The 288,358-nt window shown below is 40.8% G+C and overlaps 10 protein-coding genes across 35 annotated transcripts in view; 5 read left to right on the plus strand and 5 right to left on the minus strand.

The window, feature by feature from the left end:
- Positions 1-1,104: 1,104 nt before the first annotated feature.
- ITSN1 (intersectin 1) lies at positions 1,105-88,670 on the minus strand. 6 transcript variants are annotated; one of them, XM_083735078.1, is made up of 40 exons: positions 88,362-88,668; positions 86,998-87,152; positions 69,811-69,870; positions 67,721-67,813; positions 65,303-65,366; positions 61,022-61,182; positions 59,543-59,722; positions 59,143-59,236; positions 58,816-58,916; positions 54,813-54,876; positions 54,410-54,547; positions 53,376-53,491; positions 52,366-52,628; positions 50,026-50,175; positions 49,677-49,817; positions 47,210-47,297; positions 46,930-47,069; positions 43,947-44,068; positions 42,553-42,776; positions 40,938-41,059; positions 39,760-40,007; positions 38,682-38,841; positions 36,938-37,143; positions 35,726-35,805; positions 34,882-35,048; positions 34,113-34,158; positions 33,397-33,518; positions 31,702-31,819; positions 28,408-28,599; positions 16,373-16,494; positions 15,643-15,749; positions 14,372-14,555; positions 12,537-12,635; positions 11,183-11,350; positions 9,799-10,011; positions 7,797-7,918; positions 6,961-7,043; positions 6,791-6,874; positions 4,567-4,740; positions 1,105-3,399 (listed from the first exon to the last, which is right to left on the minus strand). In XM_083735078.1, exons 3-40 carry the CDS (start codon positions 69,836-69,838, stop codon positions 3,251-3,253), a joined length of 5,133 nt encoding a protein of 1,710 aa, XP_083591204.1. In that variant the 5' UTR covers positions 69,839-69,870; positions 86,998-87,152; positions 88,362-88,668; the 3' UTR covers positions 1,105-3,250. The 6 variants fall into 6 exon arrangements, with proteins under 6 accessions (XP_083591204.1, XP_083591206.1, XP_083591203.1 ...); XM_083735080.1 differs by having other exon boundaries at positions 53,376-53,488; positions 88,362-88,649; XM_083735077.1 differs by lacking the exon at positions 86,998-87,152 and having other exon boundaries at positions 88,362-88,670.
- A 41-nt stretch (positions 88,671-88,711) lies between these two features.
- CRYZL1 (crystallin zeta like 1) lies at positions 88,712-117,467 on the plus strand. Of its 9 annotated transcripts, none has more exons than XM_083735104.1 (15): positions 88,736-88,840; positions 90,261-90,358; positions 91,929-92,000; positions 93,556-93,633; positions 95,482-95,554; positions 98,591-98,635; positions 99,649-99,717; positions 105,959-106,092; positions 107,730-107,841; positions 110,440-110,460; positions 111,165-111,263; positions 112,367-112,485; positions 113,347-113,452; positions 114,821-114,866; positions 116,229-117,467. In XM_083735104.1, the coding sequence occupies exons 3-15, from the start codon at positions 91,935-91,937 to the stop codon at positions 116,326-116,328; spliced, it is 1,068 nt and encodes a 355-aa protein (XP_083591230.1). In that variant the 5' UTR covers positions 88,736-88,840; positions 90,261-90,358; positions 91,929-91,934; the 3' UTR covers positions 116,329-117,467. The 9 variants fall into 9 exon arrangements, with proteins under 9 accessions (XP_083591229.1, XP_083591230.1, XP_083591227.1 ...); XM_083735101.1 differs by lacking the exon at positions 88,736-88,840 and adding an exon at positions 88,847-89,339; XM_083735105.1 differs by lacking the exon at positions 88,736-88,840 and adding an exon at positions 88,847-89,339 and having other exon boundaries at positions 90,261-90,352.
- Positions 117,468-119,100: 1,633 nt separating this feature from the next.
- On the plus strand, positions 119,101-129,838 carry DONSON (DNA replication fork stabilization factor DONSON). The gene is made up of 10 exons (XM_083735708.1): positions 119,101-119,562; positions 120,725-120,805; positions 121,465-121,668; positions 123,574-123,752; positions 125,549-125,727; positions 125,822-125,945; positions 126,139-126,243; positions 127,486-127,684; positions 128,719-128,931; positions 129,440-129,838. The coding sequence occupies exons 1-10, from the start codon at positions 119,230-119,232 to the stop codon at positions 129,575-129,577; spliced, it is 1,755 nt and encodes a 584-aa protein (XP_083591834.1). The 5' UTR covers positions 119,101-119,229; the 3' UTR covers positions 129,578-129,838.
- Positions 129,839-129,966: 128 nt separating this feature from the next.
- SON (SON DNA and RNA binding protein) lies at positions 129,967-165,988 on the minus strand. 4 transcript variants are annotated; one of them, XR_014563541.1, is made up of 15 exons: positions 165,764-165,988; positions 163,223-163,389; positions 149,550-157,151; positions 148,392-148,555; positions 146,838-146,981; positions 146,009-146,191; positions 145,204-145,314; positions 144,085-144,201; positions 138,053-138,131; positions 136,211-136,328; positions 135,484-135,566; positions 134,727-134,874; positions 132,579-132,647; positions 131,860-131,975; positions 129,967-130,885 (listed from the first exon to the last, which is right to left on the minus strand). XR_014563541.1 is itself a non-coding variant. In XM_083735707.1 (12 exons), exons 1-12 carry the CDS (start codon positions 165,841-165,843, stop codon positions 130,727-130,729), a joined length of 9,060 nt encoding a protein of 3,019 aa, XP_083591833.1. In that variant the 5' UTR covers positions 165,844-165,988; the 3' UTR covers positions 129,967-130,726. The 4 variants fall into 4 exon arrangements, 1 of the variants encoding a protein (XP_083591833.1); XR_014563540.1 differs by lacking the exon at positions 136,211-136,328; XR_014563542.1 differs by lacking the exons at positions 135,484-135,566; positions 136,211-136,328; positions 138,053-138,131 and adding an exon at positions 144,861-144,931.
- Positions 165,989-167,708: 1,720 nt separating this feature from the next.
- On the plus strand, positions 167,709-197,262 carry GART (phosphoribosylglycinamide formyltransferase, phosphoribosylglycinamide synthetase, phosphoribosylaminoimidazole synthetase). 6 transcript variants are annotated; one of them, XM_083736288.1, is made up of 23 exons: positions 168,228-168,257; positions 168,879-169,039; positions 172,923-173,071; positions 178,146-178,241; positions 179,023-179,197; positions 179,366-179,477; positions 180,205-180,273; positions 181,727-181,852; positions 182,048-182,135; positions 182,454-182,539; positions 182,905-183,073; positions 184,582-184,813; positions 186,711-186,805; positions 187,523-187,632; positions 188,286-188,484; positions 190,025-190,276; positions 191,602-191,754; positions 192,596-192,799; positions 193,378-193,506; positions 194,362-194,492; positions 194,659-194,800; positions 195,277-195,392; positions 196,031-197,262. In XM_083736288.1, exons 3-23 carry the CDS (start codon positions 172,927-172,929, stop codon positions 196,226-196,228), a joined length of 3,027 nt encoding a protein of 1,008 aa, XP_083592414.1. In that variant the 5' UTR covers positions 168,228-168,257; positions 168,879-169,039; positions 172,923-172,926; the 3' UTR covers positions 196,229-197,262. The 6 variants fall into 6 exon arrangements, 5 of the variants coding, with proteins under 5 accessions (XP_083592415.1, XP_083592412.1, XP_083592414.1 ...); XM_083736287.1 differs by lacking the exon at positions 168,228-168,257 and adding an exon at positions 170,883-170,903 and having other exon boundaries at positions 168,724-169,039; XM_083736286.1 differs by lacking the exon at positions 168,879-169,039 and having other exon boundaries at positions 168,165-168,257.
- Positions 196,258-222,002, minus strand: LOC310843248 (trifunctional purine biosynthetic protein adenosine-3-like). Of its 3 annotated transcripts, XM_083736232.1 has the most exons (23): positions 221,890-222,002; positions 219,232-219,376; positions 218,132-218,227; positions 216,960-217,134; positions 216,026-216,137; positions 214,789-214,857; positions 213,098-213,223; positions 212,110-212,197; positions 211,681-211,766; positions 211,028-211,196; positions 210,487-210,718; positions 210,072-210,166; positions 208,482-208,591; positions 207,878-208,076; positions 206,190-206,441; positions 205,591-205,743; positions 203,720-203,923; positions 202,746-202,895; positions 201,367-201,497; positions 200,934-201,075; positions 200,563-200,678; positions 198,792-199,061; positions 197,308-197,373 (listed from the first exon to the last, which is right to left on the minus strand). In XM_083736232.1, exons 1-22 carry the CDS (start codon positions 221,959-221,961, stop codon positions 198,828-198,830), a joined length of 3,156 nt encoding a protein of 1,051 aa, XP_083592358.1. In that variant the 5' UTR covers positions 221,962-222,002; the 3' UTR covers positions 197,308-197,373; positions 198,792-198,827. The 3 variants fall into 3 exon arrangements, with proteins under 3 accessions (XP_083592359.1, XP_083592357.1, XP_083592358.1); XM_083736233.1 differs by having other exon boundaries at positions 196,258-199,061; positions 203,720-203,878; XM_083736231.1 differs by having other exon boundaries at positions 196,258-199,061.
- A 4,187-nt stretch (positions 222,003-226,189) lies between these two features.
- Positions 226,190-229,899, plus strand: DNAJC28 (DnaJ heat shock protein family (Hsp40) member C28). Its single transcript, XM_083737127.1, has 3 exons — positions 226,190-226,257; positions 227,291-227,363; positions 228,546-229,899. The coding sequence occupies exon 3, from the start codon at positions 228,636-228,638 to the stop codon at positions 229,755-229,757; it is 1,122 nt and encodes a 373-aa protein (XP_083593253.1). The 5' UTR covers positions 226,190-226,257; positions 227,291-227,363; positions 228,546-228,635; the 3' UTR covers positions 229,758-229,899.
- TMEM50B (transmembrane protein 50B) lies at positions 226,201-244,226 on the plus strand. Of its 2 annotated transcripts, XM_083737538.1 has the most exons (8): positions 226,201-226,257; positions 227,291-227,363; positions 236,189-236,354; positions 238,033-238,145; positions 238,821-238,888; positions 239,841-239,933; positions 241,928-241,985; positions 242,280-244,226. In XM_083737538.1, the coding sequence occupies exons 3-8, from the start codon at positions 236,256-236,258 to the stop codon at positions 242,323-242,325; spliced, it is 477 nt and encodes a 158-aa protein (XP_083593664.1). In that variant the 5' UTR covers positions 226,201-226,257; positions 227,291-227,363; positions 236,189-236,255; the 3' UTR covers positions 242,326-244,226. The 2 variants fall into 2 exon arrangements, with proteins under 2 accessions (XP_083593664.1, XP_083593663.1); XM_083737537.1 differs by lacking the exons at positions 226,201-226,257; positions 227,291-227,363 and adding an exon at positions 231,968-232,125.
- Positions 244,227-245,076: 850 nt separating this feature from the next.
- LOC310843617 (interferon gamma receptor 2-like) lies at positions 245,077-265,475 on the minus strand. Of its 2 annotated transcripts, XR_014563633.1 has the most exons (8): positions 264,839-265,475; positions 259,986-260,121; positions 257,523-257,695; positions 255,668-255,816; positions 254,461-254,605; positions 251,061-251,215; positions 246,855-247,286; positions 245,077-246,696 (listed from the first exon to the last, which is right to left on the minus strand). XR_014563633.1 is itself a non-coding variant. In XM_083737233.1 (7 exons), exons 1-7 carry the CDS (start codon positions 264,906-264,908, stop codon positions 247,128-247,130), a joined length of 987 nt encoding a protein of 328 aa, XP_083593359.1. In that variant the 5' UTR covers positions 264,909-265,475; the 3' UTR covers positions 245,077-247,127. The 2 variants fall into 2 exon arrangements, 1 of the variants encoding a protein (XP_083593359.1); XM_083737233.1 differs by having other exon boundaries at positions 245,077-247,286.
- A 3,121-nt stretch (positions 265,476-268,596) lies between these two features.
- IFNAR1 (interferon alpha and beta receptor subunit 1) overlaps positions 268,597-288,358 on the minus strand; it is a 20,720-nt gene continuing 958 nt past the window's right edge. Inside the window, exons 2-11 of the mRNA XM_083736835.1 lie at positions 283,757-283,880; positions 282,857-283,050; positions 281,343-281,497; positions 279,636-279,774; positions 279,133-279,250; positions 278,034-278,233; positions 277,319-277,479; positions 276,600-276,744; positions 275,307-275,458; positions 268,597-272,777 (exon numbers count right to left, since the gene is read on the minus strand). Of these exons, the coding sequence (XP_083592961.1) occupies positions 272,547-272,777; positions 275,307-275,458; positions 276,600-276,744; positions 277,319-277,479; positions 278,034-278,233; positions 279,133-279,250; positions 279,636-279,774; positions 281,343-281,497; positions 282,857-283,050; positions 283,757-283,880 (1,619 nt within the window). The 3' untranslated portion in view covers positions 268,597-272,546. The remainder of the gene's footprint in view (positions 272,778-275,306; positions 275,459-276,599; positions 276,745-277,318; positions 277,480-278,033; positions 278,234-279,132; positions 279,251-279,635; positions 279,775-281,342; positions 281,498-282,856; positions 283,051-283,756; positions 283,881-288,358) is intronic.

Raw genomic sequence — 288,358 nt, forward strand, 5'->3', positions numbered from 1 at the left:
GTGTTTACCTGAAGATGGTGAACTTTTTGTTGGGACAACAGTCTGGCTTCACCAAGTACCCATGTTTTCTGTGCATTTGGGATAGTAGGGACCATGCTCAGCATTACACGAAGAAGGACTGGCCTGTGCGGGAGGAATTGATGCCTTGCAAAGAAAGCAACGTCATCAACGACCCTCTGGTGGACAGAGACAGAATACTCTTCCCACCGCTGCACATCAAGCTCGGCCTAATCAAGCAGTTCACCAAAACTCTGGACAAGGATGGTGACTGCTTTACTTACTTGTGCCAGGCTTTTCCAGGATTGACCATGGAGAAGTTGAAAGCTGGCATCTTTGACGGTCCTCGGATCCGTCAGCTCATCAGAGATCCAGAGCTCGGAAAGTCAATGAACGAAGTGGAACTGGAAGCGTGGAAGGCATTTGTTCTGGTAGTGAAGAACTTTCTTGGCAACAATAAGGCCAGAAACTACGCAGAACTTGTCAACAACATGCTGACTGCTTTCAGAAACCTGGGCTGCAACATGAGCGTCAAGATGCACTACCTATTTTCACATATGGACCGGTTTCCTGAGAACCTAGGTTCAATGGGTGATGAGCAGGTGGAGAGATTCCATCAGGACATGAAAGAGATGGAGACCAGGTATCAGGGTCGCTGGGACGCAGTCATGATGGCTGACTACTGTTGGACTCTGAAGAGAGACCTCCCTGCCGCTGAGCATTCCAGGAGTTCCAAGAAACAGAAGTTCAAGCCCTGAAGTTTGAAAAATGGTGACGCAACATGCAATTGATGTGTACTTATCTTTATCAATGCCCACCATTCAGTTTACAGTAAACCTGACCTGATGGAGAGAAGCGGATGCCATTTCCTGATTCAGCAGTGCAAAAATACCCTAAATCAGTTGTAGAAATCTAGACAACATTCAAAAAGTAAAAAAATTGTTGCCCAGTGTAATTCATGTTCACCTCAGGGAGTATTGTCCCACATTTTTTCACAGTCTTAATGATAGGATTCTTCCCACATTATGATTATTTTTGTATCTATAAAAATACAGTAACACTCATCTTTATTACAACTCTGAGTAAAATTAGCCCAGCCAAAGAAGGTTAGAACGATGACATTTAATATTTTTCTGCCACTAAAGGATTTGTACCTTTTTTCCTCTACCACAACAATGTGTTATTTTCATATACATTATATTTCATAAAATGTTTTGATATGGAAAAAGGAAATCATGGGTTTAGTTCTATTTACATACTTTTAATTTAAACATTTTTGTACCAACATTGAAAAATAGAAACTTAAAAGTTTTTTTTTAAATTGTGTTTTCAACCAGTCAGTGGTAAACAATTGCATGCCTGTTAAGTTAAACTTCCTCTAAAACTTGGTCATTTGAAAGTTTCTAACTAAAGTGTGTTTCTCTGTTCCAAAAAATACATAAGTATGTCATTTCTGATACAAAATTCTACACTATCTTCAATAAATAAATAATAAAGCGATTCTTAAAAGTATGAAATGTAAACTTTTTCGTCCCTCCAACATACAGGATTTTTTTTAAAATAATTGCTGAAAATAATACAGTGGTCTCCTTGGAAATAATAGTACACAGACACTTTCAAGCACAGTTTACACTTATCACCAGACCTTAGCTACCTATCAAGTATAAAGCTATCCTAATTTCCTAATGGAAATCATAAAATTTTGCTGTGCTAGAGAACACCATCTCCACAGGAAACATGGAAACTGATACCAAAAACAACATGCAAAGAACAGTAAAGCCAACACGTTTCACAAGAACATTGACATGCTAACAGAACAGTCAACACCTCCCATTCTTAAAGTCCTTACAAAAATACCCATTTTTGCATGATCCTTGGGTAACAAACTGAAGAACTGGAAACACAAAGAATGAATGTGCCTGGTGCTGAAATGAACTCACTCGCAAAATTCCACCACTAACATTGTCCCTAGTTCAACAAAGTTCTCAAGAACATCCTTCTCTTGTTCGAATGACTTCGAAGTGCTTTGCTGAATCAAGGTTGTCCTATGTGGGTCACTGTGAGAGTGAATCCTTACATCTGCAACATAGCAATAAATTCCTTTGCAAAAACTTGTGACACCCAATGTTGAAACTGAAATTTTTTTTAGTGAACCACTTTTGCAGTTAACACTTTGTTGAGCTACAGTATGCTACCACCCTGATTTCAAAACCATGGTGTCAAATTTATTTAGGCACAGTACTATTTTCAATAAATTAAGTCCCTTCTGACTGCTGCTAGCCTCAGCTTTCCTGAGCTAGAGCAGCTGTTTTCTTGTCACTGCCTTTGCGCAATTGAGCAGCAGTTTAATCATGTTTAAATGGTACAGTAGAACACACAGAACGACTCCGCCAAACCTTGGTCTACAATTATTTACAACCCCATTGAAATGTAACCACAAAAAGCATTGATGTGTGGATACACAGTACTCCATTTGGGTGCAAGACACCCCAATGGGAAGCAGCAGGGATCAGGTCCCATTTATATTCTTTCTAAACAGGGGATACGCTTTGAATTCCTGGTCCCTAGACCGGGAATCCACCTAATGTTTGCTGCTTCCTAATAAATACTTGGAAAAACCAACCATCTACTCATTGAGAGCCTTCCAGATTATGGGCAACTGCCATTTAAATTTCAACTTGGAATAGTCTTTTCTTCTTCTCCCCCACCCCCACCCCTTTTATTTTTCAAAAACTGATTCAAAGATCACCATAAATTTCTTAAAAGAAACCCAAATATCTTACATGGCAAGAATTCATTCATGTCATAGGTATTTTCTATATAAATATATTCACATTATGTTTATACACCACTCTGTGGGGCAATAGGCACAACATTTCTAGGGGTAATTTACAGAAGTCTGCAAAGACATGTCAGTGCCACCCTCTCTTCTTGGCACCACATGCTGCAGTACCCAGAAAAATGTGCAGTGTTTTAGCACGGGCTACAGCTCTGTTTTTCTAGAAATCCTGAAAGCTACAGCAGAGGTTCCACAGAAAATAAAACAAACAAAAAACAAATCAACCCCCCCTCCAAAAAAGTTACATTTTCCTCACAAACTTGGAATTCAATTTTCTGCAAGGATTATCCAGCTACAAAGAGTTGTGTGGCATTGATAAGTATTTTGTTTCATATAAAAGGTCTGAGGATTCCTAGACAGATTTTATAGGCGCCTATTGCAGTGTTTTCAGGTTAGAAGAAACGTCTTCCTTTTTTAAGGTTCATCGAACAGCTGCAGATCCAGTCGGACAACTATCTCTCCTGTTGGAACTTCATGCAAGAGAAGACACTTTGTCACTGGACCCTTTGAGCCCTGGTCCTTCTTAATGTCTGCTACTCGGATTTCTGTTCGGCCTAAAAAGTCTGAAACAGAAAACATACATAATGGTTAGAAATTACATATTCCCTGCTCCCATGAAGAACCACCTCTGGCAAGATGTTAATTCAGAAACAGCATGAGCAAACCAAAAACAGAAGCAGAAAATCTTGCTACGCATGCAGCAGTTTTATAATCTGTCAATGGAGATTTTCAGTTTCATTTCACTGGTGTTCTAGTGCTAGAGAAGAAGGGGCAGGGACATAAACCTGCAGCAAAACCTTCAAATTAAACAATGGAAGCAGTCAGGATAGAGGTAATAGGAACAGGAAAATGAATATTGACAGAAAAAGGGATGGAAACAGGAGATGGGGAGTTCCTCTGCTACGTGCAGGCCAGAGCAAAAAATTGAGCAGGAAACAATCATGTACAGTGGTACCCCGGGGTACATACACTTCAGGTTACATACGCCTCAGGTTACAGGCTCCGCTAACCCAGAAATAGTGCTTCAGGTTAAGAACTTTGCTTCAGGATAAGAACAGAAATCATGCTCTGGCGGCACAGCAGCAGCAGGAGGCCCCATTAGCTAAAGTGGTGCTTCAGGTTAAGAACCGTTTCAGGTTAAGAACGGACCTCCGGAACGAATTAAGTACTTAACCCAAGGTACCACTGTACTGTAAAAAGGTAAACGGACCCCCTGACCATTAGGTCCAGTCATGACCAACTCTGGGGTTGCGGCACTCATCTTGCTTTATTGGCCGAGGGAGCCGGCGCACAGCTTCCGGGTCAAGTGGCCAGCATGACCAAGCCGCTTCTGGCGATCCAGAGCAGTGCATGGAAACGCCGTTTACCTTCCCGCCGGAGTGGTACCTATTTATCCACTTGCACTTTGACATGCTTTTGAACTGCTAGGTTGGCAGGAGCAGGGATCGAGCAACAGGAGCTCACCCCGTCGTGGGGATTCGAACCGCCGACCTTCTGATTGGTAAGTCCTAGGCTCTGTGGTTTAACCCACAGTGCCACCCGCGTCCCCAATCATGTACTGTCTCTAGGAGTTTTTTTCACTCCTGCCTAGAGACCAAGGTGGAGCCTGAGCCCACACACACGGACCTCAGCAGAGGGACAGCAAAAATGAGCTACCCTAAGTTGTCGTACACTCACATAGACGTGTACATAACCAAAAGACCAAGCTCAGAAGCAAGAGTGTCACTTACCATCTGGTGAGAACTGATCCCTCTCAAACACTGTTATGCAAAGCACATCCTGTTCCAAATCTTTGATAAAGAACTGGCAGTTAGAATTCCACTTGGGGTTCAGTGTGTCCTGTATAGTCTTGGTAATATGACACTGAGAGCCCATCGTCACTTCACAATACGGGTTACTCTTTCCTGAAAGCAGAAGGCAAGTAGATGCACAGCCGTGATCAAACATTTGCACACACAAATTTGGTAACTTGCTTCTGTGGTTTTGACACGAGAGAATCGGAAAAGGCTTTTTGTACCTCCACCATTTGATTTAGCGAAGAAAACAATCGAATGCATCGGGCAGCCTGTGCTACCTGTGGGTGAGTGCGCCAAAACTGAATCTGGCATCAGGTATACAAGACTGCTTTCTACATCAAATCTGACCCAGCCAGGGCTGGCCCAAGACATTTTGGCACCAGAAGGGAACCACAAAATGGCACCCCACCAGCTCGCCAAGGAAGAAGGGGTGACAGAGGACCTACACCAGCAACAAGGGGGGAGTGAAGTTCTATACTGGAAACAAGGAGGGAGAACAGCAACAGCAAATGATGCATTCATTGGGTGCCAGATCTGCCCCTGTGGATCCTGCCACCTGAGGAGGTCAGCTCACCTTGCCTCATGGTGTTGGCCAATAAATAGGGCCATGAATACCATGGGTGGCAAATTTGGGTGGACATTTCTCCGGAGGGGTGTGTAGTGGTCGGTAATCCTTATGTTTGACTGTGTGCCTGAGAATGCACAGTTAATAATTGTCAATAATTTGCTGAGTTAATAATTGGAACTGGAATATAAGAAAGGGAGGTATGAGGTCTGGAAAACAAGTTAAAAGAAAATAAGTAAATGGAAATTTTATGTGTCTTTATTTTTTCTGTTTTTGTATTTTTTGCGTATTTTGTATTTTTGTTGTTTTTCTTTTTGTTTTTAAAGTATTTCTTTTGAAAAAGTTTAATACAGTGGTGCCCCGCAAGACGAATGCCTCGCTAAACGAAAAACCCGCAAGACGAAAGGGTTTTCCGATTTTTTAGCGGCTTCGCAAGACGAATTTCCCTATGGGCTTGCTTCGCAAGACGAAAGCCCATAGGGAAATCTCCGGGGACAGCGGGGAAGCGCAGCGCGCCTTCTCCTCTGTTCCTGGACCTGTCCTAAGGCTTGCGGTGGGAGGTCCGGGAACAGAGGACAAGGCGCGAAGGGCTTCTCCTCTGTTCCCGGGGCTTGCGGTGGGAGGAGGGTTTTTCCTCCCCACCGCCAACATTCAGAACAGCATTCTGAATGTTGGCGGTGGGGAGGAAAGCCCTCCTCCCACCGCAAGCCTTCAGGACAGGTCCGGGAACAGAGGGGAAGGTGCGCAGGCTGTTCTGAAGGCTGGCGGTGGGAAGAAAAGCCCTTCTCCCCCCAGCCTTCAGAAGAGTTCCCGCCTAGGCTGCGGGGGAGCCCTGCAGGGGAAGTCTTGCAGGGCTCCCCCAAGCTGCGAATGTCTGCCCCTCGCGCGGGGCAGCAGGCTGCTATCCGCAGCTTGGAGAGCCCTCTGGACCTCTTCTGAAGGCGGGGGGGGGGGCAAAAGTCTTTGTCCCCCCTGCCTGCCTTCCCGGGGGATTTTAAAATGCTGGTGGGCGGCAGCACTGCCGCCCGCCAGCATTTTAAAATCGCCCCAGGACAGCGGAGAAGGGGGGGGGAGCAAAGACTTTCGCCCCCCGTCGGCCTTCAGAAGAGGTCGGGGGACAGACTGTCCCCAAACCTGGTCTGAAGGCGGTTTCCATAGGAACGCATTGATTGATTTTCAATGCATTCCTATGGGAAACCGTGCTTCGCAAGACGAAAAACTCGCAAGACGAAAAGACTTGCGGAACGAATTAATTTCGTCTTGCGAGGCACCCCTGTAAATATTTATTAAAAAAAGAGAATGGAAAAAGAGCTGGGACTGGCAAGCTACAAAACATGGCTAAAGGGGGAATCTAATGCAGATGGGAGGCTTTTACCATGTGAAAATCACTAACACTATTTTAAAATTTGCTGGCTATATCAGTCTATATAGAGTGCAACAAAACACCATTTTACAGAACTTAACATTTCCCCCTGACAACCTGTTTTACATTAAATGATCAAAGCACCCAAGAAGTTTCCCTTCTTTTTGTCACATTTTACACACAACACACATTCTTATATACACAGACACAGAGAGAAATGAAGTTCTTACCGTGGGATCTGCAGGGCTTCAGTTCAATACCTTCAACAATGTTCACCATTAACCTTCCAATACCGGTTGCCCTTTGGGATCGGACTGTGGCAAGAACAGGCAAGAGTCATTAAAATACTCTCTTGAAATTTTGGGGAAAACGTCTAAATACTGTACCCCCATTGCGGTACCTAAATAGGCCTTTTCCCTCTTCTTCTTCTCTGTTTCTATGTAAAGTTCAGAAGCAGCTTTGATTTTCTGAACCCAGGCCGTCCTTGAGAGGGAGAAAGAGAAGGTGAAAAGGAAATTACGTATCATTATGAAGTACATGCAAGTGAGCAAAGCTGACTGCATGCAGGTAGGAAGAAGATCTAGATAAAGGCATTAACGTCTTTGCATTATAGTCATACCTTGGAAGTCAAACAGAATCCGTTCCGGAAGTCCGTTCAACTTCCAAAACATTTGGAAACCAAAGCGCAGCTTCTGATTGGCTGCAGGAAGCTCCTGCAGCCAATCAGAAGTTGAGGAACCCACGTTGGACTATTCCAAAAATAGTTCACAAACCAGAACAGTCACTTCCGGGTTTGCGGTGTTCAGGAACCAAAACATTTGAGAACTAAGCTGTTTGAAAACCAAGGTACGACTGCATGTTTAGTTCTCAGGAGAAATATGGATGTGATGTGAGAGATCTGGGAATAGGACCTTCATTGCCATTGTTGAATGTTTTCAAGTTAATATTCAGTTTGGGATAGTAGTGCTGGTACAGAGGAGGTTTAACCTTTTTCCCTGCACTGTTTTCCCAGTTAAAATTTCTCTAAGACTCAAAGCAGGCAGCCCATAGTTGCTACGGGAGGATAAACAAATCAAGGAAAGTGCAAGTAAAAAAGATGGCAACATCAGAAACGGGAGAAATCTCATTATGAAACTGTGTGTGTGTGTGTGTGTGTGTGTGTGTGTGTGTGTGTGTGTAAAAGAGCTTTTACATATTCCCATTATGTTCAGTGCCAATACAGAGATTTTTTTTTACCTTTCATTTATGCTTTCTGCACGGAGTGTGTAGACCCGATCAATGTGAGAGATATGAAAGATGGGCTCGTCGCCAGAAGGATCCGTGGGCAGTTTAACCAAGACCTCGTTTAGAAATATGGGCTGCAAGAAAAAAAATAGTTAAGTGTTAAGCTAGGTCAAGTCAGAATGAATGCTCTATAACAGGAGTCAAGTTCAACAAAAAAAATGACTAGCATGCTGTGCTTGGGACAGCTGGGCAGACATACCCTTAAGAACTAGGAGTGTCTCCGAGCACATGCTCAGCCCAGGAATTTGTGATCAGTACCAGAAGAAAGATCACACATCCTTTCACACAAAAATTCATTTCTGGTCTCCATCCCATCCAGGACCATTTTTCAGAAACCAATTTTTAAGGGAGAGTACGAAGCTTTTTAGCTGTTGCGATTGTTAAGATACTTTAAAAAAAATCTTCTTATTGAAAACACATAGTGCAATAATATACTGAAATAAATATATATATAGAGAAAACAAAACAATTACAAAAACTCTACAGTGCAACATTTTGTTGCAGATCCCACTGTTGTCTACTAGCATGGTTCAATTTCTACGTGATTTTTAGCATTCACAGACTTTACCATAAAGAAAGAGGGTAAACATATTACCAGACTGCACCAGGGAAATGGTAATCCCAAAAGCAAATCCAAAACTCAACAAAAGTAAACAAGAAAGAATGTTTTTCAACCATCTATGGCTAGTTAGCAGAAACCTGGACCCTTAACACACTATAGCTTTTCTTCTGGATTAAGATACATATACTCATTGAAGTTATCTGCCTGAATCTTAGTTACAAATGAAAATATTTGAGAGTTTCTAGCTTGGGCTTCAGTCCAGATAAAGCTTTGGCCTGGGCCAATATCCACACAACACTTTAGCGTAATGATGATAGAGTAGGGTGGGGACTCTACAGCTAGAAATGTTGTGACGTTTTTCCTTGAAGGAATGTGTCAATAATGCATTAAATGTTAGCTTTACTCCCACTCATAGCAAGTAGCAACCTATGCTTTTCTTTATTCACTTGCATGGTCAAAACAGCGGGCTAGCTCACATATTACACATGGTAACTAAACCAGGGTTATTACGCACAGCCAATTACATGGTGGGCATGTCTTCTGAAACCGATTTGTTGCATTCTCACTTCACATCTTTACACCATCATTGTGTACTTATGTGTGCACCTAAAAAAAAGGGCTATATTTGAGGTGCATCAAAACTAGTTGAGTGGAGTGCTCCTGTACAATGTTGCAGTCAGCTAGGAAGCTATTATTCCATTCTCCCTTCCTGGCCAAAGGTTCCCTGCACCTGGTAAATATGCCTGGAAAGATCTCACCTCATATTGCAAAACACATTTGTGGTGTCCATGTGGTTTTCCTATACAGAAAATATATCCAATTAAGAAATTTCCTTGCCAACAAATGTCCGTATAATTAAAGCTATGGTTTTCCCAGTAGTGATGTATGGAAGTGAGAGCTGGACCATAAAGAAGGCTGATTGCCGAAGAATTGATGCTTTTGAATTATGGTGCTGGAGGAGACTCTTGAGAGTCCCATGGACTGCAAGAAGATCAAACCTCTCCATTCTGAAGGAAATCAGCCCTGAGTGCTCACTGGAAGGACAGATCCTGAAGCTGAGGCTCCAATACTTTGGCCACCTCATGAGAAGAGAAGACTCCCTGGAAAAGACCCTGATGTTGGGAAAGATTGAGGGCACAAGGAGAAGGGGACGACAGAAGATGAGATGGTTGGACAGTGTTCTCGAAGCCACAAACATGAGCCTGACCAAACTGCGGGAGGCAGTGGAAAACAGGAGTGCCTGGCGTGCTCTGGTCCATGGGATCACGAAGAGTCGGACACAACTAAACAACAACAAATAAATTTCTTGTGTTGCCTAAGCACCTTTTTCACGTGAAAAAGTAATTGGATGTTATCAATATTTCTGAATTTCCATTTAAAACAAATTCTTACCGTTTTGTACATTTTATACTGCAGGTTAGACTTGGGGCTGAAGACCTTATCTGTGCCAGACGAGCCGAGAGGTTTTATTATCTGTGTCAGCAGGAGGAAGTCGTTGAACAGAAAGCCATACAGCTCCTTGTTGCTCTTGGCCTTGTAGAGTTTCCCACTGTGTAGAAATTTGCGTGGCCCCAAGCAGTTTGTAACAGAGTTAAAAACAAGTTGCTGATGGGAACAGAAAGGGAGGGTGGGGAGGGGGGGAAACCACAACAAGTGAGATGAATAAAAATATACTTGTTCTGATAACGTTGGATACAGCTGCAGAAATCTGACAACAGCTTCAGCTCGTTTGCAGGCATAATGATGGCTTAGTGCTTGACTCTCAGCAGTGAAGAGCCAGCACTTGGTGGAATGGCAGGGATACTTCCGTTAGTCCTAGAATTATCCCTTTGCCCTTGTACCCTTCAATAAGGGTGGGTTTACTTACAATAAGAGGCGAAGGATTCTGACTGATGCCTGATTTTCTTCACTGGTGCTACACATTCGTATAGGAAGTAGGAGGAATGTGTAGACCTAATTAATGGCTGCATTAGCAGCTCAAACTAAGCCATAGTTTAGTGTGATGTCCACAAGTAGGAATGAGAGGCCGTGATCACTGGGCTCATGTTTTCCCCATCTCCATTCCACACACATGTGCAGTGAAAAAGGGGGAACATGAGATGGCAGTAGCTCGTTCCGGCTTGTGCACTGTACCTTAACCTGATGTGCAAACATGGTAGGTGAGTTATTACAGATTGGTGTCAAAGATTTAAAATGAATTCACCTAGTTTAGCTGACCATTTCCCTCCACTGTGCTGAATTGTAATCTGTACACTCTTTGGGGGCAGGGAGTTGTCTTGCTTTTATACCACAAAATGCTAAAACCACAAGGCCTTAGTAAGTAAGTAAAAAACAAATGCACAACAATTTCAAGTGGTTATTTGTCTGGAATGCCTACTTTATACATTCCAGAAATTTCTCAATTGCCCTAGAGTGATATAGCTAACAATTCCACTTTGCATCCTTCATAAACAGAACTTGCTGAACTTTTCTGAATCAAAGCTAGATTTTGCAACATACTTTATTGGGGGGAGGAGAGGGAAATTATGAACTGAATAAAACCTGTGGTCCTCATTTCATTGCAGAAACGTTAAGTGACAGATGGCTGATGTAACGGGTTCAAGAGATAAGTGGAAAGAGAAAATTGGCAGGAAAAAATGCCAAATGAAGAGCAGGATGAATTTGTGAAGACTTACCAGCATCTTTTTAGCTAGAGAAGTTTATCAGCATTGTTTCCTAAGCCATCTTTTCTGGAAGATTAGTAACTACAGTCTGATTCTACGTATTTCAGCTTTACCTCTGATAGTCCTTCACACTGAACGTGAGCCTGGATCCATTCAAGCCTGTCTGAGTTCTCCTTCTCACGCACCCCTTCGTTAACCTGTGAACAAAGTTCTTCCGCTTTCTCCAAAGCCTGTTTCAAGTGGCTGTGATCAGGGTGATTTTCAGGAGTATTTTCTAATATCTGCAGGCAAATAAACTGGATCAGGTTCTTATAAAACTGCATATCTATTCCTTCTTAAGCACCTGAAAAATTAAATATATCTTTAGAGATATAAAGAACATTAAGCACCCAAAGTAAATGTTATTAAATAAATCCTGCCCTAAATCAATGGAAAGAAAAACATCACTGCCTCTTGATTGCCAAAATGCTATAAAGATTACTTCTCTTCAAATCAATCCCTTTTTTATCTTCCCTGTGTTAATCTAATAAAAATGGAACATTTCATTCTCTTACACAATCACTTATTTAAAGAAAAATGGGCCTGATCAGTCCCCACTGGACTTTTTGCCCTGTAGGTCAGGGTCTATCCTTCTGATTAAACTGCATGCTGGAAGTGAAGAAAGATGAGGAAGAGAACAGTCCTCTTACCCCAGGCTGTAAACAATTCACATAACTAAAGAAAGCAACTTGCACTAAGAAGGGGGAGGATTTCTCTTTTGCACCAAGTGGTGCAAAACGTTGCAGCTAGACTGTTGATGGGAAAAGACTATTGCCAGCAAATAACTCCCATGCTCAAAAGCTTGCACCAGCTGCCTAGACATTACAGGGCCAGGTTCAAGGTACCTGTATTAATTTATAAGGCCTTTAACAACTTGGATTCAAGATACCCCAAGGGCCACCTAATTGGTTATATCCCTGTTGAATCACTGAGGTCTTCAGGGGAGTCATTCTTAATCTACTGACTCACAGTCAGTAGGCCCAGCAAACAGTTGGCCTGCTGGGCCATTCTGGGCAGACCACACCATGTCTTGAGCCCAATTTCATGTATGGAAAAGTTCAAGCCATGACAGAAGAAGAAGAAGAAGAAGAAGAAGAAGAAGAAGAAGAAGAAGAAGAAGAAGAAGAAGAAGAAGAATCTGGATCTTCCTTTGCATCAAAAATTCAGCATTTTGCTCTCTTTTTCTGTTGTCCTATAGAAGACACCAGAAGTAGTGCAGGGCACCCAGTTGAAAGAATACTAACTTTTAATGTGCTCCCTATTGTTCCTTTGCATCTTTGGTTTGAATTCAGACATACTACACATCCTCATGACTTAATAGACTATAGAAATACGGATCCCATGCAAGAAAAACTTAAACTCTGACTCTAGCTTCTTAACTATAGCAGTTTTGGCAACATATTTCCACACGTTCGCAAAAGGACTTACATTTTTAATTATCAGAGGATATCGCGTTACTCGTTGCATAGGCTTTAGCAGAAAACTTGACAACGGCATTCCTTTACAGCGAGGCTCCATAGCTAACCTCTGAAATATTGAGAGCAAGAAATGTTGGCAGCTAGATTATGAAGGTCAGACACAAGTATTTTTAAAAATGCCCAAAGCACACTGTGGTCTCCGTTTATTCTCTACAAATGTGGCTTCCTAGGAGTGGTGAGGACATGCCAGGAAGCAATTTCAGTGGTTCCTCACCAGTGTGAAGGGTTCTTCCTTCAAAACGTTGACAAAGGCTAGGTCTGTTCTCGAGGCCATAAATGGTCTTTTGTGGTTGGAAATAAGCAGGCGGTTCTTTTATTGGCACATTTAAGTCAACATTTTAAATCCAAGTAGACTTTTTATTATGTGATCTCAAACATTGTTTCCCTTAGGTGGCAGAGACAGAATAGTTTAAAAATGAGGCCTGGATCACAATTACTAGTTGTTTGTTGTATTCTAAGATTCTGTAAAACAGTTAAGCGTATGCCTCAAAGAAACAACTGTTCAAGTGTTTTGAGGCCTGTGTTGATATACCACATGTTATTCCATTTATGTTATGTGTTGTATTGGGAGGAATCACACTGTATATACTGTGTAGAGCAGTGAAAATTCAGCATTTAACAACTTCCTGTATCTGTCAACACACATGCTTCAGCAAGGCCAAAAGAGAAGGAGGGGAGGGGGAAAGCCACCTAGGTTTTAAAAACAGAACTCTCAAAATAACGCCATCATTCCACAAGTACAATGGGCAAGGGAAGACCCCCCTCCCACCCCATGCTCCTGTCCCAGAATGGAAAGAAGGGGATACAAAGCCAAAGAGCATTTATAACCAATTAACATAAGCAAGGGTAAAAAAGACAGAATTTCCATTTCCAATTCTTGTGTACAATCCTTTCCTGAATGGGCACAATACCCACAAGAAGAAGGGTTCTCTATACTACCCTGGTGCATGTGTATAGGCACACTACAACTATCGCATCAGGCCATTAGGGGGAACAGAGAGCTAATATCCTGTGACCACGAGGAGGGAAGTGCTAGGCAGAATATGAGAGACTCATACAGTTCTGTCATTACTTCTGAAAGTCTAAGATCCACACTGGGGTGGGGGAAGAACCAAGGCTCTGTTATGTCCTTCAGCGCATAGGCACTGTGCCCTGGGGGAGCATATATTATTATATAATAGATATATTTTCTTCGCTTGCTTGCCATGAACCTCTATTGTCTATTCATAGCAAGAGTACAGAATTTTTCCACAACGTGGCAATACAAACAGCTTTTTATTGGATTTGGTTGACCACTTTTGGAAACATGATTTTGGGAACAGATGGGTCCCGAGCAAGCAGAACTCTTCATGCCTCTTTCGTGCACTCAAGGAGGATATATATATATATATATGCAGTCTGCCATGCTGAATCACAAACTGTTTTTGAAACCCTGCTGATTTTCGAAAGCAACCTGCCACACTGTACAGAGGACTTCAGTTTGAAAAGATGTCAAAAGGCTTGTTGACAGATCTCTAAACCATGACCCAGTTATAGAGGAACATGACGGAATCAGGATCCTGGTTGGCAACCCTAGGTGGCAGTGTAGTGACTATCTCCACTGCCACTTTCATCTAATCTCCAGTCAATTGGTCACTAGTATAGGACAAATGCAGAGAAATCAGTTAAAATGTGTGAAGCTGCTTTTGGTTACATTTCCTATATGGCTCTTTTTAAATAAATTAAACCCAGAAAGTAGATGCACGAGTTTCTTTGAATAAATTACCAATGTGGATATTTTCTTACTTTAACGAAGTCCTTGAACTCGGGGACTTCGTCTGTCTTCTGCTGGATGAGGGCTGCTCCGTTCAGCTGGCAGCTACAGAATCGAATGTAAGGCTGCATGTGTGGAAGCTGTGCTGTCAGGATATCACCAATCATTTTGACAGGCATCCTCTCTCCTGACATTTTCTTACGAACACGCAGTGCCCTGAACACAAAACAGAAAACGGGGAGAGATGTTGAAACGCGTTCAGTTTAATATAGATGTACTATGTCTCCTGCCAACCTAGCAGTTCAAAAGCATGTCAAAGTGCAAGTAGATAAATAGGTACCGCTCCAGCGGGAAGGTAAACGGCGTTTCCGTGGGCTGCTCTGGTTCGCCAGAAGTGGCTTAGTCATGCTGGCCACATGACCTGGAAGCTGTACGCCGGCTCCCTTGGCCAATAAAGCAAGATGAGCGCCGCAACCCCAGGGTCATTCATGACTGGACCTAATGGTCAGGGGTCCCTTTACCTTTACTATGTTTCCATATAAAAGCAGCAGAGACCTATTATGGTAATGAAACAATGCTGTCTTATTGTAAATTGCTTTGAGGTTTTTTGCTTTGAGTGATATTGAAGTCAGATCAATCAAACCATAACAGGTTAGCCATAATTTATGCATTAATATAGAGCAGGGGTAGGAAACTCTGGCAGGTGGGTGCAACAGCACACTTGTCAAGCTTCTGACACCAGATGACTGACATGTGGCTTTTCCCACCTACCTGTCCCTTGCGTAGTGTGTTTCCTAAGCACTTAAAAGCCAGCCGGTTATAGAGGATTACGTGAGTAGTGATCTCCCATTGCTTGTTTGGAAATGGCCTGTTAAAAATTCCCACCACTTACAAACCCAAGATCTGTACAAAAGGAAGAGACTGCTTAAAAAAGGAGAAAATAAATTGCACAGTAGGATTCATAAGTCGCTGGAGTGTAATGTGTCTCACTAGAAACATGCCCATTAAAAACTTGACTTTGACTTCAAAATTATATCTGGTGGGAAATTTCGTAAATGCACATTGCTTCTTTACTGCACCATCATATTTTGCAACTACGTTCCACCTATGTAAAGATTTATATACACCCCCTTTTGCACAAACCATATTCAGCCATCATCATGAAAGAAAAAAAAGACTTAATGCATTATTTCAATCCCTACAATATTTTTTTCTTTCCATGTGCTGCTGAAAAATGAGAACAATGAAGGAGAAAGCATCCAAATATGTAGCTGGCAATAAAACATTTTCAAAAGCAACTTACTTCAGTAGTTTGATATTGCACATAATCAGCTCTTTCCAATTTACAAAAATCATAGCAACCTCTTTTTCTGTCAACAGCTCGGAGTCCATCAGTGGCTTCTGGAAGATCTGGAGATTCAAAGGAACAATTTAGAACACACAATAAGCCTATTCACTGTGATTCATCTGCAGCCACTGCTTTGAATTAAAGCTCTGCAGATCTCACTTCCTGCCTCATTCTGATCATTTGATGGAGTGAAATGCAGTCAAAGATAAGCACTTTTAATTCCTTTGGTTTCAGCGGAAGATACTTAACTCTCCCATTCAAAACAATCAGAGCTCAATAGCCTTAACTGCAGCAGGATCATATCCACACCTATTAGAATAGTTGATGGTGGGCGACTACATGCTGGCTTCTCCTACAGGAAACTGCAATAAACTGTTAGATTTTAGACTGTATTTTTTTAGCCCCTTCCAAAAACACTGCCTTCAGAAAAACAGTGAACAAAAAATGCCTTTTATTTTCCTATTCGTTTGCAGTCTCCTTCAGCGAAGCTATTGATCATGGGATAACTGGGACACACAGTTTTGATTTCCAAAGTTCTCAAGTTGCACAATTCCCATTCAATCCTGCAAAGGTCTCCGGAGCTCCGGGTTTCAAAAATTTCATGTTTGACCCTTTTTACGATGAGGCTAGGGTGAGAAAACACACCAGGAGAAGTTGTTGTTCAAATGTGTACAGTCAGCCTCACCTCTGTTACCAGCTGCAAGTCATTCACATAGTTCTCTTCTGTTACTATGAGTTCATGGATGTAGCCCTGCCGTTTCCTTTCAGTGGGTGTCAACATGTCTAGGAGGTGCAGATCAGCACACCCTGGAAAACACAAGGAAAGGAACAGCATTCACTCTTTGGAACACTAACCCAGTTCCTCATAAAAGGCAAGTTACAGTGCTGAGTTAACAATCCTTGTTATCTGTGCTACAATTAGCACAGAATGGAATGTGTGGGATGTCTGGCTTGTTTGAAAAGAGTATTAAAACTGTGCCCAAGGCATAATTCTCTTGGAGATGGTAAACCTGTGTTTGAATTCAACCACTTCAGAGTGCAGGCCGAGGCTTAACATGTGTCTGAAGTGACCACGACTTGCAATGTCAGCCAGAACTAGGTCTATTGTGCTAACCTATTTAAAGCTGACACACTAAGCTTTCAGACACAGCAAAAGGTAAATTATAAGGCATTAGTTGGAACCACCTCCCTTGCATTGTGTTACTGAGACAGAACACTCTATGTTTCTACACCTAGGAAAGAATATTCTCTCAAGCAATTGTACACTGGATTCAGTTTTCAGTTGATAGCACTTTGGAAAGCATATTTGAACTGACGATATTGATTGTATAATACTTTCACTAAATTTCGGACTGAATTTTTACACAGCTGCCCCGTTTTGCTTATCTAAATTGAGTTTTATAATTTACACTGAGATTTTATCATTCTTTATCTTACGCTACCTAGAATGCTTAACTGAAGCCCAATCTAGAAAACTGCTAAACTAAAAAAAAAAAAAAGCTTACATTAAGACTTCAGGGTGATCTCTTCTTTCTGATGTAACAAGCAACTCATTTCCACCAGGATCTGAGTGTCATGCTTTTAGATGCCAAAGTTGAGAGCCTACTCTGGTATACAGACTTTAACAACTAGACAAATGGCCAACAGCATTTGGGGAGAGGCAGTAACTCAGTGGTAGAGCACACTTTTTACATGCTGAAGCCCCCAAGCTGAATCCCTGGCATCCCTAGCTAATTCTGGGAAAGGGCCTGTTTGACACCCTGGAGAGTCACTGTAGATAAAAATGAGCTAGAAGATCCAGTGATCAGACTCAATAGAAGGCAGCTTCGTATGTTCCCAAGATCCAAATCTGAAGCTTGACAAACCCACAAATGCAGATCTTTCTGGAGAGGTGCCCTATAGCTAGGGAAAAATTATACTGAGCAATTGTTCACCTTGAAGCCCCATGTGCAAGATGAAGAGAGGCATAATATATTATTAAAATCTGTACTCATAGCAATAAGAGGCAAGTCTCAAGCTTATGCTGATTGCTGAATAAGGAGGTTTGTTCTTGTACCATAAAAATCATGATAAAACATATTTTGATTCAAAATATTCCTCAGAGGCATTCCAATTCAATGCTCTTCTTTTTTAAATTAAGATTTCTTTAGGTAGCCTTTCTTTGATAGCCAGCTCTAACAATATGCGGGTAGCTGACTTTAGCCAAAAATATTTTTTTAGAAATAGCTCATCCAAGTTGTTTCTTTCACAGAACAGAAGTCACAATCTCACGTCAGTTTGCAGCCCCAATAACACAGTTAATTTTAGGCAGTTTAAGTGGGGTATTTTTTGCTCAAGTTGGTTGCCAGGGTATCAGTGAAATTAGCTCTACAAAGTCAGGGTAGGAAACCTGTGGTCCTCCAGACACTGAACTACATCTCTCATCATCACCATCCCTGGCTGTTGGCCATGCCAGCTTGGGCTGATTGCAGATGGAGCCAAATAACAAATATGGGGGCGCTATTCTCTCTGAAGAAACACAGTATCAGATTCATCCTGGAGGAAGACTTTAGCTGAAATGTATCGTATTATTACTATTTCAGTTCTTCATCAATAAACCCATTCTGTTCAGTAGGATTTGGTTTGCATCTTTTCACATGCTGTCCCCTTTCTGATGCTGCCTCCTGCCTTTTGATCTGTCAGTAAGGAAGAAACGGCAGCCCAATGACTGAAGAGTACTGCCATTAAGTAACTAAAAGTACTTATATCAGGTAATACACCAGTATGTCTCTTCTATAGTATTGACCTAATCATATACTATACTAATTATTAATATCACTTTTCAGAAGTTTTCATCATTTTCTAAAGCAGCGTTTTCTTTCAAAAATAATAATGACAACCTATGGTATTATTTCAGCATAATGAGCGACAAGTTGGCAGTAGGGGGCTTTTCAAGACAGTTGAGAGATACTTAACTCATACTTAATAATCATGGCAATCATGTGGACAGGAGCAGATTTTAGTAATACAGTCGTAACTTGGATCCCGAACACCTTGTGAGTTAAACGTTTTGGCTCCTGAACGCTGCAAACCTGGAAGTGAATGTTCCGGTTTGTGAATGTTCTTTGGAACCCGAACATCCGACGCAACTTCCGCGGCTTCCGACTGGCTGCAGGAGCCTGGTTTCCGAGCATTTTGGAAATTGAACAGACTTCTGGAATGGATTCTGTTCGAGTTCCAAGGTACCATTGTATGGACCCAATTTGGTGCCCTAAATACATAATAATTGTGGCCACTCTATCACACGTCTGATCATGACCTAACTTTGAGTGGGTCCCTGTATAAAAATATTATTTTGTGCCCCCTCACTCAGCATACTGTGCTGATGTGGAGGGCAAACTGCAGCAGATGTATTTCTGTCTCAAGCTGACATGCTATCCCACCAGCCTGCACCACTGCTGGAAGTTGGTGAGAACTGCTAGGCTGCCATTTTTAGGGGCAAAGACAGATCTGGTTCTCACACAGCAGGAACTAGGCTCACTGATGTCCCACAGAAGCAGTTGCTGCTCTACCGTGAATGCCTGGGTTGGGCTTTGATTTTAAGCATTCCCAGCCTTTGCAACAGCAGGTACCATATTTTTTGCTCCATAAGACACACCTAGTTTTTAGAGGAGGAAAGGGGGAAAGCCCCGGTTTTTTTGGAATCAGCTCACAGTTGGGCAGCTTCTTTTGCAAAGAGGAAAAGCCCCATTTTTTTTTGAGGATCAGTTCAAAGTTGTGCAGCTTCATTTGCAAAGGGGAAAATCCCCTTTTTTGAGGATCAGCTCAAAGTTGTTGAGCTTACTTTGCAAAGGGAAAAAATACTGTTTTTATGGGGTTCAATTCACAGTTCTGCAGCTTCTTTAGGAAAGGGAGCCATTTCTAAAGTTTCCAGACAGATAATCTAATCAGCCAGTCACATGTCGCTGGGGAAACAAACAGCCTCCGTCTGCAGAACATTCAACAATGGAGGCCTGGGCAAGGGGGCCAACAATCGACCACACATTTGCTCCATAAGATGCACAGACATTTCCCCTTACTTTTTAGGAGGAAAAAAGTGCATCTTATGGAGCAAAAAATACGGCAATAGGAAATTATTATTATGTATTCTGTGCCATCAGTGGCCATGACTCCTTAATGGGTTTCGTAGGTAAGATAGCTATATTCTTGTTCCCAAGGAGTCTACAGTTTAACATAGGAAAGAACGGAACAACGTGGGCAGAAACTATCACATTTACTTGAAGGTCGGTTGCAATTCAGAATAAGCACGAACGCAATTGGCAGCACAGGGACGCACAGTGCTGTGCTATACTAATTGACTCCCTGCTACGATGAAGAATCCATGTCACGTGTCACAGGATTGTAGGGTCAAGGGTCATCTACTCCAACCCCTTGCAATGCAGGAGTCTTTTGCCCAATGTGGGGCTCAAACTCATGACCCTGATATTAAGAGTCTCATGTTCGACTGACAGCTGTTCCAGTGTCAGCTTGCATCTCACTAGAAGACCAATATGAACATGAGACAGGCAAGTAGATAGATGGATATTTCCTTGTTTTGCTTTCAGTTGCCAGTCAACAACACGGAACTATCAAATACAGTTAAGATATTTTATCAAATAAAATGTTAGTGGAATGCTTGTCTTAGGGGAAGTGTCATCTTAAGTTATAGCCACTTCTTAATCAAATTGAAGATGAAGTTCAATTTCTTGTTAAGCTACTTGCTAGCCATTTCACACCCTAACATTTAAAACGACTAATTTCCCTCCATAATATTGCTGGGACAGAAGAACACAACAGCTCTTACATTAAGAATCTTGGGGATGTGAGGAAAATAATTTAAGAAGCAAAACTCAGTTCCAACAGCAGCAGGTTTCTCTACTTTATTGTAAAAATAAGTAACACATTTCAAAAATGAAACACTGTGTCATTTGCAAATGAAAAATCACAAATCACCCGGCCACCTCCTTTTTCTCTATTTAGGAATGTATCTCTTTCCAGAACAATAACTATCTCCAAGGGAGGTTAATGATATATATCAGGGGTGATTAATGTTCTTTGGGCCAAGGGCTGCATTGATCCATGACCAATCCTCCAAGAACTGCATAATAATATTATTATAATGATAATGATAATGATAATGATAATGATAATGATAATAATAATGATAATAATAATAATTTTTAATACCCTGCCCATCTGGCTGGGTTTCCCCAGCCACTTTGGGTGGCTTCCAACAAAGGATTAAAAATACATTAAAACATCAGTCATTAAAAACTTCCCTAAACAGGGCTGCATGGTAAGATGGGTGTGGCGGAGGCGGAAAAGAGAACCTGTCCAAAGTGGAAAGTTCATATATTTCATTTTCTTTCTATGCAAAGTCAGTCTAATCCTTTCCCAAACACATTCCATTTGTATTTTCTTTTAGATTTTAGATTCAATTACAGTATATTTTTCTGAATAAAATAAAGGTTAATAAGATAACGTATTGTGTCTTCCATCCAAAGTCAGTCTGTTCTGTTCTATCAGTATTTCCTTTTCTTTTTTTAAGTGAACAGTCTGCTAATAAGTAGCACTATTAATAACAGAAGCAGCAACAGGAAATAATCAATTAGTTTAGAAGCCCCAGCTGACTTAAAAGTGGAGAAAATAACCCAAGGACAATCAAGGGAAGCCCAATGAAAGTAATTAACCACAGAAAAAGTGTATATAGGAGCAGGGGAAAGAGAAAATCACCAACAAATAAATAAAAATTAAGACACATAATTGTTGGAGATCCCTGTGGATCATCCAAAACCTCTTGACTGTATACAGCCCACAGGTCATTGGTTAGCTACCCTTGATATATATGATTATGTCAGAATTTTAATACGGCAATTTGTAATGAAAGACAAGTTCTGTATGAAGATCGTTTTAATAGTATTTCAAATATGCAAAATACCTTACAATCTTTGTGGCACCTTAGAGCTCAATACACTTGACCAGCATAATTAGGGTACCATTTCAATGGAAGGCCATATTCTTAGAATGCTGCTGGATGCTACAATATTCTCTTTTTCTGGCTGTCTTGCACTAATTTATCCAATTAATTTAGTAAACTTGGTGATTTGCTAGAGAAGAGACTCTAGAAATGGGAGAGACTCAACTTATGAAATTTCAAAGACCTGGAGTGGTTTCTTATGGCCATCAGAGCGAAGCTAGAATTTGAGGGAGCCAGCTCTACCTGCCTTTGGTTTTAATGGAGTTATTACCCAATGACAGTGGTGGGATGAGACCAATAAATCCATTGGTGTCAGCTCACAGATGTAAAGTATGCAAGTTACTATAATTCAGGACCTTGTAAATGGACTGCTCTGCCATTCTGGTCAACATGATAGAATAGTTAAGCAACAAATTACTGCACATAAATTCAGATTCTTCTTAAAAATGTCATAGAACCACTGTCAGCCCTTTTATTTTGTGGCCTCAATTGTTCACAGAAACATTCTCTCTCGCCATCAGGGTGTGTGTGCAGTGGCAGCACACATCTGATACTCAAAAGCACATTACCTCTGAACAGATTGGGTTCCAAAGAACTAGCCTTACAAATAGCTTTTGATCATTTGCCCTGCATTTACTTTCTTTCTTGCTCCTGTTGACGCAGAAAGCTGGAATTCCCTAATCTTGGCCCAGAAAACCAGTTCTCGTTTTTATTTTCACTGCTCTGGAGATGCAGCCAAGTGATTAAAACAAACCCAGGTCCAAAGCAATAGGTCTTCTGCAATACAAATCAAGCATCTCTTGCTTCTTTGAATTCACACACTCTCTGAAGAGGAGTTCAAAGTCATGATCTGAAGTAATTGGTTAGTTTTTTACATTCAAAGTAAGGAATGCATGGGCCATTCATATTCAGGTTAAATGAGCAGCGAAGAGATTTATGTATAGGAGAGGGGAGACGAATGTTCAGTGTTCATAATACTCTAGAGTAGAGCCACTGAAATCACACTATGTTCCTATCCCGAGGCTCACTTTCCGACTTCTGTTCTCTACTCAACACATGCAGCTCATGGGTAACTAGTTTATCCATTCAATTTAGTTTGTTTTGATCACTGGCTTTAACAAAACATGCAACAGAACAAAAACAATAAAACAAACCAATAATCGGGCAGTAAAGAAAGGAGCAGATACAAAAGGGCCCCATTGGTGTTAAAACTGCCCAATGTCAAGTGACACACAGTAGCAAACATGCTACTTTTTTTACTCTTACTTTTTTGTATTAGTGAATAATTAATTTCTGGTGGTTGGACCAAAGTTTATGAACTTACAGGAGCAAATGTAGAAGTCTTCCATTGAAATAATTCCTGAAAAGGCCATATCATTGGATGAAACTTTGGTTTTGTAGAGCCAGGTCCTTTAACAAGTCCATATAAATTGATGAGACATTGCCTCTATTTTCAACATAACAGAAGACGCTTCTAGAAAATAACATTCCAGTTCTATGGCTGTCAATATATCATATGCACTTTGGTGACTTATGGCCAAACATGATCATTTTAGCCTTATAATAATTTGTGGCCTGAAGACTTCTGGCTTAGGGCAGTGGGCAAGTGGTGTTAAGCCTATGTGAGGGTGGGAGAGAAGCACTAAATACTCATAATAAAACCGAAAACGTTGCTTTGTTTACGTATTTTAAAAATACGTTAAAAAAAATAAATTGGGGCAAGGATACAATCTTGTTTCACTACCTAGGTAGTTGGACCACTTTTTAATCAGCAAGCCTATGGAAGATAGCACTTATTCTCCATACTGTATCTTAATTGCTGTCAATAATCTGCACTCAACATTGCTTTCAGGAAGTTTTTATTTTGATTTCTCAATCACCTTTATCAAAGGCTGCCTTGAAGTCCACGAAGGGAGCATGCCCCGACTGACATCTGCATTAATGTATACATGAAATACAAATCCTAGCACAAGAGGTGTAGAAATACCCAGCTCTAAAGCCTGCATTTCCATCTGGAAAAAACCCTCCCTCAGATTCAGCCCACATCTGAAATTTTAACAGCAAAATGTTGGGATGATGCTTTGCCAGAATTTTGAGATGAACAGGCCTATAGTTTCAAGCTATATTTGTTCCTCTGTTTTATTTATTTATTAAAAGTATATACTGCCCTTCATCAAAGGATCACAGGACAGCTTACAGTATAAAAACATCAAAATATGTAACATTATAATGAATAAAGCGATAACCACCACCCTGCAGAGCTTAAAAGGCTAAATGCTTACTTAGTCAAAGGCCTGAGAGAGGAGGAATGTTTTTGCCTGGCACCTAAAGATATGAACGAAGGTGCCAGCAAGCTTCCCTTGGGAGAGCATTCCGCAAACAGGGGGCCACCACAGAGAAGGCCCATTCTCATGTTGCCACCCTCTCTTGTGTTTGTATCGGAACAATATAAATTATAGACTGGAGGCACAAGTCCAACAGAACAATTTCCCTTGGATGAATTCTTGCTGATCCATACTGAATTTAAATATTTCACTGGATTTACCAACTTCGACAAAATATTTGTGTACTTGCTCCTGTACTTCAACTGCCTGGCTGTCTTGTAAGGCTCCCAGTAAACAGATTACAGGTTAGACCAATTTATTTAGCACCATAGCTTGATGACATCTTATTAAACACAGAATAAAAATGACGCTCCCATGCCAAGTTTGAGAGGTTGGAAGTAATGGAGCGGCAGTAGCTGCAGCACCTCTCACCCACCATTCCAAGAAGTATGAGAGCAAAATCCAAACAGAGATAGTTCACAGTGTCTCTTCAAGTCCAGAAGCTCTTTTAGCTGTCACACTTGTTTTTCTTTCTTTATTAAGAGTTCCATGCCACCCTTCACTAAAATAGCCACAGGACAGTTTACAAAAAATAAATGAATTACATAATAAGCAAAAACATTAAGAATCTCTCTCATCAATTACCTAAATAACATTGTTAGCTGCATTAAAAGCCTCTAAAACCCTGACAAATAGGGTTAGTTTTTACCAGGCATCTAAAATACATAAGGTTGGAGGCAGCAGTTCTTCAGGGAAGAGGTCATTCCACACACACTAAGCTACCACTGAGAGGACTATTTTTTAAAATAAGTAAATAAAATAAGCTGGATTTTCAATTTTATCCACTTTAAACTTTCAATTTTATGCAGCTCTCAAACCTTATATTCAGTGTACTTAAAACTGAATCAGGTGGATCAATCCTAGAAAAAGAATTAGGGCATTTGAGTTGAAGCTACCGAAAGTGTCTTTGAAATACCCTATTATCACTCTGTGCACAACTAAACGCTGGCAGAGAAATTCTCAAGGTTCACGAGTTCTGTAAATACATATGAAAACCTGTTGAATTTATCCTTAATACTCTCATCAAAGTCTTGTTCCATTTAAGGTGCTCTGTGCCTCCAAGTTCTAGATTATTACTATCTGGAGAGTGCTATTAAAGCTTACTTTTGTCTGCTGAAACTTTAAAGATCACCAGCCAATCATCACAGCTACATGGTAGCAGCTCAGTGTTAAGATAATGCTTCCATTGTAGAGATGTAGAGACAGTCCACAATGCTGGATCCCAAGGCAAAAATAAAATGTAGTATCTCCATTTTGATCCTCAGATACCTTATCATTCAATAATCCGGTTTAATTTATAAAAGGGTCTTCACAAAGTGCATGCCTTCAGAGTTTAACATCCCTCAGGGGCCAGAAGAAATATTCCATCTAGTTTGTTATTAGCATTTGCATTTCTACAGGATGAGTTGTGCAAAGGCTTTAAAGTAAACATTTCACCAACAATAAGACAAGGTAATTTTCTTGTCTAGTGAAGTACTTCTGCATGAGTGCATAAAACTATAGAAGATAAGGTTAAAGCTTCCTTCAAGGATTAGATTTCTCTTGCCCTAGACGGCCACAAGGCACTTTGAAGAAGGCCTACTCTGCACTGAGATTCTGCAGTCCAGAACATTAAATTCACTGACCACTTTGAGAAACCTCAGTGTATTAATTTTCTGCAGTGAATGGAATGGATGGCAATTTAATCAAAATCAAGGGAACTTGATACCACAAAATACACTGGGGATTAGGGTGTTAATTCCATTTCAGTCTTTTGGCAGCCCTAGTTATGGTGGTAAGGTAAGTTAATTTAAAGTTGTTGCAGCTAACCCTTCACTGCCTTCCCATTGCCAATTTTCATGTTGTTGCTTATGCTGGACAAGATTACATCACAGTGCTAGCTGGGCTCCACTGTCTTCAAATGGTTGACTCTACTATGGTCTCACAAAACACATTTTAATTATCAATATATTTATTTTTTAAAAACACTGCCAGGTTCAATTGCCTTTTTGCATCTTTTTATCATCCTATATAGCCCAGAACTGTTGTTTATAATTAGACTATTATGATTATTTTAAATTGTTAATTCACTGCAACGCACATGAAATTGGCTAAATGATTGTTAGGAAGTTAAGTGGCAGGCACTCTAGATATAAAAGGTATAGAATGGTATTTTAAACATCATGCTAGATAAAATAATGTGGCCCTATTGAAGTGTACAGCAGAATCGGATCATAAGGGAATGTTCTTTTATGTAATCAAAAATATATTGACAGAGAAAGAGACCACAATCGAGAAGGAGCAAAGAAAACAAATAAGTGACCTCATATATAATGGATAAAAAGCAGCACCTTTATAGTAACAAGATGAAAACCCCACAGCAACCATTTAAAAATGGCATTACTGAAACACTGGCATTAGGGATGCATGTTGAAAAACAACCAGCTGTCCTTGGGTATTTAAAAAGTAGCCACTGCTGATCATGGTCAGCAATGAAAAACCTGAAGTTTGGACTATTCTCTCGCAGTTAGTGTCACTTGCTAAATATACACAGTAACAATAAAACAGAGACATTTAGTCTAGCTTTTATATGAAGAATTTAATTATCTATACATGTAGCTAATTGTAAAGGCTGTATTACAGTTGTTAAAGCTGCAGGTTTCATATATTTATATATTTTACATTCATATCAATTAAAATACTGAAGTGCAATTGAATAAGGAACTTCACTTGTTCTTTGCACCACATGAATGAAGATAAAAGGAATTCTACATCGCCAGCATGAAATTTAGAAATAGAAGAAATACATAAACAAAAAGAAAAATGTTAAAGTTATTAGTAGAGTTGCTATATTGTGCTTGAGGCATAGGGCTTTTCTTCCTATGTGCTGGCCGCACCAGGCAATAAAGAGCTTATAACTAATATTTAAAAGACAAACATAGCTTAGAGTACAGCACAGCTACATAAAATTTGACTATAAGCTCCATTTAATGTTACTTGTATAAATTCCACAGTCTAGTTTAAAAAATGTAAACATTGGAAATTAATTGCAGGAAGGTATTTCTATACATTCTTTTTGTCAAGATAAGATAATTACTTCCTCAAGGGATGCTGTTCCATAGTTATTAACGTAACAGTGATGATAAAACGTAACTTGAAAAAAGTCATGTTAATTCTGAAGAAACAGATAAATGTACTCTTTTGATTTTATACCAAAATGCCAAAAAAATAAAAAATAAAATCTGAGACACAGAACAGAAAGGTGCTTACTATATGTAGTTACAAATAAGAGTGCAAAATATAACATAATGGGAATAACTGCATTATACATGTATATTCTTTCTTGCACATGGAAGGAAATTAATTTCTTATCCATGATGAATTACACGCACAAACATTCACTACAAGAACATGTAACAGTACAAGAAACAAAATACCTTAGTTGAACTTGTAATTGAGCACATTTTAATTTCCGTTAAACCAAACCAGACTAAATCCTGTTTTAGTAGTACACAAAAAGAAAAAAAAAAGACAGACACCAACAACATTGGGACAAGTGAAAAAGCAAAAATACAAGTCTCAGATTTATGGACATTTGGAACAATTTTAATAGCACATGCAGCATTCCTTGATAGTGGGTCTTTTTGCAATAACAAAATTGCAATGACAAAATGCTTGTTTTTCTTTAAAAGGCTAAAATAGGCATTTAAAAATATTTCTACTACTGAAAGCACCTGTGCCAAGGTGGAGAAATAGGTGGGTAACTATGAAAGCCACAAAAGGACCCACTATCCTGTGTTGTTGTTTTTTTGTCTTTTTGTAATTTTGCATCTATATCTGTAGATATTAAATAAAAACATTGCGATTACATGCAACTAATGTAAAATGAGGTAAACTGCTCTGCAGTGTGTTCTTCTACTCAGAAGGCAGTAGATGATCATGCTGGAAGTCACATGATCAAGGCTGCATCTCCCATCATCCCTCTGGACAGTGATATGGGATAGTGGGTCTCTTTGAGGACTTTCAAGCCTGAGTGGGGGATGGACAACATATGATTCCTAGAAAAAGGAGGAAAACAACACATAAGCAAAACAAAACAATGAGCAAAATTCAAGCTAGGAAAATGAGCCAGGCATGTAAACAGCATGGTGCAAAAATGATAAAGGTAACATGCTACAAGGGGGATGGAACTAAAAACCAACACAAGTTTAGGCTTGCAATATAGAAGGTCTTCAAAGAGAGTTAGGCAAATATATAGCAGTGGCCAAGCTTCTGCAAAATACAGCAGAATCACAGCAATGCTGCATGTTTCTTTAAAAAAAATACTATGTAAGCAACTACTGAGATAAAATAGTCACTTACATTGCTGGCTTGGGTCCATATCTGTTGTCAGTTTCACATAGTTGGATGGGAAGAGACCCACTTGCCCATTCACTTCTCCTTTCCACCAGTCTGGGTCTTCCTTATTAAGGACGTTAATGATCTGGCCTTTGCTGAATGCTAATTCATCATCATTCTGTGCAATGTAGTCATACATACCAATTACTTGGCACACTGTTAAGACAACAAACAACATTTGAAACTGATAATATCCATGTCTACATATTTTTGAAACAATATGCTAGTGCTCCTAAAACACCTCCCCACTTAACTCACTATATTGTTACTACATAGAAGAAGAAGAAGAAGAGTTTGGATTTGATATTCCACTTTAGCACTTCCCTAAGGAGTCTCAAAGCGGCTAACAATCTCCTTTTCCTTTCCTTTCACACAAGAAACACTCTGTGAGGTGAGTGAGGCTGAGAGACTTCAGAGAAGTGTGACTAGCCCAAGGTGACCCAGCAGCTGCATGTGGAGGAGTAGGGAATCAAACCCAGTTCACCAGATTACGAGTCCACCACTCTTTAACCACTACACCACACTGGCTCTGTGCTTTAAAAGAAGAAGCTAAGCTATCAGGTCACCAATTAAAAAGTTAATTCCACCTCTCAGCTCACGAAAGGGGGTATAAGTGCACCCACTGACCTCACTCTAGCACATCTCAGTTCTAAACTATGACAATCTCACCTAATTGCTATTTTACTAGGGACCAAAAATAGGGATATTGTTAACTCAAGTTTTTTTGAAATGCTTAGCAAAATTGGGGAAATGTGGTGATGAATACACTAGCCAGAAGATCACCAGATCTTCTGAAGATCAGAGAAATGATGTATTTCAATGTGACCAACACAGCAACTTTAAATGACCATAATGAGCAGGCTGACTTCACCAGTCAAAGAATACAACAGAGTGTGGGAATATTTCAACATGTAGAAATTCCAGAGGAAATAATCATCAAACTGGATCAATACATTAAGATACTATTAGGGGTAAACATTCAAATTGATGGTTTCCATAGAGTGCTATGATCAAGGGGCTTGTATTCCATGAAGAATTAAGTAAGCATCCCACTAGCACAATGATTTCTACTTGCACAATAGGACTCCCCCCACTCCACCCTTAAACCTCTCCTTTCTCCAACCCTCTGAAGCAGATTTGGGGAGAGAGTGCTGTGCACACAGTGGAGGACAGGGTGGGATGTCCTGTTGCATAAGAATAAATCCTTTCACTGATAGGACAAAGGAGCTGGATACCACCCATAGTCTACAGCAGGGGTTGTCAACCTGGTTCCTACCACCCACTAGTGGGTGCTTCAGGATTCTAGGTGGGCGGTAGGGGGTTCTACGTAACAAGCTGAATCCTCCTTCCATTGAGCACTGGTGGGCAGTAAGGAAATTCTACCATCAAGAAAGATGCATTAGTGGGCGGTAAGTATAAAAGGTTTGACTACCACGGTCTACAGAATCCTATCAAACAAAGTCTATATATATCTATGTACTTTTAAAATCACTCTGCTTTGTTTATATGTTCTCTTGACTTAAAGAAGATTCTGACCTATACTGTTTTAGATGTGAGTTGTGATAATGAATCTAACAATTCTTCAAGAGCATGCAAATGATGGTGTTAGATCGGTGGATAAGATACATTCTACATCTGCACCAAAATTACCATCATATGTACATTGATTTTTAATCACTAATTATTATACTGAAGAACCATCTTACTCCCACTGTTGCACCTATCATTCTTTATGAAGAATTACAACTGGATATACAGCCCAAAATTATTACAGAAACTATTTCCATTTGGATGGATATTTCTCATCTTTCAACTAGCTTGGCTGAAAACAACACACAATAGTAGATTGTAAGCCATATGAACTTCTGCCCCCTGCAATGAATAGTATATTTATTTAGTGTATTTATGTATCACCCATCACAATACTTTTACAGGGCAGTTTCCAACATGACTTAAACAAAATAATTATAAAATATACAATAAATCCATTAAAATTAATAGATATTAGATAATGCACAAATTAAAATAGCGATTAAAACAGTGAGGTAACTCCCAGTGTAGTAAAATAAAATACAGCACCATTTTAAAAGTACAAACTTTTATAAAGCTAGCACCAGGCAAGTAGGTGTTAGGAAGGAGATGCAGGACATTATTTCATCACCATCATCAATTTAAGTGGTTTTCAATCTATGTTTGATGGACTGATGAAATAGTTTAGAAGCTTATAAAGGGCTCCTTAATGAGAAAAGTCAAGCATGGTGGACAAGCTTAACTGAAAGACAGCTTGGTTACAACTACCTATTTCAATCTGCAATGTAAGGCTGCAGGGGAGCATTAGGTATATTCTAGGGTACACTCTCCAGTCACACAGGGAGATAGATGTCAGTATATGAGAACAACGCAGCTGCAGACAGCCAGCTTGTTCACATCACATGATGCGGCTAGCTGTGGGAAAGAATTTCCCGCGGAAGTTCACAGGCTTCTCAGAGCTCTGTGAAGAATGTAATTTGAAACCTTCCATTTGCGTATGTACAGGAAGTTTGTCAGACTTGCTAGAAGAACTGAATTGATCGGACATGTTTTTCTGTAGTGCTGTAAAGGTCAGAAATAAAAGAATGTAAATAGACGTTTCTGACTGTCTCCTTTTCCCTGCTAGGGAAGCAGGAGGAGGGGGTGTGCATTTACCCACACTGGGAAAATGTCGCCTATCAAAATCTCCCTGGTCTGTCTGGTATGTCAGCCAGAGGAGGTTACCGGTAAACAAGCTCCGAGAACAGTGTGAGGGGCCAGCCTCTCTGGAGGGGGCTTGTAAACCAACAAGTGGTAGCAGAGCTCGATGGTTGCTACAACAAGTGGTAGCACGGTGGATGGCTGAGACTGTGCAGCACTGCTAAAGACGGCTGTAGAACCAGGTGGGAGACTTTTTTTGCTGATAAGCAACGATCCACGGACCTCTGCGATTGCTGATTTATAGCTGGATGGTGAGCGCGAATTGTCAACCAGAGGAGGTTACCGGTAAACAAGCTCCGAGGACAGTGTGAGGGGCCAGCCTCCCTGGGGGGGGGCTTGTAAACCAGCAATAATGAGTCCCCAAAGCCTGTCCAGCACTCTTCTGCATTACCCTGGGGGTTTCACAGCTGAGATTCATGCAACCGTTAAATTTATATGAAAAAGGTCCTCTGAACATAGAAAGTTTGGAAACCTCCTGATCTAAAGCATAGGCAATAACATGTAATCAAATGCTACAGTATTACTTACCTGAAGGTAACACTACTGATTTAGATGGCTCGGTTGGTGTAGTTTTACTAGTACCAGGACTTAAGAGTTTCACATAGTTAGCAGGAAACCATCCTATCTGTCGTTTTTTCCCACGAGCCTAGTAAGAAAACAATAGCTTAGAATTTTGACTATCAAAATTATCTTGGCAGGAGCAGCTCTGTCTGAATTCTGTATTTGAAATACAAAAAAAAACCAGTCACTCAACAGTGCAGTGCTCTGAACTTGTTCAAAGTTTAGAGTTTGGATAAGGATGAACAGAAGCAATATGCAGTGTTCAATGCCTCCCTGAAGCCCTCAATATATCACATAAGAACAGCCTCATGGATCAGGTGAATGGCTCCTCTAGTCCAGCATCCTGTTCTCACAGTGGCCAGGTAAATGCCTATGGGAAAGTTGTAAGAAGCAGAAGAGCACTCTCCCATCTTGCAATTTCCAGCAACTGGTATTCAGAAGCATACAGCCTCCAACTGTGGAGATGGAGCATGCTGTTCTGGACCCACAGAAAAAGCTTATTGGATGTGCAAGACGCAAACTAGAAAGGGTGAGTCAGGAAAATCCCATTGCACAAATGGAACTCCACCCAGAGTTGTTTGGATCTAAGTTTATGGATGGAATTCAACTTTGGAATTCATTTCAGGCAAGCAGAAATGAACTGACAGAACCATCTTCCCACAGAGCCAATTGCCGGGGGGACAAAGGGGGGAAACCATGTTGCACTAGCAGGATCCCATTAGCGTGACTGTTTAGCTGACTTTGGCCTTAGGCCTTTGAAAATAGTATATCAGATTGTCAATACTGTACCCTAAAGTATGGCCCTCCTAATAAAGTTGACCTGATTTTCCATTAGCTATGGCTGTAAATGTAATGACATCTGTTGCTGTGTGGTAAGTGGTTAAGTAGATATCGCTGCCTCATCAATACACTTCCTTTACTGCATTGCAAAAAGTGAATTACAGATCTGATAGTTTTGACATTATCAAGAAAAAAATTGCCAAGGACCTCTAGCCCCTAGTATGGACCACAGATTTCAAAAGCAACTCTTAATAGTTGAGGTAACAACTATTCATTTTGTCCTGTTTTGACATTCATTATCATCCAGGGAGAAATAATTCTTAAATCATCACTCTCTTTACTGGTATAGCTCCTTTTAAACAGGAGGTTTTTATATGCTGTTTTTATATATTTCCATTCTTTCTAAGTTTTAATGCCATTAACTGTGTATGTGCAAAGCCTAATTAAGCAAAGGTATAAATACACAGCAACAGGCAAGCATGATTGCCATGGCCACAGCACCATAATCTCTTCAGTTTAAAGAGCGCTACTATCATTGCCTTCAAGGGTTTAATTCATATAGAGGGAACTGCTGTGCTGCCCTATTTAATAGTCTAAATGGGGCAGCATAGCAGTTCACTCCACACCAAATTAAAAACTACATGCCATTTTTCTCATGAGTGATGGAATTGTTACTCCAAACCTAAAAAGGAAAAGAAGTGCCAGGAAGCTGTTGATGAAAAAAATGATTGGTTTGAAAAGATATCACTTTCATTTCAGACTAGGTTTAAAAATAAATAAATAACAGCACCAGATAAATATTTCCTTTTATGTCTACAGTTTTTGTAGCTTTCATTCTCTTTATACATAAGTAAAAGCTAAGAGCCAAAAATAGTCACTAACTTGAAGCTCTCCTTCCCACCATCCACCAGGATTCTTCTTCCTGATAAGTATTAGCTGACCAGGAGCAAGCGTAAGCTGTTCAGGACCTGTTGCTATGTACGAAGCAATAACTTGAGCAATTTCTGTTAATTCAAAAAGAAATTATTTTCATTAATCTGAAAATCACTTCCATTGTATTGTGTCTCCAATTGTTATAGTGTGGTTCTTGCCATTTCATCTACGGATTGCAAATAGAACAGTTTTCAATATAGCTATCAGGGAGTTTCTGTTTTTTAAACAGCAAAATTAGACCACACCAGAAACAATTGAATGATATGATGCAATGTAATCAGAACATTTTACTACACTACTTCAATTTATGCTTCCTCTTAAGCTAATCACTTGAAGGTCAGTTGTAATAGGAGCTCCAACAACGCAGTGCTGAGCTAAATGTAATGCCAGTCCTCAACACTGTGTTCTAAAAAGAAAGTCATGTGTCTCAAAGCTCATTATCAATTAGAGGATAAAGAGTCAGGCACCCCATCTTACAAAATCTTCACATTTATATTTCATGCAGAAGTGCCTGTAAGTCATGCCACTGGTATGATATTAAAAAGCTGTAGGGCAAATGCACTTATTCTTTAAAATCCTTTGTATAGTTATATCTGTACAATGATACAAGAGCGGGAAAAGAATTATTTTGAAAAAGTTATTTTGTTTCTCAGAGTACAGCTTACCAGGTTTCTTGCCTAAGCTTCCTGTTTTTCCAGCTGTTCCAGGCACCTTTAAATAATAGAACAAACATAACTCACACTTCCATAGAGAACATGGCAAGCTGCTTTGGAAATAGAGAAATTTTCAAAACTGTAATATTGTAACGTAAGATATTCTGCTGCTGAAAGTAAGTGGCAAAAGTCTCACAGGGTTCATGTAAGCCCTTGGGCAAAGTACAAGTCCTCATTCCTGGACTAGGTATAGAGCAAGGAAAATTGATAGTTCTCATATATGGGAGCCCTTTTCTATTATTCCTATCTTAAATGACAACATTAGAGTTAGAGCTATGTATACTCTGATGAAGGAAAACAGAACCTGCGTTCTGGCAATCCGAACTGGGCACCAAGAAAGTTTGCAGACATGAGGGCAAATCTGCTTAATTTAATTTGCATAATGTCATCTGGGTTCTTTTCACTTTGACTTCCAACAACAGCAATTGCACACACACATGACACAGCTACTGTATTACATGCAGATATAACATGTAAAAACACAAGCAATTTTACAGGATTGTCACACATTACAGTCTACATGAATGTTTAACGTAGGCAATTTGTAAATGTGTCAAGTCATATTCAGTAATTCTGAAAGTCAAACATAATACCACCTTGTGGTATACTGAAATCTAAATCCATTCTACTTTCAACTCTGCTTTATAAAATTAGCCCTCCACATGTGACCCACTAATTATTAGTTTTTTTAATAAAATGCATGCATATGTGTGCATTTTACCTCAGAGTCTTTGAGTCTAACATAGTTAGATGGAAATACTCCTGATTTATCGCCCAACGTTCCTGTCCACCAGTCTCCATCCTTCTTGGTCACAAGAATTAAATCCCCTTGCTGAAATGTTAAATCTCCTTGTTCAGAACTTTCGTAAGTGTACATGGCAACATATTCTGGAGGGAGGAAATTTTTAGAAATGAGAAGGTGCTTGTCAATCATATTGTCCTAATGCCCAACAGAAAAAGGGTAATGTAATACAGGATACATTCTGCTCTCAAGTGCAGTGGTACCTCGGGTTAAGAACTTAATTCATTCTGGAGGTCTGTTCTTAACCTGAAACTGTTCTTAACCTGAAGCACCACTTTAGCTAATGGGGCCTTCTGCTGCCGCCGCACCACTGGAGCACAATTTCTGTTCTCATCCTGAAGCAAAGTTCTTAACCCGAGGTACTATTTCTGGGTTAGCAGAGTCTGTAACCTGAAGCATCTGTAACCCAAGGTACCACTGTACTGAAATCCACCAGCTATTTCTGTTCTCACAAAATGACTTCAAGCCAGTGCAAGATGAAAACAAGGCCTGAGGCTCATAACAATCAATAATAGTTTGTCATAATGTGCAAACTGTGCAACTTAGTTATCAAAACAATTGCTTTGCAGAAAATGTAACACAGGAAAGTTTGACGATACTGTTTATTTCACATAGTTTTGCTCTCAAACACCCAGTATTTAGGCAACAGTATCAACTACAACAACTTTATTATTTACATGCCACCCATCAGACTGAGTTCCCCTGGCCACTCTGGGCAACAAATCATGGTATCTTCAGGACTCTCCAGTTAAAACATTCTTACCTTCCCCTGAAACTGAAGATTTTGTAACTGGTGATGTTCTCTTCAGGTTAGCAGGACTCTCTGAAGACCCAGAATCCATGCTTAAAGAAACAAGTGTAAACATTTTATTGTCTAAATTAATATGGTTACAGAATATGAAAAGAGTGCAGAGCACAATGATAAAAGTAGAAGTATTTCTTTTATAAACATTGTTCTAATTTTTATTTGCAATCTTAATAGTACTTCCACATCGTACAAAAGTAGTTAAGTCTTCATCAGTCCCCTCTAGGGATGGATAGTTTGAGGGTGTGAGACGCTGCCTTGTCTGAGCATTTAACCCATCAAAGGAAGGTTCTAAGATGGGTCTCCGTTTATATGCTTTATAAATAAAAATAGTGAACTGCATGGGCCTCCAACAACACAAAGCTCTGTGTGGTGAGGCTATTTTATTGATATGTTCCAAAATGTCCCTTTGTGGAATCTACTTTATTAAGATTTCTGGAAAAACATACTGAACTTTGTTTGTTTATTTTTTCTAAATGCAATAATGTGCTCCACACAATTCTTGTTCTTTGTTTTATTTGTGTTGTGCTTATTAAGTTTCCAAAAACAACAGTTTTTTTGAAGGTACTTAATACTTCCTCTGCCTCTCTTTTGTTAAAGGCACTCGGACTACCGTCCTATACATGCACATTAAAGAGAAACATGGCAAGGGCCTAAATAAAATTTTAGTGGGATTCTTTTCAAATGTTATTACACACCAGGGCTTCTGTCCCTGCTTGCTGCGCTCACCAGCTCTGCCTACTCCTGTGCCAATCGCACTTTCCCCACACCTGACCCCTCCCTTTACACCTCACCCACCCCTCTCGTCTCCCCCCCCCCCACAGCTTGCCCCCCTCTCTCCTTTCACAGCCCAGCTCAACCTCCACCCACTTTTAAAAGAGGGGAGTGCTTTACATAGCGCCTTGCTAAACACTCTGTGAAGCGACTCTGCCCCCCTCCTCTCTGCAGCTTCACAGCACAGCTTACTATACTGCTTTGTGAAGCATCTCTTCTTCCCACAGTAAACGCCTGCCACTAGTGCTGCTTCCTGACTCTCCTGCCTGCCAATTGTCACTCTGGAGTTGGTGTAGCTGCCAATGAACTGCACATGAACTGCAGAACATGATGGCAGCTTTAAACTTTTATGTATAGAAACAGAAAGGTCCTATAACGTCTGACAAAATCAAATACCTTGTTGATTTCCTTATAGGACCTGAAATAAGCTTCACATAGGATTTAGGAAACCAGCCTTTTTGCCCTTGAACTTCTCCAAACCACCACATATCTTGCTGTTCTAACACCGTGATAATATCATTCTTGTTAAAATTAAGATGGTTGTCCTTTTTGGCTCTCCAAGGATACAGGGCCTGTGCTTGAAGTCCCTCCACTTTTTCACCCTGGTTAGATATAGGAAGAGAACAGTAATTTAAGCAGTGTATTTCAGGAAACAAGGGTGGTTTATCATGATTTCTAAGCTCTTCCCATCTACTCCCTAAGAGTAAATGGTTTCTTGCATTTGCATGATTTGTACACCGCAATTCATTCTATCTGCATGAATAGATAGAATTCATGGGCCAGTCGTGACCGACTCTAGGGTTGCGCGCTCATCTCGCTCAAGAGGCCGGGAGCCGGCGCTGTCCGAAGACACTTCAGGGTCACGTGGCCAGCATGACTAAGCTGCATCTGGCGAGCCAGCACCAGCGCCGCACACGGAAACGCCGTTTACCTTCCCGCTAGAAAGCGGTCCCTATTTATCTACTTGCACTTAGGGGTGCTTTTGAACTGCTAGGTAGGCAGGAGCTGGGACCGAACGACGGGAGTTCACCTCGCCATGGGGATTCGAACCGCCGACCTTTCGATCAGCAGGTCCTAGGCTCTGTGGTTTAACCCACAGCGCCACCCGCGTCCCTTTTTTATTTGCAAGTACTTAACATGAAAAGCTGTATTGTTTGTCATCAAGTTTGCTTGTATCAAGTTTGTATCTACACTGTCTGGAAGTGGCTTTCCAGGATTTCAGGCAGCAGTTATTTCTACCCACAGCAGAGACGTCAACTGCTAGGCATGTGCTCTCCCACTGAACTACTCCTGGAAAGGACTGCTTTACTGAGAAGCTTATTTATATTTAACACACATGAAAACTATTTCATAATTTTAAAGGCTGACTTTAATGCATATAGCAAATGTACAAAATTATTTTGAGTTTGTCATTGTGCCACTATGTTTACATGGTATCAGGGTAGCACTACTGTGCACACCAGAGCTTTCCAAACTTTTCATGCTGGTGACACACTTTTTAGACATGCATCATTTCGCAACACAGTAACTCAGTTTAACTAGCAAACCAAAGTCCCATGGAGAGTGTTCGCACAACACACCTACACACTTCAGCCAAAACACTAATGTCTTGCGACACACGCTTTGGAAAGCTCTGGGGTACACTAATGACTGGAGAATCAGGAATACAGTCATACCTCTGGTTGCTAATGTGATCTGTGTGGGAAGCACGTTTGCAACCCACAGTGTTTGCAGCCTGAAGTGCAGGGTCTGTGCACGTGTGTGACGCGATTTGGCGTTTCTGCACATGCACGTGATGACATTTTGCGCTTCTGTGCCGAAACACGGAAGTAATCCGTTCTGGTACTTCTGGGTTCGGCACAGTCCACAACCCGAAAATGTGCAAGCCGCAGCGTTCATAACCCAAGGTATGACTGTACCTGAAATGTTAATCACACTTATCATTCCAACTCTACAATTATATGATTCTATGTCTATATATGGAAACTTGTGCTATTTTAGCCCCCTCCCCATTTATTTGTGTGATAATTATTTGTGTGATAATCTTAGAACTAACTAATGCAGTACACAACATTAAACATAACTTTAGGCTTACAACCACATAGTACTACTCCACTCCTGTTGTGAAATGACAACTCACCTGACCCAAGACAGGAGAAGGAGATGATCCAGTAACAGTGGCTGGGGTGAAGGCAGATCTTTGCCTCAACTGCCCTGTGCTTGGAACAGTAAGGGAAGGTTGTGCTGCCCAAGCATCCCAGTTATCAGTCTCTTGTTTATCACTAGTACTTGCTGGCCATCTGAAAAAGAAAGGTATGACAGGTCTGAACTGAAAAAACACACAATTCTGTTCCTCTTATTTCTTGACTATTGCATGCTCTTCAAATTAATGCTTATTCCTGCCCAGACCGTATTATCCTAAATCTCCCTCATCTACAAAATATTCACTACTGCTGTGGCAATCTTTACCCAAACCTGAGAACTCAGAAAGAGATACTGATATTCACCAGCACATTTTTGCGGCAATGGTATTAGCTGGGCGCTGGTGCTTCTTCTTCAGACACTTAGGATCAGCTAAGAGGAACCAGCAATGAAAGGCTCCCAGACAACTATGATCATATTTTGTCTTACTGCCTTTGAAGTTACATGAACGGTGTTTTTTAAAAAAACCATTTTATTTCTTTGGGTTTTTTTAAGTTTGTAATATGAGAAAAGCAATGTTTTTCCTGACAAACAAGCTTGTTTGATGTATAGGTCATGGCTACAAAGTGTAATAATATAATGTTACTAAAATTACATATACATAAAAATTGCTACCACAGAAATGAAGCAGAATCTTAAACTGGTTCTGTGAGATGACTGGTGCTCCAGAACATTGGAATTTTAAGAGAGAGAATTATTCCTGCCACCAATAGGTGGATCTGAATTCCATCCTGATGTACTCTTACATGCACAGGAGAAAATATTTTCAATAAAGCAATTCATTACCTGTGGCAGGCTAGTAGTAATTTTGTTAGTATGAACTTTTGTAAGTGTATTTGCTATGATGCTGAATTAACTTCATAATGCCACTAATATGCCATAAACAACTAAGATATTATAGGTGGCTCAACTGTTTTGCAGACTTAACTGCAAGACTACTTTAAACCATGGGGATTATTCACCTTTACAGTTATAAAGAAGAAAGAAAGGAAAATTGAACCCCAATGAAACCGTACGTTGAACTGAAGTCTGCCCAGTTGTTGGCAGTTGTACTTGAATCTGTAGGAACAGGCGGTGCCAGTGGTGTTGTGGGGGTTTCACGCAATGAAACTTTAGGTGCAGCTCCAGCATCAGTTACCGGCTTTACAGAATTTGTAATTTCATTTTCAGAAATTCTCTCTGCATAGTTTGCAGGAAACCATCCTGTTTTCCCTTTCAGTTCACCTCCAAGCCACCCAGGCTCTCCAGTTTGGCTTTCATCCACCTGTACAAATAAACCATGTATTATATAAGATACAATACACAATTAATAAATTTTCTCCAAAAAGCATGGCATCTGAAAGTTAAGGAACAGTGTTATTGCTGCATGTACTAACTATTCCATGACGTTACAACTACTTAAAAACAACAACCCAAAAGTAGTGATTATGGCTTTAATAAAATCCAAATGTGAAATAAAAGCAGATATTTTGCAGAAACTGCTGTTGTCTCAAAATAACCAGTTGCAATAAATCGATTACAGACTGCAATTTTTTTGCAGCAATGTAATCTAAATCTTTCTAGATTTTCCAAAGGGTAGGAGACACAATGAGTTGGAACAACTGTAATTGTACTGATATCTATAGATTGGTTTTTTAATGTTTTATGTTGTAAGCCGACTTCATATATTTTATTAAACTGCAGATAATAAGTACTGAAAAATGCTTCAATGAAGGTAGGAAAACACAAACAAGTGCATTCTGGGACAGCCACATCCCTCCCTCAGTTTGATTTCCTGCCTTTGACATCAAGGTGGAGCAATAGCTCATGCTGAAGACCTTTATGATCATTGGGGAAGCCTGCATTATGGGCTGCACTACTAAGACTGTGGGCAGGAAGGAACCTGATCTGGAATAAATCTCTCCCCAGTTTGGGGACAAATGATCCTTCAGATCCAAGTCTTTTTTCCTCCCCAACACACTCCCTTTTTGGCCCTACTAATGGAGCATCAACTTCATTCAGGCTAGGGCGGTGACAGTGTTCCATTTCCATTGTCAGTTCTATTTCCTCTAGGCTAAGGACACTACTTTAAGACACCACTCCATCTTAATTTGACCTTTCAGCCGCTAGGACGTTACAGTTTCACAACATGTTATCTATCATTATGATAGATACAACATTTGTGTTTTTGTGTAACACTGTATTCTTCTCTTACCATGATTATGTCTCCTGGCTGGATAGTGATTTCATCATGACTTCGGGATTCAAATGGATAAAGTGCTCGATAATAGACTATTTTTACATCTTCCGGAGCAGAAATTGTTAATGGAGCCTTTTCTATATGCACAAAAGCAAAAGCATAACAAGGTTTATTATATCTTTGAAAAAAAGGGCATTTTTGCTTGCCCAAATGTTACACTATTTTTCATTATACTTCTGCTGAACAGAATAAATGTTGTCTTCATTTTACCAAAGGAGAAACAAAGGAAAGTCAATCGCATTTGCATGTAAAACTTTTGAAACTAAGTCAGAATCTAATCTGTATGTGATTTTGTTTTTACTGTGTTGTATCTAAATACTTGAGGATGCATTGCAACAAACTCATAATTGAAATGTAATAGCCCTTATGGCCTATATACTAAAGGCCTTTGTAAATTGCACACCCATGCATACAATAAAAAGTATATTCATAGGATACATAAAATCTATGAAAAATATAATGCCTGTTTTGAGAAAACATGTTCAAAGCATTATGAAAGATAAAGTTAACTAAGCATATAGGGAAAGCTAACCTCTGGAACACCAAGCACTCCCACTCTTTACTTACATTAGGAGGGAGGGAGAGTGTGGCTGCCATCATTGATGCTGAGGGGAGCACTATAAAAGGGGTATAAATTTCTCATGCGTGTGGAGAAAGTCATGAGACAAGTCTCTCTTTTTCATAATGCTATAACCATGGCTATTCAACAACCCCAAGGTGTGGGCAATTCAGGACGGACAAAAGGAAGTACTTCTACACAGAACACTGCTGAACAATGGATTTTGCTCCAACAAGATGGAGTAATTGCCACCAACCTGGATGGCTTTAAAAGAGGGTCAAGGATGGAGGATAAGATTATCAATGGATACTAGCCATGATGGCTATTATTACTTTGGTATCATAAGCCCTATGCCTCTGAACACCAGTTGCTGGGAAAGAGGGGAGCCAATTTGGGCCCCAGGTTATGCCCAGTGTGTGCGACATCATAACATCATGCCCCCCGCCTGCCCGGCCTTGGAACCTGACTTCTGGTGCCACCGGAAGTCGGGTCCCAAGGTCTCGCAAGCCCTTTGACAGCATCTCTGAGGTCTCACGAGGCCTCCAACGTGACTTCCAGTGCTTTGCCGCGTTCACAAGCCGAAAAGACGCAACATGAACCAAACACAACACAAGGTATGACTGTACATTTTTCTCGGAGGTCCAAGACTGGAAACAATGTGTCCTGGTATCATCTAACATTGACTTCTCCCAGTGATGGAGAATCTTTATGGAACTTACATTCCAAGTAATGCCATTTACCTATCCTGCAGGTCTATATAAGTTTGGGGTGGGATGAATGAATAGATTTTCACCACAAGAGGCAAACTCTGAACCCAGTAACTAGAATGTATTTTCAATTCTGTTCTAGTTTGGGTTTAGAGACTTTCAAGAAATGGTGCAGATTCATTTGGAACTGGGTTAAATAAAATACAGATTCAGACTTGCTTCTGTTTTATTTTAAAAAGATACACATCTGTACATAATAATATGATGGGAATAACACTTCTCATGTACATAATAGGATTTGTACCTGCAGTTGACCAGGGAGCTTGGAGAGCTGGTTTTGTTGCATCTTTAAATGGATGAAAAAGTTTATCTAATTTTTCTTGCACTTCTTGTTTGCTCTTCTCATCATTCTCCTTCTTTTTGCTTAATTCCTCCCATTTTTGCTTTTCTTCTTCTTGAATTTTTCTTGGCCGTGGGAGTTCTTCCTCCTGTTGTATTCTGTCTAGCCACTGTCTCTCTCGGGTTCTTCTAATTGGTGCAGAAGAATAAAACAGGCATGATATAGGCACGTTGCCTGAATAGATCAGTGAGAGAGATCCAATGTAGTGTGAGTGGGTGTTTCTTCATGTAATGGTCCTTCTTTTCCCTGCCCCCCTCTGAAGCCCCCTGCACACCCAAAATCTGCTCTTCAGGATGTTGGATGTGCATGGAGGGCGGGAGGGAGAAGAAGAGAAACGTGAATTCCTGTAGTTTATGTGGACGTCTGTTGATTTAAAGGTGTATTATATTATATTGTTAAAATTGCTATAACCTTCCCTGGAACCTTATGGTAAATGGTGGATAATAAAATTATTTTTATTTATTTCATAAAATATATACACCACTTGACTGAGACGAAAAACACATCAAAGTGGTTTACAAAAAGATAATAAAATAAAGAAAAATTTACACCCCTACTTTAAAACATAAAAAACTTAAAATACTAAGAGATTAAAATTACTTCAAATTTCTAAGCATCAGGGTGGGCTTGTCTAAACAAGAATAGAGTGAAACTGCCTGCTTGATCTCAATAGGCAGGAAGTTCCAAAATGTAGGCGATGCCACACTAAACCATCAAGTTATTACAAAAGCAGAACAGGCACCTCTAGTATTAATCATAACAACAATTCTGTTTTCTGTAGGGCTGAGGTCTCTGCGTTCCTTGCATGAAATTCCCTTGCTCACCCAAATCAAGCAGCACTGAGCAGCCTGCACACAGTTTAGTTCTGTTTTGGGCAGGGATTAGTTGCACATGCTAGTTCTTCATGGGCAGAACTGAACTGTGTAGCCATACCAAGGACTGAATCCTCCACCCATCAACTGATAGGTGGAAGATTCACACCTGCTTTCTACAGGGATCAACTGTGTGTGCCAGGGAACTAGCATATGTGGTCAAGCTAAACAGGACTGGATCCCAACCAATCAGGTGACATCACCTGACAGGTTGGTGTGATTCACAGAAAATGGCCTTGTGTGTCAAATCAGAAACCCTGCCAGGCCAAGGCTGGACCAGAGGTTCTCTACACCCTACTCAGCCTTTCCTATATTTGTAGGCAATGTGTTCTTCTCTAGAATGCCAAATATCTTGATGCACAAAGTTCTGATTGTATCCTTTTCATAGAAAATGTGAAAAGTACGTTTTTAATAAATTTTACTTACCTCTGACTATCTTTTTGATTTTCCAGTTCTGATTTCCTCTCTTGCTCCTTCTGCTTTAGCCTGTCAGCTTCAATGTTCTTTTGCTTCTGCAGCTGCTGCTTGTTATGTATCTCCCTCAGCTCCTGCAAAAGGGGGTGGCATGTTTTTCAGCATAAAGAACAAACGTTCATGTTTCCAACAGCCAAATGAACTAGTATTAGGAATAGTTAAACGTTACTTTGGTACCCAGGACTGGTTACAACATGGGTTGCTAGTTAAAGTTTGCTGTTCTTATTGATTTTAATTTTAAAATTTCTACCCTATTTCTCCGAAGAGACTCAAGATGGCTAGTGAACAGTAACAGAAACCTCATAAACCTCAGAAATCCCTTAAAAAACCCACTATACCTTGATTTAAAAAAAATATCCAGTCCATTTAACAAACACACATCTGATCTGGTCTGCATAACAGACACCTGGGTGGATGAGCCATGTCTGCCTGGGTACTTGGTACACCACCAGTCTAAGCTGTGTGTGTGTGTGTGTGTGTGTGTGTGTGTGTGTGTGTGTGAGACACTCATGGAGAATTATGAAATGGTTCCTGAATACTCTGGGGGATTTTCTGGCCGATATGGCTGGTACTTCTACTGAGGGTATTGCTATGGAATTGAGACATGTATATGGTGATTGACATTATTGTTCCTGAGTGCCCTTGCCACTGTGGAACAATACCACAAGTCATCTGGTACTGTAGTGACCTGCATGTAATGAAGCAGGACAGTCAAAGGCTAGAGTGGTGTACATCCCAATCTGTACATCCCATGGGGTGGTAGGCATGATAAAGGGCTTTCTTTGTTGCAGCCTCAAAAATGTGGAACTCCTGTTTTATTAAGGTGCATCTTGCATCATCGTTCTTGAGTTTTCATTGTCAGCTGAAGACACAGCTATAAAAGTATTTTTTGTGATCTACGTAAAAACTGTTATATGTGAATATTGTTGCATTTGTGTTTAATTTAAAATTGTATTACTTCACTTATGCTCTTGTAACCAACCCTGTTGTGGAATACTGATCCAAATTTACATCCCTTTAATAATTTCCTGAGTCGGCTGTCCCAAGCCAAGTTTTTAATTAGCATGTTAGAAAGGCTTGCAAGGAGCAAGAGTTCGCAAGAGTACACAAGCTCCACTACAATCAGTACACAAGGTTTGTAATCAAATTTTGCTGCTAAAAGGGATATCCTGTGGCCTCCAGAAACACTATTGCCCCAGCTATGAGGAAGGAAGTTATCTGATGAGAAACCGGGACATTCTTGGAAGACTACTGAACCTGGAAGCTGTCACTGAAAGGAAAGATACCTCTCAAACTTTGGATTCTGAATGCAAAGTTCAATTGGTCAACACCCAATGTGTACATTGCTTACTCAAGAGAGTGCTAACAGTAAAGCAGAGTATTTACTAATCACTTGGCTCAAATGTGGTGCTTATGGAAGCTCATATATGTAATTTTAATATATAGCCTGAAAGCTAATTTGTGTACTATAGACAGGGATATAAGTTGGTGACAGTAATATGGGCCACGTTTCATGCTCAAAGTCAAATTAGGGGATACCTTCAAAGAATAAGTGGCTTAGATTCAAGGCTCTCAGTGCCTTGAAACTTCCATTGACTTTTTTATTGGGCTGGCCGAGACAGTGTCTGGGGTACAGTAGTGCTGGGTGACTTCAATTCATACAGAGGCTGCTGCTGGGCAGGCTTAAGTCTTCATGGCCTCCATAACCATTTGAATCTTAATGTCTGCTTGTGATGACCGTTTGAATCTCAATGAACATTTGAATCTTATTTCTGGTTATGATGGCCACAACAGCAAGCCATATGTAATGCTGGAATCACTGTAACCTCAAGAGTAACAGGTTACGTTCTTAAATAGCAAGGGAGAAGGCCACCACCTTTGCTAATTATTCAACTAATCTATTGTGTCTTAACTGAATGTCTTGTTAATAGCGAGCACTTAAGGTGAGCTCTAATATTTCTGGATGTTATTTAAGAACTAACTAGATTACTAGTGAGCGATTTATGTTGAAAACTTAAGTAATCTCTAAAAATCATTAATTAGATGAGTTGTTTGGTGGGTTATGAAATCTCACATCAAAAGTAAAGTCCTAATCTTGTCTGCAATGCTGAAGTGAAAAAGGCAGCTTTGGCCAGAAAGCAGCTTACAATAATGAAAGGAAAGGGTTCAATTAGCTTTAAGAGAAATCACAGAATTCATAGGATGAGAGGAAAAAAGCTTTCACTAATGCCTAAGGATATCAGTTTACTGTATGGCTACGATTATGCTACAAGTAATGGATTTGTGCTTTTAGCATCACATTCAGCGTATCTCTTTTATTCAGAGCAATTTTCATTTTAGAAAGGGTGAAATGAAGGGCAAGGATAAAGAGGAACTTGATCTTTTTTCAATGCTCTCTATCTGCACAATCAACTCATCCTTTCTTTTGCCTTACAATTATTTCATACAAAAGAGCATCTAACCTACTAAGAAGGTAAGTGCTATGTGTCTGTTGATATAAAAATGGATTTACAAGCTTAAATCAAATATTACCACAATTTATTCTGTGTACGATGAACTTACATAGTAAAGCAAGTAAAATTCTGTAATTTAGACGTCTGACTTTCATGGTAATTTTATTTACCGGTAATGTTTTGCCTGCCTTTTAGGCAAAGCGCTCACAATGTTTTTTGAATGGTCAAGGATACACTTCTGCTACCTTGTAGCCATAGCACTGGTAAGGCATGGCTGTCGCTCAGTAGGAGTGCATCTGCTTTGCATACAGAAGATCTTGGGTTCAATCCCTAACCTCTCTAGGTAGGGCTGTCAGTCAGTGAAGACAGCACTAAGCTAGATGGGCCAATGGTCTGGCTCAGTATGAGGCGGCTTCCTAAAGTCCTAAATTCTTGGGCTTTCTGGATTTACTCAGAAAATGTCACAACTTAAACATGATTACCTTTAGCTGATTATTGAAAATATCTATCTCTTGAAGTTTTGATCTTGTTTCTTTTTCTACTTCATCCAGCTGATCACGAAGCTGCTGGTGTGCTAACTCCTTTGCTTCTAAGGCTCTTTTGACAGTGAGAAGTGAGTCTCCTGTTTTTAAAAATGTTGACAAATAAAGATACTTTCTTGCAAATATGCAGATCACACAGTTTGGCAATTTTCAAGGCAAAAAAAAAGGTTAGTAATAAATGTATCTTTCAAACATAGAACTGTGTTTTAATTATACTTACTGTGCAAACTGTTTTGTTGAACCTGCTTCAGCTGATCATTGAGTAATTGCTTTTCTGGAATCAACCTTCCAAGCATCTGTTGAGACTCCTACAAAAATAAAAAACAGCAAAAAATAATCAATTTCAGCTTCAACTAAAATACCATGTTGTTAATTGCTCGGCTGTACTATGGCAAAACTCAGACACCTACTACTGTCAATAAACCAGATCTGGGCGAGTTATATGTTAATATCCAAAGCAATGTCCTCACATGTCACAACCTCATCTCCAGAGAGGTTCTGTCACTCTTTTTAAATGGATTTTCTTTTTAATATTTTAGAAAATGCTACAAACGAATAGTTAAAAAAACCCCATTCATATCATGCTTTTTGAATGGGAAAAAGTAGACAACCACTTGAAAATTGATTGTAGGGAGGGGAGAAAGACAGATGAATATGATCAACTCCAAAGCACTAATATCAAGATGTTGCGAAGGTGAGGAAAAGGTGAGGTTATGGAATCTATATAAAACTACACAAGCACCATTTATTGCTGAAATGTACAGTGGCTTTCGACAATGGTTTCATTCAGATGTAATAATAAAATGATGGTTTCTTGTTGCATGAATGAGTCTTGGACACATCAGCTCCCCTCTCTTCCTCCAGCACTGCTGCAAGGAAGAAATTAGACGCTTTTAATTTCATTTTTAATGAACCACAGGTGAGCAATGACATGTGGTCATGTGATATGTGGTTAGCCTTAACTATGGTTACTGAAACAAGGTCACTTGATCAGGAAGCTGCCTTATTTAAGTAAACCTCAGATAGGATTAACCACAGTTTAGGGTTTAGATGGAACACTGAACTTTGGTTACTTGAAAACAGAAGTGAAAGCTTCTGATCTCTGCCCTGCAGCCAGGAGTGTTTGAACTGAAGACCTGCTCATGTAACCACCACTTGATTCCTACCTATCATACTAATCAACATTAAAAACTGGTGTTCAAGGCGTACTATTTATCTTTAGCTAGACTGGGGGCGGGCGGGGAGAGAGAGAAGAGAGCCAGTGTTCAAAAATAAGCAATTTCCCATAGGTCTAGAAGGATAAGCTGAGCAACTGGTCGGAGTATTGTACTCTATGGGGGCTTACTTTGTTCCTGGTCCAGTTAGTACAGAATGCTGCAGCACAACTGACAAGAGCCGTTTGCAAATCAAGCTTTGAAGCACCTCCCTCTCTGTTAAGCATCAATGCAGTATTGCTTAAAGGAGGGTAGGAGGCACTTCAGAGATCGGCAAACTACTCTCTGAAATGCCTCACACCCTCCTTTAAAAGGCATTGGGGGGAGCTGTGAGGGGAGGGGTTTGGGCCAAGCTATGAGGGGGAGTGAAGGTTCAGAGACATGTGAGGGTACAGAGGAGGACATGGGTGAGGTGTAAAGAGAGGGGGGGGGTCTGCTTGGGCGTAAAGGGAGGAGAGGTTGGCCAGGTGTGTGAGGAAAGGCATTGGCAAAGGGGTTGCCTGCTAGGCTGAGTTGCTAAGCAGAATGAGCAGGGATGGCAGCCCCTTATTACTTATATTTTGATAATTTTTTTAGGTTAACTTGCTTCCTATGATCCAGCTTCTGAATTCTTTTAAATGCTCATTTTATATTCTATGTAACTACTTAGAGGCTATAGATGATAAAGCAGTATTAATCCTCTTGTGTAAATTAATAAAATAAAAATCAAAGTTTAGTGTAATGTGCACAAGCAGAAATGAGATGTGTGCTGCCTACTTTTCCTTCTCCTGCACAGCCAATGAGTAGCTCAAAAGATATCACTTCCACATTTAGTAAAGCACAGCTTTACCTAGAACAGTGGTTAAGATTATCTGTGGTTAGTTTAAAACAAGCTAACTTCAGAAAACATAGTTTTAATTTTGTTGTTTAAAACTAAGTATTAAAACAGTGGTATCTCCGGTTGCAGACAGTATCCATTCCGGAGCTCCAGTCGGATCCAGAGGTTTATGCAACCGGAAGGACCGCTTCTGCGCATGCGGCGAAACCCAAAAAAAATACTTCTGGGTTTGCCACTTTTGCATCCTGAAGGATACGCAACCGGAGGTGTGCGTATCCAGAGGTACCACTGTAATGTTAACCACAATGTGTTGCTCCAAATAGCACAATAAAACACAGTTAACCAAAAAGCAGAAGCAGAAGCTTGCAAACGTCTCCTCTTGGCTGTATGGTGGTAGGGAATCCAAAGCTCATGGTGCTTGCTTATGTATGATGCAATAAACTAAGGTTTAGCGGTGCACCAATATGATAAAAGGGGGACTTCATGGCACAAGAAGTATGTAACAAAAATTAAACATGTTATTTTCTGTTATAATAAAATTTGACAACTACTAGTTTCGACCTTCATGCATTATTGCATTATGCTCTATTTTGTTTCATCAACAGCAGAACAGACAGCGTTTAGTAACTAAATATTTTCCGTAACTGCATACTCACTTGTAACTGCTGCTGCAAATGTGTTATTTCTGCAATTCTTAGCTCTCTAGATTTGTTTGTGCTCTCAATTTCTTGTCTTTGAGTAGACAATCTGCATCGGATATCCTGAAGTTTGCCCTCCAGTTGATGTTTTTTATCATTCTTCAACAAGAAAATAAAGAATTGGTTTAATCAAAATTTAAATTAGAATGCAATATTTGCTGCAAATACTTCTAGGCTGGTCTGTAAGTCGAAGAAGAAAAACAATCATTATGGAAGTGATGTATTTGTATGATTGTTTCAAATCGTTAGTTATATCCAAGGTGAAATACATTACTTTGAAAGATTCTGGCCAGTATTTCTCACTTACTAGAGCTTCTAATTCAAACTCCAATGTTTTTTTCTTAGCTTTCAGAACAACTATATCCTCTTGCTCTTTGTTCCTTTGATTCAGGAGCTCTTGCCGCCGATTGCGTTCCCACTCAAGTTGCCTTTGTCTTTCAAGTTCCCTTTTTGCAGCCTATAGAAGATTAAAATTATGTACACATAATTTGTAGACTTTTGTAATCTGTGCCGCATTACAAGCCATTCAAATGCAAACTTTGCAATTTGGCAGATGTCATCCCTTTATGTGTAACAAGACTGAATGGATTCTGGACTTCTATACATTCTCTAAGTTCTCCCTTTCCCACAATGTACAAAGTATCATCTAAACCAGGAGATTCTGTGAGTACATAAACAAACACATTGCTATTCTGGAAATTGCATCAATAGAATGTCTGTGGAACGGACAGGTAAGAGAATTCCTGCATTCAAAGGATAATATCCTGGTTCCAATGTTACTACTACCCTGGAGTAAAAGATTTACGTGGGCGGGGGAAGGGAGTTATAAAGCACTGGGGGGGGGGGTTAAGAGGCTATTGAAACATTATTCCACTTCCAAGCAGTTTCATGTTATAGAGCAGGGGTTGTCAACCTGGTCCCTACCACCCACTAGTGGGCGTTTCAGGATTCTAGGTGGGCGGTAGGGGGTTCTACAGCACAAGCTGAATCCTCCTTCCATTGAGCACTGGTGGGCGGTAAGGAAATTTTACCATCAAGAAAATTGCATTAGTGGGTGGTAGATATAAAAAGGTTGACTACCCCTGTTATAGAGGGTTGTTGTATGTTACTAAGAATATTTCTCATATTAATTTCCATAACTGAAAGAAAAGGGAACTTGGGTCAAATAAAACACTAGTCAACTAGTTATGCTGACTGCTCTTTATTCTATTTAAATCAATACATTTAGTCCAAACAGTCTTTCAAAGCAGCTTACAAGCTAAACCACCACAATAAATATCACAAGATGACCTTCACAGATTGGAGAACTGGGCCCAAAACTAACAAAATTAATTTGAATAGGGACAAATTTAAGATTCTACACTTAGGCAGGAAGAAGCAGCTGCACAGATATAAGGCGGGGGACACCTAGCTTGCCAATTGTACATGTGAAAAGGATCTAGGGGACTTAGTAGATCACAAGCTTAGCATGAGTCAACAGTGTGATGCAACAGCAAAAAAGGTAATGCTATTCTAGGCTGCATCAACAGAAGTCTGGTGTCCCAATCAAGGAAAGCAATAGCCTGCTCTATTTTGCCTTGGTCAGACCACACCTGGAGCACTGTGTCCAGTTTTGGACGCCACAATTTAAGGAGGATATTGACAAGCTGGAATGTGTGCAGAGGGCAGCAACCAAGATGATGAAGCGTCTGGAAATCAAGCCTTATGAGAAACGGTTAAAGGAGTTGGGTATGTTTAGCCTAGAGAAAAGGAGACTGAGAGGACACATGAGAGCCATCTTTAAATATCTAAATGGCTGTGACATGGAAGATGGAGCAAGCTTGTTTTCTCCTGCTCTGGAGGGCAGGACCCAAACCAATGGATTCAACTTACAAAGAATGAGATTCTGATTAAACATTAGGAAGAGCTTTCTGATGGTAGGAGCTATTTCAGTGTACCAGACTCCCCTTGGAAAGTGGTGGAAGCTTTTAAGCAGAGGCTGGATGACCGTCTGCCATGCATGCTTTAGTTGAGATTCCTGCAATACAGGGGCTGGACTAGATGAGATTTGAGGTCCCTCCAAACACTATACTGTAGTTCTATGTTCCTAAACATGCCAGACACTACCAGAAGCCCAATAAACAAGTCTGGCAGGTCACTCATGGAAGCAAGCTCTACAGTAGAGAGAAAAATCACCTGTTTTAACTCTGAAGGAAGTGGTGGCAGGGAACTCAAAGCAGGGCCTCCTTGGATACTCATAAAATATGCAGGAGTATATACAGGAGAAGGCAGTCCTTAACGTAACATGGAACCAAGCTGTGCAGGGCTTTAAAAAGGTCAAAATCTGGAGTTTCAGTTTTGTTCCAAAGCTAAGGAATAGCCAGTATTGTACAGTGTAGCTATCAAGGGAGCATACATGAATCTATGTAGATTTAATTCAACATAGTCTCAAAACTCACATGATCATTTATCAGATCCAAGTGAAGAAATGGGTAATTACCTACGCCCTTCCTGAGAAAATGTTGAACTGACATTAGATCATTTCTAATTTTATTTTAAAAATGTTTTCACTTTGTACACATTTTGAAGAAAGCATAATATTCCGCAATATACCTTTTAAAATTTATTTTTAGACAAGTAGGTATTTCTTCTGAAATTGTCCATTTACCTCACGCCTTTCTATTTCTTTCCTCCTTTCCTCTTCTCTCTGGCGTTCCAACTCTCTCTGTTTTTCTAACTGTTTTTCTAATTCCAGTTGCCTTTTCCGTTCCTGCTCCTGCCGTTCACGCTCTTTCCTCTCCTGCTCTGCCCTTTCTAACTGGGCAAGGCGCTCTTGCTCTTTTCTTTGCTGCTCCAAAAGGGCTTGTCTCCGCTTTTCAAGCTCTAGATTGCCACGTTCAAAGTTCTCACGTTTCTTATCTTCAAACGTTACTTTAAGAAAAAGAATTACAGTAAGAAATCAGTTTTGGGGGGTGTAAGATACATACATACATATATATATATATATATGTGTGTGTGTGTGTGTGTGTGTGTGTGTATGTGTGTGTGTGTGTGTGTGTATACACACACACACACACACATACATATATATATATATATATATGTATGTATATATGTATACACACACACATACATATACATATACACACACCATATACACACACACAAAAAATACTACAATACAAAACAATACAATACAATAATACTATAATATCCAACTAGAATTGACTTTAAAATATTAACAATTTGAGCAAACATCCTATTTTCATTCATTTCAGTATTCCTACAGATGGTTACACAAGAGAAAAATATTATAAAATGTTTTGAAGTTAAATGGACTTGGAGTGTGATAGGAAAACTTCTCATTTGCTAAAAATTCACTTCCATGTTGATTACAATAATTTGTGGAAGATAACGGGTTTTGCTAGTCACAACTCTTAGGCACAGACATGCAGTTCCTCTCTGTATATTATACTGGTCATTGTAAAGGTGTAAAGCAGTTAAATAGGAACTAATTCCTATGAAACATATGAGGCTATCTTTAATTAAGACCTTCCAGGAATGACAGCACTTCACCTGTTGACTCCAGGTGGCATTCCCCACCCCACCCCGATTCCTAAATGTTTTAGTGTCTCCCCAAAAGATGGTCAAAGTGTGCTTATTTACAACAACACTCACCTGGCAATTTCTTTTCTAATTGCTGCTGTTCTTCTTCTAACACTGGTTCTTCTGGTAACCTTTGGTCTGTGGACACCGAGCTTGCAACAGATACACCACTGCCAGAGCGAACTCTTCTGTCAGGAAGAGATAGTAGGTTAAAATGTGTATATGAATAATGCTTCTGTTATTAATTCCATTACAATTTAGTTACCGGGTCAGAGTGCTGTGCAGGCTACTAACTTACTCATATAAAATTAAAATTCAGTACATTTTGGCATAAGTAAAGCCTCAACAAGGCCTGCCTTGAAAGCCACCAACAGGCCAGTTTACATATACATTTGTTGATTCCTCACCATTTAATTCATATATAAACCAATTCCGCTTACATTGTGGTGGGTTTGAGAGATAGTATTCTGTTTGTGATGGTGCATTTAATTTGCAAGCTACCACTGGGCAAGTGAATGTGCATGTGTGAATCAATCATATGACCAATCACAGTCAATGTAAATACTACACTATAGGAGGCAATTTCTACTGTGGCCCTAAACACACAACTACTGCACGCATCTTGTTTTTTAGTTTCTTTGCCTTTGATGCAAACAGGTCATCCAGTGTATTCATTATGAGATTGCATGTCAGTGTTTCATACTGCCACAACTGTAAAAGGATTTGTGATGCCATGACACACTACAATTTGCATTCATGATTAATGATTGGGACAATGCCATGAATATTTCAATCCAGGCTAAAGAAAAGCAGTCTTCAATACACACAGTCAATGTGTGCTGGCCTAATGAAATATTTAATTTAGCTAACTTAAAATGATACATTCACTCAAAAATAACAACTACTACCATTCTTCAGTACAATTTTGACAAAGAGAACAACCAACTTCAACATAAAGGAATATGGCTCATTTTTTTGCATAATGCACACAGGGGATTATAACATTAACCTTTTCTTAATGCATTTTTCAGAAATCAAGCAAAAACATAAATAATCTTCTAATTAATCACGGTTCAGGATCAAAATCAAAGCTATAATAATTTTACCTAAATGAAGGAGGAATATATTCCGGAGACAAGACAGGTGGCAATGGCTGTCCTGACATAGCCATATCAATTAAGTGCATAGCCAAAATAAACTCTTCTGCTGTAAGTTTTCCATCCTGGTCAATATCTGAAAGATTCCTATTGAAAAAAGATCCAATTACATGTTTGGAATTTTTGCCCACTATCAAAACCAGGAAAAAACACAATCTACAACACCTGTTCCTAGAAAAATACAGTATATTGAAAACTTGCTTAGGGTGGGATAAGCTCTGTTTCTGGAAAGCCCTGCCAAGTACAAACTGTCATATTAATAACAACAAGGAAGACGGCTGAAAAAGTTTAAGGATATGGACAATAAAAGTAGCTCTGATGCTTAAAGCACAATTTTATGAAAAATATTTACCATATTGTAGCCAATTGAGCTTGTGGTAAGCTTGATTGCATAAGGATAGTTCTTGCTTGTGGACCTAAAGCATTGGAAACATAAGACCATGAAACTGAAAAAATGTTCAAATTTTAGTATTTGATTTTCAAAACAGTCACTTATGTGATAAACTTTTAAGATCTTACAGTATCTATTTTCAACATAAACAGTAACACTGGGTCAATCTTTTAAATTGCAACAGAAATAAAGCCTTCCAATATCTACCTTTCTGAAAACTATCAATCTAATTTTATGGGAAAGGAAGATGCACCTAATTAATTAATGAGTGAAGCTGTATATAGCATTTTACACTTTGAGTTGCCACAGAGTTTACTGTGGGGAAGCTGCACATTTGGTGGTCCTCATGAAGCAGCCCTAAGTCATAGCCAGTTACCACACACCAACCCAACAATGTCCTCAGATTTATTTACATAGTTATATACTCTGTTTCTTATTAATTTCAAATACTGTCCACAAACTACAAACATAAACACCCATAATACAATCTAAATAAACCAATACAGTGGTACCTCAAAAGTTGAACAGATTCCATTATGGAAGTCCGTTCCATTGCCAAAACGTTTGGAAACCAAGGCGGAGCTTCCAATTGGATGCAGGAAGCTTCTGCAGCCAATCGGAAGCTGCGTCGGACATTCGGGTTCCAAAGAACGTTTGCAAACCGCAACAATCACTTCCAGGTTTGCAGCGTTCGGGGCCCAAAACATTCGACTCGCAAGGAATTTGGGATCCAAGGTACAACTGTACAACATTAAAATACAGTACCACAATAACAATACAAAGGCTAGAGAAGAAAGCAGTTATTTTCAAACTAACTAACTAAAAAGTAAAACACTGCAGAAGAGGCAGTGGAGGCAAACTTGGCCTCTTCGTAGGAATTCAGAGCAGGGCCTGAATCAAAATGCTGCCAAGAGTGAAGATATGATGTTCTCTAGATAATCAGGACCCAAACTGCGTAGGGATTTGTGACAGAAGAGTGAATGTTTGCCAGCAGGGCAGTCGGACAGAATGCTGGGTGGAGTTCAAGTGAGTAACAAGGAGAATAACAGTCAAAAAAGGACAGTTGAAAAGAATAGTGGCTGAAGATACAAAAAGAAAGAGGGAATGAGGTGAGAGAGATAATGAAAGCACCATCAGTAAAGAGATTTATGTTAGAACAGCATAACAGAACTCCGAGTATCCTGTAAAAATGATTACTTTTTCTGGATGTTATCTTCCTTAAATATTTGTTTTTGTTTTAATTATCTGTGCTCTGGCTTGGGTGGATTCTAGGGGAAGTCTGCCTCCACCCATATATGTAGTATCAACAGGTATGTCAAAGGAAGTCTGAACTCAGCAAACTCAGGTGAATGACCAACCTAGTGACTTCCTGGGGACAGGTCCACAGGGGTCGACAACCTAAGGCCCACGGAGGTCATTTTACCAGCCCATGAGCTGCCCCTGAACTGAGCTGCCCGCTCAGTGAGTCCCCGCGCGCTGTGCTAAACCAGCACAACGCAGCGTGGGGACTCACTTTCGCAGCGCCGGAAATCACGTCTGCGCAGACGCAGATGCTGGTAATTGCGCGGGCGCCCGCTCATGGGAGAGAAGCTGCACAAATACCAGCTTGCCTAAATCAACCTAGATAGCTAAGAGTAGGATTTATACGTGGAATTTGGCAGCTCCGACCCTACTGAGCTTGATACGTCTTGTATCAAGCGTCTGCTTATGTCTGAGCTGCTCATATATTGTCTGCTGTGTTTTTTAAAAGCCTGACTCATTGTATGCTAAAAAAAATTACATATATTACACACATAAATAGTATAAATGAGTCAAGCTCCATGATGTACTATTTCTGCACTTTTTTTAAAAAAAATATTTTTATTAAGGATTTTCTTGTTTTACAGAAGTGTAGTGCCTCGTATTTTTATTTTTTTTCTTCTTCTTCCATGTAACGTTTTTACAATTCCGTTTCATTTGTTGAGGCATTAGGGGGAGAAGAAAACAGAAAGAAAAAAGAAAGGGGGGTGGGGAGAGGGAGGATGGATGGGGTGGGGTCGGGTGGCGGTGTTTCTATTATGTTTAATGTATGTAGAGTTTGGTGTCAGCGTTGCTTGTGTTGTTCACTTGTGTTCCTTTGGTGGTGAGAGAGGTTGGGGTTGGCTTAGGGTGTGATTGTTTGCTTGTGATTGGCTGTTGTGATCTTTGTTTTCATGTGTGAGTGAGGTGGGTGGGTGTTTTGGATCAGGTTAGCCATATTGATTTGTATGCTGTTGGTGGATTATTGTCATTGTCCTGTTGGGCTGTGTATGTGATAAAGGGGAGCCATACCGGGGTGAAGGCGTCTTCTTCTGTTTGTCCCCGTGTCAGTTTCAGTTTATTAGTTAATTTTTCTAGTAGGGCTGTTTCCCATACTATTTGGTACCATTGGTCCATGCTTACTCCTGACAGGTCTCTCCAGTGTCTGGTTATGATGTTTCTGGTTGCTGAGAGCAGGTGGGTTATAAGTTCTTTGTGGTGTAAATGGGCATTGTTGTCTTGGAAGATGTTTAGTAGGGCCAATTCTGGGGTGATGTCTATTATTTGCTTAGTTATTTTACATATTTCTTGTATGGCTGTTGTCCAGAATAGTTGAATTTTGGGACACTCCCACCACATGTGGAGGTATGTGCCTGAGGAGGTGCACCCTCTCCAGCATTTTGGTGAGGTTCCTGGGTGTATTAGCGCTAGTTTCCTTGGTGTTAGGTACCACCTGTAGGTGAGTTTCAGTGTGAGTTCTTTTCTTTTTGTTGATATGGATTTAAAGGGGGGTTTAGACCACATTCTGGTCCATTGAGTGGAGTTACTCTCATGGCCTATGTCATTCTCCCATTGTTTTTTGATTGTGTCTAGGGGATTTGCGGGATTTTGGAGTAGTATTTTGTATATTGCGGATACCGTCCCTTTACCGTTTCCCTTTGTTGTTAGGAGGAGGTTTTCGAAGGTTGTCAGGGGCCTAGTTGCTGCTGATTTTACTGTTGGGTTGTTTAAGAAGGCATGTAGTTGGTGTTGTGTTAACCAGGTCATTTGGGTGTCTTCTAGTTTGTCTTGTATTTCTTGTGTTGACAAGGGTTTTTATAAAAGTCTATTAGGTGATATAAGCCTTTGGTTCGCCAGGTTTTTGTCTGGAGGTTTTGTGCTGCATGGTAGAATAATGGGTGGTACGCCAGGGCTATTTCTGCACTTTGAAGAAGCACAAACTCAGGACAAAAGGGAGGAATGAGCTAATCCTCACTGTGATCAACTCCCACCCGGAAACCTATGTCCCCACTGTGAAAGGTCATGTGAATCCAGAATTGGCCTCCACAGTCACTTATGGACACATCGTTAAGACCATGTTCACAGAAGACAACCTTACTCAGCCACAAGTGATCTCCAAAGAAAGAAACTATAGCTGTAGCATAATTTTTAAAGTATATTAATACATGGACATTTTTATACAGTTATATGCACAGGTGTATGTATATTTTTATGTGCTGGTTACTTTAGAAAACTTAGTGTATATGTATATAATATTATACTTATAATAACTCATATAAGGTAAAAATTGTTCATATACTGAATGTAAGAGGAAGTTAGAAAGCTTGCTTCTAATTGAGATTAAGAAACAAAACAAAATTTAGAAAAAAATAATCTATGCAGATAAGCTCCACATCAAGATTTTCATAAAATGGAAGATTGGGGACTCTGAATCAGATCAAGGGCCCATCTGGTACAGTACCCTACATCCAGCAGTGGCCAACTAGATGTTGACTCACAGCAGAGCATAAAAGCCTTCCACTGCTGTTTGTTCGTCCAGCAACTGGTTGCCTCTGAATCTGGAAATTTCATCTCAGTATCATGGCAAAGAGACATTGACGGACCTGCCTCTTAACCCCTGCGCTACACGATCTCTAACACATTTAGCAGAGTCCACAAATCTTTAAAATTAAAAACGAAAGAATACCTGTTAAGTGTCCACTCATTGTTTTATCATGGCTATTGAAAAGCTGCCTATATTTCAGTCTTGATGATTGAGGAACAGCCCATTCTGCTGCTGGAGATGCACTGGAGTTATAAAACAGAGACAGTTATCCCATTATCATTCCATCACAATCAAACATGACAGAGCATCTGCTTAATTTTAAACTATGAATACATCTCTGAAACCACTTATTTACAACCAATCCCCTTAAACTGAATAGGAACATTGTGTCTGAGTAGCTGCAGGACTGTCACCTGTAACAATGCTGCAAAAGTGCATTAAAAAGAAAAAGAAAACAGTCATACTTACCCAGGTACATCAAATGATTGTGCCTTTTGCAGTTTTGCATTTAACTGAGACCCTGCACCAGATCTACTGAAGGAAGAACTCTTTGGCAATGTGGCTGAAATAGAACAATTATGTTTTCAGGTCAGGGCAATTAAATATAAAGTACAGTCAACCAGTTAATGATACATAATATATTTTGATAAGTAAAGGACAAGCTGTCAACTTCAGGAATTGATTTTTAGGTTAGCATGCTGCCTTTTGTTTTAAAATGGGCACTAAGACAGCTTACAACAAAAGCACTTTTTAAAAACAATAAAAATTATACGCAATAAAAGGCAAAAATAAAAAGAGTCAAAAGATAAAATAATACTAAAAGAGAGAAAAATAACATTAGAATGATACTGCAAGTAACACAGCTTACCAGGATGACCAAAAGCAGGTAGAGGTTGTATAACAGCTGGTGCTCCATTAGCAAGGGGGGGCACAGCTGCTGTAGGAACAGAAGATACTAAAGGTGGAGACATTCCCACTACTGGAATAGACGCCATTGGCACTGGAGCAACAGCCGTAAGAGGAGGCATACTGGGTAGGCCCCCAATACCTAGAAGAGAGAGATTTTCATAGTTACCATCATTTACAAGTTGAATGGCCTTGGGCCTGCCAAATACCTCTTTTGTGTCTTCTACCAACATGGCTACTAGGAAGAGGTTGGAAACTTTCACTTCCATTTTCAACTACCGTAGCTTCTGCTTATTATTATGTTTGACAAGACCAATAACTTAACTTGGAGATATTGAAACAAGACAACTTCCTAATCATTCAAAGTTAGGTCTTAACTATGCTTATTGAAACCATTGTTTGGGTTTGTATGCGACAATGAAACTGCTTTTCATTGAAAACCAAGCAAGGTCTGCCAGTCTCTTTCTTACTGTTGCACTAGGGGAGCAGAGTGGAGTGCAGGACTCAAGGTTCAGGCATGCAATACCCAGCTTATTTCCTTGTCCTAAGCCCTGGAGTACACCAGGGCGCTAAGCGGACTCCATGAGGGCACTCAGTTCCATCAAATCAAATGCAATGCTATCAAAACCACCTCAGAATCTCCTATAGAAATTGGGTTTACTCTGTATTAGACTGAAAATAAATACTCTTAAAAGATTAAAATGTGAAGATCTTAACAGTGAGAATAAACTAATATGCTGGAAGAACTGCTTGCAGAGTGGTGGTTAAGTATGAAGTAAACTGAATTAGGCCAAAAAACTAGTTTATTGGTGTAAATATTGTACACTATAAGGAAAAAAGGCAGGAAACTAAAAAACAAAACAAAACCCAATTCCTTGGACTGCTGAATGCAATCCAAAAGCAAAATTAGTAGTGTTTCCTCTTCTAGTAAAGGTAAAAGGTAAAGGGATCCCTGACCATTAGGTCCAGTCGCGGCCGACTCTGGGGTTGCGGCGCTCATCTCACTTTATTGGCCAAGGGAGCCAGCGTACAGCTTCCGGGTCATGTGGCCAGCTTGACTAAGTCGCTTCTGGTGAACCAGAGCAGCGCACGGAAACGCTGTTTACCTCCCTGCCGGAGTGGTACCTATTTATCTATTTGCACTTTTATGCTCTTTCAAACTGCTAGGTTGGCAGGAGCAGGGACCGAGCAACGGGAGCTCACCCCGTGGTGGGGATTTGAACCGCCGACCTCCTGATCAGCAAGTCCTAGGCTCTGTGGTTTAACCCACAGCACCACCCATGTCCCTTCCTCTTCTAGTATCTCTGATCAATGTTGCACTTGATATTACTATGACTTTTGCAATAACTTTTGAGAGTTGACTAGAGCATCAAGAAATGGGGGAGGGAGGGGAGAAAGGCAAGTAAGATACCACATAAACATAAATGAAGTCTGCCCTTACCAAATCCTGGTGCAGTAGAAATGGCAATGGGAGGCTGTATCATAATAGGAGGCAATGCAGAAGGAAGCTGATAACCTTGAAGTTTTAGTTTGATAAGTTTCATAGCGATAGAAAACTCCAGCTGGTCCATTCTCCCATCATTGTTCATATCTGCCAGAGCCCTACATACAAATAAAGGTAATTCATGACTTGCACACCTTTCCAAAAGATGTAAAATAAATAAATAAATTTGAATCTACACTACATTTATGTTATAAAAAAACAATTTTGCAAATCAATACATTAAATAATAATATTGTTATATGCTACCTGTACAAAATGATGCAATTCTGCTATATTGTACAGATCATATTACTACAAAGATAAAGTGCTGCACTGCAGCTCAGGATGAAACACACATGTTCTGTGACCTGGCACTAACATCAAAGGCAGCATCCATATGTAGATTTCTCTCCTGTACATTTACCCTTATGATGACATAATTGCCTTTTTATATGTTTCCTTATGTCGACCATCAGCAGTCAGTAACACTGAGCAGTGGTGGACAAAAACATTATGTTGTGACGCAGGTATACATGCCCAAACATCAAAGAGGAAGGATGGAGGGAAAATTCAGTATCAGATTATTTTCTTTTGATGTTAGTCTCAAGTTGTCCATAAAGTTATTATTCCTCATATTATTTAGGTGCAATGTTTTTACTTCATCTGTATTTCCTACCAATTCCATAAATTAATGCCCCGCAGAGAAAACAACAATTTAAGACTATGCAAACAGTACTATTGCCTAACAGAAAACACAAGTATAAAATAGTCAGCCCAACTAATCAAATCCAGCTTGAATGTTTAACATAGTAAACAACCTCAAGGAAGCCTGTTTTATCACCTTCTAGACTGAGAACTTCCTCAGTCAAAGGTGAACTAGATGTCAGTGTCTCTAGAGTATTGTGGCTGCAAAAGGAGAGATGGAAATACAAAGTCCAGGAAATGATCTGATGTTAAAAATATTTAGTTTTTCCACAAATGAAGGTGGTATTAGATTTCACAATAATTGTAAGATCATGGTTACAACAGGAATAGTGTAATACTGCCATTTAGTGATTTGTTTGTCTTCCCTCCCTCCAGTTTTCGTATGTTTCAAGATGAAAGACTGACATCATTTTGACTTGAGTATAAGGACACTTCAAAGTCTGACCCTAAACCAGGCTTCCTCAACCTCTGCCCTCCAGATGTTTTGAGACTACAATTCCCATCATCCCTGACCACTGGTCCTGCTAGCTAGGGATCATGGGGGTTGTAGGCCAAAAAACATATGGAGGGCCGAAGTTGAGGAAGCCTGCCCTAAACCTAGAGTGCTATTAAGATACACATCATGTTTGTATTTAATATAACGCTACTCAACCTTTTTCCTTTTCAAAAACAACATGCTTACTCTAGGGGAGGAGCCAAAGCATAATGCTTTGAATGCAAAAGTTCCCAGGTTCAAAAGCCCTGCCCTCCTCAGCTAAAAACAGTGCAATAAAGTGTCAAAAGCAACTGTATAATCAGCAAGGAAACAAATCAGTTACATAGTTGTAGGTGAATCTCACACAGACACCACAAAATGCAGCAAAATACAGACTTTCAGAGAAAATACCTTAGGCAGAAAAACAGAACCTTGAAGAAAGAAAGAACCTTGAAGGCGGGGACACTGAGAGGAAAATATAACCAAAATCCTCAACACAGAATCACTTGTACACCCAGTGACAAAGCTCACAACTCTGAACCAAAACAAAGATTGCACACTGAACCAGAACAAAAGACCAGAAGAGCATCAGCGAAAACAGGTCTGCTTCAAGTGAGGCAGGAAAAACGAACTGTCACGCCAAGGAAGGGGATGACTCAGAGATTCCCTTGAAGTGATGACATTTCCCGCTTAAGTGACTGAAGGATTACAAACCACTTTGTGGTGTCCTAGTGTCCACTCAAGAATAATACTGAACAAAATGGACCAATGCTTTGATCAGCTTCATCTGCAGATTTACTTAGCAGTAAGTTCCGCTGACTATAATGAGCTTTTCTGGAGTGTTGTATTTTCCATTGTTGTGTCTCAAAACACTTTCCTTTCATTGGTTTCATTATCTACCCCAGAGCCTAATTTTCTAGTTCTCTACTTAATATTTAAGATCAATCTATCACCATTTTACAACAACACACAGGTCCTGCTATCAGAGCACTTGTTATCCAAAATGCCCACTTCCTTACTTCTTTCTGTTTGCAGGTTGGCGGCAGCCATTTTGGGCAGAAAGCATGGAGAAAGGGAAGAGAGAGATCTGACAAATCAGAGCAGGAAAGATTGGACTGGGAACTGCTTTTCCTTTGTATTCTGCTAGTTGGCTGCAGCAGTTTGGGGTGGAAACCAGGGAGGGAGGGAGATTGGACAAATCATAGGTAAGAAATATTTCCATAGGATAATTGGAATGTATTTGGAATTTATTTGTATTTGTATAAATTGTACAACTGGGGTAATATTGGGGTAATATTAGAAAACTAATAAAAATTTGGAAAAAAGGGAAAAAAAGAAATGTTTCCATAGGAAATAATTGAAATCATCCGCTCATTATGTGAACACTCATCTAACAATCAATTTCCTGGGGACTTGTTATGTTTGGATAGTAAGACCTGTGTGTAATTGAGTTATACTGTAAATGGTCTTCCATCAATGCAAAGAGTGCTCAGAAAACTACTTGGAAACCCCTAATTGAGGTCCCCCTTGTCTCCAAGGACAGACAGAGATGTCAAAGAGATGACAAGTTAAAACAAGACACAGTACAGACCAAGTGATACCCACTATTTTCCTGATGGTGAAGAGGTTGAGTGTAGAAAAGGCCAATACACGTATTGGGTTGAGCTGTGTCTCTGGAATGTAATGAGTGAATGGGCTCAGAGCAAATGGTCTAATTTCTGGCTATGCTTCTTCATGCTACTCTATCAGCCTTTTTTGCTCCTTCCCAGGTAACATTTTCACAATTATAGATCATAGCCACAGCCTAGAGAAATGGTCATGGAAACCCTCAGCAATCTATGGCAATAAATCCAGTAACATATTTATTACTTTATGAACTCTGCTCTGGTGGAGTCTTGTATCTACCATTTTCACTGTTTGAAATGTAGCACATTAAGGAATGTGTCTCATTTCAAACTGCAAGTGCCATAAATTACCACTTTGTTTACTATGATTAAATAAAACCTTTGCTTTCATTTGAAGTTTATGTTATGAATTCATTAGCTACTCAGGAAAATATAACCTGCTTGGTCTCAAACAGCACTACTGAAAGTACGTGGAACTTTTGTTAATTATGAACGCTCACCAGAGGGAAGGATACACCCAACAAGTGGTTTTCAAGGAGTACAATTATCCTAGTAAGGCAAAAATCCAGTAATCCAGATTATACCTACTTAAATGCAGTTACTGTCTTCAGAACCATTACAGTTTGATTTGAAAGCCTACATAAGACACTTCTTAATGGATTATTGGCTTGCCAACTACAAATACTGTAAGAGGCCAGTAAAAGAAGGATTCAAGTAATAGATGCTATGCTGTTTGTTAGTTCTACACATTTTACAAGAATTTAAGAATGTCAACATACATTCTACAAGTCTGTACAAATGTAAAAAAAAATAATTATTTCATCTTAAAGCACAACCACCTTTCACATCACCATGGCTGTCAAATTTGTTTGCAGTATCTTTGATTTAAAACAAAGAGACTTTTGTGACATAGCAGTCCTTAGCAAATAAGTTATGTGCCAAGACAGAACTTTATTAAGGCTTCAACAGATATGCATATTTAAAAGGCAATTACACAGAAATCCTAAAATTCAGTAAATAAAGGCAGTTTGCAGGTCAGAGCTTATGCTTTAGGTGACTTGTTGCTCTTCCCTAGACAATAAAAAAACTTGCATGTATAGAATTTCTTTCGGCTTCTAATTTTAGAATCATGCTTCTACTTATTCAGCAAGTATTTCAGGTGGTTAATTTAAGGCTGCCTACACAAAGATATCAGAATGCAGTTTCTCAACTGCTGTATTCATGTTTACCACTTATTTCATTTCTTCATTTCTATTAGTTATTTGGACTGTTAAAAAAAATGGTTTCACAAAGGCCTCAATGAGAGCCATTTTGACAAAAGTCCTTGTCTTGAAAAGTGCACTTTGAATAAAATAGATGAAATGTAACTGTAGAAAGTTAATATATTGCTTGTGCAATTTTTGTCTGAAATGAACTCCTGAAATTTACACTTACCATATCTGTGCTAAAACTGGTTGAGGTAACCCAGACTGGAAAAAAAAGTTTCTGGCTTGATCACCTGTCAGAAAGGAGGAAGTATTTCAAATTGAATGTCTTAAGAATGATAAGAGAACCAATGTACAATAAATAAAATTTCTAGGTTGCGCTTTTAGGGTGTTCAGTATATTGCCAGTTATCCTTACACCAGGGATGGGGAACTTGTAGCCCTCTGTTTGTCGCTTGATTAACTCCAATCATCCTTGACCCAGGGTTATCCTGGCTGGGGCTAATAGAAGCCCCTGCTTTTTACCAAGCATGTATGGTAGATCAGTATTATATAAACTAGAGACAGGGGAGATTACACCATTGAGCAATCTGCTCCCTTTTGCCTTGAAGGAGCCTCTACCTTCAGAAAGAACCCTATGTCAAGTTCAGTCTGGCAGCACCCATCAGTCAGAGAAAGAGCAGCTGTATGGTGCCTGCTTACCTCCTCCGTGCCAGAAAGAAAACTTGGTTCCAACTACCAATTGCCCTGGGATTGCAGGACTGAAGGGAAGAACTCTCTGCCTCAGCCTTAACAAGAGGAACAATGGCTGGATTATCAGCAGCACCTCTGTAGTCCAAGCAAAACCAACAGCAAGGGAAGAACACTGTGTCTCAACTGGATGTAGCTGTCTGATTATAGCTCTTTATTCCTTGCAATGTCAAACCAATATTCTTTTACCTCTACTTCCCTACCCTTGCATGCTTTGTGTTTTTAGTATGTAAGGTTGAGGGACAGGCCTACATCTCATCTTTATTTATGTGAACTCCTCTGGGATACAAAAATTATAAACAAATAAAGAGAGTGTGATTTGAACTGGGCACTTCCAAGTCCGCAGGTAAGCCCCTTAGCTACAATGCCACACTAGTTTTAAAAAAATTCACATTACAGCCACCAAAGACTATGTTTTATTAGATGAATACTGTATTGAAATGTGTTAAAGGGGACATGAACAAATTCTGAACTGCACATTACTACAAACTGAAACATCCTCACTTTAGTTACCAGGAAATTCACATTGCATTAACATCAACTTAGATAAAAGGGAAACATATGGTTCCTGCTGTCTCTCCATTGCAGCAACTCTTCCTTTATTAGAATTATGTGCCTTGTGAAAGTGAGAAAGCAAACACTTTCTCCACAGAAACCGTTCTTAAAACATATGAATGACGATTTCTCATAAAACTTGGATATGCATTAATGTTCTTTTCTTTCAAAAATGTGTGGCTAGAAGACACAGCAACACAGAAATGAGGCAAAACTGCCAACTTGTTACATTTTGGGGAATAAGATTTAACCAGCTATGGTCACTCTGTAAGTCTGATCAAAACCTCCATTCCTTCTAGTAAAAGGCAATCAAAATGATCAAAGGGGCTTGAGCAACTTCCCTATAAGGAAAGATTAAAACACTTGGGGTTATTTAGCTTAGTGGGGAAAATGTGAGTAAAGAGGAAATATAGTAAAGGTGTATAAAATTATGAATGCATACAAGAAAGGAGATTCAGACTAAACATAAAGAAAAACTCCCTGATGGTTAAGAACTGTTCAACAACGACACAGACTTCCTCGGATAGTGGTAGACTCTTTCACTAGGAGTTTTTAGGCAGAGATTGGATGGCCATTTGTCATGGATGCTTTAACTGAGATTCCTGAATTGCAGAGGGTTGGACTAGTTGACCCTCAAGCACAACATGAAGACAACATTATTCCTCTTTGGTTTATCCCTGTATATAGAATTAAGAGGTATACTAGCTCTGAACATTTTACTACTTTGACTAGTAAGCGGCACTTGTATTGAAGAAGCTGGGGTGCAGCAAATAGAAGAAACATTGGCTGATAGGGCCAAGGGAAGTTGTAGTGGATCTTGCAGAACCAAATGTTTGGAGGCACCAACCATCATTTTTATATTAGCAAACTGCCTCACTTTCATACTACATCTGCTCCTCCTTTCTGCCGCTTATGGAGAACCATGCAAGAGGCAAATCTGACAGACAAGAATCAAACACATTTCCCCCCATGCACAAGAGAGTCTGCTTCTCTTTTATTTAGTAATATTATAATTATTCTAGAACTTAAGATTCCAGTATGAAAAATAGGAGACAATCTATGAGCTAACTATACATATGATCAGAATCACAGAAATCACACAGCAATGAGTTTTGTATTTTTCCTAACTTCATTTTGGCAATGCATTTACAAACATTTCACTTCAACCATATATTTTTTAAGGACTGTTACTTCCTTTGCTTCTTATTGCAGTCTTAGAAAACAAGTAGCATTGCTAAGTTGCCTCTTGGATGCTTGATCTGGGGCAGCCCAAGGAAAACCTTAAATTGCATGATGGTGGGTATTTTCGCAATGGAAGTTACACATGACAGCTATGGCATTACCAGTGATAAATCCAGATATTGGTTTCAAACTGTGGAACTGTTGATCATGTTTAGCTCTCTCTTCCACAGTTACAGCCCAGATGTCCAGGTTGCCTAATTCACAAGCAAGAGATTGAGATATTGTCAGGAAAAATAGGCTTTACAAATAATGACAGCATCAGCTATTTTCTCAATGTGCTATGAAGAATCTAAACACTGCTAGACTTGCAAAAAAAAGCTCTCTACCACTGTGGCTGAAACAGCTCCCATTGCCTCATGGGGTGCTGAAGGAAGGAAAGCTCAGCAACTGTTATAGAGGAGACCAATAAGCATACAGTGGTGTCTCGCAAGACGAAATTAATTCGTTCCGCAAGTTTTTTCTTCTTGTGAGTTTTTCGTCTTGCGAAGCACGGTTTCCCATAGAAATGCATTGAAAATCAATCAATGCGTTCCTATGGAAACCACCTTCAGACTAGGTCCGGGGACAGTCTGTCCCCCGACCTCTTCTGAAGGCTTGGGGGGGGACAAGGGCTTTTCTTCCCACCCCCAGCATTTTAAAAAACCCCGGGACAGCAGAGGACTTCTCCGCTGTCCGGGACGATCTTAAAATGCTGGCGGGCAGCAGCGAAGCCTTCACTGCCGCCCGCCAGCATTTTAAAAAACCCTGGGACAGCGGAGGACTTCTCCGCTGTCCAGGGCGATTTTAAAATGCTGGTGGGCGGCAGTGAAGCCTTCGCTGCCGCCCGCCAGCATTTTAAAAAACCCCGGGACAGCAGAGGACTTCTCCACTGTCCGGGGCGATCTTAAAATGCTGGCGGGCGGCAGGGCTGCCGCCCACCAGCATTTTAAAATCGCCCCGGGACAGCGGAGGACTTCTCCGCTGTCCCGGGGCGATTTAAAAGCCCCCGGGAAGGCAGGCAGGGGGGACAAAGACTTTTGCCCCCCACCAGCGTTCAGAAGAGGTCCTGGACCTCTTCTGAAGGCGGGCGGGGGGGCAAAAGTCTTTGCTCCCCCCTGCCTGCCTTCAAAAGCCGTCCGGGACAGCGGGAAGCACTTCCCTGCTATCCCGGACTACTTTTAAAATGCTGGCGGTGGGGAGCAAAGCCTTTCGGCCCCCGCCGGCCTTCCTGGACCTCTTCTGAAGGCCGGAGGGGGGGGGAAGGCTTTGCTCCCCACCGCCAGCATTTAAAAGAGGTCCCCGGAGATTTCCCTATGGGCTTTCTTCTTGCGAAGCAAGCCCATACGGAAATTCGTCTAGCGAAGCAACTCGCAAACGGAAAACCCTTTCGTCTTGCGGGTTTTCCATCTTGCGAGGCATTCGTCTTGCGGGGCACCACTGTATATCCTTGCTGTGCATACAGCAAGCTGGTAACACAGGCTGCTAGCAACACAGCTACAGCTTGCTGCTGAAGATCTAGAATTTATGAATACAGTTGCCAGAACCCATTGGCAACCATAAATATTCTGGTGATCAAAACAGTAAAAAGATTCTTGTATTACAAGAAGATAGTGGTTTAGTCTTTTAAAATGGCATCAGGATGTATCTTATGCTAAGATGCAGCATCACTGAATGGGTTGGTGGGAAGAAGTTGTTACAATGCACACATCTTCTACCCTGTAACATTCCTCTAGTCAGCAGCAGGTACAAAACAAATAGACATTTACTGTAGCCTCGGTTGAACAAGAAGCAAAAAGCCTGATCTCCATCTAACTATTGGAGAAAGTAACTGGCTACCAAGGCCAGTCAAAATGTGTGAATCTGCAGCAAAGGTGGAAGAGTTGGATCACCAGGTGAGCCCCCAACTAATTTTAGGCATAAATCCCCACCTAAATTGTATGACACAATCTTATCAGACCCCTGGGCACAGGCTATATTTGAGCAACAACCTCTTGCTGCCTTTACCTTCAGCCATCCCCTGCATCAGCCTCCCCCACATTCAACAACCACCCAAGAACACTCAACACATATAAGAAGTAGGGTGCTTTTTTCAACAACTGCAACTACACACTAGTTTATTAGTGTGTTCAAGACCAACTATATTTTCCTCATGAAGCTGGAAAGCAAGCATGAACAAGAAGCATGGGGGGCGGGGAGAAATCCTAATACTTACCAGCAAAAGGTGTTGGAAACTGAGCCATGGTTCAATCACCTTTAACTTGCTAACAGATGCCTGGGGAGTAAAGAGTGGCACATTAAGACAAGCAGGTATACAAAAACAACTCCTTACTTCAGAGGTATTTGCTTACTATCATATAATTTACTGATATACAGAAAACTTCTTTATAAATGCAGTAGTCATGTAAATATAATCAAGACAAAAACGGTTTCCAAATGCTATGAAATATGCCCAGGGCAACAAGAATAAAATGTTAAAGAAATACAATATTCGTCTTTCTTCCTGCTCCCAGTTACAACATTGCTCCTTATTTCAGAACCTAGTTGTTCCTGGCCATCAAATACCCAGCCATCTGCACTTAGCTGCATCCTTATAATGGCCCTTTATTTTTACCCTATTGTTACCCTGCCTCTATCCTCCACTGGCCCCTCTGCCAGTTACCAGTTCAGAAATCTCACTCATTACCTCTGCCTACAGCTCTAGAGAATTTCCCTTTCTGTATGTATTAATCAGTATAGACCCCTGTCCGTATACTGAAGATTGAATTTGGATAACCAAGTTCTAGAGTATCACATTATTAAGACAGAGAAACAGCAAATATAGTGAAAGCAGTGCTTTCAAATATTTTATCCATAGCCTGGAAAAAAATGAGATACAAGTTTTTCTTACTATGATAATCAGCAATTATGCTCTACAATATGTGCATGCCTGCTATGACTACAATAATTTTGCAGTCACTTTCTAAATTACTAAATAGCTTTTAGCCATATTTCACTGTTTCCCAGAAAACTCCATTGGAATTATATGTGATGTTTAGCAATTACAACATGAAGAATGCTAATAGCTCTTTGTTTTCCCTAAAATCTGATATCCACCCAAATAACACTAAGAATATGTACATCCCATATCTATCCAGAGGCAACCCATTTGAGAAAGACATCACCCTTGAGTAAAGTAAAGTATGTGGGTTGTATTCAATGTTAGTCCTACTGGGAACAGGCTCGTTGAAAATAATGGACATGACTAAGTAAGGTCCATTAATTTTAATGCAGCTACTCTGAGAATAACTTTAATGAAATACATAGGGTTCTATTCAACCAAGTCTCAAGTGGTTTGAGGGAACTGGTGAATCACTTAGAACAAAAGGCTAGGTAACCTCCTAACACACACAATAGCAAGCTCTGGAAAACACATAACTCAAAAATGTAGACCTAATAGCAATTTATTATGTTAACACTCAAGATTCACTGTTCTACAGCAACCAAAATCTGTTGTAAAACAAGGATAGGGAACCCACTGCCCTCCTAATATTGTCAGACTTCAACTACTATAAGTTAAGTAAGCATAACTAATGGGCGCGGATGATGGGTACAATAGCCCAACATCATCTGGAGGACCACAGATTCCATAGCCCTGCTCATAAAAGTTGTCACCTATGGTTTGAAAGCATAAAACCTTTCTTAAACTTTCAGACTGGACGGAATATGAAGAGAAGTACTACTACTACTACTACTACTACTAATTTATTTCTTGTACTCCACCCATTTGATTCCTTGTCCCAGCCACTCTGGGCAGTTTCCAGTCCTGCCTCTGCTTCATACCTTGCACAACAGCAGAACATGGGAAAGGATCTGCCCAGGTTTCATTGTCAGCAGAGTCTGTTGACTTCAAACTCTCACCAACATAAAATGCTTAAGTACCATACTCCAAGAAATGAATGGCACTCACTCTCTCTCCCAAATGCTCCTTGAAGTAAAGCAAAATCTTCCCCTAATCTTTTATAGACTCTGCATAGCTCAATATGTTAAAATATGCTAGCCACATTAGATGCCCCTATGATTGTTGATCATTGTACCCCTAAGGAAAAAGATTGAACAAGATAGACCCCATTCCAACAATAAATTAGAATGCATAATAAATTACACAGAGGTTACCAAATTACTACCATAGATGTACATACAACAGAAACTTAGAACCACACCCATTTGCTTAAAAGAAAAGTATGTTTTTCTTTCACTTTAAGTAGTTAAAGTGAAAAGATTAAAGATTTGAAGAAATTACAGTCTGAGTGTAATTTCCAGTCTTACATCCGTATAAATCATTTTGATTCAGTTGATTAAGGAAGTTTCATGCAATATACCGGTAATTGAGAAATAAAAGCCACACACCATGGAGTTCTCATAAGGTCTGGCAAAGGGACAGATTTTTTTCAATTAGGGTTGTTACTAACATTGTCACAGTGCTAACTTTGCTTTGTAGCTTAGAAGAATCTCAAGCAAAAATGAGGGTGTTAGAAATACATCAAAGAGGAAAAAAACCAAGCATCATCCTATGAGGGGCTACTTATTTGGAATGCTAATATTCTTATTTTATACAGCATCAGTGTGCATGGTGCTTTAGTGTCATCATGAGTTCTGGCCAGCAGTCCACCTGGGTGAGATCCCAAGGCTGGTAGCTGGGTCAGTGAGTTTTATCTGGGAGTCTGCATGAAGTTTACTCAAATGAGCAAACAAGACAGAGCTCAACAGCAAGAATAAATCAGCCTAGCAGGAGCGAGCAAGAAAGTACATAATGACAACCAGTACTTGGCAAGATGTCCAGGCCTGGACTGACCTACAGCGGGACCTTTCTATGGGGCTTTCATCCAACTGCAAGACTGAATGTTAATTGTATGGACAATGTTGTGACAATTGTAATGAGACCTCTGGGTACAGGGTGGTATATAAACCATTCATGAACTTCTGGGTGCAGAAAACTAGTATGCTCATCAAGAGGGCAATGAAACACAGAGATAACAGCATGATAAACCTTAATCTTGCCTTCAGATGTAGATTTGACTGGTATAAACTCTCTTGGATCCTTCAATGATGACCATATTGGTCCAAGTGCTGAAAATGGAATAGGTTTATTGGTGCGGGGAGATTATAGGCAAGATGGTCTGCGTAGGGATTTGTTTTCACTTCTAGAATTGGGGTGTTCTTGTCTATCCCCCTCCCTTTCTAAGGTTTAAAAAAGGTAAACAACTCAAGGGTGATCTTGCCCCCAAATGTCAACAACTTTGGCTAACTTCCCTCTTTGGGTGACCTCCACAAAAAAATTTTGATTTCTTAATTTTGGGTTCAAAAAATTAGGGGTCATCTTATACATGTCTTATACACAGAAAAATACGGTAATAACAACCATCTGTTCCTTAGCAAGTCTTTAACTTAGGTAAATACAACCTCAGATGAACAGCAACATATGACTTGTTACACTGTGTCATGATTTATTTAACAAAAACAAAGCCAAAATGAAGAAGCCATGTGTGAAAAACTAAGTATACCCTTACTGCTTGCACAGAAATTAAGAGGATAAGTAGCAGACTGGTGCTGATAATCAAATGCCCTTGCTTAATTGATCATCAGCAAGTGTGCCCACCTCTGTAAAATCCAAAGTTTTAGCAGTTTGCTGGTCGGGAGCATTCAGGTGTGTTTTAACACAACACTAAGGACGAAAGACATCAGCAATGCTCTTGGAGAAGCAACTGTTGCTGCCGTTGCTGCCCATACATCTGGGAAGGTTTATAAGGCCATCACCACCAATTTTAAGTCAAACATTTTAGAGTGAGAAAGATTATTCAAAAGTGAAAAGGATTGAGGACAGCTGTCAATCTTCCCAGGAGTGGACGTTCCAGCAAATTCACCCCAAGGTCAAGCTCTGCAATGGTCAAAGAGATTGCAAAAAGCCCAAGAGTTACATCTCAGGCTGTACAGGACTCAGTTGGCATGTTAAATGTTAAAGTTCATGACAGTAAAATTAGAAAAAGACAGAACAAGTATGGTTGTTTGAAAGAGTTGCCAAACCTTCTTCTCTCTAAAAAGAATATGGCAGCATGGTTTAGGTTTGCAAAATTGCATCTTAACAACCATAAGAATTCTGGAACAATGTCCTTTGGACAGACAAGACCAAAGTGGAGATGTTTGGACATAATGCATAGCACCACATTTGGAGAAAACCAAACAGTATATCAGCACAAACACCTCATACCAAATACCAAGCATTGTGGTGGAGGGGTGATAATTTGGCCTTGTTTTACAGCCACAGGACCTGGGAACCTTGCAGTCATTGAGTTGACCATGAATCTTGTGTATATCAAAGTATACTACGGTCAAATGTGAGGCCATCTGCCTGACAGCTGAAGCTTGGTTGAAATTCGGTTGTGCAACAGGACAACAATCCCAAGTACACCAACAAATCTACAACAGAATGGCTGGGGGTGGGGGGAGAATCAAGGCATTGCAATGGCCCAGTCAAAGTCCAGACATCAACCTAATCAAAATGCTGTGACAGGACCTTCAGAGAGCTGTGCATAAATACCACACCCAAGGAATACAGAGACATAAATCACAAACTAGACAACTCTGTATGTAGTTCACAAAAACAGTTAACAATAATGTAGAGCATTTCCATACTGTCTATTACATGAAATCTTAAATAATACATACAGTGCCAAGATAACAACATGCGCAACTCAGTATCTCAAAGCCAAACAGTCCAAACAGTTCTGAAGTAAGTCCATGAGAGCAACACTCTTTGTGTATACTTGTGCTGGTGTGATCCCAACTGAACTCTGAGACACCTGGATTTCAATCCGTTTCGTGAATCTTCTTCTAGTCAGTCCAAAAAGGAACAATACAATGGCAATTCAATGCTCCACCAAATAGATCAGCTCCCAACTTAGAATGGCACTCATATACAAGATGGCTACATCAGACTCACTCTACTAGGCACCACACAAAGTGTTGGCAGTGAGTGAACTTGGGGCTTCTCCTTGCAGCTACAATAAAATGAAGGATCAGATGCAGCCTGGGCAAGTCAGAGGCTTCCACGCTGCCGCCCCCCCAGAGAAAAGCACAGGAAGGACTCAGGAAAGTGTCCTCCTCCCCCCACAGCCTGGAGGCAATGCACACACACACACACACCACACATTGACAAAGCTGGTCATCCCGCGCCCGCCCTCTTTTTCCTTGCATGGCAGCTTGGGGACAGATGCAGGAAAGAGAGAGAGAAAGAGAGAGCGCAGAACAGGGGAGGAGTTGGCCTGAGGAGCCCCACTGGCAGGAAAGATGCTTCCCTCGCCAAAGCAGCTGCCAGAAGGTAAGCAATGGTGGTGATGGTGCTCCCTGCGGGGGAGACCTCTTCACCTGGGTGACAGGCACCCTGGTAGGTGGGTGGGCAAGGAAGCATCAAGCAGGTAACTTGCCTCCACCGCCCAAACTTTGAATCAGGCTATGTCCCTCCCTCATACACTGCCCCCTCCCCTTGCCTGTGCCCCCGCTTCCCTCTTTTAATGTGAGTACCAGCACTTTTTCCCCCTAGAAAAGAAGCACTAGGAAATTCATACTGACATTCCAAGCTGTGTAAAAATCAGTGATACTTTTTTTTGCAACTCTGAAACCTAACTCTGGCACCATATTGAGTAACGACAGCAGATAAAAGAGGAATTCTCAATTGCTACACTATATTAAGAAAATTTGGCAGTTTTACCACAGTCAAAACTGAGATTTTAAAAAAGCAATGCACTTTTAAATAGTGAACACACTTGTGGGACCAAAAAGATTATCTCACTTCTGCAGATGATTCAAGGTTGAGGCATAAGTAAATATTAGCAGAAGGGTGAGTAATAAGTTATGAAAGATTGTATACCATGTTCACTGCACAACTAGCTGTAATCCAGACTTCCTGGATTAGACACAGTACAAGAATCAAGGCGTAAATAGAAATTAAATTTGTTGACAAGTAACACTAGCAGCCTCAGTGTTTAAGAGTGCATTTTAGCAGGTATGGCTGCTGCTCCAACCATTTTTGGCCAAAGCAATTCTTACATTGGTAACCTCAAGGCTTGATTACTGCAATGCACTTTATGTGGGACTACCAGCACGCCTGATCTGGAAGTTCCAGCTAGTGCAGAATATTGTGGCTAAACTGCTGATCATAGAATCATAAAATTGTGGAGTTGGAAGGGACCCTGTGGATCATGGGAACAGGCTACTGACAGCATGTAACACTGGTGCTTAAAAGCTTGAACTGGCTACCTAAAGTTACCAGCCCAAGTTCATGATTCTTGGGGGAGTCTTTGTTGGTGGTCCTCCATGGCTCAAATGCACAGCTTGTAACTACTAGAATCTATGCATTCAGTTAAAAAAAAAAAAAACATTCATTATTGTGGAACTCTAACCAGACTGAGATTAGCCAGACATCCTCTTTGCTGAACTGCTGGCACATGCAAAGACTTTGTTATTTCACTAGATGTTTAAAGGAAGTGCTCAGGACTGAGATGAATTTTCCCTGTTCTTATTCTTTGTAAGGAATTGGGATATAATTTTATGTACATTGCTTAGAAATGTTAATGATTAAGTGATATATAAGCACCTTAAATATATAAAATGTTAAATAAATACTTTTATCCACATAAGATACTATCTTGGTGCTGAAGATGAACTTTCTGCATTTTATTAGGAATATTAGAAGTAAATTCACTTGATAATGGGACACAGGTGGCATTGTGGTCTAAACCACAGAGCCTAGGGCTTACCGATCAGAAGATTGGCGGTTCGAATCCCCGCAATGGGGTGAGCTCCCGTTGCTCAGTCTCTGCTCCTGCCAACCTAACAGTTTGAAAGCACACCAAAGTGCAAGTAGATAAATAGGTTCCACTGTGGCGGGAAGGTAAACGGCATTTCTGTGCACTGCTCTAGTTCGCCAGAAGTGGCTTGGTCATGCTGGCCACATGACCTGGAAGCTGTCTGCGGACAAACGCCAGCTCCCTTCGCCAGTGAAGCAAGGTGAGCGCCGCAACCCCCGACTGGACTTAACGGTCAGGGGTCCCTTTACCTTTACAGTACAACTGCACAGGTCTCATATGGACGGCAAGACTCTAATTCAAGAAGCCAAAATGTTTACTTTTCAGAAAGTTGTGTGTGAATGCAACTGTGCACTTCTTGCATTTAACTTGAGAATAAAACATTTAGCAACGTTTAATTTTAGAACAATAATTTGTTTTTAGATTCTATAGCAATTTTTCAAGCAAAGCCTGGATTTGCAAATTAACAGCATAATCAAGTAGTTCATTAGTTTAATTACCCTTGCATAAATCCAAAGGGAAGTCTGCTTAATGAAACACAATTCTTCAGCAAACCAATAGCTTCTAAGCTGTTTCAGGCACAGAGCCATCACATGTGCTTCTAACAACTAAGCATGAGTCTTCAGCAGCTTAAAACGATGGGTCAGCTGAACTGTGGATCAATTATAAACTGACACACAAGATCCAGATGGCAGAACAGAGCAGGGAAAGCACTAGCTCTGCCATTCCTACAGTAAGCAAAGACTCTCCTCCCTGAAAGAGAGGGGAGTGGTTGTGGGCGGGAGCCCGAGCACCGCCCAGCAGGGGGGGCATTTGCCCCCTGCCTCCAGCTCACCTGGCTGGTGCTCACGCCCCCTCCTGTGGCCATCCAACCAGGTGCCACAGAGGGGGCGTGTTCAGCAGCCTTTTGCTGCAGCACTAGCCTCTCCCTGGCCTCATTCCTCATCGTCGTCCCGTGGCGAGCCAATACCTTTTCATTGCTGTAATCAATAAAGTTGTGGCCTTTTCTAGCCCATTAACCTTATATCACGTGTCCTTGTGTCTTCATTTCACTTCGCAGGGTCGGGTCCTCGAACCACAATACAAAGTATTGCTGTGCCCCTATTTGGAAGACAGGGACAGCCTAACTCCTGTTGTATATGCTCTGGTAATCTCTAGGTCAGATTACTGCAGCCCTGTGGGGCTGCCTCTGAAGACGGTTCAGAAACTCCAATACAATGAAACATGCAAATGAGCCCTTATTTATACCTCAAACCAAACACACCTCAAAAGTAATACACCCTTTCTCTCCTGGCCATGCCAGAAGAGAGGTGTACAGTGGTACCAACTTCCAGATATGGTACTTCAAAAATGGTGTGATTAAAATACTGGAAGAAACATTACCTCGGGTTAAGTACTTAATTCGTTCTGGAGGTCCGTACTTAACCTGAAAACTGTTCTTAACCTGAAGACCACTTTAGCTAATAGGACCTCCTGTTGTTGCTGCTGCGCCGCCGGCACACAATTTCTGTTCTCATCCTGAAGCAAAGTTCTTAACCTGAGGTAATATTTCTGGGTTAGTGGAGTCTGTAACCTGAAGCGTATGTAACCCGAGGTATCACTGTACAAGCCTTCCAGCAAAAGTAGCTCCTGCCCAGATGTGAAACACTACATGTGCATGCAAAGCAAAGCTCATCAAATCTAAACGTTCAGAATATGGGGAACAGAACCAAGAGTTAAGGAGCCATTAGCTACATATTGTGGTTAAGGCAAAATATAAGAACAGCCTACTGGATCAGGTCAAAGGCCTACCTAGTCCACCATCCTGTTCTCTTAGTAGCCAACTACTAAGCAGGATTCGAGCACAAGAGCACCCTGCCCTCCTGTGGTTTCTGGTAACTGATACACAGAAGCATTATAGACTCCAACTGTGGAGGCAGAGAATAGCCATCATGGCTAGTATCCAGCAACAGCCCTCTCCTCCATGAATTTGTCTTAACTTTTAAAGCCATCTAGGTTGGTGGCCTCACATGGGAGCAAGTTCCAAAGTTAAGTGTATGCTGAATGAAGAAGTATTTTCTTTTATCTATGTTGAATTTTTTAACATTCCCCATCCTTCCAATCAATAAAACAGAGCAGGGAAACCACACACATTATCACTCTTTACAGCTAGACACTATAGGAGCAAATGTAGAACAAGGCTAAAGTTTTTGCATCATTCATAAGGTCTAATTCTACCTTGAGAAGCCTTAATATAAATGAAGCTTTAATTCAATTACTGAAAACCATTATCTAGAGATATACTTCATCTGGTCCAAATGGGTTTCCAGCACAACTTTATTTCAAATATTATTAACCCAAATTCTATGTTTTACATGTGAAATAAATTCAGACACCAAAAAGATTAAAGCAGCCAGAACATAGTTCTTTTATAACCAGTTTATAATCAAATTCTGTGGTGATCTTTAGTAATTTGTGAAATATCATTCAAACGTAATTAATATTACCAGCTTTCTTCATAATATATATTCTATATAGACTATGTATTTTATGTCCTATGTATAGAGACACTGCATTTTTAAAATATAAATGTGAAAAAATGCATTAGCTATCTACATAGGGTATTAATTACATGGTCTATATGGGGTATTTACTACCAAGAAAGCCCATGTCTGCTGAAATAAAGGGAGCTCAACACTACAATTAAACTGTAGTTCATTCCGAGCAAGTGTCTTGCTAATTCTTCCATACTGTACACTTAGGAGTATCTATCTTAAGGCAATTATTTGTGCTATTTTCAACAATATGGACTTGGCTGAGCTATTATGCTTGCCTTCTTAAACTGATTTATCTTGTAAATGAGACATAAGCTGTTTGCCTCCTCTTTGTGGATATTTTAATTAGAGATATCAGATGTTATAGATGTATAGGAATGGTCACCTGATCTCCTTTAAACTTCAGACAACCCAACTATGATTACATGCATTTGCAGGGTTGGGAAGTGCTTTTATTTAACTACAGCAAAATACAGAACATTTACCATCAAGAATTCATTTCTTTAGTTTGCCCATATAAATTATATTTCAGGGAACATGAAACTGAATACAATTAAAAGAAGCTTTACATTTTAAAGATTGTTGACATGCTAGGCTGAAAGTCAGATTACACAGCATCTATTCAGCCTTACGAATATGAAAAGCATTTAGAAAGCAGACAGCTGAATTCTTCCTCCTTTATGACCTTCAGCTCTTGAACCATACACTCAGAAAATATGTTGATGCCTGCAGTTTTTAATCCTTGTTAGTCTTAATGCTGTTTTTTATTATTTGCATTGTTTTCTATTCTATTTTTCTGCTGATATATTGGTTAATTGTACTGAATTTTGAATGTTTTATTGTCAGAATAAGTAGAATTATATATATGAGATCATAACTGCTCTGTGGAGGAAGTTCCTTAAAAAGCAGGGTACAATTTTAAATAAAACAAATCTAAACGCAAGGTTGCTAACACAAACTAGCCAGTATAACAATGTATAGTTTAAATATTCAGCACTATCACTACATTGGTTTGATTTATTATACAGCTACTGATCTGATTACACAGCTACAGATTTTCAAACAAGAGTATCACAGTAGTTTAAATATTCATTATGATTACCAGTTCTCCTTTACATAAGTAACAAAATATTTTTTAAAAAACAACAGCAATTCAGCCTCAAATAAGATGCAATACTCCTTGCAATCTCTTCAAATTTAATGTTTATAATTTATATTCTGCTCTTAAAAAGGTAAAGGTACCCCTGCCCATACGGGCCAGTCGTGTCCGACTCTAGGGTTGTGCGCCCATCTCACCTAAGAGGCTGGGGGCCAGCGCTGTCCGGAGACACTTCCGGGTCATGTTGCCAGTGTGACGAAGCTGCACAGGTGCGCCAGCACCCGTGCCGCACACGGAAACGCCGTTTACCTTCCCGCTAGAAAGCGGTACCTATTTATCTACTTGCACTTAGGGGTGCTTTCGAACTGCTAGGTGGGCAGGAGCTGGGACCGAAAAACGGGAGCTCACCCCGCCGCAGGGATCTGAACCGCCGACCATGCGATCAGCAAGCCCTAGGCACTGAGGTTTTACCCACAGCGCCACCCGCGTCCCTAAAAATTCTGCTCTTATAACCCATTGAAACCATATAGTCACTATATTCTGTGGACCAAGTATTTATCCATCAGGAGCCTAACCCAAAAAACCCCCACAAAAACACATTTTCAATTAGTACCTAAAACCACGTGAAGTTAGCGCCAGCCAAATTTCTGAGGGGAATGCTACAGATGAGGTGGCTTGCTTCCTTAAGAGCCCTTGCTGATGGCACTACTGACAAAGCTGAAAGAGCAGATCTCAAGTCCTGGGTCAGTTAATATTGGGTGACAGTCACTCAGATAAAGCCATATAGGGTTCTATATGTCAAAACTAAAACCTTGAATTGGACTTGACAGCTAATTGGCAGCCACTGCAAATGCTTCTAGGCTGATGCAATATGGTCTCTAGGTAAGAGACCCAATAAGATCCCCACAGCTGCATATTGTACTAGCTGCAGCTTCTGAACAATCTTCAAGGGCAGCCTCATGTAGAATGAACTGCAGTAGTCCATATAGAAAATTACTATAGCATGAAGCAAAGTGGCCAAGCTACCCCCTTCTAGGAAGAGCCTTAGTTGGAGAACCAGCTGAATTTGGAAACTTGTGCTTCCAGCAATAGGTGGAATCCAAGAGTACTCCCCTCAAACTAAATACCTGATCTTTCAGAGGGAGCATAATCCTGCCTAGAACAACTCTCATACCCAATTCCTAGTCATGGAAGCCACTAATCCACAGTGCAGAACTTATCCTCAGATATAGGATGAATGGTAAGTGGAATTTTCTTGAGAATTTTCTTTTTATTTATGTCTGCCCAATGCAAGGCTTTTCCTTCTGCCAACATATGCCATATAGTCAACAACTGATTAATGTGTGTCTGAATGACTCACAGTCAAACCTGGAAGTAACCCAAAAATGTCACTAAATGGGTGGAATGGGGGCAGAACAGGGCACGCTTATATGCACTCCGCTGATGGACGTAGTGGCCGGGAATGGAACCCCTGTGTGTAATGGTCATTCAATGTATTTTCCAGATCAAATACAATATTCACATAACACTTGCATCTGCTCAAAATGGATGCCTTTATAGGGCACTATGAATTTTTTATGTTGAAACATTTTACATGTGCTCTTCGTATTTTTTACATTAATGAAACATTCAAAAAGGTGTGCAAGGATGCTGGCTTTTATGTCAAGAGAAGCATTTAGTGGAGAAGGATAAGTAAAGGTTGCTTACGGACTGCAGAGCTGAAAGCCAGTATACTCTGGCCACCCACACGATGTGTGTGGAAGGGGGTCTGTGTAGGGGAAACAGGGATTAACAAAAATAGTCTCCACTTCCATCAGCAGGATCCCTCCACTGGATTCAAAAGCCATACATAGACAAAGGAATCTTTTCATTCATGGAAAATGAAATTAGAATTCAACCCAAGTCTAAAAGAAATCTGAAATTAAAAAATGTTATGCTATGCTCAGGGATGCTCTCACTCACAGGAGCGAATCAACAGCATAATAGCAATTATGATAGTCTAATATAATAGCTGTCATTCCCATTTTGAAGCTAGAATCTTCATTTATTTTCACTTTACCAAAATCAAAGTCAAAGAAAGAACAAGGATCAGAAGCTACATACCAAGGTACTTTACTATTCAAGCAGTAGTCACTACTACTTCTAATTGAGCATGAAGGCTTTAAGTTATTTTAAGCTTTTCATAATTAGCCTTTGCCATTCAGTTGCATTGCAAAAGGTTAACATTCTTAACCAGAAGCTGCTGCAGACATAAAATTTGTATATGAGAATGGTCAGTTACAAGTCTAATGACGTCTTAGGAACCTTGCCAGATTCATCTCAGACTCACAATTCACCTTTAGAAAGCTGTCTTAAGAACAAGGTCTTAAGAACTTATCCTCAGATAAAGGTCAGACAGATATTTGTACTATAATATAGAAGTGGAAGCCATATACATCTAATAAATATTTCATAATTAGCCTCATATATACGCAGACAATCAAGGTATGCTTAGAGAATTTTACTGGAAAAACAGAAATGTGTAGCTAAATGCTAACAAGCAAAGTTAGAAATGTTTGGTATGTTGCACGTCTACCAATATTGAGTTTAGGACATCATATAAGCACTATTTGGTTTAAAGTACCATCATATTGTGAATTTTGTGCACTATACCAATAAAATTATGTTACAGATTATGATGTTATGTTATGGATCATGTTGTTATAGAGAGTATTGAAATATAACACTTAAAACACAATGTCAAAGTTTATACATTATGCTAAACCATAGTTAATGGCCCACCACAAATGCAGAGATTGTGCCCACTCCCTTCTAGCTAAGCAATATATATCTGGCTTAGCAATATATCAAAACCAGAGATCAGAGTATATTCTGTTCAAACAAGCTATGATTGGAAAACCAAGAACAAACCTTGGCTTAACAACAAACCTTGTGGCTCACTCAATGTAGCTTGTTTTATCACATCTGGCCTGGACCACAGTCTCAATTATTAGCTGTTTTCTAGATCTATTTACTGGCATCCCAACCCTGAGCTTTATCTATTTACTTACAGGTATCCCCTATTGATTCCTATGAAACATAGCTCTGAGTAAATTATTACTTCTTAAAAAGCTTGCAAAAAACAGACATTTGAAGATTTATCAAGCAAACCTGGAAAAAGCTAATGTCCAACTAGAGTACAACTAAAGAGAGACTCTAAAACAATCAATTCCTTTTACTGCAGTTTTAAGCAACACTTTGTCTGTTAACTCTGAAGCAAAGATTCTGGGCTTAATACACTGGTGAAATTGTTCTCAAACAGCTCATCTGTGTGAAAACATGACTGCTGTAAAACTGCCAAAGTGAGAGCATACAAGTACTAATCATACAAGCTCGAACGGTCTGTGAGCTGTTTGAGCCTAAATGCCAATGGTTCTATGGTTTGAATTAAAGAGGCCTTTAAGTTAGACCATTTCCATCTTTTTGCCTGCCTTGCTAGAAATAAGCATTTCCTCCACATGCCACTGGCAGCTTTCCCTTATATCTAGACGAAACTACAGGCCCACTTTTAGTTACACGGAAGTGTTGACATACAGTGGTACCTCTGGATGCAAACAGGATCCATTCTGGAGCCCAGTTCACATCCTGAAGCAAACGCAACCCGCGTCTGCGCGGGTCGCAATTCGCTGCTTCCGCACATGTGCATAAGGTCGTTTTGAGCGTCTGCGCATGCAGTGAAACCCAGAAGTAATGCGTTCCGTTACTTCCGGGTCGCCGCGGAGCGCAACCCGAAAATGCTCAACTCGAAACTACTTCAACCCGAAGTATGACTGTACTGTAATGTTTCTTCCAGTATTTTAATCACACCATCTTTGTAGTACCAGATCTGGAAGTTGGGATTTATTTAAAAAGTAATACTTAGCTATAAACCACAGAAACAACAAGCATGCATTCTCATTTATTATTCCTTAAGTTTCAGGAACTGAGGAGAAACAGGCTTTCAGTAACGTATATGTCAGTGTATGCTACTATGCACATACATTATACATGCAAACTCACAAGATTTAGACACCTCCAGCAGTAATTCAGTCAATAAATCTAAACATTACTGAATACTTAGTTTCAAATAAACATGCATAGAAATGTAAGTAAGTTAAAATAAGTTCTATCCCATTTTCCCAAAAGTTCAAACCAAATAAAAAACAGTAAAAAGATATAAGCAGTCAAAAACAAGTCAAAGAAGTTGCACACAAACACACATCTCAATTAAAAGCACAGTTGAATCCAGACTGTCATTTAATTCATGCCCACGACTAACTTTTCTCACCATTTCAGTGAGCTCTAATGGCAACTGACCTCATCTAGATCTAAACTAGCAGCTACAAACATATTTTTTGAATGTAATTCAATTTCCTCATTTGATACATTTTTAATAAAAACTCTCAGACTAAATACACTCCGAAGAGTCAAATAGGAAAAACCAGAGTTCATCAAAGCTGCTAGAGTTCAAATAACTTCCTAAGAAGTTAAGTATTCACATAATGTAAGAGGAGGCCATCAAAGAAGGGGCAAGGTAGCCACAGAAAAGGCTGTGTGGAATGTGTTGCAAGTTCCAATACATTACTTTAGAGTAATCATGTATGAATCTCAGTTATAGTGATACCTCGGGTTAAGAACTTAATTCGTTCTGGAGGTCCATTCTTAACCTGAAACTGTTCTTAACCTGAGGTACCACTTTAGCTAATGGGGCCTCCTGCTGCCGCCGCGCCGTCATCAGCAAAGTTCTTAACCCGAGGTACTTTTTCTGGGTTAGCGGAATCTGTAACCTGAAGCATCTGTAACCCGAGGTACCACTGTATTCCTTTCTATACCAATACTGTATATTACCGTATTTTTCGCCCTATAGGACGCACTTTTTCCCCTCCAAAAATGACAGGGAAATGTGTGTGCGTCCTATGGGGCAAATGCAGGCTTTCGCTGAAGCCTGGAGAGCGAAAGGGGTTGGTGCGCACCGACCCCTCTCGCTCTACAGGCTTCAGGAAGCTCTCCGCAAGCCTTGGGAGCTCCACAGGAGTTCCCATCGGGCTCCCAAGGCTTGCGGATAGCAGCCTGCATCCCGAAGCCTGGGGCATGCTGCACAGTGCACCCCGGGCTTTGTGCAGATATTGGGCAGCCCCACAAGCTCGGGGGACAGCGGGGAGGCGAAGCACCGCCATCACGTTGTTCCCCGACCTGGTTTGGATTCCCCGACCTGGTTTGGGGGGGGAATAAAGGGGGGGAAATTCCTTTATTCCCCCTCCCCCCAAAAAACTAGGTGCGTCCTATGGGACGGTGCACCCTATGGGACGAAAAATACAGTAACCTGTTTTATGAAAAATATTCAATGAAAAAATGCTGCTATCCATGCTGTTGACAGCTTATTTAAAGTACTTCAATGTATTGTTCAAGGAGCTGCTTTTGAGAACCACTTGGGAACTATAATTTATGCAAAATACAGGAACAGGTTTCCTAACTGAATTAGGTGCATGGAACTTCCAATTCTCAGACAGCCAGACACCAGCTCTCAGTCTTTTCATGGGACAATGTCAAGTGTTGGTTTTAACCTTTGAAGTACTAAACAACTTGGGAACAGAGAATCTAAAGAATCTCCTCCTACACTTGATCTGGCTTGGCATTAGGTTACTGGTCCTAGTCATTAGAAGGTAGATGGTGACCAAATTTAGTGTCCCCTCAATCAAGGCACTCTGCCTCTTAATTCCCGCTCTGGAGAACTTGACCAGTAGCTATTCCTGCATTCTTTTTGATGCTATATAATCTGTTTGGGCCTTTTAGATCTTTTAAATATATTTTATGGTATGAATGAATCTTACTCTACTGTATGTTACAGCTATTTTAATATAATTTTATATTTGCTTTAACTTCCTGTAAGCCACCCAAGCTTCAGCAGTAGAGCAGCTAAATAAATTCTGAAATCTTGCCAAGTATCCTGTACCATTCTTGCAAATAAGCTTTCCTAATGCTTGGTCTATGTTTTACTATTTCCACATATTTAGTTCAAAAATATTTTTCATGCCATCAGTATCAAAGATAGAAAATGGAGAATTTAATTTTTCTGCCATTTTCTCTCCTTTTCCCCTATCACTAAGCTAACACAGTCATTTCTTAACCAACGAACATGCCTTCTTGTTTGCCTTGTTTTTTCAGAATCCATTGCTATTATATTTAACTTTCCAATACTTATTTTCCCCTCAATATTTTCTACAAAGTATATACTAAGAATATAAGGGTCAAACCAACTAATAAGAGCCCTTATTAAAAATAGTTTTCCTGGAGAGCTACTTTGAGATGTGTGGGAGGGATGTTAATTTGCTATCACATTAAGCAAACTCCCAGCAAGTTCTGTACATATTTCTCTTTTATCATTGCTGGGATGTGTCAATTGGGAAGCTAGGTAGTACCTCTCAACAGCCAGCCTCTAGACTAGAGCATACTGTGATTCTGCTATTCACTCTGATATAGCTTTTAACATTTTGCAACACACTATTGTTTATAAGTACAGTGGTACCTCAAGTTACAAACACCTCAGGTTACAAACTCCGCTAACCTGGAAGAGTTACCTCGAGTTGAGAACTTTGCCCCAGGATGAGAACGGAAATTGTGTGCTGGCGGCGCAACAGCAACAAAAGGCCCCCATTAGCGAAAGCACACCTCTAGTTAAGAACAGTTTCAGGTTAAGAACGGACCTCCGGAACGAATAAAGTTTGTAATTAGAGGTACCACTGTATTTAATTTGGGATGCTCTATAAATCCCAGATCTTTGATTAGAGTATTAATATCTAACTAATTATCTCTTTGGACTTCAGCATCATACTGACATCTTAAATCCTGTCAAAGGAGCTCACAGTTTCATAAGAGATCTAATAATTTAACTATTTCCTTAGTCTTACCCTCAAGCATAATAAACTCAACTGGATATATGTTTGTCTTTAACAAGCAGCCAAAAAACATTTACTGTTTGTGAAGGATGGCTATGAGCAAGAAGTCACTATGTCACATTTTCATGGCTGTTTCATTACTGAACACTTACTCCAGCTGGGAATGCCTACAAGAAGAAATTATTTAATATAGTATTATTGGTAAGCAGTTTGTTCTCAGTAGTCAATTTCCTATGAGGAAAACACATCCAAGATGAAGACTATCTATAGGTACAAATGTAATCAAATAAATGTTGCTGTTCAACTCAGAGCAAATAGAAGTGACGTGATAAAGACCTTGCTTCTTCCAAGGCTAAATGCCAATCTTTGAAGTGGAGGACATGTTTCCTTCATTACAGGGCTGTGAAGGCCAAAAAAAAAAGGTGCATGGGCTAGAAAGTGCAAGGCCAAACCTCATGCAAAAATCCAGACACTTTTTTTAGTCGGAGAATGTCACTGACGGAGATTCCTCTTTGGAAACCATGGCTGCCCGCGCGCAGCAATCTCAGCCAGGGACACTACTGTATAAGTTACTTCTGCATGCTCCACCTCGGATTCTCGTTGCATCTCTTCGCACCGACAGTCTACCGGCGAGTTTGTTAAAACAGACACGAGCGAGAGCGTGTTTGTTAAAACAGGCACGACAAAGACGTCGGCTGCTTTTGCAGGAAAGGCAATCTCGTTTGCCCGAGCCGGGCATAAATAAGCTCTCTCTTCCCCACCCCCTACAAGTAGGGCCCGCTCATCACCCCGCACACTATTCCCTTCTGCTTGCTATATATATATATATTCCCCACCTCTAAGAAATAAGAGTCAAAAAGATCGGGAGCAGGAGACGAAATCAAAGGCGCCGCTATCGGCGCCAGAAGACCAGCATTAGGAGATTTTTTTTAAAGGAATCACGGCCGCCGGCGAAGAGCTCCCGGCACACACTCCGGGTCAATGGCCACGGATCGTCCTCCTCTCGCGCGGGAGGCGAATGGAAGGAGAGAGGGGCGCCGGGCAATGGAGGGGGTGGGTGGGCCGGGCAATGGGGCGGACTGAGGGAGAGAAGAACGCGGACAAAAATCATACCGGGGAGGGAGGGAAAACGGGCCGCCAACCAGGAATAACATTGGGAATAACAGCAGGGCAGGCGGCGGGGGCGAATGCGGGGCCCCCGAAGAAGGGCGAGAGGGCCGCGCGCGTGCGCTGGGGCTGGTGGAGGGGTCCCTCCCCGCCTCGCTCTCCCCAGCGCGCCTGCGCTCCCCTCACCAGGGTGACCCCCCGGGCTCGCCCTGCCCGTTGCCGAGCCCCTTGGCCCGCGGGTCCCCTCCGCCGCCGCCTCACGCCGCTACCTCATCTCTGTCGGGTCTCGGGTGTCCTCTTCACCCCCACAGCAAGGACGGAGGGGCGGCAGGAGGAGCAGCAGCAGCAGCCGGCGCGGCAGCGGTGGCAGCGGCAAAGGCCACCGCCTCCCCGAGACGCACCATCCCCGCCCGCGTCTGCTCTTGCTCTAACCGCCGCCGCCGCCTCAGAGTCACCGCCGCTGTCTCGGGCGGAGTGGGGTGGGGGAGGCGCGTGTGGGCGGAGAGAGGGAAAGAGAGAGGAGCGACCTGCCCGGCTCTCCCTCTCTCGCACCCCCGCCGCCTGACTGCGCAACCCGAAGAGAGGCGCAAATCCCGAGGCAGCCAACCAAGCCCTCGCTCAGCCCGCAGATCCCACCCCTCTCCCGATGACGGACGCGCACAGCCACCATTAGGAAAAGGGAACATTCCGCCGAGTTGGTCGCCGAAAACGCGCTCTGGGAAAGAGGAGATAAGCCCAAGGGCGCGAGGTGAGGGGAGAGCCGAGGAGGGCACGCAAGTTTCGCACGGGCCGGTAGCAATTGTGTGAACGAAGGGGAACCGAGCGAGGCTGGGTGTGACGAGAAAGAAGCACGCCTGGTGTTCCGAAAGTCATGCTTATTGAAAGGAGACCGCGGCGAAGCTGACTTGCCTCCCATCCTTATTCTGCCTCTCACACGCCTAGTACGGCTTTTTATTGCCCACTCAGTAATTGGAGAGGCGCTGCATGCTGGGACCAATGAGGCAACCCGTGCTGCAAGGTTTGCTGGGAATTGTAGTTTTAACAGGCCAGGAACTCCGTCGATAAGCTATTAGAGCGCGCCGCTCCGGAGGGCTCCTCTCGTTTTTCCCTCGGCCCCCCGTCCCCCGTATAGAGTGACAGGTGGTTTTGGCCAATTGGGATCTGCGTTTCTGCGCTGCTCCGTTCTAAGGGATTCCAAGCTAGGATTCACGCTCCCGCGAGAATCAGAGAGAGGGGCCTAAGAAGAGGTAATGGGTTTGTCATGACAACCACCCGGGTCTCTTCTGCGGGGCTAGGGGCTGGGCGCGCGAGGCAGAGGGAGCGAGCAGAGCAGCGCTGATCTTTGTGGCGCCTTCAGCCCTCGGGACCTGCGGCCGCCCTTCTTTGACCTCCCGTAGCTGTTCAGCATCCGCACTTATTTCCAGTCTTGCTAAAGAAGGGCGAGGTTCCTGAGCTCGGGAGGTTCCCCGCAGCTATTGCTCATCTCATATCCTTCCCTTTGGCTGGTGGTGGGAAATCAAGATATTGCAGTTTTGCATTTAAGAGACCCAGTAAAGTACTGGCACTATGGTAGGGGCATTTGCTTATTTTCTTTAAGCACCGGTTTATTTCGAGAACGTTATACCCTTCTCTTCAGAATAGAGCTGAAGCATAGACTAAAATGCAGTAATAGGATAAAATAATTTAAAAAGTGGAGTTTCCAAAACATGCCAGCGATTGCTAAAGCAAAACACAATGCACCAGTAACTCTTTCACTTAGAGAGGCACACTTAATTGGAAAGTGAGTCCCATTGAATGGAACTCAGCTGAACCTTTGAATAAATGTGCTTTGAGTAGTGTTGTGTAAAATGTCTAAAAGGCTGGCACAAATTGAAAAGACTTCACCTGGTGCTGAAAAGGCATTAAGCCCAGTGTCTGGCAAATATGCAAAAAAACAAGGCCCTACAAGTGAAAAGCCTTGTTTGGCTCACAGCCCACTTCCCATCTGAGGTTAGGGGAATCCAGAGGAGTGGCTCCACAGGTAGATCTTATTGGCCAATAAAATCCAGATGGGCCTGCTTAGAATAAAATAAGATATCTGCAGAAATTTCCAACCGAGACCTAGAAATATCCTTTCATGCACAACAAATTTGTCATTTCACTTATTTAGAATTCTTGTGCTTTTATAGGGTACATTGGATAAGTAACCGAGAAGTGCTTAAGAGTGAGAGGGAAGATGAGGAGTTACAGAATTGAGGATGAATGAAATGCACAAGAAACAGTAAAGGTTTCAGACAAATAATCCTTACTAAGTGGGCCATCTTAACCGTTAGAACTAAAAACTAATAGCTCAGATTTACAAATTATAATAGGTGCTTTGTGTGACAGTGCATACATCACCTTCCATTTCCTTGTGTATATATGCATATTTTAGATAATTAGTAGTCCCATCACAAGCTGCTCCTATCTGTAGTCTTCAAGTACCATACCATACTATCACTTCATTTTTTTCTGCATCCGTTTGTCTGCAGAGAGTTGTGGTTTTGCTTTGGACGAACTATGCTTATACAGATGGTTGGCTAGACTTGGGCATTGAATCGTACAAACTGAGCACACCTTAAAATATACTCAATGCTCTTCAGGATTTGTGCTTTTAAGAAAAAATATCAGTTATGGTAGGTACTAGCCAAGCTGAGAATACTTCTGGGTAAAAGTTATTCATTCCATTGGAATAAATGGTGATCGTAAAAATAAAAAGGTTTGAGTTTGTGGTAAAATTATACATAAATGTTTTACAATTTTCAATTTCTTGTAGTGCAGTCCTATATATTTTTTCTAAGAGGTAAGTCCCATTGAGTACAATGAGACTTTCCCCTTGGTAAGTAAGTATAATAATGCAACCTGAAGCAACTTAGTGTTGTTCCCATTTTTCAGATGAGTGAAATGAAACAGATGGTGATTTATCCCTAAAGCTAGTAACTGAGTTTCTTTCTTAGATTTCCCAGAACTAAGCCCAGCATGTGTAATGTAATAAACTACTCCATGGTTAAGAAGTCAATGTATATTCATGAAGTATCTCTGAATTAGGGAAGGAAATAAAAAGAAACATAAATGTTTTTCAAACTGTGATCGGAAGTACCTTTGAGTGACTTAGAAGTTTATCAGGGTTCGTAATTGCTGATCAAGACTTACATTACTAAAGCAGGCTTTTCCAATAAGAAAAATGTTGCTTGTATTGCTCAATCATAGAATCATTGTAGGGTTGGAAGGGACAACATGGGTCATCTAGTCCAACCCCCTGCAATGCAGGAAAGTTTTGCCCAACATGGGGCTTGAACCCACAACTCTGAGATTAGGAGTCTCATGCTCTACCCCCTGAGCTATCGGGGCATAATCAGAAGCATAATTTTTCTGTGGAGCTGAAGTTATGAGGTGACGTATCTTTCTAATGGATAATAGTACAATATTATAACAGGAAGTTTTAAAAATTCACCTCTTTTGATTTGCTCTTTCAGTTATCAGAAACAGTGGTAATAACACAGATTTTATCTGTGGTCTCTAAATTTATACAAAACATATAAAGTCTTTTATTTGAAATCTATTTAGAAACACTTGGAAGTATCTAATGAAACAGTTCCTAGTGCAAGCACTTTTGGCAGAGCAACCAAACTTTCTCACCTAATTTGTTCTGGGTTTTCCCGCAACGCTCAAGAGCAGATTTGTGGGACAGGGGCACAAGGAGAGGGAGAGGAAGTTTAATTGCTAAGTTCAAAGTGCTTGTGCTAGCAAAACTGATTAGATACATATTGGCCTAAATTCGTATTTAGGTATTTCATTTCCCGCTCTATATTTTAAAGGTCAGAATGAAAGGCTTATATTGGCAGCAGAATTCATCTGGAGAAGAGGCCACTTTTGTTTTCCTGGAAAAGGTAAGTTATTTGCTTAAAGAAATATAAGACTGCATACACATCTAAAATATGTGATGCCATAATTTGTTTTAGAATAATGACAGCTTGTGATCTTGTACAAACTGTGGCTAGTTGAAAGAAGCCAGCTTCAAACTATAGTTTAAAATGTCTTGATACAGCTAAGTGTTAAGACGAACCACAGTTTTCTGTTTAAATGGCATGCTAAGCTAAAGTTAACCTAAAACAACAGCAGAAACTTCCACTCTCCTTGCACTAGCTCCAGAAGAGGAGGGAGACTTCTAGACTTATTATTGTAATTCTAAATGCCATCCCATCTCAGTTGACTTATAATGGCAAACCCATGGTTTGGCCTTTGGGGTGTGCTTTGGACTTGCATGCTCCACTTTCTGTCTCAAGCTTAGATTCCCTTCCTTCCTGGTAAGCATAAAACTGTATTTAGGCAGAATTAGAAGTCATACTTTGAAGTGGGTTTCCAAGTGCTGCATGCAGGTAAACTATGGTTTGAACACACTATAATTTGTCTGGTTCAGATCTAATTATAAACTATGGTCTGCCTAAATCATGACATGAGAAAGTGGACTGTATGTGAGGACTCAGAGTGTGAGCCTGAACAACAGCCCTGGTTGTCAAACTATGGGTTGGCCGTGAGTTATGAAGAAAGACTTAGATTTGACTTAAAGCTTTTCAAACTGGAAAAATTATACAACAAAACAAATTACCTTTTTTAACTTTGAAACATCTGAGTGCAGTAACTGGGGTTTTTTAATTTGTTTCTCAATCCAGTTAACAAAATACATGAGAAAATAGTTTCAGAACCAGAATTATTAAAACATGCGTTCCACTTTTGACTGACAGAACAACCCCTATATATGTATGTGTTCATGACTGGAACCTAAGATGGAGAAAAGAATATCAGACGTACAATCAGAATTGTAAAAGGGTTTTTTACTTATTTATAATTTACAACCCACTGTAATAATTGCATAGAGTACAGCATCCCTTTTCTGGATATAAGGTCACTTTTTCATTTCCTTCTCAAAGAGGAAAGTGACTTGGAAACTTTGAGTTAACTGCCTGAATCAGAAGAATTCAGCGTAAGATTTCCATAGAATTTAGTTCATTTGTGTGTGTGTGTGTGTGTGTTGCATTCTATGTATTGTTACTAAAGTCATTCCCTAGACGTAACTCGTACATAATCTTCTAAGTAGCTTTAAAACTTTGCAGGGTAGGATTGCAACACAGTTCATAGGAACAGGGGAAGCTGCTTTGATGAGTCATATCATTGGCCTCACTAGCTAAGTAGTGTCTACACTGATGGGCAACAGCTTTCCAGGATTTCACATGGGGGTTCAGGCCTAGCCCAACATGAAAATGCAGGGGGCTGAATCTGGGACTTCCTGTATACAAAGCTGATGCTCTACCACTAAGCTACCTTTCTCACTGTAATCTAGGGGAAGGGAAGAACTCTATCCGCAAAATCAGTTAAGCTGAAATACCTAGTTGTGACATACTTACTTGTCCTTTTAGTGGGTGAATCATGTCAATTCAATCTTAGGATAACCTTCCTGTCACAAGAGACAACTATGTGAAAGTGCAAGTGAAAGCCTGTGCTCTAAGTCGGATCGATGATAAGGTACTTGTATTATTTTACTTCATGGAAAGTTGAACTTATGAACCTGCTCTTTGTTTCAAATACATCAAAATGCTGTTAACCCATTCTGGTGGCAGTTTTGTTTGCATAAGGCAGGGATGGTGAACCTGTGACCCGCCAACTGTTGTTGGGCTCCGACTCCCATGAGCTCCAGCCAGCATGGGATGGGGGGAGTTGAGGTCCAACAACATTTGGAGGGCCACAGGTTCCCATCCCTGGCATAAGGTAACAGAGGCACCCTTTTAATTAACAGCATAACTCTCTATACATTTATTCACAAGGAAGTCAACAGTGCTCAGTGAAGGTTACTTACAAGTTGTATGTTGGTCCAAATCAAAGTAACTGCTATTTACATAAGGTCCCCTTTTTCAACTAAAGGATACCTTTTACTGAAATCTACCTTATTCAACTATGTAAAACAGTAGTATAAATGAAGGGGGGGGATTCTAAGACCCAAATGGCTGGCTTCCTTACCACTAAAGCATGGGTAGGCAAACTAAGGCCTGGGGGCCGGATCAGGCCCAATTGCCTTCTAAATCCAGCCCGTGGACGGTCCGGGAATCAGCGTGTTTTTACATGAGTAGAATGTGTGCTTTTATTTCAAATGCATCTCTGGGTTATTTGTGGGGCATAGGAATTCATTTTTTTTCCAAAATATAGTCTGGCCCCCCACAAGGTCTGAGGGACAGTGGACCAGCCCCCTGCTGAAAAAGTTTGCTGACCCCTGCACTACAGCCATTACTAGCTGCGGGGGGAGTCCCTGTTAGAGTAGGTCCACACGATAGGCATAGTTGACAGTGAATTGTCCTTGTTTTCTGCAAAGTTTGTGTCCCGCTGCTACAAATGTTTGCCGTTGGTGTGGAGATTCTCCACATTATGAATGATAATTGCAAGGATGATCCTTGCTCTACGTGTTATGCCTCCTTCAGCTACCATGTAGAGGCTGGATCAAGCGCCATTCCCAGGACTGCATATAAATTGGCTCTAATAGAGGCTTAAGTGAATGCTATCTGCCCACACTTAAAGCTAAGCACCCCCTCGGGTACACTGGTTAGTTCTATGGTCCCATAGTTGTAGAAATCAGTTGGACAACATGTACCCCATCGCTTCTGGGATTAGAGCTAGTGTGCTGTGCTAAGTATACAAATGCGTGCAGCATAAAGACCTGTCTTATTACATTTACCTACCTCTTAGAACTTCTCTAGCTTACTATGTTTTTTTAAAAAAATACATAATTTAAAAATTAAAAATGGATTTATGTTTGATTTTTCTTTTATTTATTAGTGCAGGTTTTTTTGCTTTAGATGGATATCTGTCCTGCCCATAACATGAACCGTTTTATCTTGTATTGAAGAAGAAATAAAATAGAGAGGGGGACAAAGCAATGAAAATTAAGGCCTTTGCCAGGTGTTACTGCCATTATGATGTGATTTATTAAAATTATTAAAAGCAAAGGATGTTGTGTGTGACATTTTCATAGCATTTCAATAATTAGATAAATAGCTAAACTACTAAATCATTTTTTAATCATTTTTGTACATAGAGAAGACAGAAGATGGTAACTGTAAAGACCTGGGGTTCCATAGCACAGTCAAGTTAGTATTTTTCAAATGTGTAAGATTTATACTGCAATCCTAATCATGTTACTCTAAGTTCGTGTGGAACTTACTTCAAGAAAAATGTGTGTATGATTTCAGCCTTACTGGACTATACTGTATTAATCTGCCATTAAATGTTTGGTGAGAGGCCGTAATAGCATTTTACTGTACTAATATGTACTCAACATTTATTATTCTTTACAGTAGGCATTCTAACCATTATTTGACTTAGCTTTTGTCAGAAATCAAGATCAAGAAGGAGTTTCTACCTGTTGGGAGGGAAATTGCTGGTGTTGTGTTGGAGAGTGAGTATACTAATTAGTATAATGTTGCTTTTTTCTTTGGCAATGAAAAATGCCTTGTAAACATTATTTGTACTATACAACATTGAACCCCATTAATCTTCTTAACATGAAACCCAGTTCCTAACATTCTGTTACCTTCTCCTGACATTCGGTCACATTACAGTGTGGCAAAGAAACAAGCCACAGTGGGACTATGCTGATTGTTAATGGCTGGGTTTATTAGGGCCACTTGAATTCCTGAGTGCTTCTGTTTACTTTCTTCTATATAAATATTTTGTTTGTGAATTCCTGGAAAGTATTAACACGTCTTATGGGTTCTATAACTGAGAGTATGAAAATCTCACCTTATCGTTGAGGTCAAGGACTTTTATCTATGGCTTTCTGTTACATCTGAAGAGAGGCAAAGAAGTGACATGGCACATGGCTGAGCAAAATACTTGAGTAGGCACCTACAGGCTTTGGGAGAAAGGGGACAGTGTGTTTCTGTAACTTCTCCCCATTAAAAGAACCCCAAGGCTAGAAGAATAAAACATGCAGAATATGCAAGAGCTCTATGTTGGCTACTCTTTCTTGGTCATATGACAGAATGGGGGGGGGTCACAGAAATCCACACCCTACTAATTCATCTCACAAGCAGAGAAGCTGACCTGACTTTGCTCTGCCCTCTGCAAACACGGCAAGCTCAGGGATGAATTGGGTGGCAAGGAGGGGCATTAGAGTTCCTTTTCCTTTCATCCCCTGCCATCTTGTCCATTATTAAAGACTTTTACCAAAGGACACGACAGGACTTCTTTTCCAAATGTGGTTCAAGCCCTTTTTTCTGTGAAGTGACAATGGCCTCCAGGGTCTGAACTCTGAACATCTGGATAACCCCGGAGTCTGTTCTATGGTCTGATGCCGTTCTGCTTTATTATGGCTCAGACAGAGGTGAGAAACCATCCCTGCCAGGTGGTCTCCTAAACTGGACCCTCCTGTCAACTAAGTTTGCATTGGTTGAGGCTGGTAGAAGTTAGGAAGGAGTTGCTTTTGCATTTGGCTGTTTCTTTTCGCCCCACTCTCCTCAGACAGACCTGCCCAACCTGTGATCTACCAAGTCAAACAGAGACCACCAACCATGCCCTGATGCTTTCACAGTCCTAGATAGACAGAATATACAGGAGCTTTATCAAACTCTTGGTTCTTGTATCACATGTTGTGTAGCCCTGCTCTAAGAAATTAGGAACTAGGGACAGGATCCTGAGTGGAATGCAAATACACCCAGTTACGCTTCCCTTTGGCTGATTAACATCCAATGAATGCCCTTTTAAAATGTGTTGGGGAGGGGGAAGATTATTGAGTTTTTCTTGTTTTTTATTATGTATCTTGTGTTTCTGTGTTATGATCTTGTCGTGAACTGCCCTGAGATCTGCAGGTATAGGGCTGTATACAAATTTAATAATAAAATAATAATTGTATGGGAGTGTTGATTTGCCTGTGCTTTAGGGTCAGAGGAGCTTTTTCCCAGGTCCTGCTGGTAATGACTTCAGGTATTTTGCATTTCTCTGTGCCTTGTGATTTAGCTCATTTGAAAGAGTCACTTGGGTTTTTTCCCTTGTAAGTACCTTTCTGCCAGGGCAGCTGGTTTCTGTTTGTTGAGGAAGTTGAAAGGGAAAGCAAAGAGGGTCAGTTAACTCCAGAATGCATGGAAGTTATTCAAAACCACATTAAAGAAGCTCAGCTAGAATATATACCACAGATCAGGAAAGGTACCACTCAGGCCGGGTGGCTAACAGTGTTTTTAAGAGTTGAGGAAGCTATTGGAGGCAAGAAAACATAAGAAAATATGAGGAGAAATAAAAGGAGCACAAACTTCCTCAAAATAAATGCAAGCAGACATTAAAAACAATTAATTAAGGAGTACGTTGCTAAGAACACTAATGGAAAGAACAAAAAAATGTAATTAAATACATTATTAGCAGGAAACCAGCTAGGGAAGTAGTTGAATGACAAGGGAGTCAGAGGTGTGCTAAAGGAAAACAAGCAGACTATAGAGAAACTGAATGGTTTCCATCTAAGCGTGAGCTGGAGTTACGGTAAACGGTGAGATGGCCAAGCTTGCTGATTGCATCAAGAGGTTAAGAGCAAACTACGTAAATGGGCATTAAAATGGCAAATGTGATTCACTGTAAGCAAGTGCAAAAAAGACCACCAAATAAAACAAAACTGCCAACATAATAATGCCACTGTGCAAATCTGTTGTGCGATCGCATTTGGAATACTGTCCTGCTCTGGTTGCTGTGCTTCAAAAAGGGATACATAAGGTTCAGAAAACACCAACCAAAATGATTATGGGGCTGAAACAACTGTCCTGCATTTGGGGCTTTTTAGTTTATTAAAAAAGGTTTGTAAGGGGATCTTGACAGGTACACAAAATTATGCATGTTGCAGAGAAAGTAGAAAGAAGCTTTTGTCAGTACTAGAACCTCAGGTAGTTCAGTAGAGTGGAACAATGAGAAGCTTGGGGCAAACCAAAGAAAGTCCTTTTTTTTTCTTCCTCCTTCATGGACATAGCAGCAGATGGTGTGGGATAGAGCTTATCTGATCAGCTGGCAGCAGAGTTGCTGCTTAGCTGATAGTGGGAGGGGCAAAGCAGCAGGGAGGTTAGTGCTGTTTAAACACACCTACAGGCAGGGGCAGAATTTACACACACACCGGTGTTTTTATTTGTATTTTATGCACCCTCGGCTCAGCACCTCCAGAGCCAACAGAAGTACCTCATTGGCTCTGGAGGTGTGTTTTCACAGCACCAGCCTCTGTGAAGCCTTGACACCCTCACCCTATCCTGATAAGCAGCTGCAACTCTGGCGCCACCACACCCTTCCTTCTGCTACTGCTTAACATGGACTTTCACTACCTCTTCACTGACATCGGCTTGGGGATCAAGAATGGCAGGAAGTTTGCCTTGTAAATTATTGTTTTGGAAATACAGTTTTCAAAGTATAGTAATTTCTCTTGGTTTTTATTTTATTTAAATCCCTTTATTTTCTTTTGTTCAAGCTGGAAATAAAGTGACCTTCTTTCAACCAAATGATGAGGTAGTTGGTAAGTTGCAGTTTTTTAATCTAAGCAGTGAATACTTTTAAAGTGAAAGAGCTGCATTGGGTTAGAATAGCCTTCCTTAGCCTGGCATTCTCCAGATGTTTTAGGCATCAGCCCCAGACAGCACAACCATATTTTTAGCTTCCCAGTAACACTGTGACACGGGTGAGGGGCTAGGCCAAGGGATGGTGACATGTCTGAGGCTAACGAGCCTTATGTCTGCATCCAGAGTATATATGTTGACATGGGGCTACATGCCAACAAATAGCAAATTAAAATAATCAGAAATTTTAGATTTCTTTTACTTCTTAAATCTTAAGTCTTAATTTGCCTTTTTATGAGAATCCCCATGATGCATTGATGCGATAAATTTTGTATTAAAGAATACATAGGAATTGTTAGCAGTAAAGTCAAAACTTAGCTATATTAAGGTGATCCTTTACCTATGTGAAAATGATCCACCAATGCAATTTGGACTTCTTTCCACCTGTATCATCTCTTTACTTCAATATTGTGAGCAGATAGTGTAACAAACTGCTAGTCTGAACATGCCCTAAGGCAGGCTTTGCTATGTACACATGAGTAAGCTTCCTGGAACTGCACATAATACATGTTCATTTCATTAATACTGAGTTCCATAACTATCACTCATTGGTACCACACTGCACTGTCAAGTTCTTTCATAAAAGGGTCAAAGAAGAGGTGTTTGAGTCTGAGCCAATCTTTTATCACAGCAGCAGCGACACTTAGGGTAGAGCTTGCAAATTTTACAGCTTCATCCCTTCCAGCTGCATTATATAGAGGTGACAGAAGCTAAAGGTGATGTGCAGACTAATGATGAACAGCTCAATCCTACATGTATCTAGTGAGAGGCAAGGCCTGTTGAATTCAGTGGGTCTTACTCCCAGGTCAGTGAGGTTAGAACAATAGCCTTCCCTTAGAAATGCAATTCTTATTTGACATGTGATACAGTATATATGTGGTTCGAGCTGAAGGGTTTTGTTTTGATTTCATAGGAATTTTACCGCTGGATTCAGAAGAGTCTGGTTTGTGTGAAGTTGTTCTAGTTCATGAACATTATTTAGGTATGTATCTTGTGTTAAGCACCACATGGAACCCAATTAGCACAAAAAAAACTATTTATAAAAGTCAAATTTGTTTTATTTGTATGTATTTCAGTTTATTTGCATATAATGCTCAAGTGTCCTCAGAACTGACGCCTTAAATGCTGCACAATTTATCTCTTCTAAAGAAATTGCAGCAATACATACTTTTCAGTGAGTTAATGTTCAAATAGAAACCACAAGAGCTGACTCACCCCTTTCATTTCTCCTAGGCTATTGCTCTTGTTGCTTCACTCAACTATTTTTGCTGATTTACTCTTAAATTCTAAAAGCAAGCATTTCTGAAAGCAGTGTCCAGCCCTGCTTTGAGCTTTGCATTCTTCTCAAACTTCTTCGATTATTCTAGGCCAGACATCCTGGTTTTCCTCTGGTGCAATAGTTAGAACGTGCCTTTGCAAACTAAACTAAACTAAACTAAATAAATAAAAGTAGCAGGCAAATCCAAAAGGTCAAGAGCACTGGGTCGGATCCAAAGTTATCACCGTTCTGTAAAAGGTTGCATGAGCACTAGGGGAAGGGTCTACTCAACCAAGGATTTGGAGCAGCCTTGCCCAGCCTCGTGCCCCCTAGTGCCCCCATCAGCCACAGCCAGCTTGATTAATAGTCAAAGATGATGGAAGCTGTAATCCAAAATTTCGGGAGAGCACCAAATTGGAGAAAGCTAATCTAGAACGGTGTCACAGAATTTTTTAAAAAATCTTATGATCCAAACTGTAATGTATCGTCATAATTTATCTACAAATCTAACCTCTTTTGAGGGCCTGAATAGGGGGCATGCTGTTTCAGAAACATTCCCTTTAGGAAAGATGCTATTTCAGGGGTGGGCAACCTCCAGCCCTCAAGACCATTTCCCCCACTGGTAATATTAGCTGATGGGAGGGCAGGGATTAACCCTGTGTTTGCTGCAGGGCCCTGTTCCCTGGCCTGTGGTGTCATGGAAGAATTGCAGACAATTACGAATCCTGTGGAGTTTTCCACACCCCCAGCTTTGAACTTTAATTGCTATCTGGCATCAGACAAAATCATAAGTCTGTTGTTTCTATGATACTCAACATGACAATGATGTCATAAGCCCCAACACGCCTATAGTCTTGTAAACTTAAGTCACTCAACTAGGGGTCCAGGTGCAGATGTGCTTTGCCATGTACATTAAACGGTTGCAGGTGCCAGATCATTGGGTCCTGGGTGGCCTTTGTGATGCAAGTTAGTTATGCATCCAGTTGTACATTTTGCAATGACTGCAGGCATCTGAGGCTGCTTCTGCAGCCTCCTCTCCTTTGCTGGATTGCGACTGTGGCCTTTGCAGGAATCTTTATATTTTTGTGTAACACAAACCTTTCTGAATATTTTGTATGACTAAAGTTCAATAGCAGAACGGCATCCTTTGAAACTATAGCTATGTTCTGTAGTACTCAATACATGGTAAAAGACAACAGAAAAAGAAACATTAAAAAAATCAACTCTATGTACTTTGGCTACAACCCAGAAATTTTAACTATCATTGCTGTAAACCCAGCAGGGTTCGTATTTTTCCAACAGCAGATCCCACGAAATGCATCACGAGTAGGTTTTTTTTTTCAAAGTTAGGGGAATTTCAATGTTAGCATGCAGTACATTGAGGAGGGGGCTACAGTAAGGAAAACAACACTGAAATGTTTGAGTCCTGCAAGTCCTGCTGGATAACAAAGAATCTCACTATTTTGTGGCATTCTAGCCTTACTAATACAGTCATACCTTGGAAGCCAAACAGAATCCATTCCGGAAGTCCTTTAGACTTTCAAAGCGTTCGGAAACCAAGGCGCGGCTTCCGCTTGGCTGCAGGAAGTTCCTGCAGCCAATTGGAAGCCGCAGAAGCCACGCCAGACATTTGGGTTCCAAAGAAAGTTCTCAAGCCGGAACACTCACTCCCAGGCTTGCAGGAGCCAAAATGTTTGACTCACAAGACGTTCGTCAACCAAGGTACGACTGTATAAAGGACTGCTAGCAGCTGCCCAAAAATATGTGGATTGCAAGCACTCGTGCCTTCATAGGGCTGTTCACACAGTTAAAGAAATCTTAGTTGGTTAATGAATCTTAGTCAATTGTTCAATTATATATGGATAGAAATAAATGTTGTTCAGGACATGGACCTGACCGGTGGTGGTATATTCACTATAGCTAATGGAGCATTGCCCCACCAACCTCATCCTGTCCTCAGCCAAGCCCCACCTGCCTGCCTTCTTTCTGACAACCAGCCCAGAGGTTAGCTCTGCCTGGCAGCTTCCTTCTTCATCTCAGCAGGGAGGAGGATGGAAACAAAACGGGAATTACAGGCTCTAGCTGTCACTGGCTCTGACTTCACCTCCTGCTGATCTTGCTGCCTTCTAACCTACCAGTCCCAATGGACAGCAGCCACTCCTGGAACTGACCCAGAGAAGTGGGTGGCAACATCTGCATACACATAATAATGAAAGAGGCTTTGTCCTCTCTGTTACGGAAGAGACTCAAAGAATAAAACTAAACAAAACCCAAGCTTCCACTGATGAAACATAAGGAGGCTGATCAGATTAAGTCTCTCTACACCTGGCGTGTCCAAAGTCAACAACTTTGGGGTAAAAGCATAATAAAAGCTTAACAACTTCAATCCTAAAAAAAGGTTAACAACTGTGGTCGGCCCTTTGGTCAGCCCTCACGGCCCTTCACTTCATCAAATCTAGCCCTCTTTGAAAACGTTTGGACACCATTGTCTACACCCTTCGAAAAGGTTCAGAAATGAATTCTGCCCCAAACTAAGAAGTTTAAACCACCGTTAGCAAATCCCTTCTAAATTTTGGTCTGTTGTATGGCATAAAAGTTTCAAAGCTGTCTGGCGTGGTGTTTACATAGACAGCTAGAATAATATCTGGATAAATTATATTATATTCAGGTTTTTGTGTGTTCTGTGGCCTTCCAGAAATGCAGGTTCTGTTCTTAATAGATGTTATGGTAAATAATTTTCCTCAACTTACTTATGTCATGTAATTGTGCTATCAAGATTCAGGTTTTCAAGTAATTTGGATTTGTATTGATTTTTTAAGCTTACTTTGAAAACATTGAAGTGGCAGAGAGAAGGGAATATTGGAAAAAGAAAGCAGTATTTACTTAGAGTATTCCAGAAAAGGCAGGCCTGTGTAACAGTATAAATTGCCAGTATAAATTTGACTCTGACCCAACACACACAAAGTCAGGTGTGGAGTTAAGAGCTCCCAAATTACTTAACCATCTAACTCAGTGGCGGCCAAACTTGGCCCTTCAGTTGCTGTTGGACTACAACTCCCATCATCCCTAGCTAACAGGACCAGTGGTCAGGGATGATGGGAGTTGTAATCCCAAAACATCTGGAGGGCTGAGTTTGTCTATACCTGTCACAAGATGTGCAAGTGTTCATTGTAGTTTTAAGAATCTCCTTGCGCGTTTCACATTGATTTTGAATATCCCAAGACTCTGGGCAGAATTTAGTGTTATGCTTTTCTATGTAAGTCAGATAAAATGATTCCCTTCTCTTCCTGCTGTTCTGAGAGGTTCTCCCAACCTAGAGCCAATTTATTTGGGGGCACAGCGTGGGGGAAGCCCCATTGTGTGAGCAGAAGTCCTTGTTCTTCCATTGAATGAATGAATTTATTATTTCGGTCACAGACCAGTTCCAGCCCACATACAATATCAAGGAAGTCATAAAACACGATAGGGATACATTTGAATTTGCAATTAAGTATTACAGGGACAATACAGATATAGCAACAGTTAAATATATATATAAATTAAAACTAGTCACTAAAATATAACCTAAAATTATCTTTTAAGGCCTTAATCATTATGATAGCACAGCTTGTTCCCTAAGTTTTATGGCAATCACACAGAATTTAGCTACCCTTAACGTGATCTCAGGATCCTTGTCCTCTACCAGGGGTTTTAGACATCAAAGTTTGGATTCATTTGGAGATTTTTGCATAGCAGGGGTAATAAATACCGAGCGTATATCCCCGTAGAAACAGCAGTGTAACAAGGCATGAGAGACAGCTTCAACCTCCATCAAGCCGCAGGGGCAGACTCGTTCTGTGTATGGTTTACCTTTGAATCTGCCCTGCAGTAAGACAGATGGCAGCCTTGTGCTTCCATTGATGAGGCTCTTTAGGTGAATCCTGCCCTGTGTTCCCCACTTAATACCTTGCCCTATGTTTTTTTTAAGTAACCAAGCAGGCTAATAAATAGCCTATCATTCCAGACCTCACCTTAACGAAATAAAGTTCTGGTTTTTCCCTTTCCCTGTTTTTATTGTTTTATACAGTACTTTCCACTGGTTTGGAAAGCTTTAGAACCCTGAAGCTGGTCTTAGGAGCCTCATTTTTCAAAGTGATATTATTCCCAAGCATAATCCGTCATAGCACTTAAAAATATGTACCGTAAATTTCGCTCTATAACACGCAGATTTTTTCTCCTAAAAAGGAAGGGGAAATGTCTGTGCGTGTTATAGAGCGAATGTGTGGTCCCTGGAGCCGAAAAATCAAGCAAAAATCAAATCGCGGGGCTGCACGCTGCACAGAGAAGCGAAACTTGAAAAGAGGAAGCGGCTGCTTTCCTGCATTCTGCCTCAGGGTCTTACTGCCCACCCTTCTCTGTTTCCTTGCTGTGTTTGCTGAAATGGAACAAAGAGCAGGGAAAGCCCCTCCCCTCCAGGCAAGCTCCGGTGCTGCTGGGGGAGAGGGAGAGAGAGGGGGGAAGGGAGAGAGAGAGGGGGGGAGGGAGGGAGGGAGGGAGGGAGGGAGAGAGAGAGAGAGAGAGAGAGAGAGAGAGAGAGAGATGGCTGGCTGGCTGGCTGGCTTGGGTGGGGGAAAAGTTTTGCCTTCCTTTCCTCCCTACCCCTCTCCTGCATTCTTAGCCAGCTGCTTCTCTGCACACCCCTCTCCTGCTCCTTGTCCCTTCTGTGTTTTTCCTTCCCTCCCCACTTAAAATGTGGTTACAAAGCATAGATCCTCAGGATCTTTGCATTGGGTCACCCCAAATTCACCATCAGATCACATAGCATGTCCATGGCTACAGCCTGCCCCCCCAAAATCACGCACCCACTGTTGCCTGGGGCTGCAATGGTGCAAAAATGTGGTTAAAAAGCATGGATCCACAGGGATTCTCAGGATCCTTGCATTGGGTCACCCCAAATTCACCATCAGATCACATAGCATGTCCATGGCTACAGCCTGCCCCCCCAAAATCATGCACCCACTGTTGCATGGGGCTGCAATGGTGCAAAAACGTGGTTAAAAAGCATAGATCCACAGGGATTCTCAGGATCTTTGCACTGGGTCACCCCAAATTCACCATCAGATCACATAGCATGTCCATGGCTACAGCCTGCACCAAAAAATCACGCACCCACTGTTGCCTGGGGCTGCAATGGTGCAAAAACGTGGTTAAAAAGCATAGATCCACAGGGATTCTCAGGATCTTTGCATTGGGTCACCCCAAATTCAACATCAGATCACATAGCATGTCCATGGCTACAGCCTGCACCAAAAAAATCACGCACCCACTGTTGCCTGGGGCTGCAATGGTGCAAAAACGTGGTTACAGAGCATGGATCCACAGGGATTCTCAGGATCTTTGCATTGGGTCATCCCAAATTCACCATCAGATCACATGTCTGTGGCCACAGCATGAAGCCCAAAAATGATACATCCACTGTTTCATTCAGAATGTTTTTTCCCTTGTTTTCCTCCTCTAAAAACAATGTGCGTGTTATGGTCAGGTGCGTGTTATAGAGCGAAAAATACGGTATATATCAAAAAAAGTATTTTTTTAAATGTACAGTAATTACTTGAATCAACCCAATGTTTATATTCTGACTTTTATTTCTTTCACTGAGAAACAAGACATAATGCTATAAAAATACGGTGACACTTTAAAACATAAAGCTAATAGATTTGTTAAAAATGTTGCAAGCTTATATGACAGGGTTGAGGAAACCCATGCTGTCTTTTCTATCTCTGCATTATGTTTCTTTTAATTTTGATCTTTGGGGAGGAAGGAGAATACTGACCACCATTTTTTGTAATAGTCTGTTAGGTTAAACAACAAATTTAAGGTTTTGTTTCAAAAGTAGGCAATCGCCAGCCCTGCTTTTTAAACTCTCTTGTCTGCTTCTCTCTCCCTTCCTCCTCCCTTTCGCCCCTCCCCCCGCATTATGAAACAGCTCATAAGCCAGAAAAGGTCTCCTGGCTTGAAGCAGCAGGTACCATTCGTGATGGTCTTCGTGCATATACAGCTCTACATTACCTCTCTTACGCCACTCCAGGAAAAACTGTTCTGGTGATGGATGGAGCAAGTGTAGGTACAAGAAACTACTTCAGAAACAATTATATCTTTTCTTAAACTCCTATTCAGTATATACTTGTCTTGTTGGAATGGACTTGAAAAGTCTTATAGCCTGTGCTCTTTCTGATAAATCAGGAACCCATGGTCTCATCGTTCCCCACAAGGCCATTTCCCCCCAAACCACCCACACCTGTCATTCAGCTCATGTCACCAAATCAGCTGATGGGTACCAGGGAGGGGCTCAGTTATACTTTGGCTGAACTCACCTGTTCCTTACTGGGCTCAAAGCCAAAGTAGATAGATGATGCTGCCTTGGGAGGGTTTAAAATCCTGCTGAATTTGGCTGTACAAGCCTGTCCGCTGTTGGGAACTGCACCAGCAGACCCCCCCCCTTTTTTTTGCAGGCGTCGTCAGCAAAAGAGACTCTTCTGCTTGCAACCAAAAGGCAAGCTTCTTTCTCCCCTCCCTAACACCTGATGGGAAGGGAAGAAAGAAGGCTTTACCAGCCCTATGCTTGGCACTTTGGGGATCCCACTATGAGGAAAGACTGGAGGAACTAGAGAAGAGAATAGCAACATATGCCTGGAGAACTATTGTATACTAAAAGGAAAGACTTGCCCTACGCTGCTCCAGAGGGCGGAACTAGATTTATTGGCTTTAAGTTATGGGAAGGTAGATTTCAGCTGAACGTCAGAAGAATCTTTTGACTGTAAGAGCAGTTTGACAATGGAACCAGTTCTCTAAAGGGGTAGTAGGCTCTCCCTCCCTGGAAGTCTTCAAGCAGAGGCTAAAGAGTTGGAGATGCTGCAACTCTGGATTTTCTGCACTGAGTAAGGGTTGGAGCAGATCCTATCCAGCTCTGTGATTCTTCTTGCTAGCTGCTATTGCTGAGGTCATCAGTGGTGGAAGGAGAGGCGGCAGCAGCCATGCATCCACCTGTAGCACCTGCATCCAGGTCTAGCTGAGAAACCCCCTTCCCCAGAAGCTATTTGCAGTATATTTTATGAAAGGCTGATTAAAAAATGTGATGTGTGCTTCCGTTTGCACTGGAAGCCCTCAAGGCAAAGCTATGTAAAGTGTTCAAAAAAGAAACTCACGCATCTATCTGCATGCAACATGGCCTATCCTGCTCTCTGCTGGAGCACTGGCTGCCATAGTAACAGATTTCCGGACCTGAAGTTTGGTCAATGAACGACAACATTTAAAATGTCCATACTTTCCAAGTTATCCCTGTATCTTGGACTACATGTACAGCATACCAGACTTATTGCTGATATGGTGTTTTTTTCCAAGCATTCTAAAGTATTTCCCCATTGAATGAAATGTGTTCGAAACAACATTTTCAGGCTTTCCAAATATTTGGCGATGAGGTGTGTGAACCTAAAGATATGCTTCCAATCTCACCAGGAGCAATAGAGCTATTGGGGCAGGGACTTCATCTGATTGCAGCTCATAGTTAAGGTCCTAAGGGGTGGGTGGGTGTATATAAGTTCACCAATACACAAACAATTTTTAAACATATGTACTTGTTCCTTCTATTTGGTGTTAAAAGTTGTAGGCGGGTGTAATATTTCTGTATTTTAGTTCACCGGTACCAAGGCAATATATTTAAACATATGCACATGCTCCATCTATTTCTCCTCCTGCAGCCATTTGGTACAATCGCTATTCAGCTAGCACAACACAGAGGAGCCAAAGTCATTTCTACTATATATAGTCTTGAAGACAAGCAGTATCTTGAGAGGCTTACGCCATCTGTGGGTGAGTTACATTGTTTGGTTCTAGCTGCGTGAGAGAGCTAATTCAGAACACATGTTTTAATTTTGAAATGTTCGTCTGCATTTCACGAGTGCTAACTGGCTTGGGACCCAGGTACGTGAAGGAGTGCACATATACATTCTTATCAGCCTACCCAAACTTTAAAGTGATCTGTGAGTGCTCTTCTCTAAATGCCTCCTGCATCAGAGACGAGACTGATGGCAATAAGGGAAAGAGTTTTCTTGGCCTTTGTGCCCTGGTTACAGAATTTCCTCCCCAATGTTGGCAACATTATCATGTAGATACCAGGCAGAAACATTTTTTCCCCAGCCAGGTATTTTAAGTACTGTACTTGAGCTTTATCTGCAGTTTTTATTTGTTGTCTGTTTTAGTGTGCTGCTGTTTTGAATGTTGTTTGGTTCTGTACCTGTAACTGCAAAAATATTGGGTGGAGAGATGTCAAAATATATCAGGCCATAGTACATGGCTGATGAGTTACTTTCAGTTTAGTGGGTCACAAGTCAAGCAGACCTGGACTTATAAGTTCCTGCAAACTCCTGTTATATATAGATGGATACCAACCATTCAGCTTTGTAAAATTTATAAGCCTCTTATTAAACGCTGAAATGTCTATTTCAATACCTGAGCCCAAAATTGTTCACATCCCTCAAAGTATTACAATAATCAAACCTACAAATTATTGAGGATTATTTTAAAATTCAGGCGACTTTCTTTTTTCCACAGCCTTTGATTTATTTTTAATCTTATTTACTTTCCCTCTTGGCCATCCAAAAATAAGTAGGGCAGCAGCTGTTAGGCTGAATAGAACACTAACTACAGCCACCGCTGACTTGTGAGCACATGTCAACATTTTCCTTATTATCCCGGCTTGTTTACATATTGTGAGCTCAGGGAATGACATGAAAAGATAGATGGGCTCTGCATGCCTTGCTTCTGTGGGAGAAACAGTTTTCTGAAGTATCTGGCAAGCATATCGGCTCTCCTCAGGGGTGCAAGGATAAATTCATGGACAGGACCACACAGTTATCTCTCATGTAAGCGCCATGTTGGAATGGCATGCATGGTGGGTGAAGCTTGGTCCTGGACTTCAGAGTGGAGGGCTTTAGCAGCCTGCAGTATCCTCCCACAGATGAGCTGCAAAGAGAGGGGAGGCAAGCAGAATTTGGACAGAACAATGTCTTGCACAGATGGATCATGGCATAATTAAGAAATCTCTTTTAATGGTAAGCAGCTGCAAAGTGTTCTCCGTTAGTACCTCCCTGTGCTAATGTCAACTTTGCTATTATAGGCTGCCAGGTGTCCTTTTTAAAACACATACCGCTTCCATTAAAAACTTACATTTCATTGTAAAATATCGCAGCCCCATATAAGTAATGAATAAGTGTTTTCTACCTTCAATTCTTGCTTTGAAAAACCAGTCTCTAGAACTCCACAGTTTCTCCTTTTCCCTTCTAATTTTGAAATGTTATTCCACAGTTGGTTTGATATCTGATATTAAGTCTATTGCAGAAAAGTAAATGGCAGATACCTGCTTGAGCAGCTTCTAGATACTGCTATATAATGTGTGGAATCTAGTTTGAGGGTAGCTCTTCTTGCTGCTTAAAATTCCCTGGAAGTGTGACAAAACAGTCTACATTATGCAGCATCAGTATAATAAAACAGAAGTGCTAATTGCTAGTTAATATGACTCCCAAAGCCAAGCAGCCTACACTTCTGAACCATGTTAAAAATGGTCTATACATGAAATTAACCATGAAGGATTGGACTTGAAATTAGAACAGGATATTGTAAACTATTTACTACACAGGCCTTGTATATTGAAGCAGAGCATATCAGCTAGTGCTTTGTAAGCACAAGGAGGTTTAAACATGGAACACATTGACCCAAATAACAGCTTTCCAACATTTTGCTGAATGCAGCTTGAAATGTTTTCTATCAAGTCTTTAAGCGATCCCTGATAGTTTGAGAATAAGCTCTTATTTTGGCACAGTCAAATCAGTGTATTATATATAGTTTCTTTTCTAATGTATTTGTATAATTTTTGCAGTCCAGAATATTTTAACAGAAGTGCTTCAAACTCAAAACAAGCAAAGGGCCTTAACTTCACACAGAGAACTTGCTTAGAGGCTTGAACATTTCTACTTAAAACTTGCTACCAGTTTGGAATATGGGAGCAGTGAATCGCTTTTAGAAAATACCCCAGTGCATTCCACTGAGCAAAATGTAAGACTGGAATCATAATTAATTTAAAATAAAGTAATTGTTTTTATTATACTGTGCTGTTAAAATTGTAATAATATGTAGCCGGCCTAGTAGCAGATCACCCCTTCTTTGAACAGGAGTGGCAGAAGGCATCCACTGGCTTTCTGGTGAATAAAGACCAGAATGCTGTGGTATCCATGCACTGAAAGACTGTTAGGAGCTGAGGAAGAAGACGATTCCATTCAGCCCATGTCATCCCTTTCCTGTAGGCCAGCAGGAGCCCCACAGTGTTTAAGAAAATGCATTGTATTTAAATATTTGGAGTATTTCTTACTGTTTCATATGTTCCAGTTCTCATTTTGGTATTTTGCTTTACAGGTGTCAAGCAACCATTAGTAGGTGAGTATAAGAAAGAACCTTGCCATTTTTAATCACGATCTTCATTATATTCAAGTATTTCTTACGCTGCATGAAAGAAAATCCAGATTGTTTGTTTCACCACATGGGGAGGGGAAGCTGCCTGCCTTGTCCTCAGCAAGCCTTGTTGATTGGGGCCCTGATTCTGCCTCGAAGCAGGTGGGAAACACAGGGTGTGGTGGGTGGTCCCTAGCAGTCCTTCATGGTGGCTCATGAACAAGCAACCATTTAGTTTCCTGGGCTGGGTTCACATGTTCAAGCAAACCATATTTAGGCTAATCAAATCATAATTTAGGATTATGTCTGAACAAAGCCTGAATGTTGATGATAGAAATGTACGTGTTCTGCAGAGTTTAAATATTTCCTTTGCTTTTGCTTCTTACCAATGAGTCCCTGGTCTTAAATCCCAGTTCTGTGCAAGTTCATTGAGCTGTCTGTAAAACCCACTGTGGTTATTAGAATTACTTTTGCAGCTAGGACTAGGATTGCAACCTAAGTCTTTGACAAGTGTTTTCTTTTGAATTATGCACACTTCTACATTCTCTGTAAATATTGTTGAGGAAAAATAACTTTTGTTCTCGTGTTATTCTACATAATGGTTTCTGTATAAGTCTGAAGAATACTATTATATGCTGGTCTCTCCCCCGCCCCTAAAATATTGTAATTTACCTTGCCATCCCATCTAGCTCGTATTATAGATGAAACCAGTGGAACATGTGACCTGACAGAAAGCTGTTTGGAGGAGACAGGCGGATTGGGAGTGGATATCATCCTTGATGCAGGAGGTCTGTAACTGCTACAAAACTCTTTACTGATGCAGTAAAATATTTACCAACAGTTCCATAGTATTTTATTAATTTTAAAACTTTGTATCATCAAAAACATAGCCAGTTTTATACAGTGCTGTTGTATACTATAGTGTCAGTGGCTCTATAGTTAGTATGTGAGGCACTGTCTGTTAAAATCATGAAAAAGAATTCAGTATGGAATTTGGTACAGAAGACCTATTGATGCTGGTGAAGCAGTTAATTGCAAATGAGAAATTTCTGCAGTACTAAAATCCATATATTGTTTATGACTACAGAAAACCTATCCTAATAATCAAAATATTTACATATTTTCTGTTTTTCTACCTTTTTCTTTAATGTTTATGTTATATATATTGTGTTGGTGTGTAATAACACACATAACTTAATTCTTAACAAAAATGCGGTACAATCCACTCGGAGTACACCTTTCCTTGCAGAATTTACACAGCAGCAGATCGACAGCATAGTCCTATGACAGTGTCACCTACGTGATAGTTAAAAATGTACCCAAGATTCAGGCACTTACAGGCTGTAGTTTTCTGTACACTTTCCTTTCAAAGAGTATTTTGGATGAATGAATACCCCCAAAATTCCAACAATCTTTTATTTGAGGTTTGGTTTTTTTAACCTTAGTCAATGTAGTATGTTGGGATGAAAATAATTCCAGGGAAACTGATCGGTTTTTTAAAAAAATGGTCCAAGGAAGGAGACTTAAAGCTGTATGTGTAGGTTGACCATGCAACCACTCACCTGTCTTCTGCACTGATTTATGCACTTGACCCTGCCATCAAACATTCACAGGAGACATAGTGAAACTAATTAATGGAACCTTTTCCTCAGTGTATGCTGTGCCCAGAATTCTGAGTAAAGAAGGTCATTTTAAAATAGACCAGAAAAGGGGGGATGTATATTGATAGATTATAAACATGAAACATTTTTATTGAAGCTTTTCTTGGGTTATAAAAGTACAGACATCGTCTCTACTGTATTTTCAGATCATAAAGTCTTTTTTACAGTTCAACACAGTTAAATGTGACTCTTAATTACTTAGCTTCTTTGCTTCCTTTGCTTCTTTTTAGTGAGATTATACAGTAAAGAAAATGAAGTAACTTTACAACAATTGCTGCCGCACAAACATGACATTATTTCATTACTCAGTATTGGAGGCCATTGGGTTACCATGGAAGAAAATCTCCAGGTGAGAAGAAAATCTGAAATTACCATGTATAAAAATATGCTGCCATTGATGACTGATAATCATAAGCCTGTAAAAACTAAGTTACTATTAAGGCAGCAGTCCTATGTACCTGGGAGTAAGTCTGGTTGAACACAAAGTGACCTATTTCCAGGTAAACTTGCATAGAACTGTGGTGCAACACTGTTTAATATCTATAGGGGGGTAAAGAGGACCCCTGACCATTAGGTCCAGTAGTGGCCGACTCTGGGGTTGTGGCCCTCATCTTGCTTTATTGGCCGAGGGAGCCAGCATACAGCTTCCGGGTCATGTGGCCAGCATGACTAAGCCGCTTCTGGCAAACCAGAGCAGCGCACGGAAACGCCCTTTACCTTCCCGCCGGAGCGGTACCTATTTATCTATTTGCACTTTGACATGCTTTCGAACTGCTAGGTTGGCAGGAGCAGGGACCAAGCAACGGGAGCTCATCCCATCGCGGGGATTCGAACTGCCAACCTTCTGATCAGCAAGTCCTAGGCTCTGTGGTGTAACCCACAGCACCACCCGCGTCCTCCAAGTGCCGCATTACTTGACAGTAATAATCTAGCACACTTCATAATTAAAATAAAATGAAATTGCTACTATAGTGTGAATCAAACACTGGAGCACTAAAAGGTAAACTGCCTTTGTCTCAGAATGACTACTTGTTCTGTGCCTTCCAGGTCATTAATGTTTGTAAAACAAGAAGCCAATTTCATATATGTTGAAAATCACTTGCACTGCCTGTTACCAGGAAAATTATGTCAACCAATAATTAATGTGCTTTGGTTGTGCCATTTTTGTTTTGGCAAATGTAGCTTAACTGTTTTTCATATTTTAAAAAAGTTGGATCCTCCAGATAGTCGTTGCCTTTTCCTCAAAGGTGCTACAGTCTCTTTCCTGAATGATGAGGTGTGGAATTTGTCAAATATGCAACAAGGGAAATACTTATATATCCTTTTTATGCTTATATTTTAAATCGACAAGTAACTGGTTTGTTTTAAAGAGAGTGGGGGAAAATGCAACATATATTGCATATATTGGAACTCAGTACAGCTAAGGGATCTTTACTGCTGACTGTCATAGTACTGGAAATATCATGATATGGGGAATTTAATTGCCATTTAGAGTGTGATACATATGGGTTTCTTTTCTGCAATTTTAGAATAAACATATACCCGTATTTTTCGCTCTATAACACGCACCTGACCATAACACGCACATCATTTTTAGAGGAGGAAAACAAGGGAAAAAACATTCTGAATGAAACAGTGGATGTATCATTTTTGGGCTTCATGCTGTGGCCACAGACATGTGATCTGATGGTGAATTTGGGGTGACCCAATGCAAAAATCCTGAGAATTCCTGTGGATCCATGCTTTGTAACCACGTTTTTGCACCATTGCAGCCCCAGGCAACAGTGGGTGCGTGATTTTGGGGGGGCATGCTGTAGCCATGGACATGCCATGTGATCTGATGGTGAATTTGGGGTGACCCAATGCAAAGATCCTGAGGATCCATGTGGATCTATGCTTTGTAACCACATTTTAAGTAGGGAGCGAAGGAAAAACAAAGAAGGGACATGAGAGGGGTGTGCAGAGAAGCAGCTGGCTAAGAATGCAGGAGAGGGATTTAACGGGAGGGAGGAAATAAAGGCAAAAGTTTCCCCCCACCCAAGCCAGCCATATCTATCTCTCTCCCTCCCTCCCCCCTCTCTCTCTCCCTCCCCCCCCCTCTCCCTCTCCTCCAGCAGCACCGGAGCACAGAGAGGAATTAGAAGGAACGACACTCTGCTTTCCCCTCTGCTTGCCTGGAGGGGAGGGGCTTTCCCTGCTCTTGGTTCCGTTTCAGCAAACACAGCAACGAAACAGAGGAGGGTGGGCAGTAAGACCCTGAGGCAGAATGCAGGAAAGCAGCCGCTTCCTCTTTTCAGATTTCCCTTCTCCGTGAAGCGCGATTTTATTTTTGCCTGATTTTTCGGCTCCAGGGACCACACATTCGCTCTATAACACGCACAGACATTTCCCCTTCCTTTTTAGGAGAAAAAATCTGTGTGTTATAGAGGGAAAAATACGGTAATTTTAGATTGTAAACCTGGGGATATGGACTGTTGTCTTTAAGCTGTGCAGAGTGTTTAGTAAACCTGGGTAGATTATAAATCACATCAATGCTTTAAAACACTACCAGGCATTTCTACCCAGATATGCAGGGTCTATATGGTGAAGCCAATCTCACAAATTAAAGATCTAGTGCTAGTGTGTTTAGTAATCCACTCCAGTCACACGTGTACACACAGTTTTTCTTAACAATTCTCTTATACGCATTCTAGAAGATGTAATGGAGAAGCTATCCAGTGGTGTTTTCAGGTAAGTCGGGTGTGCTACGGTGAAATGGAAGCTTAAAAACTAATCTAAGTATTATAAGTTATGAAGCTCCACATACAGTGGTACCTCGCAAGACAAATGCCTCGTAAGACGAAAAACTCGCAAGACGAAAGGGTTTTTCGTTTTTTGAGTTGCTTCGCAAGACGAATTTCCCTATGGGCTTGCTTCGCAAGACGAAAAGGTCTTGCAAGTTTGTTTCCTTTTTTGAGCCTTTTTTGAGGTTTTTGAAGACTTTGGTGATTTTTGAAGCCTTTCCAAAACTTCTTTTGCAGCCACTTGGTAAGTTAAACTTTTAAAACTTTTTTTTTGGGGGGGGGGGTTGGATTTTGGGTTGGAATCCGTGCTTCGCAAGACGAAAAATTCGCAAGACAAAAAAACTCACAGAACGAATTAATTTCGTCTTGCAAGGTACCACTGTAATTAAAATGCTGCTGGAGACCTACTTTGTGGCTGTAGTTATTGATCCAGAACTCCCAAGAGTCTTGAAGCCAGTTCCATGAGCCCAATAGGTTTCAGACTTTCTTTTCTCAAAAAGCGAGCCCTGGATTCTGCATGAGAATCTGTTTTTCTAATGGAAGGCAGCTTCAGAAGCTATGCGTATGTAACATAGGGATTAGCTGATGATTAAAAATAAATAAATACCAGAGCCACTAAGTCACTGCAAGCTCCTTTAATGACTCTAAACAGCCCTTGGTATGCCACCCATTAATATCAAATACTTGGGCAAAATTCTTATTTTTATTTTCAATTAGCCATCTTAGGAAATGACTTGGAGAAAGCCCTCTTCTCTGCAATCCTAATTGCTCTAATACAATCTGCCCATTAGCCTGTACATTAAATAAATCCAGTTTGGACCAGACTTACTCTGCAGGTGTGTAATACTTGTCTACAATCCAAGTGCATATTCATAATAACCACTGTGAACTGCAGCTAAATAAAAGTCTTTGTTCTTGTATGAATTCCTTCCAATAGTTAATATTCTACTAATGGTTACTACAAAGCTTATTTTTCCTTTGTCTGCTATGATTGCAGTCCAGGTTTTTGGATGCAGAAGGGCAGGAGCTGGAAGACTTGTTCTCAAAAGCAATATAAAATGGCACATCTTTTAAACTGCTAGTAAAAGCTATTTTGAAATGCATGCAGCACATTAAACATCTGCTTCCTATTTGCTGTTTTCTCTGCCCTTTGTTCCAGGAATCCTAGCCAACCTATAACACTTGCAGTGTGTTTGAGCTGTAAAGTTTGCATTACTAAAAAGTAAAGTCTATGGCAATTGTCCTGAATTGTGTACTTTTTTCTTTTGAGCATACATTAAGACACTTCTGAGATATTATTGTCTTTTAGGCCTCATTTGGATGATCCAATCCCATTATATGAAGCCAAAGTTTCTATGGAAATGGTTCAGAAGAACGAAGCAAGAAAAAGACAAGTTATCCAGCTCTGAAGCACAGATTCTTAGCTTTTAAGTGAAGTGTAAATTTGTGAACTTTGTCTCAATTGCCTACTTATAAAGGATTGGTCAATGCGTTTCAACTAATGTTTTAATTACTGTTTGAATATTCTTTACAAGTTCTGGGGAGAAATTAGAGCTTTGATTTTCCCCTCATTACCATGTCTAAAAGAGTATTTCTGTTAGCAATTGAAAGTTTACTCATATTTGTGGTCCTCCAACACGCCGTCCATCCGTTCCGCCCCCCCCCCCCCCCAGTCACTCCTGTGCTTAGCAGACAACACTTTCCTTTTGTCTGCTCAGTTTTATGCATTTTGCTGTGCTTTGTTTTACTTGGACCATCTATACACTATGGGGGTGGAAAGGTGTCCCTGGAACACACTTGTAACATTGGCAAGATTCTGAATGTGCTTTCTCAATCTGACCTTATTTTTATGGTGACTTTGCTATGTTTTTTATTTAGCCTTTCCATCTAGAAAACACAGGATCTATCAGCACTTATAGATGACATGCATTGCCAAGGGTCTTTTTATACAAGCAGCGTTTGTGGAATTTGTTGGGCATTTGTTTTGCACAATCCACATTTCTGTCTTTAAGACAGCACTACGGTGGGTAGGATACCTAAGTGCAATATGTGCACTTGGAGAAAATGCAGTATAGGCTTTCATACAGCACATACTATGTTATTGCAATTCCTTGATGAAGTGTTGTTTTTGTGACTGTCACAAGTACTTACTGGGTATATTCTGTGTTGTAATTTGTAATCTATACTCATGTAAATTTATGATTTACCATTGTTAAATGTTCAAATTGTATATGGCAGAATAGACCTTAGTCACAGTCATTAATTTCAGTGGGTCTACTCTGAGTAAAAGCCAGCTATTCTGCTTTTTTTCCTTTTATAAATTTAGCCTTGTGTTATATATAGTTCATGCATATAGCCCAGTCTACAAAAGAGGGATGGAAAGGCAAACAGGGCTATTCCCATCACCTGCCACACCATAGTGGGATATGCCCTGCTGCTGTGGGATAGTGGTCACACTTGGCTCCTCATCTAAGACTGTCCTCTGTTCTTCTCCTCAATATTGTTTAATTTGTCCCTTCACTGCTAATAAAAGATGGTTGCATTCTCAGATATGCCGCAATTGCAAGAAGATTTATGGAAGCAAGTCCTATTAAAATCAATGAATTCAGCCCCTGCATAAACAGTAGGACTGTGTGAAACTTTGTACCACACAAACCCTATGGAAAGCTGATATTGTAGTAGATATGTGTGGTAAAAATTTTCCCAGCATCAAGTGGTTGCTGTTAATTGCTAGAGAGAAGTGTGTATTTCTACAACTAATATGGAAAAGCTTCATATTATGCTCCTCAACACTTTCAGTGTGTGGAAATATTAAGTTAACTAGAACCCAGAAACACAGTTTGAGAATTCAATATAATGTTCAGCTAGCTTCTTGCTTTTCATAGTTCTTTTCTAACTTTGAAGATATATTTTAAAGAAGCCAACTAGATAAGATATATGTTACATTGGCATGCTTGGCCCAAGGGTTAACAGCTTTTATTTTGAAAATTTCCAAGGTCACTTCATAGCAAACTTTTTAAGTGGACTGGAATTTTTCTTTAGACTTGAAGAAGGTGGGGCTGAGAAAACAGCTCCCTTAATATTGAAGCCATATTGTCAGCATTGGTCAAGTCATATAGCCCTAGAAGGGATAAGGGCATGTTTATGGGGATGTATCAGCTGAGAACACTCTGCCTCTAATTTCAAGGAAATCTGATGTAAAGCTTTAAGTATTATATGCATGAAACGTCAATCACCAAGAAGAACAAAGCAGGAAGTATCATTTAGAAGGCATCTGAAGGCAGCCCTGTCTAGGGAAGTTTTTAATGTTTATGTTTTTGTTTATGCTGGAAGCTGCCCAGAGTGGCTGGGGCCACCTAGTCAGATGGATGGGGTGCAAATAATAAAATAATGATGACGATTCAATCATGGGCGTAGCCTGGATTTTTATGGGTGGGACAGAACCAAGCTATCTGTGATGCGACTGGTCAGTGAAGTATATTTATTTACTTGATTTGGGGAGTGGGCCTTGGCTATGCCCATGGATTCTACCTATACCCAGCCTTGCTCCCTGGGACTGGGATTCAAGGCGGCTGACACGAATCAAGACAGAGAAAATACAAAAAGCCAAAGGAACACAAGTGAACAGCAGAGAACCTGCACAAACGCTGACACAAAACCCCACATATATTAAGTAAAATAGAAACATCACCACCGACCCCACCCCCTCATCTTTCCCTCCCTCCACCTCTTTCCCCCTATTCTTCCTAATGTCTCAACAAATTAAACCGATTCGTTTTTTTTTTGTTTTTTTTAAGTGTTACGTGTAAAAAAATACGAGAGAGACATTGCACATACCTTTGTAAATCAAGAAAATCTTTAATAAGAATACATTAAAAACAAAATACAAAAAGCTAAAAACATGACATGTAATGATTAAAAACTAAACAGAATCAAAACAAATTACTGTATTAAAATACTGCTACTAAAAACACAGCACAGCCCTTTCCTTAAGGGGGAAAAAACAGTAAAGGGACAGGAATCCGGAGAGGAAACGCGTAGGATTTCGCTTGGGGCGTGATGGAAGCTGCGCCCACGGACCAAATGGTGGATCTCTCGGCTCGCGCGCGTGTGCGTGCAGCGCAGCAGCGCAGCTTACGGCGCCCTCGCCAGGGCAGGAAAGGCGGCCGCGGCGGGGCCGACAGGTTTCCCGATTGGCCGGTCTCCGCGCGGCAACCAGGAGGCGCTTCTTCCCGCCCTCAAGGCGGAGCCTCCTGCTGCCGCGCGCCAAGTTCGTATCTTGCAGCCGGACGCCGACCCCGCTCCGCTTCATGTTCTCGGCCTCCGCCGCCGCCATGTGCTCCGTGGTCCCCGGCTACTCCCCCGGCTTCAAGAAGCCTCCCGAGCTGCTGCGCCTGAAGAGGAAAAGGGCGCGGAGAAGCGACGCGGAGCCCGGCCACTCTCCCAGCGCGCCCGCCGCCGCCGCCGCCCCTTGCGCGCTGGGCGGCTCGGCTCTGTCCCCTCGGCCTTACCCGGGGAGCCGCAGGCGCAACCCCTTCTCGAGCCTGGAGAACAGCCCGCGCCCTCCGCCGGGGACAGGCCAGTCCCTCTCTCCGGCCCGGAAACCAAGGGCGGGCGGCGGCCCCAGCTGCTCCAGCGCGCAGGTAAGGCGTCGCGACGAACGGAATTCGGAGCCTTCGGGGCGGGAAAGCGCTGCGTTGCAGATCGCCGTTTCCCTCTTTCCTCCTTTTTTGCGTTTGCTAATGTGCACGCCCCGCCTCCGAATTTAAACTCTTCGATTATTATAGGGCAGCCAAAGCGCATTATTTATTTGGATCGTTTCGAAACGGATTAGTATTAAGACCGCTTATCGAAATGTTATATTGACACGATATGATTATTGCTTTATTTTTGCATTGCGGTTTCTGTGAATCGCTTTGGGCAGTTCTGGTAATTTTGGGGGGAAATATTCGAAAACTTGGTAAAAGCGCCTTGGTGATACTTCTTGAAAGAAAAGGTGGCGCATACTTTATTCTAATAATATTTATGCGGGAAAGCACATGGGAGGAGACGCAACGTCGGGATCAACAGTAATCAAGCAGGACCCTAGGTTGTGAGAGGTTAAATGGTGGAGTCTTTAGCTTTCATCCAAGAAACTTACCATGCACACATTCCATTGTGCACTTTACACGCAAGTAGACCAGTGGGCCCCCCCCCTCTTCCCATAAATGTCACCTATACAGTGTCCCCAAACTTCAGTTACTGGTTACTGTTTTCCTTCTGGAAACAAAACAAAAAAATCACCTGTGGCATATAATGTCCTAGGAATGCATTGAGTTGGGGTGCGTTTACTACACCAGCCAATGTTAGTAGATTGGGATAATAACAACACCCCACGCATATAGGAAAATGGTGAAGCAATGGTTAAGAAAGTGTGAAGTGTCTGTTGACACAAACCATGTAATGTTGTTTAGGGACATTTTACTAACCTAGGACAGGTTTCTTAATTGGGTTAGAAAAACAGTCCACAATTGTTACTCATTTTTGTTACTATGTTACATATTTTGTGTTTTTATATAGTAAACCACTCTGTAATCTTTCGATGAAGGGCAGTATAAAAATTAATAAGTAAATACAGATTAATAAAGTATGCCCATTGATACTTAAGGGATTACATAAGAATATCTAGGCTTGAACTTTGCAGAGTGAAAGAATTGTAACCATTTTTTTAAAAAAAAAAAATCTTATGCTAAACACTGCAGTGGATTATTTTATTCACTGTTCATTGAATCATTGGTGTTCTCTTAACTTTGAAACATTTTCCAGTTTTTAAATGGTCTGCAAGACGACGAGTCTATCTGGAAAGAAGAGTTTTCTGAAGCAGCATCTGTTGACTCATTGATCAATGTAAGAATCATTGTAACTGTTAAATGTATCTATATATGAGAATATTGGATTTATTTTATCACACAGGGCTCAAGCCCGTTGTCTTTTGAATGCACCCCCACTAATCATACTCCCATGGGGATGACTTCATGGCAGAAAGCTACACTCGTAGAACAGCTTATTTATTCCTAGTGATGTGAATAAGGATGCAGCTGAAATTGGGCCCCTTGTGATATTCACAGCAAGGCAAACATAAAAAATGCAACTGTGTATGTGGAAAGGAAAGGCTGCAGTTTTTGCTGGATGACTTGAGTCATTCATGCTGCTTGGGGCATGGTCAGAGAAACTGACGGGAGTCTGATAGTGTGTGCTCTTTTCTACAGCTCTAATAATAATAATAATAATAATTTATTATTTGTACCCCGCCCATCTGGCTGGGTTTCCCCAGCCACTCTGGGCGGCTTCCAACAGAGATGAAAAATACACTAGAGTACTCCTATTACGCTTTTTAAAAAGCAACAGTCTTTTCTACTCTTCACTAATATTGGTGTATATGTAAAAAGACGCTGTCCTTAAATGCTAGCAAAGGAAGGGCATGCTTCTTCTAAACATTTAAGTGATGGCATTTTAATGAAGGAGCTGCTTCCTTGTAATTTTTTTCAATGTTTATATTTTTCAAGGACCCATATCTGGCCATTTCCAATAGTGATGTTTCTTCCTCATCAAGCTATGAATTTCCTGCGGACTGGAGTATTAAAACTCGCCTTCTGTTCACATCTTCCCAGTCATTTGCATGGGCAGATCACTTAAAAGCACAAGAAGAATCCCTAGGATACGTCCAGCATTGTAGAGGAGCATTAATAAACTTGCCTCAAAGTATTCAGGTAATTCGTTCTGTTGAACCGTTGATCAGGAGAATAGACTTGAGACATTGAGGTAGAAAGGTGCCAATTCACACCTGCAGTGAGATGTTCAGCATAGTATATATTTTTAAAACTTGCATGGCCAATCATGTCTTCCTACCATATTCAAACTGCCTTCTTCTCAATGTTTTATGGTGTATATTGAGCAGGACAATATTGATGAAAAGATCTTGGCTCTATGATGGATTTCTGCCATATATAGATCCTTTTTCTCAGTAGCACTGTGAAGCTGAGACAAATGATATAAGACTCCCTAGTCCTCCAGTGTTACCCGTGACATTGGTAACTTGCCATGCTAATGTTATTCAGAAAGGAATAATCTGCCTGCAAAGAACATTCTGAATCACCTGACGTTTTGTGTGTCATAAAGATAAAACTTAGGATAATAGGTTATGGTTATAAAAATGGTGGTATTTTTTCACGTAGAGAAATTATAACAGGATTGTGCCTACCCCAAAACATATAAATAGGCTTCTTATTCAGCTTATTAACCCTTAGAATCTCTTTGAACTTTTGAGACCCTGTGCATAAGCTGCAAAGGGACCTACCACTGTACTCATTGGCACCAATACATGGTACTGTCCTTGAAGAGTACTGTAGCAAAAGCGTGATGCTCTGGTCTAAACCACTGAGCTTCTTGGGCTTGACAGAGTGAGCTCCTGTTGCTCTGTCCCAGCTTCTGAAAACCTAGCAATTTGAAAGCATACCAGTGCAAGCAGATAAATCTGGCACTCGTCACGGTCCTCCATGCACCAGTAGTGGTTTAGTCATGCTGGCCACATGACCCGGAAAGCTGTCTGTGGACAAACGTTGGCTCCCTCGACCTGTAAAGCAAGATGAGCACCACACCCCATAGTCGCCTTTGTCTGGACTTAACCATCCAGGAGTCCTTTACCTTCTACCTACTATAAAGGTAAAGGTACCCCTGAACGTTAGGTCCAGTCGCAGATGACTCTGGGGTTGCGCGCTCATCTCGCTCTATAGGCCGAGGGAGCCGGCGTTTGCCCGCAGACAGCTTCCGGGTCATGTGGCTAGCATGAATAAGCTGCTTCTGGCGAACCAGAGCAGCACGCGGAAACGCCGTTTACCTTCCCGCCAGAGCAGTGCCTATTTATCTACTTGCACTTTGATGTGCTTTTGAACTGCTAGGTGGGCAGGAGCAGGGACCAAACAATGGGAGCTCACCCTGTTGCGGGGATTTGATCCGCCGACCTTTTGATCGGCAAGCCCTAGGCTCTGTGGTTTAGACCACAGTGCCACTATAGCTCCCTTTAAATGTATGCAAAATATATCACTCAGACTGGAGTTGTTATAGAGATTATGGGATGTGGCAGAAATGGCCTGGTCAAACTTAATGAAGATTAGGAATGATTGCAGTATAACATACAAGAAGTTTGTAACACAGTGAGTATCTTATATACTGCAATGAATTTATTGATCTGAAGTAGAGCTCTCACAGTCGCTTTGCTATTCCCTAAAAAAGTCATACTATTTCTTCCTGGCCTCCTACTGATTGCCATGTAAAAAAATTAGGGTTTTTAAAAATGCACTTCTTTCCCGCTCCTTTCCTAAACATAGACAGAGGTGCACTCAGCAACAAGTCCACTTTCTATGTAAAGTGTGAATCAGCTTTTAGTAATGTTTCTCCCTCATGGCAATTGGGCTGGTAACTCATTTGCGGTTTGATTGCAGTTGCTGCATAAATTTGTGTTGAATCAGGGTAGATAGATGGTGCCTTACAATTCCACATAATAAATTTAATACTTCTCATACTCCTTTCAGCCTACAGAGTAAATATGAATGAAGGTTTTTCAGGCATCTTATGAATAGCTTTAAAAATGTAATTTCAACACTTTGCTATCTTAGGAACCGAAGCTCTCCACAGAACTCCGATGTGCTTTCCAGCAAAGCCTTGTATACTGGCTTCATCCTTTCCTGCCGTGGCTAAAGCTGTTCCCTCGTATTGGAGCGGATAGAAAAATGACTGGGAAAAATAATCCTTGGTCATATGATGAAGGGCTCCAACAAGTTCTCATGAGTGAATGGTGAGTTGAAGTGAATGGATATACATCACCAAGCAGCTAAGAGTCAAATCGTACTGATACTCACAGGATATTCTCATAACTACCACCACATTGCAAAATTTGAGTTGAGTCATAATGCAAAATCAAGGAATTCATTCTCAATAATCAGTATAGCAGCTTTGGTTCTGGGGCCAACTGCAATTTGCATGCAAATGCTTACAAAAATCTGGACACTTCTATTTCAGATAAGAAGCTGTATTTGGAGAGGGGAAATTTATAGAAGGGAGGATGTATTTGTTTTCCTCTCCACCCTTTCTCTGCTCCCAAGCAGCTTTCCCCTCTATAATGTTCAGAACATTGGTTTGGCTGATGCGTAAATTTGAAGGAGAGAAAGGGTTAAGCATCCCATTATTTTCGCACCTCCAGTCCTACTCTAAAATTTCTCTCCTTTGTAAAGCAACTTTTCACTTTAAAAAGCGGTGTTATGTAAGGCGCTATTTTGCAACTTCAAGTTGTGAAAGGAAGAAACATTACAAGCCGTGTTCTGTGGAATAAATATGTATTAATCCACAATGTCAGTCTTCAAGATAGCACTACTGTGGATAAGGATATCCTGATTTCCCACTGTCAGAAACTTGTGGCCTCCAAGCGATTGTTTGACTTCAACTCCCATCTTCCTTGCATGGGAGTTGGGAGTCTAACAAGTTCTGGAGGACCAAAGGTTCTTTGTCCATTGCTTGCTGCCATTCACTTGGCCAGTAGTTCCTTTTTGGACCTGGAGAAGGTGTTTGCGTGTGTACGTGTGTACACACTCGGGTTATCTGCTCAGGTTGGTGATTTTTGTTTTAAAGGCATTTTGTCCATTTGTGTGAATGCGTGTGTGTACATCTCAGGCTTCCCTTAATCAGCATTCTGCCATTTCATCATTATTATTGCTTTTCTCAGCCTGTTTAGATTTTCAGTTAAAATGTCAGTAGCTTGATTTTGCTACTAACAACTTCCCCTCAACTCTATGTGTGCTGGTTTGCTGTTTCTTTATGCTTGAAGGTGTCAGTTTGCATTTCTTGGTACAGAAAGTATTGATCTGATGTGTCGAGATCTTTCCTGTTCTACTTAATTCAGGAGGGTTCTGGAAGCTTCTCTGTGTGAAAGAAGGAGCTGAGTACAGCTGCTTTAAACTGGTTCTGTTATCTCTTTCTGTCAAGATCATGCTAACAATAATAGTGAGGCCAGAAGCAGCCTGTTTCACTCTCTCCTTCTGTCTCTCTTTCTGGTGTGGTGTTCTGTATGCTTAGTGTTAAGATTTAGACTTACTATAAGTTACTGTAAGTTTACCTTAAGTCTGCTGCAGCTAAGTTTTTTATGAACAGTGCCAAACCTGAATGTATTGGATTTGTGACCATTATGTTCATTTGCCTTCAGTAGCGATAAAGTTCTGCTTAATGAAATGCCTCAGGTCTATTTTTGGGGAATACTGCAACGTGTTTAAGTTTTTACTCTGCTAACAATACATTGGAATCTACTGTGGATCAATATTGAGTAGAATTTCAATGACAGAAGGTGGGGTGGGAATCCAGTCACCCATCCTGTCCTTGGTCTGTGGCTAGTGGAACAGACAGGAGCTAGATTGGTCTGTCCTTCAACTGTCTTCCACTCCCCACACACCAGAAGCACATTTCAGGTTACGTACCGACTTCCTGTTGTAAACTACTCTCTGTGTGCGAGTAGTTTTGTTGTCTCTGTGTTTTGTTTCCCTCAGTTTTGCCTTTTCCAAATTGCAGGCTGATCATTCTGCACCTTGATTCTTTACCTTGCAGGTGTCTCAGTTTTACCTCCCTTTATAATCTGCTGAGAGCCAAGCTTTGCCCCTATTTCTACGTTTGCACTTACCAGTTCACGGTGTTGTTCCGTGCAGCAGGGCTTGCTGGAAGTGATGTGATCACTGCGCTAATTTCACCCACAACTAGAGGCTTAAGGGAAGCCATGCGAAATGAAGGTGAGAACAGTGTGTTATTAAGCCAAATGACTTACAAAAGCCCTCTTGTATATTGTCTCTACACTATTAATTTGCTTTTTCCACCCCTTCTCAGGTATTGAATTTTTGTTACCTTTTCAAGAAGTTAGAAAAAGGAAATCGAATATGTTGGCATCCCACTTAGAAACAGGACTTGCTAGTGACTCTGAAACAACAGGCAAGGATGCTGAGAATGAAGAGTATGTAGTTCTTGTTATGGGGACTTTCTCGTTGGAAAAGCTGGCTCTGTCTTGTTGCATTTTTCTAGCACAAAAACTACCTTTCTGGTGCAAGATAAATCGTGTATATATATATTTTACTCCCAAACTGATTATCTGTATTGATAGATGGCTCACATGTTGCGACCTACTAAAGTGGTGTCTCTTTGCTTAGGGGACGAGGAATGAGTGATGTTGATGACGATGAAGGATTTTCATGGTTGGAGGAGATGGGAGTACAAGACAAGATTAAAAAGCCAGATACAATTTCTATCAAACTGTATCCTTTCAAAAGTGAAACACTTCCTTAAGCTGTGATTTTAAAGCTGAGCACAAGACTTGTCTAATATACAGCTGAGAAAGCAACACAACTACTGAGAGTCAGGAACATTTGGTTCTTGTTCCTGATATTTGGAATCAACACGGTACATTGACCGCAAAAAGCTTTCAACATGTACGATGTTCAGTTAAACTCATTTTGATACGGATTATAATCAGTGCAAGTGGGATGATTGCCAAGGATGGTTAGGAAAGGGCCTTCCTTTCTACTGCTCCTTATCAGACACATAACATGCCAGTGCTGAGGGATTTGCAGCAGCTGTGTATTAGCCACTGAGACAGTTTTGCATGCAAAGCCCTAAAAAATCTCGGGTTCGGGTTACCTGAAAATCCATCTTTTTCTTCACTGCCCAGTAAGGGTGCTATGACCAGTAATTGGAACTCACAATAGTTTTGCCATGTCCTGGTGTCGTATCAGCTTGTGTGAACCAGGAGGTGTTGTTGAATTGCCTTCCCTGCAGCTCTTGAAGACACACCAGTTTAGGCAGACATTCCCCTGCACCGAGCTTGTGTTTTTATGTTAACTGTTAACTATGCTTCTTAATATTGTATGTTTTAATTAAGAATGTCCATATGTTGCTGCACATTTTAATTATGGGTTTGTTTCATACCTGTAAACTGCTTAGAAGCCATTTTGGTACATAAGCAGCATGTGGATGAATTAATAATACTGAAGTAGGCAAGAGTCATATTGGCTAGCAGTTTCAGATACCCTTGATGTGGTATGACTAGCACATCAAGGTGAGTATGAGGAAATCACAATTTTTTCCACAGCAGGGAGGCGGGGATTGTTTCTTTGCAAGTATGACAAGATCAAACCTTTTTCATAGCTAGGCGAATTATTAGCTAAAATTTAAATAGTAACAGCACAGTATTTTTGTGTGAATGCGTGTGTGTACATCTCAGGCTTCCCTTAATCCCTTAATTATTATTGCTTGTAAGCCGCTCTGAGCCCGGCCTTGGCTGGAGAGGGCGGGGTATAAATAAAAATATTATTATTATTATTAATGTGTACTTAAAGCACATTCCTTGCCTCTGAGACAAGGGTGAAATGTGTCTTTACCTTGTAAATCGCATGCAAAAATTAAATAAGGTTATGACTTTCAACTTGTATTGACTTTGTATTCATCTTCTGCTGGTGTGTCTGTGTGTGTATACCTTTCCCTTGACATTTGGTCTGTAGCTGTAAGGAGAGAAATGAGGTACAAATGGATCACAAGCCAGAATCTGTTGTGCTGGTGAAAGGAACAAACACATTCACTTTGCTAAACTTCTTGATAAATTGCAAGAGCTTAGTGGCTGCTGCAGGCCCTCAGGCTGGCATCCCTCCAACACTGCTGTCACCAGTTGCCTTTAGAGGGGCAACAATGCAAACGCTCAAGGTAAAAATTACTGCAACATGATTTCACATATTGTTGGCTTTATGGCGGGGGGGGGGGGATGGCTTGTATGAACACTGGTGGCAGGATGGGGAAGCTCATTTTTTGGATTTGCCCTCCCCTTGCAGCTTCTTGTGCCCTTTGAAAAATCTCTTTGGGGGGTGGAATGCAAGGATAATTGGAGAAAATTGGCTTCACCCAGTCCTCTTAGTGAGGTCCTCCACTGGATAAAAAGCCTTCTATGAAAGAAAGGAGACCTCTTTGTGGAAGACTGTTAAGATCCAACTTGCCAAATTTAATTCCTGGAATCTGTTACTAATCATTATCACTTAGCATGACCATTGTTGGTCTGATAATTTACCATGTGTTTCAAAATGCCTGCCTCTATGATTCCGTGCTCCCTTCCCGTGTATTGGTATAACATGAAATGATTGCAGACATTTGCCTTAGTATTGTATCATACGGTGCAGCTTTTTAAGAATTTCTCTTAGAATCTAGAGATAGAAACTTGTGTTGCTGCAGACTTTGCTCTTAGCAACCATTTGCTTTGTCTCCATTAGCCTAAATCAGCTGTACTAGCCACTCCCTATAGTAAATCACACATTCAGGCACTCAAATTATGTAATGTTTTAAGTTCTTAATACTGGAGGTGGTAGCTGGGCTTTTTTGCGTGCGGGCAGAGGGCAGTATCTAGGTGGATATTTGTGTTTTGCTAGAATTTTTAATAGGCACGGCTTGGAGTTGTAAATTCTCCCTTTTCCATAATGAATCCGCATGATGACACCATGCTTACACCCAACTTCTTGAGCATCTTCTGGTTTGTAGATTGCAACCATTTAAATGCTTAGTCTCTCATTTATGACCACATACTTTCAGTTTCTTGACTTTCCTCCAGTACCATCCCCCTGTAATTGCTGCCTTGTGTTTTTCCTATATGTAGAATTGATCCACTGTTAAACTTTGGGTGCATAAAAAGGTCAGGTTTAATTTCAATGTTTTTGAACCTTCGTGTCATATTGCTTAATATTTTTCCACAGGCTCGAAGCATAAATGTGCGGACACAGGTCCAATCACATTACAAAGATTTATTTAGTCTGGAGATTGTTGGTCCTGTCATGCCTCACTCTATGCATTCCTTGTCCATGCTGCTCAAATCTGCTCAGAATGGATCTTACTCTGCTGTGTGTTATACACATGACCCAACAGCAGTGTTCAACACAAGCATCAGTAATGAACAGAGCATAAAAGAGGTAAGGAGATTTTACTCAACATTCATCTGAATTGGGAAGAATCTGATTAATGGAAAAGAGAATGCATGCCAGCCCTGTTATAGGTGTCACATAATACCCATTCCGCATTTGTAAGAAATTGATCTTTTAGTGTGGTGCCACCTACATTCTGGAACCCCCTGCCTATTGACACTATGCAGATGCCTTCGCTGTATCCTGACACTGCTGTAAACATTTTTGTTTAGACAAGCCCACTCCATACATGTAAAATGATGATGTATTTTTAATATGTTTTTAGTTCATTGCTGATTTTATCGTTTGATTGTTTTAAAAAGTTGGTTTTTACTATATTGAATTATTTTCTTTGTAAACCACTTTGTTTTTTAACAAAGCGGTGTGTGAACTTTTTAAAATAAATGGTTCCATGGGTGCTCAAAGGATAGGGTGTTTGGTAGACTTGGTTCCCTTGTGAAATGGCATGTTATCCAATAAGAAATTGTACTAGTAATACTTTTCTTAATTTTTACAGGAACCCCATAGCGAGGACCTTAAGAAGTGTGGATTGCATCCTAACACTTTGGAACAGCTTACTCTTTGCCCAACATTAGGAAAGTCATCCATAAGGCTCCTAGAAATGAACAATTATGCCTACACATGGAAAGCCTAAACAAGCAATATCGGTCAATGAAGAATTGCCATTGGTGTTCCTGAGATGTTTAAGCCATGCTGGGTGGGTACAATAGCATTCTGCCAATAACAAATTGTACATGTTAATGTGCAAAACCTACTGGCTAGATTAGCCTTCCTAAGCAGAGTTGATGGAAAACTGCCTATTCTGTGTTGTATAGTTAACTCAACCTTTTCCGTTTCCCCCCCACGATTGAAACCTTGATATTTATAGATTTTTAATTAAACTTTAACCCTAGAATCTTGTGTGTTTTCTTTGAAGCTAAAAGGTGGAAGTCTGAGATTATACAGGACTATTCTGAAAGGTAAAACAAATTAAGTAAACCATTTGGTTCACTATAAACAGGACAAATTGCACTAGACAGTAAATAAGGAACTTGTGCTGCTTTATTGACCAAGCCGAGTACAACAACATCATTCTACATCCCCATCCAGTTATAGCTGAAATTCAGTTACCACAAATGTATACAATCAACATCAGGCATTGTGTTTGACTCAAATTACAGTTTCATGTTTCTTCTACCAAACATGCAGGCAGATAAATTTATATTGCAGTTCTTATTTCTGTTGCTGGATGTGCTTCATTCTCACAAGTGTAATTTTTTTTTCTGAGCTAGACAATTTTGCTAGACTCAATGGCATGTGGATAGGGGGAATAGCAGTAGTTAGCATCATCCAGCAACCGTATCCATTTTCTCTTTGCAGATAAAATAGGAGGGCCTGGCACTTGTCTAGCATGAGCTACCAGTCATTGTCATTGTAAACTTAAGACTACACAGCTTTAACAGAAAGTTTACCAAAAAACTATGGGAACTGCATCATGGTACAAAACAGTAAAACTTTAAATTTTATATTGAAGGTAAAGATCGGTTGAGCTTTAAAACAAATTACAGATAACTCCATAGTCATGTGTTTGGATTTTTAGTAATTTAAGAAATGATGGCATCACTAACATCAATATACATACCAAAACCATGTGATTTAAATACTTTCCATGTACAAAAAGAAAAGCCTGAAGGTGTCTGTACAGTTTTTACAATGAGCTGCTAATGTATTTACAAAACCACAAAAGAGAAATATCCTTTGTGTAGAATAAAAATATCTAGGATGTCAATATAAAAACAGTTGTTTAGTTGTGTGAGGCACTCCTGAAGCTGGTGGCATTAGCCAAGAGCTCCTTTGGTACGAGTCCCAATGCCTGCAGAGCCACAGTTGCGGCCATGGCTTTAGCATGCTTCTTATTAGGACTGACACTGTTAGGCTTGTATTCAATTCCATTGACCAATACCTGTAAGACAAATAAAAACAGGACGCATGTAAGACTTAAGTTTCACATTTCTCCTTTCTAATGAAGACTAAAATTTTAAGGACACACACCTCTCTTAGTTTCTTGCATACCTCCAAACTCAGGTGCTCTCAAGGAGTTAACCCTTACATCTGAGCCCAAGCCTAAGGCTTGTCCACAAAGTTAAACAATAGGACTCCAATTGTTCATGTGACTTGCAATGTATAATCTCTTGATAAAAACCTTGGTTTGGGTAAAAATAATCCTTCTGATGTGATCAGCGCAATTTCTTTGGATTGGAAACAAAGATTCCCTTCATCTAATGGAAGGTCTCCTTCGATCAGCAGAAGGGAACCTCCAGGTCCAACCATTTGTTTTCATGTGATGTGAGGCATCATCTTAGGCCTTCGCTACATGAAAAAGAGGGAATTCCTCTTCCAGTCTGCATTTTTTTGTAAGTGATTGTACTGAATTATATTTTTATATCTTCCGTCACTTTGGGTGCACTTTTTGTAGATAAGTTTTTAAAATGAATTATCTAAATCAAGCAAGCATTGCAGCCCTACAAAATGAGTACATTTTCCGTCATCTTTCAAAATAGTCCATAACTTCTCCTCTGTCCAGACAACTTCACGTAATCACAGCCTGAATTAAAAACTGCAAACGGGGAAACAAAGCGAAATGCACTTTCTAAAAAGACAAGCATTTGCTTTGTGGGCTCAAAATGCAAGTTTTGAAATTATTATTTATTAAGGACCTTCCACATATGTCCTAAGCAATGTACAATATATAATAAAAAGTTACAAAATAGTATACAAATAATAGATGAGGTTAAAAAGAAAACAAGATGGACACTTTGTTGCTGTGGCGGTTTGGAGCCATGGGAAGAGTAGAATAGATCAACATTCCTTTCGTGCTATTGTAAGCATCCACTTTTAAGTGCTAAAATTAATTTCTAAAAGAACATTCTAGCTTACCTTAAAGAGAAAATGCTTATTGTGTTCAGGTCGATTATCATTCACCAATGCAAATATGGGAGGCAGCCATCTTCGTTTGTTACAGACTTCCAGCAATGCAGAAACGGGATGTTTGCCTTAATAACAACAGGTTTTGTTTTAGAAATGTAGAAATACCACAATTAACAGAATTACTAAATCTGCCTCATTCATACCAGGTCAAATGCTTTGTCCATCTGGCCATATTCTCTGCTAAGGGATGGGTGGGAAATTCTTTTTGGCTCGAAGGTCACACATTCCTTCATAGATAACCTTCCAGCAACCACATGCCAGTGGTGGACTTGGCCAGACACTGGAAGTGGCTCTGACCTTTGCACAGGAGGCCACAGGCCAGTCATGCAAACATCACAGGTTCCTACACCCACACACGAACCTCTCCAACCTCAATTCAGGTAAGCCAGAGGCATCATCACAGTCAAGCAAAGCACTTGAGAGGTGTGGCCTGCAGAGCAGACCTGGGCTGGGAGAGTCCCGATAACTGGATAGAGACACCTGGTGGGCCATCTTTGGTCCCTGGGCCTAAGGTTCCCCACCCCTGGTGTCCTGACAGCAGCTCTCCCGGGTCTCTGGACCCTGCTACCTGATCTTTTTAACAGGAAATGCAAAGGATTGAACCCAAGACTTTCAATATTGCTGTACCCATGAGATATGGTTGCTCTCCTTGAATTTTTAAGTCTCACCTGAAAGATCTTTCACTGCGCTGAAAGGTCCATGTCTCTTCTGTGTCTTTTCTCCCACCGCAACCAAGCCTGAAGAAAGCACATTAAAAGGTGTGTTTTCATAAGCTACTGAAACCTGGTCTTTTAAGCCAGCACTGTGGGACTCTCCAAAGCAGGAATCAACCGGTATAGCTGGCAACCACACCATACATACTCAGAAGCCTCTTGGGCAGACCAAATGCACTCTTTAAATCTTAGCTAGGGTTTCTTTAGTATCAAAATACCTAGTAAATGCTCATACTATGAGATGTGGTGGCAATGTAGTTAACTGGCCCTTGGCTGGTTCTGAAACCTGTAAGCTCAAGTGATCATACATCAGATGTTCTCTCTAGTACATCCAAATATAAATGCAAGTCCTGACCCCATTTGGCTCAAGTCAGTGGAACAGTGTACCACAGAAACTGGTATTCTTGAATTCACATACCAACGGGAGCAAACTTTGGCTTTTATTTGAATGAAAGCCAAATATTTAACAAAACCATAGCAGATGACATAAATTTCCAGTAAACACAGGAATGCAGACAACAAAGTCCACAGCAGTTTTTTGGGTTGTTGGTTTTTTGTTTTGTTTTTTTGCAGAGTTGAACAACCTACCCACCATACAATTACCACCCAAAGACCCATCTAGTCTACTGTTCTGTTCTCCCAGTGGCCAACCAGATACCTATGGGAAGCCCGCAAACACAATTATTCCTCGTCTCACTGGTGACCCAACACCTGGTATTCAGAGGCATGCTGCTGCTAATAGAGGCAGTACAAGATCATCATGCCTAGAGGCAATTGATAAGACATCCTCCTTGAAAGTATAAGCTCCTTTTAAAGCCCTCCAAGTTGGGGACATTACTATCTCCTCTGGCAGTGAATTTCATATTTTAACAGGCAAGCTAGTTGGGCCACACAACGTTGAGCTATAGAAAACCATGAACATTTTCAAGCAGTAATTTTCCATTACTCATCGAATGACTTGGATCATAACTTTCCTTCAATAAACAGAACTCGAGGCTTTCCCACCTCTCCTCTGCATTCCCCCATGGCTTGGAAAAGAAACCTGTGAGGGTATGAGAAATCTTCCAAGATAGGCTGGCATGCCGCACAAAAGACTGTAGAGGGAAGAGCTTTTGCTGAAAAACGTCGCCTTGTATAAGCAGAAATGCCTTCCGCTTGCACAAGAGCACACAGATCAAAACCAATGTTTTTATTAAAATATCCTTTCAAGTACCAAGCATTCACTATATTAAGTACAGTCTTCTCAGGGGTGCCATCTTCAATTCTTTTAAGTTTTAACTGAAGCTGTAATATTTATATTGAACCAAGCGTAACTAATATATATAACATCTGTTGAAAGGTATACAACTATTGGAAACCAGCAAATAAATGTATTTTTATATGTTAGCCGGGAGCTGGTTGAAGTAAGAATAAAAATTAGAATAAAACAAAATTCATGTTTTAGAATACTGCCCTGGCCCAGACCTTTGTCAGGCTTTACATTCCATATTTGGCCTCAGAAGGGGTAGTGAAGCTAACATACAATGTAATGTAATGTATAAAGCATTCAAAATGTGCCCTTGCCTGTCTTTTAAGTCAAACTAGAAATTAGTACAGAGAAAATGTTCTAGGAAAATAGACAGTACATAACATTTTTACATAAAAATGGAACTACTAAAGAAAAATTAGACTTGATTTCTGGGTCAGCCACTCAAGAAAGAACTGTTTAAGAAATGGGAGTTAGATCATTTTGGTATCTTATAAAAAAAAAGTAATTACAGAGACTACTGATCTTCTGCATCACTTTAAGAGGGCTCTTTCTGTACCAGAGAAGCAATGACCCAGATACAGAAATTCTTTCATAAGGAAGACATTATTGCTGCACACATCTGATTCACTCAACCACTACAACAGGCAATAGGCACTGGCACAGTATCGTTTTGTGTGGTATGTATTGTACATCAGAAGTGTTGGGATGAAAGTGCTGAATGTAGGGTACCAAAGCCTTCCTGGCTTACACAGGATTTCTATTCAGAACAAGAATCCTCACAAAGGCACCTGTTTCCCCACAATGGACTGGGACAAATAGGTATGAAGTTGTTAACATCAGAGAAAACAACTCACCTTTCCGATCAGTCTTAAAATCCACTAGAATTGGTTCCTTGTTTCCTTCTTTATTTTTACCCAAGCCTTCTCCTTCTCTCCATCCCATTTTCCTCATGAGTTGGGCTCCCATTCCTCCAGTTACAGGGGCAGCTCTCAGAAACTGATCCTACCCAAAGAAAGAAAGTAAAAAGGAACCCTTCATTTAGCACTCTGGAGGAAAACTACAGAACTTTCTAAAGCTTCTAACTATTAACTATCAAAGAAATAGGCATGTACTTACATTACATACATTGAAGAAATCTACCTAGACATATTCTTAAAGTAAAAGTTTCAATCAGTAAGTGGAAATATAAATATCCACTGCTTATATATACACATAATATATTTTACAAGCATTTTAAATAATAGCACTTTGGTTCCAATGCATCTCTTCTCATCTTGTGGAAACATTTAACTGGCAAACTGGGTGCCATGTATACCTAGTTACTGAATAGAAAAAGCAAACATTTACACATATTTTAAATATTAAAAAAAAATTCTCTCACTTTATTACACAACTGTATGATCATTTTCCACCTGAAAATCCCTGTGCATGATACAAGCAATTCTTTAAAAAAGAACTTAGCCACACAACTCAACAGTAGCTTGTGACAACTGCTCCAAATAACCACAAGAGTCATATTATTATTATTATTAAATGCTGTAAGATCAAACATAGGTTTTAAAACATATCAGCTTTAAAGTACTTTTTAAAACTCCTTAAATTTTTACGTACCTAGGCCTCGATGGCCGCAGTGTTGTGAATAGTAGGGCTGGCATTGACCGTGGCAAGAAGGCAGCTACAAGGCAGATTTGGCCCTGAAACAAGTTTCCATATAGAGGGGTGAAAGTTCACAGGCTATTCTGTGAACTATCATCTCTCTTTTCTGCCCCACCCAATGACCCGACGCAACGAACGGCTTGTGTTAATAATATACATTGGTAGCATCAACACAATATATTATTCTCACGTTCTCTTTTACAAAGGCACAAAGCTTAGTATTTGGGTATCAACCTACACATCAAGTATTTCTTTGCTTTCATTCTACATTCCATTCATTTTCATTTACTGAAAATAGATTGCAAAAGCAAATGAAGAGTACAATCTTCCTTATGATTTCCTCTTCATGGCAGACAATTATGGCACACACCCAGTTCAATATGAATCCCCATATGGTGATGTTAAGAAACCAAAGAGCAACATTTCCAGAACATGTGTGACTTCAGTTCCATAGGTATCCTATACCCATAATATAATTAAAACTGCTGCCTGCAATCATGCAATAATTGGATATTACTCTGGGGGGAAATGCTCTGGTATAAGGAAAGGCAAAACTGAAACAGATATTACCTCTCATGGAAACGTTTTGACTGGTGCAAGCCATGCAGTTTGTGTACACATGTTAGCTGTTGCCAGTTACCAACTGCTTTGAGTTGAGGCACCTAGAAGGGCATTTACTTACTTCCATTTTCATCCTCCCCTCTCCTTTCCAGGAACCTCTCATTAGAAAAGGGCAACCATGCAGAGGATACAAACCCCAGTCAATGTCACCCAGGGCTCCGACTCCTCTTTTGCACCTGCTTTGTAATGATAGAATGTTCATCAACAAGGTCTGGTTCATCACCAATGTGTATCCAGTTCACAAAGACGACAGAGAGCAACTTTCTGACCAAGGTCTTTTGAAGGTTGCAGGAACTTCTCATATACTTTCCAAAATCATTGGGTGTGCATGTTTGTGCGTTACAAAAATAGCCCTTTCAGGTGTAAAAGCAAAAGAATACAATCTTTAATGGATATTTTGCCTAAAAAGGTGGGATATGAATTTTAATAGAATTAAGGGTTTTAGTCAATTGTCTCCCGCTGCTCATAGAATGCTCTTTGCTTTGGTAGATGCTTCCATTAACAGAAGAGGGAAGGAAGTGGTTTTTTTAAAAAAAATCTTTTTCCTGAAGCTGCTCATGCCATGTCCCATGGCTGTTCAAAAAAGTCTCCCAACCCACTAAAGTAGACTGGGAGGGGGAGTGTTGTGGAAACCCCCACCCCCCACCTCCGTTCATAGAAACCTGTGCCAGTCAAAGGGATACAGCTGGCGAAAGTTTTAAATGCAGCTCTGAAAAAATGGCATCCCCTTTCCTAATTGGCTTGACGGGATAGTCATAACAGATACATCCAGATACATTTTATGATGAAATCCAAATGCAAACAGTAGTGCTTAGGCTACATCTGTACCCACTTATTGTAAGCCCCACTGAACTCAATGGGACTTATTTTTAAGCAGGTGTGTAGGCCTGCACTGCTAAGTACTTAATAGTGCATTGAGGTGGTATTTATTTCAATGGGACTTCAGCATACCTTGCTCTCTGGATAGTACCTCACAACTCCTTATCAAATGCAGCAGAGTCAAGGAAGCTCATTCTGTTAACTAGATATTTACCACCCAAGCAAGCCTCTAAAGTCCCACAAATTATTTCAGAAACTTTTCTAATGGAAGTGATACGTAGGTTTCACTATCTAGATGGGAAAAATAATGTTTATTATATACGGCAACTGCTAACATAGTAAAGCAGGATGTCAGGTTTATACGCCACCATAATGTTTACAGACTTTTTATAAGCACAGAAAACATTATGTGGAAACTGAACCACTGCTCGAAGTGACACAATTCCATTTTGACATAATTCACAATGTCACTAACCCTTCTGTTTCAATCTGTTCTAAAAAATCACACAAAAGTACTAACTGGTATAGTAAAGAGTGTGTAGCATAGTCAAAGTAGGATTAATTTCCACTTAAGTAAGCTACCGTTAGCAAGGCCAACAATTTGAATCATGTGGGGAATGTCTAAAATATTCTAAAAGTTAGATATAATTAACAGCTAGATTAATTTAAAAGCAAATGCTTAATAGAAGCAGCAAGAAAGAGCAATGGGGAAACTGGTACTTTATTTTGTTAGCTACCCAAAGGCATTTTTGTTTTCATTTGAATATTGTCACTTCTATGGCAATTTACCATGTGTGAATCTTCAAATTTTCCTACGCCACGCAAAACTAGTTGAACTTTAGGTCTTTTACCACTAGATGGTGCTAAGCTATTTCCTCTTCATGAGGTGGGAAAGGGCTGATAAGATTCATCTTCAATTTACAGGACAAGGAATTGAAACCTAATATGCAGGACCTAGTGATAAGAACTGTGTGTACAAGGAGAGGAGGGAATTGACACTAGCACAAAAAAAGAAAGGTCCAATGCAATACTAGACTGGCACAAGCAGAGTTAGAAACCAAAGAGGTAAGAAATTACAATTTACCAGATTCATTCAATGCCAAGAGAAGCCCACACAAATGGGAACTCCAGGAATACCCAATCCTGGGTGCAAGGGTGAATACCTATAAGAAAAACACAGAACGGACTACAGTGAGCAGACCAAGTCTGCCACTGATAGTATTTGCAATATTTATAAAGAAGTTAAACTTAAATACCAGTGCTTTACAGAGAACCTCTTCTGATCCAAATAAATATTTCTCACAGACACCAGGACTCCCCCATCTACAAACATAGTGGTTATTATAGTTTTCTGTACATGGATAAAGGCATGGTAATATGGTACGTGAGTTACAATGGACGGCGGCAGTGAAGTTGCCAGGAGTGGAGAAACCTTTTAGCCCACAGGCCTGATGGGTCAACTGTGGCAAGTGGGTGGGACCTACTCAGTTTTCAATCATCTGACATAACATCAGACGGATAGATGGGCAGTCCCACCCATCTGTCAAGAGTTGACCTGCAGAGTAGATGAAGGAATCAACTGCTCTGCCCACTAGCTGATGGGAGGAACATTCAATCCTGCTCTCTGTAGGGTCTGCTTCGCCCTAGACCCTAAACGATGGGCAAGGGTGTAATTTGGGGAAAATGGCCTTGGAAGGCAAAACTGGACTCCCTGGCAGCTGAAAGTTGGCCTACAGGCCAGAGGTTCCCCATCCTTGCTCTATGTCTGTACTTGTACCTATGGGTAACAAGCCCAGAAGGTCAAGCATGCTGCTGAATAAGCAAAGACGGAGAAAGAAAACAGCAAGAAAGGTTGCCAGTGCAGTCAAATCTAATAACACACAATCCAATATTTTGCACTTAGAATAGGTTTTGCATGTTTACTTTCCATAATACACTTCTTCCTAAATTCAGGATGCTGAGATTGGTGTAACATGGCCGCTAATGTGAAAATAAAGAATACAATCTTGCTGAACGGATTGGGAGCTGCACAGGGTAGTGAAATTCTAGAACGGTATCCAATAAAGTCATATCCTAAGCAGACCCCCTGAAATCAATGGACTTGTGCATGATTTACTTCAATTAGCTCCTGCTTCCTGATCACTAGAAATCACAACCTAGATCCATTCTGCTTTCTGAGTCTTCAGGAAAGGCACAATGTATTTTTTCCAAGCTGTTTTCTGCAACCACAATGGCAGAAACACACCTGAAATTTCCAGGATGCTAATTGCCATATTCTGCATTTCTAAAGTGGGTGGGTGTGCATGTGCACACACATTTGTATGTGTGCAGACTTGCAGCTGAAACTATTTGCCCTAAAAACATATTACCCATAGAAAGCCAACGATTACTTTTGTGACTTCATGAGAAATAGATATTTAACATATCATCATGTTTAACTTGCATGTAGAGTAAAAATATAATGAGGGGTGAGGTACCTGTGGTCCTCCAGCATGGCCAGGTCAGGGATGATGGGAGTTGTTGTCCAGCAACACAACTCATGTTTCTCATGCCTGATGTACATGAGGGTTTTTTGTGTGTTTTTTTTACGGTTAGATACATGGGCTACTGCTTAAGCCTCCGGAAATAATCCTGAATTAGTGAAACAATTTCCCCACTTTTTAGAAACTTATACACCAATCCAGCTCCTTAAGAGAAATTAAAACGTCTGTCCTTGCTCACAATTTCCTTGTTTGTTGTTATCACAAAATGCTTACTTTGTTGGAGATCTTGCAATTGCTCTCAGGAAACATTAATATTGGCAGCCACTGATTTCTGAAGTAAGGGAAGATCATCATTACAGTCCAACACCAATGAAGCACTACCCCTCTCTCCTATAATTGTTTCACCTGGGCACTCTCAGCAGCACGAATCCTGTTCATTGCAGCAATCACAAAGGTCAGCGAAGTCAGGGCCCTCCAGATCCTGAAGTGGGACACAGTACTGGGACAGGGGAAGCTTCAGAACAGCACAGCATCCAGAACAGCCACAGCATGCAGGCAAACATTCTCACCTCTTCGCCCTCCACTCATTCACAACATTCTGCATCATGCTAGAGCTCTGGAAGGGCTGTCCCCTTCCTTCCAGCAATACCATACAGTGCCAGTTCTCGTTTCACAGAACCTTTTCACTCTCTCGTTTAGCAAACAGGATGTAGAAGAATATTATAAACTTTCTATCGCTTGGGGTGCCCAAAGTTCTTTTTGTGTACATGGTGACACACTACAGTAGCTTTTCTACAACTATGTCATTGTACACCTTGGGAGTCAAATGTTTCGGCTCCCGAATGATCGAAAACTGGAAGTGAGTGTTCTGGTTTTTGAAGGTTCTTTCGGAAGCCGAACATCCAATGGGGCTTCCACAGCTTCCGACTGACTTCAGGAAGTCAAACGTTTCAGAAGTCGGACGGACTTCCGGAACAGATTCTGTTCGACTTCCGAGGTACGACTGTAATCAATCCAATTGTGCACACAAGTCCAAATACAATATAGGTTGAACAAAAAAATAGGACCGTAGTTCCAAGCACTTACAAGATGTAAGCCTCAGTGGATACTATGAAACTTATTTTTGAGTAAACGTGTGCAGAATTGGACTGTGGCTAGACTCCAAAGAGATACTTTAGGCATTCCCAGTGAAACTTTCACTCCAGCCCATATCACAAATAGCTTCCCTTCAGTTTCAAAAGAGGCTTTCTATGTGGCATGGAGGACCGTTTTTCCAAAAACAGACTTCCCACAGGCACATGGAATTAGTTATGCAGTTCTTTGAAACTAGGCACAAGTATTTTAAAAGCATTCCCTCCAAAAAGCCTAGTAAGTAAATAAAATAATCCTAAAGGAAGAATGAATGTCTTGCACGTGTGCTCTGAAGAGTTTAATATATTTGCATTTGTGAACTGATTACATCATTGATGATAATGCAAAACAGAAATAACTTCTGCCTGAAAGTGTTCTTTTCAGAATACTGTTCAACAACCTAATGCCCAAACATTTGATATCACACTACTAAAAGTCAAACAAATTTAAATAAAACCAAACAACGAATTGCTACTGGGTTTTTTTTAATGTGGCCTTATTTCTATCCCATGAAGCATATTAACAAGAATATCTCAAGTTAACTCTATAGTGACTGAATTTTGTTATGCCAAAACTAATTAAAAAAAATTAAAAATGCAACACTGATGTAATATTTCATTTCTCAAACAAATCACCAATTCTACTTTAGGTTCCTTAATTAATTCACCACAGAATCAAAGTAGTACAATATCTAGAAGACTCCAAAGCACCCCGATTTCTGCATTCATAGAAAGTAAAGTGAGATATTATTAATCTGGGTAATGATGAATGAATTTGATTTTCTTATGGTTTCGTTTCCCACCTCCACCCCCAAAGAAAATCCCCATCATATTCATGTTGACTTGGACACAAGTCCTACTGACTTCACCATGAGATTTACTTCCAAGGAAAAGCACCTAGTACCCACAGGATAAATGAAAAAAGTCCAAATACATTGTAGAAAAGTATTTTCAACCTCAGGAATTCTACACTGTGGGCAGCAGAGAGATCTTGTTTCCTTTGCATCTCACAGCCTGACTTCCATCACTCAGCTAGAAAGTTTTGAATAGGAAAGGAGCATCCATCTCCTCATAATACCATTTTAATTTTTCAAATGAAGTGACTTTTTGAATAACAAATTCTAGAAAACCTACGAGGAACTGCTTTTCATATACATCTGATTTGCCTGTAACTGGAAAGACTTAAACTTTACAAGGAGAGGGCCCACTGACGGACTTTCCATTAACCCTATGTGAAAACAATTCAGGAACACTCCGAACTTGAAGAAGCATGTGAAGATAGGGCCAACTATTACCAGAGAGCATGGCAATTCGATCTCACAGACTTCAGGAGAAATGTTCTACTCAACATTTCTTTGGTATCTAAGGTGATAGAGGACTCAGGATACAAAGGGGGGGGGGATGGGACACAAGATGCAAACGCCAGTGCTTTGCCATCCCCACCTATGCTTACAATTCAGCAAACTGAAAAGTTCCCCAGCAGGATTCTTCCTCCTCCTGACAGAGCCATGCTCCTAGGCCCTCAGTGCTCCTTGCATCACGAGTACCAATGACTTGGATTAGGCATAACTAAGCAGATTTCAAAAAGGGCAGAAAGCAATTGTGCCTACAGCCCACATGATAAGCTTATATTATCAAGTAGATGGCATCATCAACAACACCTTGCTCTTGAGCATTTTAAGATGGTCAATCCAAGGTCAATCTCTAGCAGCTGAATAGGGCCAAATATGGGACCATTACTGCTTGAAGATGGACATACCCCCAGACACTTCTTGCTATAAAGGGCAAAAAACCATTATTTGGAACTCTTCAGTTTAAGGATGTCATGATTCAAGAATCATTTGTTCAATCTTCTAGATTTTATTAAAAATAATTGGTGTATGCCTAATTGATACACTACCAATTAAATTATAGCAAGTATGACTTTTTTGTGAACTGTACATGGGTGATGAAAGACAAACACACAATGGAAGCTTCAGCAAAACCTTTGCTAAAATGGCGGCCGCCATTCCATAATTACCCTTGGCTCCCCACTTTTATTTCCACAAAGAAAACTTTTTCAGCAGGTAATATTTACAGATAATAATATATTTACAGTATTTCCCATATAGTTTAATTACAAAAGTGTAAAAGAGTATAGTACATTTTATCAACAGAATACAGTTAAAAAACTCTCTGGTTACTGTATCTAAGCGCTTATATTGACTCAACTACAGCCCATTTTTCAAACCATCGGCTCCAAGAAATAGTGCTACATAAAAACCAATCAGAGCTAGAAGGTAAAATTATTTCTGTTGGAGGAGTGTACGTGGAGAATGAATTTTCACTGAGACTGTAAAAATATACTTGCCAAGCAAACAAGCTAACTCCACCCCAGTCTTTTGAACTCTCCAGTACTGCGTAGTCAATTCTGAAACCTAGCTGCACAAATTCTGACTCATACGTTCAAGGCACCTTTGATGTTTCTCCCTTTAAAGTCATCAAATACATCATTAAGTTCTACAAGCGGGTCAGGGCTTGAGTTATAAAAATCAACTGTGAGCGAAGTATCCAAGCATCCTATTTTGTTGCCTTTATTGCCTTCTTAATCACTAATCAACTTAAAGGCAAATAAATATGTTCAGCTTTTCCACTGCCCCCACCCTACCAACACATACACTCTGCTAATCCCTTGCTCAGCAGACTGCAATTCCCTCCTCCATCTAATATTTGTGTAAGATGCTCAGATCAACTTGTCTATCCCTCACCAATACTAACTTCATCAAGCCAGCCAATAATTCTCCCTTAGGAACAAAAAACAAGCCTTTTCCCTATTCGACCCCCACAATTCGGGAAAACCTAGGGCAAAGCCTCCTCTATTCATACCTGACCAGGCAAGTCCAGATGGTGCTGCAAGATCAGGCAGGGATTAGGAGCCTGTCTCTCTCTAAATGAGAGAAAAAGTTAAGTCCCCTGCCTCTTAATACGTGGTAAGGACATTAAACTATGGAGAAAAAGCTCTCCTGCCATTTTCAGATTCTCATCTCTCCGCCAACAGAAGCAAGCAAGTGCATTTTTACAGCCCTCTGGCAATCATTTATTGAATTCACTGTCAAAATTTTACTGAAATCGCAACCAGATTGATCTCTTGGCTAGGTAAGTAATGGAACGGCATCATTTAATTGTACCCTGCATTTCAGGACAATTTCAGCACAAGATAACAGTAACCGTGGGAGTAATTAAAACAACTCTTTTCAAACGTGAGCATAAATCATTCTCCCAGTTTCTACAGTTAACCTACGAAACCAGTATTAACACAGAGCTAGTTCGGCATAGTAGATACAGATTCCAAAACAAGAGTGCAACACATCTTGACAGAACACAGAAGTAAATTAACTCATTTATTTTCTGCACCTATTTTAGGAAGCTATTAGTGTCCTAAGTGGGTCACTGTCACTTCTTCCAGTGATTTCAAAGGAATTTATCATGTGACATTTGGACTCATCTGTCTGAATATCATCTACCTTTTTAATCCAAGCCTGGGGACCGCTGTTGGATAACTGTTCTGATGACAAGACCTGTGCTCCAGTGCTTCCTGTAAAATGGCCTGGGATGGAATTCAGCTGAGCCCAGGCATCAATCTGCAACCATAAACGAACATAACAATATAATTAATTACTAAGTTCTCAAATGCAGACACGCACTGTGGTAGCAACAGCCACTATATACTTTTACATGGTACACAGTAGAATCATAATCCATTTCAAAATAACTTAAAATTGGATGTTCTGAGAAAATTTCCCACTGGCTAATGCTGCTTCACCTACTGCTATGTTTCTTTTGTGATGCTGTTCTTTAACTGAGAAGAAAAACCATATTTTGCTCAGAATCATAGAATTGCAGAAATATGCAGCTATCCCATATGGGGATTGAACCTGCAAGCTTGGGTCTTAGCAGCACCACGCTCTAACCAACTGAGCTATCCAGGTACTTCCTTAAAGTAAAGAAAAAAATCACCTCAGAAGCATTTTTCTTTGTAAACCACTTCATTTCAAAGCATGGTACTGTACTGGGAATCTAACTTGCAAAAATAAAAGGAATTATAGCATCCTTTCAATGTTTGGAAGTCTAAGTTTAGAACATACGAAAGCTAACTTGGTTGTTTCTAGTCCACAATCTACCCAGAATTATGGTGAGTTCAGACTAAACTTCAAAGTATAAGGAATTTGAAAATTAATATCGCCACTAGTATATGAAACAGTAAAACAATTTCAGAAAACACAGCAGGTTGGATCCAGACCTGTCCTTCTATGTTTTGGAAGGCGCCTTCTGTTCACGGAAGGGACTGAGATCCATCAAAGGCTCCTCCACCTGTGTATGAGCAGGGAGAGGCGATTTTTGCCAATTTCCCCACTGCAGCCCCCAGGGCCACCTCCCACCCTGTTCTAGAGAGTCCCACAACCCATCAGAGTCACTTTTGAGGGGGCGCAGAGGGTTGCAGGGGGAATGGGTAAAAACGGCCCCCTTCCTCCAGCACAGCATCTCATGGGTTGCGTTCTGCCCACAGGTAGTCTGGCTCCAACCCAACATGTCTTCAACTTTCCCTTTCCGGGGAGATCAACAAGAAAGAAACTGCAACCTACCCGTTCCTGTGCACGATTTAACAAACACATTGCCTCCATGTCAAATGTATTTTCTGTAAGCCTCTTTTGGGCTATGGTCCGCTCAGTCAGTGCCGATGAGATGTCCACAGGCTAAAAAGTAATAAAGATATCATCTGTTTTGAATATCTCCAGAGCTAAGGCAATGCATCCTTCATAGAGGGTGTTAAAAATTATGTAGAAGGCATTTCCCAAAATTTGAACACTTTTGCATGATCAAGAAACAGAAACTAGGAGTGAATATACATAAGAAAAGGCAGTGGGCTTTATCCTTTTTGAATTACTGAAAATAGGACTATAATTCAGATGGACATACAAATGACTTTTGCGCATATAGAGGGTCTTCCTCCCCGCACCCCACTCCCCTGACAGCTAAAGGCATGGTTTGGCAAGCCAATTTTGAACACAGGGAGCCTCAAAAACAGTTTGAAACACAGCACAAGGAACAGTGCTGATGCTAAATCAGAATCTCCTCTGATGGCACACCAATCCTTTAAATATGCCTCTGCATGTTCTCTGGAGTGCTGTCTAAATTCTACAGATTGCTTTTCAAAGACTGCCAGTAGCTCTTATTTCTTTCAGGGGAACATATTTGTATCTGTTTCATCAAGCATTTTTAGAGAATCTGATTCTGTGTTTGTCATCTGTTCTGTTTATGATTTCATAACTTTATGATGTTTTTATTAAACACGACCATGATTTTTAAGTGAGCTGTAGATTCTAAATACTCATGTATTTATAAGGTAATGAATAGGTATCCATGTATTAAGATCTTTCTGCTTTTTACCTCCAGATTGGCTGGGTTGGGGAACACATCGTCCTTGTTCTCATCCTTGTTCTTTTCAACTGGAACCCACTCTCCATACGCACTATCTGATTCTTTTTTCCGGTGTTGAGATCCAGAAGAGACAGGAAACTCCTTCGTCAAAGTAACCTGATTTTTCGGAGCTGCCGGTTTTATAGTAGGAGTCTTAAAGGGGTGGGGGGAGAGAGTATTATAATCATAAGCATTTATTTCTAAGATTTCTTATAAGATTTAATCATCGTAAGGTCCCAGGTAGGTTACAACAATAGAATGTTGTTGCTGGCATCCATCTGTCTCAAGAACATACAATTAAAAAACAGCTAAAACTCTTGCAATTATAAAACAAGTAAAGCTGCTCCAAATGGAGGCCTCTACACTTAACAAACTAATGTAGGATGGTGTGGAAACAGGGATGCAACATCATGGATGGGGCTTGAAGCACCAACCCATGTCTGTTGTCACAGAACTGCCCTCCACATCAGTAAACATATGAATAGCACTAATGTAAAATGCTTGTGCATTCAATACTAATTAGATAGATGTTTGAACATCTGCAATTCAGCTCCAAAAGCCATTTCCTAAGCAATTTAGAGTGTGTCTAAACAGGATGAACTACTGCAGTCAAACATTTTTCAAAAGTTGTTGAACATGGTTTTTAATGTTATACATTATAGCACGATTGGTTGCTCTTACATTAATTGCGAGCAATAATTTTATAATAAACCATTATTACTGAGTCTCATTTGTCACAATTGTTTTCTATAAAATTATCAAATAAAGACTTTTCATGCTGCAATTCTGCAGTACTCACAGTTAAGTTGAAGAAAATAGGTTTGGGCTCATTGAGTTTAAAGGGATGGTTGATAAAAGGATGCTCTTCCTCCTCTTCGTCAGACACATGAGGCTTGTTCACAATAATATCATCTTCCTGGCTTTGTGCAATCTTCTTGCATTTCTTTAAAAAAAAAAATCACCACAGTAATAGGAATGAGGCAACGGTTGAGCAACTAAATCTATATAACGTCAGTTACCAAATACTGAAAATTATGGGAATCAAAGACTTTGACTGCTTGGCAATAGCACCGTATTCAAGACCAGGCCTGGAAATGATATACATTATACTGTACCTGCAATACCATAGTCCTAATACAACAGATACTACTGAGATTGCTGTGAAATCATCACGTGCAGAAGATCTAAGCCATCTGGCTGGCTTCCAATATAAATGGATTTATCTTATAGCACATAAAGCCTAATTCAGTTTTACTATGCCCATCACTAAACTGAAATAGTGTCATATGCCAAAGGCAAAGCAACAAAGCCCCTACCAAGTGGTCCACCTCTCACCTGAAATGCCTGTGACACAGACACCCTGCTCAGAGTGAGAAGCAAGCAGTTTATCACCCTTGCTTCCTGGAGGATAAAAAGATCAGTACAAGATTGGGCAGAAAGCAGAAGAGAGCTATTATGGGTGTGAAGCCTGAAATCTGAAAACCTGGGCGGAAAATAAGCTGCAACTAAGATCCACCAAAAGGAAGTACAGTCGTACCTCGGAAGCTGAACAGAATCCGTTCTGGAAGTCCGTTCGCCCTCCAAAACGTTCAACTTCCAAAGTGCAGCTTCCTGCAGAAAGCTGCAGAAGCCCCCTCGGACATTCGGCTTCCGAAAGAATGTTCAAAAACCGGAACAATCACTTCCGGTTTTCGATTGTTCGGGAGCCGAAACTTTTGACTCCCAAGGCATTCAGGAGCCGAGGTACAACAGTATATGACATTTGGGTATATCTGCAGTTTCTGTTTCTATAAAACAAAGGCATTTATAGTTTTAAATTTCCTAAATATGCAAGATGCTATGGTTTTATATTCTAAGTTATAAGTGATACATTTGTGTGGTAAATAATGAGCAGTTGTTTATTATTATTATTATTAATCATTTACCACCTAAAGAATCTCCAAGCAACCACACATTTTTAAGAGCATAAAAAAACAACATAAAATCAGGAAAAAAGAATACATTGTAATAAAAACCATACAACATATAAAACCAACCCAATAAAGCAGCAGCAAAAGCATGCCATCAGTAGACAGCAAAATCAACATACTCTATCAAATTCCTTGAAGAAGCTTACATTGATAAGGAAATAAGGATTTGACATATGTCATTGTCCCCCAAAAAACATACAGAAAAGATGTGGTTTTCCCCCACAGCTTTAAAATTTCCAGAAATGTTTTATCTCTACCCCACATCCCTCATTAAGTTATCTAGAAATCCTGCAATTTTAAAACAGATTTTAGTATCTTACTGGATAAATGCTGCATTTTGTATTGAAATAGTAATAGTTGCAAGTTTCAGTTGATTCTCCTACCTCAGTGAGTTCCAATATTGTCTCTTTTGCAGACTTTTGTGCAACCTTTTCTTCCTTCTTTTCTGGAGTAACAACAGGCATCAGGCTTGGCGGTAAAGGAACACCAGCCTTCGCACACATGGCAGCTGCATTTGCTTTAGCTATTTCAAGTAGCTGTGCCTTGTCTACAAAAATAAGAATTTATTCATTACTTCGTATCATGTCCATTCTCAGGATGAATTCCTAGACCGCACTTAGAATTCCAGAACTGCACTTAGAACTTGGAAATATGCCTGGCTCCTATTCTAGAGAACACTAAAGTAATGGAAGATTCAGTTCTAAAAGCATTTCCTCTCCTGTCTCTGAAACCAATTCAGACAAACTCACAGATCACTTTGCACAATCAGCTATCTTAAAATAGGAATGGAGAACCTATGGTTTTCCACATGTTGTTGGACCACGACTTTCATCATCCCTGAGTCATGGCTGATGGGAGCTGAGGATTCACACAGTCACTGTGTGTGAAGTGAGGCACTGCCACTAAGCAGTCCCCTGTACGACCTGACAGGATGTGAGTGGTAAGGTGACAGAGAGAGCCCTGGACTGGCAGCAGGTGCCAAGTATGTGTGCATTGGAACATGCTGCCACCACCAACCCAGTGTTTTCCCTGCCCCCTTCCAGTACTAGTGAGCAAGCAAGCAGGGCGATAGTAAAGAATCAGCTGTAAATTTGTCCAACAGCATTTGGAGGGCCACATGTTCCCCATCCATATTTTAAATTATTTCTCATTTCTTCAGCATGGGCATTGAAATTATCTACAATAACACGTATGTAAGTTTTGGTTTGTGAAATATACCAACACTGGGAAATATCCAACATCGTACCAGCAGATGAAACAGGACTTCCCGTTCCTCTACTGCAAAGGGTCCCCCAAGCTTCCAGAGCAGATTTTGAAGCTGTGCAGGGAGATGCAAGGAGAGAGCAGGAAAGAGAAGCCTAATACGTGTGAGCAGAATTCTGTTGCACAAGCAGGCTGCCACTTTTGGAATGTCCCTCTTTAACAACACTTAGAAGAAATTATTTTAAAATAAAGGAATCTTAGAAAAACCCGAGAAATTAAGAGGTACCAATTTATGTTCATAACATTATCTATGTAACAAATTGCTAAATATTAATTACCCAAGTCAGTCAGACGCTTAGGTGACCTGCTTGAAGTTCTGGATCTTCGATGATCAGGTGATATACTGGTGCTCCGTCTTCTCCCTGTGGATCTAGAGCATCTTGGACGAACAGGTGTTCGACTTCGAGATCGTAATCTGAGGGGTATTCTGTAGCTGTCTCTTGAATCAGACCTCCTCCTCCTCCTGTCAATAGACCTTGACCGGTTTCGCCGAGATCTCCTACGCCTTTCCCTGGATAAAGACCTTTGTCTTGACACAGATCTTGATCTAGTCCTCCTCCATCGTCTTGAACATGATCGGGAGCGAGATCGGGAACGTGTTTGAGAGCGATGATCAGATTTTGATCTTGAGGACCTCTTCCGTGTTGCTGATCGAGAACGGTTTTTTCTAGATCGTGATGCTGTTCTATGCCTGCGGGATGGTTCAGAGGACTTGGAGCCTTTACTCCTTGATCTTCGCAAAGGGTCTCTCTCTCCCGTTTTTTCCAAAGATTTAGACCTAGATTTAGATTTATGATATTCAGGAGACTTGGTATGATTAGGTGCTTCCACAGATTCAGTTCCCTCTGTTTTTTCAAGTGATTTGGACTTCGATCTAGATTTGGAGCGTTTTCTTCCTGAAACATCTGAAGAGTCTTTATCTTTTCTTCTTTCAGGTGATTTTGATCTGGACTTTGATTTAGACTTAGATTTTCTGTGTCTGGATTTTTGGGAGGGATCCTCTTTTTCAGCAGATTTTGTTCTACATTTATTATCAGCCGACTTGGATCGTCTCCTTTTTGATCTTGATGAAGTTTCTAAGTTTTCAGCTGATTTGGATCTAGATTTGCGATTATCAGAAGACCTGGACCGTCTCCTTTTTGCCCTGATGGAAGTATCTCTTTTATCAACAGATCTGGATCTAGATTTGCGATTATCAGAAGACCTGGACCGTCTCCTTTTCCCCCTGAATGAAGTCTCTCTTTTATCAACAGATTTAGATCTAGATTTGCGATCAGAAGACACAGACTTTCTTCGCCTTGTCCTCAATGAACTCTCCCTTTTGTCAACAGATTTAGATCTAGATTTGCGATCAGAGGATCTGGACCGCCTTCGCCTTACTCTCAATGAAGTGTCCCTTTTGTCAACTGATCTGGATCTACTTTTGCGATTATCAGAGGATCGGGACCGCCTTCGCCTTACCCTCACAGAACTCTCCCTTCTTTCATTTGATCTGGATCTAGATTTACGATCAGAGGACCGAGACCGCCTTCGCCTTGTCCTCACTGAAATTTCCCTTCTGTCAACTGATCTTGATCTAGATTTGCGAACATCAGGGGACCTGGACCGTCTCCGCCTTGACCTCACTGAAGTTTTTCTTTTGTCATCAGCTGATCTGGATCTAGACTTGTGGCGATCAGAGGATATGGACTTTCTTCTCCTTGTTCTTACTGAAGACTCTCTTCTGTCAACAGATTTGGATCTGGATTTGCCACGTTCTGAGGACCGAGACCGCCTCCGCCTTGTCCTCACTGAGGTATCTCTTTTGTCAGTTGATCGTGATCTGGATTTGCGACGATCAGAAGATCTAGACTGCCTCCGCCTTGATCTTATCAAAGAATCTCTTTTGTCAACTGATCTGGATCTAGACTTGTGATTATCAGATGATCGTGACAATCTTCGCCTTCTTCTGACCGATTCTCTTCTGTCAACTGATCTGGATCTAGACTTGTGATGATCAGAAGATCTGGACCGTCTTCGCCTTGACCTTACAGAAGTTTCTCTCTTGTCAACAGACTTTGATCGAGATTTAAGCCGATCAGAAGTCCGCGAACGTCTCCGTCTAGACCTTACTGAAGATTCTTTGCTCTCTTTTTTGTCAGAGGATTTTGATCTAGATTTATGACGTGAGGTAGAGTCCTTTTTTCTTGAACGAGAATCATTCTTACTTCTTGAACGCGCTCTTCTTGATGCTACCTGTCTAGAGGTGGAACGTGATCTAGATTTTTTTTTACGTTTTTTAGACTTAGAAGGAGATTTTGATCGACTCCTTTTTGCTTTTTTCCCACTCTTACTTTTATCTTTACTTTTGCTGCTTACTTTTTCACTTTTCTTGTCTTTTAAAATATTTTCTTCCTTTTCCTTCATTATATCAGAAGACTTTGGAGCGGTGTCTGAATCCTGATCCTTCAAAGAATCCTGTAGAGTTATTTCCAATTCCTTCTCCTTGGCCATTTGCAAAGGTTCAAGAGATGCTTCTGAATCTTTCAACAATTGTTGGTTTGATTTCAGGTTTTCTGCTGCTGCACTTACAGATTTTATAGCTGCCTTTAAACCTTGTTCCTCCAAAGAAACTGGTTTCATTCCATCTAAGTCTTTTTCCTTTGGCTTGTGCAAAGGCTCTGAAGTTGCTTCTGAAGTTTTTACCTCCACAGTGAATTGTGGAATCATTTCTGAATTCTTAGCTTGTTGTTCTGTAGTTGACTCCAGATCTATCACCTCTGCCATGCACCTCTCTTTGGAATTTTGTTCTGTAATGTCTATGTTCTCCGCAGTCATAGGAGCTGGTACCGAATCTTTTGTACTAAGAGCATGGGCAGATTCTAAAGACGCTTCAGGGATCTTTTTTTCTGACAACAAAATAGGAGTTGAATTTCTTTCCAAATCCTGAGTCCCCAAAGCTAACGCAGATTTTGAAATTCCTTCAAAATGCATTTGCTTCTCTTTTCCCATTGCTGTTTGGGCAACTTGCAGATCTTTTACTTTCCCTATAGAATCGCATTTAGCGGTTGCTTCAAAATCTTCTGGTTCTTTTGAGTGTACTGATTCTGGAGCAATCTTAGATTTTAATAAGGATTCAGTGTCCTTCAACTCTACTATATTCATAAGCCCTGCATTTGCCTCAGAACTCTTGCCATCCACAATAGATGCTATTTCTACAATAGGTTTAGAGTCGTTTTCTATACGTTCTAAAGCTGTTCTTGAACATGTTTCATCAAAACGCATTTGTAATTCTAGTTGTTTTTCTGAATCATTTGCTGTTTCTGTAGCCAGAGATGATATTGTGGCTCCTGAACTTTTTTCTTCCACAATACTTGAAAATTGGGGGGTAGTTTTTGAAACATGCAGCACTTCTTCACATGTGCCACTTCCTTCCAAATCACTTGCCTTCATAGTGCAGAGGGATTGTGAAGGAGTTTCTAAGTAGGTTTTTTCTGGAGGAAGTTTAGATTTTGCAATAGTTTCTAAATCTTCCTTATTGACCAAACCTACAACTGCTGAAGTTCTTTCTGAAAGTTTCTCTTCCATCACACTTTCAGATTCTGGAGATGCTTTGTACTGATGTGTCTCAAGGGCATATTCTGTTTCTGAAGCCGATTCTAAGTATTTTATTTCCAAAGTATTTTCTGCTTTGCTATGTTTCTGAGAGTCTATTATTTCCACTACTTCTGTCCCTTTAATTGTACCAAAAGAATCTGAATTTGTTGTACCCAGATTTCTTGGAGTAATTTCCAGTTCTCGGGTTCCTGTAGAGTCAACTAGTTTTAATACAGAGACTGATTCTGAAGACTTCAATTCTGGTGTATTTAGCTGTGCTGCAGTAGCTACTGAATTTTTTATTTCCAATACTGTTTCATAATTTAGAGCTTTTCCTAAATCTTTGGTTTCTGCTTCAGGTATGGATATAGATTCTACAACACCATCTGAATCCCTCACCTGTGGCACAGAGAGTTTAGAAGTTGTTTCAAACTGCATAGCTGCTTCTGAATTTTTCAACCCTCTTGTATCTAAAGTACTGGAGCTTGCTCCCAAATCTATGACATCCAACATTAACTCAGACTGAATTTTGTCACTATCCTTTCTTTCTGAAACAGTTGCAGATTTAGAAATTGATTCAGAATATTTTACTGCCAATTTTGTGTCTGGTTTTAGAACTCCAAAATCCTTCTGTTCTGCTTTATCTGCAGTTGTCAACGTGCCTTCTGAAATATGTGCACCCAAAACTGGTTTACGTCTTTCAAAGGTTTCTGAACCAGTCACATCAGCTTTGGGAGTAGATGTGAGCACATTATTCATCTCGTTTTTGTCCAAAAATGCTAGATTTGTTTGCACCTTCTGACTGGTTTCTAAATCTTTCACACCTGTTATGCGAATGGGTTCAAATGTATCTTTCAATACATGCACAGATTCAGAGGATGCCTTCAATTTTTCTATATCCACCACCATTTCAATTGTTTTAGCCGCTTTTAATCCTTTATCGTCAGTTCCATGGAGAAAGCTGGGAGTTGCTTTTATATCTAACGCATCTGGGGCAAACAAAGTTGATAGAGCCATTTCTGGTTTTTTTACTTCAAATTCTTCAGTATCAATCATACATATAGTTTCTGAATCTGCTTCCAAATCTGTACCTACCAGTGCTTCACCTCTGGGTTCTGCATCTGACACTTGCAATACTGGTGTGCACTGTGACATTTCAATATGGTGGGGAGTTTCTGAAGCAATTTCCAAAATTTCTGATCCTACCAACAATTCACGTTTTGGAGGATCATTTGCAATTTCTACACCTGCTTGAACAGTAGATTCTAAATCAGCTTCTAGGTCTATGATTGTAGATTCTGACGCTATTTTTGAATCTTTTGCTTGAATCAAATAGAAAGGTGTTAGGGTGGTCTTTGAAAATGTTTCTGTCACATTCATAGATTCTGAACTGTGTTCCAAATCTATTACTTTGTTAATCTCGTCAGATTCTAGAACTATAATCTTCTTTTTCTCTGATACACAGAGAGATTCTGGATCTGTAAATCCTCTTGATTCTGTCCTTTCTTCCAATTTCTGCTTCTCTTCCTGACTAGTTAATTCATCTGAAAACAGAAACTCTGGACTTGTTCCTGCATATTTAACTTCCAAAGAATACAGAGAATCCAAACCAACTCCCCTGATTTTTGTCTTCACATACTGGAGTTGTTCTAGATTTTGTTCTGCATGAGAATCAGGAATTGATGGCAAATTCTTCAATGCTAAGGGTTCCTTAGGACTGCTCACATCCACCACAGTTGTTTCTTTTAATTCTTGCATCACTGCTACATCCTCCAGTTCTGGAATTCCTTCTGAACTTACTATATCCATTTCTTGCAGAGATTTTGAAATGGGTAATGAGCCTTCACTCTCAGCATGCAGCTTATTGTCAGATATTCCTACAGCTACTTCTTTAGTTACTTTCTGATATCTTGGTAAAGTTTTCAAATCAGCTGCCTCAGCACCATTCTGATTTTTCTCCACGTGCGCTATAGCATCAGAAGGCTTCTCCTGTATTCGGGGCACAGGATGAGATTCAGTTTCAGTGCTTTTGCTTTTGGCCACAGTTTCAGATGCTACAGGAATTTCAGAATACTTTCCAGGTGGCACTGAAGTTACTTCCATATTTTTCACCTCTCTGTCCAGTAGTTTTAATTTTTTACGTAAATCATTCAACTCAACTATTGTTTCAGGATCTACAGTTTTAATGCCTTGGATTTCCCCAGTTTGTAGTGCTTCTAATTTGTTTCCATCCACCATGTGCAGTGACTCAACATTTTCTGAACTCTTCAACTTCATCATAATTTCAGATTCTGTATCAAGTTCTAGGCTCTGTTCTGAATAATTTGTAAATATCATATGCAGTGAATCTGAAGTAGCATCCATCTCTCTCCCTTCTTGCTCTTCTTCTGTCTCTAGACTAGTTTCTAAATCTTTTCTCTGAGTTACTGCATCAAGTTGCAAAAGGTCTTTTGCACTTTTCATTTCTTTTGTGTATTGAGATTCTGAAATGCTGTCCAAATTTTTCACAGTCATTAATGATTCTGGAACTTTTCCAAAATCCTTTACATTCCCCACAGTATTACCTTCTCTTACATCCACACATTTTGAAGCTTCCAGATATTGTGTTTTTACTATCCCTGGAGCCATTTCTAAATTATTAATACTTAGAACAGTTTTAGATTGTGATATGCTTTCAGGAACTTGTACATCAATCACTGCCTCAGAATCTTCAGTAATTCCTGACTCTCCTCTCTTCCCTACCACCGCTTCTAGGCGAGTTCCCAAATAATTCACTTGCCTATCTCCCTCAAATTCTGGAGAACTATCTAGATTCTTCACACCCTTCATTCTAAGAGGTTCTGGCACAGCAATCCACTTTTCCATTTCCGTTATATGTTTAGATTTTGCTTTTAAGCATGTCATGTCCATCTCCCCAACTTCCATAGTCCTCACTTTTAAAGTTGAATCTGTGCTTTTCATGTCCTCTAATTCTGGTGCATCTTTTGCATCTGATACAGTTTGCAAAAGTATTTGACGTTTTTCTGCATCATTCAATGTTGTCTTGACTGGCGAAGCTTGAGCTGCTCCTAATTCTTTCACCCCTGCCCTTGTCTCAACATCAGGGGTTGCTGCTGTGCATTTCTGGGCATCTAACTCGGTAATTATTTTTAATTCTTCTCGATGATGCTTCAGTTTAGTTACTAGAGCTGGTTCAAAATATTTTTCAGAGATCGTATGCAGAGATTCTGAAGCTGCTTCCGAGTCTTTCAATCCTGCTGTTGACTCACTCAGTTGCAGATCTTTCACTGTGACGATGCTCTCAGAGTCATGTAGTAAATCCTCTTTCATATCCATAAAGGTAGCCTGATCGGGGCTTATTTCAGAAGCTTTCACTTTTGCTGTATTCAAAAATTCTGAAGTGGCTTCAAAATCTTTTCCTACCACCATAGCCAAAAATCCCAGAGTTGTCACTGAATCTTTGGCTTCTGCTGCTGCCTCTGAGGGAAGGTTGGTGAAATTACAGCTAGCAGTTTCAAATGAAGTTGCTACTGCTTGTTTCAAGATTTCAGGATTGAAAGATTCTGAGACAGAGTCCAAATCTTTTACCTCCATTGTGTCAGATGCTGAACTTCTTTCCAAATATTCCAGTTGTACTGCTACAGACTTTGGACTGCTTTCAGGAGCACTTGTTTCTTCCATAGCCTCCAAGGTCAAACTAGCTTCAGGCTGTTCATATTCTTTTATGTTAGCCACTCTACCTTCAACATCAGCAATATTTAAAGATTCATTCCCTATGCACAAATTCAAAGCTACGTTGGTAGGTTGGTAGGTGTTATTTTCCAATTCTCTCTCATTTGTAAGTTTGATTTCACTGAGTTCTTGAATATTGGCTAAAGTAGAATCTCTAGTTGTATCCAGTTTGCTGTTAACTGAATTACTTGCATTATGTGAATTTGACGTGGCTAAATTAAGGTTTTCAAATACAGTTTTTTCCAGAAGCCACCCAGAAGTCTGTTTCGAAGAAGATACAGGCTGTAGATCTACATCTTCTGCACTTGGTATGGAGCTTGAGCTTTCTGATTTTGAATGAGAAATGGACTGCGTATCTCCACATTCTTTATGCTGCTCATTTAGTTTTGATTCCTTGGGTTGCTTTTTATACTTTTTCTCCCTTTTCTCCTTCTTCCTTTTCTTCTTCTTTTTCTTATCTTTGTGTTTCTTATCCTTCTTAGACTTTTTCCTCGGAATTTCATCTTCTACTTCTTCGGATAAGCCTCTTTTAGTAGAGTGAGATTTATTTCTCACTGTATCCTCGCCACCATCTAATAAAAGAAAAAAAATTGTGTTAAAATTAAAAACCAGAAGCCAGATTTCAGAAGACTGATAAAGAAACTCCCGACATTTTTGCTGTAGGTATAATGTGAAAAATTATGTTGCATGTACAAACTAGATCCTTTTTGATCAAATGGAGAAAATACTTACTACAAAATTTTAGCTTTAAATCAAGGTGCTCAAGCAAGATTACCTTTCTCCATGCCCGCTGATTCCTCCATTTCAAGTATAGCTAACACAGGGGAGAATCCAGATAAATAAAAATGCATATTCAGCTACATTTAGAACAGGTGACTGGCGTAGTCAAAGTTGGCAGCATCAATCACCTCAATTGTACTCGACACACAGTATGAATAGAATAGTGATGTAAAGGCCTGAAAAGATGCCCAAACAAATGAGGAACCATTTCTTCCCCCAATTTTTCCAGGTCTTCACATCTCCAGTGACGTATCATACGCTGGCTTTGGGAAACAGTCCAGCACTAGAATCTATATATAATTTATAATTAAGCACAGAATCAACATGCACATTGTCCTTGCTTAACTGGAATGCTCTTTTTTATATATAAACAGCGGGAGGTATCCAGCAAAGTAGTTCCATCAGCACAAGGACATCGAGCTCTGCAACAGAACATCCCCTCCTTCTCCTCTCCCTTAAATCTGTCCTGGGGGTTTCGCCTAACTCTACAGGACAGCTTTTTGAAGGGTAAAGGAGAAGAAAAAATCAGTTAAAATTCCCTTATCCCTTCCTCTGGGAATAGGGTCTCATTAGAAGAATTCCATTCATGAGATTCTGGATCTAATCCTTTATTACTATTTATTCTTAATTACACAGCACCATTAGGATGCATGGCGGTTTATAGAGTATAAGAGAATAGGTTGGTGTACAAAGGTACATCTATGTCAAACTAAGGATGGATGCCACAAGCAAAAGCCTGCAAAAGCTAATACTCTTCTTCACTCTTCACCTACTTAATGCATAACTGCGGTGCTTCTCAAGCCCATGTGATAACAAGTGTAACATCTCTTGGATTACAAATTTCACTACATTAAAAAAACTTCAGGTTTCCAAAAATTAGATGTAACTATGAAATAAGGAACCTCGTTGACCCAGGTACAAATTGAAAATATTTTCAAATTTGCCCTCTTGAACTGTCAGGGCACTGAATTTGTATGGGATACTGCAGAGTCTTATTCAAGAGGTTATTATTAATAAATGAGCTTATAAGAAATGGAAAAATAAAACAAATACCAGAATTGACCTTTAAAGAAGAGAATATGAAAGCACAACATAACACAACTCTTGGTAAACAAAATATATTATAACTTAAGATAACCAATAATGTACTGGGCTGGATGCAGAGATCTGCTCACAGAAAGGGGTGGATGCAAAGTGAATCCCTGTCCCATCTTTTCCCAGGCGTGCCCCAGGCCCTCAAAAAGTCTCACCTGAGGCTAAGAGGACCCTGTTGAATGAGATAGGCTATGGCATAAAGGGCTGATGAGGAAGAGGGAGATAGCAGAAAATTGGGCCAAGGAACCTTCTGTGATGGTGCTTCTATCAACTTTTTGTGAGGATCAATTTTCCCTAAAACACCATAAATCACCCCCGGATTCGAAAGAAGGGGGTGAGGGTACTAGGCACACAGCCCTCGTGGGAGATGGCTGTCTCTGATCGCGCGGCCTGGTTGCAGGAGCTCAAAATAAACAATTAGACAGAAGCAAATGCACATATTTCGAGTGAAGAATGGGAGTTAAGACTGCTAATTGAAGTGACCTCTGTGAAGTGGAGCAATCGGTTGGATTGAACAGGAAAACATAACAAGAAGAAGATACATCAAAGGGTCGGTATGTCGGAATGGGACAAAATGGGGGGGGGACTTTTCTTTTCTTTTATCTTATGTGATTACACAACAACCCTCCCCCCAAGAAGAATCGTTGCAATTACTGATTATAAGCGGGATGATTAAGAACTGTGTGGAAATGAATTACTAATCAAAGACATGGTTTGTGAAACATCGGGGAAGGAACGAAGAGCCTTTGGAATGACGCAGTCATAAAAAGAGATTTGTTTAATAAGCAGGCTTGGCTACTGGATTTATGATCGAGGGGGAGGAGACCATGGTAATTGGAATGTGAGTTCGACCTGACAGAAGCCCCTAAGAGTGAGGAGAGACTGTCAGACCTGCGAGGATTTAATGGGCAGACTTTAAGAATGTTTCGTTCGGAAGTGTGGAAGTGGCGTCTGTCTATGTGAAATATGGCTCCTGGAGGAACGGAAAATCCACACAAGATAAACAACGTCTGTTTTCAACCCGCTTGTGGAGACTATCAGAGGTCACAAAGAAAGGAATATATGACAACAACAAGAAAATGAGGAAAATAATAAAGAGAAGATTGGATAGAATTGTGAATACTATTTGGACAGAACTGTAACATCAAAGCAGCAGCAAGAGAGATGTTTGGATCCCTTTCTGAGCTCGAAGCATGGGTACCCCCAACAAAAATTTAAAAATCTGGCTTTGTAATTTGGAACTAATGTGATTTGATTGGTTTGTTAATAAAAATTATACTAAAACAGAGCTTTCGTAACTGTGTGTTGCGACACATTAGTGTGTCAGCTGCAGTGTGTAAGTGTGTCGCGGTCCTCCTGGAGCTGGAAAGGGTTACCGTATTTTTCCATGTATAAGATGAGGGTTTTTGCTTTAAAAAATTAGTAAAAAATTGGGGGTCATCTTGTACACAGAACATGGGCATCTGGGGGGATTTATTAAATATTTAAGCATATGTCCAGGATTTTGGCTTGGGTCCTTCCCGCTGCCGTCCCCCCTTTCTCCTCCCCCTCCGGGCTGCATGCTGGTGAATGGCTCGCCTCCTGAAGCCCCCACTGGCTCGACCACCAGAGCAAGAGCAGTTGCCACCACCGCTGCTGAGAGCTGCCTCAGCTACCTCTCCTTGCCCTTCTTTCCTTTTTTCTTCTTCTTCCCCTCTCAAACTCCCACCCGGCCCCCAACCCACTCACCACCTTCCTCAGCTCAGTTTGCTCAACAGAATGGCCCAGCACAGAGTGGCCACTGCCTTGCCCCGGCTCTTCCTCAGTATCCTGCTTGGGAGCCTCCTTCTCCTCGCTTCCCCGCAACAGCAGCAGCAGCCACCAAAGGAAAGCATGTGGTGCCCCAGCTGCTGCCTTTGCTTCTGCATCATGGTGCACTGCATGCACGTCATGCTGAAAACTTTGAAGGCAATTGCCAAAAACAACATAAACTTGCCACCGCAGATCATCCAGATTTTCACTTCTATTTTAGAGTTTTGTTTTCTTAATTTTGGGTTAAAAAAATAAAAATAAGGGTAGTCTTATACATGGGGGCATCTTACACATGGAAAAATACGATAGTTTAACCTCCAGTTTGCTAGTAAAACTGAATTACTGTGTCACGAAATGTGGCATGTCCAAAAAATGTGCCACTAGCTTAAAAAGTTTGGAAAGCTCTGCTATAAGAGCACATTTTTACAGAATCTAAATATGTCAGACAACTATTCAGTGTATTTAGTGTTGTTGTTGTTTTTTAAAAAAAACAACCTAGGATATCAAGCCATGTTTCATTTAACTAATCACAATCAGAATAAACAAGTTCTCCAAGTTCTAATGCAACAAATAAAAAGGTTAAGTCCAGTCGTGAACAACTCTGGAGTTGCGGTGCTCATCTCACTTTACTGGCCGATGTTTGTCCGCAGACAATTTCCCCAGGTTATGTGGCCAGCAAGACTAAGCCGCTTCTAGCGAAACCAGAGCAGCGCATGGAAATGCCATTTACCTTCCCGCCGGAGCAGTACCTATTTATCTACTTGCACTTTGACATGCTTTCGAACTGCTAGGTTGGCAGGAGCTGGGAAAGAGCAGCAGGAGCTCACCCCATTGCGGGGATTCGAACCGCCGACCTTCCAATCAGCAAGCCCTGTGGTTTAGACCATGTCCCTAATGTAACAAGTAACTGTGGCTCATTCAAAAGGCAAAACAAAGTTGTTCCTCAGATCCTCTTATATACAAAGGAGCAGGGAGCTAGACTTAATCAATATTGCAAATTTTAATTTCACTAGTCAATCTCACACTAATTTTAAAAAATACATCAGTATGAAAAGAAGAGAGGTGATTTAAGTTGAGCAGCAGAAGTTTATACGTAAGACCTGCAGCAAAACTTTGTGGTGTATCCTCAACTAACAGGATTGCTCCTGTTTGGGGTTCTAGCCAAGAAGCCAGCCATGCCCAGCTTCAGGATACTACATTCCATTCCCACCCCATTCACCAGTTTACTTTCCTCACTGACAATTCACTTCCATGATTACTTGGCATAGTCAGACCACACTGCACTGTTGAGTGGGGGGCAGACTGTTGCCCCCTTAGGTGTCACTGGTTTTTAAAAATATTTTTGTACTTCTGCAAGCCTTGGGGATTTCCTGAGCATGCCGATATATCCCTCTTGTTTATCAGTGGTTCTGTTTTGATGTCAACACTCATACCTGTTTGCTATTAGGAGTGAGATATCAGGGTTATATAAGATTAATTTAGTCTGCCCATAATATTTTATGGTACAATTTACCATAACTGCATTAAAACTTCTGGAACTTGGGTTCTGACACCATATCTGAGGTCTCACTATTCAGGCGTTATGTTAATTTTCTACAAAAGATAAATGAACGATAATAGTTTTTAAATAATTAAACGCAACTCAAATGATTCACATTAGACCAGAGTAAATTGTGCACTATCTTTTAAAGAAATTGCAGTCATACCTCGGGTTACGAACACTGCGGTTTGCACGTTTTCAGGTTGCGGACCGTGCCAAACCAGGAAGTACCGGAATGGGTACAAAAATGACATCAGGCGCATGCGCAGAAGCACCAAATTGCGTCATGCACATGCGCAGACGCGGTGCTTCAGGCTGCAAACGCTGTGGGTTGCAAACGTGCCTCCCGCACGGATCACATTCACAACCCAAGGTATGACTGTATTCAGCAGTTGAGGTGACAAAAAACAAAACAGTGACCTGAGAAATCAGCTATTGTCCAATATATTGGTTTTGTGCATATAACTTTAAAAACACATGTGTTTTAATACCATAGGTATATGGCAATGACTTCACACACATGAAATGTGTGAAAGCTTAACCACCAGCTTTATCAACAATAAGCACATTCACATTGGGCTGTATTCAATGAAGTCAGACTCAAACATACATTTAACTAACTTACTTAGCTGCGTATAACCCATTGAATCCCATTCAAATAATCAGAAAAAAGAACACCGTATTTTACTATTAGTAAATGAATTTGGCAATTACAACTCAATCCTAAATCTGTTTGCTTACAAATAAATCCCAGTAATTTCAATATGCTTTACTCCCTAGTGTGCATAGAGAGCTGCAGCCATAATTTAACATTTACATGAAAATACTTTATATATACTTGTTCTAACTAGTTTTACACATTACATCAATACACTGTTAGTTTTCCCAAATGTAAAAGATCAATAACTTAACTCATTTTTGGAAAGCAGAATACTTTGAAAGACATAACTGTGAAACTGCCAAAACCACCAAAACAGGCTTCCTCAAACTCAGACCTCCAGATGTTTTTTTTTTGCCTACAACTCCCATGATCCCTAGCTAGCAGGACCAGTAGTCAGGAATGATGGGAATTGTAGTCTCAAAACATCTGGAGGGCCGAGTCTGAGGAAGCCTGAACAAAAAGCATAGATGGCACAAATGACATATTGAAGAGCTTTCTGTTAAAATAAAAATAAAATTGAGGACAAAATAGTACAGACTTCCCCTCTTCCTCTGCTCCCGCTGATATTCCCCGTTCCCGCCCCCCCCAGAGGATCCCACAATCCTCTAGAGCAGATGCAGACACATGAGGGACTGCTGGAGGGACAGAATTTGAAGGGGAAGTCCCATAGTGGTGACAGAATTCATTCCACTGAAAAATGTAGAGCATTAGATTTCAACCTGAAGGTGCACATTGAAAGAAAATTATATACAAGGGTTAAAATATATTTTATGTACCTGGTTTGTACTGTGACTCTGCACTCAACACTTCTGATAATACTTGTTCTATCTTCTGCACTAGTGGATCATTCTGAAGATTCCCAATAGACGTAATTGTATCATCTGAAGAGTTCACTTGCTCAGATGAGTTTATTTCACCATTGTGCTGGCTTCCTAACTTTGCACTAATAAAGAAAAATATGCAGAATCTCAATATTAGGTATACATTAAAAACAAATGGCAATAATATAACACAATAACATTCAATTAACATATAGCATTGGATGCAGACTTGCTCATTCATGAACAGAAAGGAATTTCAGCGTACTGTACAAACACAACTAGGAAGAGGAAGCTGGATGTGCCTCACATGTGGCGTATTGCTATACACCATCATTCAAGGACAAAAAGTATATTGCTGTACAGTAGGTGGCATGGGCATAGATGTGTTTGGATATTGATACAATATTACTCCCTATAGAAGCCTTGTTGATACATACCCTTTCAACTAACTTAGGTTAGATGTGGTGATTTAAGACAGGAAGGAAAACAGTTAACAATTAAGGATTAACATAGGTAAAGGTGAAGGGACCCCTGACCATTAGGTCCAGTCATGGCCGACTCTGGGGTTGCTGCGCTCATCTCACTTTATTGGCCGAGGGAGACAGCGTACCGCTTCCAGGTCATGTGGCCAGCATGACTAAGCCACTTCTGGTGAACCAGAGCAGCACACAGAAACACCGTTTAACTTCTCGCCAGAGTGGTATCTATTTATCTACTTGCACTTTGATGTGCTTTCAAACTGCTAGGTTGGAAGGAGCAGCAACCAAGCAACAGGAGCTCACCCCGTAGCGGGGATTCAAACCACCGACCTTCTGATCGGCAAGTCCTAGGCTCTGTGGTTTAACCCACAGCACCACCCATGTCCTTAAGGATTAACATACTGCTTCATTAAAGTATCTTCTGTTTACTGTACTGATTTTTGGGTGCTAGTGTATAAGGCTAGTGACAGGCATCCTATTGGACATTTGGAATGGTTTTGAAAATTTTCAGGGCCTTGCACTGAGACACTTAACTGTGTATTAGTGGAGAATTTCAGATCTTCCTAACTGAAAGTGAAAGAGTACAGTACGAAATGTGGTTGTTTACAAGTTTAGCTTGCTTCTGTCTATTACAGCACTGATCTCAGACTGCAGACTGCATGTATCATTATATCCTATTTTTCTATTTAAAAAACCACTTTTGTACTAAAAAAAATTCCTGACATAACAGAAGTATATGATTTAACTCATTTTGGTATTTCATTTACTGTTTCTACAGTACTTAGCAATGGGATTTGACACTATGTGATGAACTGAATCTTTGAGAACTCTATTTTTGTCTTTTGTGGACTGTATACTTCATGTGTCACTTTGGTTACTTTCTCTATTTAACAGAATTTGTATACTGCTTATCCAAGTGGTTTGCATAAAATGCTAGGCATTTGAATAAATGAAATTTCTCGTCCATTCCAGTCAAGGAGTTTGCACAGTGAATGAAACTTCCACCACGGACTACATGACTAAATGACGACTGTTTTACAGTCAAGTTGTGTTATTTTTCTTTGCACAGTGCTTAACAAAGAAACCCCACAAAAGAGCAATATTATTAAGGAGTCAGTACTAATGTTTACACTTTAAGCATCAACAACAAATAACCCTGCAATACATGCTCCAAAACGTCTACAGTACAAAGGAGAACAAACCACTATGAAAAAAACCACTAGGAACCTCTACCAACCTTCACAACTAAGTTAACATTCCCAACATTTCTGAAAATACTTAATTCTCATAAAAAGCAATTACATATTGATTAAGAGAGAATCAACTCTTGATGTTTACGGTAAAATCCTATGCATATTTAGAACTGGCTCTTTAGCCTCACAAAATGTTGCCTCCATGAACACCATCCTTTCACTGGATTCTTCTTTTCTTTAATACTTTGTTTACCGGCCAGAACCACTGCAGGAACAGCTAACTTCCTCGAGAGCAGTTCTTCGAAACACTGGCTTCCTTAGAGCAGGAGTGGAGAACCTTTGACCCTCCCAAGATGCTGCTCCCATCCGCACCAACAAGCACAGCGAATAGCCAGGGGTAATGGGAGTTGTAGTTCAGCAACTTTTGGAGAGGCCTAAGGTTCCCAAGGCCCGCTTCAGCGGCTTCGCAGCTCGGGGTCCGTTTGTAAACCCTTATTCCTCTGGGTGCCCCCAAACCCCTCCACGAAACTTGCTCTTAACGCCTCACGCCGGTCCGAAGTCGGCTTGAGCGCCAATCCTCACAGACGCCGTCCTTCTGCTCCGCCGTCTCCCTCAGCAGCTGCCCTTCATTGTCTCTCCCTGGCGCCGAGGCCCCCCCGGCGCCCCCCCCCGCCGCTGCCATGAGCTCCTCGCCCACAGGGCCCCCCCACATCCCCCTCCCTCGACATCCCTTCCGGTCCCTTCGCTCTGCCCCTCCCCCACTCCGCCCGTTACTCCGCGTAATGCCGCCGCCAAAAGAAAACCCGGTCCCTCTGACCAATTACCTGCCGAACTGCTGCTCCTGGATCTCCCGGAACTTGCTAACGACAAAAGACCGAAAAATCTGCTCGATGCTAGTCGCCATGACAGCCTCGCGCAGCACAGGCCCCCCCACTTCCCCTTATCCCCCCCCCCTTCACTCGCTCTCCGAGACGCAGATCCGCCTGCGCTCTACAATGCAACACCGGAAGAAGACGCGGCCGGGCTCTTCTTCCCCTCCCCCCTCCTCCTCGTCCCGCCCTCCACTTCCGGATTGCCCTCTCGTTCTCCTGATTGCTCGTTCCGACAAGGGGCGGAGCCTGAGCCGGCTTGGGGGTGGGCGCTCTGTAGTCGAAGTGAACCATAGAGCGCCTACTCGGATGCCTTGGAGGTGCGAGGCGGACGTGACTCCGGGCTCCCCCCCCCCCCCGCCTTGCGTAACTGTATATGGCCGCCTTCTGGCTTCTCGTCAGCTCAGGCGACGTCCGGAGTTGGGAACACAATGACAATGGCAGCGGTTGATTCCGGGGCTGGAAAAAAATCTAAAGGGCCGCACTTTGTCCTTCTGTTCGCCGAGGGAGACGCTTCGGTCCTCTCTGTGTCCGTCCGCCCCCCCGCCCCCCATTTCAGACGTGGTTGTGCACAAGGTCAATGAAACTGAGTGCAAAAAAAACCAAGCCAAGGCGCCGCACGCTTCTGGCGGCTCTCGGCGGAGAGGCCCAGTCCTTCGGAGTTGAACGTTGCACTGCCCTCCCTCCGACCGGGAACAGCGGCCATGTTGTTGATGCCGCAGTTGGAGGCGAGGTGCTGAAGAACGACATACATTGTCTGAAATACATATATATGCACAAACACACCACTTTCTCTCACACACCCGACACCAAAAGCTTTCAGAGTTTTCGTGCTGGGCGGGCTGAGAACCCGATTCCGTGCATGTTTAGTCGCAAGTAATTCAGCATAAGATCGCAGCATTTATTTCCCAATTCAGTGCTTTGAATTCCGTAACATGTTAACGCGCACACCACTAGCCCAGAACTGCTAAAAATAAATGCACCACAGCCCCCGATACGGGCCTTGAAAGGCATCAGTCGTGTTATTATTCGCGGCTGAAAGACTAAATAAATGCGTTTCTAAATAAGAAAAATGAATATGTTAGGCTAAGGCACACCTGACGCATGTTCACACGTTTATAACACGGTTGAGGGAAGGACCGCAGCTCAGTGAACGGAGCACATTTTGCATGCAGAAGGTCTGGATTTATTAATCTTTGAAAGTAGGCAGAACCTGAAATCCATATAAAACTAGTCCATGTCTTGGGCTGACAACAGCTGGAGGATCACAAGACTCCACATCCCTGTATTAGTGGAAATATTTTCCATGTCACAGGGTTTTAAAACGAGAGTTTTAAGTGGAAAGTACATTTGGTTTCATCTGGATTGTTAATATAGTGTTATAAGAAAAATATAATTCTCATAACAATAGTCTGTTTTATGGTACACATCATTATGATCTTTGCCTTATGTAATCCACTTAGAAGCATTTATTAAGCAGGCCATAAATCTTGTCAAAATAAATGTGGTGACATAACCTTTAGATACTGTATTTTTAATATTAGAATATTCCTCAAAATTGTCTAACTTTCATTAGTTATCTCTGGAGGTAGTGTTTGCTTCTATATTCAGTATAACTGCCCATCAGTAAACATTCCCTGGGAGGCTTACAAATAGAACAAATTTTAAAATACAATACAAAATAATTATAGTAAACCATAAAACACAGCAAAATAAACTGAAGCAGCATAACCCAATTTACAACCCGGATTTAACGTTGTCAATTAAATACTATTCTATGGACTTTTTACTTGGAAATCATTATGAATTCAGCTGGACTTACTCAAGGCTTATTTGTGCCAAGATTCAGCAACTTAACGCCATAATTTGTTTTCAGTGTCACGAGCTCAACCCTAGAATTTATGGAGTTCCTTTGCAAATTGCAAGATTACAACAAAGGATAGGAAAGAAAGTTTCCAATGCAGAGTGAGTGTTTCTAAGACAGTAGAGGTCTAAGTTGCACGTAAATTGCAGAACTAAAGTCTGTAGTAGGCTTTGGGCTGGAGTTTTATAACTGCGAGATAAATTGGTGTGCATTTGTCTCTTAACTGTGCTATGCAACCCATTATCCTGTCCTAAAGCCATGGAATTCGATCTCTGGCTCACAGCTCCCCTGTAGTTTATTAGTAACGATAGAGGTTTGCTACAATACAAGGATCCGGCCCAGCATCTGCTTGTTTTATTTTCAAAGTGCTCTGACACAGATCTGGTTAGCTTCTTACATACGTAGCTGTTACTTTTCAGCTCTAGAGTATTTGTTAGACGAAATCCCTTCCGTTTATTAGTAAATCCGTTCCTTTTCTTCTTCTCCGCAGAGGGTTAAAGATTGCTACATTTGAAGCATTCTGGGAAATGTAGTTTTTGCCGTATGGTCTGGGAAACTGCCCATTTTTTAAAAGCTGCCTGAAAAGTAAGTTTTTGCTTTCGCTTGTGCGGTGGGGGGCGGGGGACATCGATTAAAAAAAATACATGGCTGTGTTATGTGCTTCTTTACAGTGCGTAACAGAACTGTTGCCCTTACTTTGCAGTGAGAGAAGTTTCTTTTTCAGATTTTCGTGACCACGTGTTTTGATTTGCTTTGCTTCTGAGGTTTTACATGGCTTCCTTACACTTCTTACAAAACCCGCGTTTGGAATGCCAAATATCTTTTGCGTTTCTCACGGGTTGCTTCCATTTCAGTTTGATACAGGCATTTTTAAAGTAAGCAAGATGCCAGCGGTAGTGGCATCCCTCCAAAATGTTATAATTTGTATGAATATAGTTTCGCATACTTTTAAAATGAATGTTGTTGATTTAAGATCAGTGGGTGCTACAACTTTACGGTGCAACTTTCTTTTAAAGTTTCATAGGTGTTTGTTGGAATGCATGAATTGTCTGTTCTCTAAAGACAACTGATCCCATTCGTTTTCCACAAGAATGGAAAAACATTTGCATTAGGGATGAGCTTCCCATCTTTCCTTTCACATTAAAGCGGTATTGCTTAATCATAAGCAATGTGACCAGCATAAATAAAGTTTAACTTAATTCCTAGGTACCATGTTATGGGTGTTCAATGCCTTGCAAGTTTGTTTTTTATATGGGGTGGAGCTGAGTGCTTGAGATCACCTAAAAGGAAAGCGGTGCCGAACTTGGTGTTGACAAAATAAATGATGCAAGGAGAGAGAGTTGCAGCCCAAGACAGAAAAAGAGCTAGTAAGAGAACACCTAGCTACTTTAAATGAATTCAGATATCCAGGGCCTGATTTCTACCCAAGAGTAGTAATGGGGCTTGGTGATACAATCTCAGAGCCTCTGACTATAATCTTTGTGAATTATTGGAGAATTGGTGAGGTCCCTATGAACTGGAGGTGGGCAAAAGTTGCCCCTATCTTCAAAAGTGGTGGGAGACCCAGGCTACTACCAACTGGTCACCTTGTCATCATACCAGGAAAGGTCCTAGAACAGATAATTAAACAGTCAGTTTGCAGAGAAGCTGATAAAATGTGAACTGGACCACCTAACTGTTAGGTGGATTTGTAGCCTGGTTGACAAAGAGTTGCTCACTAACTGTTCCTTGTCATCCTGGAAAAAAGTGAAAAGGAGGGTGCCGCAGGGTTCTGTTCTTCTGTTGTTGTTTAACATCTTTATAAACATCCCTTTTTCTGTTTAGTGTGTCCTTCTCAGCATAGGGTAATTATTCTGTTCGCCTAGTAGTGGCCTACTAGACCCTCCTATATGGCTGCCATGTCAAAATGAATTGTTACCTAGAGGGTTGCAAAGACTTTTGACTTCAACCTTAAATTGATGTAGATTATATTTCCCCCTTCCATTCCCTCCCACAAACAGCACATAACACCATGTCACTTTCTGGTGCAGTTTCAGAGCTCTGAACTGTAACATATTTAAATGATTTTTTAGATTTTTTTTAAAAAGGCATCTGAGCTTCCATATCTTTCTGTTTTTCTCCTTAAGATACAAAAGTAGCTTGTGTTAGGAATGCTTCCTGTACCAAAAGTATACTGGGTTATTGTTTCATTTGCAACAGTGGTACCTCGGGTTACAAACACCTCAGGTTACAACAGTGGCGTAGCGTGGGGGGTGCAGGGGGGGCCGGCCGCACCGGGCGCAACATCTGGGGGTTAGGGAAATCCACGGGTTAGGGGGCGCAAATCCATGGGTTAGGGGGCGCAAATCCATGGGTTAGGGGGCGCAAATTACTTGCCTTGTCCCGGGTGCTGATAACCCACGCTACGCCACTGGGTTACAAACGCTTCGGGTTACAAACTCCACCAAGCCAGAAGTAGTACCTCGGGTTACAAACTTTGCCCCAGGATGAGAACGGAAATTGTGCGGCAGCAGGAGGCCCCATTAGCGAAAGAGCGCCTCAGGTTAAGAACGGTTTTGGGTTAAGAAGAGACCTCCGGAACAAATTAAGTTCGTAACCAAGTTAGACTTCAGAAAGTGTTCTGTGCACAGAGATCCAAGCATGGTTATAACCCATTTTGAATAGATCTTTCTATATCATCACCCCAGCTGTACCGTGTTACATAGGAGACTAGTTTCATTGAGGATAGGATGGAGGTTTGGAGTAATATTGTGCATATTAATTTCCAATAGAGATAGCTCATAAAATATGGCCAAGATCCAAAGAGTTGCTTTCAGTGTGCCCAAATTTGGGATTGTTTATTTGAGAATTTTGAGGGGGTCTATTGTTACTTTTGAACATTTTAAAAATGGACTGGCAAGTGGCTTGTGGGGCACTGTTATTTGAGAAGCACAAGTCAAATGCCCCTTGGGAATTTTGGACCTAGATGCATGGCTCTTTGATCCCAGTCTTTGTGAAATTGTGAGGCGATGCAGTTTTAAAATTTAGATTTCTTTTAAAAAGAGCAAGATCTTATCTACCCTGGAAAATGTTGTAACCACCCTCTTTACGCTAAGCTGATGTCTCCTCTTCATTGGTCACTCATTAGTGGGGTTTTGATAGGCATATAGCCAGAGGCGGCTGCTTCTTTCTTTCTTTATTGCATGGCTATTGGAAACCCACTCTTTCCAGATTGCTGCTGTCAAGATCACAGTAAGTACATTGTGTATCATAGTGTAAGCCTCCAGTTCTAGCGAGAATGACTTATGTAAAACCAGTCCATCTCTATTATATTAGTCCTGAATGCACTTACTTGAAAGTAAATCCCATTGATTTACTGCAGTGCTAAGCATGAATACCAGGAGGTGTTTTCATCAGAAGTCTCTTGGATTTGCTACCAAATGCAAATGTTTGGGCTTGAGGATTTAGGGCATATTATTGTGTGTTGATTTTTCTTAACTTGCATTTCAGGCATGATAAATCAGTCATCAACTGAATTATTTATCATACGAAAGTATATATTTTTCACTACATATTAAATGTTTTAGTTACTAAAACATTTACTAGTAACATTTAGTTACTAAAACATTTAAAGGACAATTTAGTTATTTGACAAGTACTGGAGCACTGTAAGGGAGATGAGCAAAATTGAGTTGTATATTGCATTTATTGCTAAAATGCCAATGATTGCTAAATAAAGCATTGCTTCGTTGTATTTTACTAGTTTACTTAACCATAATTACCATTTTTATGCTCAAAGCAACCTCTGCAAAGATCTGTAACAACCTGTTCTGTGTCTGCTTCCTGAGAACAAAGTATGCACATCTACACATGAGTCTTGATAGGTGTATTAAATCCTGAAAGAACCTCAATACACCATATTCTACTCTTGCAGATTTGTGATTGAATTACTGTGGAGGCAGCTGATGACTTTCTGTATGCATAGTTATTTTTAAATTGATAATTTTATTATTTAATTTTTTGTAAGCTACTCTGAGGTGTTTGTACAATGAAGAAGTATATAATTTTTATGAAATGAATGAATAAATAGGGCACGTTTTATCTTATTATGATGGTATTCAGCTAAATTTTACTCAGATTGCCCCCACTGAAATTAATGAGCATCACTAAGTTAGGTCCACTCATTTCAGTAGATCTGCTCTGAGTTGAATACCACTCATTTATTTTTCTATTATAGTCATTATTCTAAAATCGTTATACAAATTTAATATACAAATAGATTAGCACCTGCTACTATTATGCAAATCTGTAGCCTCTTTCATCCTATTTTCTGGCCAACTGTAGTTGTGACAAGTTGGGAAGTCATTGACTTGGAAGTGGGATATATGCATACATAGTGCTACTATGCAAAGTGGATTGAGTTTAGAAAGGAGCATAACAGATCTTATTTTCCCCCTTCTCCAAATGGATTACGTCTCTGCATACCCAGAAAGAAGTGTTTGGCAGGGTTTGCTTTTTATCTGTGCCTGACGTTGGGAGGAACTGTACACATTGACTAGAGTGGGGTTAATGACCAGCCGCTCTTGACGATTATACTGGAGGGGGGTAGGGAAGGGTAAATGCCATGTTTGCAAAAATTGCAACAGGGGGACACCTTGTTTAATTGAAATTCTTAACTAGTTTGGAACCTATTCCCTCGGGAGCTATACAAAGGTTTTCATAGGAAAGGCAGCCAATTAACTGCATTTAAAAATGTATAATCTATATTGCACATTTCAGCAGCAAACATAATCTCAGTCAACCAACCGTTTGTTATTTTTTGCATTTTCAAATATTTTTAAAGTTAGTGTGGTATGTACAGTATCAAGAAAATCCTCTGTTATGGTTCAGTTGAAAATAGATCGTTGCACTATACAGTGGTACCTTGGGTTAGCTTCAGGTTACATACACTTCAGGTTGCATACGCTTCAGGTTACGGACTCTGCTGACCCAGAAATAGTGCTTCAGGTTAAGAACTTTGCTTCAGGATGAGAACAGAAATCGTGCTCCAGCGGCAGCAGGAGCCCCATTAGCTAAAGTGGTGCTTCAGGTTAAGAACAGTTACAAGAATGGACCTCCATAACGAATTAAGTACTTAACCCAAGGTACCACTGTATACTTTATGTTGCAAACACCAGTGTGATATGGAAAGCAAAATGGCACATTATGCTACTACAGCTGTTGCTCAGTACAGCACTCAATATTTTGCATGTCTTGTTTCTTTCTGCACAGACTGATGGCTGAGCACGTCCTTGTGATTGGCAGCGGAGGTAGAGAACATGCTCTGGCTTGGAAACTGGCACAGTCTCCACATGTGAAACAGGTACTGGTCGCACCTGGAAATGCTGGTACAGCTAAGGATGGAAAAATCTCTAACGCAGGTAATTAAAGAAAATGTAGAGTGAGTTAAAATGCTTCGCTCCACGACATTAATCTTTCAGTAGCTCCCACTGATAAATTGTGGCCGTTTTCATCTTTCAGACACTTTACTTTGTGAGTTTATTAGAAGAAGCAAAAATTAAAATGGCTGGCATCAATTACTGTGTTCTGTGCCATAAACTCTGAGTCTCTAGGAAATAAAGACCCTCCAAACACAGGTTGCAATTATAATAAATAAGGAGGTTGAGTGGAATATTAAATGGTTAAGACAAAAAAACCTTGAATTCGCCAATAAGTCAGGTAAATGGCTTGCGTGGCAAGTCAAAAAGAGGAAGGAGCAAAATACAATCAACAAAATAGTAATAAACGGAGAAGAAACAACTGACCCGAAAGAAATTAGAAAAGGGTTCTTGGATTTTTATGAGCATCTCTACAGAAATAAAGAAAGGAATAACAAGAAAAAGATAGAAAGATATTTAAAAGAAAAGATGGTGAAGAAGATGTCATCAGAGGAAAAAGATCAGCTAAATGCCCCAATCTGCAGAACAGAGATAGAACAGGTGATAAAAGAACTGAAAAGAGGAAAGGCACCGGGTCCAGACGGGTTCACACCGAGTTACTATAAGGAAATGAAAGATACATTGATAACACCACTAATGGAAGTAATGAACAACATTTTAAAAGAAAGAGACATGCCCGGTTCGTGGAAAGAGGCCTTTATAACAATTATCCCCAAACAAGACTCGGATCTAACTCAAGTTAGGAACTACAGACCCATCTCCTTATTAAACACGGACTACAAGATCTTTGCCGGTATTCTAGCCAAAAGACTAAAAAAGATATTAACAAGGATGATACATGAAGATCAGACGGGCTTTCTCCCGGGTAGGTTAATAAGAAACAATACAAGATTCATAATTAACCTTATCGAATACCTATCAGATAGTCGCGATAAACCAGCTAGCCTAATCTTCATAGACGCGGAGAAAGCCTTCGATAATATAATTTGGGACTTTATGTTTAAAAATTTGGAGGTAATGGAAGTGGGACAGGAGTTCTTAAATGGTATAGGGGCAATTTACACTGAGCAGAAGGCGAGACTCATAGTCAATGGAGTTATTACTGAGGAAATAAAAATTTCTAAGGGAACGAGGCAGGGCTGCCCGCTCTCACCGTTGCTCTTTATAGTAGTCCTAGAAGTGCTGCTGAATGCATTAAGACAAAACAAGCAAATTAAAGGGATAACATTAGGTTCAAATGAGTACAAAGTTAAAGCTTATGCAGACGATGTGGTTTTAACGGTGGAAGAACCTATAGAAAGTATAAGGGTGATTCTGGACGAGATGGAGGAATTTGGGAAACTTGCAGGATTCAAATTGAATAAGAGTAAGACAAAAATGATCGTTAAAAACTTGGATCAGGATAAGGCTGCAATAGTACAACAACAAACTGGAATTGAGGTTGTTAAAAAGATAAAATATTTAGGAATCTGGATTACCGACAAAAATATTGACCTATATCAAAACAATTACATTCCGGTCTGGAATAAAATTAAAAAAAAATTAGAGGTTTGGGCCAGAATGAAACTATCATTCTGGGGAAGAATATCTATGGTGAAAATGATGTTGTTACCCAAGCTGTTATTTCTGTTCCAAACATTACCCATACTAAAAGGAACAAAAAATTTTAAAGAATGGCAAAAAGCCATCTCTAGATATGTTTGGGAAGGGAAGAAACCCAGAATTAAATTTAAGTTGTTGACGGATGCTACAGAAAGAGGGGGCTTCGCCCTACCAGACATGAGACTTTATTACGAAGCGACATGTTTGTGTTGGATGAAAGAATGGGTTAAGCTGGAAAACAGAGAGTTATTAGACCTTGAAGGGTACAACAACAAATTTGGGTGGCACGCATATCTATGGAAGGATAAAAAAAGGGCGCACAAGGGGTTCACCAGTCACATCTTTAAGGGCCCACTAATAGAGGTCTGGGATAGATATAAGAACATATTAGAGCCGAGAACACCACACTGGCTTTCTCCCCAGGATTTAACTAGCGTTAAGAAAGTTAATATGGAAGAAAAGAGGGGGATGTATGGAGAAATGGTCATAAATGAAGGAGGGAAGTGGAAAGTTAAACCATACGACCAGGTTAAAACGCTTACACAGGGGTGGCTCCATTACTTCCAGATAAATGAGATGTTTAAAGCAGAGGTGAAGGAAAGGGGCTATGAGGAAAAAGAATCAATATTTCCAAAAGAGATAATAAACAGTGAACATAAAAACCTCTCTAAAATGTATAAAATACTTTTGGAGTGGCACACGAAGGAGGAGGAGGTGAAGTCAGTGATGGTACAGTGGGTGAGGGATTTCGGGTATAATATTCTAATGGAAGACTGGGAAAAGCTTTGGAGAGTGAATATAAAATTTACGGCCTGTATGTTACTCAGGGAAAATGTGATGAAAATGCAATACAGGTGGTATATGACACCCGTGAAATTGGCCAAGATGTACAAGGTAGACAACAAATGTTGGAAATGCAAACAAAAGGAAGGGACATTTTACCATCTATGGTGGGAATGCAAGAAAGTTAAAAGCTTCTGGGAGGAAGTATACAATGAACTGAAAAAGATGTTAGGCTATACTTTTGTCAAAAAACCAGAAGCTTTCTTACTTTGCATTATGGGAAAGGATATTAGGAGAAAGGATTACAAACTCTTCCAGTACGCGGTCACGGCAGCCAGAATTGTGTTAGCTCAGAGATGGAAGCAGGAAGAAATCCCAATGGTGGCAGAGTGGAGAGCAAAATTAACAGAATACGCCGAGCTGGACAAACTGACAGGGAAAATAAGATACTTAAAAGATCAAAACTTTATTGAAGACTGGGGGAAATTCGTGGGTTATCTGGAGAACAAATGTTTTGTAAATACAACGTTAGTGGCATTTAAAGAGGCTTTGTAAAGAGCTAACAAGTATTGTTTAATTGAAACAATGTAAAAAAGGAGGTACGAATGGCAATATGAAAGGAGGGGATGTGATTCTAAGACTCAAACACGAATGAATGTCAACATCGCTGAAGGAAGCCCAAAACGATAAGAAATGTCGAAATTCGAATATAATGTATATAATGTATATTTAATCGAACTCAATAAAATTTTAAAATGCAAAAAAAAACAACAAAAAAACTCTGAGTCTCTGAGATGCCATTTCCCCCTTCGTTGAAAAGAAGGGTTGCTGCATCATATAAAGACCAATATGCTCTATTTAGCTATCCTTTTCATGAAGACTGAAAGAGATGCCTTGGGCATTCACGTGGCACTCATGTGGTCTGTTCAGATGTAGAGCATGAAACAAAAATCTTTGTCTCTGTGCTCATTGAATTAATGTTGATTTCCTCTCCAAAAACCTTGTCTTTCACAGGACAGTACCAATGTTATGGTCAAGTTTACTGTATTTTCATTTATATGTTATGTTTTTCCTGTTGTTTTTCCCAATGAAAATAGAAGATGCAGAAATGTAATCTGTATGTCTGTGTTTGTCTGTCATTGTGTCTGTCTGCCTCTATATATTAGAAAAACAGCTTCTTAAAATAATTTTTAAAAAAGAAAACTTGTCTCCAGATGATGTAATGCTTAAAAGCATGCAATCTGTTTGCATGACAACCTGATCTGTCTTTTAAGGTACACATTTTTGCTATGATCTGCCTTTTAAATCTGAAGCAGAAGAGATAGCAGATTAGTTGTGGGAAAAGGAAGTGGAAATGTTTGGTCCCTGGAGGCATTTCTGTACATTCAAATTTCCATAAAGCCCAGACCTCCTTTGACCACAAACTATATTCTACATTTCACCTTTTTGGAATAATTAAATCCTAGAAGACAAAAAAGCATTCTTAATCTGTTGGTATGATTCTTTTAGAAATGGGGGAAGTCACTCAAGGCAGTTTTTTCCAAATGTTCATTCAGCATTAACTAAAGAGAAAATTTTTTCTATACCCAACCTTCATCCGAAGATCACAGGACAGTTTTGTGAGAACACAAAATACATAATAAAACAATAACGAATAGATCAGTAATCTACCACCAACACATTTAAAAGGGCTTAGAATGTTTAATCCACCAAAGACCTGGTTATAGAGAAACATTTTCACCCGGCACCTAGGCGAGCCTCCCTGGGGAGAACGTTCCACAAAATGGGGAGCCACTGCAGAGAAGGCCTCTTATCAAGCTATCGTAAAATGCTACACAGCACCTTTATCAGCGCCCACCCCCTCTGCTATTTAAGAGTTGTCAAATCCATATCAGGAATCACATCACAGAAGGAAAGAAGGCTATAGGTTAAATACGCTTGGCCAGTTAAAATATATTGCTTCATGTTTGTCAAGGGATGAGCAGTTTCTGCCTCTGTAACACCCCTTGAAACTGCCCAATGCTTGTCATGTGGAACGAGGGGGTAGGAATTCTCCTGGCCAATTGGTTCACATGACCCAGTTCACTTCAGACTTTGGATTTATTTATTCTTGATAAAAGTCAGAGAGTAACATTTTCTTTACTGTGTGTGTGTGGGGGGGGGTGCTACCTGGTTTTCTTTCCCTTGCTGGCACATATTGGTGTTTGTGTGTGCCTGTCTGGTGCTGCTTATTAAAATTAAAATTACTCTCAAAAATCTCCTTACAAAAAGTAGGGCAAGTTTGCCATCTTTACTCACAGAAAAGTCTCCCCAAGTATTGTCCCGGAATTAATGTAACACCAGGACTTAATATTAACTGCAGTCAGTGACCTAGAACTCATAATTCCCAGTTTAGACATGTGGCTTTCTGTGTACAATGCGACTTGAACCATTAATATTTGCAAATGGAAGATTGCATAATGGAGCTCTTAGGTTTGAACCCCTGCTCAGCTCTGAAGCTCACTGTCTGACCTTGAACCATATCACTGTCTCTCAGCCTAACGCACCTCAGTGGGATGCTTTGAAGGTTAAGTGCCTCTCTGAGCCATGCGGAAGGCCAAGAAACAAATGTAAGCAGTAAATAAAAAACACAGCTAATTGCAACCGATCTATTTTTTTTGTCCGTTGATAGTTATCTCAATCAGTGATCACGCTGCTCTTGCCAAATACTGTAAAGACCAGAAGATTGGACTTGTGGTGGTTGGTCCAGAAGTCCCTCTTGCTGCCGGTATGTCTAAAAGAAATTATTCTGCAAATTCCTGCCTCCTGTTTAATCTACTAATTTATGACTTCTATTTGCCGATCTGAGTGTATAAAAACACACAAGTATGCTAACATACATGCAGTATAGGGCATCTCTTCTACCAGGACATGGTAATGAAGGGAGCAGACATTAAAGTGGAAAAGTACTTTTTGGCCTTTGTGGTTGGCTAACAGTTCAGAGATCTGGAGTGTCTCAGTTTTGGTCACAGTGTTTGCCTCAAACAGTTCTTTGCTCGTTGTTTGTCTGCTTCAGCTTTTGAAATAGCTACTCTAGATGATAGCCAAGGAATGGATTTGGTTACTATGGCCTCAAAGTTCTCTAGCTGCTACTTCTGCCAACATTTATAGCTGGACACCATTTTTGTAATCTCATCCCAGTTGTTTTAAATTAGGGCTTACAAGTAAAACATGAACAGAATGTTGCCGTGTGAAGTGTTTTTGCATCTTCCATGACAATCCATTCTATTTTATTCCCTCTTATGCAAAAGGCAGCTAATATTCCACAGCCACTGTGCCTGCTCAGAGTTTGTTGCTTCTGAGCAGAGGATGGTGACTGCCTCCTTAGGGCTTTTTCTATAAAGGGGGGCGGTATTTGGTACCTCTGCTACCTTTGAGGTTTCCCCAAGGCTGTGAAGACCTTCCTCTGTGTGGATGGTGTACTCAGAGTACAGTGTTAGATCCATGATTGTGTTTCAATTAACTCTTTTCATAAAACCCATAACACTCTGGATTATTTCTGCTGCTAGGAATTGTTGATGACTTGACAGCTGCTGGCGTTAGATGTTTTGGTCCTACTGCAAAGGCAGCTCAACTAGAGTCCAGCAAGAGCTTTTCCAAAGCCTTTTTGGATCGTCATGACATTCCAACTGCAAGATGGAAAGCTTTCACTAATGCAAAAGAAGCGTGTGCCTTTATTACCAGGTACAGCTTCTTTCAGCACGTGGATAATTCTTTGTCTATTTTTGTTGCATCTTCCTTGCTTTTGAGAATATGTATAGAGCTTGAAATCTGAATGAAATTCCACTTACTTACTTACTTACTTACTTACTTACTTGCTTGCTTTCCTCTCCCCCCCCTCCCCCGGTTAAGTGCGGCTTTCCCTGCCCTAGTTGTAAAGGCAAGTGGGCTGGCGGCCGGAAAAGGTGTGATTGTGGCCTCTAATAAAGAAGATGCATGCAAAGCTGTCCATGAAATAATGCAAGTAAGTTGGGAATGTATTAATAAAAACAATTTAATCATTAAGATTACACCTAAAATTGTTTCCTGGGAGCCTAGTATTGGGCCAAACCAGGACTGAATCTGCACTCCTCAAAGCACTTGGTGGAGAGTAAATTTCACTGAATGCACTGGACTTGCTTCTGAGACATGTTTAGAATTGCAGTGCCACTTAGACTGCAACCTATGTATGCTTACCTATGAGTAAGCCCCAACAAATGCAGAGAGACTTACTATTGAGTAAGCATGAACTGTGCTATTAAGGATGTGTAGAACTATCATTTAAGGCAAGGGTAAGGAGCCTGTGAGCTCCAGTTGTTGCTGGATTACAACTCCCATCATCCCTGACCATTGGCCATGATTACAGAGGCTGATGGGAGTTGGAGTCCAACAGCATGTGTAGGGCCACAAGTTCTCTATCCATGGTTTAAGGGGGTGGCTATTCTTTTGCTTTCATCTGAGCGAGTTCTTCCATGGAACTTGAAATGTGTGATATCTTAAAATAAAAACAGTTTGAGAAGGAAAGAAGACAGTCTCTGCTATATTTCTGGGTTTCTGAAGAAGAAGATTGAGAACACGTTTCAAAGCATTTGTTCTTTCTTCTCTGCTGGATCAGGCAGATTCTATTTGTTAGAATACTATTACAAAGGAAAGCCTGTGTTCAGATATGTATGTATACTTTTCATAGATATGTATGTATACCTTTCATGCAGGATAAAACCTTTGGAACAGCGGGAGAAACGGTTGTTGTTGAGGAGCTTCTTGATGGAGAAGAGGTCTCTGTAAGTATATCCTATAATGTCTGGCAGCCTTTCTGACACAACTTTTCTTCCATTCACTGAAATTCCTTCCCATTCATGGAGCAACTCTGTTGGATCCCACCTGATGTCCATCATGCAACGCATAAAGCAAGTCCAGTTGGTTAATCACGTTTATCACTTACTGTTTTCAGCAAATGTTCTTAACTTTGGCCAGGTAATGCCCATTCTGTATATTAAGTACAAGTCCTTACTACTTAAGGACGTAAAAGCTACTTACTGAGATAGACTATGGTGGTACTGTTTTGAGCTCTACCTATGTGAGTTGCCAAAACAAAAAATATTCTATTTATGTAATCAAAATATTGCATTGCTGAGTGGAACTTGACCTTGCAATGTTATAGTTGTTCCATCAGTGCAAGCATTTCTGCTTTCCACACAGAACAATCTCCCCTCTCCTCCCAACATGTACTGTACTGACTCCTCAGAGTTGATTTGGGAGGGCATGTGGGGAGAAGAAGAGGTCAGAACGACCCAGTTACACTAGCGGGACTCAACATATTAGCATCTACTAGTGATACTGTTCAGTTGAATCTGTCTCCATGCTTTCAAATTGGCTTCCTTTTGAGTGATCCTAAATATTGATCCCTGGCTCTCGCCAGATATTATTGATCAGTCATAAGAGTAAGAACTCCATTGCAAATCAAATATGGAATTTTCGGGGGGGGGGAGCCCTGTGCCAAAACAAAAACCCAGCAGCAGCATATTAATAGTACAAAACTCCCACTCCTGAGGCCACCCATAAAGCATGGAATTTATGTTTAATTGTTAGAAAGGAATTTAATACTTCTGTTTTCCAGAAATGGTGGGTGGCATCCTGCTAGATCAGATTAGAGCAAATTATTTCAGTTCACTGATTTCAAGGGGTCTGCTCCAAGTATGACAATTGTTGGATTTCACCAAGCATCTTCAGTAAAATACTGTGAATTATATTAACATTTACATAATTTGCCTGGCTCCTAATTTGTATAAGAGATCTCCATTTTCAAATATTGCTTTTCTTTAAACGAATGCAAATGAACTTAAAGTATTGTACCATTGTATATTGTTTAGAGAAATGCCAACTGAGTAAAAGTAAAATACCTTGGACTAAATTAAAAAAAATTGTCCAGTAGCACCTTAGAGACCAACTAAGTTTGTTCTGGGTATAAGCTTTCATGTGGATGCACACTTCTTCAGATACCTGCACACAAAAGCTTATACCCAGAACAAACTTGGTTTTTCAATTTATTTCGACTGCAACAGACCAACACGGCTGCCTATCTATACCTTGGACTGTCTCCCATCATTAGGAGGGCACTACTTGTAATTAGCAACTTATTAATTATCATCTTTGTAAAGCTGGACACTGAGTTATTTTCTATTATTACCTGGCATAGTTATAAATCATCCATGGTTTACCTTGTTTTTCTTGCAGTGTTTATGCTTTACGGATGGTGTCACTGTTGCCCCGATGCCACCTGCCCAGGATCACAAACGCTTAATGGATGGAGATCAGGGGCCAAACACAGGCGGCATGGGTGCATATTCCCCAGCACCTCAGGTAAAATGCATGTTTACAGTCCTTCTTTGTCAGAGCTTATTACTAAAGTGCACCTGTCACCAGAGCTGAGTAATAGGAAAAACAGATTATTGACACCAGGAGTAAAAAAAAAAAATGACACAATAGATTCTTGTTGCTAGAATTGGTTAAATTCTCTACATTCTTAAAAGCTTTACTTTTGTCACATTTTATTAGCTGTCCAAGGAACTTCTTCTGAAAATCAGAAATTCTGTTCTCCAGAAAACAGTTGATGGTATGAGAAAAGAGGGCATTCCTTACATTGGTAAGTGGGAGTATCATTATACGAGTGATATCCATCATTAGCCATATGCAAAGTAAACCCATTGAAGTCAATTCATTTCAGTAGTTCTACTTTGAGCATCTGCTACATGAGTTAAAGCAGTGTTTTGTTTTTTAAATGACAGCAGTCCAAAAATGCAACCAATTGTGGACAACTGCGGTGAATGCAAACAATTGCTGACAAAGCTCCACATACTTCTCTAGATGGTGGAAATAATAGTCATAACTTTAAACAATGCAACATTCTTTTAAAATTTACCGGTTGTGTTTGTCCTCAATATCTTGTGCCTTTTTCCTTTAGGTGTCCTGTATGCTGGATTGATGCTAACCAAAGATGGACCTAAAGTCTTAGAGTTCAACTGTAGATTTGGTGACCCGGAATGTCAGGTGAGTGACACTGTATATCTTGAGCTGCAGTACATCCAGTTGCCGTGGAGAAAGCCCCATTCAACTCAATGGGATTTAATTTTCAACAGATATGTGTTCAAGCTTTAACCTTTTTTCTTTCCCAAACCCCTCTATAGATTGGATCATGCTGGACTAATTCAGTTATCCCTCAGAATGCATTACTCCTGCAAAGTAATGTTACTATGCACCTGTCATACATAATATACCGTAATATACATTGAAATGCTTCTTTAACTTTTTTGTCATTTCCTTGGTATTTCATAGGGAGTTAATTCTCTAGTTTTCTTATTTTTTTTAAAGTAACACCAGAAAGATGTGCCTAACTCTGGTCTATATTTGTGTAGGTAATTCTCCCGCTACTTAAGAGTGACCTTTATGAGGTTATACAAGCAACGATGGATCAAAAATTATCTTTCCACGTGCCTGTATGGTTAGAAGACTGGGCAGCTGTGACTGTAGTCATGGCTAGTGAAGGCTATCCAGGAAGTTATCCTAAGGGTTTGGAAATAACAGGTAGGAAACTGACACCCAGGTTCTAAACATGTAGAGCATTATATCCTTCCACTTTCATGTGATAGACAAGAGACTATGTGAGTCTCTTGCAGGCTGGCTATCTCAAATAACGAACGCTTTGGTTTTAACCAGTTGTGTGTCTGCTTTTGATTCCTAAAGCGATAGTTTCCACTTTGTCTCATAATACAAAGAGCAACTTTAATTTCTGCAAGAAAAGACTGGTTACAGTATAGCCAGACACTGGTTGTATATTTAGGTAATAGATAACTCCTTTTACTTAAGTAAGTAGTGAATCCCTTTGATTTCATTGGGGTTTATTCCCTAGTCAAAGTGTTTGGGAATGCAGCATTACAGAGCAATCCCATACATATCTACTCTGAAGTAAGCCCCACTGAGGTCAAAGAGGTTTACCCCAGGGTGTTGGGCTGCAGCCTTTGAGACCTTGCACTCCCACTTTCAATCATCTATAGGCTGCCAAAAGAAGAGAAGCTTCTCACTAACTCGGCCCCCTCAGAGCAGTTGCTTTAGGGCCCTTTCTGCTTGGTATCCCTTTGCAAAACATGTGGCAATCTTGGTAACTTACATGGATGTCTTGGTGGCCATAGACACCTTAGGGAATGACACCTTATCAGAAGGCGAGAAGGAACAGCAACAGCTGTAAAATACAGGCAGTCTGGCCACCTGGAGATATGCTTTTGCCCAGCCCTGCAGTAAACCATATGTCTCAAAGAAAGAAGATAAGGTGGAAGGGAATGAGGAGGTCTTTGGGTGGGTGGGTGCTTTTGTCTCTGTCCTGTGTGTGTGTGTGTGTGTGTGTGTGTGTGTGTGTGAATGCCAGCAAGTAAACTGAAGCCTTTGTTCACCCTACAATATCGAGAAAGCCATGCGTTTTACATGTTTTTATTTTACCATAAATGTTTTCAATGGCTTTTTATTTTATTTTTAATTGTTTTAGCACTGATTTATTTCCTGGCACTCAAGTCACAGTACGGTGTCAAATGTTGGGATGTAATTTCATAGAACAGGGGTATCTAACTTACGATTCTCTAGATGTCATTGGACTCCAGCCAACATGGCTAATAGTACCATCATCATCATCTCAAAAGATATTCTGCCCCTCCTCCTGAAGGAGCCCAGGGATATCAGCAATGAAAAAGACATATTTTAAAGTATTCTAAAAACAGTTTCAAAACATTCTCTCAGCCAGTGATTTCAGGGTTGTTGGGAACAGTATCTTTCAGCCATATTTTAAAATTCTTCCTGAAGGTCTCTAATGAGACCTTCCACATATAAGCGACAACCACATATAAGCCACTCCTGCCGTAGAGGTTTCTGACAGATCAGTTATGGCCCACATGTGTCCTTTTTCATCAACTTTTTATTTATTAATGGGTTGAGTTCACTGCCATTTTTATTTGGTTAGGTGTATTTATAATTGCTTGTGCACTCAATAGATATATGGCAAAAGTTTTGAGGAAACTTACAAAAAATAAATTCTCACCTTATAGGATTTCCTCGGGCGAAAGAGCTGGGTTTGCAGGTGTTCCACGCAGGCACAGCCATGAAAGATGGCAAAGTGGTGACCAATGGCGGCAGAGTCCTCACTGTGACAGCTATCAAGAAGGACCTTGTCACCGCACTGGAAGAAGCCAACAAAGGAGTAGGAGTCATCCAGTTCAAAGGGGCCATTTATAGAAAGGATATTGGTTATCGGGCTATAGCTTTCCTTAAAGAATCCAGGTACCTATCTGAGGCCAAATCAGAAGGCGATAGTAAGAATATGTCTTAAACATAATCCATAATCCATGCAAATCACTACATAATCATTCCATGTTTCAGTAAAATTTTGTATCAATATATTATACAATATCCTCATATAACTATTCTTAATGGATATCCTTGTGTATTATCACAAAAACAACTAATGGGTAATGAAAAAGTATTTCTTTTACTGAAGACTTAAAACACTGTTGAGCAAAACCTAAGATAGCTTACACTTACTTTTTTCACGGCTACTAATGCAACATTCATGACACAATATTAAACCAGTTTATCTGTCCTGTTTGTGAGAAGATTAGGGCTCTCACAGAGAGACCTTTTATTATTTCCTCTTGGAACTATGTTGCCCAGAATTCTTTGTAAGGTTGTGTAGATTTGTTGTTAACAAGTGAAAAACTAGTGGGTGAGAAGAATGAAATAGCAACGTGCACCTACATGAAGTTGGTACTCCCAAAATGCTTAAGAGTGACTACACTGGCGTCTCTTCATATTACTACGAATTAATCCATTTTTGAGGGAAATAAAAGTTGAGGATGCAAGAGGCTGGTACCCTTAGGCTTTAGAGCAAGGTTGGTAATCTGAGCACCACCACTACCCCAATACTATTGGACTACAACTCCCATCACCCCCAGCCCTGTCCTAGCGTGTGAAAATCTTCTGACACAGCCACTTGGAGGCTATTCTTGTAAAGATCAAGCAAATACATTTTTACCAGTATAACTGCATCAATTGTCATCTTGCACTAATGCAGCTTCACTGGTAGAATTAATCTAACCTTTAACCTAAAAGTTTTTGTCAGTGCAACAAAATATAAACTATTGAAGAAGTACTACCTTTTAATAAAATAGCCTTCTACTATGAATGAAATACACTGTTAGTATAAAGCTGAAAGCATATGGCATCAGGTGTTAGTATACTGTAATACTAAGTCTTTTTGTGTATGCAATAAAGTTTCTAAGAATGGTGCAGTATCTAGCTTTATTTTTATGGAATGTGTAGTATTTGATTAGAAGTGGTAAATGATATGAATCTGTGTAGTGTGCTCTATCCATTGAGTTGAATCCCCCCCCCCCCAAAGCAGACAAAGCAATATTTGGCCAGATGTAAGAGGACTCATTCATGCACATTCTAAGCCTAAACAGCAATAGTGAATTTGAGTTGATAGCTAGCACATCTGAGTTTATGCCTGGAGAGTAAATGGTGTGCTCAAAATACATTTGGGCTTAGCTGATGAAGATGATGTGTAGCTTTAAAAATATTACAAGTTATATGCAATATATATTTTCCAGGGCATGTTCCCTTTTTACTGCTGCTAAGCCTGGAAACCCCTGAAACATATATTGTTGTTTGCAAAAGTCAGCATGATCCATTTAACAGATACTGGACTTGGCCCTGGGAGTCTTGGGCTCACATGTCAACCAAGACTGCAGTCCTAACTCCCACTTACCTGGCAGTAATTCAGTAGGGCTTACTTCAGAGTAGACCTATTCCTTCAATAGCATGCAGTTGCTGTGATACAAATCTGGAAATGAGAAAAGTATGGAGCAGGGATGGGCAGGGAACTAATCCCAGCTGAGGGACCACTCATTCCAAGAGCACAAGGATTGTAAGGACTGCCACAGAGCTACTGACCTTTGAAATCAGGCCTTTTGGAGCAAACACTCTCACTCATACTTCTTAAAGTCACAGGAAAAGTTCCCAGCGAATTCTTACACCTTACACTGGAAAATACTGCTATAGATGGATTGTATGTATGAATCAATTGACTATTGGCTATTCTGCCCTTTTAGGGGCCTGACTTACAAAGAGAGTGGTGTATGTATGAATCAATTGACTATTGGCTATTCTGCCCTTTTAGGGGCCTGACTTACAAAGAGAGTGGTGTAGATATTGCCGCTGGTAATACGTTGGTTCAGAACATTAAACCTTTAGCAGCGGCCACATCTAGGCCAGGTAAGATAAAATCTGTATATTCTAATTAAAACATTTGTTGAATAAGTTCATGAAAAATTGAGTTCTTTATACCCATACCCATTACTATTTTGTAAAAATGTATATGCAACTCTTGTATTTTACATTTTTCATTAAGAATTCCTGATGAGGCATGCAGTTTAGCCATCGTGCAGAGATTTCAGAATATAGGAATTGTGCTGTAGTTAGGACTTGCAGAATATATTTAAGGAAAATCATTCTATTTAACATATCTGTACCATATTGGATAGAGACCCTTTATCTGACTGCAGCCTCAGGATCCCACCCACCCCTCACCTATTTTTTTTTGTAAAGCAAAGATTAACAGAGCAAGGTGAATTTTTCTCCCAGTTGAATACAGTGGGACTTGATTCTGAGTAAAAATGCACTGGATTACATTGTAGAGCAAGTTAAATGTAGGAGAAAGAAGAGCAGGAGGGAGGGGCTCATCCCTCACCTTTGCTATTAATTCCAATTGATTGGCTGCAGAATAATTTAGGCACCAGGGAGATTCATGGTGAGAAGATATTTTGTCCCCTTTCCCTGCCCAGTTCGCTCTGCGGTGCTGCTTCCAGATCTGAAGAAGGGCAAAACCAATCAGGGATGTGGTTTGACAAATAATTCTATAGCCGCCTCTAAATCACCTCCACCATGTGAACAAGACCTTGGTGAATGAGTCCTTTTCTTCCTGCTTGGTAGGCTGCAATGCTGACCTAGGAGGGTTTGCTGGCCTCTTTGACTTGAAAGCAGCTGGATACAAAGATCCAATTTTGGTATCTGGAACTGATGGTGTCGGAACAAAGCTCAAGGTAAGGCAAGGTTGTGTGGGCTGGGCAGGTTTAATGGATTTTTGAAGGTTTTAGGCCGACAACAGGATTTTTACTTAGTAACTGAGTGTTTACTATGCAAAGGGATCATCGTTTGGCAGCAGAGCATGCAAAAGGTCCCTGATTCAGTCCTTGGCATCTACAATACCCTCTTTCCTTCCGCCCCCCCCCCCATTGAATAACTTTATTTGCATCACATTGAGATATGTGTCTGAAATGGATGTCAGTCCTTCACAGGAGAGCAAATGGAAGGGCATAGTTTCTGAGGCCAGGCAACCAACAAATTTTCTAGTATACTTTTGAAAAAATGTCCAAGAGCACAATATAGCGTCAATGTCCCTTTCCCAAGCCTGGCTGATATAAATAGGAGTTGCATAAAAGTATCATGGGGTCTCCTCTGATTATAGTCACCTATGTACCTTCCATGGCAGTTAAAAATGAAATCTCAGTTATGTTCAATACCAGTGGCTGGAACTCAGAAGAGGTGAAAATGCTATTGCATATTAGCATCTGGTTGGTCAGCACGAGAACAAGGAGGCTGGACTAGATGGGCCTGTGGCCTGATCCAGGAGGGCTGTTCTGATGTTCCCAAGTCTTGCCAAGCTCGGGTGTGATTTGTCTAATTCTCATTACAGATTGCCCAGCTATGCAATAAGCATGACACCATTGGTCAAGACTTGGTTGCCATGTGTGTCAATGATATCCTAGCTCAGGGAGCTGAGCCCCTCTTTTTCCTGGACTATTTTGCCTGTGGGAAACTTGATGTCGGGACGGCTCAGGCAGTCATCGCTGGAATAGCTGAAGCTTGTAAACTGGCAGGATGTGCACTCCTCGGTAGGAATGATCAATCATTCCTTGTATGTGATTAGAAAATTCTCGGGTTCCTGCATCTAGTTAAAAGCAAACCTTAATGTTGCAGAAGGTTGATTCATATACTGTGTCCGGCTGCTATGGATCCAAGAATCAGTTTACACATTCAGTTTGCAGTTTGCAGGGTCAGCACAGTGTGCCCTGTTTTATGAGTGGGGGGAGTTTAAAAGGGGACTCTTCTGAAGAGGTGAAGTGTAGAAGGCAGAGGCAGGCCTTGGAATATGGCGCTTTGTGCCAGGCCAAAATTCATGCTCCCCCCCCCCCGGCCCTTGCGCTGCCTTCCCAAAGCCAGCTAAGCAAGGGGCCTTGCTTTGGGAAGGAGGTGCAAGACTCTCTGAGGGTTGTAGAGCCCTCCTGTGTCCTTCACAAAGCTGGGCAAGTGCTAGCTAGGCTTTGGGAAGGAGGTAGGGAAACCAGCCACACTGCCCTAAATCTGCCTCTAAAGAAGGCTGGATTCAGTCCCAGTCTTTTCCCTCTAACATGCTAGTTTTCTGTGTGCAGGAAGCGTTTATATAATGGGTGAGGTTTCAAACACATGATCTGTCCCCCACACCACCAGCCCCAATCAGCAGTCTGAAGTGGCACAACAGCAAGAACTGTCTTGTGTGATTCTCCTGGTTGTGTAACTTGGTACAGACATTTTGGCACCTGAGTCAAATGACAAAATGGCAACCCCAGTCCCCACCAGGGAAGAAGGGGTGGGTGAAGATCTACATCAGGAACAACAGGGAAAATAAAGATCTCTCTCTGCTACCCCTGTGAATCCTGCTGCCTGAGACAGTCACCTCTCCTTGCGTCATGAGTGGGCTCACCGTGACTTTGTACTTAGGCAAACTCTCATAACGACCTTTTCCTAGATTATTTACTTATCAGAACTGCTGTTTTGCTTGTTCTGGCTGTTCCATTTTGAAATCCTTTGTTCTTTGCTTAATCGTGTAACACACACATACCTCACACATGCTGTTGACTGATTTCTCCGTTTTAAAATGGGCAGAATTTGAGAAACCGAGTCATTTTTCATGGCATGATCCACAACATGTGAAGGGAACATGCTCAGTGGCAGAATATCGGCCTTGCACACAGAAGGTCCCAAATTTAGTCCAATGGCATCTCCAGATGGGGCTGGGAAGGACTCCTGTTGAGAACCTTGCAGTGTTGCTCGCAGTCAGTGTGGGCGGTATCGAGCAGGATAGATCTGTGGTAGGATTCTGTTTAAGGCAGTTTCCTGTTTTTCAGTGTGCTATTCCTTAAGAGTGCCAAAAGCACCTATGATTTTGTTCTTGTTTTTCATTTCTTCCTTTGGATGTACAACTTCCAAATTTTATTGAAAATTCAATAAAATGTAATCAACAAGCAAAAAAACACAAAACCCCATCTAAGACAGGCTGTGCTTGCTGTACTTCAGTGTATGTAAGAATCTGGGAAGTAGAGTTCCTATAATGGTCACCAGTGGTTTTGCTTTAACACTCACAGTCCCTTTCTCTGTCTTCTATTGCCACCTCAGGAGGAGAAACGGCTGAAATGCCTGGCATGTATCCACCGGGAGAGTATGACCTGGGGGGCTTTGCCGTTGGAGCTGTGGAACGAAACCAGATGCTTCCCAAGCTAGACAGAATTGTTGAGGGAGATGTGATTATTGGAATAGCTTCCTCTGGTGTTCACAGTAACGGGTTTAGCCTTGTGAGAAAGATTGTCGAAAAGTCCTCTTTAGATTTTTCCTCTCCTCCAGTGGGCCGCTCTGGTAACCAGACCTTAGGTAAGATCAGTAACTGCAGCATTTTCCTCTTCTGTCTACGTCACGGGGAGCAACCGTTGGTCAATTTTCAGTTATTAGGACATTTTGGGTCTTTTTATCAAAGGGTGGGGGACTCAGATCCCGGGGCCAAATGTGGTTTTCCAGACTACTCTTCTCTTTTTGGCCCCTGGAACTCTCTCCAGGCCACCCCCTCACAGACCTAGCCCCTCCCTGAGTGTTTTTATTTCTTTATTTTATTTCCTATGCTTTTGGAATGTGCCCTCAAGCTGTGATAGTGACTCCAACTTGCTTGGATGTGGGGAGGTGCATTGAAGCCTCTCAATTTCACATGGCTTGGATGTAACTTAAGACAAAAGAGTCACACTTGAAGCTCCATCTGCTTCTTTGCCTCTGTCCACATTGGCCACTGGAATATATGGCCCCCAGATCACTGTCCATGAGGGAATGTGGCCCTCACATTGGAAAAGGCTCCTGACCCTGGTTTCTATCAAAGGGCAACCAGTGAGGAAAAATGAGTACGTGCAACGGTTGGAATACTTTTACCTCTTTCCATTTTTGTGCATACAATGGTACCTCAGGTTACATACGCTTCAGGTTACATACGCTTCAGGTTACAGACTCTGCTAACCTAGAAATAGTGCTTCAGGTTAAGAACTTTGCTTCAGGATGAGAACAGAAATGGTGCTCCGGTGGCGCGGCAGCAGTGGGAGGCCCCATTAGCTAAAGTGGTACTTCAGGTTAAGAACAGTTTCAGGTTAAGTACGGACCTCAGGAACGAATTAAGTACTTAACCTGAGGTACCACTTTACTTGTGTGACATTTGCACTTCGTTAGCTGCCTTCCGATGTTAATCTTATGTTTCCCCCCCAGTCCTGCCTCCAACATCCATGGATTAGGCATAGACATCTGCAGATGGAATGCCTGTGTGCATAGGTATCCTATGTAAAACCGGTTTGGGCTTGCTTACAATCAAGCAGTGTGTGCATTTTATGAAATAAATAGAAATAATAAAATGTAAGCTAGAGTGCCAGTCATGCAGAGTTCCAGCTCCTGTGGAAGTCTATGCATGTAGAGGTCTATGCGTGTAGGCTTTCTCCCCTCCCTCCAGCCCTTATAGACACCCCCACGTTGAACGTGGATCCCAGGTGCAGGACTGCGGAAGCCATGCAATGCAATTAATATGGAGCCCCTTTCATGCAGTAAACACATAAGGAAGGGCCACAGCAATATCTTCATAAGGCCTCCTTGATGCATTTCATCCTGCGTGTGCTTTTGGGCTTTATCATGCTTTTGCATAATGACCTGTTAATGACTTATGTTCGCAGGAGAACAACTGCTTACACCCACTAAAATCTATAGCAAGATTCTCCTGCCGGTTCTTCGTTCAGGCTACGTGAAGGCCTATGCCCACATCACTGGAGGAGGGCTGCTGGAGAACATTCCACGTGTACTCCCAGAATCCTTTGGGGTAGTTCTAGGTAAGAATGTCTTGGTCATGGTGAACACCTACGCAAAACTTGCAAGCTTGATATATTTCTTAATTTTTATCGATGCCATTTTCCTTTCTTTAACTCGGTTTCTCCCTTCTCCTCCTGCCCCCATTTATTGAAATCCACATTTTATCTCAAAATTGACTGATTGAAGATATTTTTAAGGATGGATTGTCACATTCACTAATAAAGAATAGAATGAAATTTAGACATTCCCTTTCATCCCAGTTTTATATGGCTTTCTGTGGGCACTCAGCCTAAGTTTACACGATACATTTAAACCACTATGTTGCCACTTCAAACAAGTCATGGCTTCCCCCAAATAATTTTGGAAACTGTAGTTTGTTAAGGGTGTGGGAGTTGTTAGGAAGTACCTATTCCCCTCACAGCACTACGATTCCCAGAGTTCCCTGTGAAAAACAATTGATTGTTAAACTACTATGGGAACTGTAGCTCTGTGAGGGGAATAGGTGTCTCCTAACTCTCAGCACTCTTAACAAACTACAGCTCCCAGAATTCTTTGTGGGAGGCCAGGCCTGTTTAAAGTGGGATTATTATGCCTTAAATGTATGGTGTGAAGGTGGCCTTAGTTGATTTGAAAAGATTTTGGATCAATTGAAAAAGATAATAATTTTTAAAATAGGTGTTTAGATTGGTTAAATACATTTCCTTCAATTGCCAGTGATAACCATTGGATCTTTTGCTATTACTGGGCTTATCACTATTATGTTTATTAAGTTCAATCAGAATTGTCAGCTTAATTTCTCCATAATGCTTGCTGACTGGTTTTTTAAAAAGTGTGTTACAATACAACTCTGGTTATTTTCAGATGCCGTAAGCTGGAAGATACCCGACATCTTTTCTTGGCTTCAGAAAGAGGGAAATCTGTCGGAGGAAGAAATGGCTCGAACATTTAATTGTGGGATTGGTTCTGTCCTGGTTGTGCAGAAGGAGCTGGCTGGGCAGGTCCTGAAGGACATCCAGAGGCATGAAGAGGCCTGGCTGATTGGAAAAGTTGTACGCCGTCAAGCAGGTCACTATGCAGAGCCTCATCTATGTGGGGATGACTTGTGAGGGTATTTATTTTTAATGGGGTGATGGTGCTGCAGCAGTCCTGAATTAGGACTGCATCTGTTTTGCATGCAGAAGGTACCAGCTTCATTCCCTGCCATCTCCAGGGGAATGTCCCCAGTCTGAAACCCTGGAGAGCAGCTGCCAGTCAGTGTAGACCAGGAGTTGGCAAGGTTTACCTTGCCTGAGCTGGTTCACTCCAGCAAAGATCCCTCTGTGGACCGGATCGCGCGCGTGTGTGCGCCCGCCCACCCGTGATTTTCGGCAGACGCAATTTCTAGCACTGCAAAAGCGAGTCGCCGCGCCATGCTGGTTTAGAGCAGCACACGGGGGCTCACCAAGTGGGTGGCTCGGTTTGAGGGCGGCTCAACGACCCCCATGGGCCGCTTGTGGCCCATGGGCCCTAGGTTGCCGACGCCTGGTGTAGACAGTACTGAGCTATGTGGACCAAATGGTCTGACCCAGTAGAAGGCAGCTCCCTTTGTTTCTAATTTTTTAGTTCTATTTATTTACAGCTAATGTTTCTTTTTTAAATTGAAGGGTCTGCCCACGTTGAAGTCAATAACTTACTTCAAGCCTTACAGGCAAATAGGATAGAGTCCTTCCACAGCCAACGAAGCAAAACCCAACCAAGCAAAACAAGGGTCGGCGTCCTCATCTCTGGAACAGGTGAGACTCCTGCATTCTCCATTGTGAGAAATGAATGCCATCTTTGAGGCCATAGGTTGGGGTATTCTGGAAGACTGATTTGAAGTAGTTTAGTCAGACCATACTATAAACAACTTCGGCCTTGCACACCTGAAGGAGCGTCTTCACCCCATCATTCAGCCTGGACACTGAGATCCAGCTCTGAGGGCCTTCTGGCAGTGTGTGAGGCTACAGGAAACCAGGCAGAGGGCCTTCTCAGTAGTGGCACCCGCCCTGTAGAATGCCCTCCCATCAGATGTAAAAGAGATAAACAACAATATGACTTTTAGAAGACATCTGAAGGAAGCCCTGTATAGGGAAGTTTGTAATATATGATGCCTTCCTGTGTTTTAATTTGTTGGAAGCTGCCCAGAATGGCTGGGTTAAATCGGGTCAGGGTTTTATGGGGTAGATGTTGCTTTCAAAAACTCTTCTAATTTGAAAGAAACCTAGCCGAATACTGGAGGTTTAAATGGCAGGATTTCTGCAGCTTTTTTCTTTTTTAAAAATATGCACCATGGAACAGAAATGAAAAGAACCATGAGAGAAAAGGCACTTGTTCAGAGTTTGAGTGGCATACAGTTGGAATAGGAAGAACCCCTTCAAATTACACAGGTTTCTTTGGATGTACTTATAATGAAAAACTCGTGCCTCAAGAAAAAAATATTTAACATTTAAATGTGTGAAATGTGCTGCAAAAGTGTATTTTGCCATCCAACCTGGCGATGGTTCTATACTTACTGAATCAAGTTGCTATTTTGCTGCTTTTAAAAATGTTTTCATAATATCTGAGTCCCTCTTAAATATATTTTCACTTGATTGTCTTGGATCCTTCAGGTACAAATCTGGAAGCTTTAATAACCAGTACAAAGAAGCCAACTAGCTATGCACAAATAGTCCTTGTCATTTCTAACAAAGCTGGTGTAGAAGGGCTAAGAAAAGCTGAAAGAGCTGGCATTCCTACAAAAGTAAGTAAATGTTCAACAGTTTGGCATGTGTAATTTAGCGGTTAGGTGTCTGTGTCTGGCTGTTCAAAATGTTCCGCATTTCTGAAATATTCTGAAATATTCAGCATTAATGATTGAGGGTAAATAAATGTATCCCATAATCTCACAATGCTTTACCCTTTCTTAGGTAATTGACCACAAGCTGTACAGCAGTCGCACAGAGTTTGACAGCGCAGTTGATAAAGTCCTTGAAGAGTTCTCAGTTGAGCTGGTCTGCCTTGCAGGATTTATGCGGATCTTATCTGGTCCTTTTGTCAGAAAGTGGAATGGTAAATGCATCTGGATATACTGCACTTGGAACTAGAAATGCCCTTGCCGTTAGACAACAGTTTTGTTTTCAATTAATAGATTTTGCTAATTTCCTAGTTTAAAAACAGCACAGTGTTTCCCACAGATTGAGAGGGAGTTCTCTACATTTTTAAAATAATCTTTATTGATGTGGAAAAGGGACATTGATATTCTCTATGTTATTAGTGAACCAGCTGTATCATAGCTGTCCCATTATTTCTGATTCCAAAATGCAGCTGGTTTCAGATTCTCAGTTGATGGCTGATAATGTTGATTCAGACATTATAGTTTCTAGTCTATATCTAATTGTTACCAGTTCATTCAAGAAGATGGAAGTTGCAGAAAAAACCTGCTTCGTTTTACATATTTTGTTTCAATTAGTACGTCAATAATTTCTTGTTTAAGCATTGTAATGCTAGGAGAACTAAAAAAAATTAATTTTGTTTTTTACTTCTAGGAAAAATATTGAATATTCACCCATCTTTGCTGCCTTCATTTAAAGGAGCAAATGCCCATAGACTGGTACTGGAGGCTGGAGTCAGAGTCACTGGTTGTACTGTGCACTTTGTTGCCGTATGTTCTCCTTTTTTTGCTACTCTGTTAATAATAATCTTAGTTTGAATTGATTGTCAGATTGCTTCTCAGCCAACAATGAATGCAGAGGGATTAATTTACACAGACTGTGAAAGGGTTGGCCAGTGATCTGAGCACAAAATGTACTAATTAGACAGTTGCTGCACCTCCTATGCCCACTTCAGCATAGTCTGAAGTCTACTACAACTCAGTAATTGGGGAATCTTTTTGAACCCAGCCTAGCCTGACTGCTGCCAGCTGCAGACCAGGTCAAGGTTAAGTTAAGGAATCTATGCAGCTGTTGAGCACAGTCATTGGACTGCTTCATTTACTTCACAATTTAGAAATAATTTATTATTGTGAACTGTAATAATATTTTACCTGGTTTTCCTAGTGGTGTGGGTTTTACAGTTTTCTCTTGAATTCTCTTCTACAGCTAACTAAACCAGACTGGAGTCAGACTAAATATTTGTGGTACAGAATTAGCCAATTTCAAGATAGCTTGTAGTGTTGAAGATAATTTCTTAAAGGGGAAAGAGTCCCATGAGAGGTCATGAAAGCAAACCAAGGCCATGTTCTAGAGCTCATAATTTCCTCTATCTCTCCATCTTGTCAACGTTTCTGACCTTCCTTTCTAGGAAGAAGTTGATGCTGGAGCAATCATTTTTCAAGAGCCAGTCCCCGTGAAGATTGGCGACACAGAGGAGACTTTATGCGAAAGGGTGAAGGAGGCAGAGCACAGAGCCTTCCCTGCTGCTATGCAGTTAGTGGCAAGTGGAGAAGTACAGCTAGGAGGAGATGGGAAGTTACGCTGGAATTCGGGAAAGCACAACTGAAATGCAGAGGACAAGAAAACAGCAACAACCACGTTGCATAATTTTTGCTTTAATTCTGTAGCATAGGGCAGCAAGATGAGAAAGCCAAACAGAGCTAAACTGGGAAGGGGATGAATTTGCCATCTCAAATATTCAAATACTTTTGCCATAATACAGGTTCTTAAAATGGACCTCTGCAGACGCAGGTTCTCATGGTAAACCATTTGTATGATTAACACCAGGGTCACCCACAGCATCGTGAAAGGTGCACCGAAATATCCAAAGCCCTTGTGGGCAACCATTTCACTCAAACAGATTGCCACCTAGTACACACTAGTATACACTATGCCACGCCTGTATCAAGGGGCCAGCTACATGGCAGTGCCCTTGTCTAAATCAGGCATTGCCTTCACAAACAGACCATGCCTACTCCCAGGAAAAGGGAATGCACAATAAAACTATCTGTGGTCACAGCATTAATTAAGCATTTTAATATCCATCCTTTTAACATTTCGTTCTGAATAGCAAGGTAAATCAGAATCAGGTTTTTTGGCCATAGCAATTGGTGAGCACAAGAAAATCAAAGAAACGCATGGCAGTAACCAGGGCTGTATTCAGCTAATCACATGTGGGAGATTTAAACCCCCCCCCCCTTTCTAAATATATTATACTATGAAACATATTGTCTATTAAAACTTAACCCATGGCATCATGGAGACATGCAATAACATGTTCTTCAGTATGTTTTTATCATAGCTAGAAAGCACAGCGAGGAAGGAATTGACCTAACTTTGAAAGAAAAGAAGTAGGTAGCTACATATTACATGTGCCTTAAAAAAAATCATCATGATGGTTCATTAAAGGAGAGAATACTATATTTCCATTGTCTTATGATTTTGCTATTTACAAAACTAATCAGTGTTCAAATGCTAAGCTTCCATAGGAATTGGACTATATAGCACAATACTGTTACATTCCTCTTATCTGTTTTGTACCCAAATGTTCAGTGATATCAAACCCCATTCTAATAAAAAATAATAATTTAAGAAATTAAATACATATCTATGTTAATTTCTGGGTGGTAGTTAAAAGATTTCTCTCCTTGCAGTGTCTTGTCAGTTCCTAAGCAAGTCTTGCTGGTGGAAACCTTCCAGAAAGGAAGCAACCTGAAGCCAAAAATAATCCAGAGGTGTTCTGCTTTTAATGGTCAGGCCATGTAAGAAGACAAGCTTACCCATTGTATCTAGCTTTTAGCTAGAGTATGTCATATATTGTTATCAAGAGAGATGACATTGGTACACTAATCTCTGGGTAGCCCCTACCCAGAGCACCATGTTCCATCAACAGCCCAAGCTTACCCGTTATTTCAAGGAGGATGGTTCTGTGTACTCCTGCACCGCTGCCCCATTTAAACTGTACAAATCAGTCCTTCCAAGAGAGACGGCTGTGCACACTCAAGTCACCATGTGTGAAAAATGGTTTTGCAATACCATTTCATCCAATGTGTTTGTACATAACAAAAAGTAAGTGCAAGAAACATTCTTCTTACTATGTACCATCTTACAGTTTCCGAAACATGATTGTGGCACACCCTGTGAGAATAGAGCTGAGGATCATATGAAGTGAAAACTATCATAGCTAAATACAGAAAGTTTGGGAAATTATCAACCAGCACCCGTATTTTGCTGGATATCCATCATATATTGACTGACTGACTAGTTTTCTGTGGGAAGTTATTTAAAAGGTGATTCAGGCGTGCTTCAAATGGCATATAAGGGAGCTCTCAGAAGTTCTGGTTTAAATATCTTTAGAATATAAATCCAATTGGAAACCTGATGGGAAAATAATATCCTTTGCCTTTTCAAGTGACACAAACACACACTGTTTTCATGCAGTTCAACATGTGCCTGCTCAAGTTTCTCATTCCTGTTCCCTGCAGTTGGCAAAACCCAACTGCAACATCCCCTTATCTGTTTTTTGTTGCTGTGGCTGGTGCCACAAAACCCATAGAGTTTTTATAATACCAGCAAGGCCACAGAAACCTTTCCTCTGAGGCCAGCAGTGACGTAGCCAAGACAATGCAGAATGAGAAACAGAATGATAAAACTTTGTGTGGAGGACGGGGAAAGGAATCCTAGGTAGCTGCCTTATATGGCGCCATCTCCATTGGTCCATCTACCTCAGTATTGTCCACACTGACTGTCTGCATCTCCCACCCATCTCTACTTGGAGATCCCAGGGAATGAACCTGGACCTCCTGCATACAAAGCAGATGTTCTGCATTGAGCCACAGCCCCTCTGCTCCTAATTCTTTTTTGGGGGGAGAGCAGTGTTGGTGTCAGAGATTTCCCCTCCTAATGCTTATTATCTGGTGGAGTATGCACATGAATTTCATGGAGTCAGGAGGAGAGTAAAATCACCACCTAGGTTGCCCTGAAGCTAATAATGCACCGCATTGTGTACACTGAGCATGCTTTCCTCACTTGAAGAAGCAATATTGAGCCCCATGCTCTGATTTTAGCAAAGGAAAAGCACTTGGATAAGAGGATTTGACAGTTTCAGCCTTAATTATTGTAACTGCCACTATTCATTGCTGCATTGTAGCTGCTCATAGGAAAGTTTAAGAGGAGGAGCAATCCTGCCTTTCCTTTGGATGGACCAGCTCCCGACTCTCTCGTTTCCAGTAGGTTTTGCCATCCTTTCCTAGTTGCACCATTCCACTGGCAACCAGCTGCAGGGCAACAGGAAATACCCGGCTCTCTGCTTCTTTGACCTTTTCTGACAAGGTCTCTTCTGTGTCTTCTGCCTTCACAGAGACGGGCTCTTGTAAGATTACTGCTTCGAGACTAGTATCCTCCAGAGAGAAAGAGAGAGAGAGAGATTCCATTAAGATAGGTGAATTTCCACATGAAGAGCAACAGAAGCAGAAAGTGCTTGGGGCAGAGTAGTGTTACTGAAATTCAGTCTGGAAAAGATTAGCAGAAATTTAAGTTGTAATATAAAGGACAGGTGGCAAGTTGAAAAGGGATGAGAAGCACATTATGGCCCAAACTACATCCAACCTTGATGATATAAGTAGCAACCACTTTTTAAAGTGATCTTGATAACAATTCCACACACGCACGCACACATCCTGGGTATTTGGGTTTTTAAAAAAATGCCACCTAGTTGTTCATCTCATCTTTACAGTCACTTGTAGTTAAAGGACCATTAGGTCCAGTCGTGGCTGACTCTGGGGTTGCGGTGCTCATCTCACTTTATTGGCCGAGGGAGCCGGCATACAGCTTCCGGGTCATGTGGCCAGCATGACTAAGCCGCTTCTGGAGAACCAGAGCAGCGCATGGAAACACCGTTTACTTCCTGCTGGAGCGGTACCTATTTATCTACTTGCACTTTGACGTGCTTTCGAACTGCTAGGTTGGCAGGAGCTGGGACCAAGCAACGGGAGCTCACCCTGTTGCAGGGATTTGAACCGCCGACCTTCTGATCGGCAAGCCCTAGGGCTCTGTGGTTTAACCCACAGCGCCCCCCGCGTCCCTTGTAGTTAGGTCTTTAGAAATGGCATGCAGGAAGACAAATGGGTAATACAGTTAGGCAGAGGGGCAGGTTAGGAATTGGTGGTTGGAGATGTGCATTTGAGAAGGCGGTTAAGGTTGCAGTCCTAATTCCACTTTCAAGGGAATAAGCACCATTAAACTTAATGGGACTTCCTTCTGGAGGAACAGGCCATGCATTTATTGCAATGTAAATGAGCTTGGAGTTAATATTGTTACGACAGCTAGAAAACATCCATCAAGGGCTGAGGAGAACAAGGTGTAGGCATATGCCACCAGGAACAGGGAGGTCTCAGAGACTTTAGTGCAGGCATAGGCAAACTCCGGCCCTCCAGATGTTTGGGACTACAATTCGCATCATCCCTGACCACTGGTCCTGTTAGCTAGGGATGATGGGAACTGTAGTCCCAAACATCTGGAGGGCCAGAATTTGCCTATGCCTGCTTTAGTGAACTGATTCCTTTTTTCAAAGCAAATTGGAGGAATAGCAATATTACATAGTCCTTTTTTTTGGGGGGGGGGATCATTTATAACTAGAAGGTAGTTACTCTACATAACATCAGACTCAGGGATAGGGCACCTGTGGCCCTCCCAATGTTGTTGGGATTCCCATTAGCCACAACCAGCATAGCCAATTACCAGGAATTATTAGAAGTGTAGCCCAATAATATCAGGAGGATTACAAAAAAACCCATCTCTGACCTAGATACCCCATCTCTGCCTGTGTCAAGAATGAGAATTGTTTGCAGGTGTGCAGAAAACAGAAAGAGGTGTTTTCTTTATTCACAGGAAGATACTTACAAGCACAAAATGAACCGTACAGCCAGCAATTTTGTATGCAGATGAAAGTGCCTGCTTGTGGGCGTTTCCTCCTTTAGTTAATGGTGAAAGTGATGGATAAGTGCTCAAAATTTTCCCTAGAATTAATGAAACCCCTGTTCAGACATATCAAAGAGACAAACAAGAATGTGCAAAATGGAAATGATAGCCCCACATGCAGATCACCAATTGAAAATCACTGCTTTGATTGAGTATATGAACCCAGCCTGGAAATTCTTATGATCCTACTTTGCCTTATACATGCTGAATCCTCAGCAGCTGTCAGCCCTTCTGAGCAATTAAAAACAAAAACAAAAAACTTAATACAACAATAGTTCGTTCCACTTGCTTACCACTCCATTTCCTAAGGAAGTTGCTAGTCAAAACTCTTATAAATCCTGCCAGACAAATCAGTTCCACAGAAAATTCTTCAAGGACTCTGTCAAGTGTGCCTTCATATTCGGATCTGCTTCCATACAGTTTATGGTCAATTACCTACAATAATTAATGCAAAAGATTAATGCAAAAGAAACTTCCAAGCACTGTGCAAATCAAAACTGAAGAACATGGACAACCTTTTGAAGACCCTCAAAATTTACATTAAATTTATATAAACCAGGTTCTAGATGTTGTTGTTTTTTTACTCGTAGACATAATTGTCTCAAGAATACTTATCTAAATATGAGGCATGGGGTGGTACTCTGCAGAGAAATACTGTAAGTGAAGATACTTTCCGGCAATGTGGGGTGTTTTGGCCATGAAATTATAATGCCATGTTCTCCTTACTCTGGTGGGGATGCCAGCCAGGGTTGCATTCTTCAGTTCTTCCACCCCAGACCTGTTGGCGATGACAAGGACTACTTGGGCACAGCTTGCTGGCTCTTTTGCATATCCGAGAAGTGCGGTCAGGCTTGTACCTCAAATGAGAAGATTAAGACACAGCCAGTTTCTAGTAGACATCGCAAACGTGTACCCAGGGAAACAGCAAGTGACTGCTCCAAAGTATGCACTTATAATATCATTGTGAACTAACAAACCCATGTTCTCTGTCAACCTTCTACATAGGTTGCGACTGCATTTTAGCTCTTTGACTATACAACTGCTTAAGAATTCCTGTGCTTTTAAGGAAAGATTTGTGATAGGCAACATTCATGTTGTATAAATGGTTGTAGTAACCATCAGAACTTTGCATATTTGAGGCTGGAGCAGAGAGGGCTCTCTGTTATATTCAGGCAGAATACCAAGGCCTGCATATGCCTCATTTTGTTCTACAAAGTTTCTGTATCAGCTAATATAGCAAAATTAACAATAACACGGTTAAACTGGATGATAACTTTCTGATCTTCAATTAATGATTCTGTGTTGTTGGTTGTTGTTTTGGTGTTTTTTATGATCAACTTCTAGTGAATATCTTCATAACATTCTTAATATTCTCCCCCTGCTCTTATTCCCAGTTAATACATAACTTACAGGTAATTCTATCCATTTCTAAACCAAAGTAAATCCCATTTAGTTTAAGGGGTTTTCTTCCCAAGTGAGTACGTGTAGGAAAGTTTCTGAAACATGCTTTTCTGCCTATTTTTAATAAACCAGTATGGATAGTTCTTCAATTATTGTAAATCGCCCTGGCAACTAAAGCGTGCTTGCACATTTTTCAATAGTTGTAATAAACTTTGATTTATTTTTATGGAATTACAGTATACAAATATTTTTATAAAGAAATTAAAACATAAACAAGTCAATGACAGAAGAGTTCCCCCCTTCATATCATCCTCCCAGTTTGTCCCAATCTGGCTTGCTTATAAGTCCTTAAGACATGAGGATGTTTCATGGCCATATTGTTGAGATTACCAGCAAGGATATGATATTAAACATAATTTCAAAGTAAATTTGAACGATGTGGTGTGATGCAAGATTTGGATATCAAGGGTTCAACTGGATTTCAATTCTGATCAAAAATGCAATTAATATAAGAACTATCTGCATATCAACAGCAATCAGTTCTATTAATATTGAATGATTCTTATAAAGCATCTTATAAAGCATCTTCAATCAGATGTAAGTTCACACAAGCAACTTTGCCATAATATATCAAAGTCTACATGCTCTCACAAAATCTCCATTGCAGAGATGGTTATTGAGTGCTGTAGCAATTGTAAGCTCACCCATTCCCGAGATAAGAACAGCTACTTTCACTTTGCTTTTTCTGCATGTGGTCTGGATCTGGCTGTCTACATTGGAAAGATTCTTCATAAATGGATATTTGTTTTGCAGCAATGCTTCAAGAAGATTCTTGATTACTACACGAGAACACCCTGAATAAAGGAAAGGTAATTCAGTGCACATGCTTAAAATATAGTAGCTAAAAGCACATACATTGGAAAACTAAACTGCCAAAGGGATAGGAATGTCTATAATATCCAGTTGAAAGCTCTTCTCCTTAATCCATTTGCTTACAAAAGAGTTGAAAGCAAATAACCTTTAATTAATTGGTGTTTTCATATATATTTTTTGCATTGTGCAGGACTTGCAAATGGACACCCAAATACAAACTAAACATTGGCCCAGTTCACATGTCATATTATACCATAGTTTAAAACAAACTATGGTTTAATGTGAACAAGTTCTTTCAGAGCTCCTTTCCCACTCTTGCTGATGCCATTCACAGAACAAGTCATAATCTAGCTTGCTGTGTTGTCCAAACTGAGGTTCATGGCTTGTTTCCCCAAAGTAAATTACAAGCATGACCAAGAACAAACCTTGGTTACCACTCACAGCTTGGTGAAAACAAGCCATGAGCCTGGGTTCAGAAAGCATAGCAACCTAGACTTTGATTTGTTCTGGCTGTGGTGTGGCAGCAGCAGGAACAGAAGAGAGGTGCTGAATTTACCCCTGCTAGCGAAGTTAAGTTACATAGCTGCAGAAACTTAATACAATTACGGTCCAAATCACAGTGCAATCCTATGTATGTCTACAAATTAAAGTGCACTCCTATATATGTCTACACAAAAGTAAGCACCATCATTTTCAATGGGCCTCACTCTCATATAAATTGGTATAGAACTGAAGCCTTAGAACATTTTAAATGCTTTTGTTGGATTTTAAGCTGTTTGTATGTCTGAATAAGAAATGCAATAACCTGCAAGATGGTGGATGACTTTCCCGATCAACCACGCATCCTCGTATTTCTGGAGATCTTTCAAAATCTGTCCAGCAAACTCCTTTTGTACCACCAGCACAGCACCAATCCCACAGTTAAACATTTGAGATATCTCCACTTCTGAAAGGCTTCCCTCTTCTTGAAGCCAAGAAAATATTGAAGGAATATTCCAACTATGAGCATCTACAAATAATTGAATTTGTAAAGAACAACACTGTCCTTAATTCCATCCCTGTTAAAGCCATGGCACAGGTTCATCCTTCCAGCCTCAACTCTCATTAGCAATATTGGATACAATCCAGCAAAAGATAGGAACTACTATGTCATGCTGAAATTATCTATGTGAAGGACATACAGAGACCTGAACATATGAGTAAGAGGAAGAAATTCATTTCAAAGGGGTGTTCTGATTTTTCCTCTCAAATGCTGGGATGAGGGACTGCAACTGTGCAATACTCTTGGATTAGTTATTTCACGATCAGACTCTCAAGAAACCTATTGTCATGGTTTGGAACTCCATCTGTCAGCAGATGTCTCTTGAGACTCCTAGGAAGGAGAATATTCAGTTCCTCCAATGCTACAGGAGACAATAGTTGAAATAGCCACTCCCTCCAGACACTTCTATAGAGGAGGGGCTCCAGGACACAGTGAGGCTTCCAGACACTGTCCCTTAGAAAGTAGCTCTTTTAGACTTGCATGCATCACCCCACTGGTTACTGAAAACTCTCCTTTCCACCCCACTAAGCCCAGGGTCTGGAAGAGGTCTTTCACCCTTAACACAGCACATGCCAGCATAAGAAAAATGCAGTCTCTTGTTATTAGGCAAGGCTCCTTTAAGAAGGTGTGGCTTGACAGGAATATTTAAAATGGGGGGGGGGGCTATGTGGTGCCCTCCTGATGGATTCTAATTCCGTCAGGTGATCCATTATGGTCAGTGTTCAGAGATGATAGGAGTTGTTCAGCCCAGCAACATCTGGAGAACATCACTTTGGGGGCTCCTGATTTAAACATCGATTGGCTGCTAACCACATTGAAGCAACAATCTCAATCAGTTTTGGCTCTGGCCTGACTTCAAACCCAAAGCCCCACAATGAGCTGTCCATGGTGTTGGTTTTTGGTTCACTGAATAGTCATGCCAGGCTAGAGTTGCCCCTGTGGTCTTCCATCTGGAACAGAAAACTTATATGGAGTTTGGAGTCAATTGCCCCAGATAAAGAAATACTGGGTTCCAGCCAAGAAGGTCATGATATACACACCACTGGTGACTGCTGTTCAGAGGGGCAGAGGGGAAAAAAATCCCATATTGCTTGCCTTCTATTTGGAGCGTTTAGGCCAGAAGTATTTCAGATGTTTACATATATACGTACATAATTTTGTTTGTATGCTGTCTTTCCACAGTTCAAACCATGCTCAAGGTGGCTTGTAACATGAAAAAAACCACACACAACTGCAACATAACAAAAGTAGTCATAAACAATAAATAAAACACAAAAAATACACAGCCAAACTGCACAAATTCCACATAAACCACAAGATCTAAAACAAAGATTCAAAAAACGAATAGCAACAACATCAACACCCCCCCCCCAAACAACACCCCAGTCCCAAAGTCTGCTCAGCAGCCTCAGCTTTCGTAGCTGGAGTCAGTCAGCATCCTGCCCTCCCAGGTCAAGTGGGAAAAGTAATGCAAGGCAGGGCCTAGCCAGTCTTCCAGGACTCACAGCCAAAATGGTTTACTTGAGGGTGTGTGCATATGGCTAGTTTCCAAAATGCCTTTATTAATGACATGCTAAAAAAGAATCATGTGTATACTACATATAGATAATACAACAAGAATAAAAATTACTTACCCAAAACCACACTAAATTGTTCAGGAAGGATTGTAGAAAAGCTTCCCAGCAACCCTCCTTCTGCAATGTGGATGTAGGCTTTCACATTTCCTGAACGGAGTACAGGCAGCAGAGTTTTGCTATAGATTTTGGATGGGGTTAGCAACTGCTCTCCTGTGAATGTATGAGAAGTTTTAAACTGTAGATAAAATCATTCATACAATCTTATAATAAGCAGGACAAGATTCCTTCCTCACTAAGCTGCAGTCTTTCCCAACCTGATGCCCTCCAGATATTGCTGGACTACAACTCCCATCAGCCCCAGCCCAACAATATTTGGAGGGCATCAGGTTGGGGAAGGCTGTCATAAGGTCTCCTTTGTTTCTTTCTGTGGAAAAGAAAAGGACAACAAGGATGTCTCTGAAGACACTGTGGGAGAAAGGTGAGGTAAAAATCATGATGGGGAACTAAAGCCGAGAAGTGTGCAATGGCTTCAATATCAGGTAATTATATACAGCAGAGCAAGCAAGCAAGCAAGCAAGCAAGCAAGAAAACAATAATTGTATGGTATTAATTTACAAGAAATGTTCAGGGTAAGAAATTGGGGGAAGCAGATATACCTAAAGTCTGGGGACCACATCCACCAGGAACAGACGAGAAATAGTGTAGGGATGATGTTAAAAGAATCTTCCTCACAAGACTAAATCCTTGGTTGTGAAGTCCTGAAGAAGCTATGCCAATGAGGAGATCACCACTGACAATCTTCTCCTGCTGTGGAAATCCCATTTCTTGTTCCACAGCAGCAACAACAAAGCCAACCAGGTTGCACTCTCCAGGTGCAAAGGTGCCAGACATTTCACTGGTCTCTCTTCCTAGGAAAACGGAAGAGAAACCAACAGCAGTAAATACCATAAATGCCCATGGAACTTGCATTCTATATGGGTACACTCAGTGCTTAGTGTGCAGCAGTAGTCACAAATATGGAGTACCGACACCTCTCTTTCCCCCCCAGCCTATGGCAGCCATTTTGTTTTGGCAAACACAGCACTTTTATCAACGTAAGAGTACCAACACCTCATTTTTGCGGGGGGGGGGGGGGACATTGGGTATGCTTAAGATTGCATAAATTGTAAATAAAAGGTGTTAATAAATATATGCCTATCTTCATCCATCCATCTACAGCACTGATGAATTTTGGAATAATTCCTAATGTCTGGTTTTAGGGAAGTGAAAGAAAGATGCTCATATTGGTACAAAATGTTTAGCAGGGTGTGGTCGTGTGCCTCCAAAGCCTGCTCATATGCCACACAGCAGACACAGATGCACCAGCAACTCACATGCATCACCATTCAAAGACCCTACAGCTGACTTGTGCCACCCAGTGTGTTAAGGCTGGCATGAAACAAAAAGTTTCTACAGCCCCTCCACCAATTCTGGTTTGTTCGCTGTGCACTTGGGCACCTCTTAAGATAAAGGTAAAGGTAAAGGTACCCCTGCCCGTACGGGCCAGTCTTGACAGACTCTGGGGTTGTGCGCCCATCTCACTCAAGAGGCCAGGGGCCAGCGCTGTCCGGAGACACTTCCGGGTCACGTGGCCAGTGTGACATCGCTGCTCTGGCGAGCCAGAGCCACACACGGAAACGCCATTTACCTTCCCACTGGTAAGCGGTCCCTATTTATCTACTTGCACCCGGGGGTGCTTTCGAACTGCTAGGTTGGCAGGCGCTGGGACTGAGCAGCGGGAGCGCACCCCGCCGCAGGGATTCGAACCGCCGACCTTTCGATCGGCAAGTCCTAGGCGCTGAGGCTTTAACCCACAGCGCCACCTGCGTCCCTCTTAAGATACTGGATCCCAATTTTGCATGAGGGTTTCTAAGATCAAATAGCAGGGTTTATGTATGCATACAATTATATTTTGAATCAAGATGGTGGGCTGAACCTTACAAGACTGCACTGAGTTTAATCACATCTTTTTTGTTTCTTAGAATTTCTGAGCAACGTTGGTGATGAGGCTTCTAGTTCTAATATATATTAGTGAAGGGCTGGAAAGCATAGCTATTTGCATCACAGCAAGTCTTATCTGCTCCCCCTCTATAAAATGGGAACATGATATTGATGGTGCCAGCCCAGACCTGGGCAATGTTTTTCCAGGGTTGTTGTGGGTGTTTTTTTCATCTGGAAGAACCCCCAAATAATGTTCAACCTCAATGGGAAATTTATGCTACCACCACCACTACAACTTACAGATCCTAGGACACAAAGAAGAAATTTCAAAACTGAGAAGAGAAATACTGAGACGTGGTCATACCCAGAAGAGTACATCCTGCCAGTTTGCAAGCTCCATCTATCCCATCTCTTATTGACTGAGCCACACCTGCATCCAATTTTCCATAGGCAAAATGGTCAAGGAAGAAGAGAGGCTCAGCTCCCTGAACCAGGACATCATTGACACACATGGCCACCAAGTCCTGACCAATCATGTCATATTTATTGCACAGCTGGGCAATCTGTAATGAACAAGGGAATCAGTCTGGGATTTTAATGTGAATGCATTACTCTGGTATAAAATATTACTTTAGGCAGCTTCAGACACTGGTCTTGATGTTCTTTTCCTTTATGAGCAACTGATGCCAAGCGAAAGGCAGGAGCTTGTGGTGGATCGCCATATAGGACAGCTGGGATGCATTCAGCTTAGTACATTTCAAGTTATATAGGGGCTAGCTTAGAAAGCTCAAAATTGTATAATTATATTGATCTGAAACATTTATAAGTGTCAGTTACTTCTGTGTTTATGGAAAGGCCGTTCCATTTTGATTTGACCAGTGTAGCTTTGTGGTCTCACATGGAAAAATGATGCATCACAAGAGACATGGGCATAGCACAAGCTACAGTAGGGACATGCCTTGGTTTACCTTCATTTTTGTCCCAATGCTTTTAGTTTGGGATACGAGAATAGGATCATTATAACCAGATGCTCTCAAATCAAAGAAGGCAGAAACACTCCCCCGATGCCCACAGCTGCCTGAAAGATACACAGAAGTCAAAAACACTGTGGGAAACAGCACTGCTACTGAAAACATATCACTACTCCCCCTTGCAAATCCTCATGTTTACAATAGATCACTGATACAAGGCTGAGATGTTGCAAAAGGCTGGAATATAGGAGTGCTTCCTGTTTCTGTTTTAGATTCTAGTTATATAGAATATCTTTAGAAAATAGCAGAGGCTACCGCTGTTGCTAACAGAAGCAAAAGCAGAGCATTAGGTTTCACATTCAGCCCCATGTGCAATATGATACCATAGTCAGGCAGGTGTTTACACATTCCATTCAGCTATTACAATATGTGAAGCAAGAAGAAAAGAGATAAGCTGACATTTCCATAGATAAAAACATTGCCTGCACTGGCTTCCTGCTATGTCGTTGACCTATGACAAATTAGGTATGGGCAACAGAGCAGCATACAAAAGCAGAAATAGTCCATAACAGTCTGAATTTCCATACAAAGATCATGACAGCCGCATCCCAATTAAATATTTTAAATTGATTTATCATATTTGTTTTAGTTACTTGATTAATCAATGGCTAAAAATTATGATGGCTTTCTACCACATCTAGTATCCCCGTTATTATGGCTCTGAATAAATATCAGTTCCTGGGAAACATGGGGCAGGGGGAGAGGGCTATCACTCATGTCCCACAAACATCTAGTTGCCCACTATGAACAAAATACTCAACTGGATGGACCTTTGGTCTGATCTGGCAGGGCTTTACTTATGTTCTTACGCTATCAATTAATTCTACCCATGGGTAAAACAGCATTTCTAAAGCAAGAAGCTTATTTTCTTTGTTTTTAGATGAGGCATCTCAGGCATCATATCAGAAGATGCTCTCTCTTCTGTATGAGGGGAAAATGAGAACGATTCTTATGAGATAGCATTTGCCACCTGTAATTGTTTTACAAAAAAGTTTTATAACAAAAAAAGCTAGATACATAAAATGATATGGATATATGCTGTCCAACATAGGAGCCAACTCCTAGGGGCTGAGTTCCTTTGCCCCACCCCCAATAAAATGTTTGAGGGGGCTGGGCCCCCCAAAGTTGATGGGCATTGCCATTCAAATGGTGTGTGCGCACAGCATCATGTGATTGATTAGGCAGGGTGGGGCTTATCTGCCCCCCCCAATATTTTATTCAAATTAGCACCCCTGCTGTCAAATTAATTAGGGGCATCTAGTTAGATGAGTAAATGTTTTTAATCAGTTAATTTCCTAAAGTTTAGTCAATTGAACATTGTAGCCCTAATCATACATAATTCCCCTGCTACTCTTTGTGCAAGATATGCAAAGAGCAGTAACTTCTGAGGATAAGGAAGGACAATGAAGTGAGCTCTTGCCAGAAGCTGGTTAGTATATCCATTTAATAGTTTGGTTCACATGGAATAAATTTGAAAAACTGGTCTTCAAAATCCTTTGGGAATTCATCACTTCCTCTGATCCTTACCTAATTTGGAACCACTTGCAGCTGTTAGGTTAGATGGGCGAACCAAGACATTGCAAACAATAGGATCTGCAATTCTGTCTTCATATGATGGACTCCTAAAACAGAAGCACACGTCATGGTTGTTAAAACATTTTTCAGTTACGATTGTGGTTGCAAGAGAATCCTGGCAGTGGCAGACTTTGGACTTTCAAATGTCAGTAGCGCCCTGTGCAATGCCAAAATTTGGTGTGTGTGTGGCCCCCCACCTCTTGCCTTCTAGTCTAAGGCATTGTTGCAGCGCCTCTGCCGCACCCTCTCAGCTGGGCACCCAGTGCGGGTGAACCAGTCATGTTCCCTTAAATCCACCTCTGATCCTGGGCAAAATAATAAACATTGGGTTAGCACGCATTATCTGCCAGTGCCTATGTTTACATACGCAGACTGTCTGAGAAACCTCATAGCTCGATAACCAACATCTTTTCGATAAGTTGCACCCTGGAAATAAATAGCTGCCAGTCCTTTGTAGGCAACTTCAAGCGCTGACACAAGGTCCTCCTTCATGGCTGTTACTGTCAGGACTCTGCTGCCATTAACCAGCACTTTGTCATCCACTGCTATGGTAGCTCCATGGAAGATCTCCAGGCCTAGCTCTCTTGCCTGAAGGAGCCCTACAAAAATTGAAAGGAAAAATGGGCTCGATTATTATTTTTAGAACATATTCTATAGATGTAGGTGGTTGTATTGTCATTTCACGGGGTATCAAAATATCAGTGGAAAGTCTGCACTTCACGTTTCACTTAAGTTTCCCTGTTGAAACATTTAACAAGAAATACATTTAGTAAATAATTCAAAATACTGTAACTGAAAGATGATTATTGTGGTATTTTTTAAAAAAGGAATAATGACTGTCAGAAAATATAAAGTGAAATTATTCATTGTACCTTGTAATTAAGCTGTTCAGAATAAAAAAGAATTACCAGTGATCTCTTTGCCCTGATTAGAACATTCCGGATGCCCTTCACTTGTCATGACAATCGACACAGCAGTACAATTCTCTGACCAAGCCAACATGGAACTGCAGAGCCTGCCATCGATAGTGGCTTGGATCACTTCATAAAGATCATTTTTAAGAAGCTGAACAACTACCTGCAAAAGTGGACATAGGTGGCGTTTTATATATGATTATATACGATTCAGCAGCTATATCTAGTTCATTATATCTAGTTCAAATCACTGCTTTTGCAATGCTTTTGTATTTCAAAAAACCAATGGCAATTAGCTTACAGTGATTACAAGTTAGAAAGCAATCCTAAAACCTGATGACCTGTTTACAGAGCATTTGTCCTGATTTGTTTGGATAAAGTTTGCAGCAGTCAATCTGATTTCACTGCAGGGAGATTATACTACTGTCAACTACTGTGAACTCCCCAAAGGAGAGACTAGCATAGCACATATTGATTCCGTTTAGTTGCTGTGCTACACTGGCTTTTCTTTTGTTAACTCACAATGTCCACTATACAGCACTACAAACTGTAATGCTATGCTGCCGAAGCAGAAATTACATGCAATCTGAAATATTAATTTGCTGTCTTGGTGGTTCATAGGATTAGGTTGTATATCTCTGATTTACCTGGCATTGGGGGTCACCAAAATAGCAGTCAAAACTTAAGACTTTCACACCATCTTTGGTAAGCATTAATTCTATCTGCAGCACACCTGAAAGGAATCAGAGAATTATAGATAACAAAATCAAAGTATATATTTTAATGTGTCTTTAAAATACATACAGCTAGACTAAGGTATGACATGAAGTGAAGCATTCTTTAAAAAATTCTGCATATTATTATTATTGGTAGAAGATCAAGTTCTCCATTCATAAAATAACTCCTCCAGAAGTTGTCATTCATTAAGCAAGACTCAAAAAATGGTAAGTTGTTACGTGAAGACAATAATGAGTTTTCAATATGATGAAAATCCAAAACATAAACATCAGGTGGAGTAATGTCATATGAGAGAATGATCATTCCTAAGGAACTTGATGTCGAGTGTAACTTCTTACCTACATAAGATATGCCTTCTTGCTTCATGCTGTTGATAATGTGTTGAAGAAGTGTACCTTTAACTTTTTCTAGAAGGACTTCGGAAATCTAATGAGCAACAGGAGAAGGACACATGGAGACTGCTTTATGACAATTTTTTCCTCAGTGTAAAAAATCAAAACATAGTAATAAAAAAGTAACCAAACACCAGTAGGGGCTGGTTCCCATTGGGATTGTTCAAACAAAGACCAACAGTAGATGGAGCCAAAGCCAATGAAAGGCAGAGGCAACTAATTCAAGTTTTGTCTCCATCTGTCTTCCTGCCATCATCTACAAGGGCAACGCTAAGACTAAGGAAGTGCATACTCGAGCAACAAAAATAAACATTAGAGTTTCGCACCATTCTCTAGTTTGCATCGATTACATGTATTAAGTCCATTTCTTAGAATAATTTATTTTAATTCTGGTAGTCACACGGAAGGACAGACAACTCCATGGAGGCCATCAAAGTCTCTGCTCAGAGCCCTGCCCATCATCTGCTGAAAGTTCCCCACCCACTATCAGGTTTACATCTGCACATCTGCAGTCTGGGGGGGGGGATGGAGCAGAGATTTTCAAGCTGCTAAATTTCACATTCAATACCAATTTATGTGCTTCTGAAGTATGACTGTGGAGTACAACACACCTCTGTTGGCACAGCATTAGCATGCTAGAATCTTGTTATATGATTAACAGAGGCACCAACTTGTACAGAAGACTGGAAGGGAGGCAATGACATGTGCATTCTTCATTTGGGGCTGCCCCCCTCCAAAATAATTGGGAGGGCAAAAGAGCGGGGGGCCCAGGAGATGACGCCTATATCCATTATTGTTCCAAGGTCAACGGTTGTCATGGATTACCCAGAAAGATTTGAAAGCATCACTCAAGGAATTACTTAGAAAACAGACTATATGATTTCCAGGGGAAAGGGATATGGAGTCCTAAGCAGTGAATAAAACTTGTTGGCACCTGAGGTACTGGACCATAAGCTCCCATTCCAACAGTGCTTGGACCCCAGTCTTCATCAGATAGTTGCTTTTGGATCTGGACTGGTGGCATGAGAGCAAAAGTGACTCCATCCACAAAGCATAAGCACTGAGAAGAAAATACATGAAACTGAGCAACAAATATAACAAACTAAAATCACACACATTATACATCAACATGCATAAGTGTCTCTCTTATTAATTCAGTCCTTGAAGTCCTGCCTTTCACAGCGGTGCTGAAATTAGCAAGAGCTTTTCGCCACACAGAGGTGAACATTTTCAGCAGCTAATGGCTGCAGCTCAAATTGTAGTTAAGGTCACAGAGTCAGTGCTACCATGTGAAAAGTTGGTCCCATGCAATTCTCTACTCCTCCACCTTCTGACTGCCAGAGTCCACCCTACCACTAGGCAGAGTAAGGAAGCTGCCTCTGGCAGCAGAAACTGGGGGAGACAGGGAGCAGTGATCTGTTGAAGGAAAAAGCTGTGTGAGCTATGCATCGTTTGCCCCGCACTCCCTAAGGTAGCCTGCTATCCTCAGATGCAATGGAGAATGCTGTCCTGTTGCTGGTGTTGTAAGATTCAGCTGCCAATCTGTCTGACTTCTGTGCGCGGAATTGGGAGGGGAATTGGGATCATCTTGTCCTTCATCTCAGGCAAGAAAATGCCTTAGGCAGATCTGTTAGCTCCTTCCTCCCCCAAATCCACAAGCAGTCACCAAGTCTCTTTTCCTTTCTTTGGAATCCTTGTGGGGAGATGAAAGTCTGTGCAGCAGGTCACTACCAATTGTTTCACAAGGAGGAAAAGCAGAAGTATCCAGTTATGTTTCTATGCCTTCCCCTTCTGTGCCTGAAACTGCTGACTTTGCAAATCCTGCCTGTATTTTACCCTGCAAAGGTTTGCAAAGCAAATCCCCTTAGTATCCTTTGAAGGAAATACTAATTTTTGTGTATCAAAGTTTACAGCATGCTAAAAACTATGATAACAATGCACAGTAAAATCCCTATGTTTGCTGATAGTTCTCATCAGACACCCAATTAGCACCCAAAAAATTAGCACCCAAAAGCTCAAGAACTCCTTGTGGTTCAGCAAGTTATGTGGTTCCTCTGGAATTTACCCTTCCCTTTCCCCAAGGATTTATGGGCCTCCTATTCTTATCCACAAAACCGGGAGGCAGTTAGGCTCAGACCATGTGAGTAGCCCGGGGTGACCCAGTAAGCTTCATGGCAGAGTTGAGTTTTGAATCTACATCTTCCCAGTCCAACAAACTTTCCACTAAACCACACTGGGAAATAGTAGTAAATAATGCTGATGTTGTGCTAACATTGTGCTTCATGCTAAGTGAACCACATTGCTATAGTCAGGGACAGCCCATCCATGAGGCTCAGTGAGATAGTTGCCTCAGGAAGCAGACTGAGGGCAACTGCGGAGGACAGCAGATCCAGGGGACCTGGGAGTGTATTGCTCGCCATGTCCTGTACTTGTTGCTCAACGCTTCCTCAGTCTCCCACCAGTATCTTCTCTGCTGCTGCCTCCAATGCCCCAACTGCTCCTCTCTGGGCTCATTACCACCTCCAGTTGCCTCAGGCTGGCCTTGGCTATTTCTATTAATAACAATTAAAGTTTGTGGACTATACAAAAACAAAACTCTGACTGCAATACTTAATGAAAACGCACAGAAAACTCTTCCCCTTTAAGAAGTTCTTCAATTATTACGGTATCTTGGGTGTCTCCAAAAACATTGCCCTGCATTAAAAAAGGGGAAAAAATCCACTGGTCAGATTCTACTTTCATTCCATCTTCCATTTTTAACAAGACAGCTCTTTTTTAGAGCATTTCCAATAAGGTAACTTTTTTTCTTCACCTGTAAACCTTCATGTAGTCCACATTCTACTCAAGTAGTAAAGGTAAAGGTAAAGGTACCCCTGCCCGTACGGGCCAGTCTTGACAGACTCTGGGGTTGTGCGCCCATCTCACTTAAGAGGCCAGGGGCCAGCGCTGTCCGGAGACTCTTCCGGGTCACGTGGCCAGCGTGACATCGCTGCTCTGGCGAGCCAGAGCCGCACACGGAAACACCGTTTACCTTCCCGCTGGTAAGCGGTCCCTATTTATCTACTTGCACCCGGAGGTGCTTTCGAACTGCTAGGTTGGCAGGCGCTGGGACCGAGCAGCGGGAGCGCACCCCACCGCAGGGATTCGAACCGCCGACCTTTCGATCGGCAAGTCCTAGGCACTGAGGCTCTAAATTTTTATGAGGTGTGACAATTTGCTGGTTAAACATATAACTGGTTTTTGTACGTCAGAACACTATTTAAAATACTATATAATTACGTCACTGCACAATGTCACAGTAGAAGAAAAAACCTACCCAAAATACAAACATAGGTAAGGTAAAAGGTAAATGACCCCTGGACAGTTAAGTCCAGTCAAAGGCAACTATGGGGTGTGGCGCTCATCTCGCTTTCAGGTCAAGGGCGCTGGTGTTTGTCCACAGACAGCTTTCCAGGTTATGTGACCATCATGACTAAACCGCTTCTGGCACCTCAGAACACCGTGCTGAGTAACAGAGTGCATGGAAATGCCCTTTACCTTCCCCTATTTATCTACCTGCACTGGCGTGCTTTTGAACTGCTATGTTGGCAGAAGCTAGGACAGAGCAACGGAAGCTCACCTCATCGCAGGGACTAGAACCGCCCACCTTGCAATTGGCAAGCCCAAGAGACTCAGAGGTTTAGACCACAGCGCCACCCGCATCCCCATTTACCTTACCTTACAAACATACAGCTGCATATTCCCGCACTGCAGGGGGCTGGACTACAATCTAACTCCTGAGTGTAAGATTTATCCTTACATAAAAAAGCCATGATAAACGAAATTGAAGCACACAACAGCTTAACAAAGAGGCATAAATCACCTGCAGAATTTCTTGCGCTGCATTGCAGGCTTCCTCTCTGTTGGACGCAAGAGTTATCTCTTTTCTAGGACCCAAGCCACTAGGCTTTACCACCAATTCAGGAAAAGCAGCACTTTAAATTAAGATAGAGCATATTAGAAGAAAATCACTCCTTTTCATTATATGGTCAAAAATTTCCTCTTTTGAAAAAAAAAAATAGTTCCTGGACTGTCTGGAACACAACATTTTAGAGAAAGGAGAATTTTAACACATCTCCAAGCAAGGCTGAGAGAGAACCATGGACAGTTACAGTCAGTCTGTGTAGGCAATACTAAGCTACGTTTAAATATTCGAATTATTTATTTTCTAAACTTTACCCAGCCTTTCTTCAAGGAAGGCTTGGGCTAGGCCTCTCTGGAAGTTTCCCATCTAAGTATGAGATGCAGCCTTGCTTAGAGTGATTAAAGGCGTGAGGGGAAAATCCACCCTGATAAATTACTGCACTTTAAACCTTGTTTAGAAGTATCTAAGGAATAAACATTGTGAAAGGCTTTATCATCCTTCTTATTTTGTTTTGGTATCCCCCCCCCCCAAGAAACAACCAATAAAAAAATGCTGTTGTAGTCAAGGCTGATGAATAAATAAGAAGAAGTGCCCCCTGTTTTCTGGGACCCAGTAGCTGACTGCGGAGCCTTGTGGTTGTGATCTGCAAGCAGAGCCTAGCTGTGGAGGGAGCAGGTGAAGCAAGCAGGCCTAGTGTGTAGTGAGGGAGAGAAAGTTGAGGTTGAAAGTGGAGAGACTGAGAACTAGAACAGTAAACTTGTCGATTTTTGGGCATTCTGCAATATCCATCAACAATTTTCAATACGTTTGGGGTCCCTTTTTAATTTAATTCACGAAAAAGCTATACCATCAACTCTAAAGAGCGTAAGCTAATGGAGAAAAGAATGCTTACCTATTAATAAAAGTGCAAGCGTCTTGCGGATTTAAAAATTCATTCCATCTTGCTGTTGGAATTCCATGTTGATCAAGAAAGACCTTAGCAAAACTTCGGTTTGTTCCCAGTTGTGCTGCCCTGGCTGTGGGGCCAAAACATCTAACTCCAGCCGCTACCAAGTCATCAACAATTCCTAACAACAAAATACTGAAAGGCTCAGACAAATCTTGCTATGGAATTCAGATTTATTTTTTTTATTAATACTCCTTGCCTGTCTCAGAATGGTATCACAGAGCTAAAAGAGCAACTAAAATTATCAGCAGGCAGCTCACCAGTATGGAGGAAGGCTTAAGAGTTTGGGGTTTTATAGTTCAGAAACAAAAAACGATGCAGTTTATCATGTCACCTTGAACTCTCTTTTTAAAAGTCTGCCTGCATCTATAATAAACTTATCAAACCTGTAGCCAAGGTATGTTTTGATGCCTAATAAAGTGGTACCTCTGGTTACAAACTTAATTCGTTCCAGAAGTCCATTCTTAACCTGAAACCGTTCTTAACCTGAGGTACCACTTTAGCTAATGGGGCCTCCCGTTGCTGCCTCGCCGCCAGCATGCGATTTCTGTTCTCATCCTGAGGTAAAGTTCTTAACCTGAGGTACTACTTCTGGGTTAGTGGAGTCTGTAACCCAAAGTGTTTGTAACCTGAGGTGTTTGTAAACCAAGGTACCACTGTAACACCGTGGTTTTTAAAATAGAATCTACATCAATATGAACTCTGGTCTAACAAGGGAGTTATTTTATGTAATGTTCCAAGATGCTACATGCATATGCTCATACAAGAGGCTGGTGTCTGCTGTCTATCTACTCTCCAGTCGATGATACAAAATACAGTGGTACCGTATTCCATTCTTAACCTGAAACTGTTCTTAACTAGAGGCATGCTTTCGCTAATGGGGCCTCTTGCTGCCACTGTGCCACTGGCACACGATTTCCATTCTCATCCTGGGGCAAAGTTCTCAACTTGAGGTAACTCTTCCAGGTTAGTGGAGTTTGTAACCTGAAGCATTTGTAACCTTGAGGCATTTGTAACTCGAGGTACCACTGTACTGGGTTCCTATGCTACCCAAGGCTGGACTTTTTTAATCTAGAGCACTTGTTTTTTTCCTAAGAAAGGAGTTACTCTAACTTTACCTGTCACAAGGAGAGCTTCTGGTCCAGCAATGACAAACCCAATGTTATGATCTTTGCAGAACTGGGCTAGGATAGTATGGTTGCTAATTAAAACCCCTGAAATAGATAATAAATAATAATAAACACCAGGATCCAAAACGTATGATGGTTATGTGGCTTCAGGAACCACAAAAGGAAAACATGATAAAGATTTATTTCAATATGTTAAGTAAAGATATAGTTGTGCATATGGATCTGCAATAAAGAATTTGGTAGCTTAGATTCCAAGATAACTTACATCAAAAGCCTATGTGCCCTGGCTCCCACAGTAACTTTAATGCTCTAAGCAGTACAGTACATAAGCAAGACAAGGGTTGAAGGTGCAAGGCATGGCTACACAAGCTAAGGCGTTGATCCAACAAGTGCCATGCCCTCTGGGCTCCCATTAGAAAGGAACAGGGTGGGCACGCACCCCTTAAAAGGCTGAGCAATGTGGGATGGGCATGTGGGTCATCTGCAGAAGCAGAAATTGACTAAAATTGTTTTTCCAAAAACCACTTTGTTATCTGGATAGGAGTTTCAATGGCTAAACATGTTTGATTACACACTCCAACTCCTTCATAAGCAGTCAAGGTCAGTCAGTCATCCCCGATCTGCAGAACTTAAAGTGCTTCACAGATTCAATGAATGTCTTGTATTTTTTTATCCTATAGCGCAGGGGTTGTCAACCTGGTCCCTACCACCCACTAGTGGGCATTTCAGGATTCTAAGTGGGCAGTAGCGGGTTCTATGAAACAAGCTGAATCCCCCTTCCATCAAGCACTGGTGGGTGGTAAGGAAATTTTACCATCAAGAATATGCATTAGTGAGCAGAAGGTATAAAAAGGTTGACTACCCCTGCTGTAGCGCTTGCATTTTTGTATGTGCACTCTGCCAACATAAAAAGTCAGACATGTTTGAAGCATTGATTTTTCTCACCCTTAGCATTTACATGTATGCAATACACATTGTACACTGTTTTGGAAAGGTGGCATGGGTGTGTTTCTCCACTGTATGACCATTCAAATACATTAAAATATATTCAATGCAGGAAAAGTCACCAAATACTACAAGCTATTCACCTGAATTAGAGATTTTGCCATCATTAGCTGTACCGGCATTTCCTGGAGCAACCAGTACCTGTTTCACATGTGGAGACTGTGCCAATTTCCAAGCCAGAGCATGTTCTCTGCCCCCGCTGCCAATCACAAGCACTCGATCAGCCATCTGGATATGCAAAATAAGAGGTGCATTGTCACTTATAGGTCTAATGCCTCAGTCATTAGCATTTTTATTTGGAAGGCAAACCAGTTACTTATGAGGAAACTGACTTCTAAACTGAGGCAAATTTAGATGTTTGGCAGAGCCATCTCACACATTACACATTACATTTTAAAATGGCATCATATTAATGGTGGATATCCTCTAAAACGGAAGCATTTGAAGCAGCTACAGGCATTTTATACCAATTGTCCATTTGGTAGAGAATAAGCAAAAACATAAATCAGTATTTGTAATGTCTTTAAGGCTGCAATCCTAAACCTGCTTACTGGAGTGTAAGCCCCACTGGACTCAGTGGAATTTACTGCTGAGTAGGTATCTATAGGAGTTCACTGTAAGAGGCAAGAACCTACTTATCTCACCTTCCTTGAAATATGTAAGTTATAGTAGGCTGCCTTGCACCAAGTCATATCAGTGATCCATCTATCTGAATTGTTTACTCTGTACTTACTTGTAGTGGCTTTCCAAGGTTTTGGTACACACAATTCTCCCCTCATGTTTATCTTTTCAAAAAATGCTGAGAACACAACTGGCCAAAAACCACCTAGTGAGCTTTATGGCATTTGAACCTTGGTTTTCCAGGTTCTATTCTGACTCTCTAACCACTACACCACACTGGATCTCTGAAGTCCCCACTCTGGTAATTTCATCAACCGCTGAGAGATCAGAATGTGAACAGCTTGTGTTTCTCTTTGCTGCTTTGCTGCTCTGACAAATTGTTGGAAAAAACCAAATAATTTCCTTCTTCTGAGCACTTGCTTGTGGTCTTTGATTTGTCTGAGTTAATTTCACCCCTAAAAGCTGAGCCATTTTGTGTATTGTTCTTTCACAGCTTTTTGATACAAGATGTTATTTGCTCTCATCTCCTCTCATACTGTAAATCAGAGGTTTTCAACCTTTTTGAGTCCACGGCTCCCTTGACCAACTACTTTCTTTCTGTGGCACTCCTGTGGGGCTCAGGAGCCCAGTTATGTCGTGCCTTGACTGCAGAGCTGGCAGCCTCTCACCCTTTTTCAAACACCCTCCCTTGTGAGTGTTCCCTCAGCCTCCTCTCCTCTCCCCTCCCCCCAGCTGCCACCATAATCTTTGAGCTGCCCCCCTGCCCCAAAGTGAGGTGCCTCCTTACAGTGCCCTACAGGGGCCTGGGAAGCACCCCTGGCCAGCCCCAGAGGCACCATTTGCCTGGGGAGCTTGTAGCCAGGCTGATGCAACAAAGAGCTGTGCAAACCTTTGGGAGGTAGAGACACAAGAGAATATCAGAAGAGTGAGGGAAGAAAAAAAGGGATGGAGGCCAGTTTTGCCCGGGGCACCCCTGACCATTATTCAAGGCACCCCACAGTACCATGGCACACTGGTTGAAAACCACTTCTTTAAATAGTTCCTGCATGAATAAAGCCTTTGAACTCCAGAAACTAAGTGAATATTCCAATCTAATTCATCCAAGATGCAAGGACTGTTAACACAAATAGCCAAAGGGGCACACACACAGCATCACAGCTGAAGTGCAAAAATGGATGTGGTTGGGTGTTATGCATATTGTAAAACAGGCATCACTGCAGTGTGCTGTTTTGCTGTGCATTGCTTTTCATACTGCAATTCTCAAAATAGCAGCAAAAATAATAAGAAGAAGAAACCAAGAGGGATGTTGTCTGGAAAAAACAATATACTTAACTATCCCAATAGTATTTTTTCAAATGATTTTTTTTACTTATTTCAATAAAATCACACCTTCATTTAGTGCCCTTGTGGTTGATATGAAATGGGAACAAGCTACTATAAATGCCAAGGGGGAGGGGGAGAGACACACATCAATTGACCTTTAAGAAATATGCTGTTGACATTAAGCAGCTATTGCCAAGAAGATACATAATTAAAATACTGTGAAATATGCCAACATTACCTCTGTAATGAGTTTGCTGAATAATATATAGAAGCCAGGGATTCAAGATATAATGTTCTGAAAAAGACTTAAAGAACGAACAAGTAGAAGGCTTCTATCTTCTAGCAAATGTAACAAGTAGCTCTATCACAACAACAGAATTTTCTACTTGATTGTATTAATATTCACTTAATATATGTAGGAATTTTTTAAAAATATCTCATAAAAAAAAGTTTTAACAAAATTAATTGTGAAGAACTACATTGAAAACCAATCCATCATTCACTATGATGAATGCCATAATTAATATTAATTTCTCTATTCACATTAACATAAGGCTGCACATTGTTTATCTTGTATTAGAATGATAGGTACAGGACAAAGTCCCATTCTGAGTAAACCTTTCTCCACATCTTTTAAAATGTACCTTACATTTCTTTGCCAATCAAATTTGAAAATGATGTTTTTAAAAAGTATTATAGCCAGTTGATATAAATGTCCAATAGAATGTGGCATGTGGATGTGTAAGCAAGGGACAATGAAGTATAAGTGAACAGGATGCAACCAAAGAACCTCCTACCTTTGCAGAAAAATACTGGGCTGTTAAAATGTCCTTCTGAAAAATGCTCACCCCCTGCCCCTCACCCCACATACACAATCTTCAAAAATTGTCAGGGAGCCGCAAGTTTGTACATCCCTTTCATTGACAAGAAATGTCAACAATAGAAAGTCTCTCAGTCAGCCAGACTAGCAGGCTGATAAGCAAGCAGCTGTGGGTGGGAGGAGGAACTGGCCTTGGAGAACATATTGTTGTGCTCTTTCCAAGCTCAATTTCCCCCAAAAACATAATTTAAATTATGGGGAGAAATTGCTCTCTCTTTCACGACTTAAAAGGGAGCTATGGAGGGGAAGGGGTGTGAGTGAGTGAGTGAGTGAGTGAGTGAGTGAGTGAGTGAAATGGAATGGCCAATGACTTAAATTTTAGATTGCTATGACACCCCATTCCCCCAAGATAACTTGTGATAAGGGGCAGGATATAATTCCTATAAATGAAAATGCTGCGAGAGCGCAGTTTGATCATGCAAACTGGGGCGACGCATGGATCATTCAAATTAACTCCATTATTCCCTCCTTTTTCCAAGGAGCTCAGGGTGTTCCCTTCACAACAACCCTGTGAAGTAGGTTAGGTTGAGCAGTAGTGACTGTCCCATCAGCACCGGCTGAGAGGGATTTGGTTGCCCCCACTACCCAATGCCAGCTCTCAAAACGTGCTTGTTCTTAACATATACACAACATGCTATATATTAAAGATAATCCATATCACCACCCAGAGGAATGTTTTGATTAGAAAGAGGGCTATTTTGGAGTTATTTCTATTATATAGGTACCAATTTGAGGCACTGAGTAACTTTTCGGCATATCTGAGAATTCTGTACAGAAACCTAATACGTCAAACTCTGACATGTACCCACTAACATCCATATGGGGTATATGTCTGAGCATGTATTTATATTCTTACAATATGGAGTTGAAGAGACCCCTTCTTGGTGTTAGTAAACCATTTCATTGTGGTGATCCGTTGTTACCACCTTTACAAAGAAATTGAAATTTCCTGTGCTGCTGTCCCACAGTGCTGATACTCTTATCTATATCCCAATCTTGTAATTTCCAGGAAACAGCAATGCTGTGGATCTAAGGGTACTGTTTACTTCTTGGAACTCAACTGCAGCACTTCTGCTTAGAAGCTGTTGAGCAAAATAACCCAATGGCTGCTGTTGTCCAGTGCCACCAATCTTTGTTTTTTCTGTTTACAAAGATTCCAATGTTGTGAGTTTGAAGATAAGAAGGGTCTTCCTGAATCAGGCCAAAATCCATCTAGTCCAGCATCCTGTTCTCATAGTGGCCTATCTGTACTTTTCTTTTTCTAGGTTGCAGGCAGAAAACCAAATGAGAAGCAACCATGACGTTACTTTGCCCTCCTCTACAGCCCTCATTAAGCCTTTGAGCAAGCCAATGTCCACCACTCAAATTCCCATCTTAAAAGGATGCTTAATTTTACAATACCAAAAAAGAAAGCATTGTATAATGTAATAAAACAAGTCAATATATTACATAATCTTTGATACCTATTTTGTGTCTGTAAAATGGGTGCATTTAGGATAAAGCTGATATTGCCCTGCCCTAGTTATACTCTGTCCCCTTCTCAAAAAATTTCGGGTGCTTCCAGACTGGTGTTTATTGTGGGATCAGTGTGTTGCCTGCATGTGTGGTTTTGTGTGATTTGCGGCATCCACATGATCCTGCGAGTATTAAATTCACATCAAAATGCCACACCATACCCCTCTCCCTCCACTTTCCCCTTTCTGTAGAAAATCCAGAAAGTTATGAAACAATATTGTCAAAGACCCATTTGCAACATTAAGCCCCCAAGCGGAAAACCCCCATAGCAGTTGTGCTAGCATTCACCCTTTGTGATTCTCACAGACATTCATTCAACATGATAACATTTCCAAAACAGTTTCCCTGAGTAGACCACCAATCTGTGGTGAAACTCAGCCTAAAATGTTTCATCAATCCAAAACAAAAATAGTGCTGAGATCCTGCTCACATATAAAACTGTTGACTATTTTCAGTATTTCCTTTTATCTGCTTCATGCTTGAGTCCTCTCATTCTGACACACCAGATGTAAATTTAAAGACTACAATGTAATACGCTCCCCCTAGAACTATTGCCTGCTAAAAATTAGCAGATATTTTATCTTAGGACCTCATAGAAAGCCTCATTTAGGAACACATATGTAAACATAACTTACCGAATGTTTCTAAGGTATTCTGCAATCAATGTATGGAAGTCAACAGCTTGTGTTCTTTCTTGTATACTGTACTAAGAAGTACTAAAAGGAAACTCTTCAACTTGATATCAGATTAAGTTACATGAACATTTGGTGAAGGGGGAAAAATATTGCTTTGTTGCTGGCAGAGAGAATGCCTTGGTCCAAATAGCTGAGAGAACCCAGTGCCTAAAACTCCATCTCCTTGTGACCAATCACAACAGAGGAAGATACAATACATTTGCATTAATTGCATTGTACAATGTGGCTCAAATAACTGACTGATTTAAAGTACATGTGTCTGGTATGAGAAAGAAATAATGAACAAACCATGGGGGGGGGGCATGTTGCTATGCTGTATAAGGAAACCATCAGAAATCAGGAAGGAGTCCAACTTGTCAGGGATCTAAATCAGAATGCAATGTTCAACACAGACTACAAGACTGCAAGATCTATATTCAAAATGCAACAGGCAGTCTAATTTTCTTAGCCAACAAGGTACAGTATGAGAGTAAGCTCTAGTCATTATTCATTTAAAAATTTTATTTAAATGGTTTTAGACTTTCTTAAGCATAAGCTTCACAAAATTATTTATAATACACCACAGTACAATTTTAAAACCTAATACAGTGGTACCTCAGGTTACATACGCTTCAGGTTACATACGCTTCAGGTTACAGACTCCGCTAACCCAGAAATAGTGCTTCAAGTTAAGAACTTTGCTTCAGGATGAGAACAGAAATTGTGCTCTGGTGGCACGACAGCAGCGGGAGGCCCCATTAGCTAAAGTGGTGCTTCAGGTTAAGAACAGTTTCAGGTTAAGTACAGACCTCCAGAACGAATTAAGTACTTAACCCAAGGTACCACTGTAATAGTATAAAGCATATAATATTAATTTAAAAAACTAAATCTTACTAAAGACACTTGATTTATTACTCTAAAATATGATTGTTTAGAAATATTTCAGGAGTCAGGCTCTTTTCGGTGCTAGAAGCATTTCTGAAACTTTTTGTGCTCCTTCACAATAACATTTTCTTTGTCACCCTGAATTTCCTGACCAAATAGAACAAACTTGCTGCTCCCAGTTTGGCGGTTGTTTATGTCTCCAGAATTACGGTAGATCTTGGTGAACGACTGAAGTTCTATTAATCATTTCAAAGACATATTGGACAGTTTGATATTTCACAAGATTTACAAGACAAAAATCTTTTAAAATATATTCTTCTGACACATTCACATTACTCATGTATCATCTGCAACCCATATATGCTAGAGAGACTAGCAACCTGAAGTGATTAACTCTGTGAAAGCTATCATATGTTAGAGTCCTGGGGGGAGTCCATCTGTTTTTTATGTGCAAATGTACTGCAGGTATATACATTTAGACTGTTGTTTCTCCACACAAGTGCAGATGTTTCAAGAAACAAGGGTAGAAATAAGAAACCACTGAGCGTCCATGGATTTACAAATCGCAGATTGGCTATGTTTACTAGCACCCTGTGCATGCTCAGAGGTACTCATTGCTGAACACGTAATCCACAGCTGAGTCCTTGCAACGAAAACCGATTAGCCGTTTTAGGTGGAAAACCCCGATTACATTAACAGAGATCGCTAACGTGTACGGTAAATTATCTAAAACTGTAGGTGCAAACGGCGAGTAACAACAACCTGCCTCAGACGGGTATAACGACAACTATGACAAGCATCACCAACATTTTATGTGCACAAAGGAGCCACGGTTAAGTACCAAAAATGTAAAATTAAAAATGAATCTCAGCCCAGCCACACAGGGAAAAAGAAAAGAAAAGCCTGCAGTAATTCTAGATGCAGATGATGCATCTACTTCCGCCCTGCTTTCCTCTCCTTTTTAGCGAGTCCGCCGCACGAAACAGGCTTCACCTTCCTCTCCTTTGCAAAGAGAGCGGATGACGCAAACGCCGCCTTTACAGGAACTACGTCTCCCACAATCCCAAGCGGCACAACGAGCCGCGAGTGGACCTTGGTCTAGGGCAGCGGGGGCGTTAGGAGGGGAAGGACGTTCGTTAAAGGGCACAATGATAAATACATAAAACGCAGCAGGCGCGAGAGAGGTGGCTGGATGGAAGGGCAAAGAGAAGGTGAAGTGGGCGGGAGTGGGGCAGGGGCAAGGAAGGCGAGTGGAGGGCTTGGCAGGACGGATGGGTAGCTTGGGCTGCTGATGACATCCAGGCTCCTGTTATTTCACTCTGTCCAAGGGGGGAAAAGGGGGAAATAATATTTTGATGCAACCTACGTTTTAAAAAACAATTATTTTATTTATTGTACATCATTTTTATTTGTTTTTAAACAATAATATAGAACAGAAGTAGTCATACAGATGTAAACGAATTTACAAAGTCTGTCAAGAAAGGGGACTAAATATATAGTTATGTATCCAATCTGAGATACAGACATTTAAAGACTAATTATAGTTTTAACCTTGGAATGTTATTATGAGTTATGATGATAAGAGAGAGAACAGCTGTTACCTTTGCAAAAGGCTGGGTGGGGAAGTGGAATATATATATACAGCAAATGTATCAGCTCTATTTAAAAACAATTTTGAGCCGCGGGAAAGGCTTAACTAGCATTTTCTGACATGGTTGTGCGTGTCTCCATGCTTGAAGAATTATCCTGTATTTGCTTAAGAGTAAGCCCCACTGAACTGCTGAGGCCCTATCCACCCTCTACATTTAAAGCAGTATCATGGCACTTTAAATAGTCATGGCTTCCCCTGGGAGACATAGTTTGCTTAGGGTGCTGAGGTGTTGGGTGAACCCTGTTCCTCTCACAGAGCTCATTTTCTCAGGGAACTCTGTGAATTGTAGCTCTGTGATGGCAATAAGGGTCTCCTGACAACTTTCAGCCCCCTTAACCCTTAAGCTACAGCTCTCCTCATTCTTTGAGGCAAGACATGGTTGTTAAGGTGGTATCATATTGCTTCAAATGGTACACATGGGGCCGGAGATTGTCCTTAATAAATTTAGGAAATGGCCAGGATGGGTAATACAATGAAAACACTGTTCAATGCATTGGTATAACAAAATATACGTAAGTGCTTTGAGTGATGCAACGGCTATTCATCTTAACTGATAATTATTTACATTTGATATCATTTTCATTTTTCAACAGTCTAAAAAAGCTGGTGGGAGATTTTAGCGTGTTCAAGACATGCAGAATAACCATGCTTCTGGAAGAATGGAAGGTAACATGCTAGTAGCTTTTGGCTTTCCGATAAAGAACATTTCATAATTGCACATGGAATAACACATTTCCTGCTGTAATTGCATGAATGGGATTAGGCTGCTTGAAGTGGAATTACCTGTATGTAGCTGACCTGATTACATGTTTGTTTAGTTGATTAAAATCCTGGTAAATTACCAGTTAAATTGAAATTTTGTGATACCTACACATAGCTAGATTGTACCTTTACAAATTACTAAACAAAAATGAACATTGATTGTTTGGAGGAAAACCCATCTGTAACATTATATATACAGTACAAGTGAGATTTGCAACAAAAAGTTGCTGTGTATCTTTGCATATCCTCGCAGAAGTGTTCCTGTTCAGTTTCCTGCCAGCAAGCTATGTTCCACTCCAAGGTACAGTGGTACCTCGGGTTACATACGCTTCAGGTTACATATGCTTCAGGTTACATACTCTAGCCCTTCAGGTTAAGAACTTTGCTTCAGGATGAGAACAGAAATCGTGCTCCGACGGCGTGGCAGCAGCGGGAGGCCTCATTAGCTAAAGTGGTGCTTCAGGTTAAGAACAGTTTCAGGTTAAGTACGGACCTCCGGAACAAATTAAGTACTTAACCTGAGGTACCACTGTACTGTAAGATGTAAAGAGCTCAAGCAGGGCCTTTTACTATGTTACCTTTTTTTTTGTAGCTACTGAGCATTGTAGAAACGCATATGCATACAAATAACAATGTGAGTTATGCTAACTCCTCACTGAGCTATTTTTTGTGGGGGTGCGCCCTTTTTGGGGGGACGGTTTAACTTCCAAAAATCTTTGGGTTCCTTTGAGCATGCTGCTTCTTCCCTCTTGTTTCTGTGATCCTGTTTTGGCTCGGTTTCTTTCATCACTCACAACTTGAGTTCATTATGAAAGTGATTCCTCTTACACTAACACACAGCAGGCCACTCAGCATAGCTTCAAAAATGTTCAAATTCTATTGCTACCGTGGAAGTTCCAAACATGGTTATAAAATGTAATACACAAAGCACAAAGGCTTGCAAAACCATCCTATGCATATTTACCCAGACTTAAACCGAACTAAACTTAATGGAGCTTGCTGCTTAAGATTGCAGCCTGGGCTCCAAAATAAGTGCATGCATTTGTATGTCTTAATTAACTTCTCTTTTCTAATATTATCTCACAGAAAAGAGCTCAGTTCCATCTGAACTTGTTCAGATTTGCAGTTAGATGGTTTATACAAAAGCTGCATTGAAGAGCTCTGAAGTGGCACTGTATGATGATGCTGAGAAAAATACAGTGTCATGTCTGGATGTGCTCAGCATTGGTTCCAAAGAAAGACAAACCATTTCTACATCATTTTATCTATCACCATAGACTGCTGTCAGATCTCAGACCTAAAAACATCAAAGACTCTTACAGGCTGCTTAACCTTCAGGAAGGCTGTTCACTGGATGATGTCAGAAATTCCTTTCGAGACCTTGCTAAGCAATATCACCCAGACAGTGGATCTGCTACAGCAGATTCTGCAACCTTTGTGCAAATAGAAGAAGCATATAGAGTTGTGCTTAACTATATGACCAAGAAAATGAAATCAAGTGAAAACAATGAGGAGGATGAGGAAGATAAATTCAAATCTAAAACACCACAACACAGACAATATTTAAGTTTTGAGGGTGTAGGTTTTGGAACTCCAAGTCAGAGAGAGAGACAGTATATGCAATTTAGAGTTGATCGGGCTTCTGAACAGGTCATGGAATACCGAAAACAGAAAATGGAGCGTGAACTAATAATGAGTGAGGCTATGTTAGCTAAAGATGTAAGGCAAAGTAAGAAGGCAAAAATCACTCAAGCGATCGAACGGTTGGTTGAAGACCTCATTCAAGAATCTATGGCAAAAGGGGACTTTGAGAACCTTAGTGGTAAAGGAAAGCCATTGCAAAAATTTTCAGACTGTCCACATATTGATCCTATGACTCACAACCTGAACCGTATTCTGATAGACAACGGATACCAACCAGAGTGGATTCTCATACAGAAAGAAATACGGGAAACAATTGAAAAACTGAGAAAGGATATGATTGCTTCTAGGAATAAACTGGGTGAGCCAATGACACCACAAAAAGAGAAACAATGGAAGGAATCTTGTGAACAGTTTACTGAAAGAATCCAAGCACTAAACAAAAGAATTAATGATTTCAACTTGGTTGTTCCTATTCTTAGCAGGCAGATGGTACATTTTAATGCTGGCAAAGAAATTTCACGTGCACAGGAGAGCTGCAAAAGCCAGATGAAAAGGAATTCTGAAAAGGAGACAAAGAAAACAGAAAATGAAAGTAGCAGATCATCTGACATTAAAGCCAGTTTTTTTAAATGGATGAATCTTATTTTGAAATAAGATTGCGCTGATAGCCATGTGGTTTAGCTACTAAATGTACACTAAGATTCATATTACTTTCAGAAGACAATACATTTTTCTGTTTACTGTCTTAACAGTGTTGTAGAAGTGTAGGAACAAATAAACACATTTATACCTGCCAGCATTGTTTTGGTTGGCATTCCTTTATTTTTGGGTATGTTGAATTAAATTTTAGAAAAATAAAATGTTAATTACATTTGCAAATTAGGACATTTAAAAACGGAAGGGAAAACAGACAAGTTTTTGCTCTTGAAGCAAAAGGCAAAAAAATGATATTCCTTCTCCACTCAATTTTGTGACTTGTAAGTGAAGGCAGTTGAGAACATAATGAATTTGCAAATTCTGTCTGACACAGCTGTTGCATATTATTTAATGGTTCCTGCTGTTATTCCACATTTGTTGCTTTTAGCTGCAAGGTGAGAAAAAGTGAAAACTTGGCCTCAGTATTTTAAAAATGTATGTTTCTGGATTTCTCCAATGATGACAATATTGCTTTCTTTTTGTGCTTTTAGTGCAGTTAATAAATATGACCAGTTAATTTCAATGGGTTTGCTTTGAGTAAAGCTTATCTGAATACCACCCATCCTAGCCCAGGCAGGGTGGAGTTCCATTGTGCTGGGTCCAGAACACTAAGTGTACTAAATGTTTACATGTAGTTTGGCTAGCCTGGGTAGTAAAATATTATTATAATAAAATCATATTTAATAGGAGCTGATGGTTATGATATCAGATCTACTTGTATGCTTTAGTAACCAGCACACCTCAAAATACGAATAAGATGTCTATGGCAGCTATGCTTAACCAGCCCGGAGGAAAGTGTGAACAAAGGTGAATAAAAAATCAGTGCATATGACAACTGGGAAGGCAGGGCATACATCCTCCAGGGAAAATAGCCATAGCAACTACCAAAACAACCAGTTCAACAGCTGAGTAACAATTATAAGGTTATTGTGTAAAACACTGTGTGGCAAAGCACTATGAAGGATATTAGCAGCCTTTCCCAACCAGGTGCACTCCAAAAGTTTTGGGTTATCATTCCCATCACCCCCTGCCATTGGCTATGCTGGCTGTTACTGATGGGAGATACAGTCCAAAACAGTGGGAGGATATTGGCTTGAGGAAGGCTCTGACGTTTAGATCTGATATGGTAATAATGATAATTATTTATACCCCGCCCATCTGGCTGGGTTTCCCCTGCCACTCTGGGCGACTCCCAACAGAATATTAAAAAATAAAACATCAAACATTAAAAACTTCCCTAATCAGAGTTGCCTGTTTAGTAAACATGTGGCTCTTCACATGTGTGTGTATGTATGTCTTCATTAAATGCCTAGCCAACCCTTCTTCCCAAAGGAGACCATGACAGCAAAAAACAAATCAGCAGAGCAGTATAATTAAAAGAATAAGGTAGTAGAGGCAAAGTGTAAGAACATCTAAGAACAAGATGCTGCTGGTCCCATCAGCCCCAGCCAGCATGGCAAAAAGGTCAAGGATAAGGGGAGTTGGAAGTCCAAAACTGTATGGAGGGGCACAGGTTCTCCAGCTCTAGTTTAGAGGGAATAAAAAATTATTAGCACACACTCTGTCAATATCATTTGAAGTCTGCAGAAAAGAAGCAGTATCAATGGAAATGAATATGGGAAACGTGTTTTAACTACACTCATTTTGAAGACCTCAATAGGCCGTGTAGTCCACGTCCACCCCATATGGCTAGGAGCCTGCCCGCCTTACAGCTCCTTGCCAAGGGCGCAAGGGAGCCTAGGTAGGCCTCTGCCTCCCTCCCCCCCCCCACGCCTAAAAAAATCTTGTGGCAAAGAGTTCCACAGTTTAACTTCGCCCTGTGCTAAGAAGCACTTTTCTTTTCTCTCTCTCATTTCCCAACGTTTTAGCTTTACTGAACGACACCGGGTTCAAAAATTACGAGGGGATAAAAAAACTCCGAAGTCGACGAGGTTGCGCGCGCTGAGGCCTTGGGCGAGCCTATACCGCCAGCACCCTCTGCACCGCGCCCTGATCCTGGAGGCGGCGAAACCGCTCCGGCGACGGCAGCCACCTGCCCTCCTCGCCCTCGCGGGAGGAGTTCTTTTGCTAACAGCTCGCGAGGAGGACGGAGGCGGGATCTGAGCGTGGGCGACAGCGCTCGAGAGCCTATCGCGAGCCCCCCTTGCCAACCGGCAAGCCTCGCGCGGCGTTTGGCGGCCCAATCAGAGCGCTCCCTGCCGAGCGTTGTGACGGAGGAGCTCCGGAGGTGGATTGGCTGAACTCCCCGCGACTTCTCCCCACGCCTCCGGCCGGCAGAGCAAGCCGGGTGACGGCCGCGGATGGAGCGGAGCTGGGGGTCTTCCAGGTGAGGGGGTCTCGCGCGGCGGTTGCGGCTCTTTTTCCCCACCCCTTTTTTCTGAGGGGATAACGAGACGCCTGGGCGAATATTTCCTCTCCCCCCCTCACACCTCCGTAGTTCAAAACAAGCCCCTTGTGAAGGAGGCTCTTCCTCGGCCTGGAGAGAGACCGGCCCCGTCACGCCTTTTAGGGGCACGGCCCCTCCTTCTTTGCGTCCTCTCTTCTCCGAGGGCCGCTCCCTCACTTTTTTCGTTTCTGGAGGGACGTTATTCCCCCCCTCCATAGCTACCTGGGGGGGCGTGGGGGGGCGGCAGGGAGTCTGGCGCTTGGCTGCTTGGTCGATTGACCTTCCTTAATGTCAAGAGGAAGGAAGGGGAAAGGGAAGGAGGCCGAAAAGTTTCTTGCCTCCTTGCCACACTTTGAGGGAATCATAAATATCTAAAGAGGGGGGCGGGTTGGGTTAAATTCATCAGGTCTGGAGTCTGAAATTACTTCACTACACCACTGAGTCTATTATCCACCAAGAACAGACGCATCTAATTGTATATTTCCTTCCTTCCCACCCCACCCCCTGCAAAGCGGGGTTTACACTCCCCTTTTACTTTCGCTCGCCAAGCTTCTTGCATGCATAGATGCATTTCTGGCTTCGTCTGCTCGCACGTTTGCGTATGTGACCCCCCCTTTTTTTTAGTTTAAAGTAGTTCGTGGGAATAGCTGGGGATGCGATCTCCGCTCATAGGTGTGCATCCACAGATCTTTCAACTAAATTACAGACGCGATTACCTTGCGCATTATCTTTGAATCTCCTGAAACCGGTTCCACTTGTGGGACCATGCCCTGAGACGGTGACGAAAGCTTTTCTGGGTTCTTACGAGGGCCAAAAATCATCAACTGAATGAAGCCTTAATAGCATGTACTGGAATTTCTTTAAAACTCCCCCCTTTAAATGTTTCAAACCAATGTTTGAAATGCAGGGATTTAATCAGCAGTGGTATGAGGATTCACTGATGGACTATGTTTTGTGTGGATGGGTTGGTTGTCAGCTTGCTGTTGGGGCAATGTAGCACAAGCAGCAAAGAGAGCTTTGCTTATTTGCTAGATGTTGGGGAGTTGACTGGGCTGAGTTCTAAAGTCACCATCAGTGCTTTTGGAATAATTTAAAGGTTCACTTCTTTAAACTTCTTAAATTCGCCTTGCAAGTTTGTGTTTTTAAAGCAGCCAAAAGCGGTGGAAGTAAAAATTAGCAGGTGTACACCTTATCTAATGATTCACACATGCATATATATCATTAAAGCACATCTTTATGACTTGCAATGGAATATGTGAACTGTCTTCATTGAAAATTGTTGATTTATTATTATTATTATTATTATTAATTTCATTTCTATACCGCTTTGTATTTTAAAAAAAATATCTCAAAGTGGTTTACAGAATATTAAAACATCAATAAAACAATTTGAAGAAAGTCAAATATAGAATATACAGTCAAAGCAACATTTAAGCACTTCAATCTAATTCATTTCAATGAGGTTATTTTTAAAGCATCTTTATATGGTTAATTCCCACACCACATTTGAATTAAATGAAATTTGCAGCCCACTCCTGCAAGTTGTTTACTCAGAAAATGGGTCCCTAAAAGTTCAGTAGAAACATGCATAGGATTGTAACCTTGAAATGCATACCTTTGGCTGCACAATTCCTTTTGTTTTCAGTTTCTGATCTTCAGTGGCTGTTTTCCACCATCAGTTGATGATCTAATTGCTGAATGATTGACATGTATTGTAAGCCTGTTTTAAGTGAGTTTTTGAGAAAGGCTTACTGGATACATTGATTAGAGATGGATGGATGGATGGTGAGAGTCATCTTCATTATGAGATGCTGACCACAAGTATATTCACATTCTACTGTTTTTAGTAAAGTGCCTGTGGAGGGAAATCTGGAGAGTTATTCCATAGAATTTGGCTATGTTGTCTAATTGGCTTTTGCTCCATAAGTATACATTTTGCTCTATAAGTCTCTGTAACTATCCTTGCCATGTTTTCAACACTCTTTTGTAGCCTAAATCAGGATGTCTAGAGAAGGTTTTAGTGTTTCAGTTAATGGAGATTGTGGGGATGTGTTTTTCATTCTTGATAAACGAGTATAGCACCAAGGTTGGAGTGGAGGCCTCGGATAATGCATGTAGCACAAAGGTTGGAGTGGAGTGCCATATTTGCTGTGGCTTACCTCTTCGCTCCTGGTGTTTGTTATAACATTGTTATGGACTATGAGGATCAGTCTTTGAGACTTTGCTTTGTGGGTGATGCTGTCCCAAGCCTGTAGTTGGGTTTAATGATCTTCTGATTCTTTCTTGTACTGTAATTACAACCTCTCAATGTGTTACAAGGCATGTGGTGTTGGGCATTATCTTCATAGAATCATGTGTTAGCTTAAATCCCACCCCCGTGAGAAATATTTATTGAATGGCTTGGGATAGAACAGGAGTAATTTGAATTTGAATACTGATAGGCTTGAGCTGTGGTTTTCAAAACATGAAGCTATATTACCTAAGAAAGCATGGGACTGTTCTGCCCCACCCTAGTTTGTGCTGTATTAGACAAAAATTAGTGGAAGACAGGAGTGCCTGGCGTGCTCTGGTCCATGGGGTCACGAAGAGTCGGTCATGACTGAATGACTAAACAACAACAGACAAAAATTGGGGGGTTGTGGTGGCTAATCCACAAGAAGTACTTCTTGTTTCTCAGAGGCATTTTCATTTCCTAGTTTTGCATCCTTTTAGACCAGTGAACACATTTTACCGTATTTCTGCTCTATAAGACGCACCAGACCACAAGACGCACCTAGTTTTTGGAGGAGAAAAACAAGAAAAAAAATATTCTGAATCTCAGAAGCCAGAACAGCAAGAGGGATCGCTGCGCAGTGAAAGCTGCAATCCCTCTTGCTGTTCTGGCTTCTGGGATTGCTGCGCAGCCTGCATTCACTCCATAAGACGCACACACATTTCCCTTTACTTTTTAGGAGGGAAAAAGTGAGTCTTATAGAGCAAAAAATACGGTAGGTCTGTCATATAAACGTTTTTTCTTTTTGTCTGCCTCTTTCCAGAAGCATACCTTTTCCTTCCTTTCTTTTAAGATATACATGTTGCACCACACATAATCCTATAAGAAGAGGGAATGCCATTTTTTTTAAGTGGAGGGGGCTTTTTAAGTTTAAAAAGGTGTTCCTCCTTATTTTGGTTGTAGTTTGTTTTTTAAATATTAGCATGCTTAGATGGCAGCATCAACTTTTAATAGATCGATTAAATGCCTAATACTTATGAATAATTTACAATTGAAAAAAGAGCAGAGAAATTAAGATTGCTTGCTGAGGACTTAGCTAGAGTACAGGTTTCCACTGCCTTTTTGATTCTGTATAACACTGAATATCTTATATTGCAGTCCTTTGCATGTTTACTTATCAGTTAGCCCCACTGTGTTCTGTGGAGCTCCCAGGTAAATGTGCACTAAGATTTTTTTTAAAAGTGAAGTGCTGCAACACTTGATATAGCTGTGGAATACAACAGTTCAGCCTTAAGTATCTCTTTATTGTCCTACTTTTATGTGTTGGGTGGTGTACTCTATCAACTCCTAAGAAAAAGTTGCTGATATATTTTATATTTCTCTCCTGCTCTTCCTCAAAGGAATTAGAGCTAGTATTAGCTGTGTGAGAGCTGTGAGCCAGGGAGTCCCCAGATGAAATCTGTCCTCTTCTGTGAGCTTGCAAGAAAGCCTTAAGCCACTGTCTCTTAAGTTGCCCCCCTGCCTGCCTCCAGCAATTCTGCCCAACATAAACATAAAACTTTCTGTTCCTAAGTTTTTGCTTTTTTCTAAATTCCAAGAAATAGAAGGAACATAAATCTAACCCACAGTTCATTTAGTTTTAAGATCCTTTTCAGCCTTATCCAGCACAAAGCATGAATGTAGCCCCACTGATCTTATCTTTTGTAATGGCTACAACTAGACTAAATAAGTAAATAAATAATACACTGATCTTTTGGTTTCTCTCTCCCCCGTCCCCTTTTTTTTATTTAGGACTTGGAAGATTCATGAAAATCTAATGTAAATAACACAGGTAAAAGAGACATCCTGAACTTGAGAAATGGCAGGTTTCCTAGACAATTTCCGGTGGCCTGAATGTGAGTGCATTGATTGGAGTGAAAGAAGAAATACAGTTGCTTCTGTGGTAGCTGGGATTCTGGTAAGTCTTAATACAAATGCAATATGCCAACTGGTCTGTTGGGAGTACATCAGATTTGCCAGTGCCTTACTTGATGGTAAAAAAAATCCAGTCACATTTACAGGATGTTTGCTCAGTTGCTTTGTTTGTATTGAAAGCCAACTTGTGAGTTCTGTGCTAAATCACAGGTGGGCATCCCATGAAACCCTCCCAGGTCCGGGAGAGCCTGCTCAGTTTGCTGATAATCAGCCATCAGCTGCATGGCAGAGAAAAGATTCTTGTCCCATGTGGGAGCAACTGTCTTCTGCACACTAGAAACAGGAGGGGCTTTAACATCACCTCTAGCATTCCCAGTGGAACCCAACAATATATGTACCCCTGCTGGTGGCTGGGCAGCAGGGAGAATATGTGTGAGTGGGGACGGGCAGAGGGAGGATCTGAGTGTTGGGCATGTGGATGTTAATGGCCACATTCACCATCAGGGCTGGCCATGCCTGCCACCAGTGCAGTGCTGGATATTTGCCTATCGTTAAGTTCCATTCAACTGAGAGGGATTCTGAAAAAACAAGCTTGGAATTGCACTGTTAGTTGTCTATCTCTTGAACATGTGTTTTGTGTACACCCATTTTGCATGCTAGGCACATACCCCTACCAACACAACTGTGTCTACTTGAGAGGAGCCACAACACTTGCTATGTTAGTTAAGGCAAGGATGTTGCTGTTAGCATTCTTAGCTTGCCTGAAAATGCTCTGAGTGTGGTAGGAATTGCAAAGTGGGGAGCTATTGGTTTTTTTTGTCTTAAGAGCTAGCAGCAATTTCTTCCTGCCCATACAACTGGAGTACTGAGAACACAGATTTCTTAGATAAGCATATTTGCATTGATGGCTACTTTGGCTTTATTTCAGGCACACTTTGTAAATGTTTTAGAAGAGGCGGCTGCATTCCTGATTAATGTTTAATTTTTTTCTCCTCAAGTGATGTCTTCAGTCACTATGAATTCAGATAGTATAAATTATTAATCAAATCAGCTTCTGTTTTCACGTTAATCATTAGCAGAAATATTGAGCATATAAGGGAAAGACATCTCCCCAACCTTATCTATATTCACGAACAAGCATGTTTTAAAATAAACAAATAGGTGTTGGTTGTGCATTTGTATATTGTTTATATGGTTTATTGTACATTGTGGTACGTGTGTTTTAATGGAAAAGCAGTCTTAAAAGTTCAAAAAGCACTACCATTTATTTATTTTTTACCACAGAGGGGCACTATTTTCATGAAGCCGGCTGTTGAATCTTACAGTTAGAAGCCAATACCAAAATACGATGCCCCTTAATTAGTTGGCTGGGAGGCCTTACTTACCATTTGAATAAATATGGAATCTGTTTAGTTCTTCACTGTGGCCTCCATATTGAACTCATCTATGGCAGGTAGATCTGGTATAGTTTATAGTACACGTTCACATGAATACTTTAGTGGTACCTTCTAGTCTTTGTGGCTGGGACGGAAATGAGTCTCTAGCTAAAACATTGCACTTTGGAGGGGGGGTGGGCTAGGAAGTTTCTGTTAATTGGAGTGGGTAGCTGGGACTCAGATGATTACAAAGCCATTGGAGTGAAGGAGAGGAGAAGCAGCAGAGTTATGTGGCTGACCTTTCTGTAGATATTTGCCATGGTTTAATGATCATGTGTTTTACAGTTTTTTACAGGTTGGTGGATAATGATAGATGCAGCAGTAGTTTACCCTAAGCCAGAGCAAATGAACCACGCATTCCATACTTGTGGAGTGTTTTCTACTCTAGCTTTTTTCATGTAAGTACATATAATGATAGGTCCATACAAAAATAGCAGTTGATCATCTCAAATGGCAAAGCGCTCCTACAAAATAATCCCCCCCATCTTTCTTTTCTCTTTTCCTCTTGTGTTCTACTACTATTTCTCATTCTTTAAAATTGTTGAAGTGTGCATGCACAGCTTACTGTTTGTTTTGTGGGATGAGGATAAACAAGGCTTTCTTTCTAAAAACAAAGGTTTCCATGCATACATAAATGTATTTCTCATCTTCTTCAGGGACCCAGTTTCCCCCTATCCCTCCATTTCTTTTCCTACTCAATTTGTTCTCATGCTTGGTATCCACTCTACTAGAATATAGTGACAGCCCTCTTTTACTTTTTGACACTGTAGTACTGCTCACCAGACACTGTCATTGGTAACAGTCAAAAAGAGATTTAAGGATTGTAGTAGATAAATGACTAAACAAATATGACAACTCTAGTATCTGAGATAATATGCATATACTGGGCATTTTGGTTTTGTTAACTGATCAGGTTTAGCATCTGGATTCAAAAGGAAGACTGGGAAAGAAAAGAAAATACTTAAAATTGGAGAGGGAGTATTTTGTGGATCCAGAATAGTGGACTTGCTGCCTTTTAGTCTTTTGCACAATTCTTAAAAAAGTAATTTTAGCAGCTGTTTTTTGTGTTGCAGGATAAACGCAGTATCAAATGCTCAAGTGAGAGGAGACAGCTATGGTGATGGATGTTTAGGAAGAACAGGTGAGGGTACTCTTATTTATGCAGATAAATTCACACTTCAGTCCTCATTTCAAAACTTGGCTGTGCAAGCAGCGAAGAAAACATAACAAAATGTTCTGTCCTGGCACATGTCACAAAAAGCAAGATGTTAGATTGGTGCTGGTGGTGCTGTCAATGGTGCACAGATCTTTTCATGCTCATGTTAAAAAAATGTTAGTAATGATTTCTAATACTAACTAGATTTTATAAGAGATTTCAGATTTAACAAATGAGGGGGTGAAATTTATTGGTGAATCCTAGAAGCTCACTATCTTTTCTTGCCTTCCATGGGACTCTTGTAGTTTTATCCTCTTTGCAAGCATGTTAAGTAGGTTAGGCTGAGAGATGCTCTTAGAGTTATCAACTAAACGTCATGATGGGGCTATGGACCCAAGCCTCCTTTGCTCAAGTCTAAATTTCCCACCCCCACTAAATCACTTTGTATTAGTGTTGCCAATGTTGTTGTTCATACCACCTACCTCGTTGAACTTACAGGTCACAAAGCTTAGACTGAAGCATATTTTCCTGGCAACATATTCCCAGTTGTCTTACACCTGGTAGTACATTTATTTTCCTAGAATTTATTATGGATCACTGATTTAGCGGTTGAATGTAAACTCTCCTTTATGTCATGCTGTGGCATGCTGTGATGATGAATGCAAGTCTTGTGATATTAATTCATTTAAAAGCATTTGTAAACTGCTGAGTATTTAAAAAAATCTCTTAGTATATACAGCAGAAAAAAACAAAATAAAATAGTAGTATACAAGCAAATAAAACAAACATTTAGGGGATTCATGCACGTAAATCAGGCTCCAATCTTATGAGTTGAAGAAAGCTTCAGTGGGATGATGAGGGATGCTGTTTCCCACTGCCCCCTTATTTCTGCGTATTATTACCCTAGCCTAGTGCTTAACTTCATGTGTTCTTGCAGGTGCTCGTGTCTGGCTCTTCATTGGCTTCATGTTGATGTTTGGCTCACTTATTGCTTCTATGTGGATCCTTTTTGGAGCATATGTTACCCACAGTAAGGATGATTTATTTTTAATCAAGGGGAAAGAAATGCACTTGTAAGTGCCTTTGTTTTAAAGGAGAGAGATGCACATATCACATTATTAAATACCTTATTTTATTTTGAAATAAAATTAAATATCTTCTTTCGAAATCAAATCAAGGTATGCGTAGTTCTCTTCTTAAAAACAGTGGTACTTAAAAGTGCTTCACTTTGGCTGGATCATGCCCCTGCTGTTTTGACCAACATTTTCCACTCCACTTGCTGAAGAATCCGAAATGATGTAGGACTGATCCAGCTGCTTTGTTGGCTGCTTATTTTCTGTTAGAAATTTTTAAGGGCAGAATTACTGGATGTAAAAACAATAAAATAAAAGATACAATGTTAAAACAAGAAAGAGATGGTGATAAACACAGTCTAAATAAAAGCAGCAGGTGGCAGTATATTAGAAGTATTGGTAAATGTTAAAATGTTAAAAATAGCCTAATGGCTGAATGTCGATGATAAAGTTGGCTTCCTTGTGGATGATTTGGGGTGGATGGGGAAGGTTTGTATGAAAGATGTTCCTGGAGGTAAGTGGGGTCTAGACTGTTAGATCTTTAAGGGAATTGGGTGAAGCTCAGGTGGAAAGGTGCTTGAGACTCTTAATGGGTCTGATCAGGGCCTTGATATGAGTTAATGTGATTACTTTTCTTGTTCATGGTACTTCCTAGAAACCTGTTTACCTAGCTTTTCCCCTTACTGCTGTGAGTCATGCAGGATCAGGTTCTATACAGAAGAGAGAGATCCTGCTGGCCTAATACTCGTGACTAAACTTTAGTTGACTTGGTGTACAAATACATTGTTTCATGTCAAAATTACCAACACCCTCTATAGATTTTTGAAAAGTCAACACTTTGCACTCCAGGTTGTTGCTGCTTATTCTATATTGTTTTTGCTGCAGCAGTCTTAACATGGATACAGTATGGAAATATGCACATGTCTGTAAGTCACAGAGTATAAATTGGCTTCTTACAAAGAATCAAGGGAGCTTTTTAGGGAACTGCAAGCTCCTTTGTTCCTCTTCTGCTTAACAGCCACAACTCTCAAACACTGCGAAAGAAAAATGTTCTCTGGGTTCCTTTCACCCAGAAAGGCTTCTGCCACCTGCTGGAAGGAAAACAACAGATGTCCTTCCATTATTTACCCACAGACTGTTTTTGACTCTGTGGCAGTGAAAAAAAGGGGGGAACTATTAAATTTGGATGGGGACGCGGGTGGTGCTGTGGGTAAAACCTCAGTGCCTAGGGCTTGCCGATCACATGGTTGGCGGTTCGAATCCCCACAGCGGGGTGAGCTCCCATCTTTCGGTCCCAGCTCCTGCCCACCTAGCAGTTCGAAAGCACCCCTAAGTGCAAGTAGATAAATAGGTACCGCTTTATAGTGGGAAGGTAGACGGCGTTTCCGTGTGCTGCGCTGGTGTCGGCTCGCCAGAGCAGCTTCGTCACACTGGCCACGTGACCCGGAAGTGTCTCCGGACAGCACTGGCCCTCGGCCTCTTAAGTGAGGTGGGCACACAACCCTAGAGTCGGACACGGCTGGCCCGTACGGGCAGGGGTACCTTTACCTATTAAATTTGTGCAAAGGGTCAAAGCGTGGAAGCCAGAAAAAAAACAACCCATGTGGTTTCAAGTCCTATCCTGTAGCTGTAAATGTTCAATATGCTAATGTAAATAAGCTGAATAATGGCTATTTATGGAAGTGTGCATACTTAGGACACAATCCAAATATCCCCTTCTGGAGACTTTGCTCCCTCCTCAGTCTTGCAGCATTTCTCCCATAGATCAAGCATACTCCCATAGATCAAGTCTTAATTGTTTGTAGATAGAACTGAATTATCATGATCCATCTCCCCCCCCCCTTTTAAAAATACTGTTTCATAGCTAAATGAGCACAAGATAAACTTAGTAGTGACAGGTTTTGAAGACTTGTCTCAATACTTACTTATTTATTGCATTTTTATTTTATAGATATTAATGTCTACCCAGGCTTAGCAGTGTTTTTTCAGAATGCTTTGATATTTTTCAGGTAAGTAACTAATGCCTCCAAAATCTAATAGTTATAACGATACAGATGTTTTCGGTTTACACAATTTACTCAGATGATAGAAATGGGTGTGTGAGGGTTCATTGTGGTGTTACTAGAAGCCAAGTAATGTTCATTAATCATAATAAACAAGGGACAGAGATAGGGCATACTCACAGCTCCACCAGTATAGTAGTGCCAGTTATCATGTCATCTTCTTCTAGAATTTTGATGATTTTGCCATATCATCATTGGAAAGAATGTCTGTCTTACAGATCTAAACTTTTGTTTTCATAGCACCCTTATCTACAAATTTGGAAGAACTGAAGAACTGTGGGCTTAAGAGTACTTTTTTCTTCATCTTGCTTAGCGAGCCTTGTATGTAAATATAATTTACATTTCTGTTTTATATTTTGCCAAATAGATGTTGCATTACACCTTTTGTATGTTTACTTATTTTTGGAAAGTGAACTGATTTAAATATTCTGCTCAAAGTTAGCTATCTTTTCATAGAATGGATAGTAATGTGAATATGTACATACTATGACTATCTGTAAAATATAAAAGTGAATGTTAAACTTTCATTGCACTTGGCAGGTTTTTTCTGCTCTGATATGTGAATAATGTTTTAGGATTAAGGCTCATAGCTTGTTCAAGATCATATACTGTTCTTAAGCACAAATGAGCTGTAGTAGCTTCTTGAAGAGTTGAGATTTTGATTAGGTGATCAGAAAGTGAAGTTAAAGAATATTAATCTGAATGGCATCTCCAAATAGCCATTGATGCATGACCCCCCAGTAGAAAAATACGTTATTTGGAAGTGTAGTATAGTCTGGCATCATATGCTGAAACTTCATCTAGCGCTAACTTCCCAGTTACTAGGAATGTTTTACGCCATACTACAAAATGTGTACTGAACAAAGGAGGCATGAAGTATGTATGGAACTTCTATTTAGCAAAAAAACTCACGTGAAAAACCAAAAGCTCTTAAGCATTTATTTGGTAGTGCAGCATGCCTTAAAATGGAGTGGGCCAATCCTTTCTCAGTGAATGCACTGCGAAAAATATTTAAGACTGACGTATTGTGTTTGACAAGCTGTAGGAGAACTCTAGGTTTGACCTTTTAAGGTGTGTTGTCATAAACCCCCCATCAAAATGTCTTGTCAGACATTACCAATTTTACCATGAGACTGACTGATATTTCACATGCTTATGCAATCGATATTCAGAACAAAGGAGCCATCCCAAGTTCAAAGCATCACAGGACTGCTTGCTTACTATACAAGGAAAAAAGGGACATGGGTAGCACTGTGGTCTAAACCAGTGAGCCCTAGGGCTTGCTGATCAGGTCGGCGGTTCGAATCCCCGTGACGGGGTGAGCTCCTGTTGTTCGGTCCCAGCTCTTGCCCACTTAGCAGTTCAAAAGCACGCTGTGCAAGTAGATAAATAGGTACCGCTCCAGCGGGAAGGTAAACGGCGTTTCCGTGCGCTGCTTTGGTTCACCAGAAGCGGCTTTGTAATGCTGGCCACATGACTCGGAAGCTGTATGCCAGCTCCCTCGGCCAGTAAAGCAAGATCAGCGCCGCAACCCCAGAGTCACCCGCGACTGGACGTAACGGTCAGGGGTATCTTTACCTTTATACAAGGAAAAAGCATATTTAAACACGATTCACTAGATTTTTGTCCTCCCTTTTGTCCAGAATCTAATCAGCTTCTCTGATGAGACTATCATCTATTTTCCATGTTTTTCTGAACTTTATTGTAGCAAATTACACTATGTATGTTAAGGTACTGTGATGTTAACTGGAACTATCTGTATTTTATTTCACCCAAGCCAAATTGTGTACTGAGAAGCATATCAAACTGCATCCTTTGCAAAATGTAACAAGGACTCCATGTTAAAAATATTTTTGCATGACAGGGTCTAGGGGCATGAAGAAGAATCAGATGAGGTAAAGGTACTCTACATTCTGATTTTTGGAGACCCTGCAAAATGACCTTTTCCAAACATTCTTTACTTTCAGACTTTTGGACTTCTCTCCCCACCTAGGAAATACAGCTGTGTTAGTTTATTTTCTGAAACTATTTTCATTTGTCTTCAGAGCCCTTTTCAGGACAGACTATGAAGCAAATACTATGCTAAGAGTTGTCCTGTTACGACATTAGACTATCTTGCTTGTTTATTGTAAATACATTAAAATCCAATAAAGATTGGTAATGTATTTTGTTTTACAAATGCTAAAACTGCTCAGTATTCTGTCTACAGTGTAATATTCTCTCTTTCACACAAACACATATAGATATATCTGTTGTACAATTACTCTCCGCTCAGGCTGGATAAAGTGCTTTTAAGTGAACTCTGAGTTGAACTTCAGTGTCAGTGAAGTGACCCAAGTCAGATCAGGGCCATTGCAGAGCCTCGCATTGCTCTATTTCTATAGGCATATGAGCTTTACAAGATGTGAGGCTGCCCAGCATGGCATAGTGAAGAGTTGGGGTTTTTAGTTGTTAAAACACAGTAGTGTTGCTTCCCCAAAGCTTGAGAGGCTAGACTTTAAAGTTGATTTGATTGAATACATAACATTTTAACAATAATTGGTAAAAAAAACCTGCCAGTGTCCTTTGATAAAAGCATATATATCCAAATTAGTCTTCTGAAATCAATTAACCTAATGTCCTTGCTTCTGTTCACTAATTTGGTCTCAGCTTAGGATTCACAATTCAAGTAGGTATTTTATTCCATAAGTGCAACCCCCCCCCCCCAATCTCTGAAGCATTTGCATTAAAGTGGTAAAGGTGATTTGAACATCAGTAGCATACTGCCCTGGGGGTCTCCAAAAAGAAGGTAGCTGCAACTATTCTTCTTAAAGGAATTAATTTTTACAAAAGATTGAAAACCACAAGAAATCAGTCAGGATTACACAGTAATGTTTACACTACCTTGAAGTGGACAGGAACTTGTTTGTAGGGTATGGCTGCTTCCTTCTCAGAAAGAATGCATTTGCACAAACCACTGAATATATTACATTCAGGATTAACCTGCACTTCTAGATTTTCTTTTACTAAAGATTAAAAATGAAATGGAGGTGGCCTATTTCATTGTCATTTAATTTATTTATATCCCACATTTTCTTTTAGGCGAAGCCCAAAATGGTAAATAGAAAACAGAACACAAAAATGTATGAGTCTAAAAACAAAAATAGCATATAATAAAAAAGTGAAAAGAATACAGTAACGCCATTAAATTAATAAGAATGTACACTAGTTTTACGACCTGATCTGATAGCGATAAATACCCGTTACTAGCCGAAAAATAATGGGTTAATATGTATCTCAGACAAAATATATTAAGAACCCTTTATACTTTGCAACTGAATTCCTGTATTCTGTACCTTCTTCCCAGTATTGTTTCTAGGGTTTTATCACAATATGACAATAGATTTTCGGCTTTTAAAATGGAGCTTGCAAGGCAATGGGCAAAACTAAAACAGATTCAAAAACACATTTAAAAATAAGGGCACACAATTCAAGCAAAATTTATCCTAAATAACATGTAAAATGTGCAAGAGTGCAAATGCATTTAGAAACAAACATTTTCATCTGTGACTAGAAATTATAAAGTGAAGGCAGAATACGCAGGTCCCCCTTTCTGAACATAATGCAGTCCCTGGAAATAGTTTGATAGGTGAGCATTCACATAACAAGTTGGCGATTCCTATAGGAAAATTTCTAATGTGTTCTTGACAATGAGATTTTTACCCCTAAAAGCAAACACCCAGGAAAACCCTCTTAACCTTACTAAAAAGTATCACTGCATTCCTCAGCCAAACAGAAAAAGGCAAACAAGGAAATAATAAATGCTCTCTCTTTAGTTATTTGAATCTGTGCTGTGTAGTGAGGGTTGGGTACTAATTCCTCCTGTTCAGATAAGTGAATTTTCACATAGCAAGCATTCAGAAAGTGGGACCTCCGTGTAATTTAATTACTTGATAAAGCATCACACAACATAAGTGCTGCAAAATAAAGGTTCACCAGTTTAGATCTTGTTATAGTAAATGAAAGAATGCAGAGGAAACCATTTCAGGTGGCTCCAAGTGAAGAGCAAAAACCTGTACGGCCCAGTGCTTTAGAAAAAGATCAAATAATTTCAGTGGATTTTTCCTCTGCGCTGTAGTCTGAGTAAGGGCCGACGTAGTCTGTACCAGCTGATGTACTCAAACAATCTTCAAGGTCACCTTATTCCAGAATAGATACAGTAACCTAAGTGAGAGGATATTGCATGAATGATGGAAGCAAGTACTCAATCAGCAAAGAAAGGGCTGGATTCAACTACTTGTTTCCATTGGTAGATGCCGGCACAAAGATTCGCAAGCAGCAGAACAGAGTTTTCCCTGCTCTCCTCCCCCAAATCTACTCTGGAGGGTTGGGAGAACACCCAGAACAAAAGGCATACAAGTGGAGGAAAGGGGAGATGGTTGTCAGGCAAGCAGAAACACTTGTGCTGGTGGAACAATCTCCGACCACTAACATGAATTCCATTCAAAAACTGCAGCAGCCCCACTAGCCAAAATCCATGGAAAGAGCTTATGTACATTAAGCAGCAAAGGGGAGTATCAATTGGCACCTCCAGATTGTCTTTCTGCTCTTTCAGCAACCAAGACAGGTAAAATTGCTAACCTCATTCCATCAATATAAATTATACAATTCAATTTCACTTTACTATTGCAGTCAATTGCTATAAATACTGCCACAGGCTTTTTAGAAACCACACACACACACACACACACACACACACACACACACACACACTCACACTCACACTCCGAGACTAAATCAGAGCACTCTTATGTGTTTGCAAGGTTGTTAAAAAGCCTGCAGCGGGTAGGAGGGACCCTTCACAGTAATTTGACAAGTGTTCAAATACATCCATACCCAAGTCACAGCATATAGCATGTGTGTCCTCTTAATGCTTTTACTGCTAGTTTCTCGTTCACAGTTTCACACATGGATAGTGTGTGTGTGTGTTTTGCAACTAACTGTTCTTAAACAGAGGGCATTAATACAATTTCTCTGTAGTGAAAGTCCACAAGTTGACGTTGAGGTTTAGCATCAGTACATGAAAGTTGAAGGCACTTAATCATCTTGTCATCTATGTTCTTCCACTGTCAACTCTTGATTTTGATCAGTAAAATTGTCTGTCACAGTTTCTCTTTGTTCAGAGATTTCTGACACATTGTCCCAGTGGTCTTCTCCAGCACAGTTCTGAAATTCTTCAACCACAGTCATGTGAAGATTTTGTAAATCCTGGAAAAAAGCAGCATTAGATTGTTAGAATCTAGTGATTCTATTCTGCTGGTTTAGTTCTGCCCTAATGTATATGGTTTGCTATTATAACTGCCCACATACAGAAAGGCAAATTTCAGAACTTTTGCTTTCAGGCAAATTCTACTGAAGTCAATGGGAATTTCATCTAATGTCATGTAAACACATCTTCATTTGGTTGGATTAATAAACCAAGAGTGACTTTTTTGGAGTTCAAACCTCAAATTAACTAGGAGGTTTCATGGCATGATATCTACTAATTCAACTTGGGTTTTGCAGCCTCTCCACTGTGCTCCAAATTCCAGCTGGTTTATTTTGCTGTTATGTAATATTTTGATAACTTCAAGGCCGGAGTTTTCAATATCTGAATAGCATTTCTTCAAATATCTGAAAGTTATCTCACTACATCAAAACAAAAATATTTACTGTAAGACAGATAAATACAAATGCCAATCATCAGTCACGATACTAAAGAGATGGATGCAGTGATAAAAAGCAAAATTTAGCGGCATAATTAAGTTGTAGCACTTCAGATCATGGTATGTTCCCATGTTACTATTTCCCCTAATTCAGCAAGCTGCTAAATAAATATGCACATAAACCTATATCCATTCAGGTATCTCCAACTGGTCAAACAGTGGTATCCAAATGGCCAAATCAAGTGTCTGCAAATTTGCTCACTAAGGAGGTGCCACAGTGGAGACAGCCAAGACTCAGACATCCTAAGCTTAAAGCTTGAGACTGCAGCAGGAAAAGTGAAGGGCACACCCACAATTCCAAGCTGTGGAAAAGGGTTGAAACTCATCCATTATCCCCATGCATTTTAGAGATGACTGAACAGAAGATGGACAAGCCCCAGCCTTAAGGAGCTTGAAGAGCTGGGGAAGCTGCAGGGCTCAAAGGTGCTCTAAGCATTTTCAGGTACAAGAGCAGCCAAAATGCAGGGACTACAGAAAATGACCTTGTTTTAAAAAAACCACATGCTGACATTCTGCTAATCAGCTGCTTGGGTGGGGAGTAGAAGAGGTGGATTCATTCCTACCAAGCAGCTGATCAACAGAATTTCAGCTCTCTTGTTTTTTTAAAAGGAGTAGCTTGTGCTGAAGCAGCCAGGAGTGTTTAATACAAATAAGCAAAAGATCTAATGAGGTATTCAAAATGTAATTAGGGTAATTAAGATTTTCTCCTGCCAAGCACCCTCCACAAAAAATTCAATGTTCTCAAAAATCGGTAGGTTACATCTAATCCTATAATTTATCCAGGTTTTATATAGGCGCTCCAATCCCTTCTCTAGTCATACTTCCCAAAGGTAGAAGCAGGCCTAAACCCATGCTGTTCTCCACTTGATACATTGCTCTTAGCCTCTTTCCCAGACCTAGACCTGGCCCTAAAGCATCAGCATCCTATATGCTTTGAGATACAAGTGAGGAACAACTCACTTGCCACTTCCAAGCCCTGGCTGAAAGCAGAAAATGCATTACAAACATACTGCCTCTTTCTCACTACTCTCAAGCTGCTTCCAGAAGGAAAATCAATTGATCTCTGCACTTTCCCCATTTATTTTTTTCATACCTAACTTTCCCCACCTAATTTCCCCAAGAACGCAAGGCGGCTATCAAATCAGATAACAGTATAAAAACAAAATAATCATAATCCCACCCCTGCCATGGGATCCACAACAGCCCTCTGGTCTCTCTCTGGGCCACACCCCTTCCTGGCTCAGCTCCGCACCCTCTTCAAGCACATAGTTGCAGTACTGGCAGCCGTAATTGTGTGTGTGTTTAATAAATACCTCTCTCCACTGATAAGCACCAGGAAGGTAGAAATAAGTTTGATCTATTCCTGAAACATTTTCGCTGGGTGTTAAACTAACAAGCTTAAACCACCCTTAGGCTTCTTTTTCACCGAGCTGGTAAATCTATCTGGATTATGCTACCTTTATGCAACAAGTGGAGGCTCACATAATGGAGTGTTATTCCATATATATATATATATATATATATATATATATATATATGGACCTAGTAATAATATGAATAATAATTATGATAATTTTATTTTTTATGTGTCACCCATCAGACTGGGTTGTCCCAGCCACTCTGGGCAGCTTCCAACAAAGTATTAAAGCACAAAAAACCTCAAACATTAAAATTCTCCTTGTACAGGGCTGCCTTCAGAGGTCTTCTAAAAATAGTAACAAGCTCATCTATGTCAATTCTATTCCACCCCAGACTACCTTCTCTCTTTGAGAGAAATTGATCAGACCATCTTTGTAACTTCAACATTGCACAACTGATGTTCATCAAGCCAACACTAATACTTCAGTTCTGGAAATCCTAGCCTTCAAAAAGCTACCGATTAAGTACATTATTTACTGGTAAAAAAAAGAACCCACCAGGAATTGTGAACCAAGAGTTTTGTGCAGGGGTCTGCAACCCGCGGCTCCGGAGCCGCATGTGGCTCTTTTACACCTTTGCCGCGGCTCCGGGGCAGATACTAGCGAGGGGAGGAGGCGCATTGTGCGCCCCGACACTCCCCACTGTGGCGGGCGCTGTACTGGCTGTGACGTCGCATGGGGGCGGTGTGTGTGTTAGTCATGCACCATCCCGATGTCACCTTCCCGCCTGCCTGCCCGCTACATTGTAAGGGGCATGTACGCTGGTCACTGCATTGAAGGGGAGTGAAGAACACGCACACACAAAAAGGTAACTTATTAATTTAACGTTTATTTCTATGAGGAGGAGTAATTCTGAGGGGTCAAACAAAGAAATAATAAAAAAGTGACAAAAAAGTTTTGCGGCTCCCAGTTTATTTTTTTCCGGAAGTGGCTCTTTTTGTCTTAAAGGTTGCAGACCCCTGGTTTTGTGAACTACTGTAACTCAACAATTGTTCACATGGGTTCCCTGAAACATGGACAGCTTAACTTCATCAAGAAGGTTCTCCACAACAGACTAAATTATATCGTTTTTATAAGGAATATAGTCTTTTGCTTTATAAAGCGGAAAATACTAAAAAGTGGGTAACTCCTCAACTCTACAGCACTTTCCATGGTTGTACAACAACTTGCAAAAATGCAAAAGGGCACAGAATGCTAAATGACTACATACAGGAAAAGAAAGGAAACATGTGGGAGGAATGCAGAGGAATTGGTGGCTGGAATCGTGAACAGAAGCACTTCATACTACACTATTTTATTGGGGAGCCCAACCACCAACTTTCTAAATTCTACTATTACTGTAGGCTATCCACTTTATTTCACCCTATTAACCTCTACAGCAACAGCAACCTACCAGATGAGCACCTCATCGTTTTCACAAGGAAAGACTTGGAGTGCTAAATAAACAAGAAATCTGAGATGTTCTGCTGGGCGGGCCAAACCCAAGAATTATATTCATAATTGCATTTTATATCTGGCTAACTTCTGAGGTCATTGAAAAACTACCCAGTGAAATGTTAACTGAAGTTTCCATCTAGTCAGGAAGGAATTGAGAAAGAGAAGTTGAATGACGTAGGTTGTGTGAAGAAATACTGGAACTACTCAAACACTCAGTTGACTCTTTGACTAACCAAGGCTTTCCAGATGTTGGAAGACAACAATTCCCATAATCCCTGACCACTAGCTATGCTTGCTGAGGCTGATGGGAGTTGGAGTCCAACATTTGGAGGGCCACAGGTTAGCCAGTCTGGCTCTAAGTCTATGTCACTACAGATTAACCACACTGGTTTTAAAATCAGCGGAAATCCGAGTATACATACCTCTTTGAAGTGGGATGGAATTGTTAGAGGCGGCTTCCAAAGTGCTTTGATTACACTTCTGTATTTCTGAATAAACATTATGCACACAAATATTCCAATGAGTATAAATATTGCAAATCCAAATATCAGTACGATATGCAGAATTCTCATTGAGTCTGGAGGAAAAAACAATTATTACTAATTTTATCTCAAGAATTATAGATGAAACAATTTCTCAATCAGAATGTTCACAATATCGGGACAACAGCACTGACCACAAAGGCAGCTTCTGTGAGGGAAATGAAATGTGAGTTTATCTAGATAAACTCCACAAAGACCCCGCCATCTGGACCAAACTGCATGCAGTGCTTCCTGTCTGAGCTGTTGACAGAAAAAGGTGGACTGGTGGGCAGAAAAGTCCATAGACAAGATAGTTAAAGGCAAGCGGTACGGGGGTAGTACACAGCAGAATAAGCAGAGAAAACCCCAATGGAAAAAGAAACTCTGGGGTGGGGGAGAAAACAAGGTGCAGTATACTAACAGGAGAACAGAAAAAGAGAGAGCTTTGGAGGTAGGGAACTACAAGGCTGGGAGCCAGGGGACTTTTGGATATGCAAGGCTGAATTTCACAGTTGAACTAAACAGTCCCTAGTAGTTTATATTTGGAGAAAGGGAGCAATGAATTTTAGATCATGACAATTGTACCAAAAAAAAGAACTGCTTCCTTCAGTTAGGGTTAGAACTAACATTTTCACCACTATCCTGAACACATTGTGCAGTATCCAGCTGAACATTTCCACTAGCACAAGGAATTTGAAGTGTGCAGCAGAACTTCTCCACCCTTGCCACTCCCTGTACAGCCCCTACATCTGTCATGGACTTCCCCCTAACCCTTCAGAGAATACTTAGGGGTAGCACTGGGAGAGGAGAGGACAGGGAAGTTCAACTGCAAAGCTTAAAGTCCTTAGGCTAGTGTAACTGTTTGGTTGAATACTGCCCATTATATAGTCCATGTGTTGGTAACCTCAAGGTTGGATACTGTAACATGCTGTATGTGGGGATGCCCTTGGGTCTGGTTTGGAAGCTCCAGCTGGTGCAGAATGTGACAGCCAGACTGCTGATAGGGGCCAATAATATGTTTCATCGCTGTTAAAACAGCTGCACTTGCTGTCCATCTACTACCAAGCCAAGTTTAAGGTCCTTATATTAGATACAAGGTACTTCAGGGACGGAACCCTTATATCCCAGCTTGATCATGGAGATCAACGGCAGGTGTGTCATTGATCATTCCTCAAATTGCTAAGGCCCACCTGTCAACAAGAAGAAACTGAACCTTTAGTGTCATCAACTCAGCCCTGTGGAATATTCTGCTAACAGAGATTCAGAAGGCACCTACTAAAACTTTTTAATGACTTCTGAAAACTTTTCTATTTCTCCAAAGAACTTTAAGAATACTGTACAATTTTCCACAATAGTTAATACATCTCTGGTTTTAATTATTACTACCTTTATGGTTTTTATTGCATGGTTTTCTGTATTATGGTAAACCACTTTGATATTTTTCTATGAGGTAGCGGGATATAAATATTTTTAGAAACAAAATAAATAGAAGACTATCAGCAAATTCAATGGAACATGTTGAAGCAATCACTGCTTCCAGCTTCATCCTGTGCATAACCAAAGAGTATTTCAGCATAGCAGTGTACAAAGGCTGAAAACCTAAAAACCAGTAAGGAAAGAGGGACCACCAATGCATAGAGTATAACGTACAAGCCACGTAGGACAGCAAGTCTGCCCTTGAAGCCTAGACATTTGTTAAAATGGAAGCACATCAATGAGTTATTTATTCATTAACAGCTACATTTAGTAGCACGTTAATACATTTGGGGAACACTGCTCTCAAGCATCACATTGCAGACCTGCTGCACAGGTAAGGGAAGCAGAAACCTTGTTTTGCCTCATAGTCCATAGGAACCTACATTGCAACAGTCTCTTTGTGAAGCTTTAAGTAATATATAATTTGGTAGGAGCAGAAAAAATATGTGAGATACTATTAACAGCAGCATACTTTCTAGCCATCGCATTTGGAAAGGGAGCAAAAAAAGCACAGATGTAGCAATTAGAAATACTTAGATTTTATTTTTTTACACATTACCTATAAAGGTAAAGGGACCCCTGACCATTAGGGTCCAGTCGTGACTGACTCTGGGGTTGCGGCGCTCATCTCGCTTTACTGGTTGAGGGAGCCGGCGTACAGCTTCAGGGTCATGTGGCCAGCATGACTAAGCTGCTTCTGGTGAACCAGAGCAGCGCATGGAAACGCCGTTTACCTTCCCGCTGGAGCAGTACCTATTTATCTACTTGCACTTTGACATGCTTTCGAACTGCTAGGTTGGCAGGAGCAGGGACCGAGCAATGGGAGCCCCATCGCGGGGATTCGAACCGCCGTCCTTCTGATCAGCAAGTCCTAGGCTCTGTGGTTTAACCCACAGTGCCACCTGCGTCCTTCACATTCCCTATATAAGGAAGTATATTTGTTTAAGAGAATGTATGAAAAAAGCATGAGGATAATCATGTCCATTAATTGCTAACATCTGTTTTGCTGAGTATACATGTGTTAGGAAGATGCAGATGGCTGTAGGTTCTGGAGCAGGGATAGCTAACCCACAAACCCCTCAAGCAAATTATTTCTCACACACTGCAAAGATCCCGCCAATCTGGGTGGTGGTTGTGGGGGGTCTCTAAAATAGAGACCGCTCAGTGCTCTGATGAAGATGCAACTCGCCCTCTCCATGGTCATCAGCTTGATCATTTGATGAGGGGAGGGGAAGCAATGACCCCCTTTTGCACGGATCAGGCAGTCTGCACCTGTGTATGTGTGGGGAAGCTACATCAACCACAGAACTGACCAAGAGTGGATATGACCCTTGAGACAAAAAAGCACTGTGTACATACAGCAACATAGATATGTTCTGTCTTCAAATATGGAAATCGGTTTCACACATTTTTAAAAATCTTACACAGAACAAGAAAGCAGAAATGACCCTTAACACATTTCTCAACCCTGATCTCTTTACAAAATATGTGGCATACAGAATTTCCAATTCTGTAAAAAAATAAAAAATAAAAATCAGAAGTTTAATGAAAACATGCTCAGTGTGAACATTTTTTTCCAAGTGCAGAGCCCAAGGCTTTTTGAAAACTGAATGCTGCACACCTACAGCTATATTTATTGATTTTATATTTATTGCCAATGTAGCTGCTCAATGAAGTCATTTAGGTGCCCAAAACTCCTCCATAATATATTAATTGAAACAATTTTAGCATTAGGAAATAAGTAGCCAAAGTGACCTCACATCTTAAGTCCACATCAGTTTCAAGACACAGAAATAACTGTATTGCTTATGAAGAAAATACACACCAATTGTAGTTTCTTTGCACTTGATTTCACTTTTTTGACATGTTAGGATTACATGTGGGATTGATGCTGTTACTTGAAAGCAATATACAGTCCTTTCCTTCAGATTCTTGAATGTTTCCATCCTATTCTTGCTCAAAACTCTCAGCTGTGCAGATGGGAAGATGGAAAAAATAAGGCGGTATTATAGAGCAATAATAATCAAATTGACTTTACATCTATTTCATACAAGCTGCACAGTTTAGACCTTATTAGAATGTGGAGATATGTTTTAGTTTGCATGTACAGTGGTACTTCGGGTTACATACGCTTCAGGTTACATATGCTTCAGGTTACAGACTCTGCTAACCCAGAAATAGTACCTCAGGTTAAGAACTTTGGTTCAGGATGAGAACAGAAATCGTGCTCCGGCAGCACGGCAGCAGCAGGAGGCCCCAATAGTTAGTGGTGCTTCAGGTTAAGAACAGTTTCAGGTTAAGAACGGACCTCCAGAACAAATTAAGTACTTAACTCGAGGTACCACTGTACATTCCACAAGCCATTCTCCAAAATAGTTTTACTCTGATTCCACTAAAAACTAGACGAAAGTCACCAGGATTTCTTTGGACTGCTGAAACATATGCTTCATAATATGTTAAAACCACCACAATTTGCCTTGGCCATTAGCATAATGTCACAGCAACAGAGATCTAATGCCAAGTTTGACTATGTTGCAAAGTTGGCATTTCTTATCCCAAACTTTTACAGTGTAGCTGCTGCCCCCCCCCAAAAAAAAATACATGGTGATCAAATTTCTGCCCATCTCACCCAAGTGACTGTTATCTGTCCTTCATTAGCTGCTCAGATATTTTTGCACTTTAGAAATCATACAAACAATACACAGATGATCAAAATGTACCTGAACATCTGCAGCAGAAATGAATAAAATATAGGTGCATTCCAGAAGCCTTCCAAATAAACAATAAAATTTGCAAAACACTACTTCAGAAAATTCCTACTGAAATAGCCCATCCCATTCTTACTAGAATTGACTGATAGCAGGCTGAAACATCCCTTTAGATGTAGCTCCCTCTCTCCCTAAAGTGTGTATGTATTCACATTCAAACCCATACCTACCCCATATCATAAATAGGCTTTTTGCTACTTTTTTTTTTTAGTCTTTCAACTTTTCCAGGAATTACTGGCTTGTTGAGCAAAGGTAAGTACTCACTATTTCACTTGTCGATTCCTCCCAGTATTCAATTAAATATTCAAAATATTCAGTTTTATTTTCTGCAGGCTCAAAGGGAGGCAAGAAGCTTATATGAATCATGGTACCGTCTGAGCTTACATTGATTGCTCTTGGAGGTCCTAAAATAGCTGAAATGGGTAAATGCAATTAAATAAGTTAAGTCACATTTTCTCCTAATTGTGATCAAACATAATCCAATCTGAGGTCTCACATGGATTCTGGGATGGACTTGTGCTGGGTATACTAACTACAGTGGAACCTCGGATTATGTACTGTCCCCTTTGTGAATCCTTCAGGATACACACGTGGCAAACCCGGAAGTAGCGGAAAGGTTTCTACCGCCCACGCATGCGCAGAAGCAGACTACCGCCACGCGCACCTGTGCAGGTCAGGCGCCTCTGGATACGAATGCTTAGGGGTAAGAACGGACTCCAGGAATGAATTAAATTCATATCCAGAGGTACCACTGTAGTTCATTTCAATGATGGCAGCAGATCTGCATTCACAAAGGAGTGCACAGCTGCAGCATTTCCTGCTACTGTCATTTAAATAAGTGGAGCAGCCTTTGCAGGAGTGGAATATCTTGGTGGTCTCTGATACCTTTCAAGAAACCTCTGGAAGAAAATCTCATGAACCCTGGAGAAGTGATGATGGCAAAAGCAGTAGTGGGAGCAGAAATCAGATTGCCTATCCATGCACCCAAGAATTCACCTTCCTATAGAACAGAAGGGGAGAATTTGTTGCCCCTCCAGATGTTGCTGAACTACAACTTCCATCAATCCTAGCAAGCATGGATAATGGGAGTTGCAGTTCCCCAACATCTGGAGGTGCAAAGGTTCCCTACACCTCTGTAGAATTTGGTAGGGAATGTGATATGACAGGTATTCTTAAAACATCTGTACAAGTTAATCTTATTACATGTGTTGGGAATATTTCATTCTGGCAAATGATAAAAGTTCTCATTTGTTACTACCACTCAGCAACATCCGTGTAACACTGGTCTGGTTTATGTCATGCTAAACCAAACCATGACAGAGCACAAATGCACAAGCATGTGGGCACCAGGAGCGGCGATCATGACTGCTTTGCTGCTGCTCCCTGGTTGTTCTGCTACTGTGCTGCACTAAGCAATGGCTTGCTTAGCATATCATCCAAACCAAGACTCCTGGTTAAGGTTTCCCAGATAAACCATAAGATATAAACCATAGGACAAACCTTGGTTTCAGCTCATGGCTACTCTGAAGAAAACTAAACCACAATCCTGTTTCAGACAATATACTGAGTGGTATTCAGTTTAGACCAATTGAAATTAATGGGCCCAAGTTACATCATGTTCAGTGTGTATACTCTGAGTAAAACAAAGTTGACCACTACCCACTAAGCCACACCATGGCTTACAGCAGTACCAAGGAGGAGCAAAATGGGTGTGTTCTCCTCTCCAGGAGTCCACACAATTGCAATAAACCCAAGCTTTGCATGGTGTGTGAACCAGGCCATTGTCTGCATTCTTTCTTGCGCTGAGAAAGAGAATTGGACAACACAGTTGTACAAGCAAAAAAGACAGATGGCAACCCTAATCTAGAAGGGCTATTGTAGCATCAGCAAGGTTATGATGACTGAAATATAAGATGTTCATAAACACATTTCCCCAAGGAGTAGCAACATTTTGTTTTTACTGCATCAGACTAGAGTCTTGTGGCATTTTAAATACTTTTGATGCCATGATACCCTTGGCTGTTATTTTTTTTTCAGAATATCATTTTGTGGAAGAGAAATATTTCTCCCCCAGAGGTACTGAATAAAATACAGTAGATGAAAATATAAAGAAACATACTGTCTTCCCGTGCTCGAAAGGGCTTAGTTTCAGTCCAGGCAGATTTTAATTCCCCTTGTTCAGCCCTAACATGTAAAATGATGCAGTCATGATTCCTCTCATGATTGAAATTACATTCAGGTTTTGTAATATCTTTGCAATTCACTTTCTTCCACACTTTTTCTTCTGATGCTCTGCAAAAAAATACAAAGAACACACCATTATTTGAACTCCTTATTGTTGCATTTGTGCATGATCAATTAAAAACTTCTTTTGAAATATCTAGTTGAATCTTGAAATACCAGTTTATACATTTTACGGCAGTGGTAAAGAAATATCTTGCTGCTTGGCAATGCACAAGTGTTGAAAAACCAAACAACGCTAAGGCAATAGCTATGACAGGGCTCACAAAGCCACCCTGTGCCCTGTAGTTCCATAAAGTCACACAGTATAAGACATCTCTGCCTCAAAATGAAAAGGGGTTACATTACCATACATGAATCAGTTATGCATAGTGACAGAAAAAATTGCCCATTTTGAGAAAAAGAACTGTCCATAATATGGCTTCATGTGATCTTACCATGAAAGGTAAGCAGAGAAGCCACACTTCCTTTCCCTGTCCTCTTATCTCCCTTTTGCATCAAGTACTACTTTACAGGTACAGAGAAGGGCTATTTTAGTTTAACACCTGCCACTTCCCCAGACAAGCAGTCAGGTAAGTATAAACATGACTGAAACCTCAATCTGGAACTTTTACTGGAAGTAAGCCTCTTTAAAATTCACATTTCTAAATGTTTGAAACAACAATGCAAAATCCAAATTTGATTAACTGTTACTTACAACTATGTACCGTATTTTTCCATGTATAAGATGCCCCCTATTTTTTTGAGGCCCAAATTAAGAAATAAATATTTTTAAGTATTCCGTGTATAAGACAACCCCCAATTTTGAACTTTAAAAATTTGGGAAGAATATACACAGAAAAATACAGTAATTACCCATTCTCAAGAGCAACCACCCTAACATGCAGTCCAGTCTTATACACAGAAGTCCCTCTTTGATCAACAGCACTTATTCCCAAGAATGGACTGGATTCAAGCTTCAGTTAAGCAACCAATTTACAACAAGGTTTTACAACAGGCATGTGCCACCTTAATACATAGTACATTTAATGTGCTCAAAATCTTCACATACATTGGGTGCTATATAATATTAGTCGTACAGTAGACTCACTGAAGCCAATGGGCAGTATTGAATTGAATGGATCCATTAGCAGAAGGTCTTTTGACTGCCCAAATGAACTTCCCCTTTCTTTTCCCTGCCATGTCCCCATGCCCCTGTTCTGGGGGTTCTTTTAATCATTCAGAGCAAATTTAAGGGGGGTGGGGAGAGGGAAAGACCCACTGTGCAAAGAGAAAGTCCTGCATATCCATTAAGTCTGCTCTGAGTAAGATAAACACTGCATTATCCATTATTATGTGCAAAACTATAAATTTACTAACAGCTAGTAGCTTATCAATTATATGAACAACAAGCCCACTCTAAACATGATTACAGTGGTACCTCGGGTTAAGAACTTAATTAGTTCCAGAGGTCGGTGCTTAACCTGAAACTGTTCTTAACCTGAAGCACCACTTTAGCTAATGGGGCCTCCTGCTGCTGTCACGCTGCCGCCGCACGATTTCTGTTCTCATCCTGAAACAAAGTTCTTAACTCGAAGTACCTATTTCTGGGTTAGCAGAGTCTGTAACCTGAAGTGACTGTAACCTGAAGTGCTTGTAACCTGCGGTACCACTATAGTCAGAAAGAAAAAATGAGGAGTTCAATGGGGCTTATCTTACTGAGTAATTCTATACATAACCACTCAATAGCAAGTGTGCATCCAACTACACACAGTCTTGGCATTGCTAAAAACATTCCTGTTCAGACAAGCCTACCCAGAAGCTTAGAAAGTTGGGGTAATTTGTATATTTTAAAGTAGAATAGAAATTTTCCTTGATTTTAATGTTTTGTCTTTTGTAAACCACTTTACACGGTTTTTGTAAAGTTGTTGTTTTTTTTTACAATCAAGAAGTGTATAAATTTTATGAAATAAATAAATACAATTGAACTCTACTTGGCAGCAAGTACTATGGTTTCCAGTGGAATCTCTTTGCAGAGCCTGAAATAGAAGCACAATTCATTTCAAACTGCATTAGGAAAATTAGAGCAGAAGGGGAAATTGGACTAAAATAAAGTACAGATTATGTCTTGTCTTAGGATATGAACTTTTAATTTAAAGAACACTTGCACATTTCCATTTCTTTAATTCAACTACCACTCTAATTTCCATTATTTCCAACACAATTTGCTAAAATAAACTTCAGTAAATATGTTTAAACAGTAAAACCCAATTTTGTATACAAATATATACAGATCTTACAAAAGCAAACACTATATACCATAGAATGCAATTTTGAAGGTATACAGGAACCATTTACTTACATGCGTGTTTTAAACCTCCATTCAACGCTATAAGTCACTGAACCATTGATCGCTGTAACTGGAGACCATTTCAATACATTATCAAAATTATATGACTGAATTGTCACATTCTCTGGCGCAGATAAGAAGGAAGATTCTACAAAGACATTAACAACAGAGTATTAATACACATTAACAAAAATACAGGTTTAATGTAGATGCCTCCAAAATTCAGGGCAAATAAAAATACTAATAGTGGCAGTAGTGAGTTGGGCCCTGATGCTGGTGCAGGAAGAATATGAATAGGTATAATCATAGCTAAGCTAAACTGCAAGTGACCATGACAATGGAATTTGGTGTAGCACACAATAAAGTTTGGCCTGGACCTTTATGGACAGACTATCCAGTTTAAGTACTGCATACAGCTTCACTGCCCTTTTGGTCAGGCATTATTGGTTCAAAATGTTCAAATTACCATACATCTAAGGGATGAAGAACCTGTAGATGAAGAATCCAAAGGTTGCTGGACTACAACTCCCATCATCCCTGAACATTTGCCATACTGTCAGGGGATGATAGGTTCAGAGTCAAACAACATCTTGAGGGCCTCAGGTTACCCATTCCAATCTAGATTATCAGGGTAGCATATGTGGGGTTTCCTCCCAGGAACTGACCAAACCCAGTTTTAACTTCAGAGATGGAACTCTAGAAGGCTTCTTCTGATTCAGAAGGTGAGAAGTCATTAATTTAACACTGTACTAACTAGTTAATTTATATTTGCACATAATTTCTCTTCTCTGAATTGAAATGGGGAAATGAACACACCAGAGCTTGGTTACTGGTCTTTGTTTTATACTGCCAAACAAATAAGAGAGAATACTTGCTAGTACAAGGGAGCACCCCTATTTTTTGTCTTCCATTACTATAAAACCTAGAAAGATACACCAGAGACAAAAATGAAATAAAAAGGGTGTTGCAGTCAGGAATTCCAAACGATGATCGCTTTTCAGTGCATAAGTAGTCACACAGTAAGGGGAGGGGAGTTGGTGAATACCACAGTGTCTTAAGAGACTTACTGCTTTTGGTTTCCACCCAGCTATAATATTTCAGAGCTACAGACAACACTTTCAGAAATAACAGGGAAATAGAAAAGTGACAAAGCATATTAGCAATTAAAACTAAAAAGGAAGGTGAAACAAATTCACTAGATCCAATTTTTCATTTATCGGTTCTGAAAAAGGAAGGAGCCCATGGCACCCTAAATCTAATTTATAATGGCTTGAGTTTTTATAAATGCTCAATACACTGCTAGCTTCATCAGATTAGTTATAAGAAAATAATGTTGAAATAACTAATTCAAGTAGTCTGGATCACCTGGTCCAGTTTAAAAGCTAGCTGCATAGTTTATGAAGAACATCCGTCCCACCATGCTATTAACTGAAGAAGCAACTGAAGTAGTTCCAGATTTGTGGTGGGAATTCCTGTGTGTCATCCAAGTAGGTTGGGGGCAATCGTTCTTAGCAAAACTAATTGCAAAAAATCAGCTTGTATTAACATAACCAAAGCGGCTTTCCTCCCTCATTCGTAATCCCTTCAAAAGGAAAACATCACAATACCCTTCTATTAGACAAAGCAGTAAGTAAACTAGTCTACCCAAAAGAGGTTGGAATGGGACATTTCTTCTTTCTGATTATTATTCTTTCATACCCCTCCAAAAGAATCTCTCTAGATGGGGTGATTGTGCAGCAAAATGGTTAATGTGCTTCAGTGTGGGCCAGCGTGAAGTGATGAAAACTGGGGCAAAAAAACCTAAAGGGGTCTAAACTGGTGATGACAAGGAACAAGTTCTTGTGGTGAGAGTGGATACCTCAATGAAGATGTTAACAGTGTGTGACTGCTATGAAAAAGGCAAACAACATACTAGAGATTTAGAAAAGTGAGTGGAAATAGAAATGTCAATAGCATAATACAATTATATAAATCTATATAAGTCTGTACAATTCTGATCGCCTCAACTCAAAATAATATAGAGCTGAAAAGGATTCAGAAAAAGGCAAACAACAATATCAGTAATTTATCTATATTATATTGTTTGAAGATAATAAATTATTATGTGGGTCTAGCTGTTACTGTAGCTTCGAGAACACTGTCCGATGAGATGGTTGGACAGTGTTCTCGAAGCTACAAACATGAGTCTGACCAAACTGCGGGAGGCAGTGGAAGACAGGAGTGCCTGGTGTGCTCTGGTCCATGGGGTCACGAAGAGTCGGACACGACTAAACGACTACACAGCAACAAGCTGTTACTGTATTTATGATGACTATAAAGTCTACATTTTCTAATTAGTAAAATATTTTTGTTGCAGTATAATGCAAACATGGCCATGTCCTCTTGTCTCATGCTCAAGTGGATGCCCTTCAATGTTTGAAGGCACTGAAGAAGGCTATGCAGTTGAAATGCTTCTGGCATATGTGTGTGTGTGTTAGAAGACCGTTGTCTTATATAATCTGCATGTCTTTTTCAATTTACTGAAATATATTTTAGTATACCATATGTTTATTAAGGGACGCGGGTGGCGCTGTGGGTAAAAGCCTCAGCGCCCAGGACTTGCCGATTGAAAGGTCAGCGGTTCGAATCCCCGCGGCGGGGTGCACTCCCGTCGCTCGGTCCCAGCGCCTGCCAACCTAACAGTTCGAAAGCACCTCCGGGTGCAAGTAGATAAATAGGGACGGCTTACTAGCAGGAAGGTAAACAGCATTCCGTGTGCTGCGCTGGCTTGCCAGATACAGCTTGTCACGCTGGCCACGTGACCCGGAAGTGTCTGCGGACAGCGCTGGCCTCTAGAGTGAGATGAGCGCACAACCCTAGAGTCTGTCAAGACTGGCCCGTACGGGCAGGGGTACCTTTACCTTTACCTTTATGTTTATTAAACAGCTGGCTATTAGTTTGTCCATACAAATTTAATTTCAAGTGGCTCTTTAAGTTGTAGATTGCATTTTAACTACTGACTACATTGTCTTTTTGTTTGCATGTAGTAGTATTGGTCAGGAAACACCTACTCTGGTTTGTATCTGTTTAAAAGATTGGGCAAATTCCTGAAAGATAGGGCCATCAATGGCTACTAGCCATTGTTCTACTTCCGCTGGTAGAGGCAGTATGCCTCTGGAGACCAGTTGCTGGGAAGAGCGCTCTTACTCTCACGTTTTGCTTGCAGGCTTTCCATAGACCCCCGAAGAACAGGGTGCTGGACTACGTGGGCATTTGGTCTGGTCCAGCAGGACTCTACAAGAATTCTACAACTCCAAAGTCCAGAGCTCTATCCACTGGCCTAGAAACCCCTGCCCCATTATCAAGAAAGAACCCACAACCACAGATTATTTTCACAACGCTTTGCTCTCCATACCAGGTCACTGTATTCCACTTCTTAGCCCCAGGACACAAACGCCACACAATCCTAATCAACACTGTTTTCATCTTGGCATTCATACACAATATCCCAGAATCACATCAGTATGCACAAGCAGAATACAGTGGTACCTCGGGTTAAGTACTTAATTCGTTCCAGAGGTCTGTTCTTAACCTGAAACTGTTCTTAACCTGAAGACCACTTTAGCTAATGGGGCCTCCTGCTGAAGAGAAGAGTTTGGATTTGATATCCCGCCTTTCACTCCCTTTAAGGAGTCTCAAAGCGGCTAACTATCTCCTTTCCCTTCCTCCCCCACAACAAACACTCTGTGAGGTGAGTGGGGCTGAGAGACTTCAAAGAAGTGTGACTGGCCCAAGGTCACCCAGCAGCTGCATGTGGAGGAGCGGAGACGTGAACCCGGTTCCCCAGATTACAATACTACCGCTCTTAACCACACCATGCTGCTGCTGCGCTGCCACTGAATGATTTCTGTTCTCATCCTGAATCAAAGTTCTTAATCCGAGGTACTATTTCTGGGTTAGCGGAGTCTGTAACCTGAAGCGTATGTAACCTGAAGCGTATGTAACCCGAGGTACCACTGTACTATCAACAGCAGCAACGCCCCCCCCACCTATTTTGCACCCTCCTTTGTGATAGCCTTGTGCATACACCTCCCACTCCCACATATCAGACATGCAAAAGTGTGGGCATTTCAGTGCATCCTTAAGTGCGCAAGGAAAATTCTAGTCACAACTTCTCCAGGGATGAGTCCCGGGAACTGTTTCCAAGGGCACGGCGCCAATGTCAAACCTAAGACATGCGAGCCTTCTGAGCATACCCAGAGCGCAAGTTCTTCCACACTAGATTGACCACATTTGGACCACATCCTTGTGCTTTTAACAACGGTACAGAAAAGTACAGCAGGCGCGGGGTTTTCCCAGGACTGTATCTCTATGCCAGGGAAATCCTACCAAAACACCCAAAACACCAAGAAACCCTTCCAGGTGGAAAAGACTCAAATCTGAAGGACCGTAAGAAGAGCCTGATGGATCTAGCTCAGCATCCTGTTCTCACGGGGACCAACCAGATGCCTGTGGGAAACCAGGATTTGGGCACAAGAGCCCGCTCCCCTCCTGGGGTTCCCAGCAACTAGTCTTCAGAAGCACGTAGAGGCAAAGCATAGCCGTCAACTTCACGAGAACGTGTCTAGCCCTCTTTTTTAAAAAGTTCGCGGCCAGCACCGCCTCCTGGGGAAGCGAGTTTTTTAGTGAACCCGAACCCCCCCCCCACACCTCTTATCGGGGAAGGAAGCTAGAGGAGGAAGAGGGGGCAGGGGAGACGAGGGTGTTTCTTCCACTTCGCCTTAATAAAAATAAAAACTAAGCCGCCACGGGCCCTGCGAGTTACCTTTGCCCCTCTCCCCCCCTGCGCGCTCGTTTCGCCCTTCTCGGCGGCGGACGGGTCTCACCTGGGGCGGCCACGCCGAGCAGCGGCCTCGCTAGGCAGAGGAGCACCCACAGGGCGCCCAGGGGCTGCATAGCAGCAGCTGAGCTCCGGCCTCGACTTGAGTCTCGCTCTCTCGCTCTCTCTCAGGCGCCCCCTGACTGGGGGAAGAGCCCCGCGCTCGCCTCACCCGCCATTCACGCTCTCGCCTCCTCCTCCGACTAGACGCTGACGCCGCCCCGCCCTTTCGCCTTCTCCTTGCCTGCACGCCTCCCAGCGAAGGCCGGCCTCTTCCCGGACTTGCCTCGGAGGTTGGGGCGGGCCGCCGCCGCGGGGCCAGCTCCGGCAGCTCCCTCGCACGCGAAACAAGCTGCACGCCCTCAGAAGGAGGAAGAAGAGGAGCCGGCCGCGGCCTGGACGTGGTAGCGGCGCCGGCCTCTGTGTTTGCTATTAGGCTGGGGGTCTCGGGCAGAACCATAAAGGGGAGGGAAACAGCCTTTGGGGGCCCCGCTGGCTCTCCGCTCTGAACTAGGTTTGGACAGGCCGGCAACTCTTCCAAGGGGATGAGACCTTTAAATACAGAACCTCCCTCTGAAAAGTAGCGCACATTGCCTTTGGGTCAGCTGCTTTGAATGATGGTTCTGTAAAAAGAAAAGTAGGCTATAAATGCAGGGGCAACAGGGTCAGAGGTCACTTGCCTCAATGACCTCCCTGGAGCCACAGGTGCCCCCTGGAAGGCTTGAAGCCCCTGGGGTGGTGGGCAGAAGACGAAAGGGATCAAGGAGGAGGAAGTTGTGTCTGCCAAAGGAGACACCCCCCCCCAGCAGTAAAAGTTGCTAGGAATTCAGTGGTACCAAGGTCCACCCGGCTGGGGAAGTTATACGATACATCCCTGTATTGTAGGGGGATGGTCTAGATGACCTTTGGAGTCATTTATCGAGTTTTGTCATGCTTTGTGATTTCTGTGTACACATAAAACCGTGACATGACTCACAAAAAATGAGACACTAGAGGGGTAAAAGTCCTAAACAGTCTACAGGTGGATGCCAGCAACCACCATACAGTGTAAAAATTATATTGTTATTTTCTCTCCCCCTGCCACTTTCAGTTTTTGCAACAACTTTTCCGTTATGTCTGTTTGCCGGATTATATTATATCAGTGATCAATATTCATTAATTGCAAAGTTTTCCAAGTTATGGCTATTACTGTTCTAGCTGCTGTTCATAAATGTGCTTTTAATTTCTGACTTCCTAATTGGCCCATATCTGAAGTATGTAAATTAAGTAAGTGTGAAGCCAGGGATGATTCAGATGTAATAGACATAGAACTGGCATCATGCCCCGAATCTCTGGATGACTGCTCCCAGTAGCTTCATATTTTAGCATAAGCTGTGGTCCACCGCATCTCACAGCACAACTACCAGAGGGGCTGAAACATACGATAATCTCCCAACACTATTCAGTAAACCACAGCGCCACCAACTTCCAATTCTTTTTCCAGTTTATTAATATTACATTTAAAAATATTAACATTTTATTTCCTTCAACAGCTCCTCTGGCCCTTGTCTGCCAGAGGAGGGAGAAGACACTTCTTGACTTGATATCAGGCCAGGCAGGCAGGAGGACTAGGGGGAGTATGTGTGCATGCAGACATGTGAAGCATGGCGCTAGAAGTCCCAGCAGCAGCCCTGGGATCTTTCCCTTAGTCCATCTGTTCTGCTCCCTCCTTCTCATTGTTTCTCTTCCTACTACCAGAGGCAGAGATGACCAACAACTTGGGTGAATTCAAAAGAGGCTTAGAAAAATTCATGGAAGAAAAGGCTATCAGTGGCTACTAACCATGATGGCTGGAAACTGCAGGAAGGGCAACTGCTGTTGTGTTCAGGTCCTGATTGTGTGCTTCTCACAGGCATCTGGTTGGCTATACTGGGAACAGGATGCTGGACTGGATATTTTGGATTAATATTCTGTTGGGAGCCGCCCAGAATGGCTGGGGAAACCCAGCCAGATGGGCAGGGTATAAATAATAAATTATTATATATTATTATTATAAAAGTCTCATGTTCAATCCTTGGTATTTCCATGTAGGGCTGGGTCATCATGATTCAGAGATCACACTCTTGTTCCCTACCCTCTAGCAATACCTATGAAGAAACTTGGAGAACTTGCTCATATCTTTAGTTCACTGCATGAGTCAAATCATTTGGAGACTAGAGAAAGTGAAAGTGGGAATAAAAAAAGGCAAAATGAATTCAGTATGTTTTCATTTTATTCTGCAACCACATATGTGGTGTGCATTTTACACAGCACAAGCAACATGTGGTTGCTGTGAGAAACCCTTGCACTAGCTCCAACTTTGGTGCTCCAGCTGTTGCAAAACCTAACTTCTGTCAGCCCCAGCAAGCATGGCCAAGAGTTGTAGATCAGTAGCACCTGAAAGGCCAAAGTTTCCTCACACCTGCACTAGCTGGTTCTAAATTCCTAGAGACGCTTCCAGTAGCTTCCAGATGCAGTAAAGAAAGCAGTCGTGGCAAGAGCAACTGCTCTTCGTGTGGTCCCTCATTGCATTTCCTACCTTCTTCCCTCAGTCTGTTCAGTGACCTGCGTAGGCAACTGACATGCTCTCTCACCTCATTATTTGTAGAAGGGGGACTGGCAGTGTTACCTGTGCATCTCTACTTAAAACCGAGTATGGAGTTGGATGTGGAAGGTAGCCAACCAAGGCAGAGCCATCTTCAAGCATCCCACAGCTGTTGTAGAGACTCATCAAAAATGGGACGGGGTGTCTCTACCGGGGGGGTGAGCCTGGAGCGGGGGGTGAGCCTGGAGAGGTGAGCCCAGCAGAGGAACCTTTGTCTCTTGGACACAGAACATTCAGGAGTGAGCAGAAGATGGACCTTGCAAATTATCATTTTATTATATTGAAACGGAGGTTTACTTGAGAGGATAGGAACTGAAAGGAGGAGTCCTGTCTCTTGCCCCCATCCTCTTTCATTTCAACTGTTCCTGATCCCAGCTTCTGTTTCAAGGTTTTCCATTCTCTTTCCCTTTTTGTGTCATTGTAACACATAATCTACAAGACAGCCTGGTTTTGTCTACTCGGTGTAGGTTTTTCATATTTGTATTCCACTGTAACACTTTAGTTATTGCCCTAGTGCAAGGCGATGGTTATGGTCACGTTGACATGGATGTGCTCATGCTTTGTGTAATTTTTTCCTATGTCTCACCGTATGTGCAATGTCAGATTCTGCCACTGCATTTGTCCATCCTGAGGAGCTAAAAATCTACGGAGTTTTGCTGTGCTACAAGATCATCACTCTTACTGTTGGCAGTTTCAGGCTACATATACAGCAAAAACCTGTGATAACGCTTTTCTGGGATTGTTGAGAAGCCCCAGACTACAAGCAGCCTAGAGAATGGTTCTAGGGTAGCTTTTTCCTGGGACTTGTGGTATAACCTGAGAAGTTGCATTATATGTTCATATTATAGGTATAGACCAGGGGGTGGGGAACCCCTCTCAGCCCAAATGCTACATTCTCTTATAGACAACCTTCTAGAGGCATAAGGCCAGTGGTGCACCAGGTGAGGACCAAAAGTGGATGGGACAGGTGTAAACATACTTGCACATCCCTCTCTATTCTCCATCCAGGCAAACAAGAAGAACAATCTCATTTCTTGGTACAGGCTGATTTTAAATTTCAACTATGAGAGATTGTGTCACATACGTTGATCAAGTTACAACAGCCCGGTTGGCTGGAACAAAGATCAGAGCAGAATCGGTTGTATCTGGCATTATTTCTTTATTTATCAACACAAATTTCCTTATAAATAAAACTCCTACAAAGTTGGCCTCTTAAGTGCCATAATAGAAAAGTGTAACAGGATAAAAATTCCACTAGGGTAAAAAAACAAAACACAGAGTCTTAATATGTTATATTTATACATTTTAACAGTACATCTTTAGATCTCTTTATCCTCACAATCGGATACAATTGCTCACTGAACTTAAGGACACTGCAGAGGAGTCCCACTCCACATGTAAATGCAATACAATGTCCACAAAGTACCAATACATGGAAACATAAAAAATAATCAGTTATGTGTGCAGAGGAATAGCATTGATTGTTGCTTGTCATAACAGCATCTATGGATAGGTGAGAGTATGAGTCATGCATCATGTGGGTTTAGTTATTACAGCAAGTTGGTTTCAAATCTGATGTATTTCCTGTTTTAAGTCCTGAGATAACTATAAACCCAACAAGTAAGAAAGACACAGAATGGAGGTGGGGATACAGCACAGTGTTACAAATGCCTTCTCAGACTCAAGTCCCATTGAGTTCAATACGAGGAAGTATGAATAAATATGTTTTGCTATGATGGAGTAGATTAAATAAAGACTAGAGTACCATACAAATCAGGTTTGAAGGACTTCACACTTTTTAACTTTAAAAGGCACTACATATCAGCATCTTTAGGATTAAATTAAGCATGGGAAACTTGGTTTAAGCATTATAGTTTCTTGGTCAATAGTGCAACGCTAGTAACACAACAGAAATAAGATCCTGTTGACATACATGCCAGAACACAAGTGAGCCCTTTACACTAGGGTTGTCTGAGAATTCCACCAGAAACAGAAGTGGAAGCAGAAATTGCTGCAAGTTGCATGTTTGTTGGTCAGTAACAGAAATGTGAGTATGAGTTATGTTTGCTATTGTTCTTTTCTTAATCGGCAAACATTATGTAAATAACTATGTTATTTTCTGAATTGTTTTTGACCTTTTCCTTCCATTGAAATTGATTACATAATTAATTACCTAATTAATTACATTAGTTTTGGCCATAGTGGTTAGCGAGATGAAGACAGGTTTTAGCGAAAGCTGAAATGCAGCAGAATGGGAAAAGCATTGATTTCAATGAACTGAAGACAGGATGGAAATGGCTAACTCCTTACATCCTTACTTTTGACAGGAACATTTCAGGATGCTCCCTTCAGAACATGTTCATCACATGCAGTGCTGAAGTTAGGCTTCTGCTGTTACTTGATTTGAGGAGTGAGGTTATCACCCCTCTATTATTATCCATTCCAGGTCTCCCAACCACTGCCAGTCTCCTTTCTCTTAGCAGACCAAGAGGAGCAAGTGACAGCAAAGGTTGCAAGGTTCTTAGCCAGGGCAATTAGAATAAGATCCACTATTTGACTATTGATCCAAATCCCCCCAAAATGTTTATATAACTGATTTTTTTTACCTTTATCCTCTGTATACTGCATTTTGTTTGTTTTATTCCTATGGCTGGTGGCTGATGCAAATAAAGATTCGTTCATTCACTCCGCTGTTACTTGTTTTGCTGTCTGCTCTGGTGCAATTTTACATAATTCTGATCTTATTATGTTATTCCACACTATTCAGTTCAATGTAAAAGAAATGCCATGTAAATGGGAAAAACAGTGATAAAGTATATATCATCTGTGGACTGAAACAGCAACAACAGTGAACATTGATTGCTGGATTGATTTCTGTTCTGGACAGGGAACAAAAAAGCAAACTGGCAATTTCCACTCCTGCTTCTGTTGGAATTACCTGACATCCATAGTCAGTTATTTCACATATAAACATATGTAAGCATATACTTGCTTCCCCAGCCCTTCATACATTCTAGAAAACATATCAAGCCCCTGTCTTCACATTAAACCAAATAATATGTGGAAAGGAGGCGTCTACCTGAAAACAGATGGTGCAGGCGTGGCAAATTCTCTCTTTCTCTCACCCACCCACCCACTTACATTCTGACCTTCCAAGGTCACCTAATTTAGTTTTCATTAACTATCAGCAACAGTTAATATTGCAATACAATCATCGTACACACTTCACTTTAAAAAAACAACTATTTACACAAAGGCATTTTTGTTTTGTTTTTTTACCAAGGCAGTTGGGTGATAATATGTTGGGTAGGTGACCTGTTGCAATGCTGCTTGTACACACATCCCCCAAAATCAAACATAAAGCTAAATGAGGGCCTGCTGATAAATGGAGATTGTGCTTTGTAAACATTTTCTCTACTTCCCACATCAGCTAGCCATCTACTCAGAAGAACAGCCAGATGACACAGATGATAACTGTGCCTTAGGAACTCACATTTCAGCAAAAACAGGTATTCACTGATGGGGCTAAGTACACTGGTGTGTTAACACTGAATAAACAACGCTATGCTACCATTTGGACACTTCTAAACAGGATAGTGAATTGTGAAACTGAATTGCACAAACTAATTGAAATAACAGTAGCAATGGATGGCAATAATTGCAGTCACACATTCTCATAGCATTAGCTTGCTAGACACCTATACAGACAAACTAAATTTGGGCACACTCTTTATGCAAGTGAAAATGCTTTCATTTCTCACATTGCTATTGGAGGATGCTAGTGAGAGTAGTTATCAGAATAAATCCATCTTGTTCACAAACGTTGTGTTCCCATTCCCCCCCCCCCAAGTATATATTAATTTTCATCACCCTATAAAAAGGAAACACATTAGAAAGTAAATATATTCTGAGAAATACTGAAGGCCTGGTCAGTAGCTGCAGTTTGTTTCCCTGGTTGGCAAGGACTAAATGAAGAAATCACAGTAAAAACCACACTAGTTCCCAGAAAGTAATTTAACTAGGGATGTCTCTGCTCATTCTAAAAAAAAGTCTTAACTTTTTGAGAATTGGCTAGTGATTTCCTTGCCCCAAATCAAGTATTTATTGGTGACCCCCTAATTACCATTCAACTTTTTTGATTCTCCAAGGCTTAGTTCCTAAGATTTTTTGTACTTTTTATTACAACTTAAATTGTAGGTAAGACTTTTTCTTTAAAAAACCTTTCTCAAAAGGAGTTTGCTTTATTTGCATTAAAACGGAAAGCACTAATGGTCAGACAACATGTTTTTAATATACAGCAAACAAAAAATGTAGGTGGCAAATGTCTAAATTCTGAAGGAAAGCTGTTCAATATAGTAAGTGCGACCACCATTGAGAGAAAGACATTTTACACTTACTCTCCAAAGTATCCACGTGGCTGAAACCCTTCATCTGTTTTGAATACTTGGTATAAACTAATACTGGCTAGACTATATGTGATCTTGAATAAGGTCACATAAACAATGAAATACAACACAGAGAAGGCATTCTGTTAAGACTGTGCTCTGTCAGTCACCTAAAGTCAACAACATGGTAACAATATTTTCATGCGTTTGGTTATAGCAAAAATTATTTCCCTGTGAAAAGCCATCCTGTCAGTACATTTCGAAACTGCTGTAGTCTGTGTTACTCTGCTGTAACCTATAGATGTGCAGTAATCCTCACAGTTATTTATGCTTTATCAACCAACACAGCATCCATAGTGGTAAAGTCTAGCTTTAGGATTATCTTAGGATGTTTTTTGTATTTAACATACACACTCACACACAAACATATTACATGTTTGTAAACTTCCATTTAAGCACCAGCTTCCCGTCAAAATGAAGTAAACATTTTGGTAGTGAAATCAAGTGTTCTCCATAGCTGAGCCTTTGTGCCAATAGCAATACAGAAAACTCAAAATCTATGGTGCAAGAACCAGTTGTCAGGTCATGTCTTGGCACAAAGTCTTTCTTATATGGAAGCTAACAGCAAGATGCATAAATTGCAAGTTGTTATTTATGCACCCCCCCATCTACCCATAATAATGGCTTCTACCCATTATTTTACAGAGTTATTCTACTTTCTCTTCTTGGATTAAATGGGAGTCTTTAGTCCTAGAGATACCATCATCATTGGAATAGTTTCCTGAGTCTTGGCTGATCTCTTCCAACTCTTTCTGGTCTTTAAAGTCGGTCAGATCAACTTCATTTAGAATGCTACTGTCAGCTATGACAACACAATTTTCTGTTGGCTCTTCTGAAGTTAGCAAGTAGGAACTGCGCAAATCTTTTCCTTCAATATTCTGCAGGTGGGAAAGTACACAGAAAGTAATGAGAATTACTGATGTCTACATACAGGGCGCTATAGAAAGCTATTGTGTTTGGTTATAATAATGTACTATTAATATTTATTAAGGATGGGGGTATGGTTGGCATATGAAACACTGAAAAAGATGATAAAATCCCTGCTCTGAAGCATTAAACAGGCAACACCAGTCACTAGAATACAGTCTGAGATCTAGGAACAAGTGATTTAGAACCACGGTACACATTATGTCTAATGCATGGCTGCCCACACCAAAGTTTGTACCCACATATTTAGCTTCTGCTTCCCCATCCATAATGGCTCCTAACTTGTGCCCTGATGTCACAACATTTTACACTTCCCCATACCCCTCCAGTCACTGATATGACACAAGTAGAGATGTGGACAATCAGTTAGATGCAGAAAAGCGATACACATAATTTTGTAACATCAGTATACAAGTTAAGCTCTCCTAGATGTTCTAGTGGGAGATGGGGAAGTTAACTGTGCAGCTTCTGTTTCTGGTAACAGCTGCTTCTTTCAGTGGCACTTTGGGGGAATTTGACAAGGGAGTAGTAGTGTTAAAGAGACACATAGGAGGCAAAAGGAATTAGTACAGGAAAGAGTTGTGCTCAGGCTGCAATGCAAGACTGTACATGCTGACTGCTATGTGGTGAAGGATAAATCTGGTTTCAGCTTGTAGCCCATTGACTAAATTGGCAACAGCCAGGTGCATTATTACTCAAGTGCTGATTCCTTGGAAAAGCCTTCTGATGTACAGACAGCCAGGGTGCCCACCTGTCCATCACCCAAAGTCACAGTGACAGGTAGGTAATAGGCTGTTGTGCTGAGCAAGGCTCTTTTGCAAGCCTTTTCAAAGATTGGTGTATCTGTTCCCAAGGAGCTTGAGATCAGTGCCTATCTGCTGATTGGCAAGAGAGGTTTACTTTCAATCCCTGATGTGCAACTGGAAGTACCCTTTAAGGCTCCCTCAGGAGGTGGTGGACTCTCCTTCCTTGGAAGGTTTTAAGCAGAGGTTGGATGGCCATCTGTCACGGATGCTTTAGCTGAGATTCCTGCATTGCAGGGGGTTCGACTAGATGACCCCCGGGGTCCCTTCTAACTCTAAGATTCTATGATTATGCACTGACAGCCACATTTCCACCTGCCCCTTGGGGGGGGGGGTGACCTTGCAGGCAAAACTGGAACCTATGCCAGTTATTAGGCCAATTATTATTATTTATTATTAACTATTGTTATTATACATTAAACAAGAGGAAAAACTAAAATAATGTAAAGAGTCTAAATCCAGAGTAGGGGGTGTTATACAGGATGGACAAGTGCATTAACAAAATGTCTAAAGTATTTCCCCCCAAAAATCCTATTTGTCAAGAATAATGGATCTATTTGATGTTTATTCCTATACAAGAAAGAGGTCCACTACATAACAGCAAAGTTCTCAGGCTCAGCATCACTACTCAGAACTTTAGATGAGAAGCAAGTTTTTCAGAAACAACTATGTAGAAGAAGAAGAAGAGTTTGGATTTGATATCCCGCTTTATCACTACCCGACGGAGTCTCAAAGCGGCTAACATTCTCCTTTCCCTTCCTCCCCCACAACAAACACTCTGTGAGGTGAGTGGGGCTGAGAGACTTCAGAGAAGTGTGACTGGCCCAAGGTCACCCAGCAGCTGCAGGTGGAGGAGCGAAGACGCGAACCCGGTTCCCCAGATTACGAGTCTATTGCTCTTAACCACTACACCACACTGGCTCTCTGGAGTGTTTTATCATTGTGTGTTTATGGCTCCAGGCTACTTTAGAAGGAAGGTCGACATGTACATTTAAATAATGAAAACACCCATGGGCCGGAAGTTCTGAACTCATGCTGTAAATACATTATTGAATGCATTGTGTGATCTCCGATGTTATTCATAGAGTAGACCCACTGTAGTCAATAGAGGGAGAAGAGCAAGGCAGCAGGATCCCTGTGCTGGTGCTGCAGTGGAACCAATCTGCTGCTTCTGCTGCTGTGTCTGCACTGTGCCTGCACCACATTCCTGCTGCCTTGCTCCTCTCTGTCTCAGTAAGGGCAAGTCAACTTTCACATTCGGGAGATGAGAAAACAGCACAGCCACGCCAGCTGCTATTGGATATTATACACAGCAAGATATAATTAAAATGCCATTTCTATACCCACTATTAGATCTATAGGATGTCCCAAGTAATATGTCAGGCAGATTCACTACACAATATATTCAAGGGTAATGCAATATATACACCCCAGTCCAGAGATCCTTGCATGAAGAGGAACTCCAGGTACAGGCATGCCATTTTTGAGCCTGCAACGACCTATCTGTTAAGAACACTGGGAATATCTCACATTCTCTTTCTCTCTGTGTAAATGGCAAATGTATGCTTATTGTAAGCACTGCATACATAATAAGCACCCATGATGTGATTTCTAGAATACTTGTCCTATAATTTTACTACTGCAAATAGCAAAGTAATAAAAGCCATCTATACATACCTCTATGATCAGTGGAGGGTGGCATGATGGAAAGAATGCATATTTGATCTGCTTGCGTATATAATATATAACACCAGTTAAGACCACTATTGAAACAAAAACACCAAGAGTAATTCCAAAGACTTTAAAAATGATTGGATATAAAGATTTTCCTGCAAAGAAAAAGGAATTAAAATGAGTTATATATTGAAAAAACTTCTGCAATAACCACTTTCTTAAGCTTATTTTTAAAGCCAGCAACTTAAACTTATGGCACTTGGAAAGTTGTTGTGGCAAGAAAAGATTTTGTGAAGGGGGAAGAGATGGAGATATAGCGCACTTGCTCACTCTTCCCTATACAAAACCTCAAAATTTAAATCGGTTCCAGTAAAAGTGCACGCTAATAATTGTCAAATTTACATATAAGATACCTTTCTTTGTCAACCTTTCTTTGTAAACATTCCATGTTAAATAAAAAGTGCATGGTTTGGGGGTATTTTTCATAATTATCCCAATGTGCCAATCTTAGTTTACAATTAACTTCTGTTCAGTTACTTGAACTAAGCTTTCAAATTTGTGTTCTATTCTTCATATAAAGTTATATACATAATCTGTATTGATAATGTAATTTAGGGCAGGGTATAAATCTTACCACTAGTGGTAATAATACCACTAATAATCAAATATGAGCCAAGGTTAATATATTCTAAACCAGATGTTAAAAATTGGTGATGTTGTCTGCATATGCAACCAAGAGATTGGATTGTATACATACTCCTGTTTTATGGTTTTATACGGAATTGTTGTTTTGTTGTAAAAGGTAAAGGTAAAGGTACCCCTGCCCGTACGGGCCAGTCTTGACAGACTCTGGGGTTGTGCGCCCATCTCACTCAAGAGGCCAGGGGCCAGCGCTGTCCGGAGACACTTCCGGGTCACGTGGCCAGCGTGACAGAGCTGCTCTGGCAAGCCAGAGCCGCACACGGAAACGCCGTTTACCTTCCCGCTGGTAAGCGGTCCCTATTTATCTACTTGCACCCGGAGGTGCTTTCGAACTGCTAGGTTGGCAGGCGCTGGGACCGAGCAGCGGGAGCGCACCCCGCCGCAGGGATTCGAACCGCCGACCTTTCGATCGGCAAGTCCTAGGCGCTGAGGCTTTAAGCCACAGCGCCACCTGCGTTGTACAACATAGAATTTCAGAAGTTTGTTGTACAACATAGAATTTCAGAAAAACACATCACTTTAGATTTTTTTCAAAAATACAAAGCAATGTATCATTTTTTAAAAAACCAAACACTAATAATAAGTATTTCATACCTTTGGCAGTTTCAGTGCATGTCTCACTGCTAAGCTCGCTACTTTTATTATATGCTGGTGCAAATGCTTGTACTTTTAGGCAGTATACAGTAGAAGAGCTCAAGCCTGGGATTATAAATTGTGAAGATTTATTTTCCAGTTTCTTCTGTACAACAACAACAAAATACATAACAATGTAAACCAGAGCAAGCACTTATTGAAAACAAAGCTTGAAGACTGACATTCTGACTTTGGGTGCAAGTTGTAATGGCTGTACTATAGGCTCTGCAAATTCCAGGTATACTGTACTGAGGGTCAAGAAAACATGCAGCCCAGGGCTTGGCAACAACTGACAGGTGCCCGTGGGGCACTGATCCTTAGAACCTTAGTGCCTATGACTACTCCAACCAGTTGCAGCAGGCCTGGTTGTTGTATGTTGCTGAGCCATGCATTCTTTCAACCTCAAACACCTGTAGGATTAGCCAGAGATTAGCTATCTGTGTCAGATGGGCACCCTTCAGTGCATTTGGGACAGTGTGTGTCTAGTATTTTGTATGATGCTGAAGCACTTCACTACATACAGGCACATTTGACATTGAATTAGCTAGCCAGAGAAACCATATTCAGCATAAACCTGAAGGGGTTCTAGATGGCCTAGAGAAAGAACAGGAAGGCTACATTATGAGTCAATTTTTAAATACATGCTTTTATCTATGTTTTGTTTTTTTTAAATACATTACCTTGTCTTGTGGTGAAGAGTCTGCCCAGTACCAACCATGGTAAATCAACTCCTTATAGTGTTTACTCATCAGATTTTTTTCAGATTCTCCCGGAGCAGTAATGAAAATGTTAAGTGAATTTTCACTGGCATTAATCTTGACACTTGGTGGGCCCAGTTTAGCTTAAAAACAATGTTATACAATGTGTTAACACATTTGAATTCAACAAAACATGTTGCAATATAATGTTGTTGCTAAATCTCAAGCACAAGGCAAAATCTCTGCTTCAGTAGAATGTAAAATGAATTAACTGATGGAAATTGTGATACTGTGGTATGTTAAGTTGCAACATATATACACACTGTTGTTGTTGTTGTTGTTGTTGCTATTGGTTCTGGGGGCAAGTTCTAAATCTAAGCATATTATTTTTGACGACATCTGGGAGTTTTAGCAAGCAGCCACCAGGAACTAGTGATAGGTAACTCCAGTTCATTTCAATGGCACTGGTGCCATTGTGGTACAAAAGAGGTTGCACAGGAGTAGAGCTTGCTGAACTTTCAAACTGTTGTGAGCTATAAGTTGTGAAGGTCTTAATTTTTTCTAACCACACAAGAAGAAAATGTAACAATGTGATGATGTATAGGCTGCTGTACAAGATTGCAAAAATTAACAAATACATACACAAAAAAGCAGCACCTATAAATCATAACGCATATCAGAAGAAGGTAGCACTTACTGTCTTCTATAGGCTCAAATTTTAGCATTTTAGACCAAGGTGATTTACTATGCCTATTCACAGCCTGTACTTGGAGATAGTAAATTCCAATGAAGTTGACGGAACGTGATAAATCGCAGTATTTGGTTGTAATGTGTTCACATCCAGATACATTACGCCAGTTTTTTGAGATATCATGAGACATCTGTGCTTCAAAACCACTATTAGAACAACAGAAGGTTGATTAAATAAGTACAATACATGTATCAGCAGACAGTTCCTAACTGTTGATGTTTACTTGAATGTTAGCTCCACTGAGCCTCATGTGAGCTGCATGGGATTGCAGGGTTAGAAGAAGAAGAAGAAGCGTTTGGATTTGATATCCCGCCTTTCACTCCCTTTAAGGAGTCTCAAAGCGGCTAACATTCTCCTTTCCCTTCCTCCTCCACAACAAACACTCTGTGAGGTGAGTGGGGCTGAGAGACTTCAAAGAAGTGTGACTGGCCCAAGGTCACCCAGGAGCTGCATGTGGAGGAGCGGAGACTCGAACCCGGTTCTCCAGATTACGAGACTACCACTCTTAACCACTACACCACACTGGCAGTCAAATTGATCTGACACAATCAACAATTTAATTGTCATTGAATATGTTGTCTTTTCATAGAAGGGACAGCAAGTAACCACCACATACTTCACCCGATCAATGACCTGCTTGAATCCTTTGGTTTGCAGTGTTCCAGCCCATGCAATGGAAGGATAACCCCACAAAAATATAGCCCATAGTGGGGAACCTTTTTGGCCCATTGGTCCCTGTGGTGGAGCCCACCTGCCTATCCTCTAGTATCATACTGACATCATGTGCTTGGCAGGTAGGTTGGCCAACATACCTGTGAAAATTGGCCCTTGGGGATGGGGGGAGATACCATCCAAGCAGAATTAAGCTCCTCACACATCAGATAATGGTTTGCAAACTGGTCCAATCAGATTGCTCATTTTCTCAAGTGCTCCTGCTCAAAGTTTCACAACTTCCTTAAGTTACCTATCAGGCTTGCTTTTTAATCATAAATTAGATGGAATGTAAAAAGCTAAGACTGAAGACAGACATGGCAAGGATTCTTACTTGAGAAACTGTACAATGAAGCTCACATTTCCATCATACATATTATCCCAATGCAAAACAAAGTTTGTATTCAGTGCGTGAACCTGGAGCTTTTCAGGACGAGGCAGACCAGCCCAAGCTATAAAAAGGAGGAAAGAAAAAATTACAAACAATCCGTCCAGTTAGGTTCATGAACAATGTTACACGTCAATAGTTTGGAACTCCAATCCTATAAAGAGGCCAGGACCAAAAGGTCATGAAGCTTCTGAAACTCAGGGGTTGCTCACCAAACCATGCCCAGGGCATATACATATACCATATTATACAAATAAATGCCACTAATATTATGCAAGACATGTTCTTTACAAACAAAAAGCAGGGATAAGGTGCTCGTGGAAGCACAAGAAGCACCCTGCTTGATTCTAGCCACAGAATACCCACTTCAAAGAGATTTATTCCCCACCTACGCCCGCCCAGCACACTAGAACAAATTTGAATTGTTAAAATCAATAGAAAATAATTACCTTTTGGTGTCTGTATACAGGTGTCTGGACTATTGAAAGCATTGTGATCAACCATATGTACTTTAACCTTCATGCAGTAAGCAGTCTCTGGCTCAAGGTCTTGAATGCTTTGTCCTGGAAAAATATCCTGGATTTTTTCCTGCAGAAACAGACAGTTGCATGTAACATATTACGATTGTTGATTACTTCCATGGGCAGTTATTTTTATGTGAATCCAGAAAAAAAGCTAAGATAAAGTAATCTTTTATTGGGTCAACAATACTAATATTGGTATCATTATTTCAGAAAGACAGATATACAGTATGACATCTATAGCTTGAATGAACAGATTGTATTTTATTATATATCCGAAGGCAGCTCTGTTTAGGGAAGCTTTTAATGTGTAATAGACTATGGTATCTTAATATTTTGTTGGAAGCCACCCAGAGTGGCTGGGGAAACCCAGCCAGAAGGGCGAGGAATAAATTATTATAATTTTATTATTATTTGAACATTTTAAAAACATGCTCAATCATTCAATGCCAGTTAAAGGACTTGGGATGCAAAGAGATCCATCTTAAAACATGTTGGTCTGCCACCTCTGTTTTACTATACTCAGCAAAGTGAGTATCTGCTTAGGTCAAATTTTATCCACAATATAAAAATGGCACCATTGTGCGTAAGACAGAACTTCTTTTTCAGTTTTTCTGTTTCTGCAATGAAATCCATCACTATATTGTATTTAAAAAATCTTACTATGAGGAAGATAATCTGTACAACAAAGGCTCATCAGGGCCAAATAGTCTGAGCATACAACAACTGCAGACTGCCCAACTGCAGACTGTCAATTAGCTTCTTGGTCCAATTTGAAGTTCTGGTTTTGACCTATAAAGCCTTAAACAGTTCAGGATCACAATACCTCAAGGACCACTTCTCTCCATATGAACTGACACAAACCCTGTGATCAGGTCTGGAGGGTGGCAATACCCTGCAGTGGCTCCCGGTCTGTGGAATGCTCTCCTCAGGGAGGCTTGCCTGGCGCCTTCATTACATATCTTTAGGCACCAGGGGAAAAAAAACATTTTCCCCAGGCCTTTGGCTAATTAAACAATCTACAGTATAGCCTTTTAAAGTGAGTGTGTGTTGAGGGGTGTTATTGTTTCATTTGTTATTATGTTGTGTGTTTTTATACTGTAAACTGCCCTGTGGTATATAAATTTAATAAAGAGTAATAATAATATTGGTTTAAACATAACATGCAATAGGATATGCACATAAAATGCTGCATTTATTATTTCTAGTGTTATTTATACTATGGAATCCTGTTCATGCATTTTGATATAAGGTTTAATTCCTTGCCAGATGTAAACAGATCTAGATCCTGTTGGGGAGCTGTTCACATGTTTGGATTTGAGCCTGTAGACTACTTCCTGGCACCTCTAAAGCTGAAAGCAAGCAACTAAGCATCTCATGCATTCAGGTTACACAAGTAAGCTGAGATACTGGCAAAGAGCTCTCAACACAAACTGAAACACTACCATGTGATTTTGCAGGCTAGCGAAAGCACTATGGAGTTCCATGGGATTTCTAAATAAATGGTCATAGGAGTGCAGTTTTAGATATTTAGCATTTTTTTGCTCTGGAAGTGAATACATGTAACACATGATTTAAATGTGAAGCAATATTTCTGCAAACAAAGCAAATCTTAAGTGTAGAGAAATTTAGCACCTGAGGATAGGATGAGTTTTTCCAGATAGTTAGCTTGTAGCTTAGAGACAGGTCCCACATTTTTCTTTGCTGGTTTGCTTCAGGACTGAAAATGATGATTTTCACATCTCCTCCATATATTGATTCTAACTGAACTCTTGGGGGACCGACTTGGGCTGCAGACCAAGATAACAACATAACTTAAGTACACTTAAAACTTTGTACTATTCATATTCATAGTGCTTTTGATGAAGCAGCATACATTCTGATTATAGTGACTCTGCTCCCAACCACAATAATAATAGTCATAATAGTCATAATAGTAATAATAATAATTTATTATTTATACCCTGCCCCCATCTGGCTGAGTTTCCCCAGCCACTCTGGGTGGCTCCCAATCGCGTGTTAAAAACAACACTGCATTAAATATTAAAAAATTCCCTAAGTGATGTTTGCCACAAAGTTCACTCTTGCATAGCTGTTTTACCTAAAAAATAAATAGCTAGTGCAGGGGGAATAGAAAAACTAGACCGTGACAGTGGCAGGAAGAGAGAGGGGCTTTTGCCCCTGCCAGTCCCAGTTGAAACTGGGCCCCTCCTTGCAGGTTATACACAATGAGAATTTTTATTCCATTGTGAACAGCAGGTGTGAGGTAGCTGTGTCTCATTCTAACAGGGACCATAGCAGGGTCAAAGAGTAAGTACCCTCCCTGTGTGCCACAGATGCACTCCAGCTCCCCCAACAATTACACGAGTGCATATTACATAGCATATGTTACCTCTAGTTTGGCCCTATGAGGCAAAGAAACAATAAACTCCTTGCTCACCTTCCCTCCTACCTCCTGCAGCTGGCGTGATTCTAATCCCACCCCTCCACCACAACAGACAGGAAAGGAGAGTGGAAGCAGGATTAGCATCAGCCTCTAGCATTCTTGGGCGGCTGTCAGGGCCCCAAGACTGAGCAGCGTCAGGTGGTGGCTGCACCTAGCTTTTTAATTTCCCACATACACTTGACCTAGCACCACTCTGGGGCATTGTAGAGAATTAAAAGGGTGGCTAGTCAAAGCCACCCAGCACTGCTTGGAATGCTAACACCACAGCCGAAATTTGAAACTAATACTCTATTCAATGAACTATGAAGCAACCAATACTGTGAAGTTGGAATTTACTCATTATCGTTCACAGTGAAAAATAACATTTCACACCAGTGTTTCTCAACCTTTTGGGCAGCAATGAGTTCCCCCACCCCACCCTGGACTTTAAAACAGAACTCAATTGTGTGCCACTCTCCTCTATGAGAAGATATTCCTTCACTTTAAAAAACAACCCATAATTTTGAACAGCCACTGTTTGCCACCTTCAGTGGATGGTGGCTGTGATCCTAAACACACTTACTAGGGAGTAAGCCTCAGAGAGGAACAGTTTGGTATCTGGAAGTCAGATAATGAAACAACTAGGCATTTGCAACTGGTCACCTGTCCCATATTTAACAACTGCATAAAGCGTAACTTGAATAAACTAGGCACACATTCATACCTTCTGTATAAGGAGAAAATACTAAATAAGCCCAGGAAGAGTGCTCTTCTCCTGTGTCTGCTCTTACGCTCACATTATAAAGCTGAAAATAGTCTGTTATAGCTGATGAAAGGTCACATTCTGTGATTCTTAAGGCCTGACACTCGGGAATAAGTGACCAGCTTTCAGCATTGCTCTCTTCACTGTCTGATTCACTGAAAGAAAAAAGCAAAGCAGTCCTCAGACATTATGGATCAGTAAGCATTCCTTACAGTATCTTTGTGTAAAATTAATTTCAATTTTGATCCACAGCACCCGGAATGCAAAAAAAAGAGAGCCGCATTTTTATTTTTCCAATTCATCAGTATCAGTCTTTTTGCTGGTTACAGATAGGTAAGATAGCCATGTGTAGTTCTCAAAGTATACATAGGCCGAGCCATACATATATGCCCCTGATTTTAGTTGTCCACTCGTTCATGGATGGTATTCTCATTCCGTTCGTCCCCTGCCCCTGCCAATTTTAACAAATAATAATTTTGGCAGCAGTTAAGAGATGTTTCATTAATCCCATGTCTTCTATTAGTACAATTTCTTTAACATATCCAAATAGCAAAATTAGAGGATCTGTGGGTAAAGTAAAGCCAGTTATTGCTTTAATTTCTATTGCTACGTCTTTCTAGAATTTTCTAATTTTGGGATAGGTCCAAAATATATGCTACATCATAGCATTTGCAGTTTTACCCCTCCAACAGGCACAACTGGCTGTTCTGTCTATCTGGTGTCTTGTAAACATTTTCTTTGGCAGATACAGCAACTCATGGACTAGGACGGAACTCACATACCGAAGAAAAGCTCCAGCAACATTTCAAAAGTCTCTGTTATAAGTCTTTGATGTGAGTCACAGCACAACTGAGAACTTACCTTTGGTACTGAACTGAAAAGGTCCCATTGAGGCCACACGAATTATTCCAGAGCCATTTCAGAGTGATGTTCGTATCAACAATGAAAACTGTAACGTTCTGAGGTGGTTCCAAACATGTCAACCCTATGGATATTTTGGAAAAATGAAAAGAATTATGTCAAGGCTATAACAGACACAACTGCATGCAGTGTGCCATTAACCACCTTCTGCACTTTACCGAAGAACTTAGTAAGAGAGCAACAGGAAACAGACATGAAATGCAAGTAAGCAGATCATAAACATCTGCAGAAAAGGAAGTGAAATATGGAGATTTCCTTACCTTCTTTCAGAGTAACCCTGTGTTGAGGTGGCATAATATTGACAACATTTCTGATTCTTATGTTTTCTGGACAAGGTACTTTCTATCCAAGTCTTCTGAGGAAGTAGTCAGTTTTTAATGTTTGCTCCAGCAAAAGTCATCAGAACAGTTTAAAGCACACCCATGCAAATGTGCACTTGCTTTTTCAGCAGTATTGTGCAATTTGAAGCCTATTATTATTACATGTACAGCTTGGGAAACTAGGTCTTGAAGCTGATGCCTACAGAAAGCAGACTTTACTAAAGCCTCAGGCACTTTAAAGCATTATGCAGGATATCTGCAGGCCCTTTGTGGTGCTTTGAGGTCCCAACTACTAGACTTCAAAGCACCCAATCATCTGCCATCATTGGGACATCAAGTGATTTGCAGGTGGGAGGTCCCACACATCTGTTCACTTTGGCCTGCACAGCTAGGACCAGATAATTGCCGTATTTTTCACTCTATAAGACGCACCAGACCATAAGACGCACCTAGTTTTTGGAGGAGGAAAACAAGAAAAAAAATTCTGAATCTCAGAAGCCAGAACAACAAGAGGGATCACTGTGCAGTGATCCCTCTTGCTGTTCTGGCTTCTGGGATAGCTGCGCAGCCTGCATACACTCCATAAGACGCACACACATTTCCCCTTACTTTTTAGGAGGGAAAAAGTGAGTCTTATAGAGCAAAAAATACGATATTTGTCCACAGAGCACACAAAATTCCACAATTCTGGCATACCTTATTCCAAGAGATTTGTATGAAGAAAATATGTTATTTATAGTATTTGTTTTCTGACTCTTTCCTAATGATCTCTAACATGAATCTCACCTTTTTCACAGCAGCTGTACATTGAGTCAGCATTTCTATCACATTATCCACCACAACCTACAACATCCATTTCCTGGTCAGTCACTGGCCAGGTCTCATCAGTATATCTGTGAAGCTGGATTTTTTTTGGTCCTAATATACATCACTTTTTACTTACTCGCACTGAACTGCATTTGTCATTTTAATTCCCATTCATCCAGACTGGAGAGATCTTTTTGGAGCTCTTTGCTACACACCTTTTTGTTTTAACCATCCTAAATCATTGGATATCATCAGCAAACTTGACCACCTTATTGCTCACCCCTAATTCCAGAGAAGAAAATAAGACTTTGAGTGAATTAGCTTTTTAATGCCATTAAAGGGGAAATACTCAAAGGATCTAATGAAACATTGGACTTCACTTATTTATGAAGTCCACATTTAAAAAAAAAAAAAACACACACCAATATCCATGCATTTAAAAGAAAAAATTCAAAGAATAGGCCTAAAAGGGGACCAATGCCATCTAGTTTTACAACTCTTGCTGGAAGTAGAATACCTAGATGTAAAAGGGGACAGGGCTTCTGCACCTTTAATAGCTGTGTGATTCTGCTGTTATAAAGTTAAATCAATACACTGAAAAAGAACTTTTCTTCCTATGACCTCTTGTGATCCATAACTGCTGTGCCAGCTTTTACATAAGACTTTTTGTGCCACTTCAACAAGGGAAGTCCTTGTAAATCTTTCCAGTATTTAGCAATCTGAGTTCTTGCTGCCACTAATAAAAACCTGACCAGTTTCTCACAACATCTTGATTTTTTCCAGTGAACACATTTCAAAAAGCAAGTTCTGGTGTCTTTTGTAATGGTGTTCCATTTATCTCTGAGATCTCCAAGTCTTCCCACATATGGGTGAACAACTCCACTTTGCCACATGGTCTCCGACAGATTGATGAGGAGGTTTTAGATATACATGACAGTCTCAAAAATGTTAAATACAATTTTTGAACCATTTGGAAGGATGTTTCTCTGAACATGGTTGAGGTTGATCTATACAGGAATTTATCCCAGAGACACAATGCTTGTCTATTGTTATATTCCAATCCTTTCCCCATAACATTCTAAAACTGTTTCCTGCTTCCGGCCAGCAGCTACTGCAAATCATCTCTGCAATTTACTACTACATCCACACCATACCCTGAAATACATCTGTACCCTCTCTCCAATTCACTGAAACTAAATCCTCTTTAGCCCTCCCGTCTAAATGTGCTAAGACACAAGCAGGAACAGGCAGGGCAATCCTTGTTCCTTCTGGGAACACTGTGCAGCCTCCCTCAGACAAATACTGATCATGCACTGGTTGAATACTTTGGCTGGAACACACAGTATCTGTGGTTTACCCCTTTTGCATCAGTTTGCTTCTTCACACAGTCAACCTGAAGACCTACAGCTGTGATGTGAACTTCCTGGAAACATTTCCAATTCCAATTAGGGCCATCTTAATAGGATAATTTGCACTGGGAAATTAGAGTGATCTAATCTAGCATTTTTATTTAACTTGCAATTAGTAAACAATGCCCAAAGTACTGAAACTGCCAAGTTTCCTTATTACATTTTCAATTGGCATCCATTCATTATTACTAAAGAGTTTATACAATGGGGGGGGGGGGATGCAAAAATAAAGCACTGGAAAATTGTTTGCTGCATATCACTGACCTGAAGAGCCCTTCAGTGATAGTTATAAGAAACAGACTGACATTATTTTACTGTATTTAAGGTAGCAACCGAAAGTACTGTTTAAAAGCTGTATTGCTCCTAATTGTCAAGCTTCCCTTACAGGATACCACAGATGAGGACATTATTGTACAATTCTACAGTTGGCCATGCCAATGCATAGAATGGCCTTCGCCAACGAGATGTTTTGGGCTACAATTCCAATCCGCTCCAGCCAACATGGTCAATGGTTAGGGACAGTGGGAGTTGTAGTCCAAGACATGCAGAGGGCTCCTTGATCCAAGAAAGCGTAGTCCTGTCCTAACATGTTTTCTGGTCATTATATAGTGCCATCAGCATACATGGCACCTTACAAAGTGTTGTAAGGAAAAACAGGCATCTCCCTGTTCCAAGGAGCTTTCAATTTAAACCAGACAATAAGGGAAAACAACACCAGGAGGGTTGAGGGTAGAGAAGATTAATGCAGTCAAATGCAGTTCCAACACACTTAAAATTTGGGCTGCTTTGGAATTAGGATTAAGTGAATATAGCAAAGGTTGTGTGGGTTTTGAGAAGAGCACTGAAGGGGAAAAGTAGTATCACAGATATTTAGGGAGGGGCAGGTACACAAGTGCTATAGTATAGATACAAAAGTATCTACAGAACAAGATATTACACACGTTTTAAAAAGCAGGATTCAAAGTTCTGCATGTTTTACATTATGAGTCCATACAGCTTCCAAGATCAGAGGCAGCACACTAGTCACAGGAGAACACCAATGAGGGAGGTGTTCTGCCTGTAAGCATCCCATAGACATCAAGTTGGCCACAGTGGTAAGATGCTGCGCTAAATAGGCCTTGGGTCTGATCCAGCAAGGTTTTTCTTATGTACTCATCATAACAGGGTGCAATATCTATTCACAAAAATACACACATGAGGATAAAGTTCTAGGACTAAACATAGAGTGCTGTTTCTGTCATGCATGTTACTACTTCCAAGCAGCGCTTTTTTCGGGGGGGGGGGGTGCAGGGGTACACATACCCCTAAACATTTTGTGAATCTCAGTTTGGCCTCATTGAGGGGCAGTATTTCAATATGAGTAGGAAAATGAGAGTACCCCTAAACATTTTTAAAAGAAAAAATACTGCTTACAAGCCTTTACATCTTGTGCTCGTGGTAAAGGTCAAAACCCTATTAACTACAGCAAAGGGAAACAGCAGTTTAACATACAGCAGGGTATGCCCATAGCTATCCATATTTTCAGCACCTATTTTATTTTGCTATTACAGTGGTACCTTGGGTTAAGTACTTAATTCGTTCTGGAGGTCCGTTCTTTTTTTTAAATAATATTTATTAAGAATTTTTATAAGAGAAAAGCATAAATAACAAACAACATTGCTTATATCATACACAAAATTTCATAACTTGTTTGGACTTCCTCACGTCTCCTGCTCCCACTTACATTGTTAAAAAGTTTTTTCAAGCAAATTATCATCTTGTTTACAATCTTATATCCACTCGTTTAAGTATAATCTGATAGTTCTCCCAAAGGATTTGTCTTTTCCTTAATCTCACTTATCATCTAATTTCAATCTAGTTTAGTGGTGGCCAATCATTTATGATCAAGCATCCTTCTTAACATTGGAGGTCCGTTCTTAACCTGAAACTGTTCTTAACATGAAACTCCACTTTAGCTAATGGGGCCTTCTGCCGCCGCCGCCGCCGCCGCCGGAGCACGATTTCTG

The sequence above is a fragment of the Podarcis gaigeae genome (genome assembly GCF_964106915.1).
Source record: "Podarcis gaigeae genome assembly, chromosome: 4".
NCBI lineage: Eukaryota > Metazoa > Chordata > Lepidosauria > Squamata > Lacertidae > Podarcis > Podarcis gaigeae.

Coding starts and splice junctions, on each gene's coding strand:
- TMEM50B (XM_083737538.1), top strand. CDS start 236,256: ATGGCAGGTTTCCTAGACAATTTCCGGTGGCCTGAATGTGAGTGCATT. Junction 238,146..238,820: donor TCTACTCTAGCTTTTTTCAT/GTAAGTACATAT, acceptor TTTGTGTTGCAG/GATAAACGCAGTATCAAATG. Junction 241,986..242,279: donor AATGCTTTGATATTTTTCAG/GTAAGTAACTAA, acceptor TTGTTTTCATAG/CACCCTTATCTACAAATTTG.
- LOC310843248 (XM_083736231.1), bottom strand. CDS start 221,961: ATGTGGGGTGAGGGGCAGGGGGTGAGCATTTTTCAGAAGGACATTTTA. Junction 214,858..216,025: donor CAGCGCAAGAAATTCTGCAG/GTGATTTATGCC, acceptor TTTTTAATGCAG/GGCAATGTTTTTGGAGACAC. Junction 212,198..213,097: donor CTTATGGTCCAGTACCTCAG/GTGCCAACAAGT, acceptor GTTGCTCATTAG/ATTTCCGAAGTCCTTCTAGA.
- DNAJC28 (XM_083737127.1), top strand. CDS start 228,636: ATGATGATGCTGAGAAAAATACAGTGTCATGTCTGGATGTGCTCAGCA.
- LOC310843617 (XM_083737233.1), bottom strand. CDS start 264,908: ATGCAGCCCCTGGGCGCCCTGTGGGTGCTCCTCTGCCTAGCGAGGCCG. Junction 257,696..259,985: donor TGGAGGTTTAAAACACGCAT/GTAAGTAAATGG, acceptor ATTTTTTTGCAG/AGCATCAGAAGAAAAAGTGT. Junction 254,606..255,667: donor AGGAATCGACAAGTGAAATA/GTGAGTACTTAC, acceptor CCATCTGCACAG/CTGAGAGTTTTGAGCAAGAA.
- SON (XM_083735707.1), bottom strand. CDS start 165,843: ATGGCGACTAGCATCGAGCAGATTTTTCGGTCTTTTGTCGTTAGCAAG. Junction 145,315..146,008: donor CCAACCCAGCCAATCTGGAG/GTAAAAAGCAGA, acceptor ATTACTTTTTAG/CCTGTGGACATCTCATCGGC. Junction 130,886..131,859: donor ATAAGCATTTTCTCTTTAAG/GTAAGCTAGAAT, acceptor TTTGTCTTACAG/GTATTGGTCAATGGAATTGA.
- ITSN1 (XM_083735077.1), bottom strand. CDS start 69,838: ATGGCTCAGTTTCCAACACCTTTTGCTG. Junction 38,842..39,759: donor TGGGCAGACTTCAGTTCAAC/GTACGGTTTCAT, acceptor TTTCTTTTTCAG/ATGGCCAGCAAGTACTAGTG. Junction 7,919..9,798: donor AGTATAAAATGTACAAAACG/GTAAGAATTTGT, acceptor TTTTTCTTGCAG/CCCATATTTCTAAACGAGGT.
- GART (XM_083736286.1), top strand. CDS start 172,927: ATGGCTGAGCACGTCCTTGTGATTGGCAGCGGAGGTAGAGAACATGCT. Junction 183,074..184,581: donor TAAGGGTTTGGAAATAACAG/GTAGGAAACTGA, acceptor CTCACCTTATAG/GATTTCCTCGGGCGAAAGAG. Junction 193,507..194,361: donor CGTCCTCATCTCTGGAACAG/GTGAGACTCCTG, acceptor TGGATCCTTCAG/GTACAAATCTGGAAGCTTTA.
- DONSON (XM_083735708.1), top strand. CDS start 119,230: ATGTTCTCGGCCTCCGCCGCCGCCATGTGCTCCGTGGTCCCCGGCTAC. Junction 120,806..121,464: donor CTGTTGACTCATTGATCAAT/GTAAGAATCATT, acceptor ATATTTTTCAAG/GACCCATATCTGGCCATTTC. Junction 125,946..126,138: donor AAGGATGCTGAGAATGAAGA/GTATGTAGTTCT, acceptor CTCTTTGCTTAG/GGGACGAGGAATGAGTGATG.
- CRYZL1 (XM_083735099.1), top strand. Junction 113,453..114,820: donor GCAACAAGGGAAATACTTAT/ATATCCTTTTTA, acceptor ATTCTCTTATAC/GCATTCTAGAAGATGTAATG. Junction 114,867..116,228: donor CTATCCAGTGGTGTTTTCAG/GTAAGTCGGGTG, acceptor ATTGTCTTTTAG/GCCTCATTTGGATGATCCAA.